This window comes from Phasianus colchicus, chromosome 15 (assembly GCF_987193195.1).
Source record: "Phasianus colchicus chromosome 15, bPhaCol1.hap1.1, whole genome shotgun sequence".
NCBI lineage: Eukaryota > Metazoa > Chordata > Aves > Galliformes > Phasianidae > Phasianus > Phasianus colchicus.
Genome location: NC_143450.1, coordinates 3,008,976 through 3,284,602, shown reverse-complemented (window position 1 = coordinate 3,284,602; position 275,627 = coordinate 3,008,976). Strand labels below are relative to the sequence as shown.

The following is a 275,627-nucleotide window of genomic DNA, read 5'->3' as shown; positions in this document are numbered from 1 at the left end:
CTGCCGGCTTCGCCTTCAGGCCGTGTTCGACTGGGCGCAGCAGTGTCCCACCAATACACTCCTGCAGCACTGGAGTTCTGTTTTTTAATTTACCAAAAATTCCCACCTCGGTTCACAGGTGGAAGCTCCCTGCCTCGGCTTGGTGCGGCTCTACAGCCCCAGATTGAGTGCCTGCCCCACGGAGCAGAGCAGGGGAGGCTGGGCAGCGTCTGTCTGCAGCCCAGGAGCACAGCAGAGATCAGGGAGCATCCCCAGGCCCTGCAGTATCAGCATCCCCAGCCAGTATAACTGCTAGCACAGCATATGCCTGGCTTAACAGCTCACTGGGTGCTCCTGCAGGGCTCGGAGGGGCTGACCTGCTGATGGAAAAGCATGGTGCTGCATGCATGGAGTCAGCCACCTCCAACCCAGCCGGGCAGAGGGAGGCATCTGCTGGGACAGGGACAGGATTCACACGTTGCCATGCCAGGCAGGGAGCAGTGCCACACACTGCTGTGTCAGACAGGGATGGGTGTCACCCACTGCCACGTCCTGCAGGGACCGGTGTCACCCACTGCCGTGCCAAACAGGGATGGGTTTCACCTGCTGCTGTGCCAGGCAGGAATGGGTGTCAGCTGCTGCTGTGCCAGGCAGGGGCAGCAGACAGCCATGGTAGTGCTGCTCTCTGCATCGTGATCCTGGGAGAATGACAGCTTAATTCACATCGCTGACAGCTCCCAAGCATTGGCAGGGCTGCAATTAAAACACAAACGCGGTTATGTGCAGCGCTCCAGGAGCTCTCTGCACAGCTGCTCCATGCTTCTCAGTCTTGCAGGGAACAAGCTTCACCCAGGGCCGGGTGGCAGGAGATCTCAAACAGCTCCCAGCAGGAAGGACAAAGAAATATATTTCGGCAGCCGCTGCAAAGGTGGCAGAAACAAAAGGAAATCCTCCTGCTCTGAAGGTCTAAACGATGCTATTCCCCTTGGATCATCCACAGTGGGACTGGGCACAAGTTGCCCACAGCACGGTGCCACAGATGTGGTGCAAAGGAGCTGCCCATGGGGACCTGACTTGTTGCCTTCCTGCCATACCCAAGGTGGTTTGAAGCACGGCCAGGGCTGGTCCCACAGCAGGGCAGCCCTGTGCAGTTGCAGACATCCTACAAGAGCAGCCATCTCTGCTCCGCCAGGATCAGCAGCCCAGCATCTGTTGGGCTCTCACAGAAGCGGAGCGGGACTGTAGTTGCTTTCCTAAAGAGCTTCAAGCCACTTTGCCACGTCTGTCAGCTCCACAGGCGTCTGTCTGAAGGATGTCACTGTAAAATGTGAAACACGGGGAGGTCGCACCCCTTCTCAAAGGGAGAAGCATGTCTGAGGCGTCTGTCAGTGCTGAGGCAGCCTGGAGCCTTCAGCACGACAAGGCCCGCAGGGACTCTGCGTTAGCATTTCCACATCCATTACTTCCCGTCAGCAGGGATTGAAGATGATTCCTGCTCCCCTGCTCCTACATGAAGTTACCCTGAATGAAGAAGGCATGACTTGAGGTGCCTTGGTACAGGGAAGCCCGGGGAGGCAGCTGTCAGAAAGCGGCACTTCTGTTGCTTTCCTGTGCCCTGACATGGAGTCTGATGGAAAGAGCAGGGATTGGGCAAGCAGAGTCCCGCCATGCTTGGTGCACAAGAGGAGAAGGTCATGCCTGAATTGGAAGTTATCTTCATGTGCCTAATGAAGGGCTGCCTACAGTGCTTAGGATGAGAAGAGGGCATAAATAAGACCTCCCAGCTGCAGGGAGGTGTTTCTCCTGGGTTTGGGTATTTAACAGTTCACGTGCACCACTGTAGTAATGAGCTACACCAGATGCTTGCTTAGCTCATCATCTTGGGAGGACTGCAGCAAGAGTGTAAGGGTTTGGGGTGGGCATTTGGCACTGAGCTGTTCAACACCACAGCATCCTTCCTGGTTTCCTCCTGTGGTGCCAGTGGGACTGGCAACAGGCAGCAGCCTGTGGAGCATCATAAAATACGCCGGGAAGTAATGCAGAAGCAACAAAACCAGCAGACAGACACAAAGGCTGCCCGTGAGCCTGCCAGCAGCTCACCAGACCTTCTCCTTGCAGTGCTTGTGGCTGAGACCTGTCACTCAACCAAGGACGCAGCGACCAGAGGGAGCAGCAAACCACATCTCACCCCTGCACGACTGCAGCTGCTGTAATAAGGATACGAGGTGCCTCCAGGAACCATAATAATGAGGGCAATTAGCATGTTACAAACGAAAACTTCCAAATGCAGTACTCTGCAGATTTTTTTTTTTTTTTTTTTTTGCCCTGATCTGAAGCAGCTGAGGTACAAAGAGCAGTTTCAGAGAGGCGAAGCAGTGCTGACAGCTGGGTGTCCTGCTGCTCTGAAGGTCACCCCAAGCCATGCCACACCAACGTGGTGGGAGGGCTGATAGGACTGCACCAGCAGAAGAAGCCCTGGGGACTTTGATAAGGCTTTGCCTCACGCTTGCCCTGGCTCAAGCCTGTCCTTTGCTGTGCAGGGATTCACCTCTCGCTCTGCCTGACTCATGGTGGGCTTTTCCCACCAGGTCCTCTACTCTGGCCCAATGTCCCACAGCAGGCTCACCATATCTCCCAAATATCCCACAGCTCCCAGCACGAGCCCAAGGGTCCATGCCCTCTCCTTTGCTGTCCCTCCTGACTTCCAAGCCTCTCCACTCCTTTTGCCCTCTGTGCTGTTTGCAGAGCCATGTTCTTAGATTTCTAACAGCTGTGGGAACACACTGTCCTCCACACTTCCTCCGGCCATCATGGGGCACCAAGGGCAGCCCTCTGCACCCTCCTGTGACCGTGCTGTTCCCTCCTGCAGCTGTTCCTCTTGCTGCCCATCACCCAGTGTCCTTGTACCACTCCAGTTTAACCTGCTCTCTGGGTTTGTATCCATCAGCCATCACTTCCCATCCCTGATGCAACCTAGAGGATGCAAAATTCCCAGCCAGCATGCGAGTCCTCAGGCAGTGTCTTTATCCTTTAACAGTGCAGTTGTTTTCTTTTTTCTTTCTTTTTTTTTTTTTTTTAAGCTGAAAGTGTTATAAATCACTCCATTAATACACGTTTACTATTTCCTTTGTCATTTCCTAAATACGCATCCTCTCCTTTGTAAGCTACCAGGCAGAAAGCTTCGTGCAGCTCTGCTTTGTGCTGGCTGGCTGCACGTGAGGTGGGGGGAGAAAGCCCTTCCCCAGCTGGCAGGGCTGTGCTGGAAACTCCTGCTGGAGCGGCCAAGGCCAGGTAGAGCCTACAATTTATTTTATGCTCACGGTTACAACAATTTCGTTTTGAAATCAGCCCCATGAGAGGCATGAAACAAATGGGTAACATTTGGAGGAGAAAAATTCCTGATTTGGGTTTAAGAGAGAATTCACTCATTCTCTGCTACCTTGGCAATAAGATAATGAGAGGGGGAAAAAAATAGAAAGCCATTCACATTCCTGACTCCCTCCTCTCCAGTAGCACCAAGACATGTTTCAAAGAGCTACAATGCAGGTTTTTACAGCATAAATAAACAGTGACTGCATCCCCCCCAAACAGCAGAACAAGGACATACCCAGGCAGCCTCCAGCCTCATTCCTTCTCCTCCTGCTGCTGTGCCAGCCTTTCTCAGCCCCTTCGTTCCCAAAGGAGGACAAGTCCCACAGCACCTCAGCTCCATCTCAAGGGGTTCCTCCAGTCTCTGCTTACCTGAGGCAGTGCTGCTTGCTCCCAGCACCACTCCACCCTGCCATCCCCATGGGGACAGCCCCACTGCAGCCCTAGAGCAGCAACACCCTTGGAGCCTTCACTGACCTGCATTTCTCAGCTTAGGTCCCTTCATTCAGATGGAGCTGGATCCAGCAAGGACAGAGGGGAGGTGCTTGTGACTGCCCCACTGTATGGCAGGGGACATGCCACAGGCACAAATCCATATGGCAGGGGACATGCCACAGGCACAAATCCAGGAGCAAAACCTCTGCCTGGCACATAGGACCACTGCCCTTGGTGTCTGCACAAGCTGGGGCAGTGAAGGGCACACGCAGACCACCATTCACTCACACTCAGATGGTAGATCTGGGCTGAACTCCTTGAATTGTGTCACTCATTTCCAGTCCACAGCTCTGCCTGTCTGTAAGTCTTCCAATGCTCTCCATGCCCCAAAGGATTGAACCCTGTCATGTGCTCAGCTCACATGTTTTCTGCTTCAGCCCTCCCCAGAGCACAGGACTTCCACCCTGAGCTACAAACACACAAACAAACGTGGCAGAGCTGCTCCCTGAAACCAGCAACCTGCATCCTGATGCGAGGAAGATCATAAAAGGACACCAGGAAGGACGGGGAGGAATACAGGCAGCAAGCTCAACGCCGAGTGCGTGCTTTCCGTGGAGGCATCTGGATGCTTCCTCTCCCTTGTGCTTTTTGGAGAGAGGGCATCGTTTAGTGCATTGATTTGCGTGACCTCCACCATTAATCTTTGCAAAGCCTTTTTTTCTTCCAAGGAAGCGGGCGATTTTAGCCACCGCATCGTTCAGCAGCTTTGAACATACCCAACTCAAAGACCCACTTATTCTGCCTATTTTTCCCTTACAAACTTCAGCAGCCAGAGCACATAAATTGTGTGTCATAGCTGCCTTTTCATCTGTCCCGGGAGTTATAGACTGCACACATAAGACAATTCATGTTCCTCTGCATAATGAGGTGAGTTTTATAAATCATAAATCTTCACTTAATATGCAGGTGGTGTTTGCTGCCAGGTTTAGGAAAACTGATGCAGTTGCCAAGTTCATGAATGTCATAAATCATTCATGCTAAGGTAGTCTGCAATTGCTCAGTCCTTAGAGACAGACCAATTTCAAGGTGGTTGTTTAACACACGAACACGATCTTCATTGATTGTTTATACAAATATATGTTTTCATTAACTTTTTCCCTCTCCATTTTTTTCTTCCTTGGGTGCCAGCCGTGACGCCCTGAGGACTCCCCAAGCCCTGGCTTCTTTCCAATTTCCAAATTCCGTCAGAAGTCCGTTACCTACTGCACATAAACCCATGGATGTGTAATGGAGAGAGCCACCTAATGCTCAAAAAACACCACCTGGGTGTCTCAATAAATCCCTGTGCACACGATTAAAATAAACCAGAGCAAGAGAGCACGCCTCAATTCTTCACGTGGTCGTTTTGAAGCTACAAGATTTTCCACCAAATTGCCGTTAATTAAAGGTGTGTTATTCCCAGCAGGGTTTTCACCTTCGCTGCTGTGTGCAGGAGGGAACGCCGCGCCGCGTGGGCTCAGCCCCGTGCCTGCCTTGCTGGGTGCTGCACAGCCCATGGGATGAGCGACATCAGTGTGAGTCCCTGCAGATGAGGCGTTCCCCTGGGAGCTGTGGTTCTCAGCAGGGCAGAAAATGAGTGTTGTGGAGTGAGTTTGGTTCAGCAAATGCGGACCAGGCAGGAGGCTGCCACCTCAACTGCAAAAATAGGACCTTGGATGAGCAAAGCCCTTCACTTTCCTCTCAATTACATCTTGCAACGATCCAAAATGTCCACAGTGCTGCTGGACAGAGCAGTAAATTAGGAAATGTTTAGGCTCAGAGTCACACAGCACTACAGAGGGGCTGATATTGGCATCCACATTAATTTTAAAGGAAAACTGCATAGGTGGAAAAAGGCAAAACATTTTGACTATCTTCCATCATCCTTCACTGGCGTAGTCAACAGTCACAAACAGCTCAGGCACTGAGGTCTCTCTTTTTTCCCTGGGATCAACCAGCAAGTACTGAAGTTTCCTAAGTTCATGTTCCAAATCACAGAATAATTATTCACTGAATAATTTCTCTTATAACTCCTGAGCTTCAGATTGCTCCTAAGCATCAGATAAACCAGCCAGAACTGGAGAACTGAGTGGACTGGTTGGATATGGTCAGACACGGAGGTCTTCTCCCTTGATTCCCACCACATCTCCCTCAGGTGGAAGCATAGGTGATGCTCCTGCACCAGAAGCAAAGTTGTGATGGGTTTGTGTTCCCAGGGCCAGCTGAGCAGGTGTTGAAAGCACTCCTCTGGGTGCTTTCCTCTTTGTGGTGCCAGCGAGCCTCTGCCAGCTCTGTGTCAGGGTGAGATTGGGAGGTGGCTGCACAGGGCCAAAAATTCCGCCTCTGCAACTAAATCCTAAAAGAGAAAATCTAATGTTGATGGCTTAGTGGGAGAACAGACTGAGACAGCCCTGGGTTTGTGAGAAGGACTGTTCTCCTAAGAGAGAATCCTGCAAAAGGGCCCTGGGTGCCAGGCAGCAAACACCGGGAGGCTCACAGGCTCGGTTTGAGCTCACCAAAATCCATCAATGGCAAAATACCAAACGTCTCAATTTATTCTGGTTTGCAAGGGAAGGAGCTCTGGGAGCTGCTTTGATAAGGACACGGCAGGGTGCTGAGTTTAAGTCCTGTGCTATGGCTGATAGGGAACTGCATTTTTGTCCTGAACGTGCTGAGTTGAAATAAATAGCCCAAACTTCTGGGGAGCTGCATGCACACAGCAGGGCACAGCAGCTCCTGCCAGACCTGGCACATGGCAGGATGTGGCCTTGATGCAGAGCCAGCAGCACGCAGCAGCCTTTCTCCCCTCCCTCTCCTTCCTTTTGTACACGTCCTACTTCTTCAAAGCTCCTGACCACCCCAGCTCTCTTTTTTTTCCCCTCCTCTTTCTCCAAAAAGTGTGACATTATCACCGTCCACAAAACTGCCAAATTCTCCTTTGTGTTTCCCTGCAGGGCTACTGTTCAATTAAAAACTTCCCTTGATGTTTTAACTTTCACCTCCCTTAATTGCAGCTCCTTTCCCAGCCTCTTTCCCCTTGTTAATATGAGATCAAGCCACTGGTTAATGGAGCTTTGCAGCGGGCAGCAAAACCCAGGACCACATTGGGAGGGTGAAGGCTGCCAAATCCAGGCTGCTCAGAGCCTGGGGGCAAGAGTCAGGGGAAATTCCAGGCTGTGTGCCACGTGTGGCACAGCCCTGCCCTGCTGCATGCTCCCCTGCTCCATCAGTCCACGTTTGGGCTGCGGGCAGCTTTGACACAGCGACAGCTCCCGTCTCTGTTCATCCCACGCAGGGTGATAGAGGCACATGGGGCTGCTCTCCCCCCTCCAAGGATCGCCACCCCCAGACATGTTAAATGCAGGAGGTAGAAGTGGTGAGAGCAGAAATACAATGGCACATCTTTAATTCGCCTTCTAATTTACGAGCAGGTGAGCCGCTCCCCTGCCAAGCTTTACTGCTCAAAGAGAAGAGGGTTAGAAACACTTCATAAAAACATTGAGCACTTCACAAATTCTGCAAGTCCTCCCTGTGCTGGGAGCGGGATAACGTTCCTGAATTACCTACCCTGAAAATGCAGTGTGCGTGCAAGCAAGGCAACCGCGTGCCTTTATTTTATACCCAACCTTGGGTATGATCAGAAGCCTTCCCTTGTACATACATTTACACAGAGAGCTGCTCATTGGTGAGAAGCCAATTTTCTTACAAAATAAAAAGCTGCAGGCTTTCCTGGGAGCAGGTTTGGGGAGGACAGCGTGTGCTGACAACCCCTGCTGACAGCCCAGCTCCACCTTGTTCAGACATCCCCAAAATGCTGCTAAGGAGGGGATAGCCCACCTCCAGCTGTCCCCACCACTGCATCCCTTCCTTCAGCCCCAGCGGCTTAGAAATGCTTAAACAATCCTTGCTCACTTGAGTTTAGACCCTAAAACACTGCTTTAGAATACTTCAGATGGAGATTTTATCTCTGGACTTGTAAGAGCTGAAAGATTTCTGATGTTTTGCGCTTTGATGTTAAAAACTGCTGGTTTGTGGTGCGCAGTCTTCTTCCAAAGTTGTGGTGGGGAGAGAGCTGGGAGGGATGGAGTGGAAGGAGACTCTGCCAGAGCCAAGCAGAGAGCCTGTGGGCTCAGCATACAGACACACACCTACGGCTCTGCCATAAATCCTGGGGAAGGCACCCGTGTATTTTCCACAGGCAATATTTTCAGTCAACAGACAGAAAGTCACTGTTACGAGGGGCTTTCAGGAGGGTGCTTTGCGGTGCTGGGCTCTGAGGACGGTTGGGTGCAGGGCAGTGCTCCAGAGGGCTGACAGAAGGATGAGTTTTAGCTTTACAGATCATTTAAATGCTCTAATGAAGTGCCTTAAGAGCACAGACGAGCCACCTGATAAAGTGGGATGAAAGCCCATCTGAGCAGCAGTAATTCTCCTGAAGATGCATTTCATCTTTGGCTGCTGGAAGCGTTGGGGTTAAAATTTATCCTGCGCCCTCCCACAACAAGAAGTGATGTTTTTACCAGAGTTTTTATCTAAATTTGTATTTAGCTCTGGATTACACCAAGAGGCAGGCATGAGCTCTGGCCTGACCTGCAACACAGGTCGTAAATTCCAGCTCTGTGCAGCTTCCAGCAGTGCAGCCTGGGGACATGGGGCTCCTGTAAGCCTCATGTGAGGGGACAGGTCTGTGCCCCCTGCTGCCAGCTGTTGGCTCAGTGCATCTTGCCTCATTGCTGACCTCAGAACCACCTGTTCAGCTGTTCTGTCTCAACAGATGGTTGCTGCCCAACCCATCCATCAACCTGGGAGGACCTTCAGGGTCAACCAGACCTACCGAACCCATCATTAAACCACATCCACATCAGTACCTCAGAGATGGGGACTCCACCCCACTCTGCAGCCCATCCCAACACCTGACTATGCTCTCTCCATGAAGATGTTCTCCCTTGTGTCCAACCTGAGCCTCTCCTGGTGTGGGCTGAGGCCTCATGTCCTACCAGTCGTTACCTAAGAGGACAACACCGCCCCATTGCATGCCTCCTCACAGGTAGCTGTGGGATATAGAGTCATTAAAGCTGGAAAAGACCACTAGCATCATTTAGTCCAACTGCCAACCCACCCCCACCATGCTCACTGACCACGTCCCTCACTGCCTCATCTCCATGGCTCTTGAACACCTCCAGGTACGGTGACACCACCACCTCCCTGGGCAGCTGTGCCAGTGCATCACCACTCCTGAGAAAAAAAATTTCCTAATCTTCAACCTGAATATCCATTGCATCTCCCTATCCAATATCCCAACATCCAGGGGCCGTAGTCTCGTAGAACGACAGAATGGTTGGGTTGAAAGAAACCTGAACGTTCATCTGGTTGGAGGAAACATTCAAGTTGATCTTATACTGTGGGCTGGTGCCCCCCCCACCAGCTCAGCCTGCCCAGGGCCCCATCCAGTCTTGGGTATCTGCTGGGATGGGGCAACCACAGCTCTGTGAGCAGCCTCACCCCTGAGTAAAGAGTATCATCTTCAAATCTAACCTACATCTTCTACTTTAAAGCCATTTCCCCTTTTTCAGACCCTGTAAGAAGCCTGTGACCCGCACCTTCTGGGTTTGCCCTGTGCTTGTTCACAGGGTCCCTGTATCCACTGAGGACATTTCAGCTTTGTTGCCACAACCGTTGGCATTTATCTTGCAAGATGTAGCACTGACCAAGGCAAACGCACCCTCGGGTCAATACAGCCTGCTATTTATATCTGCAGACCTTATTAGGAGTGCCAAATTGGGCTATAAGGCCCTGATTTACTGAAGCACTTAAGCCCGTGTCTAACTTTAAGCACACAAGCAGATCCATGGACTTCAGCGGTTTAAGGCTCGACATTTGTAAGTAACTTGCTGAACAAGGACCTACATTATTCATCTGAAAGTCCAGGTAATGCATTCTCAGGAAATAAGTGTAGCAAACGCTACAAATCCCTGCTGAAAGGGCATCCGAAACCCCTGGATGGATAGAGATTAGCTGGGATTGCTCAGTAAATAGCGTGCAGGTATATATACATATATATAAAAGCACACATATTTAACATCAGGCAGCACAGACTCAGACAAGTGGAACACCGAAATAACAGCACACACAGAGGGCTGGTCTGAGCACAGAGAGCTTCAGGGTCCCCATCCCATGTCGCAGAGCACCCCATGGGTGCAGAGCCCCAGTGCCCACGTGAGGTGAGCAGAGCTAGGCCAGGCTTGGGGGTCATATCCTCAAGATGAGCACAGCATGGAGAAAAGTCACCCTATCACTGGACTAGGAGCAGGGGGCTCAGTTTAGTGCATCTCCCAGGGAAGGGGAGGTCCCCATCAGGGCTGCTCCCAGCACCCAGCACCCAATCGGCTGCAGCTGAGCCACAGCAGGTGCTGATGCTTTGAGCCTTGCAGCTCTGTAAAACCTCAGTTCCTGCCCATAGGAGGAGGAAAACATAATGCTTGTGGGCTCTGATGTCAGCTGGGCCACTCACTGGTCACCTGTGGTTGCCATTTCTGCGTGTCACTATCAGGGTACTTGCAGGTGGCTGTAGGGCATTGCTGTGATGTGGCCACTCAGCAGCAAGTGGGAGAAAGCACACGATCATGTGAAAGAGGGGTTCAGTGCCCTGTAGAGATGCTGCTGTTGTTTATCAGAGCAGAAGGGGTTCACTGGGCACACAAAGCATGGAGCAAACGCTTGGCTCTGGGACGTGTTTGGGGCAGCTGGAGGAGAGCAGGACGTGTCCTGCTGGCAGCACTGTGCTGCTTGCAGGGTGCTGAGGCACTGGGAGGGACGTGCCATCGGTACAGCATGTGCTGTCCCTGTGTCTGCAGTCATCACTGCCAGCCATCAGCAGTTTGTGGGGAAAGCACCGCACGTGCTTTGCTCCCGGGGTCTGGAATATGTCTGGAAAAACGAGCTAAAACGCCATGATTTTGAGCCATTTCATAAAAAGTAATAGAGAATTATGTCCCTGTTGCACAATTCCCCCAGAATTGGAAAGAAGAAAAAAAAAATCTGTTGAAAGGATCTCATTCTGCATTCAGCCTTATGAGTAGCGGGAGAAATCCTCACCACGTCCAAGCCCATTTGTCAGTGCCCTGTGGGATGTTCCATTGCCCCATATGGTATTTCCATGCCTTGGATTTGGGTGGCCCCTGGCTTGTACCCACTCCCTGGTCACTTTGCCCCCTACCTGTGCTGGGGCTGCAGCTGGGGGGGATCGGAGCAGGAGAAAATGGGGAGAGCCAAACATGATGGATCAACCCCTGCTATTTGCCCCCATGTGTATTGCCAGCATTTTGTATTAAAATATATGCTGTTAAATTTATGCCTTAATATATATATGTGTGTAACATGGCTGAGTTACGGTTGCTGTGGGAACTATAACTTTCTTTCTTCCAAGAGGCTGTTATATGTCTTATTATGTTGTATCATCTGGAGGCTGGCTGCAAACAAGATTGCTGCTAATCCTTCAGCACCGGGCTGCCTGCAGCCCTCCCCTCACAGCCCCACTGGGGCACAGCCCTAAGCCCTGGCACCACAACCCATGGCCCCATCCCCACCTGTCCCAGTGCAGCTGTGGGGTGATGCTGCTTTGCACAGAGGCAGGGCAGCACCTGGAAGTGTCAGGCCCCCTTTAAGAGCAGAATTTCTCCTGTTTTTATTTGCAGGATACCTGCAATATATAAAAACTTTATAATTTCCAGCTGTTGCACTCCAGGCCCTGGAGTTCTCCCTGAATGGGTGACAGCTACCAGGATGGGGGCAGGGGTTTTTGGGGTGTCCTGACCCCATGGGCAGGGGTGGGCCTTCCCTTTGGCTTTGAACACGTTGACTCAAAGCCCAGCCAGGTGACTTCTACAGCGACCATCACACAGGGGTGTGTGTCTCTTGTCTTCATCCCACATCCCACAGTCAGACGAAGCCCTGTGCCCCCCCAGCACCCCTTTTTGTGCACAAGAGGACCCATCACCCACACAGGCAGTGGTTTGCTCCTGCATCCCTACCTGTGCCTCTCACCCTGCCCAGCCATGGAACGCGCTGATGGAAAAGTACTGCGGAGAAATGACAGAGATTTCCCTTCCACAATCCCAATATTTTAATGTTATTTATGCACCAACTGTACCAGGGTGGCTATTGTTGCTGCAGCTCCATTCATCGCAGAGAACAGTTGAACAGCACCTGCTGTCAGGGCTGCACTGCCTGCAGGAAGGGGCAGCTGGAGCCAGGTGCAGCCATAGAGGACTCACGGGGACTTGTGGGTCCCTTTCCATTACTGTTTTTATCATGGAAAATGTAGCACGTGGGGTTTGCTCTGTAAGGGTTAGGTCAGGAGGGGGATGGCAGGGGGCACAGTGCCATTGGGGCTGTAAGCTTGTTCATTTCCCCCAGCTGCAGCTCCAGCAGCCCTGTGTGCTTGCACTGTGCTGCAGCTTGCTGTCTGTGCTCCAGACAACCTCTTTCACGCCCCTACATCACTGCTTCATTTGCAGCTATGCTCAGCCCATCTCTGCTCTGGGCAGTGCTGCTCCATCCCATTTGCTGCACCACTCACCTCTGCCTATCTCCTGCACATCTTGCTGCCCTCTCCACCTATGCTATTCCTTTTCTCCATCCCCCTTTGCTTATTTTGTTTGTTACGATTTGGATGTATGACATTCTGTTGGGTTTTATTTTTTCTGGCATCAACTCTTCAGGGATTTCACGCACATCATTCCGGCCCCAATCTGCACTGACAGCACTGTGGTTGTTCCTTTCATCCCACCCCATCTCCCCTCAGCGCTGGCACTGCTGCAGTTCTCCCCAGCACTGCTCATGGATGGTGCTCTCTGACCTTCCTCTAGATATTTTTCTCCTCGTGCTGTGCGATTCTTTGCTCACTTGGCCTCGGGCAAGCACGGGCAGAGCCTGTTTTAGCATTTCTGGGCTGAGCTGAGAAAACATCTCCAAGCATAACAGGAGCAGCTGCTGCCTGCAGCATCACTCCAGGACAACATACCTTGCATTTCACAGATCCCTGCAGCCCCCAACCCAGCTCCTTCCAGTTGGGAAGCACTCAGGGTGTCACTGGTGTCCCTCCATCCCGTGGGACCCTTCCCATGGCACCCAACCAGCAGCTCGTGTGCTGTGCCCAACCAATGCCACCTGGCTGCTCAGCTCCTGCTAGGGACCGGGGGCACGAGGTAGCTGGGGTGCCATTGAGGGCTGCAGGATGTCCCTCCTGCTGGAACTGCTGCATGCCCTCAGGAAGCCCAAGGAGCACCTGGAGTCATGGTCTGTCTTTTCTCCTGTTAATACCCAGCCTTGGGAAACACCATGGGTACATGCAGAGCCAAAAGGGACTGATGCACAATGCGGGGTGCTGCAGCCACTCTACCAGGAGCGTGGCCACAGATCTCCATGCTGGGATCTGTGCATCCAGGTGTGGCTGAGCTGTGGTGCTGTGCCCAGAGCTGGAGGCTGCCAAGGACAGAATGCAGGAAAAGCAGCACCAGAGATACAGACCTGCAGGAAGATAGAGCACGGCAGGTCTAACAGAGCAGCACACTGCTGGCAGCTCCTGCACTGCTGGAGAGAGGGATTTCTAGCTGGAACGGCAAGTCCCAAATCTGCTGGCACATCACAGAGCTGCATGCAGGCTCCCTGGAAAATGCTGGCTGGAAGGAAGCTGGCACGAAGCCTCCGTTTGCAGTCACAGGGGTTTGGGGAATCAATCTCTTTAGAGTTCTCAGGAAATCTCGCTCTGATAGGTTTAAATATTTACAGTGCTCCTGCACACAGCGCACAGAACCGCAGAGCACGTTTACTGGCAGCCAGCTGATTGGGATGCTGGGAGCTCCAAAGGAGCCTGTGCAGGTACCAACAAACACATCCTTGACATTGTTGTGATTTCCAGGTGCAGAAGCACAAGATGTTTTCATGTTTGAGAAATAGATCTTGTGACTGTAGAGCATCCCTGTGCTTGGGGCTGGTAGGAGCGGTACCAGGAAAGCCGATGTCTCCACCCACCTGCTATGGTATCAGTGATGGGAACACCTGCCTGGGACATCTCCTGTGCTCTTGGATGCCTTAGCCAGGGAAACTGGGAAGCAGAGATAATGCTCGTCCTGCTGTGCAACTAATGGTATTGCCATCTTGGAGGCTCTGAAGTGGCCAGAGTGATCATTAAGGGGCTTTGGGATCCATCGCTTTTTCCCTGAGGCGTAACAGTGGGTAACATCTGTTTCTACCTTTTAAAGATGTCTCTGATGTCATCACTCGCCTGCTTCAGAGAGAGCCCTTAACCCCTGAAAATCCATTAAAAAGCAATGGAAATGAAACTTTTCTTCCTCCTGCGGCCTCTGCCCAAGTGACAGACCTGTCTGTCCTACTGGCAGGCAGGGGCTGCTCTACACTCCATATCCAAACCCATCACCACTACCAGTGATCTGCTTCACTGCATCCATGAACACCAGAGCTCCTCGTGGCCAGAGAGCTGGGCACCAGAACATCTGCCTTTGGTGGTGGAGATGCACAGAAGACATCAGGGACCCATGGTTGAATTTGTGGTGCTATTCATCCTGACCTGTGCTGCTGATGGAAAGTGGAGCTGATATCCCACTGAGTGCTTGGTGGGCTCAGTATTAGGATCATAGATGGGGCACCCACAACATGTCTTGGCTCAGAAGGTCAGGTCTTGCTTCACACGGCTCCCACCACACAGCCCAACACCTATTTGCACCCTGCATGGATGTTGTCCTCCCCAAGAGGTATGGGCGCTGCTGCTGAGCGTGGAACATTGCAAGCAATAAGAAGAGATTTCTGGTGCTTTGAGGAAGGGCTGGGAAGGATTTTGGCCTCCACAGCATCAACGACTTTTCAAAAATCTGCTTACTATCTCTATACTGAAATCTGGGTCCTACAACCCACTGAGGAAGATGAGGTTGGAGCAGCCCATGCTGGAGGCATCTCCAGGGTCACCGTCACTTCGTTACTCCAACTCCAGGGTTGATGTCTACACTGGGTGACACTCTGAGTGATGGTGGCACCACTATGGGCTGATGGTGACCCAGAGCCACCAGCAGGGTGAGCCCAGGCCACATCCCCAGCAAGGCCTGCAGTCATACCCCAAAACTTGCTGAGATGCAAAACCACAAAGCCAGGCTGTCAGTGCCACTACTGATTTAAATGGGATCCTCCAGTTTGTTTGAAAGCTTTGGGGCAAGAAGCAGCCAGCATACAGTGCTCTTGGTGCTGAATATACCTGGCTATAGACTCAGCTGTATGAGATACAGGGCAATACACGTGTCTGGCAGCTCTCCTGGTCACTGAGCTGCCCTAGGAATCCAGTTGGAAGTTTGCTGCTGTTGTTTCAAAGCTGGCTTGTTTATAAAAGGGATAAAAAGAAAGGCGCATGAAAAGCAATATTCAGACTGGCTCTCTCACTTTTACTAAAAGAGGGAGGGAAGGAAGGTGCAGTGAAAGCAAAGCTCTGCTGGAGCCCTTTCCTCCTCAATTACTGCTGTTTGCCTCCCTGCCTGGTGCCACAGGTGCTAACAGAGCAGCATTAATTAGCAAACAAACACGGGCTTTTTCAGAAACTCAATTCAGGGGCATGTTAAAACCAAGCCAGCAAAGAGGATAGAACACCAAGGGTGCTCTGAGCACCCATGTGTGGGCAGAGAAGCTCACAGGGCTGTAGCCCTCCCAACTCCAGGCAAATTAGCAACCCAGCACCACTCCTTCCTCAACTGGGATGGGCAGCCCCAGGACTCAGGCACACAAGATAGGAAGTAAAACAGGCAGAGAAAGCCCCAGATAACTCGTAGGAGTAGAGCCATGACTTCCCATGAGCACAGGCACCTCTTCTCCCCCTCGTCCTCTATGCAGCTCCCAACCCCAGCCCAACAAAAGCCCTGCAGCATTTGTCCCCTTCCTCCTCTTCCTTCCCCACCTGGTCTCCTCAAGTCACTCCTCCCATTCTCAAAATTCACTATACGGCATTTATTCATCTCTTGCAAAGAGACAGAAGTAACGAATCCAGACGTAACTTCTTGAATGGAGCAGGGCTTTTTCAGTGCTTATGTGCTGTGTGCTTTCCACTGCTTGCTTTCACAGAAGAACCTCTCCTGCTGCAGTAAGGCCAAGCCACAAGGACTTAATGCAATCCGAAGGAGCGGCAGCTCAGCTGCTCCTACGCTCGCCTGCTCCGATGAGCATCAAGTGCATGGTGACAAACACTTCAAGTGGGACAAACATCCAGCATGGCAGGGCCTGAACCTTCCCTGCCCTTGCTGCCCCTGCCAGGAAGGGCAGGAATGGGGCCAGAGTGGGGTTTTTTGTTCCGATGCTGGGGTTTTCCAAGAAGTACTCAGAAAAGAGTCTCCTAAGCTGTTCTGAGAGCTTAGAGATACTTGAAAATAGAAAATAATTGCTGGAAAGGAATCTGAAAATGATAGCTCTTTTTTCTGCCTGGTGTTACACTTCACTTCTCTGGATGGAGAGTTCAAGAGCCAGCTCTCTTTCCTCTTTTCATTAACTCCCATGACTACGTATGTTGGAGAAGAGCTTCCATTAGTCACAGCTGCTGATACTCATCCCTCACACCTCTCAGCCACGAGGCCAGGCTAACTGGAACCAGTCTGAATGACAGCTCTCGATGACAAGTATTTCCCTAAGCCCAGCTGTGATCCGAGTACCGCTATGCCAGCATAGCATCTCATCTTTCTGAGAAGTCACGATTAGAGAAAGTGCAGAACATAACGATTCGGGACAGCTACTGCATGTCACATAAGCTCTTGCTCGTACTCCGGGAAAACTCGTGTGCATGAACACTTGGAAAAGCTCCAGAGGAAGCTGGAAGCAAGGGTAAGAAAGCACCAGGAGCAGCATGCATGCCGGCTGGCCACCCAAAAGGCAGGACACCTCTCAAAGCTTGTTTTCGTACTTTCATAATGAAGTTCAACTCACACCATGGAGCTGATGTCGTGCTCATCCCTCTGCTGGGGAGGCCCTGCAGAGGTGGCAGAGCATGGGAGGACAAGGAGCTGGAGCGCTGGGCACACTCATGGTCCTTCTGAAATCATGGTGGTTCTCCAACAGCAAGAGCAAAGAACCCTCAGTAGCCCACGGGAGACAAACAGATGCAGCAGCTGCATCCAAAATACCATAACAGCAAAGCAACACAGCTCAGGGATTATCGCATCTTCTGGGAAGTCGTCAGCACTCATCCCGTTAATACAATTATGGCTGAGCGTTCTCAAAACCAGACCCGGTATTATCTTGCTCTTTAAGACAATTGCCCAAATCATCTTATTAATGACGACGTGGCCAAGAGCTGATGAGCTCACCCAGAATTTCCCTCCGGGCACTGCTCTGTACCCATCCCTGCACCATTTTGGTGTGCTTCCTCTGGCCCACAGGCACTGGATACCCCCACTCAGTATAGTTTGAACAGCTTTATACATCCTCGCAGAAAGCTTGAGAAGATGAACTGATCGTTTGTCTTGCAAGTACTTATTAAAATGTGAAATGCACAGTGATTGCTTGCCAGCCACCCAATTACCATTCCTGCCTGCAGCAGGACAGCAGAGCTGAACGAATGGGGGCACAGTCAGCACCATGCACTTGCTGGGTGCTGGTGGGGCCATGGCACATGCTGGTGTTTCCTGGATGTTTTTCCAAGGCAGTGGTGTGTGCAGGCACCACTTGCTGTAGCTGCACTGTGCCAACCCAACAAGAAGGAGACCCCCACCAAGGTGCCAATGATCCCAAGGTGGTCCCAAGAGGAAGCATTGGAGGGGACCTGATGGAAGCTGTCAGAGTCAATGCAGGGTAACTCTGCTGGAAGGGCTCTGGCCTCACACACTGCTGGGGGCAGCCAAAAGGAGCTGGAGGACCACAGGCCTGACTTCTTGGTTCAATATGGCCCATGACAGCATGTCAGCTTCCTCCAGTACCTCCTTTGCCTGGCATCAGGGTGAGCCAGAAGTTCACATCCAAGGTCCTTTCCGTGCACGATGCATTCTAGCAGTGCCATTTCCTGGTGCGTTTTCCTTATTCTGGTTTTGTCAGCAGCTGGATCCCTTCCTGGGCAACTCGTGGCCACAAGATTTCTCTCTCGTCATTTGACTTTCAGGTATTTCTCTCACATCTGCTAATGGTTCCTGGTGAAGAGCTGCCTCCCATCTTAGGTTTGCTGCAATTGTTACATCTGCAGGTCTCTGCCTTTACAGCCACACATGCATCGCCCCGTGCTACTCTTGTAGCAGTTCTGGAGGTGGTCATTAGTTGAAGTTGTGTGGGGAAGGCTGCTAGCTCAGCACTATTAGATTCGCCATGTGGTCAGTCTCATAAAATAAGCTCTAAACTCATGTAGCTTGGCTGGATCCCCCATTTATCAGATTGTTAAATCTATGCAGAGGCTGCACTCCTCTGCCGTGTAACGATGTGCTGGAAATGGATGGAATGACCCTTGCACCTCCACTGCTGGATGGGCTTCTTCAGGCGAAATCCTCAAGAGTCTCACAAACTGTATTTATTGTATATGTGGGGGAAATGCGTGCAGCTCTGTGCACTGAGAGCAGATGAGGGCTTTTGCCATTAAATATTCTAATTTCAAGCTCGTGGCTTCTCTCTGCCTTGTCTGGGGCTGAGCCATGCTTCTCCACCACACTGCTATTTACCATGTCTCTGCATGGTGATGGCAAACATCTCCCTGCACGACCCTGTCACCAAGTGCCTTCAGCATTATAGCAGTAATTAGCTGTGTCAGCTTCGGGACTTCTCAGATCTTGTCAGGCTTTGGATATATATTTTAGTTAAGATCTGATGACCCATACAGTTTGTCTAAGTTGCAGCAGCAGTCCCCTGCCCGTTGTCTATCCTGTTGCTCTGGGTTTATATTAGTTATATCATTATCAGTTTCTTTTAGCTTCCGTTTTGCTTAGTTTTGTACAATTCTGTGATTTCCCCTTCCATAAATGAAATCATATCCTACAGACAGAAGTTCCAACCAACCTGAACCATCCAGGCACAGCTAACTGCACAGAGCAGTGGGAGAGTGAGGAGTGTAACTTGTCAGAAAATATGAACAAAATATCACAAAAATAAGCCCAAATGAACCCAAAAATGAAGGTGGGAGGAACTCCTATCACCAGTGCTGTGCTCCTCCATGCAAGGACAATGGGAATCTGCATGAAGATGGGGCAGCGTTACGAAGTCAAATGAGCAAGGAAAGAAAGCTGGGGCATTCACCATCCACCTCCTGGCACGTTCCATTATCCTGACAGCTAGAAACGTCTTGATTTTACAAATGTTTAGCTTGTTTTTTGTCCCGAGGAGCATGAATCTATATGATGGTGATGACATCTGTCTCTATGAGTACTCATACAATGATGGGTCCCTCTGCCCATCCCTCCCCAAGCTAGTATTTGACAGAAGGGGAGATTGCAAACATTAATGTGCGTGGTGACAGCAGATCTGAACTGGCCAGAACTATTCCCAGAGCATCCCCAGGGCTGCCGTAGCCCAGAGACAACACACCATTTGCCACGCTGCCTCAAACTGACTGCTTGTGAAACACAACTGAGGCGCCAGCTAATGACGGTGTGATTTGCAGACTGCTGGGTCTGGCAAGGTATTAATGTGACCCTGGGGAAAGCAGGAGCTGTGCAAAGGCAGTGGGGGATGTACCACTGAGCTGCTGGGTGCTGTGCCTCAGTGGCAGGAGGAAATGGTGTGGGATGGAATGGGCTGTTGGACACAGCTTCAACTCAGTCTCTACCTTATTAATTACAGGATCAGAATGATAGAATCATACAATGATTGGAATAGAAGAGACCGTAAAAGTCATCCTGTTCCAATCCCCTGCTGTGAATTCAGGCTGCGCGGAGCCTCATGCAGCCTGGCCCTGAGCACTGCCAGGGATGGGGCACCCATATCTCTCTGGGCAGCAATGCCAGGTGCTGGTACTCACATGCTTCATGTTGGCTGTGCTGATTGTGGTGGACCAGGAGGAAGTGTTACCATGCTCTTTAAAGAAATGACATGGAAAACCCCCAGTATTTTCATGTTCTATTCCCTCTGCTTTTGTTTTCCAAGGAAATCTTAGGGTTTGGGAAACAAAGTACAAAAATAAAAATAAAAATAAAAATAAAAATAAAAATAAAAATAAAAATAAAAATAAAAATAAAAAAAAGTTGAATAATTTCCTTTGAAACAAAAGCTGGATCTCCTCCACGTTGTCTGAGACAACTTCCAAAAGTTCAGGGGAAAAAAAAAAAAAAGTGCAGTCTGAGCAGTTCTAATGAGAGCATCACAATTATCCTCAGCCCACCACGTGGGATTTCTCTTTACAGTGGCTCGGTTCATCGGGGAAATTAAGTTGTTTAAAAGTAACGGGTTTTAATAGAAACATTGTGCTGACTGCTCTCTTTGCACGTTGGCTGGGATCGGCGGCGGGCACCCCTGGGGGTTGGGACCTGGTGGGACGCGCTCCTTGCCCCATGGCCATGGAGCCCTTCAGCACCACGGCCAGCAACAAGAAGAGCTGGTTGGAAAGAGCTCCGTCAAGTCTTGAAAACTTCTGCAGTCAGCGCTTGAAATGCGAAAGGCAATGAATTAATGAGAAGCGGCGAATGAATCATTAAAATGGCATCACTGCTACGTGTTCCTGATCGCATCTCCTTTAATGTTCTCGCAGTCGGAACAATTGATTAAGAAAAACACCGCAGTACACTAAGCATTGGAAACAGTTAAGAAGAAACAGGATTAGCAAAGTCTTACAGGAAAGGTCAATTATTTCTCCCAATTTATTGCTAACCTGACATCTGTAAACAAATCACTAGAGGAACTCCCTGAAGACCACGCTTCGTCCAACAAGACATCCTAATTAATGAGGATGCGCTGCGCAAACACAAACAAGAGCAGGGAGAGATAATATCTGACCTGAACCTGAAAAAGCTCCGGTGTAAGCAGTTACCGGGAGGCTGCGGCAGATCGATGCGTAAGGAGCAGCTTCAGAATTTGCCGCTGGGTGAAGGCGAATGATCTGCACAGTTATCAGAGCTAAGGTGGTCCCAAGGATGGGTTGCTGCCTCTCCCAAGCCCCAGGAGCCATGTTCTGTGCATTTCTCCATCATGGCACCCATCCCAGACCCCCCAAAAGCAAATCTGGATCGTGGCAGCCACGATGAGAGATTCCTCTTCCTCAGCATCCCAATCATTACATATGTACAGTGGCATCTGAGACCTAATTTATTTCTTTTGTGTTGTAAATTCCTTTACTCGTTGGCTTTTTTGAGCTGCTTATAGTTAAGACCTTCAGACAGATCTCAGCATGGCTGGAAAGCAGCCACGCCATTGTTACATCCGATCTGTTCAAAGTAAACCCCCTCCCCTCTCCTAGTCAACCATGAGATTTTTCTTTATTAATTCCAGTAATGATGTGATTTCCTTCTTTGCTAATGAGCAAAGTGACACTGCATTGAGTCACTGATGCACAACTTGCTGTTTTTTCCCCTCCCTTTGGAAAGTTTTCAAAATATTTATAAACTTTCAAAGGAATGGAGAAAGAAAGAAAATGAAGTCGCATTGTGTTTATTTGGCTGCCACTCCCTCTGCTTTCTCATATGGGGGAAATGTAATCCATCCCATTGTCCAGGCTGCTGGGAATCCCCATCCCGAGAGCCCCCATAGCCATGGCACGGGCAATATTCCCCCTGCCCTCTGCTCCCATTCCATGCCACCACAACATGCTGGAGAGGAGCAGTCCCCTCCCTCCTGACAGTGGATGGATCTTCAGGTCTGATCCAACTCTGCCCGCATGACTTGAGGGACCCTGAGCATCTGGACCCTCAGCTCTTCATAACTGAATAACATTAGCCCCAAAGGCTTGCTGTTCAGTAGGGTTGAGGGGGTGCCAGCCTGGGGCAGTGTGACCCCAATGGCAAATGGAGAGCTCCAGCACACTCCTGCACTGGGGACTCCTCAGAAGGGGGTTTTCCATCTTCATTTCCATGTGAGACAACCAGATGGAAGCTGTTCCTGATCCAGAAGCAGGTCACCACCAATCTCTTCCTGGCACCCCCAGCACACTTCAGCCTCCAACATCTCCTTGCTGGGCTGTGTTCAGGCATCTTCGGGGCTCCCAGATGCCACTCTGGTCTCCAGGTACCCCTTGCTCTGCCTCCAGCCCCTTCAAAATCCTCCAAAACCCATCATTAGAAGCCCCTCTCCCTTCTCCGTCACAGTGCGAGGAGTCACTTTCCCTCCAGATGGCTCTAAAGGTTAACAAGGAATTTATTCAGAGTTACATACAAATCAGATTGTCTTTTTTTTTTCTACGAGGGAACAAAAACAACCACATAATTTCAAACCCACACAGGCAGCGCAGCCTTCCAAGGTGGCTCAGTTGCCATAGACGACCACAGGCAGCCGAGCTGTCACGCCAAGCCTGGTGCACGGTGGTGCTCGGCGTGACACGGGGGTGAGCTGTGCTTCCGTCCCCCAGCCCAGCAACGCATGGCAGGGATGAGCTGGCTGCACTGCCTGGGTGGGAGCCAGCCCTGCTGGGCCATGGCCAGTGGAGACACGTGGCCCAACTGGCTTCTGATTCATGGTATAGGATGGATTTTTCTGTGGGATGCTGATAAGGGGTGGTGGCCAACCCTAATGGGCCACGATCACTGGAGACACGTGGCCCAAGCTGCCTCTGATTCATGGTACAGGATGGATTCTTCTGTGGGACTCTGATAAATGGAGGAAGTGAGAATTTGGGGCAGAACCTCAGATCTGGCCCCAAAACCACCAGCTCCACTACCTAGCCATGATGTTTGTGCCTGAGTTCTTTGGGAACAGGTCACCAATCACCTCCAGCTGAGTCTACAAATCACCCAGCCCACCCTGGGCTCCAAGAGGGAGGGAAGGGGTAAAAGCAAAGGAGCATGGTATACGTTCAAGGCTGACACTAACAGACTGCTGCTGTGCAGTCCATTTCACATACAATTGTGGTGGGAACAGAGATGTTGGTGTTGAAAGCTGCTAGAAGAAACACCTCACAAGAGCCACAAGAACAGCTTGCACTGAAACCTTGGGCACACAGCCAACAGCAATAATATGAGTAGCCCTCAGGAGCAGTTTGCAGCAAGACCAGCCCGGAGAGGGGTGCTTCAGGGGGTCTGGAGGCACAGCCCTCAGTGGCAATGGGACCAACCAGGGCTTTCCCAGCTGTGATGCACGACCTGCCCATCAGGCAGCACATCCCAGGTACCTGGGGGCTGTATCATGAATTGTACATAGGGATGGAGCCAGCTGAGCAACGTGTGGTGAGCATTTCCAGAGCCTGGAGGCACCAGCCCTTGGGGTCATCCCTGTGCAGCAGTAGTTCAGCCCTCACCTCACAGCTTCTACCTCCAGTCTCATAACCCTCCCCCAAAACTGCAGCTAAACAAATTTACCACCAGGTTCCCAGCAATTCCTCTGGGCTTACTGTGGGGATAAAGTATCACAGAAATGAAAAGTATCATAGAATTGCTCAAGCTGGAAAAGACCCTAGAGATCATCAAGTCCAACCGCAACTGTAACCTAACCATACTACCCTAAAAAAGGTGAACAAAGAAGGCTTGATTTGGGTTTACAGAAGGAAAAACCATGCTCTCAGTTCTGCGAGGGCACCTAGTACACTTAAGAGAAGACCTTCTAGAAAGAATGAGCACTGCCACTCCTGACACACAGCCTTATTGATCAAGAGAAGCTGATGCCAAGGCTGCTTCAACAGAAGACCCTTCTCCAGCCCTCCCACACAGATGCCAGTCTGAAAGATGGATGCTCCCCAGTATCAGACCCAAGTGAACCCTCTGGTGCTCACCGGGATGTTTTAATGTTGTCTGATGGAATCTGGATCATGCTTTTGGGTATCACTGCACTGTTAAATCCTGCAGTCGAATGGGGGAGAACAGGAGGGAGAGCTGAAGCAGAAGCTATAGTTAGTTATTATCAATAATAAGAGAAAGCGACACACATGCCACATTAGGAATATGCTCATAAAATGTGTTCCTGGGCTATACATCCACAACATGTGTGGCTTCTTTTTTAGCACTGATGTGCAGCATAATCCAAAATCTGGCACAGTGGTTTTTTTTCCCCCAAGCCTGTCCTGTTACCCAAATTGCTTTGGCTTAAAACATTAGTTCCTTTGGGCGTCTGTTATTCGCAGACCTCACGATGCCAACTGAACAGCTTCCAGGAGCTCTGATGTCTCTCTTTTTATTTTATTTTATTTTTTTTTCAGTGCTGTGAATCACTTTATTCCATCCACCTTCTGGAACAATTCCCCAGGGAGCATTGATTTTGTGTAGCATCTGCTTGAGCAGGAAAACCACGGCTGCTCCTCTGGGGGACACGCTCAGCCTGATGGGCAGCATGGACCCTCCATCCCATTCCCCAGTAAACCACAGGGGCACGACGAGTTGGTCCATGGGGGCGTGCCCATCCCAGGGGTTGGATGAGGGCTGTTGGTCCTACGGGTCATGTTGTGCCCCAATCCTGTCTTACTGCTGGGCATCCTCAGCAGAGCATGCCAGCTTTGCACTGAAAGATCCTTCTCATTCCCTGTCTGCAATGTCCAAGGACACGATGATAACCCTGCCCATGACTGGGGGGTTGGAGCTCAATGATCTTTAAGATCCCTTCCAACCTAAGTGAATCTATGCTAAAACATGACCCGAGTATATCTGCCAACTTTCACAGCTCTGCTCAGCTCCAGCCCATCACAAACATCCCCTCCATTCCCACTGCTAAAAGTCCCCCATCACTGGGACTGCCCCAAGCCCATCCCTGCCCTGCCCACAGGAAGCACTGCAGAGCAGCCCCCCTTGCCCCTCTTCTATGGGTCACATACCCCACCAGCCCCATCTCCCCAAAACTTCTCCACATGCAGTCTCAGTGGAGCAGGAGAGGGAGTGAAATGACAGCTTTGTTGATGGTTCCAAATTATTTAGGATATTAAGGACAGGGGCTGACTGTGAGGGATTGCAGGAGGACCTTACGCTGAGTGAGCGGCCAAGAAAGTGACAGGAGAAATTCAGTGTGGATAAATAGTGATGCACATGGGAAAAAACATTCCGAAGTTCAGAAAGAAAATGATGGGCTCTGAGCTGACTATTAACTCTCAGGAACAAGATCTTGGGGTTATAATAGATAGTTTTTGAAAAAAAAACGTCGGCTCATTTCTCAGCAGAGATAGAAAAAAAAGAAATAATAAAACCTTTTGAATGTTAGGGATTACTCAGAGAAGAACAGAGAGCAAAACAGAAAAAAAAAAAAAAAGCATATATAAAAAAAAAATCACGATACTGCTGTACAAATCCCCCATGCACCTACACTGCACAGGGGAAAAGGATGAGCAGAGCTGGGGATGCTTCCACGGAGTGGGAGGGATGGTGGGGATGCTGGATGGGGCTCGGGCAGTGGGTGCAGGTGAGGGCAATCCGCTCCCCCCAGGGCTTCTGCCACCCCCTCCCTGTGCTGGGATGGAGCTGATGGCACCCATGGGTGGCGCGCGGCCCCGCAGCGTGGGTGCTGGCGGCGGGCGGAGCGGCTTGGCGGAGCGGTGAGGGGTGGGTGCCAAAAAACAAGAAATAAAAATAAAGGAGGAAGATCTATCTTCACCTTCTGTTCTTGTAATTCTTCTGCGCTGGCAAATGGGGTGGGAGGAGGAAAGGGAGAGAAGGCAGAGAATCCTGCCCACTGCTGATGGCTGTGCCGCTGGGAGGAAAAAATGAGTGCTCTTGGAGCCCTGCTCCTACACCTGCTGCTCCGATGGCCCACACAGTCCCTGCCCTCTGCTGTGCTCTCAGTGAACACAGATTCTCTTTGCAGAGGGAGCAACAAATGGACTTTGCACGTGGGTATGGACAAATATGTCTCTGCAGGTCCTTGCTCATCTCCTGTTGGGTTGGGCTGTTCCAATAGGAGCTGGGTGAAAGAGAGCGCCATCCCCTCGCAAGGCATCAGTGCCCAAAGTCAGCACTCTTTGCTCCCATTCTCCTTCTGCCTTTTGTTTGTTTCTCTGCTGTGATGGAGACGGGATCACGACTGAGGCGCTGTGAGCCGAGCTGAATGTGTTACTTAATGAACAGTATGAAATATTAAACTGCACCCAACGCGAAGCGTGGTGAATGCTGTACGAAATAATATATTGCACTTGGGTAGGGCCGCAGATAATCAAAAATAATGAATGAATTTAGAGTCGGGACACACAGAGCTTAGAGAAGTTAAGTTTGGTTCATCATGAACCTGAATTATATGTGACTGCTGTTCAGGGCAGGTTTTTCTACTGCATTTTCTCCTGTTGTGAATGACATTATTGTATTTTTCCATTTAACATAAATCCATTTTTCGGAAGGCTGCTCCCACCCGAATGGCATTGGCAGATCCCATTAATCACGGTGCTCTCAATCACTCAGAATTATTTAGAGTCTCTTCTGCATGTCTCTGGCTCTTTCCCCATTTCTGATTAATCTTAAACTAAACCAACTAAATAAATAAAGCTGCAAGGATCTGAAAAGCATCCTTCTGAAGATCTTATTTAAGAGGGAAACATCTTGACAGCCTGGGAACCGATCCCAAGCAAGGAAATTCCTTCTCCTGGGGATTTCAGGAGCAGGAAGGAGTTCTGGGTGCAGAGCAGGGGGCCCTGTGGCCCCGTGGACAGGAGTGCTCTGCACTTCAGCCTTTTCCTTTTGGGGACCCTTCCTCTCAGACACGGCCCATCCAGTTTGGCCCTGGACCTCTCTGGTGCCCACAGGAGCAGGGCTGCATCCCCATGGGACACGGAGGGTCCCCATTGAGGCTGCACTATGGGCCTGTGTGCCAGGGATGGATGCCAAACTGGGGTGAGCCACTGCCTGAACTGCCTGAACAGCAGTGATGGCAGAAAGATGATGGTTATAAGAGCCTGTGTTTTGGCACATCTCTGGGCACTAAGCAGACAGATGCAGAGCCAGAGTCAGCCTGATGCCTCCTGGCACAGGTCTGCCTGGAAACAGGGGTTCTGTTCCCAGCACTGTGATCGGGGACAATGCTGAAGATGAGCACAGTGTTCCCTTTGTCCCCAGTCACTAGCAGGGTTCCTGGGATGCTCAATGCAGCACACCATGGAAATGGACCTCCCGTGTTTGGGACATCAGGGCTAAAATAAAGGAACGGTGTCCAGCAGGATCCAAAGCCTGCTGCAAACACATGTGGGATGGATCCCCCCCTGCTGCATGCCTTGTCCAGTATCCCCTTCTTATTATTGTCCTGATTTTGGCTGGGACAGATGATGTTCTTCATGGTGCTGGTATGATGTAGTGTTTTGGCTTTAGGAGAAAAACGCTGTTGATAACACAGCGATGTCTGGGACGCAGGGGTGCCCCATCCACTCCAAACCATGTCTGCAACCTGGGGAAGGGGGGTGACAGCATCACGCTGAGCTCCCAGCCAAGCTGGGGAGGAAGGGAATTTTTTTGCTGGGAGAAATAAAGGCTGCTAATAAATAATAGAGGGCAGCGTTATTACTTTTTTATCTCACAAAGTCAGACCAGCTTATGAAACCGAGAGCAGAGCAGCATGCTAATAGGTGAGGCTGGGTAAGATAAAGTTCTGCCTGCTGGCGGCAGCATGGAGATGGAGGCCCAGCATGGGTGCTCTGCTCTGTGCCCTGAGATGGAGCGATGCAGCTGCAGGGAGCCCTGCTGCCCCATTCCAGGAGGGATTGCAGGCATTGGAGCACTGTCAGCCTCAGAGTGATTTCGCCTCCTTCCTTTATGAGCATTAATGCACACAGTCACTGTTTTTCCAATTATGAGATTTTACCAGAGATCAATAAGCAAGATGATTTCTCGATCCTAACACCTCCATCACTCTGCTGCACAGCCCACCTGGAGGCTCTTCTTCAACGCCCAGCGGATGGCTCCCATCTCAGCTCCGCTCAGCTGTTTGCTGGTAGGTAGGGCTGGATTGACTCCTGAGCAGGAGATGGGGATAACCATGACGTGTAGGTGGATTTTGAGGTGATTTTCTATGAAGTTCTGCAGGAGTTTGTTATGTTGGACTCCTTATGAGCTCCTCATGTCATAGAAGTGTTAAGGTTGGAGAAGACCGCTAGGATCACCAGGTCCAACCATCAGCCCATCTCCACCATGCCCCACTAAGCACATCCCTACAGACAGCAGTGCTGCAGGTGGGCTCTCTGTGAAAGCCCGGCTTCGCCCCTTGCTCAGTCAGGAGAAAACAGTGCAGTGAAATGATGAGGGCAGGGGCAAACCGTAAGCATGGCAAAGTCTACACGTAGGGCTGGCACTGCTGCCAGGTCTGGAGGTGCTGAGCTCACCCCAGCACATGGGGAATGCTATGTACATGGGCTGGGATTGTGGCTTGCGGAGAGAGAAGAGCTTGGGCTGATTGCAACCAACCCGGAGTGAATCAATGAGTGGAGGAGTGGAAACAAGGAGATGGAATTACACGGCAGTGCTGCAAAAAGGCTCTGACGTGGACTCCAGCAATTAATTCCCGGGGGGCTGAGCCTGGGCTCGGGGAGGAATGGCCACTGGGGGTGGGAGGGGGCAGCAGCAGTGGGTGGGGGTGGCATGGAGCCGTGTTTAGGGCTGGGTTATGAGAGCAGGCTCCTCGGGGTGTGGGAGAGCACATGGGAGGAACTCCCAGGCTGGAGGTCTGTTGAAGGCAAGGGAGAACTGAGTGAGGAGCTTGCACCCAGCTGACCTCCCTGCACATCTAGGTCACAATGGTCTTGGCTGGCAGGGAATCAGCAGCTCTACATCCCATAGCATGGCAGAGGGGTGGTGAGCCTGTAGGCACTCGATCCTCTGCAGCAGGCCTGTAGCAGCTGATCCCATTTGCTCCTCTTCACCTTGCTCTGTATGTCCCTTAATCTTGATCTCCAGTTCTTCAAGTGCTCTGACTCTGGGTGGCTCCTGCTCCACGTGGCACAGGAATGAATCCTGCCTGCTTCTGGGAGCTGAGATCGGAACAGCACAGATCGTGCTGATGGCCGAGACGTGCAAGCTTTGCATGGTGACAGCTGAACCTGGGGCAAACCCAGAGCTGATGAGAGCCCCATGGAACCAGGCAGCCTTTTTGCTCCAGCCTGGCTCTGAGCACAGGGGAGTGCTCCCAGGACCCAATAAGCCGAAGCAATCTTCTCCTGCAGCTTTTCTATTTGATCATCTGAGATCTGTGGGAGTCTTCACTTCATAATCCATCTATCTTGTGACCCTCTGGAAGCCTGACAACTATTTCATGCTCGGATGGCTCCTTGCTCATCTTTGGCCGTGCACGAAGAGCGTGTCCTGACTGGCACAGGAGCAGCTCGTATTTCCATCACACCGAGACAGTGATTAAGTGCCCTCGGCTGAGTGCAAGGCGACCTGGGCTGGCGTTGTTCTGCAGGCACTGGGAGAACTGGGAGCACGGCCAGGGGAGCGGAGGTGGGGATTGGAGGGGATGGCCATGCAATGACTGGGATGTGATGAGCAGGAGCATCCCCATCCCCATCCCATCTCATCCCCATCCCATCTCATCCCCATCCCATCTCATCCCCATCCCATCTCATCCTCACCCCTATCCCATCCCCATCCCACCGCTGTCTCTGTCCCATCCCCACCCGTTCCAGCACAGCACACAGAGCTGCAGCAGTGCCATGCTCCAGGGGCTCAGCTTAGCTCGGCAAGCACAGAGCGCTGGCACGCAGCATGGCCCTGCCTCCTGGCCACAAATAAAAAGCACTAATAGAAAAGTGGTACAAAGGGAGCCGGGCTCTCGGGACTGGGCTTGAAGTGAGAGCAGTAAATCGGAGGATAAAACGGCTGCGGCAGCTGCTGGCCGGCCCATATTTCACTGGTTAGAGTTGCAGTAAAGAGGAAATGTGGGTTTTTTTCACATTTCAAGCTATCATCGCTAAACCTTGCATATGTAAAGAGCAAACACCTTTTAAATCCTCATGGGCTCCTCGGGAGATTGAATGCTTTTAGTATTCTCCCCTCCTCCCAAGCACAGTGGAAATTAAGAGCAGAAATAAAACGCTCAAAAATAAACCGTATTTCAGCACTGCCACAGATTTCAAGCCAGTCTGTTGGTTGCTGGGAACAGAGTTAGAGTTTCTGAGCCCTCTCCATGCTGCCCTTGGCCAGCCTGGATAACTCTTGCAGATGAAGCCCTGCCAGAGGAAATATACCAGGGGTTGTAAGGAGGATGGATGCACAGCTGCTGCATGGGGTGCTGGGAGGGGTTAGCTGTATTGCCAGCACACACTGGTAATAGCCCCAACCTAGGCTCTCCAACCAGGGCACTGAATGCAGGTGTACCCAAAGTTGCCAGGGAGGCACCCGCTAGCCTCCAGCCCCTGGTTTCATGGCACCAGGAGAACAGCAGCATCACTCTGCCTGTTGGGTACCATTCGGAGCAATGGTTCTCATTGCATGCTATAGGGACCAGGACCCTGGTGAGCCCCCACTCCTGGGCACAGCAGCCCCAGGGACACCAAGAGTGGCTTATCCAACAGAAGGGCTCCCGTGCTGCCTGGTGCCCGTGTGCAGCTGGGAGCTCTTCCATTAGAGATGTCGTCCTGGTGCAGAGGACAGAGAGGTGACCTCGTGGCTCCTCCCAGCTCCCACCCCGACCTTGCCCTGCTCCCTCCCCATTCTGCAGCTCACCCAAGGACGCCGGTGCTGCCCCAGAGGAGCCGTTTCCCCGGGACGCCGCAGCATCACGTTGGCTTCCCACCGCCGTCTGGTAGGGCTATGAAATATGATACAAGATTTAGATTTATCAGCGCGGACAGATTGGCCTCTTTCACTGTGCCTATAAAAGCTCTGAATGATGCCATCCATCAGCGGGTGGACAGGGCCGGCTCTGACCAAGGACCGGGCAATTCTGCATCGCTGGGGCCAAGTGCCAATTCCTTAAGTAATCCCAGGTTTCATTAAGGAGGCAGCCGGGGGAGGGAGCTGCTTTGCATTTTTTTTCTTAAAGTCAGCGGCAGGACACTTACAAATGACTGTAGAATTGATGACGGGTGAGTCGTTAAAATTAATAATGGCCATAATTAGGAATATTCCAGAAGAAAACTACGGGAAAAATGGTCCATGGAAGGATATTTTCTATAGCCATATTTTAAAAATGAAGTAAAAATTTGCAGCTGCTTTATTAATTTAAATAATAAGATATGGCTTTCTCTAGCATAGCTTGAGAGGGTTTCTAATGGAGAGGGGCTGCTAGATGAGGCATCACAAGGAAATCAAACAGCCTCATAAATAAATGAGTTTTCTCTTTTCCAGGGCATAACCGAGCTCATTCTTACAGCACCCACAGAGCATCACATCACGGGGAGGGAGCTGCCGTGAGCTGCGGTGGCTGCTGCTGCATCCCGAGGACAGTGGGCACCGTGCATGCCCTGTGCCCTCCGGTTCTTCCTCCCCTCTCCCTGCTGCTCCTCCTCCTCGGTGTGCATGCGTTGGGTGATGTCTGTGTTTCTGGCAGCCAGAAGCCCTCCATGCTCGGCCCCTTGGCCCCCATGGGCTGGGCGCACGCTCATTAGCCCAGCGTTAATTTTAGGTTTGGTGGCAATTAAGAAGCATTGTGTTATCCTTCCTGTGCTAAAGCAGGCTGTCAAAATCTTTGGGTAAAACAGCAGTTAAATGAGGTGCTGACAGAGAGTTACAATAAGGAAAGACAATGGCATCATTATACTGGGATTTATCTTCCCCAGACAGGATTGTCCTCATTATTCAGGAGCGTGTACCCAAAAGCCACTAATAAGGCTCCCTCCCAGGACGGAGATAAATCCCCAACCTCTGGCAGAGCTGTGAATGTAAATGTTCTGCCTCTCTGCGAGCGCCCTTTGGTGTTCTGCACTGCCAGGTGGGCATGGCTTGGCCATGCAGGTGGTCCTGGGGACCACTACAGATGGAGAAGAAAACATGAGGGCAGAGGGGCTCTGGCACTGCAGGTGCCCAAGGCCATGGGCAGCCTGAGCTGGGGGTTCCATCCTGCCCACAGGGACAAGGGAAGAGGGGCCTGTGGGGCAGCGATGGTACAGACAGGTCCTGTCCTCAACAGAGGGCTGCGGGAAGCAGGGGGTTCAGCTCTGCTCCTTAATGCTTTGTGGTGTAATTAAATGGCATCGACTGGAGAAACGCCTTCCCATTCTTCACATAGAAAAATCCATGCTTCCAAAATAAGCAGGACACATTTTTTTCTGTTATAAAATAAGAAGGTAGTTACTACATCCAATCCATACTTGGGAGGTGCTGTATTGTTTTAACTTCTGCTTTTCCCTTCATGCTGCTCCAAAAGAAGCCAACAAATCCAGATATAAGCATTGGGATTTGACACAGATTTGCAAGGAGGAGAGAGCTGTGAGTCAGGGCTGTCCTGACATTGGGAGTCAAACACTGAGAACAGAATCATTGGGGTTGGAAACAACCTTCTGCCTACCAGGTCCATCAGCATCCGTCCTCGCATCCATTGCCTCCCACCTGGGCAGAGGGCTGACACATCCTCGTGCATGGAAAACAGCCATCTCTGTTTCCTCTGCCCAAGGATGGGGCAGTTTTTAAAAGGAGAAGATGTATTTCCTGGCACCTTTGAGATGAGTACTGTGAAGGATCCGTGGGAAGCACGAAGGGCTGCACGAAGAGATGGATTGGGGGCTGGCGTTCAGGAGATTGCTCTCATTGACTGAGCCCACATCACCCGGCGCTGATGGAGGAGCTTCCTTGGCTCTCCTGCACGGAGCCATTTTTCTGTGCTTTGCAGACACGGCGCACAGTGCATGCAGTGATGTGGTCCCCAGGCCATGTCCCCGCTGTGTCCTCCAGGCTGACTGCAGCAGGGGCTGAGCAAATCCTCGCCTCGATGGCCTACATGAGATTTCAGCTCTGAGCTTCACGTCACCCAGAACTCCGCCAGTCACACAAACCCGAGGTTAATTTATCCAAAATCAGGAGCACATAGCCTCCAGATGCCAGCGGTGCCTGGCACAGCGCACTCCTCCACACCGCTCCTATTAACCAAACCATTTCCTCTCTACTGGTTTCTGTTTCACCACTCAGCAGCAAAATACCTTTAAACGTTGTGTGATTCCTATTTAGTGCTGGGAGAGGCTGGTAGGCACTGGGAGTGATGCACCCACAGACCAAACTTGCAGCAAAATGAGGTTCCATTGTCACACATCTTACCAAGATTGACTCTGCTGTTTGGGGTTCCTGGAGGATTTATGGGGGATAAAATCCCCGGCCAGCTGAATGCCATCAGTTAACAATGAAAAACAATGCCAAGCAGATGCAGCTCTCCAGCACCAGCATTGGGGGGTCACAGCCCCTCACACCCTCTGCCAGGAGGATGCTTTGTGCTGGGGCAGCTACAAATGCACAGGACAGCCCCGCAGCAGAGAGACAAATTGCAGCTCGGTGCCAAACAGCTGCTGTGTGTGTGTTGTGCTGTGCCCTGGGCTGCTGTGCCACAGCTCCAGCTGCACCCAGCGCAGTGCTGGGCACAGATGAGCACCGCAGGGCTCAGGGATGCTGCCCCAGCTGGGACATGCCCGGAAGCCACATTCAGGGTCCCACGTTTCTCTGCACTGCTCTGAGCCATGGCAGTGTCAGGAGATGAATTACATGGAATTATAATTGCATTACCCTCGCCTGCTCTGGGCAAAATGCAAAAGGTCATCTTCCCTCCCCTTGCCGCTGATCTCCAATATGTTAGGGCACTTACAGACACTGGCGTGACATTTACAGCAGGGCCGGGCGCCATGCCGTGCAGGCACTGGCACAGCGGTGCTCCCTCCAAGGACACACAATGCTCTGCATCCCAGTTAGGGCTGGAGGGGCCCAGCTGGGAGCAGAACACGGCCCAGAGCTGCATGGGATGGTTGCTCACCCCTCCATCCCTCAGACATCCCGTGGGCTTCTCAGCTCTCCCAAGTTGAGGGCCCGCTTCTCTCTTTCGCAGCAATTCTCTCCAACAGCTCTGAGTTCGAGTAAATAAACACGGGGGGGTTCTGTGCAGAAGGGAAAGCAGAGAAACCTCCCCAGGTCCACGAGCTCTGACCATGCTCACTGAGAGGGAAGCAGGGCAGGGACAAGAGGGGCTGATGGGGATGGCGGCCTCGGGAGCCCCAGTGGTCCATGATCCCTCATTCAGAGAGGAATGTGGATGCCTGGAAGAAGGTCTCCCTGCTGAGCACTGCTATTTACTCAGAGGCTGCCCAAGGAGCCAGAAAGCAAAGCATTTGACTGCTGTGGACAAGGACAGCTGATCCCCTACCTGAAGGCTCAGAGATGTTCCCAGCTCCTGGGAGCTTGGTGTGGGCATGGGACAGCCCCCCGTGGCATGCAGTGCTTCACTGGGACATCTTGGGGGGTGTGGGACTCGGGCATCCCCAGGGCTGCCACCAGTGGGGAGCTGATAGATGGGCATCCCTGCCTGGGGTTGCAAACACGGTCTGCGGTGATCCCCCTGCACAGCTGGACTCTGGGCTGGGCCCTTACACTGGGGGGTGTCCATAATGTTCCATGCATGGCATCAGAAGAGCATCCCACCACCATACCCTGTGAGTCACTACGTAAGAGTATCCTACCACCATGATGCTCCATGTATACCTCCATAAGACCATCCTACCACCATAATGCTCAATGCACAGCTTCATGAAAGCATCCCACCGCCACGCACAGCTCCATAGGAGCAGCTTGCCAGCCTCCTCTTGCCTTTGGTGCTCATCACATCCTGGGAAACCCCATGACTCCATGGCCCTGCTGCCCTGCTGCACTCCTGAGCACCTTGGTGGCCTCATCATCCTGGGACCAAGAGGCTGCTATGCCCCCAGCACCTCCATCGAGGGCTGTGCTGATCGATTTTTATCTGTTTGTCTCCTCCGGCAGCTCACGGTTCGCTGTTGCAGCTCTCTTTAATAATCAGTAATAGGTTTTTCTCCTCTAAAAGCTCTTGGTTTGCTATCACACCAACAGTATCAGGTGTTCTCTGCTGTAGGTACACTGAGATAAAGATTTCAGGGTCCTCTGAGCCACGGTGCAGACCTTCCCACAACGGTAATGGTGATATTTCCATTCAGTAATGTATTTATATCTTCCCAGTGAGGTCAATAACAGAGTATCCCTTGAGCTGAGAAAAACGATGAGCGATGTCTGGTAATTACAGAGACCATAAGGCAACAGTGAATCTAATTTTGACATTAAAAATCACGACAAGCACCTCCATTTCCTCTTTTATTTGCCGGTTTGGGTGGCGAGGTCCATGGCAGCGCGAGGCAGGGATGTCTGCACGCAGGGCACGTTTGGGGGCTGTTGGAATCTAAAGCAATTAACCGCTTTTGCCTCTATCAGTTTCCTGGCATAGAGCCTGACCTTGAATACGATTCATCTTCCTCATTTGTGTTAGATGTTTGCAAGTCATCTTGCTCTGAGCAATGCAGGCTGCAGTGGGGATTGAAACGTCTGATATTAGCATCCTTCGCTCTTCCTTAGCTCCGAGCCAGCCGGAGCGCTTTCACAAAGCGTGGTTTACCGCCGCGCACCGCAAACAAGCGGCGGAAGATGAATGGCATCAAACAACTCTCCAATGAGGTACATTTTGCATTTCAAACACCGCCACTCCAAATGCCCAGCTGTCTTTGCCAGAGGAATGGATGGAATTTTTTTTATTTATTTATTCGCATTTCATACCAGTAACATCGCTCCGACTTCGTGTGTTTAGAAACCCGATGTTTTTCCGTGGCACTCAGGCTGCTCAAAGCCGAGCCCGCTCTGGCTGAGTTTGCAGGCTCCCCCCTTCCTGCCCCACGTTGGGAGAGCTGGGTTAATGCCTCCCAAGCATTTGAGATAAAGGCACCGGGATTTGCTTCCAAGGTTGTAAGATGCTTTTCCCTAGAAGTCAGAGCAGATGAAATGCTGCTGTTGGAACAACGCAGACTCACAGAAGTTGAGGATGGAAGAATCTGAGGGCCGGCCCTGCCTCACTAAGTGAGCTCCATCCCTCCAGAGAAATTTCTCCAAACTCTTCTTCTTCCCTTCCAATGGTCATGCACCAGCACGGGCTGCCCCGCAGTGGAGTCACCACCCCCAGCAGCATTCAAGAAGTGCATAAATATGGCACTGAGGGACATGCTTGGCAGGTGGGGATGGACTGGAGGTTGGACTCACTGGTCTTAGAGATCTTTCCAACATTTATGATTCTGTGACTCAATGGCAGAGCCCCCACGGCCCCCAGCAGAGCACCCAGCACAAGCTGTCCTTCCTGCCAGGCCACGAGAAGTCTCCTTCTCTGCAACTGCAGCACTTATTCCCATCTCAACTCTCTGCGGACGTAGCAGTGAATATTCCATCATTCAGATCGTTAGGGAAAACACTGACTCCTATTAGACCAAGGGCAGATTCCTGCAGAAAGTCGCTCAATCCATCCTTTCACTTGACAGCAAATCATTGATCCCTCCTCTGGTTTCCAGCTGTGTGCTGCCCCATCCTGCTCCTATTCAACTCCCCACAGCCTGGCTAGAGTGCCAGGATTGTATACTGCAGCTGGCAATGCTGCAAACAGCTACAGGATGATTGTCCTGACATTTTTTATGGCAAATATAGTTCCTTTTAATAGGCATTTCTTTCATAATTGCATCTCTTCCCCCACAGGATTTACTGTGAATCAGGAATCCCATGCAAACACAGAGAAGCAAACGGTGATTAATTGCACTTGGGCTGTTTAAGGTGTGATGGGGGTAAAGCAACAGCAGCTAAACATAGAAGAAAAAAAAAAAAAAAAAGGAAAGGACAACAGGCTGCTTTCCAAGGAGAAGACCATGGGAGCTGCAGCCCCCAATGTAAGGCATATTATGGATGTGGGTTCTCACACCCCCAGCTCTTAGCAGAGGGCTCAGGTTCCATGCAGCAGCTGTATGCATTGCACCGAGCTCTGACAGTGCTCTGTTGGAGCCTGGCTGGGGTGGAAGGAGCGCAGAGGACTCTGCTGGGGGGTGGTTGCAGCACAGTGGGGCTGCCTGCATCTCTTCCTTCATGTCCCCAGTGCTGCTGGGAGCAGTGGACACAGCAGGCACCATCTCACCCACACTTCCGCTTACAAATCAATAACCCATTTCTCTACTCAGCAGAGCCATTTGTCATCACCGACACGATGACAAATGCCCTGCTCCTCCAGCAGCACCGCACCAACCACCACCACCACATGGGCAGGGCCAGCTGGGACCTGGTCGGTATCAGCTCATCCTTTGGGTCAACACGGGGCTCCTCTTGGATTTTCAGCACAGCTCATACCAAAGGTGCTCTGGGTTTGGTTGGTGAGCTCTGCTTCTTTCTGTTTTCTGGCAGCTGCTTTGCCTTTCTGCCTTTACCCATTGAGATGCTCCATTCCCGCAGGACATGGGGAGATGCTGAGCAGAGGGCTGGAGCTTCAGAACTCCAAATTTCAGCCACTCAATCCAAGCAAGAGCATTATATTAGGATGGGGAATTTCTCCTTCCAATAAATAAATACATGAAGGAAAAACCGCTGCCAGTAGAACTGCTCATGATGTTATAAATGAAAATGGATTTGGGGACGATGGGTTTTCTGCACAAGACAGACTTTTAGACCATTAAGCTGGAGACATCCATTACTTCCCTTTCAGTGCACTGTGCAAAACAGGACCTGTGCATCTCAGAGCTCCAGAAGGCTGCACAGTGGTGTTTGCAAGTTATAAGGACACAGGTCTAACCCCAAAGCAGCTCTGGGGGATGCTTGGAGGCACCTGGATGGGGACGAGCCAGCACTGGGCTCAGGGCAGGGCTGAGAGATGCTGTCCACATCACATAGAGGTGTGATAGCTGCCATCATCAATAATGAGCAGTGCTGGTAATAGCAGCTGGATGCTGATTGCATTTTGTGCATGGAAAAGCAGCACTCACTGCTGCCAGCCTGGGGCCACCACCTTCAGTACCAGCTGCCAATGCCTGGGGACACACACAGTGCTGCTGAGCTGAAACACTCCATGCAGGGCTGATGATGCACTGGTATTCATAGGGGAAGAGTTGGCATTGCTGCTGACAACTGTACCTAGCAAAAAGAGAGGAATCAGTGAGAGGGAGTGAGGAGGAGAACCATCCGTCATCCAGAGCCCAGGAGGGACGTGGGGATGGAGCTCAGTGGGTGGGAGCAGGAGAGTGCTGAGCATCACCACCAGCCGCTTGTATTTCCGATGATTAATATTTCAGGAACAAGACCACATCATGTAAAAAAGCATCCAATCTTAAAATTTCTTCAGCACACATAGAGTGGTCTGAGATGCCCTCCCCTTCACCCCCCCAGGCCCTACACCAAAGGCACCTCTCCACCCCAAACCTGCTCAGAGGACCTGTGTGGATACAGGCATTTCCCCAGTCCATAATTAGGCTGAAGATGACCCAGGGGCTGGGTTTGGGCTGGATTGTATGGGGAAATTGCTATGCCATTCTCTCACAGCCTCTGCTGGTGAACACTGTGGCCCAAATTACCCCAAGTTCCTTTCCCAGCATGATCCCAGGCTAGATGTGACAAGGTGATCCCCAATCTCTACCCAGGAGCCATGCAGGGTGGGCTGTTTGTGCTCTTTCCATCCCTGCACATCCTCAGTGCATTGAGCTCAGCACAATTTTGCATCAAGCACCAGCATCACCTTGACTCATCTCCCAGCACAGCCATGGCAGGCTGCTTTTTGGGATGCTTCCTGTTGCTTATCACCAGCTCCTCGTTTCCATGACGATGGCTCAGGTAACAGATGACAGCACTAGTGCATCCCAACCCCTGGTGGTGCTGAGCATTCCCACTGCAGGGATGCTGTGGTACTGAGTATAGGAAGTCCCCCACTGCCATGGGCTCCCCCAGCTACAGCCACCCACACCTTGAGCCAGGTGTTCTCCATGGAGCAGCAATCTGGGGTTGGCACAGATGGCTCTGTCCCCAGCAGTCATCCCTACATGTGGCTGAGGTCCTGTTGCTGGGGTATGGATGGGAAGCATTGCCACATTGCCAGTACCAAGCACCCCAGCCCATAGCTGTGCTTCAGACCCACACTGAACCATGGTTGGCAGCAGACCAGGAGAGGAGACTTCAAGTAGATATCAGGGGAAATTTTTTTTTCCAATGAAAAGGTGCTAAGGTTCCAACACAGGCTGCCCAGAGAAGCTGTAGGCTTCCCATCCCTGAAAGTACTCAGGGACAGGCTGGATGGGGCCCTGGACAACCCTGAGCTGGTGCCTTATTTAATGGTTGGAACCCCTCTCCACCTCTGTGGCAAGGGGATGGAAATAGATCACCTTTGATATCCCCCCCAGCCCATGCCATTCCGTGATCCTACAGTGCCAGATCTGCAGGGCAGGGAGCTGAGAAGGAATGGACACAGCAGATCCCCCTGTGCTGACCCTGCAAGAACACACTGTGAGCATGACATCCCCACGACCAGCATGGAGACGTGGAATTGTGCTCCTTCCTACACCACCTCGGATCCAGAGGTGGCACCCAGCCTGCAGCACCCAGTAAACGTGCCCAACACCACAATCATGTACTCAGCATCCTCCAGAGTACTGCAGGATGGAACCAGATGGACCCACATACAATCCCATTGCAATGATGGGAGTGAATGCAATGGGAAAAAGCAAAGGCTATACCAGAGGATATATTTCAGCATATTGCCTGCTGCTGCACATCCCAGGAAGGTCTGTGCAAACCCTGGCATGGTATTTTCCAGGCTGTGAGCACCACCTTGTAGGATCCCTATATTTGCATCTCAACAAGGCATCTATTTCATCTCCAGCCATTGTGGATTTTCCGGCATATTTATGAGTCCTCTGTCTCATTAATCATGTGAGTATTCATAGGACTTCCCTTTCATGCTGGAATATCTGAGGGCAAAGCCTTTCTTTATATATCCTATGCCAAAGAACCCTCCTCAGGAGTCCACTGGATGAAGGGTTTTCACCTTTAAAAATTCTTAATAGAGTTTTCCCAGCAATATGTCATATTTTAGAAAAAAGTCAACTTCTCCATGGCACGCCTAAGGTTCATCTCTTTTATTACCTTGACAAGATAACATTCAGTGCCTCTCAATGCCTCCTTTCTTCCACAGCCCACGTCACACTCACGCCGCTGAGCAGCGATCTGTCATGGTAACAGCCTTATGGGAGAGCCCTTCTACAAAAAAAGAAAAAATCAGAACACGGCACAAAAGGTCGCCCTGTGGCATCCAGCAGGGGAGAGCAGAGCAGAGCAAGGAGCACAGCTTGGTGCCACCAGGGCTGTGCTGATGGGGAGGGCAGTAGGGTGCCTCGCATCGCCCCGTACTCAGGCTGAGCAAGGTTTGGGCACCTGCACGTGGTTTGCCAAGAGGTGTGGGCACAACTTCCCCTCCCCACTGCCTGATGGAGGGCAGAGCCCTGCCCACACATTAACCCATGTGCCCCTTCCCAGGGCCCACCCGTACCGACATCCACAAGGACAAGGCTGGCTCCCACGCAGCTCCTTTCCATTAAAGCACTCCTTGGTAATTGCTTTTCATTAACTTTTTTCAGGGGTCTTTTTAGCACTGTATCTAAATCAATATTGTAATTAAAACAAAAAATATTTCAGGAAAGCCGCAGAGCAGTAAAAACAGGGAAGCAATTACAGGAAACCTTCGAGCATCAGCACCGAAAAGGAAATAAAGGAATAAAAGCTTTCAAGCCCCCATCTGGACCATTTACAGAAACATCTCTGTGCAGCAAATGGCCTTTCAAAGCATTCCCCCCGGCCGGCCCGCAGCCTGTGCTCCGTGCTGTTTTGTTGTGAGCTGGGCTGAAGCGCAGTGGAATTATTCCTCCTGGGCCCCTGCCCTCGGTTTCTCTTCCAGCTGGAAGGGGTCCGGCGGCAGTGCTGTGTGCATGGATGGGCAAATAGCATCTACACCGCTCCATCACCACCCGTGTGGGGTTTGGCTGCTCCCCACTGGCCATGGGGCAGCCTCACTTCTCCTTGCCCCGTGCCCACGCGTGGGGTGAGGAACGCAGTGCAGCTCTGCCCAATTATCCGTCAGCAAAGGGAGAGCAAGCACACAGGAAACAGATGGGGCTGGTGATGGCTCGAGAAGTCAATCTGTTTGTCTACTAATTATTTAATGTACGAGACAATTTCAATACTTAACCCTCTTGATCCCAAGAGTTGCCTCCCTGCTCAGTATGGGCGGCAGGCAGCACGCTCCTCATTAGCATTTAGCACAGGAGCGCCGGATTAGCTGGCATTGAGGTTCTGAATAAAAAATGTACAGGAGTCAGACAGCTTATTCATCATCCACAAGGAAGATGTCAGGTTTGGGTATCCCGGCCATTATCATAATTGCCAGCAATATTCATCCACAAATGCACACCCAGCAGTGCTAGCCTCTGCCCTCCTGCCCTGCATCCCCGCCCCACTGCTCACCTACCGACATCCCCGTGCCACTGGCTCAGACACCATCCCACTCCACAAGGTGCGTCCAGCTCCAGCTTCACTCTGCACAAGTGCTGAGAAGTCCCAGCTCATTCTGGGACTTCTGGAACACCCAACCCCTTCAGCCCCTCCCTCCAGTAGCAAAACTCTTCTAGAAATGGAATTTCTGGGGCACAAATCCATCATTCCCTGCCTCTTCTCCAATGACTTGCGCAGGTGGAAGTGAAGCAATAGAAAGGAATTGGTGGTTCTTTTCTGTCCATGTTTCCTCTCTCCACACCTCCTGCTGTCACAGCCCTTCCCATCTGGCTGCTCAGTAGGGCTGCAGTTGGATATGGGGACAGCCAGCTCAACCAGGCCCCTTCCCCTTGCCCCCTTCCCTCTGGACCAACAAAGCGCATCACAAAGATGAGCACTGTCCTGCCAGCACCTGGCTCATGCACTCACATTGCTGCCATCCCCTGCTGCTCACACAGAGCTGAGCACAGGGCTCAGCAGGCAGTGAGCAGACACCAACACAATGCCCAGCCCCACCAAACACCTCAGTGCCACATCTCCACAACTCTTGAACACCTGCAGGGATGGTGACCCCACCACCTCCCTGAGCAGCTGTGCCACTGCATCACCACTTTCAGAGAAAGTTTCCTAATATCCAACCTGAACCTCCCTGTCACACCTTGAGGCCATCACCTCTCATTCTGTTACCTGGGAGCAGAGGCAGACCCCCCTCACCACAACCTCCTTCCAGGCAGCTGTAAGATTTCCCCTGAGCTCCTCTCCTCCAAGCTGATCAATCCCTCTTCCAGAGGAGCAAAGCACAAGAGATTGTACCATGAACACCTCCAGCACCTCCTGAGCCCACACCTCAGCTTCAAGACTTTCAGTACTTGGCCAGGGAACATTTCTCAGTGTCCCCAAGAGCCTCCCATGGTGCCAAGACACAGCAATGCCTTGGAAGGCAGAGATGGGAGCCAGCAGCTTTGGTACATCTCCCAGAGGCTGGATTTCTACATCCTTGCAGCCCATACTCCCCAGAGCACAGAGCTGCTGTGTTCCAGTGGATCTTATCTTTCTTCACTGTGAGAGTGGTGAGGTGCTGGAACAGCTGCCCACAGAGGCTGTGATGCCCCATCCCTGGAGGTGTGCAAGGCCAGGTCGAGCGGGGTCCTGGGCAGCCTGGGCTGGTATTAAATGAGGTTGGTGGCCCTGCCTGTGGCAGGGATGTTGGAGATCCACGATCCTTGAGGTCCCATCCAACCTGGGCCATTCTATGATCTTCAGATAACCAAAGTCAAATAACAAAGTGAAATCCAAAGAGTTAATGAGCCCAACGCTGCACTGCAAAAAGAAAAAAGCCGTCCCTCAACAGGCCTGTTCCAAATAATAATTCAACTTCTTTAGAAAGCAGGTCAGCAGCGCTGAGTAATAAGTTCATTATAATCTAATAAAGTTCATTAGTCCTTGAAAAGTCTAAAATGCAAAAGCAATATTACCGACAGAATCGCCCTCTGGCGGGATCATTTCTGGGTGGGAAAAAAAGGATTTGAGATAAAAGGAAATAAAAATAGGCAGCAAAAATTGGAAATAGGAGAAGGCATCACTGGGAGAACTGCAGACACCTCCAGCACACCAGGAGCTGGCAATGAAAGCACCAGGCTGCAAGTAGAGGGAAACAGCTGTTAATTGTGGGACAGCAGGGCAAGGGTGCAGAGAACAAGCCAGAATGGCTGGAGAAGGAAAACCTCTGCACAGGAGAAAATAGAATCTTTTAACATAGTGCCAGCAAGCACTGGGTTGAGACAGGGCAGGCAGCAGCGTGCTGTGCTGTGTGGGATCTGCAGGGCAGTGAGAGCACAGCAGGGCCAGCAGCTGCCCCAGAGCTGCACAGGTTCTGGTCTTCAGCCTCAGGAAACAGCATTAAGCCCCAAGAAGAACAGCAGCAGTTTCTGTAGCATATATTGGCTCATTTTTTTCCTTTCTGCCCCTCAAAAGACAGTTATTGCTGTCCTTACTGCCATCCAGACAGCAGCCAAACAAGGCTGTAAAAGCTCTTTGCCTAAGAGGAACAGGGATAAGGAGTAGTGTTAAAGTAAATACTTCACTTGAGACTTCATTCTTAAGGTCTCTAAATTGGTTTTCCTCCTTTCCCTGTACCTCCAATAAGAGGCCACATGCCACACAAGCTTCTCATCAGTGTGACTGTGGTCTCATCCCCACCTGCAGCACGGAGGATGCTCTGTGGGACAAAGCAAAGCAGCAGATAACACCCAGAGCTGTCAGTGCACTGCTCAAATATACACAGAGCCCCATCAGCCACAGTGAGAAGTGTGCTGTAATCAGAGTCTGCAGTGATCAATGCTTTGGGGGCACATTTTCGCTCTGTGCCCTGCAGAGCCAGGAGTGCTCAGCCATGGGGATGGTTCCTCACCCAAGGGTCATTTGTCTCCAGCAGCCACAGAGGGGGAAAAACATAGATCTGAAGGAAGAACACAACGATTCGGTCAAACTACAGGAGAACATATTGGGAAAAAGCTCAAGATAATGACCTTAAAGATTGATTCTTCTAACCAGCATTGTGATGGGCTGCGAATTAAAGCCAGAGGGGTGGGAGTGAGGCTGCAATTATCAGAATATTGTGAAGCTGGGAGAAAATTTGAAATATCAGAGCAACACTTAATTAGAAATTGCATTCCAGATCCTGATTCTAGTGACATTATGTGAACTCTGAATCACTCCAGTACAAAAGGTTGCATCCCCTCAGGGGGAGCCCAGTGCCCCCAAACAAAGGGCCAGGCCCAGGTGCTGTCCTCATCTCACAGCCAGGGTCCTACAGCCATGGGACACCCACGCAGCCCACAGCAAAAGAGGTTTCTCTAAGCTGGGCTCTGACTTTATAACTCCTCTCCAAACTGGAGAGCTGTGGCCAAGCCTGCCCTGGGATCACTGCTGGCCCTGTCACTGCAGCCATGGGTGCAGGAGCAGAGGTCAGTTGCCACACGCCATCACAAGAGGCATTTACCACCTGGTTCAATAATTCAGAACATAAGCAAAACTCACACCAAAATGCTCATTCTGCCTCCACGTCCTGCAGAGATGGTGCCACCCAAAGGCTCAGCACTGGGTCAGCCATGGCTGTGGGTTTGGGACACCAATCAGCAGCTCACAGAGCAGCAAGGAGTCGCTGTCTGAGCACAGACAGTGTCTGAATCATTCTCCCCAAAGTTTGTTATGAGGTCAGAATCATGCTTTGGACCTGCTTCCGCACAGTGTTTTATGTTTCGCAAGCGCTGCATAGGATTAGCTGGTTAATTAATACTTAGCATTATCCTCACAGATGGAGAGAGCTTCGAAGAACTTAAGGTAAAATATTTTAGCAATACAGATTTGTGCCAACCTAAATTTACACTCCTAAGCATAATGAGATTAGTAACAGGAAGAAAAACAAAATGGGAGTAATAAAACAGAGATGGTTTTATGCACACACCGGTAACTGCCTTTAAAGGTGCCTCTTCCACACTCACTGCTCTGAGGTTTCAGCTCAGCCTTTTGTGCTCATGGCAGCAGCTCTGCAAGGGGCAGGGACAAGGCACAGCCCATGCAGGGCATCCCCAGGTTGGACAGGTGTACCTAAAAGGGATCCAGAATAGGCCAGCAAATGTTTGATGTTGAAGTACTTATTTCCGCACCCATCTTTTCAACTGTTTGCCAGTTTTAAACTTTTAAAACTTTTTTTGATGGAAATCGGGTTTTGGGGGTTGCTTCAAGTAGAAAATAATCAGGTTTGTGCTCAAAGATGTAAAAAAAAAAAAAAAAAAAAAAAAAAAAAAAGCAGCATAAATTCAGAGGTAAATCCAGCTCAGGTTGGCTTTGCTTAGGGGTGGCATAGAGGATCTCCAGTGCTCCTTCCAGGCTGAGCCTTCCCGTGTTCCTGGTGGATTATTTTAGGACATTTTGAGGTAGTTGGTAAAAATGCCATCTCCAAATTGCCTTTTTGTCTACATTTGGATGTTCAGAGTAAGACGGCATTTCAACTGAAAAATGGCACTGAGCTGAGCTGAGATCCAACTCCACATGCTCCAGCTCAGCTGGGGCTGAGAGGGGATCCAATCAATCCTTAACAAAAGGCAGGGGTCAAGTGGTTGGCACCAGGCTCTTTTCAGTGGTACCAAGTGACAGGACAGGATTAAGGTCTGGCCAAACTCCGGGACTTCTTTCCAGGCACACATGGGCTGCTCTGGTTTCAGGGCACTTTCATCTCTCACAGCTCTATCTCCCAGCCCCAGTCTCCTACACCTGCAGAGCAGTATGGAGCTCCAGCACTGAGCCTCCCACCCACAGCAGCATTGTTCCCCAGCTGCACAAGTCATCACTGCTTCCACACTGCACCTGGCTCCCACCTTCACAACAGGATTTACCAATATCTCTTACATTGTCTTCCCCAAAGCAACACCCATTCACTGGTGGGTAAGGCAATGCCACAATGACAGCACCACAGCCCGCCTGCTGCCCTCCCACGAGGAGTTATGCTCAGGTGGGCATGGAGCTGGAGTGGCTTACAGGGTCAGCTCTGTAGTTTAGTTTGGAAGGAGGAAGGGGTGCACTTCTATTGGTTGAGACATGGCTCCAAGCACAGCCTGCAAGGATCTCACCTGGAGTTTGGGTGGCTGAGTTTGCATTACTACTGCATAATGTTATTATGGGAGGCTTTGAGCACTGGCTATCTGGCAAGAGCAAAGAGATCTCTGGGGGAGTTGGTGATAACCAGGGCAGCACAAGGCTGAAATCCTACTCTGCAGCCTGGGAAAGGAGTGACCCTGGAGCAGGCCAGCCCCTCTCTGCACAGCCTCTGGGCAGCATGCAGGTCCTGGCTTTATCCAAGACCCCAGGGGGGAGACAGCTCCATGTCAGGTGGGCATCACATTCCCAGGGGCTTCCCAGCAAACAGCTGCTCATGCTTTCATCCTGTAGGAGGGAAGATGCTGCTTTGAGTCAACACTCCCCACAGCCTCCCCAGCTGTGCAAGGCTATCATCTCCCTTACACCTTAAAATAGACCACAGAATTTGCCTCACTCACTTTGTGTGGAGAGAGCAATAATTAGAACAAAGCAGGGCCTGAACTTAGCACTGATGGGAACTTCATTGGGGGAGAGCACATTGGCAGGAAAATCAATCTGCCATGAAAAGGGAAAAGAAAATCAAGCCATAAGGCTGGAGCACCTTCGATCAGCCTACCAGCACACCTCTCCAAACGAGAGGCACCAAGCAGCTCAGACTGAGCCTCAGTCTGCTTCGGAAAATAAAATCTGCCCTAAATAAGACATTTTCAGTGGTGGCATCAGCATGGAGAACAGCTGCAGCCCGTGTGGGAGGAGCTCAGCACCATCCCCAGCCAATGGGCCCATCCTGCTCCAGGTGTCCCCATGTCCCCGCGCTCTCTCACAGCCCCAGCACAGACAGGCACATGTGGAAAGTGCCCCCAGGGTGCAGAAACAGAGCACAGCGAGCTCTATATTTAGCCTTCTGCTTATGGAAATACAGCACTTGGTTTCGTAAGGGACCACACAGGCTACTGAATGTGTTTGGGGAAGGCAGGAGCCGTCCCAGCTCTCCCAGACCTCGCTCCTTCTTCCCAGCCCTCAGCATCCTCAGGAAATTACACAGCATTATTAAACAACCTTGTCCTGACCGGCTTCTCTGCTCCAAGTCAGCAGCAGCCACGCACAGATGTCATTTTAACAAATAACCTCTGGTTCAATAGTGCCTCCATCACAGCTCGGAGACCCCCACCCCAAGTCCCAGCCCCACAGGCTGCAAACTGTGCTCCCCAGCTAAAATTCAGTTAAAGCAAGCATCCTTTTGCTGTTACCTGGACAGAAAGTATTACAATGCATTACACACCACATGCAGGCAGAGGCACAGCAATCCCCATTGAGAGGGAGGGTCTCCCTGGATATTTGCTCTAAGTGATACCAGTTTACAGGATCCTTCAAGTCAGCATTTAGCTTAAACCCAGAGCTTTACTTAAGCCATGGCTAAGCAGCACTGCTAGGTCCTGAAACCCCAAGAGGTCCCTGGGAGACAGAGCTGATGGGCACAGCATCCTCCACACTCAGCCCCAGGGGATGGGCAGCACCAGCTCCTGCCCCCAGCACACAGCCCTGCTCTGAGCTCCTGCTTCCATAAAAACAATAAGTTTAATTTGAAGGGGCATAATTCTTAATTTATGTGTTGTCATGAGCAAAGACAGCAGAAGTAGGTCATTTCATTATCTGCTGCCAGAGCGTTTCGCCAAGGAGCCAACACATAAAGCTAAACAAAATCATCACCCAAGGTTCTGGAATTGTTTGGAAAAAAAATATTACAGTTATTTTTCTCCTTGCTTGATTTGCACATCTTGGATTGCAGAGCATATTTAGCTAGGCTTTATAGCACGCATTTATTGTGACTGCCATATTCGATAATGCTGCCTATAGTCAAAGAGCAATCTTTCATAGATACAGTGTCTCAATTTATAATTCAGTATCACAGCTTTGAGAACTCACACAATAAGTCAGCCAACAACAAAAAGCCCCAAATGCCTCCATGCAAATAAAGGTGTCAGGATGAGCAAACACCTCCCCAGGACGCTGCCACCTCCCGCCTCCCTCCATGCAACTGCAGAAAGGCTCAAGGACAGAGCCCAGCGTGTAGGGGATGCACCTATTAAGATCTGGGGAGGTGCTACTGGGTAAGTTATGTTGGCACCTCCTACAATGAGCCCTCAAAGGGGTTCAGTGCAACACAAGACAACAGCACATCTCCTCGCCTCTGGGAACACCTGGCAGAACCCGGCCAGTCAAAGTCCCCACCAGCACTCAGATTTTCCTCAATGCAGGACAAGGTGGGATATGAAGCAAGAAAGCATCCCATGAGTTTTGGGGCTGACACAGCTCTGTCTGAGACACCAACAAGGACCCAAAGCCACCCATCACCTCCCAGTCTCCTACCCAAAAGCAGGAGCAGCTCTGAAATCCAACCACCCACTGCAGCTGGTGCTTACCTGCCCTCAAAGCTGCTTACTGCTCTCTTGGCTCACTGACTGCTGCCCAGGCACAACAGGAGGCATCAACTCCTGCTCTGTCTTCTGAATGCTGTCAGCAGGCCCTGATATTATCAGAGTGCTAGGGGCTGTTGCACTGTTACAGAGCTCAGCCCTATGGCTTGGTACCTAGGATGGAGACAACACTTGATGGAACCACCCTGGAGAGCAGCCCAGACCCCAGTGACCAGCCCTCAGCAATCAGCTCAGATTGAAAAGGGAGGGGGGGGGGGGGGGGAGAAGAGCTGGAGTTTATATAGAGCTGGGGTCCCAGGTGAGGCTGCTCCGGGCAATTAGAATCAACAGCACAGCCATGATAAGGCACCTGTTTTCTGGTTTAGAGCAATCTTTATGATCTGTGTGTCCTATCTCTGTGGGTGCTGCTGGGTGGGAGGGGGACTGAGGGCTTCCCTCCTTGGGGTTGGAGGAGCTTTGGGTGCAGCTATGGGTCCTGCAGTCACAGCCCAAGCTGTGTCTAAGCTCGGGCAGCTTTCTGCCAGGTCCCAAGCTGTGCTGAGCACTGCACTTTTTCTGGCAGACAGACCTGGCTATAGAAGGTAAGGCTGAACAGATTTCCTTTTGCTCGCTGACTTATGCAATGGATTTGCTCAAGAGTGAGGGAGCAAAGGTGGGGAATGTCTTTATCTGCTAATGATTCTGTGAATTATACATGCTTAGTATTCATGCATTTGAAGAAGAGGCAAACACAGCCGTTTTCTGTGGGATGACCTTTACCAGCAGCCAATACATTTACATTTAATTTAGAATTACAATTATTAGGTCAACTTGGGAGCAAGTGGAACTTACATTTATTGAGAGGAGAAGAAAAAATGGTCTTTCTGCTTTCATCCAGTTAAATGCTGCTTTTCTCTTGAAACACACTCAAGCTCAACCTCTAGCAATGTCCCACATGCGCTTTGACTGGCTGAAGCCCTGCCCAGTGGAGCTGCCAGCTCTGTACAGCATCACTAGAACCAACAGCTGGCTTTGGCACCACCAGGAGTCTATTGGAAGGCTTCCTGTGAGGGTGGCATCACCCCAGAAATGGGCAGGAGTTAGAGAATGAGGAAAGGGAAAGATTGCTTTGTGTCCCTTCTGCAAAAGTCCCTTATTTTTTTTTTTTTCCACTCTCCTCCCCCACTCCTGGCCTGCTAACATTGAGGAGCTGGGGATTTTCTAACTCTGGCCCTGGGGTGACCCCATGGGATGAGGAAGGAGCTTGGGTTGGATTGAACACCTAATCCATCCCATAATACTCAGTGAGGACCAGTAGCATCAGCCCAAGCTGGTGATGCCCATCAGGGAACACCTATCTCAGGGGAAGCCCTCATCCTTCCCATCTGTATCACTCTCAAGCAGAAAGGCACTGCTCGTCCTGAGAAGCCCCTCACTGGGAGCCTTTTGGTCCAAAGCAGCTTTTCATGGAATGATAGGATTGTTTGAGCTGGAAGGGACCTTTAAGGGTCACCCATTCCAACTCCCCTGCAATGGACAGGGACACCTACAGCTCAGTCAGGGTGCTCAGATCCCCATCCAGCCTGACTTTGAGGGTCTCCAGGTGACCCTGAACGCCTCCAGGACTCAGGTCGGTGTGGGTGAAGCCACTGGACTCTTCCCACTGCCCCAGTATTCCCAGAAGCCCTATCTGAGCACCCAGCCAGCCTCAATCCCTTTTGTAGTTGCAAGGAAGTTCACCTGGAGTTCATCAGGGCAACCTCTGTGCTGGGTTTTGGCTGTAATAATTCATGAATGTTGCTTCTTGACCGGGTTATGGCAATGGCTGCTGTGCACTGAGCGGTGCAAGTAGTGGGGCAGCACCACAGGAGGTGGCACCATTCCAGGGGAGGGGGTTCATGGCCACACGTCCCACCCGGTGGCTTCAGCTGGGGCAAGCCATCTGCCTGCAAAACATCAGGACCCTGGGGTGGGCTCATGACAAGAGCCCATCAATATTGCAGCACCCTGTGATCCCCAGCGTGCAGGTGGGAAGAATTAATTGCGTTTCAGCTGATGTTTAACGCATATAAAAGATGCAAAGCCTGCCTCTTGTATTCACTCCCAAGCTCTGCAGCGTGCCAGTGGGATCCGTTGCACTGTAGTTGGGTAATCACAAAGCAGCATGTGCGTCAACAAGCAATTTCTCATTGAAAGCACCGCGGGTGGGAGTGCAGGAGCTTTGCCTCCTGGGGTGCTGCATGGCACAGCTCAGCCCAGCACTCGGGGGCTTTCCCAAATGCTGCAGATGTTTGTGGAGTTCAACAGGCTGAAAGTGATGTCCTACCCTGGTGGGGAGAGGCAGCTGGCCCCAAAACACAGCACAGCCTTACGGGAGTGTGGTAATGTTCTGCTCCTTGTGCTGTCAGAAGTGCAGCGTGGAAATTAAGTCTGTGGTGTGACTGAAATGGTAAAGGGCTCTTCTCTTAAAAAAAATATATATATTATATATATTTATATTCCTATGGGTGGGTGCTCAGCTATCCTATTCCATCCTATGCTGTATGTGTGGATTTGGATGGATGGATGAGATTGGCACCCAGTTGTCACGCTCTGTCCTACCCTTTGTGGATGGATGGCAGTGGTACCCTGCTATTGTGTTCTGCCCTATTCTGTGTGTGGATGGCTGGATGGGATTGGTGTACCTAACTGCTCTCTGCTTGCACAGAAGCCCCCAGCCATGGGGATGTACTGAAGTATGAGCTGGGGCTGGCCAGGGATCACCCAGGGACACATCCCCCCATGGGGCCATCTCCTTTCATCCCAGCACAGTGGAAACAGCCATGGCTGTGTGAGAGGTGATCAAAGCCCCATCAGGAGAAGGGGTAGGAGGCTGCAGGCAGCACTGCTGTTTAACCAGCCTGCCTGGCAAAGATGCTCTCCTTTACTTTGGAATTTTGTCTTAAAATCCATCACCGTGCTGGGAAGGTTACTGAAGATATTTGACAATAATAAATGCATTAAAAATCCATCTTTACTCCTGAGATTGTCTCGTCAGTTCTGAGCATCCCCAGCACGATGAATGTTGCTCCACAGACCCCACGCTGCCAGCAGAAGCAGCCTATTTTCACATTTAGAGAGCAACCCAGTTCTATTAACCCTTGTGCACCATGGTGCTTGCAGTGCCCCTCCATCCTTGTGGGTGCTCGGTGCACAGTGTCAGGGTAGCCCAAGGATGTCCCCAAGGACTGCGTGCTATCCAGACCCACAGGATTCCTACATAATTGAGTGACCCTGGCTGGGATCCTCCTGTTTTTGGGAGCTCTCTGGGAGAAGTGATGTGCTCCACGTGCAGCAGAACAGGGGGCAGCAGGGGCTGTTGTACTGGGATTGGTCACAGTGTCATGCAATAACGCTGTTTTTGGGGGCCTGGAGGAGAGCAGAAGGCCATTTCCACACCTTGGGACTCATGGGGTATCACTGCCCCCAGTGTGGGTACAAGTTCATCTTCCTCTTCCAGCAGGATGCCAGAAGCTTGGGCTTTGCTTTGGTTTCAGGTCAGCCCTTCATGGCTGCTTGTCTCGCAGTGCCTCAGCTGAGTGGGGTGAAGGAACAGAGCTGCCCCAGCCCCTGGTGCTCTCAGAGGTTGGGTGCTGGCCCAGGTGGGCAGTGATGTGAATACATTTATTTTCCTGAATTCGCAGTGGAATTTTTCAGCCCTTTCCCGGAAGAGACCTCATCTCTGCTTCAAAAAGATAATTTACAGCCAAGAAACAATTCACCTCACCTTTGGGCTTGACTTTTCCCTTCTGCTCAGTCCGGCGAGCATCCTGAGTGACTTCATGGCATCTCCATGACTAATGCACTCTGAGGACACAGCACGTAGCACTGCGAGGGCAGCGGCTGCATGAGCTCTTTCCTTTTAGCCCGATGGATTTCCCCTTCCTACCTGGAGACCGTGAGCTTGTTGGCAATCCACATTAATGCTTTTGTCCTGTCTTTAGTCTGATAGCTGCACAGCAGATTAAGCAAAGCCAATCAGCTTCCAGTTACTAAGGGTAGAGGTGAGGATGTGTTCTTGCTCCTTCATTGTAAGCACAGCGCTCTCAGTAGAGGTTGAGAATCATGGAATCATCAAAGTTGGAAACAACCTTCCACGTCCCCAAGGCCAGCCACCACCTCCCTGCTGGGTCCTATCACCACTCTTCGGTGCCACGGCCCTGAAACAGCCCAGGGATGGGGTTCCTGCTCCCAGACTGCCATGTGAGGCCATTTTTTCAAAGGAATTTCCCAAAAATACCCATTGTAAGCACATGGAGGGTCTTACTGGGGCAGTGCTGGGGATCCCCACGGCTTTGGGACCCAAAGGGGCCGAGATGCAAACAGAGAGGGCAGGGGCACTGGGGCTGCCATGGTGTTTGCTTCCTATTGGGTCCCTTATTGAGTTGTCTCTTGCAATGCTTGCAGCAGCAAAATCTGCCACGGGCACGTTAAGGATTCTCCATGCAAAACTGCTAAGCTGAAGCCTCATTATTATCCTGCACAGTGATTATCTCTACTTGATGAAGTCTCGTATTTGCCCAATTTCAGATTGAAACCTTCCTCTTTTCAATTTGAGCTTAATTCATTTCTTGACTCCTGGTTACAGTGCAAGATATCACAAATGCTCCCGGCCTCTGCTGGCTCTGATTTATATCGTTAAGAATCATTTACTCGCAATTAAAACGAGCCTTCGGGGCTTTCACAAACAAGCTGGATTAGCTAACAGCAAAACATTTGCTTTTCATAAACAGTGACTGAGGGCTATGGAACGGGCTGGGAGGGGAGGGACCGGAGGGGACAATCCAGCTTTCCCCATCCCTCATATCCTGAGTGTGGGGACACACTGGGGACAGGGATGGAGCATCTCTGCTCCCTCCCCTTCCTCCTGCATAGACAGGAAGGAGCTGGGGGAATACGGGGTGCTCCCTGCATGCCCCCACCCCACTGTCCCATCTCTCAGCCCTCAGACTGCTCCAGACATACCCACAGGTGCAGCTCTGGGGATGTGGGACCCAACCACCGTGGAGATGTCACCCAGTGGCATGTTCTTAATGAAGATAATTAACAGTAGGATCGTGTAATTGGCAAAGCCTCCTGCTCTTGGCTGCTCTGCTGCAGCTGCTACTGACAAAACTCCATACCCAGAGCATCACTACAGTCATGAACATGTGAAGTTGGCCAAACGCTGAGGATTTAGGATTCAGTGCCCCAAATCCCAGCATCAATAGGCAGTAGGGCTGGCATTTCAATGAAGACAGCTGCTCCCAGAGCAGGGTCTGCAACAGGCTCCAAAAATAGGGGAGTGTAAACATACACAGAAACAATGCTGACCTGTTTGCAAAAGATTTTGTCTGTGCTGAAAACTGCAGAGAAGCTGCAATGGGATGCATTTCTGGAGGGAAATACTTCTGCTTTGGCCAAAGCCAGTGGTGCAGTGCTGCTCCCTGCACCCTCCCTGCTGCTGCTCCTATGAGTGCTTTGAGCATTTTTAGCAAAAAGTGTGGTCCTGTGCTTCCCAAAGCCTGTACAGGAGAGCTGCTCCCTTTCACAGGTGAGAGCAGTATTTCCCTGGTTCACAAACACACCAAAACTTGCAGCTGCACAAAGGGACACTACCTACAAACTGCTGAGCAAAGCTCACCTGTGCCACCAGCACAGTGCCTCCACGTCTCATTACAAAAGCAATTAAACTCATTCTCTCCCTTGGCTACTGAAGCTGGGAGACACTGTGAAGTTTTTACCTACAGTGTGCAGCTGGGAGAGCTTTGTTGTTTCTAAGTACATCGCTTCCATCATCTCTTTAAATGCAAAAACAGATTGCTGTTGGCACAGAGGTTGTGATGCTCAGCCATGAGTGCAGGTGCCCTGTGGTGAGGGCAGATCCAGCAATGCCCCATTGCCAGCACTACCCAGCAGCAGGAGCACTGGGATCAGATCAGCCCCAGGTGCTGCTCACTCATACCTGGTGGCCACCAGGTTGCAGCTCAAGCCTCTTTAGGGCTTTGGTAGCAGGACAGAAGCCTCAAAACCTGTGTCACAGGCAGTCATGTCTTCCTTAATTAAGAAGATGGAGGGTGCTGAGAAGCTGCTGGGAGCACAGCAGTGCTGCTCTCCCTCCAGACTGCAGAGCTGCAGGGAAGCACAGCAGGGAAGGACCACTGCCTGCCCTCCTGCTATAGGGATGAGCCACGTGAGCCTGCTGCTGTGGTGCCAGGGGTGCAGGGTAGGGACACAAGAGGTCCTGAGGTTCTCTTGCTTGGGGACCTGAGTGCTGTGGCTTCTTGTGCAATTGATTTGTGGCTTCTCGCAGAGCCTGGGGCTTCGCTGGTGTGGTTTAGCAGTGTTTTCCCAAGGGCTGCAGCCCAAGCAGTGAAATGCTAGATTTGCAATGATATTTTATGTTGTGAACAGTAATAAATCATAAAAGGCTTTTTTTTCCCCTGGGAAAATGTTTCAGCTGCTGGTACAGAGGGCTCCTGAGTGAATATCTGTGGCTGTGCCTCTCTCCATCTGCCAGGAGGGATGGGGGATCCTCCAGCCAGACCCTGACTGCCAGTTTGCCCCCAAAGCCAGGAGCAGGCAGCCCACACTTGCAGGTCTTATGCAAAATTTGTGTAGTTTTCTATAAATTTCGGTGCCCCATTGTGGCAGCCCATCCCTAGCTGTGCCCAGAGGTAGGAGGTGGTTCAGGGCATGATTAAGGATCATTGCCACCTGCAAGAGAGGGGCTGAAGGTTTGGGAACTGGTGCTCAGTACTGACAAAACTTTTCTTCTCCTCTGTGTGTCGAATCCTTTCTGGGAGGTTTGTGCTGGGTGAGATGGGGCTGAAGGCAGCCAACTGGGGGTACTGGGGATGTGCAGAGGTCTCCTCCTTGCCCACAGGCAACCGCAGCTAACAGCACTCAATGTCACAGGTGGCTTAAGTGATGACTTAAAAAGGTTCAAAGCATTAAAAATCCCCCAAAGGAGAATGGCTGCATGAGAAGAGGATGTAATCTCTGCTAGTAGAGCTTCTGCATTGGTTATGAGTACAGGGGACACAGGGCCCCCCCACACCTGCAGCCCGTGTGATTTCCACACCCTGGAGCCCTACAAGTGGGGTCTCCTTGACAGTGAAGGCAGTGTTTTGCCTCAGTGAGCTGCACTCAGAGATAGCTGCTGCCTCTGCAGGAGCTCTGAGCAGGACACCCATACCCTCCAGTCATCTGCTGTGTCTTCCTCCGCTGACATGCAGTATTTATTTGGTGACTGGATAATTTGAACCTATGGAGTTATTAATTATGACCTTAATCTGATCATTGCTTTGTTCCATTTTTAATTAGCTTAGTCAAACCAAAGTCATTTCGCTTGGTAATATACTTGCTTAAGTGCATGTCTGATTGCATATCCTTTTTATATCCATCTGAAGTGTGCAGGACTGGCTCGCTCCATCAGACTGCAGCCTGGGGCATGAACTCCCAGCAAACCTCAGGGAATAGAGAGGAGAGTTTTGCAGGCAGCGTGCTCTGCTTCTGAGCAGCTCACCATGCCTGGATAACAGGGGAGAAAGTGGGAATTTGGATCTCTGTGCCACCGGGAGATGGCCTCTATATTCGGCATGAACCGAGTGCAAGAAAAGCACTGCTTTATCTGAATGTGAGGTTTGGGGGAGCACAAACCCAGATGTTTCAGCAAGAGCAACGTTGCTGCTGCTGAGCACAGAGAACTCTGCTTATGCCTATTCCTGGTTCTCAGTTGGTGGAGCATTGCAAGCAGATGGAGGAATTGAAGTTATCTTCTCTCAAGGACTTTAGTGATGCTCATGGGTAGTTTTATCTCAGTATTTTGGAAGGAGAATGAAGCTGTGAGCAGAGGGCATGTGCTGGGCAGCCTTAACTGCTTCAGACCTGCCAGCATGGATGTCCCCAGCTGCACAGGACAGCTGGGTTGGAGGCTTGTGGCTTTGATGCTGACATCTGATGACTCATTTATGATCCTGGGGATGAGATTTCCTTAATCAGGGATCTTGCTGCATTCCCAGATTTCCTGGGCTACATGAGGCAAATTTGTGCCTTTGGTTCCTCTGGAAGAAGTGGATGCTGCTGCTACTTGGAAGTGCTGGTGCTGGAAGGCTGTTTTGCCCCATTTCTTCTACCCAAGTGCATCAGCAGCCCTTGCACATCCTTTTGTGACTGGCTTGGCAGCCAAGGATCGCAGCACGAGACCAGCACCTGCACAGGTTTGCTGGAATCGTGCTGTAATTGTGCCTTCTGCCTTTTTCTGACAGCAGAGGTGCTGGGATCATTAGGCACGAGAGCACTAATGAAACAGAACCAGTCCCTGCCATGTTTTCCACTTTCCCCCACTTTATTGCCTAATTCACAGCAGGGCAGTTCCACGTCCGTTCTCTTGGGATTGAATTTAAGCAGAACTGCACTTAATCACCTGTCTCATTAATCCCTAATATTCTGTGTGCAGACCTTGCTAACAGAGCTGTGCAGGAAGGCGGTGCTGAGCTGGTAAGGAATTAAACAGCTTTACCCTAATGAGAACCAAACCAGCAGTTCCCAAGCTGCCAAGGGCTGAAACCCAGGCTGTGCTGGAGAATGTGGCCCAGCATCTCCCAGTGGCCCAAGTGTCAGAAGGAAGGACCAACATGGAGCTAGAGCAAAGCAGTGCTCCCTACAGATGGAGCTGGATCACGTTCATGCCAACGCTTGCATTGGGCAGTTCTCATCCTGAACGTGGGTGTCACCACAAGGTGGTCACCACCACTTCCATACTATCTGAATTAAGTGTTTCCTTGGAGTTGCACTTCTTTCCCTGGAAAATGCAGTGGTGGGGCCAATCCCCATTCACTGCTGGGCATCTCCATCTTCCCCATGCCTGCCAGCCCCAGGATGCAGCAGGAGGGATGCGGCTGCAGAGGGAGCTGGGAGCATTGCCATGGTTACAGGCACTCTACTCCTCTTTGATATATATTTTTTTAAAACCACTGCTCAGATTGAAGCACTGCAAAGCAACTGAGTGCTGAGGTTTCAGATCCCTCCCTCCTCCCCCCAAGAAGTCCACATAGCTCAGGATGGAGACTGGTGAGAGAGGAGCTCTGGTTGGTAGTTCCTTTCTTCTGTCCTAAATCAATCAAGCAGAAGTGCACTGTTTGGCTCTAAACCATCCCTTCATGTTGTTCTCCCCATATTCCTCTGGAGGAACCTCCCACAGACTCCCTCCTAAACTCTCCAAGCCACCCCTTTGATACAATGTCTGAGGGGCTACAAAACTTCTCACCCCTCCCTGATTTACCCAATTAAACCTGCACTTAAGGAATCACCCTTCCCCCCCACTTAATGGAGGCACACCTCAGGTGGTGATGGTTGGGGTTGGACTGTGAGTGAACTGCTCTGCTTTGGATGCCCTGCACTGGCATTGCTCCTTACTCCTCACTCCCATTGAGACCCCACTGCTCTGCTCCAGCAGAGCGAATGCGGCTGGCTGGGGTTTCCCCCAGAGTTTCAGCTATAAATGGTTGAGCACTTTACAACTCCATGTTTGCCACGAGGCTCTAGAAGTGCTTTGGATGTGATGCGTGGATGTCTTTCCAAGCAGCAAGAGGTGGGTTTGTGCAGCTCCAGCTTCTCCTGCAGAGAGGAGAAATGTCCCTGAGTTTGAGGACACACGAAGTCCCAAAGCCTGGCAGTGGCACCTGGGGATTTGCTGCTCCAGATATAACGTGGCACCATTCTGACATCAGCAGAAATACGCAAACATTGCCAATGCTTTCCTGGAAAGACCCAGAAGTAAGCAATGCTGGGGGCATATGCTGTCCTCCTTTGCTTTAGTGATGTATGTTTCTAGAGAGCTAGGAATGGCTGTGCAGAGGTAAGGGGATGCCCTGCAAGACACCACTGAATCCAGCAAGATGTTTCCGAAGTCAGTGCTACTTCTTTCTCTTCTGCATTAGAGGAAAGCAGATCAGCAGATAAATGGGCTGGGTGTGATGCTCATTCTCTTTCTACAATACCCCAGGAGGTGGGAACACCACCAACATTTTCTCTGGTTAAGAAGTGTTCTGGTGATGTTTATGAAATATTTATTCCTTAGGAAACTGAGAAGACAACAGGACAACGCTGCCTCATCCTTTCTGTACCCCAGGGCACAGACAGAGAGCACGGCCAGCTGCCCATGCGGACAGGCTGAGAGATGAGAGGAGATGCGATTTTTTTCCCTGATGACTTCCCTCCCTGTGATCTTAGCCTCTATTTGTAACAGCAGCAGATCCATGTCCTCAAACAAAATCTGCTTTTCAAGTGATGATGTCCCTTTTTATAACAAATGCTGCCAGCTCCCAGAAGTGATAGCTCACCATTGGCGGGAGGACACTGGGACACTCTCCGAGATGCCGTGTCAAATAGATCTTCCACTGTACAGCAACAAATCAAATTTAGGGAGAAAGAATTTGAAAACAAATTACCAGTGAGATATTTCAAGCTGACAGCAATTTGGAGCAACTTAGGTCTGTCTGGTAAGGACTGTATTCCTTTTATTTTTCTGTCAATAGCATCTACCTTACAGGATTGTTTTCTCAATGATAATTCTCTTCTCTGAAACAGAAATGCCTCAGTACACTTAAGTTGATAACTCCCCCTTTGATCACATTTTGGTGGCAATACCTGTCACCGATGACAGCATGCCTCCCTTTGGAGGAAGTTCTGATGTGTGGCAGTGAGATTTCCAGCTCAGGGAGGAGAGAGACCTTTGGATTCCCTCCAGAGATTTTCAAGACCCATGTGGATTCTTTCCCCTGCAGCCTACAGTAGTGAACCTGCTTGGCAAGGAGCTTGCTAGGTAACCTCCAGATGTCCCTTCCAACCCCTATGGTTCTGTGATTCTGAAATTCAGACATTGGGAATGGTGGGACACAAGCTTGGGCTTTGCCCACCTCATGGTCAGCAGTTGGCACGATGATCTTCAAGGTCTTTCCCAATCTGAACAACTCTGTGATTCCTCATGTTTGAGAACGGCACTAATCTGCTCTGTTTCCCTGCAACACCACAAAGGCAACTTGTACCTATTTCTGTCTGCACCAACAACCCACTGCCACCATGTCGAGCCCCGTGCGAGCGAGCAGGGTGCTTTAATCACGGAGGGAGGCACTCAGCAGCTCCATCAGCAAGCAGAGAGGTCGGGTGGTGAGGAATGTGGCGGGGTGGAAGGGAATGCGGCAGTGCTGACATGCCCCGAGCAGCACAGACATAAAAGGAGTGCACTAGTCTGTAATTTGCCTGCAATTTCTCCTCGGGAAGCAATGAAATTTTACGACTAGCCCTGTCCATGCCCGTGTATTTCTTCCAGAAAAAGGCAGATAAAAATAGGCTGGAACTGCACTGAGGAAAAGAGAATGTTGACATCCCTTTGAAATCTCTTTGCAGCCAACAGATGCCAGCTCACTTTGGCCAAGCACTTAGCCAGGGGGTGTCGGGGGGGCTGAGCAAGGGTCGGGTCCCCCTGTGCAAGGCTGGCTCATTGGCACAGACCTCTCTGCCTGGAGAAGTGGGCCAAGAAGAGCGGTGTGTTCAGCCTTGTGTCCTGCGTGTGGGAATAAGGCGTTCATTGGGAAGGAGGGAAGCCTTGAGCCAACAGTGTTGGTTATCTTGGGGTCCTCTCACACCCTAAATTAAAATCACGCAGTACTTGTATTGCACTGCTTCCCACCAGGATAAAGAAAGCAGTTTACAATGCTTATTTATTCAAGTGGTGCCTGAGAAGCTAAAATCTTCTATTCTCCACGGATATGAAATGCTCAGTGATATAACAGAGGCTCTATTTAAAATTAAGAATTTTCTCCCCATGCCCTTGGCTGAGCTTTGCTGCCCTGCACAGTCCCACCTCTCTGGGAACCACGTTTCCGCGGTGCTGCGTGCTCTTAAGTCCTCACATCGTTTTAGGATCTTCCCAGATGGAAAGTGCTATAGAAATGTAAAACTTTATTAATTAAAGGCTGAAATAGATGCAGTGTGTGGAGGTCAGTGACTCATACAGTAGGATTCTCAGGCTTCTGCTATGCATTGCCTCGGGGCATTTTTTTGAATGTTCCCTTCTCTGGGGCTACAGCAGTTTATTACACAAAGGCTGTGTGAACGGGAGGTGAATGCAAACTGCTCGGGCTGCACTGCTGGCAAAGCAGCAGCCGCTGAGCCCAGTTCATGCTGAGCTTTTTGGGACAGCATCGTCTCTTTCTATTGTTTTCTGCCTGTTCCAGGATGCCCGTACCATAGGAGGGGGCATAGGGGCTGCTGGCCCCGTGCTGGCAGTCACATTGGCATTATGGATTTCTTTCTCTTTCCGCAGGCCCTGAGAGCACTTGGCAGTGAGGAGGAGGCAGTGCTGCCATTCAGATGCAGTCACTTCCTAAGAATGAAGCCCAGCATGTTTCTAGTAGAACTCTTCTCTCAGAGAGTGGGCAGTGATGGTGAATGAAATGGTTGTGAGCCCTGAAGCAGTGAGGGGAAAATGGGCACAGTGGCTGTAGCCCCAGCTGATGCACACTGTGCCAACCCTGGGACACAGCAGAGCCCAGCGGGGCAGCAGTCCCATTCCCAGGCAGAAAGCAGTGCCGATGGGAGCCCTGTGTGGGGGCAGATGGACTGGCAAATCCATTTTCCTCCTGACTCAGCTCTGTTTAATTGAGGCTGCTGCTTTACTATGCACTGTGTGGTGTGGCTGTTGTCCCACTGAAAGCAGCACCTCCCACCTCCCAGTGCTCCCACCCCACTAACACAGTCCTGAGGCATCCATGGCCCCAGGACATTGAGATGAGCTTCCTGGCTGTGCAGATTCCTAATTGGATCCTGTGAGCTTCCTATGCAGTTCTGTGTCAGAGCCCTGAGGAGGATCATTGATGTCTCCCAGCTGCATGGAAACACTGAGACTGATTCTGGGGTCCCTCAGGACCTGGTGCCATGACATGCCTGAGATGGCATTTGTGCCAGACCCTCACTTTGGTCTCACAGTGCTCTGTTGCTGGCTTCATTAGAGCCATCCAAGAGGATGTGCTCACCAAGGCATGAAGTCCCTGCCCTGCCCCATGCTGGCAGACCAAGGATAGGCAGACATGACAAGGCTCTGCACCACAAGGCTTCTCTATGGCTGTCCTTGTTGGGCTGTAACATCGCTCTGCACCGAGCCTATATCTCCAGCTGTGTGGACCCTGAGATTCTTCTACACTTTTATTTTCACTCTTGCCACTGACCGTTCAGCCTCCTCTGCAGCACCTTCCACTCAACGCTTCTTTGTATCTTCCCATCTTTTCTTCCTTGCTGCCTTCATCTCCTGCCTTCTCCCATTCTCTCGACTCCCCTGTTACCACCTCTGGCCCCTGCAGTCCCATTTCCACACCCTTCACTTTTGCTTCAATGCTGACTTCTCAAAAACAACAAAACCGAAACGCTCCTATCAAAACCCACAAAGATCAAACGTACACTTTGAAGCAGGCATGAACGTATGCATGGAGCAACTATTTTACTTTCAGCAATGTTGTCACAGAAACAGAAAATCCGATCCCAGCTAAAGCACGTCACTTGGCCCCCCCTGTCCGCTGTGACTAGCAGGCAGCACAGGTACACCAGGTGCCGTGTAAACAAGATCCCTGCTTAGCACACAAATCCACCCCAGGATACAGCAGGGAAAGGGCAGCTGCTGCTGTGACTACACCCACACGGGTATCCTTAGGCAGCAGTAGGCAGCGATTGCCTCGTGCACACCTCTGACTAACGCAGGTACTCTGCCAGCAGTGCGCAATCTCCAACCACGGTCTGCTGTGACGTGCTGCACCCTGAGTTTCCCTAATAGAGGCAAGATCGAAAGCGTTTGTTTTGTGCTGAGCAACCTACCAGCAATACTGCTGCTGCACCCTCTCCTCTGTGCCTGATTCTCCCCCTGGTTTACGTTTGCTTTTTAGCTGGCGAAAAGGGTCGAAAACAAAACAAAACACTACAAGAAAATGGAATTAGAAAACCATAAACACTGTTAAAAGAGAGATTCAGGGGCAAGCAGAAAACTTCTGACTCATTTCAGAAAATGGATTGGATTTCAACTGCTGGCACAGCCTGATGCTGTCTCAGTGACATGTGCTGGATGGGAAGTGCTAGCTATAGTTCCTGGGTGCCTGTCTAAACAACACCCTGCGTTTCAGCGCTGCTGACAGAGCCTGCCACCGTGTTCCGAGAGAGCTGTTAATTAAGAGGCAAAGTCCAATCTCAACCTGGCTGGCTCTATTTTTACATGATTTTGTTTTTGTTTCCTGCGTCTTTTCACTTGATTCACAAGCCATCAGAGCTGCCAGCTGATTGCTTGTGTTTTTGCTTTGCTTTTCAGCAGCGTGGCACAGAATGTGTGATTCTCCACCATGCCAGGCCTTCTACTCTTCGGTTTGTAGTTTTAAAAGAGGTTGTTTTTTTTTTTTCTTTTTTAATCTGACATTTTGTCCTGAAAGGATGTGAGACGTGCAAAACCAGTGAATGTGGAAGCCACCACAGGAGGCCAAGGCACAGTATTAAAAGGAGTAATGAAAGAAAGCAAGCTATTGAAGTGTAAACTCAATTTTACTGTGAGTACGTTGCAGATCAGAAATGAGTAGTTTGGATCCCTGTTGCAACCAACACCAAAATATTAATGGCTTGGTACAAACAGGAAACAGAGAGAGGTTAGAAATCTGTTTTCTCTGTTTTTCTAGAGGAGACAATTTGTTAAGACACCGAACATCCTGTATCATCTTAATAAACAGCATCTCTATAATAATAGATCTTGCTTTCTTTCGATTAACTTTGCTCACAAGGTTGGACTCCTGATCCCTGTTTTCTTCCGGGTTTGGAAAACAATGGCGTTGTTTTTATTTCCCTGCCTTGGATCCCTTTCTTGGGTTAAATCCGCAGGAAGGAAAAATGCAATCTGAATCGCTGCAGGACACCGCCTGCCTTCCTGCAGCAGCGGCCAGTAGGAGCATGGCGAAAATAGGAAGTGCAGCCCTGGTAATGTCTGGGCCCAGAGAAAAGTCAGAGTTGGGAGCCACGGTGTGAGCCACAGCATGCTCTGCAGTGACATGGGCTGCACCCCAATGGGTGCCAGTGGGGTTGGCACCCCAGGAATCTGCATGGGCTGAATGGCACTGCTCGGATGTAAGCTCCCTGAGGGCTGCCCGAGCTCTGTGTTTTGATTAGTATCAAAGGATGGAACAAATAGATTCAGGTATCTCAGAAATGCTGACAAATGAGTCATGAAATGTATTAAATTTATTCATTTGTTTTTACAATCCAGTACGAGCGTAAATTCTGTAGAGATATTTGAATTAAAAGTCACGTCAAAACAAACTACGAAAAATACCAGTGATTTGATGCAGGATAAACGTGGTGGCTGGCACTCTTCAAAGCCTTTGAAATACATTTCTCCTTGGAGACCTTTCTCCCCATCAACAAATCTACTTCCATTGACTAACGCTCAGCTCCTAAAAGCTCCCTAAGAGCAGGGGCTGCCACCGACCGCACCAAGCAGCAAGCATGGCTCAGGAAATCCCATCTGCAGCGTCACAGCTCACGTAGCTCCATTCCCTTCTCTGGACACTCTCCAGGGCCTCAATGTCTTTCCTGTAGCGAGGGGCCCAAAACTGAACACAGTGCTCAAGGTGCGGCCTCACCAGTGCTACGTACAGCGGGAGCGTTGAGGTACAGCATTAAGTTTCCAAATGAAAACAGCTCCCAAGAGGAACAGAGCTGTTTTCTTTGAGATCATCCACTGGTTTTGCAACAAGTTTGCTACCTCTGCACCCTGCGGGAGCCCCGGAAGGTGAAAGCTGCTTCTGACTTCTGCGGACTCTCGCAGCCAAGTGTACGATGTGTGCTGACATCAACTGCAACTCCATGGTGTCTCAGTCAGGAGCCACAGTACCAACATGGGACATCCCAGCTTTGACTTTGGGGGCCTACAAAGCTGCTCTAACAGCAGTGAGTCTTAGTGAGGAGCAGCTGAGGGCTCTGGGCTGCCCAGCCTGGAGCAGAGGAGCTCTGGGGAGGCTGTGTACACCTGCCTGCAAGGTAGTTGTAAGTGACAGGATGCAGGGAGACAGCAGATGCTGCACAAGGGGGAGTTTAATTCGGGTATCAGGAAGGATTTCTTCATAGAAAAGACAGTAAAGCCTTGCAGCAGGCTGCTGGGGATGAGGCCCCATCCAAGGCACCAGTCAGTGGTGTGTGGGGACTGCAGCAGTGCTGGCGGGGGCGGGCTGGGACGTCCTGGAGGTCTTTCCCAAGCGAAAGCACGCTGCGATCTCGCTCGGTTCGCTCAGCAACCGGGCAGTTTTTTGCTCCCGCGAGAGGCTTTGATGGAAGCGTCGCTCCCGTGCCAAGCGCGAGGCGTGAGGGGCGACGCCCGGGGGCCGCAGCACGGCCCGGCCGGCCCGCGGGGCCGAGGTGAGGCGGGCGGCGCCCCCAGGCCGGGCCGACACCTGGCCGCGGGGCGGCGCGGCGGGCGGTGCCTGGAACAGCGGCCGGGCGGGGCGGGAGCGGCGGCGGGAGGCGGCCGGAAGAGCCCATTTCCTCCGCGGGACGGGAGCGGGTGCGGCCGAGACAAAGCGGCCGGGGGTCGGAGCGGATCGTGCGGCGCGGCGGGGCTCCCTCTGCCCTCCTCCGGTAACTCGCGGCGCTCTTCTCTCGCGGCGCTCCCGCATGGAAACTTTTGGCGGCGGGGCGGGGCGGGGCGGGCACGGCGGCCGGAGCCGAGGCCGCGGGTCGGGAGCGGGGCCGCGGGGCTGCGGGCGGGGCGGGGCAGCGCGGCTTCCGGGAGCGGCGGCGGGGCCGGGGTCGGTCGGTCCGTCCGTCCGTCTGTCCGTCGCGTTTCGGTGACCCGGAGGAGGGCGGGCGGGGCTCGCGAAAGTCCGGGCAAGTTTCGGTGTCTGCGCGGAGTTCGCCGAGAGGCTTCGCCCGGCCCGGGGCGGTCTCGGAGGCTCGGGCTGCCCGCGCGGCTCCGTGCGGCCGCTCCGCTCCTGTCCCTCCGCTCCGGCCTCTCCCCGGCGCGCCGCCGTCCCGCCGCTCCGCTTCGCCCTGCCGGCCGTCGGGCGCCGCCCCACCGTGCGGCCCGCTGCGCTCCGGACGGCGGTGTGTGAGCGACCGTGTGAGCTGCCGGTCCGTGACCCCCGTGCCCTGCCGTCATCGCGCTCCTCTCTGCCGTAGGAGTGCTCTCGTGCTCGTTCCAGCACCCAGCCTGCCCGCCCGCGCCACGGCTGCGGTGGGTGCGCTGTGCTGCTCTTTCCCCTCATCCTTTCTTTCTTTCTTTTTTGTTTTTTATCCCCTTTTATTTTCTTGGGACGGGGCTGAACAACCAGAGCTGCAGTTGGAACTGCAGTTGCTTCCTGCGTGGGGAGGAGGAGGAGGTGGGGAGGGGAGGCTCTGCTGGCTGCGCCCATTCCAGTGCTCAGCGCTGGGCGAGGCTTCGCTTCACACGCTGCCCAGTCAGCCCGTGGGCTGGGCCGTTGGGAGGTCATTTTGTGTTTAAATGGTGTGAAAGCCAGCCTGCCTCGTGGAATGCGTGGTGTTTGGGTTGGGGTTGGTTTGTGTTTGGGCACTGAGAGATTTTGGTAGCACTTGTTTCTCCTTCCCGAACTGAAACTTCTTTGGAAAGGGCGTTATTTTATGTTGAGTCATTAATTGTTTTTTATTCAGAGAAACAGTTTTTAAAGGAAATGTCTTAGTCTGTTCCTCCTCTGAAAAGTCAATGATTTAGGTTTTTTTTTTTTTTTTTTTGAAGGCTTTGCCCTAACCTTTTCCATAATAAACAACACGCCTTTAGCTTTTTTCAGCCAGCTCTAATAATAGGCCTCTGCACTGGAGATTAAAAGTTTACCCAAGGTGGCGGGGGGGGGGGGGACCAGCAGGCAGAGATTAGAAATCCTGCACCCAAACCGATGACTTAAAATATTGTAGCAACTATTTATGTCGCCATAAATTTTCAAGCTTTGTGTAACATCAGCATTTCCAGTGTCTGAAGCGTGTAGTGACAAACGCTAACATACAGCTGCTTCACAGGGTGTCCGTGGGGCTGATAAAGTTAACTGAAAGATGTAATAGAAAAACAATTTGCGTGTTTTCAGCGGCATGAATATCTTCCTCCCGCAGCTGTGAGATGGAGAAACTGATCTTGCAAAAGAATCTTCATAAATATAAGTGTTTATGAGCTCGAAATAGACTTCAGTAGAAAGTCAGACCTGCGTTGAAGTTGCACCTACTGTTAGGACTTGATCTCTAAATTTCTTTTCTTATGAAGAGAGTTTGCTAGGCTCCTGGAAATACTTAATGGCACAGCCAATCGACTCATCGTGGATGGTTAGTAAGGCTGGTGTAGGATGAGAAGGTACAAGGCCATGGTCCTCTCTGAAAGGACTCAGTGTATTACATTTGGTTTGGTTTTACTGGCACTCTTGGCTTTGGACACCAGAGGAAACACGGTGAATAAGAGAGGACTGATTATTATGTTGCCAGCACAATGCTGTATTGAGACAAAGTCATCTAGCACAAAGCTGAACGCCCATTGTTGTTCTCTTCTGAAGTGCCTTAACTGGAAATCACTCAAAGTCTTGCGTTGTGGAACATTAGTGTGTATAACCTTGAGGATTTGGGTTCTTTATTACTTCTGGGAATCCACCCCAACTTAGCTGTATAGCTAATCTGGAGTAGCTCTGCTCAGTAGGTAGCTCGTGCATTGGTTAAACAGTTACAGCTTCACAGGAAGTGCAGATGTTGATGATTACTACTTTTAGCTTCATACAACTTTAATCCAGCATGTGAGGCTGGAGAGAAAAACTGCAGCAGCACCTGTGGAGGAAGCCAACTGAGAAGAGAAGCAGTGGGAGTGACCTGTGGTGCCAGAAGTCAGCAGTGGGTAGCAGAGCCCGATGCAGTGATGTTGTGCTTGGCGGAGGTGCAGGAATTGCAGGAGGAATGCAGCTGTAAGTTGGGTCCTTCTCCTGAGTAACTTGAGACTCTTCCCATTCAGGGTGAGAATGGGTGTTGACTCTGTTTTTATGTGTGTAATGGGTTACTATAGGCTCTCCTATTAGCAAATCTGATACTTGAATGTGATTCATGATTCTGCCTTGACTCGTCTATTTAAGGAGCCAGCTACCTTTTATCTGGCATGATTACATATTTTTGTTAGTCAATCCCAGCTGTACAACATAAAACATCTGCTGGTCCTTTCATGGATGTTTATAAACAGCTCTGGTAGAATCAGAGAGGAGTAACCTTTTTTTCTACACTTCATGAAGCAATAGAAATTATTCAGTGTGCCAACCTAAACTACCACAGTTTGCAAATGGAAATTCTCTGCAGTCTCTTGACATTCCCTCACTTCTGTTAGAATTCTGGTTTATAAGGCAGCTACCTGAATAATCATATTTACTCATCCACATATCTCTTGAAAGGCTTTCTTTGAATTCAGGCATTTAGGAATGGGGAAAGCAAGCTTGGGGTCAGATACAGCTAAGGGGGATAGTTTACCAAGGCAGAGAGTGCAACAGTAGCAAGAACACAAACCAGAGTGGATGCCAAACAGTTCCCTAGTACATCTGTTTCAGTATATTAAATGACAAGAAGTGTACATACATTAAGGATTTGAATTCACTCTTAGATTATAATGTTTCCAAGGGATGAGCAAACAAACTGGAGCCCAGCAGTGGTGTGCCAGGTAGAATTTCAGTGCCTACAGCGAGATACAACTCTCAATGTCTACTTCTTTCCAAACAACTTCCAGTTTTCAAAGCTATCTGTGCTGTTGCAGAACAGAGCTGTGCCTCACCATGTGTGCTTCAGACAGCTTTCTGGTCAGTGTGGGGCTGATGGCAGGGGGCGGATGGGATGTTGGTGTGAGCTGGGATAGGAGATGCTGTGAGCCCATTTGTGCACTCTGGTCTGGAGTGGCCTTGAGAATTTATTTTGGGAAAAGGAGATTGAAATTACAGGGCTTGTGGAGAGCTGATGAAGGCTCAGGAAAATAAGATTCTATTCTTTTTTTTTTTCTCCTGGATATTGTCTGAAGTAGATGAGGAGAGTTTGGGTCAGGCACTTCTGATGTGCTTATGTCCTTGCTGCTGTGCAGCACAAGATCAACAGAGCGTTTAGAGAAATATCTAACTTGCATCTTTTACATTGATAAAGAAGGCAGTAAGAAGTAATGCTGCCATGAACTTGACCTTGATGGCTCTTTTTTTAACCCCTCACCCTTCCGTGGCCTTTCACACCCACTCAGAGGTTCAGAGGGTTTTCATTTATTCACTGCTTTGTTCTGGGTCCTTCCATGGGTGATATCTCCACAGCTCTAAGGGAGGATTCTTTTAACGTTATGTTTCTAGATAATATAACCTCAGCCCAGGAGATCCACTTAAATAAAATGGTCTGCACTAAACTTTACTTAACCAAAAGGGTCAGTTTAATTTTTTATGCAAACAAGACTGAGCTGTATGCTTATAAAATAATGTTTAACCTGAGTAACACCAGGCGAGTTAGTATTCGTCTTTGCAAAGTGCTCTTGAGATAAAGCTATAGAGAGGCTTTTTATTATTATTATTGACTGGAATGATAATTATATTAAGAGACAGCTTTAAAATATCAGGGGACAGAACTGGCTGTATGCTGGCAGAGGTGCAGGATGGTGCAAGCAGGTATTTCTTCTACATAAATGTAGCTGATGGATGCATACGAACTGTCCATTCTGTACCCACTTTAAAGTGTGTCCATGTAGTGCCTGCTTATAAAACTAAGTTCCTTTGGTGTGACTTGGAGGCCTAAGGGGTATCGTGGCTCGGTGTCAAAGAGTTGCCAAAGATGTTGGATAATTCATGGAATGACACTTGGTGATGGTGGTGGAAGTGTACGTACAAGTTCTGTGCAGGCTTTGCATGCAGTTTGTCAGTGTTGGAGTTCATGTCAAGCAATGCCTGATGCCCAGGTATTGGAGTCTAAGCATATTAAAGCTTAAATTATTTTGTTTAAAGGATGAGGAGCCAAAATAATGGACTGGAAGTAGTGAGTGAGGGGTTTTCTTGGGATAGCTGGGAAGCCGTTGGTCTGCAATCCTGTCTCCAGGCCCCTTGTTGGGGGAGGGCCGGGATCCTACTGCTGCCATCAGCTTCCTGCTGATTGCCTGATCCTTGTCTCAGGTCCAACATTAAGATCCTCTTCCTTGCCTTGGCCAAGCTGTCTGGTAACATTAGGAGGAGAGAATAAGGCAGGAGCTCTAGGGCCATTCCCTCTGCTTGTCACACTGTGAGCAGTACTGTTCTGGTTCTATCAGTATTCCATCGTTTGCACCAGTTGATGCATTTATGGAGCAATAGATGCTCTTGGGTAGTGGCTGGTGTCTTCCTCTGGTTTCCTATTTATAATTTTTGACTCTGACCTCTTTCTATTGTTCCCACAATCACTTGGCTTCCTTCTGTCTTTCTCCCCCCCCCCCCCCCCCCACAAAGCTATAAAGTCATCCCCGAAGGGAAACCAACAGGCAAGCAATAAAAGAAGGAAAAAAAGAAAATGGCATTATTTTCAATAGGTTCAATTTGATGACTTGTTTTCCTTTAAATTCCCAAACCCAACTGCGAGTTCAGAAGGCTTCATACAAAGGAAGAGCATGACTTTTTTTTTTTTTTTCTGAGGGAGTAAAAAGCCACGATGTAGTTTGGGTCTATGAAAATGGCTTAATTTCTACATGAAGTTGGGCTTTTATAGTTTGTGCCACTTCCACTATTTGAGAGATGTATTTATTTACAACCAAAAGAATTTCCTAACTAGCCTGAAGTGTCCTGAAAGCAGGCATGCAAGGCTCCTAGGAAAATGGGCACAGATGTTATTTCATAGAATCACTAAGGTTGGAGAAGACCCACAGGATCATCCAGTCCAACCATTCGCCCATCACCAATGGTTCTTGCTTAACCATGTCCCTCAACACAACATCCAAACGTTTGTTGAACACCTCCAGGGTCAGTGACTCCACCACCTCTGGGCAGCCCATTCCAGCACCTGACCACCCTTTCAGAAAAGTATTTCCTAACGTCCAGCCTGAACCTTCCTTGGCGTAGCTTGAAGCCATTCCCTCTAGTCCTATCACTAGTCACACGAGAGAAGAGGCTGACTCCCAGCTCACTACAGCCTCTCTTCAGGTAGTTATAGAGAGCAATGAGGTCTCCCCTGAGCCTCCTCTTCTCCAGACTGAACAATCCCAGCTCCCTCAGCCGCTCCTCATAAGGCCTGTGCTCCACACCCCTCACCAGCTTTGTCACCCTTCTTTGAACACGCTCCAGGGCCTCAATGCCTTTCTTACAGAGAGGGACCCAAAACTGGACACAGTACTCGAGGTGCAGCCTATCCAGTGCTGAGTACAGGGGGACAATTACTTCCCTACTCCTGCTGGTCACACTATTTCTGATATAAGCCAGGATGCCATTGGCCTTCTTGGCTACCTGGGCACACTGCTGGCTCATGTTCAGTCTAGCACCAATCGACACCCCCAGGTCCACTTCCTCTACACAGTCTTCCAGCCATTCTGCCCAAGCCTGTGGTGTTGCCTGGGGTTATTGTGGCCAAAGTGCAGGATCCAGTATTTTGCCTTGTTGAACCTCATCCCATTGGCTTCAGCCCAGCTCTCCAGCCTGTCCAGATCCCTCTGTAGGTCTCACTACCCCAAGGCAGATTGACACTTCCAGCCAACTTGGTGTCATCCGCAGACTTACTGAGGGTGCACTCAGTTCCCTCATCCAGGTCATCAATAAAGATATTAAACAGGACAGGCCCCAGCACCGACCCCTGGGGAACTCCACTCGTGACCGGTCGCCAGCTGCATTTAGCTCCATTCACCACCACTCTCTGGTCGGACCTCCAGCCAGCTCCTTACCCAGCCAAGAGTGTACCTGTCCAAGCCATGGGCTGCCAGCTTCTGCAGGAGAATACTGTGGAAGACAGTGTCAAAGGCCTTGCTGAAGTCTAGGTAGACCACATCAACAGCCTTTCCCTTACCACCAGGCGGGTCACTAGATCATAGAAGGAGATCAGGTTGGTCAAGCAGGACCTGCCCTTCGTGAACCCATGCTGGCTGGGACTGATCCCCCGGTCATCCCGCACATGCCGCGTGATCTCCCTCAAGACAATCTGCTCCATAATCTTCCCCAGCACCGAGGTCAGGCTAACAGGCCTGTAGTTCCCCAGATCCTCCCTGCAGCCCTTCTTGTAGATGGGAGTCATGTTGGCAAGCCTCCAGCCTTCTGGGACCTCACCTGTCAACAAGCACTGATAGATGATGGAAAACAGCTCGGCTATCACCTCCACCAGTTCCCTCAGCACTCTCGGGTGAATCTCATCCGGCCCCATGGACTTGTGGCAGTCCAGTTGGAGTAGCAGGTCTCTGACTGTTTCCTCCTGAATTGTGGGGGGTTCAGTCTGCTCCCCAGCCAAGACTGCCAGGTCAGAGAGTGGAGAAACCTGAGGATAACTGGTCTGACTCTTAAAGACAGATGTAAAGAAGGCATTCAGAACCTCTGCCTTTTCCTTATCCTCAGTAGTCACATTCCCAGCCTCATCCTGTAAAGAATGAAGATTCTCCCTGGTCCTCCTCTTACTGTTGATATACTTGTAAAAGAGTTTCTTGTTCCCTTTTACCCTAGCGGCCAGGTTGAGTTCAAGCTGGGCTTTTGCCTTTCTGATTTTCTCCCGGCACATCTTAACAACTTCTTTGTATTCTTTCTGGGTTGCCCATCCCTTCTTCCACAGGAGGTAGATTCTCTTTTTCTCCTGGAGCCTCAAGAATAGCTCCCTATTCATCCACGCCAGTCTTCTTCCACGCCGGCCCATTGTGTGGCTCAGGGGGACAGCCCGCTCCTGTGCCTTTAAGACTTCCTTCCTGAAGGGCAGCCAGCCATCTTGTACCCCTTTATTCTCTAAGACTGAATACCAGGGGACTCCCCCTACAAGTCTCCTGAACAATTCAAAGTCTGCCCTCCGGAAGTCCAAGGTAGCAGTTTTGCTGTTCCCCCACCTGACTCCATCAAGAATCAACACCTCTGCCATGTTGTGGTCACTCTGTCCAAGACAGCCCCCAACCTCCACATCTCCCACTGGACCTTCTCTGTGAACAGCAGGTCTAACGGGGCAGCTCCTCTTGTAGGTTCTTTTGTCAGCTGCATCAAGAAGTTGTCCTCCATGCATTCCAGAAACCTCCTAGACTGCTTCTTCTGTGCTAAGTTGTATTCCCAGCATATGTCGGGACAGTTGAAGTCCCCCATGAGGACAAGGGCCGGCAATCGCGCAGCTTCTGCCAGCTGCTCATAGAACACCTCATCTGTCTCTTCATCCTGATTCGGTGGTCTATAACAGGATGTCTTGTCAGTTCTTCCCCTGACCTTAACCCATAGGGATTCAACTTTATCATCCCCAGTCATAAGTTCAGTAACCTCAAAGCACTCTAACGTAGAGAGCCACGCCACCACCCCTCCTTCCCTGTCTGTCCTTCCTGAAGAGTTTGCAGCCATCCATTGCAGCACTCCAGCCATGGGAGTGCTCCCACCACGTTTCCCTAATGACAACTAGGTCATAGTTTGCCTGCCGCACAATGGCTTCCAACTCTTCTTGTTTGTTGCCCGTGCTGTGTGCATTGGTATAGACACGTGTTAGCTGGCCCCCTTGTTGCTCCGTGGCACTTCCACTGCTGTCAGGAGTGCTCAAAGCACTCCGGTTTTGTACCGAAGCAGAGAAGAGTGTGGTGTGACTCTTTTTGCTGAGGTTAGTCTGTCTTCGATCAGATTCTGAGTTGTTTTTATTCAGTAAATCACGTCACCAATTTGTTTTGTTCCTCTCTGTGCCCTTCAGGAGAAGCCGTGCAGTTCCCACTGGTTGGTCCCTCCTGCGTGCTCTCCTCAGCTTTGTTCCCCATCGGTGTGCAGAGAAGGTGTTTGAGCATCCTCCCTTACGTATTCCTCGGGATAATTGCAGTCATTTAAAACACTTAACTCATCCAAACAACGCTTGTGTGTTACGTTCCTGCTCAGCCTTCATCCTGGGCTTTGCTTTTGTGTTGTTTTTTGATTGCTTAGCTTAGTGTGTGTTGGTGGAGCTGCAGGCTGAGTTGTGTGGAGGCGTGTGGTGATGGTGCAGCTCTTCCTCTTACCAGCGCCTGGTTTGTAGTGAAGAGATTTCTCGTGATGCACGTGGCACATCTCAGTGCTGTGCTGAGCCCTATCACCTGCGGTTTGTTATTCCTTTTCTTTTTAACTTATTGCTTTGTCATACTTCTTAGATGAGTGTTCCTGAATGAAAGTGAAAGGCTAGAAAAGGAAATCTAAATGACTTTTTCTTGAAACTTCAGAAAACATTTTCTTTCAGGGACTCATTCAGCTCTTGTTGTTCATTGCTGTAGTGGATGCTATTCTTTCAGTAACTAAAAAGCAGTGGAAAAACCCCTTTCTCACTCTTGTAATACCATGGTGAGGGTTTTTTGTTTTTTTTTTTTTGCTATTTAGTCTTCAGTTGCTTCTACATTGCTCGTGCAGTTGAGAAGGAGTATCGCGTTTAGTTTCAGTGGTCAATGCATGCTGACCATTTTGTCCATGTTTAAGCAAATTGTTGCCTACCAAACCTCTAATTAGAGAAGTCTGATTTCTCATTTTTCAGAATATGTCAGCTCAAACAGCTCCAACATTTGTGCGCTTCTCTTTTCTAACTGTTAATGGGGGGCTGGCTTTGGAGGCTGGGGTCAGCAGGAAGCACCAAGGGGAGTCACATAACAGCGTATCGCTTTGGGAACGAGATGGTGGTTTGAGTGGGGTCAGGTTCTGCTTATTTCCAACCCTGTAACTTAAACTGCTCTTTCTATTGCAGATTGAGTGTTGAAGATCAAGGAAAAAAAAAAAACAAAAAACAAAACAGGTTTTCTTTGCTTTTTATTGCCAGCAATCAGTTTTGTGTTCTCTTTTTTTTTGCAAGCTGCACAATAATTTATTTTGCAGAACTGGCAAATTTTTGTGCCAATTGATAAAGTAGGCTGATTTATTATAAGCCTTTTTTGAAAAAGACTTGTGAAAATTAATTTGTTAAAAGGTTGCCCTCCTTTTTGTTTAGATGCACTCATTGCTAACATCAGTTGGTGGTTGGATCCTGTGAGGGGTTTGCAGAGTCAGGCTCAGTAGCCACAGTCCAGTTATTGCCTCTTCATTTACTGCGTGTCCCAAGGCTCTGAAACGTGCTTTGGGGTGCTGTGAGTGGCAGGAACATCTCCTGTTTGTTCCTGATGGTTTTGGAGAAGCTTTGCAGAGACGTGAGCCTTGAGGGTGGGAAGAAGTGGTGATAACTCCCTGCTCAGGACATGCTGTCTGATTTTGAAAGTCTGCATCTAGAATGTTAAAATTATTCTTAGCAAAAGGATTTCCTGTGTAGTGAAGGAAAAGCGTATGTACGTTGTAAAGCAGCGTCTGATGCATCATCAGTTTTCTTTCTGTGTAGTTAGAATCCTGTGTGAGTTTTGGAAATGAGAAGCCATGCAGAAATAAATGGGAAGCTCGTTGGGCCATACGATGATATCCATCTGGACAGTTAAACAGGCGTAAGCACAAGTTTGGTTCTTGCATCCTTTTAGGATCTCATCCATGACTTGAAGCCTTAATGTGGCATGAATAAAGCAGTAATTGCCCATGCTTGCTGTGATCTGGCTTCCCGTACACCTCCCTTCCAGCTCCTTTGAGGCAAAATAGTCATGCCAAAATAGAACAACCAAAGTCTACTGCTGATGTAACCGAAGGCAAGAGGCTGTTGTTAGCAATGGCTTCTCCCAAATAATGGCTCCTTTAGAGCTGTTGCTGTGGTCCTATGAACACTGTGGTGAAGCTGCTTGCAGAGTGTGAGCCTTATGTCCTTCATGACAACTAGACCAAAACTTTTAAATGCAAGTAGATTGCTTCAGTCCATGGAGCAGTAGCAGTTCTGAAGCTGCTGGGAACAAGCACTCATTGCTTGGGCAAGTTTGTTGCATGTGAACCTGGTGACATATCCTGTGTGTGCTTCCCTGGGTCAGTGCGTGGCATAGGAAGGGCTCTGCAGCTTGTGGGGGGGCTTGGTGCTGGCTTGGCTAACAATAAGGAGATAGCTCTTACTTCTCTTCATTGGGGTGTTATGGAAGTTGTTACTTTGCGTAGAGATGCTGGGTTAGATTGCACTTCTTAAGGTATAAAGGTTTATTAAACAAATAGCTGAGTTAGAGAAGCATTTATCTGTCAGTGGCTGTGCAGTGCCCTCTGATTGCAGCTCCAGCTCACTCTGCATAACCTTTTCCACAGCAGCAGTAGGAATATACACAGGCAGATGGGAGCTGGGTCTGAGTGGTGCCTGTTCTGCTGGAGCTGCTGAGCGGTAGGCTTATCCTGAGCTGAATTTGTCCTCTCATTTGGCTGGTTACCATGGCCTGTGCTGAAACTTGTAGTGAAGTTGAATACACTCAAGTGATGGGAATATTTTAGGGATTAAAGAATACTGTTAGTGCAATATCTGTAGTTTGTATTTGAAATCCTACTTCTAGGACTTTCGTGGAGGTTAAAACTTCATTGCTTTTATGGTGGAGAATGAGATTTGGTAGCTGAGGAGAAGGAATTTAATGTTGAAGGCTATGTTAGATGATGTGTGTATGCTTGGCTTTCAGTGAAAACAGTTTAAATCAAAACCACTCAAATCCTCCTTGAAAAGAATCATGTATACCAAATGTCCCTGACCAGCAGCCATTCTTCCATGGAGAGAGGAGCACTGTGGTTGTGGCAGGAGGCTGTGAAGGGAAAGAGGAAAGAATGGAATCACTTTTTCTGAATACTTAAACTACATTAAGAACAGTTCATAAAAACAGTTCCTGAAACCCCTTTATGGGAACTGAGCTCAGCATGTAGCATGCCTTAACCTTCTTCATACCAAGATGTTTACAAGGTCGGCATTTACAGTGGATGTTAGGTACCAAAGTTCCACAGCTTTGTGTCTGTTGTGTTTTGTCCTCCAGTGGGGATAGGAGATCCCTGTTGATTGTCAGCTGGGTTAGGTACTCAGATACCAAAGCAAACAGCCAAAACCAGAATTTCTTTGAGGGCAGAGAAGTGTGGTTTGCTGTCTGGCTGGAAGAAGCAGTGGGATTGTTGTCACAAATCCCCTCTGTATTCCATGCTCATGCTTGGATGATGGAATAAGGGATATTCTCTTTACACTGCACAGAATTACCAAGGGCAGCCTGCAAGCACAGGAGAGGACAGGGTTATAATTCAGCATGACTGACTACATAGCAAAATATGAAAGGAAGAAATAAATTGCAAAATACTGTTCTCGTGTATTACTGTGCCTGGGCAAAGTGTGTTGCACAAAATGGGAACGAGTGGCTGGGTAGCACAGACAGCTAAAATGGAGAATGTCCTCCCAGGTATAAACCAAGGATTGTGTTTTAAATAGTCTTGTATAATGTTCTTTTGCTTTTTTGTACAGCACGGTGCACAAATCCAGCATGCAGTGGTGCTTGGCCTGGGTGTGCCCCCCGCTGTGTTCCTGGGGCCATGCTTTGAACATCGCCTTCCTTAAGAGAACAGTGAGGGTCCTTCTGGAAAGCCTTGTGTTGGGGTGATTAAAATTCAAAAATGTGGAGGAGAAAAAACCTCGCTTGGTGTAGGAAGCACGAAGGGCTGGGGCTTACGTTGTAGGAGAGGAGACCAGCGCTTAGATCTGCTGCTTCACAGCCAAAAGGTTGGCTCTGGTGCACAGCTCAGGAAGCTGAGATTGGGTACAGAGCAGGTCGGGCGTGCTCGCTTAGTGCTGTGTGGGATGGAGCCAGCATTGCCATCAGGTGTGTGTGGGAGCAGAGCCTGGGAAAACAGGACTGGGAGCACTGGGCCCTGTTTGCTGCTGTAGGGCTGCCAGAGCACAGACCTCACTGTGGGAACGCTGCTCTGTGGGCTGCAGAGCCCTGGGTGCCTCTGAGACACTGCTGCAAGGAAGCCACAGGGCTGCATTCTCTCCCTTGCCCGAGTTTAGAAGGTGTTTGCATGCCGAGATGCAAGAATTAAGCATCTGAAGTTATTCTTAAAACCTGGAATTACCAGTTTTTCAAAAACTGAAAGCCACAACTAAAGATCATACAAAAAGAGCACCGTATGCTTATTGCCTGCAGCTCGTTCATGGCCTGCCAGCTTTTTTAGTGTGAAATGCAGACACAGCCTCACAGCTTGAGCAGCAACCTTCTGCCAGGGCATCCATGCTGCTGCAGGGCACAGCTCACTCCTATCCCTGCTGCCAGAATCCTGTCCTCTGCCCAGCACTGTGGCAGCCCCTCCAGCTGGAACAGCAAGCAGGTGAGGTGACTTTGGAGATGCCAGGTTACCCTGAGACTTTGGGCTCACTGCATTAAGTGGGTGCCAGAGTTGGTGCCAGTTGGAGGCAGATTGGTGGCAGGGAAAGGAGCAGTAGTACTGCAGTAAGCTTGCTTAAAGTAGTTGGAAGTGTAATGGGAAGCTGTTCTTAAGCTTCAACTGTTGATTCATTTGAGGAAGCAGGGAGTAGGGCATCCAGGGAGGGCTCCAGCCAAGGCACTTGTTAGCTGGAAGCTAAAACTTCTGGAAGCAGCATGAAGCTTTGGAAGTGGCTTTTTTAAACTTATCATCTTCCTCTACCCATTGTGGCCTTGCACACCTGCTCAGACCCCATAAGATACATCACTCTAGGAAACGTGCAACTGAAGTGAGCACCATGCTGACCACGTAACAACCTGAAGGGCTGACATCTATCCTGCTGGGCTGTGAGTGTGGGAAACATTGTGGCTTCGTGTATCTGGAGGTGGGATCTGCTGGGAAGGCATTCCTGCTCTCTTCTTCTCTTGGAGCTCTGTTTTCAGTGTCCCCTGGCACAACTCAGCAGCATCCAACATTGCTGTGCCCGTTGTACATCTGTGCCAGGGTGCCAGCCATGTGGCCATCTCTGCGTTGCTGCTCTGCTTGCAGCAATACTTGTGGCAGCACAGTGAGCCAGATGGGCAGCACATCCCGCCCTGCAGAAATGGGTTTCTTTCCCTCCAGCTAAATCAGCTCTTCCCCATCTGGTTAATCGCTCAGCCGTGGGAAAAGCTGTGCCAGCACCAAGGGAGTGGGATGTGAAGATGGGAGTGAGCTCCTGGAGGGGTGTGGGAGGATGAATGCTGGTTCCCAAGCAGATTCCCTGCTGCTTTTGGAACCACGGGCTGGGTGAACGCAGCTTCTTGTGCGCTGGTGTCTTCCTATATATTCCAGTGCTTCAGATTCATGTTGCTTCCTCTCTTTTGCTGCATGCTGCTCTGTCCTCAAGCCCCGCAGTGTGTGCTGGTCAGGGTAAGCACATGGTGTGCCATTCCTTCCTGTAGCCCCTGGGCTGTTCAGCCCTTCAGCAGCTATGCTGGCTGTGGGGGGATCTGTCTGCATTAAATGCTACAGTTTCTGCAGTCGTCATGGGAATCATTGGGTGTGCTCACAGTGCAGTTAAGCACTCTGCTATGCTATCCTTTGTTGACAGGATATGAACATAGTTGAATCCAGTGAGGTAAAAGCTTGTGCAGTCACAGGAGGAAGCGCTGAGCATCAAATCTTTCTGCTCTTGGTTGCAGCCCTCCTTTCACCTGGTCTGGCAGTTGTACCTTTATCCCCTAAAACTACCCCATTCACATGTGCATTTGCAGGCCTTTTATTGTATTCTTCATGAGAATTAAGAATACTGTATTTACTGCAGTGTACAAATGATATCCAAGCTGTTGCTGCCAAACAATGTATTTGGTATCAAGCCATGTTTTAAAGATAAACTCCAATAAAGTTCATACTAAGTGGTTTTATGGACCATTACTTTGGGCCAATTCGTGAGCCGTCATACTAACGTATTTGCAGATGAATTGCCTTCATTACCCTACTAATACAATTAATGTATCTTCTTGCTGTTACCTCCTGTACTGCGCTTTGTTTCTGCAAGAAGCATAGCAGCATTAAATATATAGAAACAGCTTTTACCTGGAAACCTAATGGGCTTTCCAGAGACCTGGGCATGTATCTCAGGAACCATAAAGGCTTTCAGCGTATTTTTCTTGGCTAGGCAGCATTCACATTCACCTAATTGGGAGGAATAAAGCAGTGGAATTCCTTGTTCAGGGCAAGATGATGCATGGTGGGGGGCAAAGGGAGCTTCTGTGCACACTTTTACAGCACATCACCTGAGAGATGTATGTTTGTGGAGGGGAGAGTGTGTGCTCTTGCTCAGCCTGGGGAGCAGTGTGCCTATATGGCACTGGGCTCTTGGGCTCCAGCCTGGCAACTCACTGCTCACCCAGTGCCAGTATCAGCACAGCAGGGCCCTGACATGGTCTGGGACAGAGCTGGGCCAGCGGAATGGGCAGAGGCAGGCAAGGACAGGAACCTTGTGAGCTATTGCCTGCTGCTGAGCATTGGGGTGAGGAGGAGGAGGCAGCCACCCTCCTGCAGCTCGGTGTCCCCTGCTTGGAGCCCTTCATCTGCCCCTCTAAGTGCTTTGATTTAAAGCTAGCAGAAATACTATGTGTGCTCTCTGTTCCCTTTTTCTAAGCTTTCAACCTGTAAAGCTTTCTTTCCAGCAGTGTGGGCACTTGGAGCATGGGAGGGATTGGAGATATCTGTGTAGGTTAGGTGACCATTCCTGCTCTCCACCTTGCAGAGTTGTACTCCAGCACATCCTTACATGGAGGTGTTTTAGGGCAAGGATGTGTTTCAGTCATGTTTTGGGTCTTTAGTTGCTCATCCTGCTGTGGTGTAAGGCAGTGAGTGGCAGGGGAGCCAGGCCAGTGCTGGGGCTGCAGCCAGGTGCTGCTTAGCCCAACTTCCCCGCCTGCTCTCTGAGCTTCTCAAGTGCTAGAGAATGTATTTGTTAATGAGAAATAACCATTTGTGTCAGCTGTTTCTGCGTGTGTAACTGTCAGCATTGCTACGAAGCTGTTAGTTCTTGGTGTGTGTCGTAAACATCGCTGGGTACCAAAATTAGTGCTTTGCCTCCTGCTTCTTAAACATAGTAGGACATCGTGCTTGCCTGGCAGCCCAGGGACATCTGGTGCTGTCAGAGCAGTCTGTCTTCTGAGTTGCCGTGCAGACAATGTCCTGTCCAGGGTGAGATTTAAAAATACCAGCTAACAAGCGTTTAAAACAACTCCAACAGCAAGTGCTTGGGAGGAGAGGGGAGAGGAGGCTTTGTTATTTACTTATTCTTCCTGACTTTCTTAAAACAAAGTTACAAAACTGCATTAAGCCCACTTTTGTATTTTGAGGACCGAAAATATTTTAAATGAAATTCGGTGTGTGATTTTCAGGATGACTTGCAGTGCTGTATCGTGGCATTGACCCAGTGATTCGTTTGGAGCAGAGCTGTTCCAGCAACTTCACTGAACTTCTCCTGTAATCGTTTCTGCAGTTCCATTGGGATGTTGGGTTAGGAGAGTAATGGGAAGGAAAGGCTCGGTGACAGCTTTGAAGAGCTCTCTTCATGCAAATCTGTTTTTTTTTTTTCTTCTCCTATGTAAATGTGAAGGGAAAGTGCAGTAGATCTCTGAGCTGTTAAATGTGAACCAACTGAGTTCTTTGGCTCTGTAAGGCTCCTTTGCTTTTGTACTTGAGATGCTGTGTTGGATGAGCGGGTTGAGCTGGCCCAGCTCTGTGCTCACTGAGGTGCTCAGGGTGGCTGCTGGGTGACCTGGTGAGCTGGCAGCTGTTCTGCAGCTGGAATGCTTTCACCTGTTGTCCCACTGCCTGGGCTGGGTGTGCAGGGCAGCAGACATGGGGCAGAGGCTATTGGTGTGGCCTCGTGCCAGTGCTCCTCATACCTGTGAGGCTCTTTGCATTGCTGGGACCACACAGCCTTACTTGTCTTGTCATTGTTCTGTTGAAATATTGGGACTTTTGGGTGCTTTCTTGTTGTTTTCAGTTTCTTTCTAACCAAAACATAAGGGTGTAAGGTCCACATGCTTCATAATCACCCATTAAAAAAAAAAAGTTGAACGCAAACTAATATTTCCATACACACTGTAAGCTTAATTTACACAGGATTTCTGTGCTGCGCGTTTAATAGCCTCTGTTTTTATTCTGCTTATCAAATAAATTCTGATGGAATTAATGAGAACCAAGTTATTCATAGAGCACTTTTCTTCTAGAAATGACGGCTGTTACTGCAGGCAACGTGAACTTCAGATGGGACCCCAAAAGCCTGGAGATCAGAACGCTGGCGGTCGAGAGGCTGCTGGAGCCTCTTGTTACACAGGTAAAGGAGAAAAAAGGTGTGGGGAACTGCCTTCCTAGGCATGATTACCTGTTTTGATGTGCCACTTCAATCAAGCAACTCAGAGCTTCTAGAAGAACACTGCAAGCCCAGGGAAGGGGTAGAAGGCAGAAATCATTGCTTTGTTTTATTTGAGCAGTTACTGTGCTCAGCTCTGTGCTCCCTCAGTGCATGATTAGATGCAGCATTTCAGTTGGGGATGTAGAAACTGATATGCTGTTTCTCACCTCTATTTTGAGTGGTATGTTGCTAATTTGTTGTGTATTTACAAAGCTGTGTTGCTGAGGAATGACTGAAGCCCCTTGCAGTGAAGCTCTTAGTGCTTGCTAAAAGGAAGGTCTCCTACATTTTCTTTGAGATTTTGAAGAGAACCCTAAATATAGGAAGAGAGAATCAGATAAATGCTGAAATTCCTGATGGATTAGTTTATTAATTTCAAAGCAATGAGACAACACTTTCCTACCCTCTGTGAAGGGGTGCTTGCAAACTATCTGTAGCAGCCTCCTGTTGTGTATCAGTTACCAACCCCTCCTAATGGGGTCCCACTTAAGGAATGTGCTTTCATGGCATTTGTTACTGTTTCAGTGTATCAGTTACAATATATGCTTTTTTTTTAATTTCTGCCTACGCTTCACACTGGGTTTGTGAATTGATGCTAATGCATGGTGTATGTTGCTCAGTAAAATGCATGGGAAAATACAGGAAGACTACAGTGAGTCTTGTGAATGTAATCTGCATCTTCGGGGTGTTTTAGACGTTCTTAGGAAATAATCTTTCTCTTCCAGACCTAGTAGGGTACACTGGAGAGATTTAACTTACATTTCTAGTGTTATTTTCCTGAGCAGTAGAATTTTTCAAGCGGCAGTATGAATTGGACACAACTTGAACAAAGCACGAACTGAAGCAATCAGGTTACGTTTCCCATGAGTATGTCCCTTTATTTGCCATGCTGTAGTCCTTGCTTTTGAAAGAATTTGCCATTCATTCCCTCTGGGTGCATTCCATCTGGGCTGTAGGGTGTTTGCTGTATAGCTCTGAAGCTGGAGTTATTGATGGAGTCTCTCCTTATCAGAAGTAGTCCTAATTTGGAAAACTTCACTCAGCGAAGGACCTTTTTAGCCAACTTCATTGTCTGTAACTTATTTCTAAAGTGGCTCAGCAGGCAGTACTGACAATCCCAAATTTTGTGAATGATGAGACTGGCAAAACATGGAGAGGAAAGTTGAGGAAATTGCCTTGCTGCAACTAGCTTTTTATTTGTGATACATGATGAATTGAGACTATCAGATCCGAATGCTTCCCGTTAAAAAGAGCAGCAATACTCCCAGCAGATGGCTTTACCTTTCTGAATCAACGTGAACCAACCTACTGAGAAGATGGATTCAGCTCAGAGGACCTTCATGTCAGCAGTCCTTGGGCTTTCCAGAGCATTAATTTTTTTAGCATTGTAATTTAATGTCCCTTTGAAATAGCTTTATATGAATTTTGCTAGACTGTAGAAGGGGAAGAAGCGAGGGGAGGAAAAAAATGAAAAATGTGTGTAGGTTTTGTGTGGGTTTTGTGACATTTATATGTGTGGGATTGAAGGGAATAGATCTTGATCCTAAGCTAATGGAGTACCTGGTCATCTGACCAGACAGGACTCTTCATACTAAAGCCCTACTGGGAGAAACTTGAAACATTCGTTGATAACAGAAGGATTGTGAACATTTGATTTGAGTATTTTTGCTTTGCACCTAATTGTTTGGCTGTAATAGTCTCTGGTTTTGATTGAAAAGCTACTGCGTTGTTAGATTTCTGTAGATCATGGCTTCAGCCTTGTTTTGAGTCTTTTTACGTCTGGAGAGCTATCCCAGTCTATCCTCTAGTTGGTTCCTTTGTGTGTGATGCCAAATAGCTCTGGTCTGTTTTTGAGATTGCAGTTTATCAAAGATACAAATTGAAATCAATTCTTAAAATTTTCAGGTCTGCTGATGCTTCTGAAAAATCTCTGAGCAGTTTAGCTGAATTTATAAAGTTCATCTAATGAACCACAAAGCATGGTAATGTTAAAGAGCAGTGAAAAACGCTTGTTTGCAAATCTACCCTTTGGAGCTGACAGTAGAGCAAGTATTACAAATACGGTGTTTAAAAGAATTACACGTGCATGACCTTGCTGTCAGGCTGATAAACTTCTAATTTTTTTTTTCCCTTCCATTCATACCTTCAGGTTACAACATTGGTTAACACCAGTAACAAGGGCCCCTCTAATAAAAAGCGAGGGCGCTCTAAGAAGGCCCATGTTTTGGCTGCCTCAGTTGAACAAGCAACAGAGAATTTCTTGGACAAAGGAGACAAAATTGCGAAAGAGAGCCAGTTCCTCAAAGAGGAGCTGGTGGCAGCTGTGGAAGATGTTCGCAAACAAGGTAAGAGCTTCTGGAGCTAGGTATTTTCATAGCAAATAGAACTGTTTCCATTTCTCTTTGCTGTTGTTTCTAATGATTTTACTTCTCTACTTGTGAATTACTCCTCTACTTGGATTATCAACTTGTCTAGCTGACTTCCTCCAGTAAAAACATTAAGTGGGCAGATCTGGAAATCAAATGTCCCAAGCAGAGATTCAGAGGAGAGACAAAGGCTGAGGCTTTGAAGAATGTTAAAAAAAAAACAAAAAAAAACAAAAAACAAGGCAGAAAAGTGACCTTTCTCCTTGTAAACCACCACCTATAAATGATATGAAACCACATCTCAAAGAATTGTCAATAACTTCTGCAAAATTTGGATGTGTTTAAAACAGCATTGGAGGAGGAGGAACTGAATATTGACTTAGAACTGGATGTCTTGAATATGCAAAATGTAAACAGTGACAAACAGAATGCAAGGACCTTGATTAAATATTCCAGACTTCCTCCCCCACATCTAGTGTTGATTTTTATCATTTTCCTTGTTGCTTTTCTTGCAGGTCTTTTCAAAGAAAACCTATGGAGCTGCTTACTCTAAAATATGCACTAGTAAATGTTGCTGCTCATAAATCATTTATTGTTCTTTCAGTCATGAGCCTTTTCTATGCTTCAGTGAAACCCAGTCAACTGGTATTAATGGTAGTTGCTGCTTCTGTTGCAAAAAAAAAAAAACAACAAAACTCATTGGCATTAATTACTTGTTTGTAGCTGAAATTGCACAGTGATGAAATATTAGTTGAAAATGGTTTCAGTTCTGGATGAGGCTGGTTGACAGACCAAAGAAAGATTCATGTAAGAAGGCTGCAGTGTAAGGGGCTAATTGAGGTGGTTTAACTTAACAACAACAACAAACAGCAAAAGAGACCCTTTTGTCCTGAAGGCTTTTAATTTTTTGGTGCTTGCTTGATTGCTGCTCCATATTGGGAGTTAGAGTTCATCTGTGAATGTCTTCACATCACCCGTAGTGATGTTGGTGTGCGAGGGAGTTGGACTCATTCTTTGGGAATGCGAAATTGCATTATCTGAATTTGTGTTTGGATATTGCAGTGAGAAGCTGGTAGGAAAAACTGATGCAAGAGACTTCAGTGTATGAATCTTTTGCTCCTTTCTTGTTTGAGATGAGGCAAGCCTGATGCCCAAACTTCCCTGCTCTACTGCTCTTCAGCAGAGGAGGTAGAGTTCAGAGCTGAGAGATGCTGGAGAAAAAATACTTCTGCCATAATGTTGTTTTCCTTCTTCATTTCATGTTACCTGTGGCTCGCATGAAGCTCGATGCACAGGGAAAACATTTTGAGAAGCTGTGTGGATTATATGAGCATTAGACCTAAAGATGCAACTGAGTCCAACTGCTGCCCACAGCAGTTTGTGGGGATGCAGTCATCACGTGGCTGAGCTGGGGCACAATGTGGGCTGAGGCCTGTGTCCCTGTGTGGGCAGTGCCTGGGCAGCCAGAGCAGAGCAACTCGTCAGAAGGAAATAGAACCTTAGAGGTAATCAGAAGCAAATGGTGGAAAATGAGATGCGACAGACTGTGGAAGCGAGGGTTATTTTGTGGGTTGTTGTTGCCCTGCCCAGGGGTCTGTGTTGGGAGGGCTGCACTTTGGTAGTGCTAATGATAGGAGATACAAACTTGCGGAGCACAATTATATACAGTCTCTGCACTTCAGAAGAGCTTCCAGTGGTGTGGTAGGCCAGTGGAGTTCAGAGGCTGGAGAAATGAGAGTGGAACAAATAACCCATGCCTGCCAGTGCTGAAGGCACTTGGCTAATGCCTGTAGTGATAGGCTCCAGCTTGTGGTCAACCCTGAAGTGGTTGGGAAGCTGGACTTGCTGATCTTTGTAGGTGCTTTCCAATTGAGCTAATCTGTTCTAAAACATCTGCTTAGCAAACCTTTTGGGTGCTGGTGCATTTATATGCCATCTGCAGTGGGAGGCAAAAAGCAGAGAGGACAGTCTGGATGCCTGGGTCAGCAGCAGGGCGGTAGCAAAGCGGCCGTGTCTGTGGAGGCAGCAGTAGGATTATAGATGGGTAGCCCAATTTATCTTCAGCAGAAGACAGGAAAATAGAATTAATAGTCCTCTATTTAGAATAGGGAGAGGTTTAGATACCGTAATAAAAAGAGATGGATGAATCTGGACAGAGGTTATGAAGATGATTAGAACAATAGATAACTTGTCTCATCAGAGAAAATTAAAAATTTTTTTTTAGCCTAGCAAGAAGATGGAGGGGGCACATGATTTTAGTGAGCACACTTGTTCATAGAATCTATTTGTTGGGGGTAAAAACAAAGAAGTAGAAAGAGCTATTTAGAATGAAGGATAGCATGGCTACATACTAAATCAATATAAGTGGATCGCTTCAAAGTCTTCCTGATTTTAGAATGGAAGAATAAATTACAACTTGCTTAAAATATTAAACAGCTTCACAGAATATCCCAAAGTAAAGATTTCTGACCATGTAAGGCTATGGACTTCTGACTTCTTTTAAAGCAGTGAAATTTCTTAAAGGAAAAATGTTAGTGGAAACAAAACTGCAGTGTTTTTTCCTGCTGTGGCTTTAGAAAAACTGTAGCGGTGGGAAAATGTCTGATGTGAACTCTGATTGTGGTATGTGTTACTCTGATTTTTGCCATTACAACTTTGCTGGGTAACAGGAGGGGTCATAGCAGCCTTGCCTGTTCTTATTTCCCCTTCTGCAAGCTCCTGCTCTGTGCTTGTTGCTGTGATAGGGGTTTGCCCTCTTTGAAGAACCGAGGGCTGGCGCAGGTTGAAGTGGCAGCTGTTGGAGCTGTTATGAAACCAACGGGGTATTTATCCAGATGCTTGGTACTGAGGTGGGCTGTGAGCTCTGAGGTGAAGAAGGGAGCTTCTCTTGGGTTGTGCTGACCAGGCTATTCCTGTTCTCCTCCCGTGCTGGCCGTGGTTTGCTGCCTGCACGTGTCAGTGTGTTACTTACACTGCGGAGCCTTGCAGTATGTTCTTACTGTTGCATTTCTTCCAGTGGTGTTTTTACATTAAAGACCAGATATTAAAGCTTAAAATTAGAAAGCGTAAAGCTGGGTATAGGGTTTGAGGTATGAGAATGGATAACCTTTGTAATCCTGGGGGTTTTGATTGTTCCATGGTTGCACTGCAGAGCAGTGGACAAACTGTTCAGCATGGTTACTCTCAGCCCTATGCTTGAGTGAAGCTTTCTTCAACACTGAGTGGGGGGGTTGAGGAATTATGAAAGCATGAGAAAGGTGGTGTTTTTTTTAATATGTACTTCACATGAGATGCACAGCTTTAGGGTTTTAAAAGAACAGAAGGAAGCCAGCTGCACAAATAGCGTAGTTAAACACTGAATTCTTCTTGGAAAACTCAACTTTACAAGTCTGTTGTGACCAATTAGCTTAATTTCTTGAAAGATTACAGAGTTCTTGCTTGTTCTCCTGCAAGAAAAACATTTTTGGAGAGTGCCTCTTGTTGCATTGAAGTAATTCCCCAGCCTAGGACTGGAGACCCTTGAAAAGCTGTAAGCAAAGGGAGCTCCAAATACAGCTCTTGGCAGGCTGCAGATGAGTGTTATATGTGGCATATGGATTTAACTGAAGATACAATTTGAAGAATTAACAATTTTTTGTTTCCCTAAGCATCAGTTCCCCATATTCATGTGGCAAAAGGAGATCTGAAATCTGGGCTTTAATAAAGAATCAATGAGTGTCTGCTGGAGTGCATTTGGGACCGTGTCCTTCATAGCAGGAAGCCAGGGCAGCCCACTGCGCCCCTGTGGAGGACAGTGAAGGCAGCAGCAGTGGAAGGGAGGGCTCATTACACAGAGTAACGTGGCGTTCAGGCTCTGGTTTTATCTTCACCATCATTTGGCAGGGAATGGGGGGCTCTGCAGGGATGACTTGGTGTTGTGCGTAGACAGAGGTATGGCATGGGTGAGAGCAGCGGGTGGCAGAATCACAGGGTGGGGGCACCAATGGCCATCCAGGCAAAGGCACGGCCAGTCACACTGCTGTCTGCCAGGTCTGTGAAATGGCTCTGAAATGCTGGGGAAGAGGAGAGGACACGCTGATAGCATGCCTTGTATTTCTGATACTGAGAATGAAGCAGCCTGGAGACAGGCTTTAATCTGCAGGGTGCTGAAGGGCACAAGATGATGAGCATGAATTTGTAGCTTGAAGGGAAAAAAAAAAAAAAAGTCAATGCCTGTGTGTCCCCTAAATGCACAGAGGTCTCCCCTGCCTCAACCCTGCCTGCCTCCCTCTGCTCTGCTCTGCCAGCGCTCGCACAGAGCAAGCCTCTTCTGTCATGGTCATCTGCAGCATGCTGCTGGGGAGGATTAATAGTGCTGTCTGAAAGTGCTGTCAGAGCCTGTGGGCATGGTGGGAATGAGAGTAGAAAATGGGTAATTTTCTTTTGATGGACTAAAATCTTAATATTTCTGAAATGGGCTTTGTTCCATTAGATTTAATTGAATTCTTAGTATTTTATTGACAAGATCATATGTGGCTACCATTGCCTCTTCTTTTCTTGGTTCTTTTATTATCTTTCCCTTATAGTATCTAGTGAAAAATCTGAGGTGATATTGGAAAAACAGATTACTCCTATAAGAATTCACATCAGCTGTATAATCTGAGTTGCAGTCTGACACTTCAGTGGTGTATATCTTTAACTCTTAAATCCCATTTCCAAGCTTTCATTCTTACCTCTGGCTCAGGTTTGAAAATGAGAAGATGATATTGCATCAAACTTGAACTCCTGATGTACAGCACGTGCAGCAGCAGTGCAGAGGCCGGGGTTCCTTCCTGTGCTTTGGATCTGGTTACAGTAACCACACCTCCTGAGGCTCCTCTAGCAGAAGTCTGGAAGTTAGCTTTCTTTAATTTGTAGGAAAAAAAATAAATAAATAAATGCAAGGGTTTTTAAATTTAATCTTCCATTAATTTGGTGAAGCCAGTTATCTTCTGACACTCTGACAAGCTGTTTGAAACTTACTAAATCTTTAAAATCTCTCATTAAAATAAAAAGGGAGAACATTTCATTTCAGGACTGGCATGTAAGGTGATGATTTAAGCGACGGATGGAAGATTATCTTATTTTTTTAGCCTCATTTAGTGATTTCTGAGGTTTGAGCGAACTGAGTGGCCACCTCCAAGTTGTTTTGAATAGGAAATTGGTGAAAACAATGTTTTCTTTCTTTGGGGGAGCTGGTGGGGGAGGGGGGAGAAGAAAGTGAGAATTTTACATATAAATGAGGGAGGGAATATGCCAGAACCAAGCTCATGATAAATATGTCTTAAATCCTGAGGTTGTTCATACATGTATTTTTTTTTTTTTTTTACTTGTGGTAAAATGAATTTCACTATTATTTGTCTCTTCTAGGATAAATAGTCATGTCAGCTACATAATTTCATAATCTCATGGCTCGTTGTTTTCTAGCACTGGAGGAATATTGTCCTTCACCCGTGTGAAAAACTATGGCTCTTAATGCTTGTTAAAGTAATGAGTCATAGCCCTCAAAAAGTTGGGTAGGAGATAGTTGTAGATTGATGCTTATAGCTGGTCTGTACTTGCACAGCAGGTTTGTCATATGTCACAGTGCTGAAGTAGTGCATTTTTTATCTTAAAATGTTGTATGTCATTCTTGGAAGTAGTGTTTAAGATGATGGAAGGATGTAGCACAGGAGGGAGCATCTGAACAGAACGGAGTGTCTGCGTGTGGTTGCTCGGACAGGCTGGTGGCTGTGCTGGAAACTCTTCCAGGGCAAGTGTGTGATGGTTAACTTCAAGTTCTCTGCTCGTAGGTGATTTTTGAGTGGTTAAAGTGTGCCTCCCATCAGGGTGGTGCCCCTGGCTGCTTGGCTATGGGCAGGGTCATGCTGCAGCATCACCGTGGGCTTCAGGTGCAGATCTCTCCCACTGCTGCTTGGTGGTGGGGACACTGGGAAGCTCTCCCTTCTGAAACGTTATTTGAGGTTCTTTTCTCATCTGTGAGAAATGTGCTGTTTGTGTTCTGGCACTTGGCCAGACGGACATTTCTCAAACAGGTTTGGGAAGCCTCTGGCACAGCAGTCAGCCACTAAACAGTTAGTATGCTTTTCTGGTCATCTCTCATTGCCCACGAATCTTTGGCCTTGAGCACCTAGTGTTTTCTAAACTATAACCTAGCTGTTCTCCAAATGTTTCCAAAATGCAAGGAGATCGAAGAGCAATAATGTGGATTCCAAACCTAGTTGCTGTGCAGGAATTGAGCTGGTAGGAACAAAATGCTGCCCTTGAAAGTAGGGGGAAAAAAAAAAAAAAAAAAAGGCTGTTTTTATTCCTCTGAATACATGCAGAAATTACTGTTCTGGCTTCTGGATGAATTTTTCTAGCTGTTTAAAGCAGCTTTTGCTTTCATAGTTATCCTGTTGCACTGTTACTATCTGAAATCCAAATTCTCTCCTGCAGCAGATGCAGCCCCACAGGCTATGAAATGCTGGAGCTGTCAGGAAGCAGAGCCCTGCCCTGTGTGCAGACTGCGGCGCAGCCGGCCAGGTCCTGGCTCCCAGTTGTTTACGGCCCCACGAGCTGTGGCACTTCTCTCTGTGCTTACAGGGTGTTCTGCTGCCTTCTGCTTGAAAGCAGAGCTTCCACTTAACGAAGGTGCTGTCATCTGTGGAATAACCATACACTGCAGTTCTGCGTGTAACAGCAGTGCCACTTGTATTTGCCTCTCCTGAGGACTCCAGTCCACCAAAGCACCTGCATGATTTGAAAGAGGGATCAAAGTATGACTTCCAAACCCTTCCTCCCTCCTGCACCCCTCCTTCAGTTCTGTGATGACCATGCTTGGAGACGGCAGAAATGCTGGCTGTGTTTAAGCAAATGCTTTTTGTTGTCACAGCCCAGACCGTCTCTCCCAGGAACGCTTACACCCTGAAAGAAATGCTGTGACAGTAACGTGGGGCCTTCTCCTCTTGCAGGTGACCTGATGAAGAGTGCCTCGGGGGAGTTTGCTGATGACCCCTGCTCCTCGGTGAAGCGCGGCAACATGGTGCGCGCGGCGCGCGCCCTGCTCTCTGCAGTGACTCGGCTGCTCATTCTGGCGGACATGGCAGATGTCTACAAGCTGTTGGTTCAACTGAAAGTAGTAAGTGCAGGCCTGAGCTGTGCCTGACGTGCCACGCTGAGCCTGGAGCTCTCACTCGCAGTGACTTGCCTCTGGAGCACTGAGGGTTGGGAGACTTTTTCCCTTAGTGTGTAACTGATGAGTGTAAAACAACCAGCAGACGTTGTCAGTAGCTTTTGATGCTGTGTTGCACTTTGTTCTCAACTTTTAGTGTTGAGACTAATGCACCGTGGTCTGTGAGTTGCAGAAGATTTGATAATCAAATCTTTTAATCAAAATGAAATAACTTAGATTTCTCGTTGATTTCTACTCTCTTGTAGCTAGCAGATATGACTAGCTATTAGTAGGAAAAAAGTAGCTTCAGTGGATTAAGTAAAAATGAATATGATTAAATTTTTTTTTATATATTTGCAAGTAGGAGGTGGGTGGTTCATGTGGAAGTTGAGATGCAGCGAGGCTTAATATTGGCTTGACTTCATCTGGGGTTTGAGGTTCTGTCCTTGGCAGCCACAGCTCCAATGGGGCCCTGGTCTCTTCCAGTTATGCATTCTTGGCTGTCCCTGGTAGCTAATGACTATGAAAGAGCTCGAGGTATAGTTAGCCTTGACATGTCTCTCTTCTAAAAAAAACAACAACAAAACAAACAAACAAAAAAAAAACACAAAAGAAAGGAAAGGAAAATCACTTTGTCTGCTTTGAAACGTATTCTAAATAGTCTTGTAAACTGTGAACTGTATTACTTGGGAAACAATGAATATATATATTCTTTTAGGTAGAAGAAGGTATCTTGAAATTGAGGAATGCTGGCACCGAGCAGGATCTGGGTATCCAATACAAAGCCCTCAAACCAGAAGTGGACAAACTTAACATAATGGCAGCCAAAAGGCAGCAGGTATAGTGATGGCAGTTCTTATTTCTGTATTCTGTTTCTTATTCTTTTTCAAAATAAGAAAATGAGGCAGCCTTGCTGCTCTGAGAGACTATCTATTGCTTCTACTAATTTTTTTTACTTTTTGTTTGTTTTGGAATACTTTGTTTTGCACTCGGTGACGTTTAGGAAACCGAATGGCACTTGCCTGGTAAGCAGAAAATCTGCTCAGCTGTAAAGCACCGCTTCTGACTGAAGTGTCCATGCTAGCATTTGTTTATGTGAATGCTTTAGCACCTTTGTGAAATGCTGCTTCTATAGAATTGCACTGGTGCATGTCAGGACATCCCATTTTGAAGCAGTGCAGGTATAGGTAAGGAAGGAGGACTGGGACACGACTTAGTGCTTGGTGCTCTCACCACGAGACCACGCTGTCTTTGTGGCTCACACCAATGTACTGTCGTGGCTAGGGGTAGAATTACAACTCTTTTCAAGGCAGTGATGCACCACACCAAGGCTGGTCTTGAAGTGCCCATTTGAGAAAGGTTTTAAGGTCCTGTGCTTTGTGTGCGTTCTGTATTTGTATAGCTAGCGCTGAGCCTCAATTGCATGTAGAATTTGTTTTTGTACAACATGACTGTTGTGACTCATTCCTTTGTAAGGTAAGTCTTAAAAGAAAGGTGTAGGCAGTCTGATTTATCTGAAATAGCGTAGTTTTTGTAGACTGTATTTTTTTGTTCTGCTGATCTATACAAACCCAAACTGTTTATGCACCTCTAACGCTACTTGTTTTCTTGCATGGATTTATCTTTGAAAATAAACTGGGAACAGTTTTAAATGGATTGCTGGTTGGTTATGTATCTGGAATCTGATTGCAGTAGATGGGGATGGGGTTGTGATGGCAATACAATAAATGTCCTTAAACTGCTTTGTGATGGATTGTTTTACACTATGGGAAGTGGTTGTGTTAAATCTGTAAATCTGAAAGCCTGCTTAGAGTGCCCTCGCTGCTTAGTGTGCGTCTTACAGAGGTCGTGTATTACTCATTCATTTTTAAGAGTCTGTCAGATTATTTATTTTTTTCTGCTGGTAAAGCAGCCCACTTCTTCATTTTCATCACCTCTCTGTAAGACTTAAGAGGTAACTTTAAAGTGTTTGTGCTGCTAATAATTGCGTTACTTCTTCCTTTTTATAAACTCTGCTGCTTGTGCAGGACTCAGAAGCTCTCTCCATTCATAGTACTTAGATTCCAAAGCAGAGATGATGACGCTTTAAAGAATTGCAGCATTGAGTATTTGTGAAAGGACCTATGGGCTTACTCAATCTTCAGTCTTAAATTAGTAATAATTATAGTCATTGGATTAATTTTCTCCTTTTGGAGATGAACAAGAAGTTGAGTGATATTCTTGTTCTTCTGAAATGAAGTGTGTGAGTCTCTTGAGGGAAGTGAACTCCATCCTCTAGGTGTGATTAAAGAAAACATACAGGTTCTGAGTATTGGAGTTAAATTTAAGATCTGACTTCTTAGATGCAAAATTCATGACATGGTTCCTGTGGTTGAACAGCTCCATGCAGAACAACCATATGAATTTCTCACAGAATCTCTCTGTGCTAGTTGCACACATTCATTGGATTAATTACTTCTGAAAGAGAGCCAGAAGACTAATGTCAGTGATTGTCAGAGATTACCTCTCTTTTTTCTTCCTCTAGTTAAATGATGCTTGTCACTTATCTCTTGGCATCTTAAAGCACATATGGAAAAGTGAGGTCACAGCTTCTGAGTTCTCCTGATGTAGCGGTACTGTCTGCGTTCAGAGTGCTGGTCCTTTACTGTGGCAAGGAGCAAACATGTCTTGGATTTTGAAATGGGAACTGTGAATTGCCTTATAATACTACTTTTATTTGAGTTTTTATGGAGCTGTTGTGTTCTAAGATTAGTTGAGCTATTAATAATAGGGATATGGCGAGAGATCAAGGTTGAATTAGACTTGAACGTGCTAAGCAAAGAATCTGCCTGCCTCTTGAAGTTGTGGGAAGGCAGTGTATGGATTATGTGTGGGGACTGTTTTCAATTGCTTCTTTCTTCAATTTCCCTAATAGGAATTGAAAGATGTGGGTCACCGTGATCAGATGGCGGCAGCCAGAGGAATCCTGCAGAAGAATGTTCCTATTCTCTATACTGCATCTCAGGCCTGTCTGCAGCACCCTGATGTGGCTGCGTACAAAGCTAACCGGGACTTGATCTACAAACAGCTTCAGCAAGCAGTCACAGGCATCTCAAACGCAGCTCAAGCAACTGCATCAGATGATGCTGCCCAGCAGCAGGGTGGAGGTGGAGAGCTGGCTTATGCTCTGAACAATTTTGATGTAAGTTCTGAACCTGTACATAAAAAGTGGCAACTCCAAGTATTGCTTGCTTACGTGATTTACAAGCAACATCTTTTGTTTGTTACCTGAAAAAATAGTTTTCTGCTGAAATACTGAAAGTCCCAGGTGAAGCAGGCTTTTATTTTTTTCAAAATTGGCTCTTTCAAAACTAGGACTGATAAAATACAGAAAGGAGAAATGCAGCTCTCGATGATTGAAGGCTGTCAAGTTAAACTAGCTCAAAAATAGCTGTTAGCCTACTGCTATGTTAGATGTAAGCCCTTGGTTTGTTTGAAATTGATTATTTCATTATATATTTATGTAATTTATTCTTGTGGGTGACAGAAATGACTTATTAAAAGTGAATAATGTATTTGGAATTGCCCAAAACTACCTATTGAGAAGAACATAGAGTGGGAAGTTTAATATGATATCTAGTTGGGAACGAAGTCGCTTTAAACCAGTGTGTTGTACTGATCTGTCATTTTCTTTATCTTGTGTTCTATAAGTTACCAAGGATAGCCACACACTTTTACCTTCCTTCTGAAGCCAGTATTTTGTGTCTACTGCTGATCCAGTCTGAGAATTGTAAACACTCTGGAACTAGCTTTCCTCTAAAACTTTTTTTAATATCACAAGACTGTCAGTCACAAAATTCTTAGTACTTTTTTTTGCCAAATATTGTTCACCTTTTCCTCTTTTGCTCTTGCCACCCCTGCTTCTCTATGTTACTTTCTTCCATATTTCTTAACTTCTTTTAACATCTCCCTAAAGGATGGAATACTATTTGAGGTTTTCCCTGTACTGAATATGAAGCCTTTCTCTGTCATCTCTTGGGTTACAAGAGGACATCGTGGTTATCTTGATCTTTGTGACAGATTTCAGTTTTAAATCTATCTCAGATTCTGTCAGTTGTACATTCAGTTACATATGTTTGAAGAACGTGCATTGGTTAACACCCAAAGGATCACAGGTTTGATCAGATCTGTAGGATGGAAAGGCAGGTCTAGTACCAGCACACAATGCTGAGGACTGGCTCTGGTATGTAAAATTGAAAAACATGTCAGTTCCAATTTGTATATTGGCTAATCTTGCTCCAGCCATTTAATATGATTTGTGCTGTGTGCTCATATTTTACTATGAGCTCTCTAATATATGGTCAGAGACTTACTGAGTGCTTCAGCTTGCATTGAGCTTCTGAACTTCAGTTTCACATACTGCGGCTCACTAACAGCAGCAGGGCTTGCTCAGCAGGCCAGCCTGAATAGGCATTGTGTGCAATGGCTTTGTCTGCTCGGCCTCGCCAAAAGAGACAGACAAAACAAATGTGCCCAGGTTCTCTGCAGATGTTATCCCTGCCCTTCATTTCCTGTTAACATGTGAGTGTTATTGTGCTTTTGTTAGAGAGGTTTTGCGCGTCCCTCCCAAATGCTTCAGAGTTTCTGCTGTGATGGTAAAATATTAAATGATTACCAGAAGATAACAAGATAGTGATTATCTCTCGTTTATGCGGTGTAATTTTGGGGTTGTAGCATACCACCACTGCATGACCTGAATAGGTAGAATTTTCAGGAAAAGTGGGAATATTAGAAGAACGTGTGCTGTGTCTAAACCTACCGTGAATTCTGTGGTTGCTCAGCTGGGAGACTAATTGTGCTGACATTAATGTTGAAATTAGCTGGCATACAAACTGACTGTAGAAAACTCCTATTGCAAAAAGCTTTAGGGCTTCTTTCGTGATGAGTTAGCAACATCTTTCCATCCTGCCCCTTAATTGGGAGAAAACCTATGCAAACCCTAAACAAATCAGTAAACCTTGAAATGGTCATATTGTTGTCCTTAAACTGCAGAACCTGTTTAAATAAGCCACCTGGAAGTAATCACAAGGTGTTGTGTGCTACACTACTTCTTCCTGGTGAGCACTGGATGATGATGTTGGCTCCTTGAAGAGCAGATAAGTCAGTATTGCTTATTTAGCCTCAGGTTTCTCAATATGAGCTGAATCGTCCTTCAAAATGAAACTGTGATAGATTTCTGCCGTGAAGAAATCAACGTATATGCTATTCTAGTCATGTGTGTTGTTTTACATGAATTTGAAAATACTGTTGTTTACCTGTATAGTTGCATACTAGTCAAGGAAGGAGGACTTGATAAACCAGGACAGTGGAGTATATAGGGCTAATTTTGGACATTTGTTTTCCTTGGGGATTTTTTTGTTCATGATGAGGTAATTATATCTGACAAGTTTAAATAGTGAAGGCATGTCCGGATTGACATGTAGTTAAGAAGAGTTCTGTGCTTTGAACTTTATTAGTGCTGGCACACTTGATTTTTGCCATTCATATAATGAGACTTCTTGTGGCTGAGTTGGGTTTAGCTGTCAAAGCAGCACAAGAAATGACTAGCAATCTAATGTGCTGGGGAACCTGCTAGTAATTTTACTAAACTACTCAAGAAAATCACTCTCAGTGCCAAAATTTTGTTTGCTTTTTATGCCTGATCAGGGAGTTGCTGTAAACGTTCGTCTTTTTGATGACCTAACAGTAACTTACTGCTCAGCCTGACTGCTAACTTCTGAAACCTTTATTTTACCAGAAACAAATTATTGTGGATCCATCGACCTTCAGTGAGGAACGTTTTAGGCCTTCCCTGGAAGAGCGCCTGGAGAGCATCATTAGTGGAGCAGCCCTGATGGCTGATTCATCCTGCACACGTGATGACCGACGGGAACGTATAGTTGCAGAGTGTAATGCGGTGCGACAGGCCTTGCAGGATCTACTTTCAGAATACATGGGGAATGTGAGTATCTTCTGTTCTGTTTGCTTATTTAGTTTCTGTGTTTTTTTAACTCCATGTGATTATTCAAAGGGGGGGATGAAAGCTGCAGGTCTGAAAGCTGGTCTACTCTGTCCTCAAATAGGACGGGAACATTAACCAGCCCTGAAAGTCCTGAAAGGTTTGTCAGGAGGCCAGCCTGGAGGCTGAATCAAGTGCATTTTAATCATCTGTGATACTTACCTTAAGACTGATCTCTGCTCTTCAGAAATGGTTATCATAGCATTAACCCTTCAGTACTGTTCTTGGTATAACTCTTACATATTGGTTTGTATAGAAATCCTGTGGAATTAGCCTGTCTTCGCCACCATATCAGTTTGCATAAGGTAACTTAGCTTATGGAAAACAGGCTAAGTTTGATGCTTCAAAATTCTAAATGTGTGAACTTCTTAGCTGAAGTAATAGATTTTTCAGAATCAAGTTAATTTGCTGTTGCTACTCCATTTAATCAGAAAGGATGTACAAAGATAAAACTGAATACCGAGTGAAATTCTGGGTACAGTTTAGCATAAATGTTGGAGTGAGCATCTAGCATTTGTACATTACACTGCATGTAAGCACACAGTATTTGAAGCTTGAGTGTGTTTCTGCAGTTGGAAAAAGTGTTATGTCATGAAGAGGAGCTGCTGAGTTTGAAGGCGTCATGATATAATATCAGATGCTGCCTCTTTCTTGGCTCGAGGGATTTTAATCTGAGTAGCTTTGGCAGTGTTGAGGGGTGAGCTTGAGATATAAGATTTAAACAATGTCAAGTCTCTAAACTTACATACTCTTAAAAGAGAATTGGTTTCAGGTGAAAAGTTGTGGAAATGACAGCAATGAAATGGCTTGTAGTGTCATGGCAAGTAAAATTGGCTGAAGTAGTCATAATGGGCTGAGGTGAAGCCTGATTTACACTTGAGGTAAAACAGCTCAAAGGTATTTTCTTTTGATAGAATTCATTCAGCAGTGCTGCAGAGTTGCCTTTGAATCTGCTGTTTCTTGGTGGAAGATAAGTCAGCATGAGGTAGTGGTGCTCTGAAGGCCTGCATGTACAAGTTGAGGGTGCTTAGAGAGCAGAGGCATGCAGTGGTAGAGGGGAAAGGAAAATGAGTTTCTGTTTGCCAGTGGAGAACAAGGGCAAAGTAATTGAACAAAACTAAAAGACAAGTCCTGTATAGCTGGCAGGCTGAGCTAGGTACTTCATGTAAGCCTGTCTTAATTGTTTGTGAAAGTAACTTGTGCTCAACATTGACACTGTATGGAGCTTGAGACTGCAGCAGGGAAGCCTACCGCCGTGTTGTGCCATTTAAAACTCCTTTTGGAGCAGGTTGTTTTATTAGTACACGATGCATCTGAAACAATCCCTCGAACAAATGTGCTGCTGGATTGGATGCAGGCCTATCAGCACAACAGAATGAAGCATCCACCAAATGCAAATGAAGAATATGGAGGAGGTAATGCTCAGTCTTGTGCACAGAAGATTCGGTGCATCTCTCTCACTGATAGTTGGTCAATACCTGTGTCAGATTCTAGAGCTTTGACTTCCTTGGGCCCGAAAGCCTATCTTGCTCCTCTGGCTGTATACTGCTGTCTCTGATATGCAAGTTAAAGTAATCATGCCGAGTCTGAAAGAATGTATTCCCTATGTTATCTCTTTTAACACATTGTGAAATTAGTGGAGCATACTGAATTTTTTCAAAGTCACTGCTATGTTATGATTGTAGACAGTGTAGTTGGGAAAATGAGATTAGAAGTTCAGTGAAATGGAGTGGAAAAAGCAATAGATAAATTATGGTGAAAATGTGGGATGATGTGTAAAAATCCATACTGAGGGCAGGAAAAAAATCAGAATGATGAAGCTGAAGAATGAATAGTAGCTGGGGAGCTAAACAGTGAAAAAGCCATGGCTCATCTACAGGAAGAGTAGGGATGTGCTACTTACAGTCATGGCAGAGGAAATGTCATAGCATGTATGTTGGAGGTACCCACAGCACAATACCCAGCCATCCCCTGTTGTGCTTTTCTCCATTCTCCCTTTGAAGATGGGGATGAATCAGGAATTAAATCTGTTAATTGCACTATGCTTGCAGTGCATCGTAAATCTTGTTTGAGTGGTAGGATAAGAACTATTTATTGGCCAAGTGTAAAAATTCAAAGACAAGATTGAATGAGGAATATGCTGAAAAGGTTGAAGCACAAGAATGTCTTCAGGCAGATTCCCTTTTAGTTTTAATGCCTTCTGTTTTAGTGGCTTCTTCTAGCTTCTGGGTTTTCTTTCAGATCTTTGGTAATAAAAAGGCTTTTTCCATAGGTAGTTTATAACTCCGGGTTTAGTGGTTTTGGACCCTTGGTTTAACTGTCTCCTTGGGCCTGTCCCCAAGGGTTCTGTAAGTCTGCAAGCATTGCTGGCTGCGTTACGATGTGCGGCAGAAGCTTCTGTTCAAATACAATTTTCAGTAATGAAGAATCTGAATCATAGAAGCCCTTGACCCCTGCATTTGCTGACATGGTGATGAAACCTGTGATTACATCATTAAAAGAAGGGCAAGAGTTGCTTGTTCAGTAGTTCATTATAAAAGTTATATCTTCTTTACTTGGATGGGTGTGCATTTTGTTCCCTTTTCCATCTGACTGTTCTCAAAACAGAAGAATAGCCCAAACTGGTCCAACTGAATTTACATCAAGGCCGGTCTCCTATCTTGACAGCAGTCAATAGCAGATGCCTACAAGAAAGATGACAGTAACAAGGGAGGTATGTAGTTTTCCTTGCCCAAAATAGCTCCCAGATAGTAGCGGGCCGTAGCTCAGATAATTCCAGAGCTAGCATTGCTTGCTGTGTTTAATAGCTCTTGATGGACTGTCCTCCAATGGATGTGCCTTGTTTTTCTGAACCATTATAAACTTTCAGCATCCATAAGCTGGAGAACTCCTCGATAAAGAAAATGATTTTGCATTAAGAAACATCTTTTTGTTTGAAGCAGAGAAATTGCTTCATTTCAGAGAAGGCCATGAGCAGCTATTCCCCCCTCACCCTTCTCTGTGCTGCGTGGTTCAGAGCTGTGCCGTCTCCTGGTGGCCAGAATGAAGTGTCCTACTTTCATTAGTTGCTTCCCAGGACAAAGACTTTTGACACCACCTCTCAGCTTGGGCTGTCCTCATTACTAACCAGCGTGGTGCAGGAGAATGGGATTTGAAGAGGGAATGAGGACTTGATGCCCTTCCTTATCCATTTTGCAGAACTCCCATCAGCTGGCTGTAGCCGAGTCCTAGGGGCGAGGTGCTGCTCTGCAGTTGGGTCTCCTTGCTGAATCATTCAGATGTTCTGAGAGAAGAACTACAGCGTGGCAATGATGAAGAGATGTTTCAAGAGCATACTTTTGAGTGAAAATGCTAGTGTAGGTGCATATCTGACTGAGTCTGGTCTGGTTCTTCAGTTCTCTTTAAGATTTGGTGACCAGAACTGCATTTGGTCCACTTGGTCCGTTGGAGATTCGGATGTGCTGCTGATTTGTAGAGTCATAAACGCTCTAGTACAGTGTTGTAGTGTTTTTGTTTTTTTCTGTTTTAGTCCTGTCCTAATAATGTCTAATATTTGATCTGCTTTTGATAGCTGCTGAACACTGAGTTAATATCATGATGAAACTGCTACATGAAAATCTAGCTTCTGAGTCATAGGGACTGTCTGTTTTTGTGAATGTAAAGTCAGATGGTCTTGTGCATCACTTAATACCTCTTGTCTCTTGAACTTCATCTGCAGTTTTATTAGCTGATTTCTTGATTTATATCCTAAAAATGCCAACTGTTCATCCCTTAATTGTAGCATTCAATTTTTCAGTGATTTTTTTTCTACTTCATCTTCCATTTTCCCCCAAGGAGATCTGACTTCCATTATGGCTTTTGCTTATTTCAGCCTCATGACTCGTAATAGGAAATATTTTCCCTTTTTAAACTAGCACTGCAGATCCCTCCTGGATTCAAATAGCAAACATGAATATCTGAGTGTGATTTCTCTTTTTCTTTTTTTTTTTTAACTTTGAGTATGCTTTATTCTTATTGCTAGTGCTGAGTGGCACAGCAAAAGTGAGAAGGCTTAACAAAATTCGTTATTGATTCAGACTGGTGCTGTAAAAGCAGGGTAGTCCAAGGTCTTGGATGGGGGTTCAACTGCCTAGAATGCAATAAATTACCCACCTTAGTCATAGCTGAACTTGTAATATAAATAATCGATGGCAGGAGTCAGATCTGTGTGTGATGTTGCATTTAGGCATTCATGGTATGTATTTTATTAATTAAATGGGAAAAAAGTTCAAAGCATATGTGATTTAGGTGGATGATGATACCAGTCTTTGAGAGAGGAGGACAGAATAAAGCACCTACCTGAATGTTGTTGGTGTAACATCAGTGTTACACCGATGAAGAAGATAATAAGAAAGCTAGGATTTAGGGTTCAGGAGTGAGCACAAAAGGGCTTTTTAAAAATTGTATCTTGTTATAACTTCATAATTTTATGTGGGTAGATGTTGACTGACTCTGGTTTACTCCCCGAAGAAAATACATGAAGCTGAATATTTCTGGGCAGTACCAGCAATTTATCCTTTGCACTAGCAGATGGTATGGTGCCTTCCCTAATGCAGAGAGCAGGTACAGTGCTTGTTTCTGCTTTGCTGTACAGGTTCCTCTCCCTTATATTTATATGCTTGGCTTTCATTGCGAGTTATATTATCTAGAGTAGTTGAAGTGAATTCATTAGAAAAGAACAGGGAGCTAATTAGAGCTGAAATATTTCTGCATCTTGAAGAAGCAGGTACATAGAATGGAGAAGCAGCAATATCCAGAAACATCCACAGACTCAAAGTTGTGACGCTATCCTCTGTGCTGGAACTCTCCTTGGGCATTATTAGTGTAGAGCACGGACAGCTTGACTTCATCTTAGTGACTGTGTTAAATAGGAGAGATGTAGGAGGTCATGGCTTTTGAGGTTGGGGTTTCACAGGTTAGAACAGAGTGCAGGATGTCAGCTGGAAGCTGAAACAGAAGCTTTCAGTCTGAGCTGTTTGACTACTATGCTGAACTTGCAAAAGATACCAATCTGCTGTACTTGGCTGGTTGACATGGAAGACTGAAAATAAGGACTTCCTTCAGCTTTAGATGGTCCATTTTTCTTGTTTGGCATTATGGAATGTGGGCAGTTGGGTTTCTTTCCATTAACACTGCTTTTGAGCCGTTAGACAGTAGTGATTGGAGGTGTCCAGGAATGTCTCATTTTTGAAGCATATTCTGTACCCCACTAATTTCTCATGCTTCTAACTACCCTTTCAGATGCACACAAGTAACAGACTTGTACTTGCATAAACTTTGTCAGAAGCTCTAGTTTGGCTAGCGTGGAATGTGAACCCAGAGCCCCATTGTGTACAACATGCTCTTGTACAATAAAATCCCTTGTTACTACATTTGGAAACGATAAATCGTGTTACATAAAGTAGCTTGACAGGTCCTATTTCAATGGGAATTTTAATGCTTTCATATTATCATTCTGACTGTGTCCTTGGCTGTCTGGATTGCATTAGAGGTGCTTGGCAGCAAATGGAGAAAAACCATTGGGGCCAGCTTCAGAGCAGGCATTCCAGGCACAGATTATTTCAGCTGATTTTTCCAGTTTCCGTGCTCTGCTTGGCCTCAAGACCCATAGCAGGGTGTGATGGAGGGAAGAGTGGGAGGGTGTTGTATTTCTTTAATAATAAAAATAAGATTTCTAACAGTTGCAAAGCACATCTTGAAGGTAAATGAAGCAGCTGATCTGCAGACTGCGTGCTGCCTACAGTGCCTTGGCTCTCAGGATGTCTGACACAGATATCACCACTTCTGGTTTTAGACTTGGTGGTCTCATGTCTTGCTGGATGCTTGTTTTGGACTTGGTGTTCAGTGTGCTTAGGGAAATGTGCTACTCCAAACAAGTGCCTCCTGTTCTCCTGATTGTCACTCTGCTGGTTTGCTTTTCTTTCCTAAAGAAAGAAAAAAAAAGGAACATCTCTGGTACTTGAAAGTGAATGGGCAAGAGATACCTAGCTCATATCTTCAATGTGCTTGGGGAGAACTACCTATGAAAGGTATTTCTACCCCCAACACATGAGACTTTTAGAACGGAGATGCTTTTATTATGAATTTGCCCATTAACAATATTGACAGTTTGTATTTCCCATTCGGAAAGGAATGCATGTGTATTTGCATGTGACTGTTAAACTTAGGTTCAGTTTACTCATGTATTTGGAAGGGCTCTTGCACAGCCCTCTTAATGAAAGCAGCTGTATCTGTGGAAATGTGTATGTGAATGAAAATGGCAGACTGATCCATATTCATGATAGATGCTGATAAAAAAAAAAAATTCTGCCTTGAGATAATCTACCCTTTCTTTTTAATATTGTTTCTGTCAGTTTAAGATGGTTGAATGCTGAAGTGATGGACACGGCTTGAAAGCCTCTGGATTTTCCCTTCATGGACTTTGCTGTTCAGCAGAGATGTGTGCTATTCTCTGGGCACTAATTTTCATAGATGTTATCAGGTTGACAACAACGCTGCTTTAAGAAAATAATAAATTTCTGAAGTGATACTGGTTTTTAAGTTGGCAGTGCTTACGGGGTGATATCAAGTAAATCAGTGACACGATGGGTCTGGTGAGAATTTCAGGTGGTGTTCATTAGCTCGTTGTTTCTGAGCCCCAAAAAGGAGCTTCCAGGTTGCTTCCTCTTTGTGCTGGTCTGGGACTTGGCACAGACTGTGCTTTCAGAGGATGTTCTGGGAGCTCTTCTGAGGTGGCAATATCAGGCCGATTGAAAGAAAAGGAAGAATTTACGAGTTCTGTATGCTTTTTTAGGCCCAAGGCAGCCTTTGCACTGAGCAGTGAAAATGTGTTTCTTAAAGAAGAGCATGGTTGTCATAATTACCTTCAGGGAAATACACCCTTAGGGAAGCTCAGCAATGCTCAAGTGGTACCTGAAGCCTTGTTCCAGAACGGGCTCAGCAGCCTGTTGGTATCATTGCCCTCCTCCATGTACTGCGTGCAGCCTCTGCTGTGAGACATCTGGTGCCAAACAAACAGCAGAACCTTTTGAAATGGAATGTTTTGACAGCATTTGGGATTTGGTTGAAATTGCGTTACGTAGCTGCATCCACTTGCAGTCCTCATGCACTTTTCAGTGTTTTTATTGTAGATCCTTAAAAGAAGGCTGCTGCCCTTCAAGGGCAGCAAAATTCTGAAGCAGAACTGAAGAAGGCAAGTGCTATCTGTAGTTGGGAGAGCAGAGTCATGCAGGTACCTTTGTGGCTGTGATGGCTCTGTCTTACCTGCTCCCTGCTGTCCTGCCCCAGCCTTCACCTTTCCAGCCAGGCATGCTTTCTCCGGTGTTAACAAGTCTAATATTTTCTAATACTGTACAGTACAGTTCCTTCTTAATTTAATTATTCTGATAGCCTTGAGGATGGGTGGAAAGAAGACTTGAAATAAGGGGTGCCTGCGTGTTTGTGATGTGGCACTCAGCAGCGTTTTGCTTCTATTGCACTGTAAGCCATTCTACATAAATGTGCATGAATTCTACTTCAAAGTTTTGCTTTTAGTCTGCTTCAGAATTCTGCTGTTTAGTATAAAAATATTTGAACTTTATCTATGTCAGACAATATATTTAGTCAGTTTGTTCAGTACTACTTGAGTACTCTCTCAAAATCGGAGAGAACAGATAGAGCAGAGCATGTAAGATTGTGCAGTGACTGCTGATCTGTGGATAAACAGCCTCCTAGCCTCCAGCAGGATCATGCTCTCAGTGTGCAGAAGTATTACACACACAACTGGGCTTTTTAATTTCCCTCTTGCTGGATGAAAAGGGGGATGGAATTATTGCAGAGCTGGAATACTGTCTTTTGTGCATTGGAACAAAATACTTGTGTGTCAATTCCTTGATTTCCCTTGATCTGAATAAAACTCTGCATTAAGTTCTGTCTTTCTACGTGATGAGAAGAGGACAGTCACTGTGTGTCTGATATGAATAATGAGTTAAGCTCTTTCCTTTTTTTTTCTCCTATCTCCTTATTTTCTTACAGCTATGTCAGCAGAATAGGTCTTCCCTGGAGTTGCTGTTCTAGGTGTGGGGTTTAACACCTAGACCACGCTCTTTGCTTAGCGTGTTTTATCCTGTTCAAACAAGCTGATGTTCTGTAATGCTCATAATGTCTCCCGGAGCTTTACAGCTACTTTGTCCCGGAAAGTCAACTGAATCAATACAGAATAATTAGCATTTGTGGCTTATCCAAGTAGTGGCAGCCCTCTTGAATGTAAATAGAGGCAGAAGAGTGACTTAATCCTCCTCTAGTGTGAGGAAAGGATGAGGGTTAAGCTGTATCTTGAAATAGAGGAGAAAAACTCATCTTGCCTTTGTTTTGCCCAGGGACGTGTTCCTTCAGCAGGAGAAACAGAGTTGGGGGCAGATGGGAAGAGGAGCAGCAGAGGAGGGACAGGTTGTATATGCCAAGGGTTCAAACCTTTCTGCTCAGCTCTGGTGGTTATTCACTCAGAAAGCCAGGCAGTCAGGGTTATCATTGCTGACTTGCTAGTCTGAAAGTGTAGTCTGAAAGGGATGTTTCTTCAGCATGGCAGTAGCAAAGCCATGGGCTTTCAGGCCAAGAATTTTCTTGCAGAGGTGTGCTAAAAGCTGCATTTTTCTCATTGCCAATTAGAAAATAAAACCAACCAACCTTTCCCTAGGGATCAAGCCATAAGGGGCAAAAACAGGACATCTGCAAAATTCGCATTGGTCGGTGAAAAGGCAGGGTGCCATCCAGTGCAGCTCGTTTTCACAGGTAGCTGTGCCTTTAATGGACTGAGTGTGTTCTTCTTTATCCTCTGTGTTTCGGGCTGAGCTTAAATGTTGCGTGATGTGCAGCCATTTGTGGATTATTGACTCATCCTGCATATATGTTAACCTTTGACTGTCAAGAAAAATGCTTTTGCCATTCATAGGGTGCACTGCTGCTTCCATATGTGGCCAGAAAAAATAAAATAGCTTCTCAGCTCCGACTCTTTTCTGTATGCCTGAGGTGCTGTCATCTGTGTTTTACTGAATATGCTAACTTGAATTGACATTATCAGTTACTTTATAAAACCTGTGGAAAGAGCTTGAAAAATGAAACCTGATAGTACTTAGACAAATAAAAAGGTTTCTGAAAGCAGAAGGTTCTCTTCTGTGTCTTAACTCAGTACGTGTGATGTCTCAAGAGCTCAGCATCTCTGGAGCAAAGGAAGCTCAGGAGACGTGGGGGTGTGCAGTGCAGTAATTTGGAGAGCTGGGCTGCGGTTCCTGTGGATGCAGACAAGTTTGTCTTTGCTGTTTGCAGACTGGCTTATTAGTTCGGGCAGGAAAGGTGTTCTGGCAACAGGCAGGTGTCCCTGGAGGGACTTTCTTTGTCCTTTCTGCTTGCTCCAGATTTTCATTCCTGCTTACCTTTCATCTGCCAGGCTTCCATGGAATGCATTTTGGTCTCCTGTTTAAAAGATGGGCTCCTTGAAAAATAAAATAGATGTGCTTTTTATTGTCTTTGTGCTAAACTGATTGAGTTTTGGGCTACAATTTCCACCTAGAAGTGGGCAGGCACTTCTTTCAATGCCATATGTAAGATCTTACTATGTAGAGAAGCTGTACATAGAGGAAGCTTAGGGGAGACAAGGCATTTAATATCTTAATGCGCAAAACTTGGAATAATTCTGGTTAATACATGTTAAATACATCGGTGTTATCTTGGTGCATGAATGTTGTGTCATATTTGCATTTCTTCGAGAGGAATATGAAAGAGTGCTGGTGATCCTAAAGCGTTTTTGTGTGACTTCCTGGAGACATCCTCATTTATGTGCCTGAGCTTTATCTATATTTCAAAGCTGATTTTCATACCATTTCTGTTGATGGGTTTCAGGTTTGCTCCAGAGGATGTTCATTAGCAACACTGGTTTACGATGCTTTAAAAATCTGTATATATCTTTAGAAAACCCAGGGCTTGTTCGTAGCACGTTCACAGTCCTCTATCTAATGGTTGGAGGTCATGACACGTGGTTTCTCTTCTCAGAGCTTCCCAGCAGTGAGTGTCAGTGATGGCCCAAGCCTTAATATCTCCATTTACTTGGTAGTTTTCGACTTTATACCATGCATTGCTTCCAAGGTTATGTTAATTTTATTCAAAACATCTTCAGTGAGAGTCACCACGTGCACCCCAGCCAGTGCCTCTGCTGCTGTGGAGGCTGAGCAGCTGATTGTGTTAAATTGCCCAGATGGCTTCTGTGTCTGGTTTGAATTCCTTCATTTCTGTTTTTAAAGGATTTGCCTGTTGACCTTCTCCACTGTATTAAAACGTGGGGAGAAAGTTCCTGAGCCCTTGGCCAGACCTGGAGTGCTTCTGTTCCTCTGATAACCTTAAGGCTTGTTTGCTCATCCCCACAGCAACTTTGAACCTTTACTCTGAGGACAACTTTAGAAGAATTGTCATTATTGAGTCATTTCAGGGGAAGAAGGTGACAGGAGAGCTCTGATGTCAAGTAAAAAATAAGGCTGCAGCTCTATCATTTGATACTGTTCCCCTTAAATGCCAAATTGTGAATTTCCTTAGAGGCAGAATGAGTTTTTGGGCACTTCTCCAGGAGTCAAGGAATCCCAATTCTAGAGGTCAGTGGACTGCAGAAAGCAAGAAAATGAGAAGTTAATGCGGAAATAAGTGGAATGAGGTTTAGGTTGGGAAGAGGAAAGTTGAAAGCCTTTCTGTCTTGCACCTGGGCAGTTGACCCTTTTGGAGCTAATGGCTTGCGAGTGGGTCGCATTTCTTCTTGTGGGATGATGTTTTAAATCAGGTCTGTAATTAAGGTTTGTGAAGATCCTGCCTTCCTCAAAGTGGGTGTTCCTGTGCTGAGTTGTAGGAGCCAGTCCAAGGCAATGGTAGTAATGAAGCAATCTTCATGTCCTGGTACTCCTGCATGCTGAAGTCTCCTCTAAACTTTTATCTCCAGCCCATTCTGTGGAGCTGTGAGAACATCTACTGTTATTAGGGAACATATTCACTTTCCTGCTCCCCAAAACTAAGAGTATTCTGAGCTGGGATTTAGGAAGCCTTTTTGAGAGGACAAGGCAGGCAGCTTGTATTGCTTCAGAGCATTCCTGGTGTCATTTCTAGTAGATGGATTAATTTTTTAATGCACTTTATAGCCTTCCTCTATGGCTTTTGGTCATATGCACTGCTTCAGAAGTGGGTAATACCTAAAGGAAAGCAGCTGTTTCAGTGCCAGGCTGCAGTGAACTGTATATTCAGCTAAAGCTTTTTTCTCAGTGTAAAAGGGGATTTTACCAACTGTTTTTTCAGATCATTATCTACTTAAGCACATTCAGTTTCCCTGTTTCTCTGCACCAGATTGTACACTTGTATACATGAATTCTGTTTGTTTTGAATAGTTGCTTCTTTATCATCTATCTCACGCTAATTCAAATCATCTGTCTAGTGGTTTCTTTGCAAGTAGTAGTTGGCAAAATAAACATGCAAGGTACCTCCTCATCCCATGTTTCTCTGCCTTGCTTCCTGCCCTTTTCCTGAGCTCCTCCTTAGATGATGCCACAGTACCGCCTCGGCTTGCTGCCTTTCCTGACTGGTTTATTTCCTCTGACATCCGCTTTCTTTTGAAGAAGGGCAGCTACTTTGTATGTGTCAGCCTAGTGCTGGAATTTTAAATACTTTAATGCATTCTCATTATCTGCAAGGGTGGCTGTCTAATTAGTTAGCTTAGTAAATAATGGCTTGATAGTGTCTCTGGAAAGTTATGCATGCCACAGTTCTAATGCCTTTCTAATCCTGGCCAGTTCCTTGGTGAGTCACTTGCATTGGGTCGTGAGAGGAGATAGAAAGAAGGGTGCTGGCTTTCTTGAACTCAAACCAGTATTGTCAGCCCGTGGTCAGTAAGGTTGTTCTCGCTTCCAGCAATTTTGTCTTCTGTGGAGGGAAGTGAAGCTATCAAGACCTGTGTGGGAGGGAGAGGAGATGCTAAGCTCCGGCGTGGTGGTGCTGGGAAGGCTGGAGGTGCTTGTTAGCTCGTCCCTCCACAGTTAGTCAGCTTTTGATGCTATTTCCAGTGATTTTAATGCCTTTTGCTTCCTGTCGAAGGCAACTTCAGATTTAGTATTTCACTGCTATATTGCAGGGTAGATCTGCTGAATCCTTTTCTACAGGAAATACTTAAAAATCTGTCACAAACTAAAGCTATTTATATTTCTAATAATGAATAAAGGTTACATTAATTCTAGCTTTGAATGTCTTATGACTTTATGGGCAGGATTGTTTCATTATCTATTTCTCTGAGCTGTCTTGCCAGGAGTTAGGTGGCTTTATTCCCAGATTTATAATGCATTCTCTTCCTCTTGGAAAGGGCATATGCTGTCTTGGCTCACTCTTTTTAATTTGAGTCTTGCAGGGGTCTGTGTTGTTCCAATTTTAGTTGTTCTATTTCTAAAGCCTTTCACATGCATGTAAAATATGATAAAAACTAAAATATTTCAAGGCTTTTACAATGACTTTGGGTGTAAGCTTCAGACTGCTTTTCATCTTTCTGGATATATCTATTAGTTCATTTAATTTACAAAGGAAAAACTTGAGATATTCTTTAGATTAGGTTAGTAATTAACATAAAAATGAAAGGCTTAGCCTGTAAGAAGAGACTGGTAGCATCTTACTTGCCAGCCCCAGCAGCTGTCTCGTGGCTCCCACAGAAGCATCATCCATCAGATTTGGTACTCAAGGCGTTCTCCCATCCATCCCTCCACGCTGGTCTAACCAGCAAAGTGATGAGTGAGATGAATTGACCTACGTCCAAGCTGAACTAGTTGTCATTCAACAAAACAGCATTAGAGGAAACAGCTCTAAGTACTGCCAGAATCCCACGCTGCCCTCCTGGAGCTGGGCTGCTGTCGTTGGGGAGCGACTTAGGCTCAGCCAGATGGGGAGATGTGTGGAGCCGTGCCAGTCTGCAAACACTGGAGGTCAGGCAGGATGCTGGGCCTGCTGTAAAATCACCTCCATGCATCTGGAGTCATGAAGAGTAGAGCTTAGGCACTTCTGCCTCCTGCCTGCGGGCTGTGTGAGCCAATGGGGTGTGCAGGGAGAGCGGTGGGGAGAAGTTCCCTGCATGAAGGCTGGGGAGGAACCTGCCAGATTGCACCAGTTTCAAGTGAGATCCTCTTAGCATGGCTGTCAGAGCTCAGCCAGGTTGTGTGTTGGATGTTATGCGTCCAAACCTCTCAATGTCATGAAACATTTCAGGTGTGTTTGCCTTGTTAGTGCTGGGTCTCTTGCTTTTGAGGTTTTCCAAACTCTGCCCCTGTCCCAGTTCTGCTTCTGAATCACAACTTCATGTAAACTAGGAGAACTCGGTTTTAGAGTGTGGCACGTCGCCAAGTTTGATTTTCCTTTTGAGCTTTTATGGAAGTGAAGTTCTGTGCTGTAGCAGGTTGATTTTCTTGGTAGCCTGTGTGACTAAATATTTTTGTCTTGTTGCTGGAAATGTGTTGCAGAGATACAGAGCCTGTGTGTACCTGACTATGAAACCCAGGCTGCTAACTTCTTTAGTTGTAAGAATAAGTCTCAAGAGAAGGCTGGTATCTCCATTACCTGGTAGAGCTCTTTCACAAACGTTTCATACCAGTTTAATTTCTCCTCTTTCCCAGACATCTCTCTTCCATCCCTCTCCTCTCCAAGATCACTGGTGAAAATAATGGTAAAATAAGTTACTTTGAGCTGCCTCAATATCATTTATTCCCTCGAGAAATAAATGCATCAGTAGCACTGCACAGTAATTTTAAAGCTTTGATTTCACCTTTGCTTTTAAGAGCGCTTCCTCTCGTTACACTCCTGTGAAGGTATTTGAATGAAGCTGGTAGTTACCCATGCAGCTGGAGGACAGGCAGGTTTGTAGGTGTGTATGGATACAGGTTAGTTACTTACTAACTGGATTCCTGCATGAGCTGGCAATGAAACTGCCCACTCCATGTGAAGTGATGGACTGCTGACAGTGTCCAGTGTTCCCAGCATTGCCCTCGAGTGGCAGCTCTGCACTGAGGTGAGGCTTATGGCATTACAAATGGATTTTCCTTTTCCTCTTAGGGAACAGACTATGTAAGAGTAAAATCACAAATTACAGCTCTCAGATGAGGAAGTAAAATTTTTTCAGAGTATTTTGTATTAATGAAAAGCCTACAAATATGTTACTAATTTGAATTATGTTTCAAAGTCAAGAGGAATGCTTTTGATAAAAGATAATGAATGGTAAAATAGGCCTTTCCCAAAGTATTTCATTAATTTCTTTTAACTTGTCAAAGCAGAAATCAATCTGTGTAATGTCCTTACTAGAAGCTGTTTCAGTAATCACAAAAGTCCTATTTTCTGCTCAGAATGCTTTTTTGAGTCAGATCACAGAAACCTATTGTTGTTCTTTATCACATTGTGCCTTGTCTGTGAGCAACCTTTGTCAAGTATGTGGTCTTGTTACCAAGTCCTAATTCTTTCAGTAGTTTAAAATACGTCTTGCATAAGCAAGTGTAGGAAACTCTATATAAAAATAACTCAAAAAAAAAACAAAAAAGCATAGTTAGTTTATCCACTGAAAGCAGCGTACAGCAACTCAGCCACACTTAGCCTGCAGCTGGTAGTGGGTAGAAGGCTTAGAGAAATGTGGTTGTGAAGTAGGCACACAATTTTACAGCCACTGGTCAGGTAACGTGGTATGGCTGAATCTGAGAGAGAATTTTAAATGTTTGTTTAACACAATAGAGGAGACTGGTAGCATAGTGTCTGTGCTTTGTGCAGATTCCCATCTGTGGAGGCCCTTCTTGAAAGTGAACCGCTGTTTCTGCCCTGTTAGTGACATTAGAGATTTAAATTTTGATATTTAAACATGATTTCCAGTGAGTACCCTAAGGGCACTGCTCCTATGTACTTGTATCACGTGGGCCTACTTTGTCATATCTCCATCACACTTTGTGTATGTGTACGTAATGTTAGAGACATGAGTGGTTGGGTTGTTTTGTTACATACATAAACTCATCTGTTGTGCGTGGCTTCCTCGTGTTTCACTGATGCCTGGTGGTCAGGAACCACGGACCACGTTGCAGTGCAGGCTGCACTCAGTGGCATTACAGTGAGCAGAAGAAATGTGCCATAGTGTAGTTCAGTTTGCATAAACAACTGAAACTGTGCTTTGCTGATGATCACTTACTAATTTTCTTGATGAAGACTGCAGTTTTTGAATGAATGAACATGAATATTAGGTGTTTGAAAGTTCCTCTTTTGATGATGCAGCTTTACTTGGGCTTATTCAAATGATGGAGTGCCCACTGAGAAGAGGAAAGCAGTCAGCAATCTAATAGCACTGGTTCATCTGAATGTGGTATAAAACTTCTTCATGTGTCTCTGGACACTCTCATTGGCATGCTTTGTCAAATTAATTGTTGGCCATGGACAGTTGTAGATATGAAGGGGTAATATCCCTGAAATTTATCTGCGTGGAGCACTGGAGTAGTGCTGTGCTTTGTCAGCGCTTTCATTTGTCTTCATAGTTTTACGGCGTGCTGTCAGACAGCTGTTCGTCATGGAGGATCCCAGCATCCTGGTGCTGTGTCACAGTGAGGCACTGAGCAGCTCCAGCAGTGTGGGAACCCCTCTGATCTGCAGCTGGCTGTTGGTCAGGTGCAGGAGCCGAGCTGTGAATTCAGTCCTTAAGTGCTTCTCCCATTTGGAGCTTGAAGAAAAGCTCCAAATCCTCCAAGTTCCAGATTTGTCAACAAATACCTAAATTGCCAACGGATCTGAAACTTGGAGTAGCTGAGGCATTGCAGCTTGTTTGGCAGTGTTTGAAGGTATGTCAGTTGCATGGTCTGTGCATATCTGGAATGCCTTACTCCTGCTTTTGCTGCTGTGGACTTGTGTGGGTGCTGAGTTATTTTAGCTATCAGCAGCAGGTGTCCCTCAGCTGAAGGAATGATGAATTTTAGCTGGTCTAAAGTGGTGAGCTGCTCTCTGCTTACAGTCTGATAGCAACACCTGGCAGAAGTTCAGAGCATGCAGAACACTGAGCATGCTGCTTCGTGGTGCTGGTGAAGGAGGGCAGACATCGCAACCATGGAAAGTTAGCTGTCACTGCTGACTGGTGACTTGTTGAAGCCACGTTATTTCTGTTTTGCTCAGGACTGTGATGTTGTGTTAGCAAGCTTTGGCAGGTACTATATCTGTGTATTTTTGTCCTGTAGTGCAACCTAATCAAATGCCTAACCTCTGAGTTTTTGGTTTCTTAGCATTGGGTGCTAACTGCAGGAAAAAAGCATTTATCATGGAGTCAGCGCTCCCTTATTTCCTGGTTTCACAGGTGCCATGGTGCTGATAGATGTCCCGGAGCTGAACTGATTGGCTGTGGAGAAGAATATCAGCTAGAATTGGTTTTCTCTCCCTGCATACCCTGTGTCTGTTGAGTTCCTGAGGGTCTGAACCCCACAGATGTGCCATTGATCCCCATACAGCTCCCAGTTATTGTTAAGAGCTGCCAAACTGGTGACCTGTGCTCTCTCTTCCCAGCTGTGTCCCACTTGGTTCTATCTTCAGGATTACCTGAGGAGATTGAGAAGGAATTCCATGTCTTTGCTGAAGCATCTTTTTCTATCCAGTACAGGTGGAGCTCTCTCTGCCCTGTGCATGAGCATCACGGTTAGGCACCAGGCCTTTGCCCACATCCCCAGCTGGGCACGTGCTGGGCTGCCTGCTTGCTGAATGACCCTCTGTGGTTGGTGGGCTCAGCCCCACGTGCACAGAGCTGGGACTGCCAGCAGTGCTGTGGGAATGTGCTCACCGGTGAGGAATGCACAGGTGTTTTCCTGTTGCACACCATTGTGTGGTGTCTTTGGTGGTGGAGGCTTATTTATAGTCTGTGTCCTTATCCCTTTCCCCATATAGTTGCTGTTAACAGATTGTATCATTATCAGCTGTGGTATGAGCTCTATTAGTATTAGAGTTTTTCTTCTCTGAAAGATTAAAAACTTCAGATGGTATCAGGGTTGAAGCAGTTTGTTTGAGGGCAGGAAATGATAGTCCTGGTTAACTGGCACGTGGCTTCAGAGGCAGAGAGTCTGGGCGTGTGATGGATTATTTAGGAGCTGAAGAAAAGAGAGCCAATACCTCATAATAAACGTACTTACCGTAGGGCTGAGCTGGATTCCACAGCCATGCTCTTCTCCATATTTTTAGCTCTTTGCACTCGTGTAAGTAACATTGCTTTTGCAGCAAGCTTTCCTGCAGTGTTTTGTACACTTGGTAAAGGATATTTCAGGATTTCTGTAGCTGTACGGTTGGGAAGCATCTTGGAAGGACCTTTCTACTTGAAATGCATTTCCTGTATCTAGTGCTGTTCTTTAATCTCATGCGGTCTCGCAGAACCCGTTCTACCTATTAAATATGCAGTAAAGCTGTTCTGTTTGGTACAAGACTGTATGTTTAAACAGCAGAAGTCCTCGTTGCTCTTGTATTTTAGAATTAAGAATTCAGCTGCAACACTACCTTCAGATTTGGAGCCATTAGAATGGATTTTTCAGATTTATTCTCCTGATTATAGTACAGAAAATTAATTGCTTTTGACGGTAAAGAATTATGACCCATTCATTATTTAAGAACCTTCTTGATGGATGAACCATTTCTACTTCCAGACTTTTTGTGAAGTGAGGCTGCATTTTAAACTGGTATAAGCGTAATATACCCGTATCAAACGATGGATGCACTGCATCCTTTCTAGGGGGTTAATAATTGGGAGAAAAGAATGAAAGCACTTAGTGCCTCACTTGTCTGAGTTTTAGCATACAAGTCGTAGAGCCTGCTGGGAGAAAACAGGAGTAACTTGCTTGAACTGCATTTAAAATAACAATATTTTTAAAAGGAGGATTTGTTGTTTCTTAAAGTGTCCTGGCTGTGCAGGTACCACCCTGGTTTGTTCGTGTGCGTTCCATACTGGAGAAAAGACCTTGCAGGTACTGCAGGCGGATGCCTGCCCTCCCATCCACACACCACGCAGCTCCTCACTGTTGGCACTGCTGCTTCAGAAGTTCTCAAATGATTTCTGTGTGTGTTTAAGCCTGTGGTCTCATCCTTTTAGCAAATGAAGGAACGAGAAGAAACAGGTTTTTTTTAAACCTTGTCAATTAAAAACAATAGATCTGTAATGATGGTTTGGTTCCCTTTGAGCCTGGAAACGTTTGCTGAATGCCCTCAGCAGCCAAACCTTTTCAGTCATTCATCGTAGAAGTAAATATGGAACTTTCTGAATGAAGCACGTCCAGTCATTTTTCTCTGTTTTACCAGATAACTCCCAGAGCACGTGGTTCTGATGTCAAAGACGGCAGGTAAAGTTTTAATACATTGTAAAGCAAATGTTTTCCTGGTATCTAACAGTAATCAAACTGGTGATAGGCCGTGAAAAGTTGCTTTAATGAAGTATCTTTCTTTACAAACGTGTAACTATAAAGATGAATTTCAGGGTTCCAGGGGTGTGTGACCTATTGCAGGGAGTTCTATCCCTTAAACAGCATAAAAGCACAGACCTGGAGGGAGGAAAGGGGGGAAGCAGTGTCCGAGCTTCCCTGATGTGCTTCAGTTCTCCTCTCGGGCTGTGTTCTTCAGTCTTCATTTTTTTCACAGTTGCTTTAACACAGCCTACATTTAAAAGCTAGCTGCTAGTGATGCTGACAGTTTCTTATTGCTGATTGATTTCAGAGGTTTTGCATAGAATTTTCAGAGTACCGTTTTTCTTCTCCTCTGTGTCTTACCTTTCCTTGTGAAAACAACAGCTTTTGCATTTTTAGAGAGATGCTTTTTATCTTAAAATCAATCTCTTTGAAAGTTTAAGAAAATACATTGATCCTGTGCTGCTTTGAAGTATGGGAAGGACTGAGGAGCCAGTGGCTTCTAAAAGCCATGAGAACTTGAGTTAGCCAAACTTACTGCACAAAAGCAGAAAGCAGCTCAGGCTCAGATACTGGAGTGACTTTAGCTGGCAGTTCCAGTGCATGTGATCATCTTGGAACATTCTGAAACGTGTTCTTTTTCTCAGCTGTTGTATTGAGTCTTTTTGGGTTGTGCCCGTGAACTTGTTTAAATGAGACTGTTCTGGTGTTGTTGAAGCACCATGACTTAGAACACAGTGTAACAGTGGCCTGTGTAAAGGATGCTTGTAGGGGTCTGTATCTCTCTGTCACTTCCTAGGCTGTAATAATTCAAAGCCAGGGAGATGTGCTGTGGTTTGACACTTCTGCGTGGTGTGGTTCCTGGGAGGGCGGTGCTGCTGTTGGGGACAGGCTCCTGCTGGCACTGCCACAGCTCTGCCAGGTGGCCCAGGGCTGTGCCCATGGGTCCTGCTGGCTGCCGTGGCTACAGCACGGGGACTGGCCCAAAGCTGGCTTGGGATGCTGTTGGTGTGCTCTTAGACCCCAATGGATGTACACAGTTGGACACCTCTGCTTGAAAAAGGAGGAAAAAAAAAAAAAAGAAAAAGAGGCAAATCCAGTTTTACAGTATACACAATTTTAATAACAAAAATTTTCTGTACACTGCACTTCTTTTTATTCCATTACTTACACCCCCCCTCCCATCAGGAACTGGCTCTTTAACTATAATTTCAATACAGTGCATTGAGGGCTCTCCATCTCGTTGCTGAGCTGGTAGAATAGTTCACTCGCTTATGTTTCATGAGGGTGAGAAGCAAAACAGGGTGCTGTTTTTGTTTTGACTTTAGGGTTTGTTTTAACAAATGAGTGGCTGAAGGGCTGGCAGGTGGAGGTTTGTGTGTACATCACAGGTGCATGAGCCGTGTGGTGTTTTGTCCTTAAAAAAACATGAGTTTTGCCCTGTCTGAGGTTGGCTATATCCATCAAAGCTGCTGACACCTCTCCCTGAATACCTCTCAGAAAAGATTTTTGTTCAAGGTGTGAAATGCTACATTTCCAGGTGACTAAAATGATCTCCAAGCATCCCACTAGCACCATGGCTTAAAAAGGAAAATCTGTCCTCACTTCCAGGGCTTGGGACTCTGTGCAGTGCAGAAGGGCATGGGAGGAAGGATCTGCTTCTGTGCAGCTGCCTTCAGGTTCTGCTGCTGTTTCTGTGCTTTCTTTTTTTTTTGTTCTTTTTACTAGGGGAGAAGTTCTGTGTTCCTTTCTGAACTCCCTAATTTTTATGTAAAGCTTAAGATGAAATTCAGCTTTCTCAGTAGACATCATAGGTCTGAACAGATGGATTTTAATAGCTGTGCAGCTCACAAAATTAAATCAACTTTATTTTCATTAAAGTAGTACAGAAATTAACTTAGGCACATTAAAAACCAAGAATGTAGTGCAGACTTCTGATTAAAGCCACTGGATGTTTCTGGTTTACATGTCAGCAATAGACTGCAGCCTTTGAAGGGGCATACAGGCTCAGATGCTGGGCTTTGCGTGCAGGCTGGGCTTATCTCTGAAAAATCACATAACTTCTGCAGCAAAACAAAACCCAACATTGATTCAGCAGCATTAATTATGTTTCCTTCTGATGGAAGTGGGAGCTGTGCTGGCAGAGGAGCGCTCCCATCGGAGGCTCAGCGCTAACCCGTTTTACTCTCGATCAAGTAATTCTTGGTTGTATGCATTTAAACGATGATCTAATGCAGAGCGACTAACAAGAGGGGAGCTGAAAGCATTAATTCAGACCTGTTCCAACACGATGACTCAAATGGAACTTGTACTGCCTGGTTTGCATTTCGCTGGCACGAGGGTGGGGAATGGAAGCAGAGGCAATCAGGGAGGCTGGGGGATGTCTTCAGGTGGCACAGGGATCCTAGAGCAGTGGAACAAATTTCCATTTCTAAACGGCCCTGAAGGTTTGTGTGATGCTGTACCTAGAGGTGGTAAGGCACCTCTGTCATTTATCTTAGAATCACAGAATGGTTGGAAGCAACCTTGCAGCCTCCTCAATCCTTGCTGTGCCCCCCACCAGCTCGGGCTACCCAGGGCTGCATCCATGGCCTTGGGCACCTCCAGGGATGGGCAACCACATGTCTGGGCAGCAGTGCCAGGGCCTCACTGCCCTCTGGGTAAAGAATTTCCCCCTAATTGAGTATCTGCAGAAACCAAGGCTGTGCAGTAGAGGTGATAGTCTCAGAGAAGAATTTAACAACCTCTTCATCAGTCAGTGCTCATCCTGAAAAACACTTAACTTAAGCCAAATCATCCTGCTTCGTCTTCCATAAACAAAATAAATCAGACTGCTGACTAAGGCAATTATTATAATCCTCTCTTTGTTTGGAAGAGTCACAAGCCATTGAGAATGGAAGACAGTAACTTTAAAACAACCAAAAAGGATTAACAACCTCTCATGGTGCCCTTGTGTAGGGCGATGGCTGTGCCTGCAGTTTGCTGTCCCTCCCAAGGGAATTCAAGTTGACTTTGCTGCTCGCGTTTGACATTGTGCGGGTTTTATTGTACCTGTTACCCTAAATGTGATGTTTCTGGAACTGCTTTGCTCACGCCTGGAACCTGGCAACAAATGGTTTAGGAAATGGCAGGTATAAACCACAGCATTTGGGAGAGCAGCTGCATGTTGGAGTGTAAACGTGAGTGGGGCTGAGCGAAGCAGCATGGGTGGGCTCCTTGCCCCCCAGCCAGCAGAGCCTGCGGAACCAGCAAAACTGGGACGATGGATGGATGGGAGAAGTGGAGCACCCAGCTGGAACATCAGTCTGTACTCTGCTGGGGCAGAATTACAAGCTGTTAGAGACAGAGGGGGCTTCTGGGGCACTGGAAAGACACTGCCATGGGAGGGACCTGATGCTGCAGTCAGGAAATCTTAGAAAGATTTGAGTTGGAAGGGACCTTAAAGATCGTTGTGCTCCAATCTCCCTGCCATGGGCAGGGTAGCCAGCCACTAGATTAGGCTGCCCAGGGTCCCATCCAACCTGGCTCCGTGCCTTATGAGCTCCCAGCTCTGGGCTGGCTGCACGTGGGACAGGAAGGTGGGATGCTGTCCTGCACACAGCTTGGACATTGGTGTTCAGTGCTGCCATCTGATGGGTGGTGGTGATGCACTAAGATTAATGTTATGGGCACTGAAAGTTGAGTCATGAGTTAAGTCAGAACTTTGTCTCTGCTGGTGCCTCCATGGAAACCACTGCTGCTCCCTGGTACCCTTGGTGCAGGCATGGGGTCAGCCAACACAGTAAGGGTGGCACAGCAGGACAGGCTGCTGCATGTGCTCTGCCAAGCCCAGCTGGAGCCTGGGGCTGAGGGAAGAGCCCTGGGCACTGACTGCTGGGAAGGAAGCAAGTCTTCCTACAGTCAGCCATACACTAAGGTTTTGTATTGGCTTAGGGCTGAATCACAAGGGTTGTATTCGTATGGAATCTCAGAACCATGAATCGTGGAACAGCTTGGGTTGGAAGGGACCTCAGAGATCGCCTAGTTCAGGGTTGCTGACCACTGAATCTGATACCACACCAGTCTGCCCTGAGCACCTCCAGGAATGGGGCATCCACAGCTCCTCTGGGCAGCCTGTGCCTGGGCCTTGCCACCACTCATATTCTCTCCCTGTCCACCTGCCTCACAGGATTTATTATATTCAGTTAAAAGCAGTAAAAGCAGAAAAAGCAACAGTTGATTTCCTAGAATGGATGCAAATTGGGTTGTCGTATTATAAACAGTTAAGGGGGTTCAAAGAGAACTTTATGGAAAATCATAGTCTTCTCTGAACCTCTTCTATTAAAGTACAAAGTCGTAGGAAGTACACAAAATATTTGTTTTATAATAAGGGCACCGTAAAAGTAAAATGATGCAAATTAATATCTTCAAAACCAGTAATTGAAAAAATCTTTATGTAAAATCTGAACAGAAGTCACACTTATCTTGCTATAGTTGCCTCGGACGAATTCATTTCACAATAAAACATCAAACTTGTATAATTGCACCCTAAATACCTCACTAAGTGGTAATACAGATATATAAAAGCGGAGTGAAATAGCGAACAGATTTTTATGCAGTGATTTTTCTGTTCAGAAAGTTTGCGGAATAGTTTAGTACAACACAATTAGCATACTGTAATTACTGATTCGTTCAAGGTATGTTGACACTGTGAGGAATTTCTCTTCATCCGTGTTTGCTGGTAATTGTTTAACACTGCAGCATTGGACACAACACATTTTTTAGTTATACATACATGTATATATATATTAAAAAAATTCCATCCCTCTGGTCCTTTTAACTTTGGTTAGAACGTTTACAACATTTGAGCAGTTGACTTAAAAATAACGTAATCCTTTGCAGACCCCCCCGCCCTCCCCCATGGCATCTCAGTACCACTGTCGCTGCATAGATCTGCAAATATTTACATATCATTTCATAATATAGTATAAATAGCAATATGATACCTCTGGTTAAAGAAATCAAATTACTCCTGAAGAATGAGGTGCGTGTGTATATATATTTATATAAGAATTTTGTAATGGCATACTAGTTTAGATTCTGTCCCACATTGAATGAGAAACAAAACATTTTTTTGTGAACTGTTCTACAAACTAATCATTATCCTAACGTATCGGAAGGTACCAGCTTTGAGCTGGTAATTACCTTGAATTTTGGAAGAGGAGGACAAGTGAGAGCTTATATTACAGGGGCTAATTCTGTCTCCAGAGAAACCGTGGAGTTAGTGCATGAAAATAGCTCCCAGCAAGAGGAAGCCTGAGGGGGGAGAGGGGGGGACGACAAAGAGAGGTTTCTTCCTTCTCTCTTTCTTAACCTCCGGTTGATATTTACTTTTAATTAAGAAAAACTTGTGTTAAGGGTATTTACACATGAAAAGGTGTGGAAGTGCTGTTTGTTCGTAGGCGTAAGTCATTAGCCCGAATGCATGAAAAGCATTATCAAGGCAAAGCAGAGAGCTGGTCGGATTTGAACGCCTGTAACATTTAGATCATCGTACCAACCTTCCTAATTAAGCACCGCCAGGTACTCTGCAAGTGCCTGGAGAGCCATCCTGGTTAATTGGTGGCCGTGTGAGCTGCTCCTGCCTGCGTTTGCTGCGAGCTCCAGCAAGGTATGTGTAAGCAAGCCAAACTGTGAGCATGGAGGTAGGAAAACTGTCTTAAAAATTAATTTGCCAGTCCCCAGTGCATCTAAATCCCCACCTGAACCTTGGTCACTTCTTTTTTTTTTTTCCCCTCTCCCCTTTTTACTCGAGTGGAAATGATCAGAGGAGGAAAGCCTTCCTCCAGTGTGCCTCTGAATTGAGCAGAGCCAGCTGGGATGTTTGGCATCGCACAGCTGCAGGGGAACAAATGCAGTGTATGTTCCTCTGCAGGTCTCTGTGCAGACATCCTCCCTCCTTCCACCCGGGCTGATTTTACTGGGGAAAGTGGAGTGTGGAGACTTGGGTATAAATGGTACACACAGTTACATAACATGGAACATTTTACATAGTTTGAGGTGAGCATCTTTTTAGACTTTTAAACACTAGGAGTGCAAGTTTAATGTGATCATTGCTTCTTTAACACTGAAAATATTATGGATTTATTAAAAAAAAAAAAAAAAAAAAATTAAAAATACTGCACCACTCCATAAACAATGCTTCCATTGAGTAGCTTGGAAAATTAGGCTTTACGTCAACATTTGTAAAAATTAGAATCTGCTGTAGGTCCCCTACAATTTTAAAATAGGTTACTTATCTGGTTTAATTTTAGGTATTATACTTCACATTCTTTATATGGCAGCTGCTGACACTTGCATTGTCCGTAGCCGTTAATGATGATGAAGGGTCCTTCGTGGGTGGGTTCGTACTCATTGTACGGTCCTTGGTCTGACATATTTGCCATATGTAGCCGCGTTTGGGATCGGAGCTGCCTGTGGTTTTGAATCATTGAGCACTGCCTAATTCTTCTTAATGTGGGAGGGCAGCATTTCCTGGAGATGAACACTATAAAAATGATAAAAAAGAAAGAAAACAATAAAGCCATTGTCCCTGTAATTACCCTTTGAGTAAAGATGGCATTGTTTGGCTCGGGGAAGGGTTCCTCGGTGGTGACGACCATGCCTGCCGTGGTGGGGATTTCTTTGTCTCCCATATGGAAATGAGAGGAGCTGATTCCTTTCGTGGACTCGGTGGTGGGAGCGTCCGTCGGTGCCGCGGACGGGGCGGCGGTCGATGCGTTCCAGCAGAGCTGGAAGCCGTGCACGGCGTCCAGGATGTCCTCTCCCTGGGCGTGGTCGGGGCCGTGGCAGAGGATGGGATGCTCCCAGCGGCCCCGGAAGGCTCCCAGCCAGGCGGCCAGCGCGCAGATCCGGGCGCTGCATTCCCACAGATTGCCCGAGAGCCCCACGGTGCTGAGCGACGGCAGCGAGCGCAGGATCTTGGAGTCCAGCGTGCTGAGCTTGTTGTTATCCAGGAGGAGGGTTTTAAGGTTAGGCATAGTTTCAAAAACTGTTAGGTCGATGGCTTTGATCTCGTTTCCAGTCAAATCGAGCTTTTCTAAGGTGCCCCAGGTCCACTCCATCCCACACGTCAAGTTGCTAATTTTGTTCCACTGCAAGAAGAGAGTGTGCAGGCTGCTCAGCCGGAGGAAATGAGCAAAATTAATCTTTGTCAGCTGGTTGTGCTCTAGGTGCAGCTCCCTCAGCTTGATTAATCCCGCAAAGCCATTGCGAGCCAAACTTCGCAAGCGGTTTGTGCTCAGATCCAGGAACTCCAGGCTACGGCAGTCCCAGAACAGGCGGACGGGGATCGTCCGCAGGGAGTTGGAGCGCAGATGCAAGGTCTGCAGCTTGCGGAGGCCGTAGAGCAGCTCAGGGTGCAGAGAGGACAACTGATTAAAAGAGAGGTCCAAATTCTGCAGGTTAAGCAGCTGGCTAAAAGTGGTGTTTGGCAAATGAAAGATTTTGTTGGAACTTAAGACTAATTCCTTAAGTTTATACAGTCCTTGAAAAGAATCTTCTCTGACTGTTGCAATTTGATTATGATCTAAGTGAAGCCAAGTAAGTTGACTGAAGCTCGCAAATTGATCCCTTTCAAGTTCAGTAATAAAATTGTGCCTCAGTGACAAACCTAGAGAGCCCTTTTCAGTGGTGTTTGGCACTGAGTGAAACCCCTGAGAGTCACAGTAAAAGAGCAGCTTCTCACAGCGACATTTTGGTGGACAAGCCATGCCCAAGGCAGGCAGCATTTTTAAAACCATGCTCATTGCATATAGTGCTGCCAGCATACGAGCCCCTAATGGCCACTTGAAATGTAAGCCTGCAGAATATAATTTAGGAAAACAACAAGATAGGATATCCTTATCAGTATACTTTGAACATCACGGTGGAAGATTTCACTGCAGATAACATTTCCATGCATTTCCGAAAAGCTTATTCTAAATGCAAGAAACAACTTAGTACTACACACAGAATACCAGCTATTACACTTAGGATGAGTCTTTATCGGCATTACGGAGGGTTACAGCGTCACAATCAGAACACATTTCTCTCACAAGGTTCACCCCAGCAAAGCGTGCTGTAGCACCTCGCCGCTGCCTTAACACACAGCCATCATTCATTAGACAAGGGAGAGAGAAAGGCACACACTTACCCATTCTTTTGAGTACATTGGAGGTTGCATTCAGTCGTAGTTTGAGACTCAACACGGTGAGTCTGTGAAAGGCTCTAACGCGAGATAGCCTGTGAATAATTTACTGGTTTAGGGTCCTTTGAAATTAGTGCAAAATTGAATCCACCGTGCTCTCTTAGAATATTCCTTTTGAAAGCGCCGGCGTGATCTCCTCTGACAGGTCTGCAGTTTTCAAGTCGATGCTTAATAGAAGTTTTCTTCCTCGGCGGCTGCTCGGCTGTTTAATCGAAGCTCACGTTTTCTTTTTCCGCAGCTGTGGGTTCCTTTAGTCCTAACTTGTTGATGGCAGATGGGTGGCTTATTGCTGAGAGAAGCTCCTGGAGTAGCATGAGTGCATTTACTGAAAAGCTTTTCAGGGAAGCGGCACAAGAATGGGTTTGCTTATGCGCCGCGACCACGCAGGGCTGTATATAGGCTGACGTCACCTGCTGACGTTCCTTTTGTTTGGGTTTTCCAGAAGCTTTGCTGTTTTAAAGCATTGTGCTGCATACCGCGATCGTGTTTGAGACCACTGATCGAGGAGGGGGGAAAAAAAAAAAATCAACTGTTAGAGCCCTTCGTCCCGGCGATGCGAGGAGCCGGAGAGCCTTGCACCGCCCCGCTCCCCCCCTGCATTCCTGCTGGCTGCGCTCACTGTGGGCAGCGCAGAGCTGCAGCTGGAGCCTCACTGCTGCCGGCTGCCTGCCCAACCCGGCTGCGCTGGGATGCTCGGGGATGTGAAGTGTGCCCGACTTGGACTGAGGGCGCTGATTAGCAGTGCTTTGCAGGGAGGTGGGGCAGCTCCAGGTCCCTGCAGGAGCACGGGCAGGAGGAGAGTGCTTTTTGGGACAGGAGCGCTGTCGGGGCGCGCGGTGGAGTCCCTGCGGTGAGAAATGTGTTTGGAGCGCTGGGAAAATTCTGGAAAAAAGCAAAGCTTACCTTAGAGCACAGGAAAAGAAAAATATTAATTGGAATCTAGCTTGACAGCTTGCAGTTATGAAATGAGGAAATCCATCTTTTTTTTTTTTTTTCCTTGCAAACCCTGGCTTTTGTGTCGCTTATTGCTGCGTACCAAAGTGTGGGAGAGCAAGTTGCATTTACAGCTGGGGTTCCCTGCAGCTCACAGCCCTTGAACAGGGGCCGGGACCCACGGTGTCGGCAGGACCTGCAGCCAGCATGCAGAGTCCTGAGCTGGGCCGTGGTGCCAGCAGCCCTGCAGGGCCACAGCCTGGTCCAGGGCTGCGTGGTGGGACATCACAGCTTCTGCTGCCCAAAGCAGACTGTCCTATGGGACCTGGTTGTCACCGTGAGACATGTGGCAGCAGCACAGCACGAGGTGCTCGGCGATGCTTGCCCTGTGCCAGTGAGGTGTCAGTGATGGCCTCGGGACAGGGCTGAGCTGAGAATAGCAAATTCCCCATGCTAGCAGGGAGGGAGATTAATTGTGTCAGAGGAGGTCTGAGAAGACAACGGTCATTTAGCTTCATTATTAAACTTTAGTTCCTTATTTAACCTCGGCCTTGCTGGTTCCTGCCTGTTTTTCTCTTTGTCATACAGTGCAGCTGTGCCCCTGGCTGCAGTGCTGGACCTGTGGCTGTCCCCACAGGGGAGGTGTTAAATGAAACGGAGGGATGGAGAACACAAAGGCACAAAGAAAAGCAAAAGCCTACAAAACACAAAAATAAATAACGCAGCTATTTTTAATGTTAAACCGGGCAGTGCTAGGTGAATGTGTTAAATTGTTCTGCCGCTGTAAATATTCCAGCATTTGCTCTAGACTGAAAGGAACACGTGTAAAGAAATGACACGGACCTATTCCAAGAGTTTTTCCATAGTTAATATTCACTGCGCAAGAAGTACGCAGCCGAAATCCAGCCTGAGCTGCCCGTTGCCTTGGGGGAGTACGGCAGCAACGTGCCTGTAGCTGTGCTTCTCAGCACTCATCTGGTGCTCTGTCCTGACCCCAGCGCTGATCTGAATGTTAATAGCACATCAATATGATAACACAATCTTTTAAGGAATGTTCCTAAGGTGTCATTTAAGAAAATTGAAAAAGCTCCCAGATGAAAAATTACTATCCTGCTGTGCCACTCTTTCCATTATTACCGAGTGGCCAAATTTGGGTACCTTTTGGAAGGGTTCTGCTTTTTTGCATCCATGCCTGTTGGTAGGTTCCTCCCACGCGAAGGTTGTGTAATCTGGCACGGCGTTGGGAGTTGCTGCTCACACACGGTAAGCTGCTGCCTTCCTGAAGCTCTTGGTTCTCTGGCCTGTAACCAAACAAGGGCTATTTAGCACCTTGCCGGTGAGTTTCCTCTTTGGGAAACAGTGAATGCGAGCTTTATGGGCGCTTTTCTCAGCATAAACCTGTTTTTGTGCGTGCTTGTCGTGAGCCAACAGCTATTACTGAAGGCATGCCTCCGATTCCTTTTAAACCTGAAACTGTGCTGATATTCGCCTTGTGCTCTGGGGACTGTCTGGGGTGCCGAGGTGCAGTAGGCTGAGAATAGGCTCCAGCTGCCTGCTTAATTCTCACCATTGCATTTCTTCTGAGACTGCAAACTTGCTTGCATGCCAAGGGAAGCCACGGACGAGTGCCATCTGGAGCCTCCCGCCAGAACAGGCGCTTTGAGGTGGCATCTGCACCTCTAAAACTTGGAGGAAAAGAGGAAATATGGCTTTCTTCAGAATAAGTGCTTTAGGACCAAAGAGCCCTCTCCCTTACCTGGCTTGTTGTGCAGCAGCAGAGCTGGTCCTTGCTAAACACATGCACTCGAAGCAGAGCTGCACCCCGAGGCCAGCATTGTCATTTAGTTAGGCTGACATCTGGTGGAAGCCTTCCTGGTGCATTAAGTCCCACAAACAGGCTAATAGCACTTGATGCTGGCATGGGCTGGGCAACCTCTTCGTGCTTCTGGTGCAGAGGGTGGAAGCGTGGGCGCTGCAGGCACTTGGGATTTGCACCTGTGCACACAGCTCCTGTATGTGTGGAGATGGCATGGTGGTTGTTCCTGAACTTCAGCATGCTGGGAGTCATGGAGAATCAGCTGCTGCTTTTTTGCCTTCTTGCTGTGCAGATAAGGCGGAGGAGGCTAGCACAGGTGTGGCTGGGTGTCACATGGGTTAGGTTGCTGCTGTACCAACAGATATGCTGTGCAACCCCTATATTTCAGTGCTTAGCTGTGGCTATTGGAGACTCCTTAACACTCATGTCTGATACAAGCCCGGATGCTACTGTCTCCTCAAACATCAGGTATCAGATAGGTAAACTCTGCTGAAATTTGTGCATCATGCTCCATCACCTGCCCTTCATGGTTACAGTGTTATAGGCTGGATGACTGTGAAGAGGAAAGGGACCTGGGGGTGTTGGTTGATGCTTGGCTGAACACGAGCCAACAATGTGCCCAGGTGGCCATGAGGGCCAGCGCCATCCTGGCCTGCACTAGAAATAGTGTGGCCAGCAGGAGCAGGGAGTGATCGTCCCCTGTACTCAGCACTGGTGAGGCCGCACCTCGAGTGCTGTGTTCAGTTTTGGGCCCTCACTGCAAGAAAGACATTGAGGCCCTGGAGTGTGTCCAGAGAAAGGCAGCGAAACTGGTGAGGGGTCTGGAGCACAGATCTTACAAGGAGCGGCTGAGGGAGCTGGGATTGTTTAGTTTGGAGAGGAGGAGGCTCAGAGGAGACCTCACTGCACTCTACAACTGCCTGAAGAGCGGCTGTGGTAAAGAGGGGTTTGGCCTCTTCTCCCAGGCAACAAACAGGACCCAGGAAAATGGCTGCAAGTTGTACCAGAGGAGCTTTAGGTTGGACTTAAGGAAGAACTTTTTCTCAGTGGCCAGGCACTGCAATGGCTGCACAGGGAGGTGGTGGAGTCGCCGTCCTGCAGTGTTCAGGAGGCGCCTGGATGAGGAGCTGTGAGATGTGGTTTAGTTTGTGTAGCAGTGGTGATGGGAGGACGGTTGGGCTGGATGATCTTGCAGGTCCAACCTTTTGATTCTATGATTCTGTGGTCCAGAATCAGCACTGTTATACCTGGAATTTGTTTGCAGCTCTGCTCTCTTGGTAATACAGCAGTATGGGCGGCCGTCCTTTGTAGACACACAATTAGGCGAGGTGTCAAGGTGAGAATTAAGCATGTGACAGACTCGAATCTGAGCACTACATCTTTATGCCTCGCCATGAAGCACCGCTCAGCAGCCCTGCACTGATGTATGGCTTCCCCCCATCCACCCCAAGGACGGAATGCCAAGCACCCATTTGTCACTTACTCAATCACCAGCATTAAGCACAGCACTGCTCCTTCCTTTGGTTAGAAGACAATTCAAAGATTACCCGAAGCAGAAATCCCTCTGCAAATGACTTTTTTTTTTTTTTTGTAGAGGGACTGCTGCGGGGTGGAGAATGCTATTCCTCAATAGCTCTCTGATCTTAGGTGAAACACTGAGATTAATAAGGGAAGTTTTTGTTGTGTAGCTGTAAAAGCATGGCTGCATAACTACACTGTAATATGTGCTCTGCTGATTCTGGTTGCTTCCAGATAGCATTTGTCTACTGCCAGCACCGTGCTGTACATTCTCACATTTATGAGTTAGTTGCGGTTGGATTTTAACATCGGTAGCTGCAGGAAGAGCTTGGTTTGGTTTTGTTTCTGAGTCAGATGGCAGGCCTACAAAGGGAATGCTTTGTGGACCGAGACAGTGATTCCACTTTGCCTCTCTGTATACAAATCCTCTTTCTCTGCTTTAAGCTATTGGAAAAAAATAGTGAGGTTGGCTGTGAGATCTGGAAGAGCAAGGATGTGACAGTGACTGCTTGTGCTGCCTTCCAAGCAAAGCAGCGCCGATGGTGGAAGAACAAAAATTCCAAGGGTTGGGGGAGATGTGTAGTTCTAGCCCTTTGTAATGAAGATCTTAAATATGTTTGCTCTGTGGCTGAATGTATTATCCGTTGGGCAGAGCAGTAGTATCATAATGCAAAATGACTGATGCAGTCAATATGATCCTGTTAAATCCAATGAATCTATCAGCTGCTTCCTCTGCCACTGGCTGCAGAGCCTGTGATTCCCTTGGACGTAGCTGCTTTCCATGCTGAATACCTAAAAATCCCACTAGTAGACTGAATATTCAGGTTTCACTATTGTCAGTCCTAATCCCATGTGCAGAAGCTGATCACTGGGATGCATTCTTCTGCTGCTTCATTAGTTGGCTTTTCCATGGACGTCTGGAGTAGAAACAAGGGCTGTTTTTTTAATAGGAAGAGTAATTGGTTACTGGAGCAAATTATCCAGAGGTGGTGAGTCTTTAAAATGTGATTTATTACTTTAGAGACTAGCTCGAATGGGAGTTGTTAAGCTGTAGGGTAGAACCAGTGGGTAAAATTCATGGGACTTGGGCAAGGGGATTGATGTCGTCCTTGATGGTGTTTAACACTGGGAAGTAATGTCGAGATTGGAGCAGCCTGCATCCCATAAGCTGGCTGTGCTTGGACTTTGCAGGGTGTAATTGGCCCCACAGTTGTGCATTATGGTAAGTTTTATGCAAAAAAAAGTCAACTGACTTCAGAGTGGCAAAACTTGACATCCTCATCTTTGGTCCAGGACCTGGCTTACAATTGGCTGTGGGAACTGTAGGTGGGAATGGCAAGAGGTTCCCTTTCTGCAGCTGCAAAAGTGCAGGTGTGCATCCTCACATTGCCCTGCAGCAGCCCCAGCCCTAGTGAAGGTGCTGGGTTAGCAGCTGAGACACGAAGGTGGTAAACTGCTGCAACTCAGTTAGTGGGGTGTTTGTGTTGCAACTTTCCAAGGGAAATGCTCTTAATACTTTCTGACAAGCTTTTGTACTGAAATTTCAGAACGCCAACAAGATGGAAATAAACGGGAGCTGCTTTGCTCATATCTAATGGGTTTAGATTATACAGCTATTTCTGTGTTAGTACATAGTGTGACTTAGTAGGAACAGATCAGCAGTATGAAATCGGAGTTGCTTAGCCTCTAATGTACACATTGAATGCTTTTCAGAGCATTTTACGTAGGGCTGCCTGTGGTCAGATCTCATGAACTGAACAGCCATTGGTGGAAACCATTCCTGGGTTCCTTTGCATCCAGAAGGGACCTGAGCCACACACACCAGGGCTGCTCTGTGCTGTGAAGCCGAGCATGGCAAAGTGCAAGTGATTGGTGGATTCACATCAGTGTTGTGCTCCCGGGAGGTGGATAACGTAGGGGTGCCTGGGGAGCAGGAAAAGGGCACTTCTTGGAACAGCAGAATGTTTGGCTTCCTGTGTATTAGATGTGCGTGTAGCTTGTCTCCAGAGATACTGGAAAAATGCCGAGGTGGATGGGGAGTGCTCTGGGCTCATTGAAGCAGTCCCACTGCAGGAGGTACAGTGGTATGGTAACGTGAGCAATTGCAGGTTTATGTCTCAGCAGGCACAGGGGGCTGCCAGGAGCCCACTGCCTGCATTGGCCCTGTGTGCTGGAGGGGCTGCAGAATGGCTTCCAGCCCAGCTGCCTGCCAGCGTTGTGCCTGACCAGCTGGGGAGCAGCTCAATAAAGGCAGCGCTCGTTTTCACCTTATTTAGAGGTTTTTGGTTTCATTTTAAAGTGTGAAGACCAGCCCAGCATCAAGTCTGCTGGAGCTGTCGTGTGGTGGAACAAACTTCTGGGCTCATTTCAGTGGTTTCGGTTACCATTTGTGATGAGAGCCAGGGACTGGATTAGGGGAGTGACAAATCTTCAAAAATTCAATGAATTATAATTACTTGACAGCATCCGAATCTTCCCCCCGGTTTTATTCAGTTTTTATTCCTGCTGTAGAGTGGACTTTGTGATTTCAATTCAAGGCTGCCTATGTGAGTGTTTCAAACCAGCCTGGCATCTGCAGAACGATAATTGGCATAGCCTCGCTGTAGTGCTGTAAAATGGGTTTTGCTGGTTTTTGTTGTGTGTGTTTTTTTTTTTCTTTTTTCTCCACTGGATAATTATATTGATCGTGGCTTAGAAGTTCAGAAATTAGTTTGTGGTTGCATAAAGCTTACAGCACATAACTCTCAGAGAAGCTGTATTGTACAGAAAAACCCTCCCTGTGAGACTGTAAGACCACCGCTGCCTTATCTGGCACTCCCGATTTGATACAAATTCAGATATTTTCAGCACACTGTCTGCTTAGGAAGAAGGAAGCTGCCACTGCATCTTGGCCCCTTTCCCTCTTTTTAACAATGGTGCTAATGTGAAACTTGCTGGATCGAACTCGGCGAAATCCAGGTCCCAGCAGGCAAGCCTGGATGCTTATTTGATGTTGGGATTTCATCCCTGACAAATGTTTTATAAGGATTTTACCTTTAATATAATTGATTTTTGGCTTACGATTGACTGCTGAAGAACAACCTTCTGTGCTGGCGAGGCGGGGAGCAGCACAGGGAGCACTGCTGTACTGCACCACCTGGTGCCTCCGTCTGCCAGGGGAGATGTTGGGGTGCCGTCCATCTCCCTTGGTCCTAAAAGGTCGAGCATTGAGGCAGGAAGAGCTGCTGGGGACTGGAGATACACAGCAAGCTGTGTGGTTGTCGACAGAGCTGTCAGAGAAGAGAAATCTAAACTTAGCTGTTTAAATACAGTTTCTGGCTGATGAGGAGCAGAAAGCAGCCTAGATGTAGGAAAGCATCTATTCCTCCAGAAAGGAAGCTGAAGAGTGTTAAAGGATGCAGCCTTATGTTGTCAGATGCTCCTGAACTGCTCGAGCCTGCCAGGAAGAATAATGCTTGGGCAAGGAGGTGGAAACTCTGCTTCTAACTTGAATAATCACTTAAAAGTAATAATAATGCAGCTGACAGTCTTCTCAAAATAAATCGTACTGTTTTTTACGTGGAGACCCTGAATGCCTGTTTACCTCTTTGTCTCTTGTTTTTCAGGCTGGACGCAAGGAAAGAAGTGATGCACTGAATTCTGCCATTGATAAAATGACCAAAAAGACCAGAGATCTGCGCAGACAGGTAATTGCTACGTGAGGTTAATACCTGGGGAGACAAATGAATGCACCTTTGCACGTGTTCTCTCTTGGAAGTGTTTCATCTGTTGATTTGGCTCCAATTGATGAAGAGCTTTCCTGCTTGTAATGTAGAGTGAATGAAAGCAGTGCCCTGTTAATAAACGTAAGGTGGAAATGCAACCCCATTAACTATGTGATAAAGGTGCTGGATTCTGGCAACAGGGATTATAAAAACCCTAACATTTTATGAGATTTAAACATAATCAGTTGTGTTTTAAAATTCTGTTGGTTTTCATCTCAGAATATATTTTCTATGAGAACTGTAAGGTAACGCCAATCTTTTATCTGTTTCTTTTTTTATTTTTATGGCAGTATATTCCCTTTTTCAAGTAAATGTGAATGAGGATGAAGTTTATTTTAAAGTGTTTTCATTCTAGTAGAAAAATTAAAAACTTAAATCAGCATGTTATTTTATCAGCTGTGGGAAAGTGGCAAATTTACTCAGACAAAACCAATATGAGTTGCTGAATCAATATTTGTGGCCAAACTGGTGACTTGCACTTACATAACTAATCCAGTTTTTAAGGAGATTTAATTTAAATTGAAGCAAAAAGTGTATAGACAAGACTTAGTGCAGAGAAAGCCTTGGTCGCACAAAGGAAAAAGGATAAACGACAGAAGTACTTAAGCTTTACATATTAATATGGTGAGAGGAAAATAGCAGAAGAATGCTAGTGAAAAATAACTCTTTTATTCTTTTATTTTTATTTTAGCTCCGCAAAGCTGTGATGGACCATGTATCAGACTCTTTTCTGGAAACAAATGTTCCACTTTTAGTATTGATCGAAGCTGCCAAGAATGGGAACGAGAAGGAAGTTAAGGAATATGCCCAGGTTTTCCGTGAGCATGCCAATAAATTGATTGAGGTAAGATGGTGCAAATTAAAATGAAATTAGTGCTTCTTAAATTAAGTCAAGACTAGGCAAAACACACTTTTCAATTCCGTTGAAACAAATAGCAATTTTTAAAAATAAATTTGCTTTTTAATGTTCTTTTAATGAATTTAAATGCAAGGTAATATTTAAATAATTCAAAATGTAAGCTTGTCAAAAAGCAGCTGCTGTTACATCGCCCATGTAATTCTGTAATACTGTTACCTTCATTTGCTTTGTTAACTGGGGATGGTCAAAGATACGGTGTAAGGAAGACAGTGGCATGACTTTCTTTCTGTCATCCTTGTCCTGCCACTTGAATCCTAGTGATTTTTTTATTTTCTGGCCAATACTGGTGCCTGTGAACAGGCCTTTTAAGTAGAGACGTATAGAATGAGGACCTGCTTGCACGTGTGTGAAGAGCAAGCAGTGGACATATACAGCATTTCAGCCATGACAAATTTAATCCCCTCCACCTTTTCCTAATAAAAATCCCAATGGCTGTTGAACACGCATAACTGCAAGCATTAGAACTAATCTGTGGGAACATTAACTTGCATGAGACTGACCTGCCTTAACTAAAATGCATTGAAGTTCATTAGTCTACCATAATTGATAGTAGTAAATGCAGCAGGTACGTGCATTTACAGTAAGAAAAGTGAGTTCATGCCTTGTATTTGTAAGTACATTTTGGAAACCTTGTGCTTTTTGCCATTATTTTCACAATAGTTTTATGCGTGTTCATGTGAAATGCCAAGGATCAAACATACATCTGTAGTTTTTGTTGAAGAAATATGCCTTTGGGAATACACTTCAAAAACTCTTCCTGTGCATTGCAGTGCACTTGGATGCATCAGCTTATTCGTGATGCTTCACCCCAGCAGACATCCAGAAACCATCAGAAACTGCTCAGCTTATTTCTGCTCAGTGTCTGCTATTGACCTGTGCCCACACCTCTTAGGATCATAAGGAATAGTTTCACACAACTTGACATATCTAAATTACTCAAGAACTTACGCTTACTGATAACAGACAAATCTTTTTTTCTGACTCTGGATGACTGGTTTGGTTTTTTTTTGCCTCTTTTTGAAGCGTTATGGGCTCTGAGCAGAGTACGTGGGGGCTGTCCCATGGTGCATCAAGCTGGTCTGTTCTTTGGAGTTCCTTGAGGTTATCAGTTCTTCACTCTTGGTCCGCCATGCCTCTGTGTAAATGCCATCCTCATGTAACTTCAAAGTTGTTTTATTCTAAATAGCAGGTAACTAGTGCTGGTTAGTGATTTGACGAAGCAGCAGATGGAGGAAAACGCAGTGCTGAGGCAGCAGGATTTGGCCATCCTGTGTCAAGTGGTGGCAGTGCTTTTAAGTGAGCTTTAAAGCCTCCCTTCTTACACTGAAAACCTAATTTGCAGTGTAAGAAATTATTTTAAGGGCTTGTTTGCAGGAGCAGGTGGCAGACATAGCAGTAGAAGCATCTCTGTCCTAGATGCACCTCTCCAAGGGACACACAGGCTCCACACGAGGAGATTATTGGCACCGTTAGTGAAGATGCCCTGCTACATCTGTCCCTTGCTAGGTGAGCCCTCACCCCCTATTCCCTCACACTGCTTGTGGCTTCTGAAAAGCAGTGGGAGCTGTAGGCACTGGCATGCAAGAATGGCTTTTACTGACCTGACCTTGTGTGCAAAATGCCAGGCTGCAAATGAATTTTACAGAGCCTCTGTTGAACCACCCAGTCTGCCTTTCAAGAAGGGCTATTCCCATGGCAGTATGCATTAAATAATATTTCTGGCTGGCATCAAAAGGTTCTGCTAAAATTATATGCCGCTGAAACAACTTTTTGAAAGCTTGTTTATTGCTTTTGCTGTCTAAAATGCAGCTGTAGCTATAGGAGTAGCATGATCTAGATGACTTACAAGCCTCTTCCATGAATGTGGATAGATTACTACATATGCCTAGCTTAGAAGGGGTAGAGCACTCCTGGAGAGCGCCTGTCTCCAGGGGACACAGAGCTGCTGCAGAGTCATCTGTGATGTCAGATTCACTGTAAAGGAAGGCAAGCCAGGGAGGGCTGTGCTTACCGTGCCTCTGCTGGAACAGAGAGGGATGTTTGCAAGCTCCCACGTGATTCTGCTGGTGGGCAGAAAAACTCCACTGCAGATATCCAGAGAAACAATAAAGACTGTGTAAGAACAGAAGAGATGATGTTCCACTTGGTGAGATTAGAAGTGATTGCTTCCACCTGCTTTCAGTGGGAGATAAGTGTGCTGGGGAGTTTATCATAACTACCCTCAGAAATGCTGCTGAACGCCTCGAGACATCAAATGTGACAAAACAGCTGCAGTGCAGAGCAGTGGTGTTGTGTGCTGCGCCGTGACTGACAGGCTCCTGTGCCTTACATGTAGAACAGAACATGCCCTTCCCTTTAATACTGAGCTGAGAGGAGAAATGCACATCAGAGACCTGTCCTGCAGGACAGAACTTGGAGGATTCCTATCTGAACTAAGAAGTTTTGCAGCTTGGGTGTAGTGCTCAGTGCAGATCTCTGCTCTGTGACCTGGAGGAGCTGATGCTGCCTTCCTGTGAGCTCTAACCACAGGAGAGGACTGTGATTTTGTGTTCATGGGCCCTCCATGTAGCTGCAAAGCTATCCAAGCACGTGAGTTGCATATTTCTATTTTAACAGTGTTCCCTTCTTGGCAGTGGACCACTGCCTAGCTTGCCGTTCTGAAGTCCAGGCAGCCAAATTCAACCAAAGTACCTGTGACCACAGAGATCTGATCTGCCTGCTGGGCCTCTATTGTCTAGATAAACCAAACCAGAAAGTTGCCCCAGAGGGCTTCCATTTGATTTGTGCTTTCATAGTAAAATACTAGCTCTTTGTCCTGCTTGTCGAAAAGCAAGAAAGGGTAAAATGGTAAGACTAGATTTGTTTCAATTTAGTAATGTATTTGAAAGGTAGCTTTCAGAATCCCTGCACTGACAGCCCATTAACTAACCAGTACTCATCACGAGTTTAACTCAGGGCTGGAGAAGCCAATGTAAGCACGGCAGAGAAGAAAAGCAGAAGGGACAGCACTTCAGGAAGCGATACAAGAGAGAGTTAAATGTACTCATGGACTGTGAAAGTCTTCCTCACATACTGATTGTAAAGCATGTGCTTGTGTTCTGGTGGGTTTTATGTTGATGGATAAAGAAACCTTGGCTCTCAAACCTGTAACTCTGCTCTTGAGGAAAGATGTGGCATCCTTAGAATTAATGTTTCTTCTTAGAGACAAGGCTGTCCTGAAACTCGAGGCTTGTTTTTCAGTGTTGTCACTTAGCACCATGCTGCCTTCGCTCACCTGGGCTTTGAAGTATGCTTATGTGCAAGCTGCCTGCGTGCTGCTCGCTGCAGTCACTGTAATGGCACTTGGGCTATTCTCTGAAAAATGAGAGAGCCATAAATGTCAGAGAAGAAACGTTCTGCTACACTATTGAATGCTCTAGAAAAATAAAAAATTAGGCTGTTGATTTGTCACCGTGCTGTGTAATTTCAATTTAGAAGTTTTCTGAACCCTTAAGAAATTAGGTATTGAAAAGACAGATGAGGACGGAGCGCAGGTAAAAGCTTGCAATGGCTGTTTGCTTGCTAAAGGACATTTCTGAAAAGGAGTTTGTAGTTACTTAAAAATAGCAAATAACCTTGTGCAGGAGCGGGTCTGGTACCCCTGTGTCAGATGTTTCTCCTGACTCAAATTTTATTTTCAAATCTTCCTCTGAGCAACTTTGATAAGAGCAGGGAGGTGAAAGCTCTCAATGATATTTCATAAGCATCAATTTTTTCCCAATTACTTCAATTTATCTGAAAAGACGACGCTGTGCCTTTTTTAATGCGTTGGGTTTTATCTTGCATACAGAGATGACTTCCGCATCTTCAGTGAAAACCCATGAACAGATGCAGACTGCAAATTTATTTGCTTGGAAAGAATCACATTTGGGCACTTAACTCCGTAAGCTATCCGTAGCCTCTCACACTGACATCTTCCCCTTCTGTCGCCCTCACTGTCTCTCCTTGTGTTCTGAAATAATTCTTCAGACCTCAGTCTAAAAATACCACTGTCCAGAAGCACGCTTGTAACATTTTTATTACAGTTTGCCCTGATTTGCTCATACTTACAGCCCATGTATTCTTAAGGGAGCCTGACAGCTGCAAGGTTTGTTTTTTTGTTGGTTTTTTTTTTTTCCTTCATGTGAAATGGGTAACACGTAGCTTGGGCTAAAATAGCGAGCATTTGGGCACCTCAAGGGTACTTGGCATAGCAAAGGTAAACTTATGAAGCTGGAAGCTTTGGGGATGGGAGTGGGCTGGATTTGCTCATTCTTCAAATGTTCTTTCATCACGTTTGCCCTCAGAGGTGCGTAGCAGTACTGCAGGACAGATGGATGTTGGGTGCGCAGCGCACCGACAACCCAGCCCTTGGCACCCAGATCAGATGCTGACTTGAAATGCTCTTCTGAATCTTTGGGTATATTAATCTCTCAAAACTTGGCATTTGCAAGGCTGGAGTCGTTATCAGTCATTACCATGGTATCTGAGCACCTATTTTTCCTGTTCAGTGAGCTAACTTACAGGGAGGAAGAAAATCTGCAAACTGAAGTTTGTCATCTTCCTGCTTTTATTTTGAAGATAAGTGTGTGTTACAAGGGAAATGTCCTTGTGCTATGGTCTGGAGAGAAGAGGCAGACTTAGTCCAACTCAAGAGTAATTTCCCTTTTTAAGATGCATAGCAAAATATCTCTTCCAAAGAACAAGCACGTTCTCTGTAATTTGTCTGTGGATAACCTTGGCAGCAATTTAAAAGAAATGTCTTCAGCAAAAGACCAGTGTAAGTCTAGTATGCCCTCTAAAATCTGACACTGTTCAAGAACCGATGAACTTTCCTTGCAAGTTCATTTGATTAGTCAACTAATTCATAAATAAATTAAGTTCTACTCATAAAACATGCTTTCCTTGTATGCATTCCTAATCAGTAATGTAGGAAAGCCTCAGCAAAAAAAAAAGTTCTTTCATTTTCCAGCAAAACTGCATGCACAAATTTAATCCAGCATAGATAAATAAAATCAAGTGACCTTTTAATAGGGTGACTTCTGTTCTTGTAAGGTTTCTCTGAGGCCAGTGTTCAATGCTACACCACGTTATGTATGGCAGGGTGTGAAGAATGGTGGCAGAGATCACAAAGCTGGCAGAAACTAAAAATCTGGTAGGATGAAGAATAAGACTTGAGCATAATCTATCTAGGTTTGACTCCAGATGCACACAGAGCGAGGTAACTGAACAGTAAAAATAGTGGAGGGATGAAGTGGTTGAAGATGAGTTTGAATGGTCACGTACTGCGATGGGCATTGGAGTTTTTGGACATTCTCCTATTGAAAAGCACCCAGGCTGGCTGTTGCTCCCTGCTGAGGAGGCATTTCTGCTGTGCCTTTCCCACAGGGACTGCCATTATTACTATTTGTGGGATTGTTGAGAGCGTGGGGCTTCAGCTTCAAACACTTGTGCCAGTGGAGGTGCCAAGGGTGTAGAAGTTAGAGGTGAGTGAGGTTAGGGTTTGGAAAACTGTGTTTAATTCTGTCATCCAAGAAACAATCCCATATTTTTTTTGTTCCTTCCTCTGTTGGAAACAGCAGGGGAAATCTGTGAAATGTCAGGAAATGTAAGTGCTGTTGGGTGGACGTGTTGTTGATACAGTGTGGTGAAGAGCTCCGGAGTCTTGGGCTGCTTTCTCTTCCAGATACTTCAGCCTTGAGTTTTTTTACAGCATCTTTACATAGCTCTTTTGGGTACAGCATTTAGAGATGTGACATAAATGTTTTAATTCCTAATATATTAACAGCCTTGATGCAACACTGGATTTTCATCATCTCACTCATTAGCACCATTGGACCATTATTCACGTAGAGCCATTGAGGATTGCCTGAAGTCTGTGTAGAGCTCATTGCTCTTACTGTTTTGTTACCTTCTTCAGGAGCATAATGTACTTACAATTCTCATTAAACTTGACGTGAACAGTTGGCTGAATCACCACAAACTGGTTTAAACAGCTAGTGGTAGGTATGAGGTCAGAAACCTTTGGTCATAACGCAACATGCTGAGCAATAAGGAAATGTTATAGCAAAGAACTCTTAAGCTCCAGTTCAGTAGAGACTTTTTTGGATGTTCAGACACTGAATAGTACTATTAGAAACACTTTTATTTTGAAGAAAAACATTTATGTTGCTAAGAGACTTCTAAGATGAGGATTTGCTTTGGAAGTTATTACTTAAGATCAGCTCTACGCTACATACCAGTGGTGATATTTCAGTCATGGTAGCTCTGACTGGCTTGTGTAACTAATGTGTTCTGTGCCTGTAACAACATTTTATCACTTTAGCTTGTTTGTCTGAGGAGGGGATGGTTGCTGTGCCAATACTTGCATCTGCTGCTCCAGCTGCATCTCCGAGGGGCACGGTGCCCATGTCAGACACTGCTGCTCCTTCAGCAGCTCTGCTCTCTAGGTCAGGTCAGTAGAAAGGATAATCTACCAAGCTGGGAATAAAGGTACACTGTGCTGTTAGCAAATTCCTCCTGGGTGTCTTATGCTACACACCCCTTTCCCTTCTTTGTTTGCAAAGCCTTCCCGTTGGTGAGAGCAGCGCTCTCCCTTCTGCACTTGCTGCTCAGCAAACAGAGCCTGTTCAGTTTGTCATGATGCAAATCCCACAGTGTGAAAAGTTGTCTTTCTCTCTGCAACTTTGACAACACGAAGTGGGCTGTTGGACAAAGATGGGGTATGGAAAGAGCTTGCCAGTGTTGAACAGAGCTGTTGTGGGGTAGCAGCAGAAAGCTGGAAGAGGCAGTGGTGGACAACTCGTATGGGTTGAGAGCCAGATGTGATGCTCTGTTCCTTAACTAGATCTGTGTGTGCTCAGACACAGCTTACAGGGTGCTAGCTTTGAGGTTTCATCCCAAAAGAAAGGTTGCCCTTGAAAATCAGAAGCTGCTGCTTCACAGATGTGTAGAGCAGAAAGTTCACCACATGCACTCTGTGGTCCCCTTCCTCTTCCTGCTGCTTGCCAGCCTACTGAAATTAAAAAATAACAAATTAAAAGAGAAACAACAATAAAAACAAATCTCCATTTCTCATCATCTAAAAACTTTTAAGGAAAAAAATGAAAACATTTTGCTTCACAGTTTTTTCCCATGTAGGTTAAATTTCCCGCGGTGTGTTTAGCACAGGACTTGAAGTTGCTCTTGTCTTCTGCTGGAAGGTAACTGTGAGCTTATAGGAGCACTAGAAATAGCAGTTACACCATTTCAGTCCATCATTCCTCACCGTGCGGGAGTTTTTCTATGTATACTGTTTGTTTTATTTAAAGACTTTCACTATTTTAAGTTAACACACTGGGACTGTGTTGCCCAAGGAGCCCTTGCAGGTTCCTGCTGCAGACCTGCAGGCACTTGGCCACTACTTAAGTCACATACAATCCCCGAGCAGCTGACAGCATGGCTCCTGGTGACCTGCTGCACCGTCCCTGTGGGCCTGCACCGACGTCCTCCTCCATCCCTCCCCACTCTGACTTGGTTTCACCACTCTGCACAGTTCCTAACCGCCTCTGCAAAACTGGGGCGCTGACAGCATGATAGAGAGAAGGCAGAATCTCTGCCTGATAGGACTGGACCTTGCAATGCTTGTGTTCAACCTGAGTGGTGGGGTACGTGGGTGAATTAATGCATGTAGGGACTTTCTGAATGATAAAACCCTTTTTTTTTTCTTTTTTCCCCCAAAGAGAAGTGTGGACTCTCATTGACACCTGTCTTCTGAAAGTCCTCAGTCACCGCTTCCTTTTGGCAGTTGTTTCTGCAGATGAATGGATTCCTTGGGCTTTGGCCATTGCCAAGTGAATCAGAACAGTTTTCTTAATATGGGTGAGGAGGAAATTGCATCTGTTGTAGTTGAATTTTGTGAGAATCTGTCCTCAAGAGGGAAATATTCAGTGGCTGCTGCTTGTCCTTTTTTTTTTCCTATTCATTTTAAGTGGGCAATTTTGGCTGCTAAAGGCAGGAGTTTGCGTTCCCAGAGAAACTGTAATATAAAAACAAACAACAAAAAAAAGGGAACAAAAAGCTGAAATTTTGGAGTTTAATCAGAAATGAAAATACTAAGAACACTTCTGAGGAGCGTTGTTTGCATGTTACTGAAACTCCTGAATTACCTGTGTACAAGTATGGGTTCTGTCTTATTTTTGCACAGGGGTTTGTGAGCATCAGCTGAGAGGATGCTGGTTATTGTCCAACTGCAGCGTTGAGTTTTTCAATAGGAACACTAAAACTCTTACCTCTGGAATGCTGTTTTTGCACCCACGGTTTCAAAGCAAGAGTAGTCAGGCTCTTAAACTCCATTAGTGCTTGTTTGTTCCGTGCATGGAGAGACAGTCCTGATCTGTAACGATGCCATGTGGCAGAGGCGGGCTCTGACAGTTTCAAATAAATTATGTAACAATAAACTCATTACTGAGCCTTCTTTGGATCGCACCGTCGCTGCGTGGTTGCATCCAGCACCCACTTAAGTGTGCTTTGTGTGTTTGGCTTTCTGGAGAAGCTGTCCTGAAAACAGGGCCTGTAGGTAAGGAGCAAGAAGCGTGGTGGTGATGCTTTGAAGGCAGCCCAGGTGCACAGAACAGAAACGTTCACGTACACTTTCAGCATCAGCCTTCAAAATCCTTGAAAAAAGGAAGACTGGATGTGTTAGGGATTATAGCTCCATTTTTTCTCTCCTGCGTTTTTTGTCTTTTATTGAAAAAGCAATTTGTTAAGGCTTTACTAAACAGTCCTGTGTAAAGTAACCCCGCTCCTTAAGCTAGGATGTCCAGTGCAGAAGGCACTTTAACAGCTGCAAAGCCGTGGCAGTATTTCTCGATGGCTTGCAGCAGTGCAGTATAAGAAGTTCATGCTGACCCCACGCTGGTGTAGCTGAGGCTGCTGGAGGCTCAGCTCCTGAGTTGTCATAGGAACAAATTTTAAGCGAAATGAATAAATAATGAATTTCAGGTGAAAAAGGTGAGCGCTGCTAATGTCAGAGAAAGCAATTGTCTGGAACATCCGACAACACAAACGTGGGCTGGCAAATTGTTGCTAATGGGGGAAAAAATTACTACAAAAATATCGAGACTCTTCTTGATTAAAAATAGTAAATTCTGAAGAAAAATAGCGAGAACTGTGACAGATGGTATCATTTTCCCCTGTTCTTTTAATTTGGAAACGCACCTTGGTGCTGATAGCTTGCTTCCAGTTGACCCTTTGCATGGGGTTGGTTAACTGGCTCCTCCTCAAGAGGTGTCACTCCATCTCAGTGCCATCACTGAAAACAGCTGATCTGAGTTCCAGGAACAGGTCGGTTGCTGCAGCTCGGGGTTCTGCATGGCAGAGGTTTGTCAGCTCGGCCTGCAGGAGCAGTGGCAGCTGGCTGTGCCCTGCACTGCTGCCTCGCATGCTTGTTGCTGATGTGGGTTGAAGCTCATCCCTCCTGCCTTGCAGGATCCACAAAGCAGGGGCTGGGAGGGGGCTGCGCACTCTGAAAACGACCGGAACCTTGAAGTTGCATCAAAAAGATGCTTTTAATTTGATCTAGTTGTGCTGCAAGCACTATCCAAGCACCTTGTCTTGCTTTCCAGCCTGCCTTGGCCTCCCTATGTATTTTTTAAATTCTTTCAAGAAATTGGCCATTATGACTGATTACATTATTTGCAATTTTTTGTCTCCTTTGATGCCTGTGCCAGCAGTGCTTATGTAAAGGGGCTTGATGATATTGAATGGTAAGAATGAACAAATGCAGCGGGAATTCAATTGCTATTTTGCTCTCAAGCACAAGTGTTCTTTCTAAATCAAATCTGACCACTTACTATGTCAGTCAGCTATGTTGTTGGCGAGACGGGAAAACTATTTCATTTCCATTTGATTTGAAGGGAGCTTCTGTTTGCTTGAGGTGCTCTGTTTTATTTGAAAGGTTTAGAAATGTATATGATCTCCAAATGCTCTGCATGCTTTAGAACAAATTTAGTCACTTTTGATCTTCATCTTGGCTACAGAGCCCTGTGCATTATGTGCTCGTGTGGCCAGGAGCTCCTTCTCCTCCCCCCGTCAGGGAGCTTGACGTTCTTTGCCAGGGACCAGGCAGGAGTTAGCAATGAACTGTGCTTTCAGACACTTCACAGTTCAGTTTCCTACTCGTCCAGGAGCCCAGTGCTGCCGCTGTGTGCTGTTCCACAGTTTGTGCCATGGAGCACTGGCTAGTTAATGACGATTTGAAATACGTAACTGTAATGTCTTTTACAGCTTGATTAATAAGTTGACGTAGCACTTGTAAATGTGGTATTTTAGGAGGTTTGTGAGTTGTTGCAACAGACTGAGAGCGTCTGTGCAGTAAGCATTGCGTTGCTGTGGGCTTGGGGTTTGACCCACTGCACTCTAAACTCATCGTGACATTCTTGCTGTAGATTTGATGTTCAGCACAGTTTGCTGGGAAGTTTGTGTGCTAATCTGGCAGAGAAGCTAATCTGCCAAAGCAAATAGCTTGCTCTTGGACTAACGCGCTGAAATGAAGTGTTCAGATTTGGAGGCACAGAAGTAGGATGGAATGTGGCAGCCAGCAACTGGATTGTCTTAAACTGCCAAGGAAGCTCAGTCACGGAAGCACACACACTTCTTTCATAAAGGTTGGCAGTCCCAGTCGGGCCGTTTCTAAAGAAGAATTGCCATCAGTGAGGTATTCAGAAGAAAAATGACTGTACAAAAATGACTGTGCAAAAAAGCAAAATTGCATAGCACCATGGTGGGGACACTCAATTACCAACTTCTTTGCCTCTCTGTATTCAGACAGAGCGAGGATTCTCTGTACTTGATTCATCACACTTGGCTTGAGAGAGAGCACAACATCTCCAGATAGCGGAGAGGCTGATTCTGCAGTGCCTCAATGTAGCTTTTATCCAGCCCCATCTCAATAGGGCTTTGTGTTCTTCTCACTTCTAGAAGCCATAACTGCTGCTGGGGAGGCAGAAATGACGTCGAAATACGGACTGTGAGAAGTATTGGCAAACTGGTATTTCTCAAAAATATGACCCGTGCTTAAAACAACAGCAAAACCTTTATTTGACTTTTAAATCATGACATCTTACTGTCCTTTTATTTTTGAGCCTCTAAACAAAAGCGTAATATACTACAGCTCACTGCAAGCTGGGGATTTAAGATGCAGCAGATGTAAAAAAAAAAAACAAAAACAACCAACCAACCCTCTGTCCAAAGGAAAGCACCTTCCTGGCAAGGTGTCACTGAGGGTGCCCTGCTGGTGGCTGTGCCACGCGGGGTGACAGAACCCCTGCTGAGCTGGGAGCACACAGCACAGCCCTGCAGGGAGCTGAGGCGTGCAGCAGCCTCACCTATTGGTGTGGGGCCTTTTCTCCACGGACCGTGGCGGAAAAGAAAGCGGAGAAGTTCAGCAGTGGTGTTGCAGAAAGCTGGCACAGTTCTGTGCGGCGTGTGTTGATGCCGCGTGGTCTTCCTTTCAACTTGGGTTTGTTTTTGTCCAAATATATGCTGCAGCATCTGGTTACTCAGTCGTGCAGTGCTGGAAGCATACCTCTCCTCCTGACAGCTGACGGCTTTCCATCCTTTGTAACTCGATTTGGATCTGGGGAAGGAAGATGCGCGCTTTGCGATGGGAACTTTGCTGCGGTCCCAAAATTAATAATGGAATTGATGAAACACTCCACTCAAGTCTGTTGGCATGTGGTTGATGGTTTGTGGGACAGTAATGTATTCTGTGTGGGAACATCTGCTGTAAAGGGAACGGCTTGGGGAGGGGGAAGGCATATGATACAGCTGCCAGTACTACTTCAGAGTGACTTGTGTACGAATGCACGGGGTGGTTGAACTAAAGGGAGGATGGAGTTTCCCCATTTTTTAGAGGAAAGTCAGTGTAGAAACCTGGTTTGTGGTGCTGCTGCGTATCTGCTGGTTTACGGTGGTGCTTTACAACACTTAACTGGGGTTCTGCAGGTTGCTCTGCCTCTGGAATGACAGTACTCAGTGTTCGTCTCAGTTCACTCCGTACTATTTTTACAGCTCTGTGTTCAAATGGCTCAGAATAACATGCTTGTCACTCACCTGTCAGCTGCAAAATGTAACTTACTTCAGACTTCCTTCCCCTGAGAGTAGCTCCGATACGAGGAATATCTTCAATTACCAAAAAAGTCTGTGCTGTCCCCGTCCTGCGTGCTCCTAAAAGGCAGTTGGTAACAGAAGGTCCTCTGGTTCAGAGTGGCCTACTTAAGAGTGCTGCTGTGCAGCAGGTCAAGGTTTGGGAGTAAAGTTTTAGCATCACGAGATGCTGTTCCAGTTTTGGGGAAGCGGGGATGGGTCTTCAGTGTCATCTGTACCAGCACGTGGCTTTGTTTGGTGAATTCCAGCTCAGACAAGGGCTGCGTTCTGCCCGTTGGGTCCTGCAGCCCTTCCCTCAGTGGGGAGTGCATCAGGATCCAGTGTGCCATCACTGAGCTCTGCTTTGTACAGCATCAGCAGAACAGAGGGAGCTGTGCAGCACCTCTGCACTTCTTGCAGATGTGAATTACACGATAAGCCTGTCTCCAGGTGTTTCTGGGTTCACATTAAGCTGGATGTACAGATCTTTCAAGAGAGTGTCCATGCAAGCATCAGAACATTTAATCCTCACGTGTGTTGAAGCTGAATTGTTGTTTTTCAAATTGTTTGATTGCTGCTGTCTCACTCACTGAGTTGGAATGGGCCTCTCAGCTTTGGCTTCACGTGCTGCCAGTGATGCTCTCATCTGATTTACTGTCAAGAACTTAACCAGGTGGGTGGAGACACAGAGCTGTCTGTCCTCTGAGTAGTCATTCAATTTTATCATCCAATATTTTGCGACTGGAGACAGAACAAATGTCATTAGTGATTTCAGAATTCATTAGAACTGAATCATTGTGAACACTTTGCATTTTGTGATATGTCACTGGTCACAAAGCTCCTTGTAGAAGAAAATAAAAATCACTTGCTAACAGTTGTTTCTTTTTTCCCCCTTCTGACACAGGTTGCCAACTTGGCCTGCTCCATCTCCAACAACGAGGAAGGTGTGAAATTGGTTCGCATGTCAGCCAGCCAGCTTGAAGCCCTGTGTCCCCAGGTAATGAAGCACATAAGGACCTGCACCTTGCCTGGATAACTTGGCGAGTGGTTCTGATGCCTGCTTATAGACTTGTCTGCAGGTCTTGACATTTTCCTTTGTGCACGTAGAGAATTAAATGCATCATGACTTACATACTTGAAACTACACAATAGAAAGTAATTAGATGAGTGATAAAGATAAATCTTGAGGTTCTTCTTTACATAGTAGCTGTAAGTTCCTCTTGCTGGGAATTCTTGTAACCTGTGACACAGGTTTACTGGTTACTGTGGACGTTCGTGTTGCAGAAGATGTGTTGTAAAGACACTGCCACTGCTCTTGTGTGTGCTGTGATTGTTATTTTTACACATAAGTAGAATATAAATACATCAATAAATCTTCCTGATGGGCCACAATCAGTAAAAACTGGCTATGCAAGAGGAGTTTCAACCTGTCTGAAACTGTCCTTTAATTAATAACTTCTTAACGACAGCAAGGAAATTAGGTTTATATGAGAGCCAGGCTGTGCTTTTTCATTTTGATACTCCAGTTGTTGGCATTTAAAATATCAAGAAACTGGAATGAACTTTGAGGGCTGCATTGTGCTGTCAGTTCTTGTGGTTACGTCTTGTAAAGCATCAGGAAGTTCAGGTTTAAAACATACAAATATGCTGCTGTTGGTAACTAGATACTAATGGAAAATACGTCCTCAAAAATGGTCGTATGGCACTGTGTGAAAACAAGGTATGTTGTCATCTCAGGGGTACTTGGAATTTGTTCCCATTTTTCCATACGTGTATAAACAGAAGGGACCTGTGCAGATCTGTAAGTTCTTTCAATCTCTTCTTTCTTTGCCTGTCCAACAGCTTCCTATTTAAAAAAGTCTGCACCCATATAAGATGAGCATCACGGCAGCCAAGTCAGCGTGAAATAAGAAACTACAGCCAGTAGTCACAAAACTGTGGTCGCAAATACCAAGGTGCAGCTGTTAAGCTTTGTTTTCAGGGATTGTGGATGATGCATCTGGTGTGGCTGGGAGCTGTGGTGATATGGACAGGGAGGGCTGGAACTGATGAATTTTGGCTTTATGTAAGTTCCACATCTGAGCTTCCAAGCCTGCAGTTCTGATGCTCCGCTCTGCGATCCGCCCGAGTTTTAGGGCAGTCAGGGGATTAGCAAATAACGCCAGAGATGTTCATAGGGCTTGTGAGAGTGCTTTTATGTTGCACTGTGTTCTCTGGCTGATACTTTAATGCTCTGAGAGTATTTGAACATGTGAATCCTGAGAGATATTTAGGGACATTTATTTAAACTGTTCTACAAATGGCATCTGCTTTCTCCTAACACTTCAGGAGTTTGTCTCGTGGCAGTCTGTGCAGTGCAGCACGCTGCTGTCCTCGTCGGCTGCCACTGAACACCCCAGATAAACCCCAGATGCTTTCAGATGCACGGAGCAGCACAGTGAGGTGCTGCTTTTTAGAGGCAATTACAGGCTTATTTTGCAGTTTATTTCTGACGAGATGCACAGTTTATTCTTGGATATTGTTAGGTGACAAACATGCAAATTAGGCATAAAATACAAATTTACTCCAATATTATCTGCCTTTTTTTTTTTTTTTTTTTTTTTTTTGCTTAGATGGTATTTTTCCAGAAAGATGCTGGATTCAGAGTGAGTCAAGTCAATCAGTAATTATAATACGCTCTGAAACTCAAGTGAATATATCAATATCACAAGGAAATATAATGTATGAAATTTAATTCAAGGCATTGCCGTGGTGGAAAGGATGAAACTGAAATTTAATGCACTTGATTAAGTCCCCAGGTAACTTCTTAAATAGCTTAGCAGTGCAGAGGCCATTCTGGGAGTAGGGAACTCCTGGTTAAAGAACGATTTCTGCGGAAATCAATCTGTAGAGTTAATTATAAAAGCAGTATCTCAGGTAGAGCGGTTAGTCGGTCCCTTGCGATAACTTGCCTTCTTCAGCTGAAGCCAGGATGGTGCAGCTCTGCAGACAAACAAGGCTTGGAAGCTTTGTTGGTGTCGACAAGAATCCATTCACTGCCCGCATCACCAGAGGGCTCAGGCATCGCAGGTTTGAAATTTAATTATTACAGCAAAGAGAAGGCGTGGAAAATTGTTCATCGGAGAAGTCACTACAACAGCATGCCGCTGTACAGCAGCACTGGGGCTGTGTGGTTGGGTTGCTTTTCCTCCAGAGAAGTCATTTGAGTCACATCAGCCTTGCTGTTTGCTGAGTGATCAGCCAGTTAATGCAGAAGGCAAAGCTGGAGACTAAATCTAGCATTTAAACTCTGCTTTGTGGCCCAGGAAGAACCGCTGGGAAGAGCTGTGTGCTCTGTAGCAGCCAGCTGGGTCAGTGCTGCTGGGCTGGGCTCCCAGAGCTGAAATCACACCACATTAGGGGTCGCTGTGCTTTCCTGTGAAGCCAGGCAGGACTTGGAAGCCTGCCTGCATTCTTTTGGTTGAGGGCATGTGTTGCTGGAATTCTGCTTGTTGAAGCACAAGGATTTCTTCCAGCTTTGCGCAGGGCTTACCTGTGTTCCTGCATCTTTGTGCCTCCCCTGGTGGGAAGGGAAAGGGGCAAGTCTGCGTGTGTCGGCATGAAGGAACAAAAGTCCTTGGTCGTTACAGCTAAATGTTTAGAAAATAAAATGCTGAACGTCTCTTTCTGAATGGAAGAGGAAAAGTACTGCTGTGAAATACTTGAAATAGTTGCTTGTGCTCCCGTTTGCCTAGCAAAGCGCTGGGGAAGTTTTCTTTGCCTTCTTGCTAAGCACAGATCTTGCCAATTGTAAATTAGTGAAAGATTTTGTTTATCGCAGCTCAAAAACCTGGATCCTTGCTTGTAACTTTGGCTTTGAGTTCTGTTTCCAAGAAGCACTTACTTCGAGAGCCTGCGAAAGCTGTTTTGTAACAGCATTTTGAATTTAAGATGTCTAAGAAGAGAGCTTAGCCATAGCAAGCTTTCTGATCATACAAGCTGTAGGTGTTGAGGAAGCAACAGTGAAAATGCCCCAGCATGGCTCATGAAAGGAAAGAGCATCGCTGCAGCCTTTTGATGTGACAGTCTGCTGCCACTTGCAGCTGCATTTACCAGCGATTTGTTGACTTTCTCATTCTTTAAAGCCTTTAAAGTTATCTGTAGATCTATAGCGAAATTGTAGTCAGAATTTCAGGAACTAATTACAGAATAGAACTTCCACAGATCGGGTGCTCACTTCCAACAGTACGTGCTGGAGCCTGTCGCCCCATAGGTGCATGATGGACCTGCAGGAGCTGCTGTCCCATCCGTAAGTGGCAGGGTTTGCTCTGAGCACCACTCATTGCCTTACGAGGGCACCAGGCAGTGTCTGCACCACCCTTTCCCTGCTCGCTCCGTGCTGCTGTAGCACAGCCAGCATTTAGCAGAGCTCACCCACCCTGCGCAGTCAATGAGTGTCACTGATTAAACAGGCTTCAGAGGAGTCTTGGATTAGATTACATCTTTTATAAAAATAAATTGGCTCTTCTTGTATTAACGTCTTCTTTTAATGACTGCTGTTCCACATCCATACATTCCAATTTTGAAATGCTTGAAAAGCAATTTGCTGCTTATAGATTTCTGATGAGGCAGGTGGTTACGTATGCTGGTCACACCTACTGCCACACCAACAAAATGCAGAGTGCAGGGAGTCCCACGCAGGGGTTGCAGGTTGCATGAAGGCTGCTGCGTAAAAGTTAACATTGAAGTTGCAGTTCTGTGTCATGAAGGCTTACTGTGAAGAACCAGCACAGGACAGGAGTGGCCAGCAGAGAAACAATGTCAGAAACCTGAGCAGCTACTGATTCACTGGATTTACATAGAAAGAATCAGCGATAGGATAAAGATTCAGTTCTGGGCTGAGAGGTGGGCAAGGACCGTGTGTTTTCTTCACAGGCACAGTATGGGCTGTGGAATGCAGTAGGAGAACAGCTTCCAGAAATGCCACTGTTCCCTGAAACCCCCAAACTTTCACTGCCTCAAGTCAGGGAAATGCTGTACAGAGCCACACAAACGGGCACCAGAACAAATGGCTCAAAATTCCTGCACCTTCTGCATGGGTTGCTGTTACCATGTGAGCCCTTGGCTACAGAAGTGCTTCTGTTATGTGAGGAAGCTGATAGGATAATTATCCATATACAGCATATATATAGAAAATCACTTGGTTGGCAGCATTCCCTTCTGGGAAGGGTTGTGTTGCTCCAGAAAAGTCTGTGTCAGCACTGATGGCATTGTAGCAACAGGAGGAAGCATCCTCTGCAGAGACTCCTGAAGCAAATCCCAAAAAGGCAAGGAGAGTGATCTAAGTACCTTTTATATACTGGAACAAAGAAGTGGAAGTCGTAAGTCAACTTCTCTGATTCTGTCTATGATTCTGTGATTCTCCTCTGGTGCATCAGCCTCTGTCCACTGCCTGGTCACTGCCATTACAGCTGGAGATCGTGCAAAGCAATCTCTGCGTGTTTTGCTTCCAGGCATTTCAACTCATCAGTCTGCAGAGTGCTTTTTGCTGTGTTGAAGTACGTGGAGGGCTGGCACACAGGCATGTGAATGCAAACCTGGGGCTGGATGTAAGTGGAAGTGACTTAAATGTCCTGCTTACGAACTGTGCTCCTGCTTGTAGCAAAATGGAGCTGGGAGCAGAGGAGGAGGCATGAAGATAGAGATAATTTTGGGATCTAGGATATGGAAAATGAAGCTAGGAGCAGGTCCTTATAAGCTGCTAGTAAGCAGGCTGTGTTTTCTTTAATGCAGAAAAACACAGGTGTGAAAATCCACCTAAGCCCGGGGCATCCTGCTGGGCTCAGCTTGGGGCAGCTTGGGAGGCACAGGGCAGGAATCTTTATGGTGATCATTTGGGAGCTGTGAGCTGAGAACTGTGCTCCCTGTGCTCTTATGGTGCCTCCCAGCCAGCCCTGGGGGTCAGAGCAGCATGGCAGCACTGCATGGCCTCTGCCTGTGGGGTGACAGCAAGAAAACAGAGCAAGTGAGGGGTGATGTGTGGTGCAGTCCTGGCGTGGGCAGCTTCAGCAAGAGTTAACTCCAGATCTTTGGGCTGTAAGGAACAGGTGTTTAGTGAGGAGCGGGGAGGTGTGTGGGTGCTCCTTGGTGAGGCACAGCAGCATCCTAAAGCCAGTGCCACAGGAAACAGGGCAAAATGCAACCAGCTGCAGGAGGAGCAGCGTCCTGCAAAGAGCAAAAGGTCCTTATGAAAAACATTGAGGCGAAAATGACACAAAATTAATGCTTACAGCCACTGACTCAACTTGCTATGTAGCTTATGGGTGTTCTGTGCATTGAGATAATCTTAAGGTACAATAGGTAAGAATTGCAAAGCAAATCAAGTAAGTAATTTTCTTCTCCCGTGTGAACTTTCTTCCTTCGGCCGTGCCAGCCAAGTGTTCAGAATGGCTCTTTGTAGGAAAAACAAATGTGTAGGAGCTTTCTCCTAGCTTCTGTGTCAGTCTTCCAGATGCGGGGCCAAAAAGTTTTTCAGTCTTTAATCTCTATTTTCAATAGGGAAAGAAGAGAAACAAGCAAACAAACAGGGCAAAAAGCAGATTGTTCCCACGAGGCTGTGAGATGCAGATTGAGACATCAGTTGCAAGGCTTTGGATCCCCAGCCTCCCCTGTGTCAGGGCAGGGCTGCCAAGGCCTGGCTGCAGCTGCAGGCACAGGAGAGCTGCTCCAGGAGCTGCTGGAAGCACGGCGCTGGGCTGACTGGAGCATTGCAATTGCTGTGTGAAACAAAGCATCGATAAAAATAGTGTGTTTTCTTACCATGCTTCATTTCCTTCTGGATAGTCTCAAATGTCCCTGTTTGATTCTTTTCTTTGTACAACTTCAGTGAGTCATTGTGATCACAGAGCTCTGGCAGAATTTTGAGAAGCTCTGAAATACAGAATATTTCCCTGCGTTGCCAAGTGTTTCACATGGAAGCAGCTACATTTCAGGTAGTCTTGCCATATTCTGCCTATTTTTGACTATATGTGTCCTTCCTACAAGTTATTCGTATTGTAGATGATTTCATACAGTTAAATGCCCAGTGTTTCGTGCTTTTATGCAGGAATAATTGTGTACTTCAATCAGTCCCTTCACCCTGACTCCAAAATGTTTGGTTTAGATAATGAAGAATTGCAGTGCCCACCGCCCTCAACGTACACAGACACAGAAGGTCCCGTATTTCTGTCCTTCTGCCAAATCTGTCCAAGCATCTGTTAGAAAATAAATCAGTTGCTCTGTAGTGGGTACCAGACATCATGTAAGAGTGTATTTACCTGGAAAGTTAGGGTTTTTTTGTAGGATTTGATCACTAATCCCTGGGATATTACTCCAGCCAGATGATGGCCGGAATAATTTGTCGATGTAAATCTTAAGCTTCGCATGTTTGATAGAGTGAAGGTCTGATTCCCCTAGCTGAAACTGGATGTTGTGACCACTGTGCAGATGGAGATCCAGATGCTAAATGTGTACAAGTGGATTTATGACTGAGATGGAGCGTGTTCTGTGAAACAGGACTCTGGGGCTGCATCAGCTCTCTTGAATTTCCTCCTGAGCACACGTGCAGGCGTGCACACCTTTATGAGGTTGTCTGTGCTGAGCTGTAGTTCTGGCTTTAGGTCTGCAGAGCTTCTCAACAGCCTTTGATTTCCCCGCCTCTACATCATCCACATGCTGGCTGCTTTCTAAACGCAAGGCAGGTCTGTTTGTAAGAGAGATCTCACCTGCTGGTTTTGGTAGATTTGTTAAGATGCCTTTGAGGTGACTGATCCTTTCTGCTGGTGTAACTACAAAACAAGGATCCTATTCCAGATGGGTGAGTGGCCTGCCTGAAGGATAATGGTGCAGCTTGTGCCTCCCGCATTTGAATCTGGTGGCAGTGCCTTGTTTGAGCTCTTTGAGTACTTGCTGAGTCCTCTGTCTATGACAGCTCTTCCATTAGATATGAAGAGCTGCTTAATGTGGGCATCTGGGGTTAGGCATGTGCTGCTGACAAAGATTAATGGTTCAACCAGCTGCTCTGTCCAGACATACATCACACAGGCACGCAGGCCATATGCTCCATCAGCAATAGGGCTGACCTGTCTGAGTGCTTAAGGTATGTTTTCATACCTGGTGTTAGCCAGGGTGGCTGGGAGAGGGGAGGAGAAGGCATCCTGAGCCCTGGCATTGCTGTCTTGTGTCTGTGTAGTAGTGGTTGCTAGCAGGATTAAAATGCAGAGCAGATTTGTGGAGCATTGTCTGTTTTTCCCATTTTGTGTATTGCTCATCATTTTGCATTCATCTTCATAAGACTTTGGATATCTAGATTGTCACTGCTAGGTGGATAATGGGTTACGTAAATGAGGCCGAGGCAAGAAATGGCAATGGCCAGACTTAAGAGCCAGGCTCCGTGACCAGAAAATGGGCTTCCCTTTCTAAAACCTCTATTTCTGATTGATTTGAAGTTTTGAACTTAATTTCCATGCATGTCACAAGGCTTTTTACAGAGCTCCCAGGCTGGAGAGCCACAGTCCCACGGACAGATTGAAGCACTCGGCGCAGCCTGCACCCCACGGCTCCCCAAAGGGACTCCTGTTCCTGCAGCTGCTCGCACAGGCAGCACAAATTCCAGGTTTTATTTTGAGGCAGGGGGAACAGCAGAGGACTGACACGTTGCTCAGGAAGGACAGGGGCAGTGCTGTCATTGCCAGGTGTGTTTCAGCACAGCAGCTCTCCTGACCTGATTGTGGTTTGTGCCAGGTTGTTTGTTTTTCGTGTTTGCACACTTGTTACATCAAGCTCACTTATAGATGTGACCAAAATTCCCAGCCTCCATCTGCAGCTGCAGTGTGGCAGCCTGCAGAGCAGGACAGCTTGGCTCAGGCACTGTTCGTTCCTGGCATCCCTTGGGTGAATCAGCCTCCTCCTCCTGATTCATTCAACGCCATCATGGTATCTTCAACATCATCATTTCCACGTTTAGTGAGTTACATCTTCTTTTAAATGCTTTGTGACACTTTCAAATGAAGCAGGTAGGAAACGTCGATTTTGGAAAAGCAGGAACATCTGGCGCTTACATGTTTTGTTCAACAACTTTGTGAAATTAATGCAGTCCTAAAGTAGAGAAGAAAAATTACACGTTGAACTTACGAGTTAATTAGCTCTAACACTCCAGCTTGAAAACAAGATTAGGATTGTCATGTTGGTCTGACTGGAGGTTTTCCCGTGCCTGGCATGTCTCCAGGTCATTTTGCTAACACACAGAGGAGCCAGAGTGGATGCTGGAAGAGGAGCAGGCTTTGTGGCTGCTTCCTTCCCACACCTGGAGAGGCTTTTCTTGACATTTAACTGACCAAGGAGTTGGCACAGCATAGGTTTGTTACCCAGCAGTGTGTGTAACACTTCTGCTTAGCAAAACAGTAGGATTAGAAGGAATTACAGTCTAACAAAGAGCTTGAAGAAAACGTGCAGGGGTGTTTGGGAGGAGCAGCAGGGGAGCACCAAATACCCTCTCCTCCTGTTTCCTGCCTAATCCAGCTCTTCCAGAGCCTAACAGAAGACTTAAGCCATTGTAACAATTACTGGTGAGGTACAGACTAAAATTTGAAGGAAAAGAAGATAAATACAAAATATATATTGAATTCTGTATTTGTGTATTGTTCCTGCTTCAAACTGTCAACTTAATCCGTTTGGACCTTTTTTCTCAGGTTCTGGTGAGTAGCTTAGGAAATGCAGCCTCCAGTGAACCAACAGCATTGTGTCTGAATATTTACCAACATAACCTGTGCTCAGAAAGGTGCTGTGCCTTTTTAGCATGAGCTGTTAGAGAAAGGTGCAGCTGGCTGCTGTGAATGCCTGCCAGGTGTCCTTGAGTGTAATAGCTGACCATAATAAATGTGGGAGCACATATGAGTTGGGTGTGAAAGCATCAGAATAAACACTTTCATGTTTAAACATCGAGTTCCCGAAAACTTACTAAACTTGCTCTGTTTGCTGGTGAGTTCATTGGATAAACATACAGAACCTACTTGTTTAGTTAGGAGAACGCTCTAAAAATCCAGAGGTGTTTTGCAGGTCATCAACGCTGCCCTGGCCCTGGCTGCAAAACCACAAAGCAAGCTGGCCCAGGAGAACATGGAGCTCTTCAAAGAGCAGTGGGAGAAGCAAGTCCGCGTGCTGACCGACGCCGTCGATGACATCACCTCCATCGATGACTTCCTGGCTGTGTCAGGTAATGGGGGGCTGGGAAACAGACTCCTCACTGAGCTTATTTCTGGAAACCAGTGGTATCCACACATTCTGGAGTCTGTAGTTTTTGGAAGGAGTGGTGTTGGTACACTTCACCTGGCAAGCACTTTCTTCAGCTGAGTGTGATGTAAAAATAGAGCAGGAGATCTTGGCACAAGGAGAAAAGGTATTTTTCCAAGTGTGAAAGCAGTGATAGTTTAGTTAGCAGGTACTCTAGAAACTTGTCATTGCTCTTACAGAGTGAGCATGCATAAATGTATATATTTACATGTCAGCAGGCAGACCGGCTTAAATATAGCGAGAGACGCTTTGAATCTCTGGATCTAGAATTGCTAGTGAGCTTCCCATGGATTGCCATGTAGCTCTGGGAGGGAGACCTCACTGCTAACAGCAGTGAAACAGAAGATGTGAGTGTTCAGGCTACGAACTGGCAGAAAGCAGAGTCCCTCCTTTCACCTCGGACTCTTCTTACCTCATTAAAAATTAATACCCAGCTATAATCGTACAAGTTAATTAAAACTGTTCATATAGAAAACGTTCTGTGAATATTTTTAATCACATCAGTTTTACTAATGTTTTTAAGGAAGATCAGATACTTATCACAATACATTAATAATTCCATTTGTCACAGTGCTTGCCAAGATAACCTGTTTTATCAGCATCAGATGATAAAGACCCGCTAGTAGCTGCTGTGACCTAGAAATAATAGGGGCATTTTTATTTTCACGTCCTCTAATTCCACTTGAGTCAGAGGACACAGAGCTATAACACATGAATTGTGGCTGCACTAGCTTTCACAAATTGCCACTACAAACCCGGGGCCTAATTTTCCTGGTGCAAACAGACTGGAGCATCTCCAGTGACCTAGAAAGCCAAGTCGTAAAGCGATATTTCATGGGAGGATGTGTGGGATCGGAAGCTCCGAGTGCACGTATCTAGAAAGTGCAGGTGAAAATACAGATAACAAAGAGTTATCAGTATTATCGTGTGTGTTTTATGCCCTGGGTTCTGAATAAAAGCTTTCTGTGCAGTGAGTTAGCAGAAGCTTACTCGGCAATTGAACGTCCTCGTTCTCGTTATCTTTCTGCGTGTTCTTCGTTGCAGCAGCAGCTGAAATTGCACAGCTGTGAGGAGCCTATTTCTGGGGAAATATATTTAGAGAGAATTGTGTGCTGAAGTTCATGGCTCCATTTGGAGTTTGTCCACGAGCGTACAAAACATTTTAAAGAGAAAAAGCTGTTATTCTGTGGAACTGCAGCCTGCATAAAGCCGCCTGGCTGTGTTTTGCCTGCTGGTGGGGCTCAGAATGGGTCAGAGCAGCAGGACCGAGTGGTGTCCTTCCTTGTGCAGCCCCCTCGCTGAGATGGGTACTTGGAGGGGGCAAGTCGTGGTGCTGGCCTGCTGCTGAATGGCTCTGGAGGGTTGCAAGGCCTTCAATAGGCAGGGGGCATTTCTGTCCTGGGGTCAGCGCCTGGCTGACTCAGGAGGCTGCTTCCCTGCCCTGTGTGCCATGCCGTGGAAATGCCACACGTAGTGACTACTTCAGATGCTCGAGTGCCTTCAGCAGTTGTTTGTATTTGCTGCGTTATCAGAGAGGTGTTTGAAAAATATTAAAGCAATAAATATTGCTGCGAGTATTATTTGTTTGAACTTTGATAAATGCTTTCCATATAAATGCCACTGCTGCAGTTCTCTGCTAAAAGTCGAAACGTGTCTTTGGATAAAATGGTGATGGCTGTGATTTATGCCAGGTTCCTTTGGGGTTATTGGGATCTTTGAGCACAGTGGGGTTTATATAGATTGCTAACTGGGATGTAAGCAAAATAAAAAAGTGGTCTTGCAGCCTGTGTGTTTGTGTACAGCATCACATTCCTGCAATGCTCAGCATAAAACTCATGCTTTGTTGATCAATTTATGCTAGAATTGTTATAATGAAGAAAAGGTTTGATGAGAGAGACATTCATTCTGGATGATAGCGGATGGTGGGGCAGGAATGAGGACACCTAACTGTGCAGAGTTGAGGTTGGCTTTACGAAGAGCACAGCATGAGAAAGGCTCTGTTAGGATGGACAATGGTCTGGCAGTGGCTAATTGTTAGGGCCTAGGAAATTAGTGACAGGAGACTCCTAAAGACTAAGGATCCTCCCTGCACGCTCCCAGCCATGAGTGGTTTGCAGTCCAGGGCGCTCCAGCAGCAGAGGTGATACCTTCTGAACAGTTCTTGACAGGTTTTTCTCTTTAAGCTCGTGTTAGTTGCTTTCAGCCATTGTCACCCCTTGACATCTCCAGCATCTTGTGCAGAATTCACAGCCTTAGCTGTGCTCCGTGTGAAGAGCCTCCTTATTTTTGACACGTCACCTATTTGCTCCAGTCGATGCCCCCAGTTGTAGAAGGTGGGAAGAGTTTTTTCACTTCATGCTGTGTAAATGTACAGACCTTCGTCCCGCGCCTCCTCCGTCATCTTGACTGCAGTGCCTGTTCATTATTCCTCCCTTCAGAGCTCTTCAGTACCTCCTGTGATTCCTGTCCCATCCCCTAGCGCTCTGCCTGTTCTGAAGTCACCTGGTTCTCTTTCTGAACCCTCTTAAAAACCATTCCATCTGCTGCCTCCCGTTCTGGTGCTGATGGAGGTGTGAGCTGGCGATTGCCCACCGTGATGGAGCTGTTTCTTAAGAGCCTCTAGATGAAGACTTGTGGTCACACTGATTGTCCTTATTACAAAATGAATGCTGTGTTTTTAAGCGTATGAACACGCAAGTGTTTGCTCTGTAACCACATCTGCTGGCACCACTGCTGGTTTCTCCAGTGTCCCTTGTCAAGAAAAGGTCCACCATGGAGATGGTTCTGAGACCATCCATGGGGACATGGTAGAAAAGCAGAATTACATCTATGACTTAAACTTTGGGAACTTGCTTTTACATTTTGGTCCTCCTTTGACCCCAGCACCCCCATAACAGCCTTGTTAAGGTATTTAGAAAAGGCATTCCTGACCCCTTTGATGGGGAGCTGCAAGGTGCATTGTGGCAGTGGAATGAGGACTGACAGTCACAGGGGTTTGAATTCTCTTAGCTTTTCACAGTTCTTTGAATGTCCTTGTTTGCTCTAAAAATATTTTCTACTAGAAAAACACGGCCTGTCCTGTTACCTTCTCTTACCTTGTTACCAAACCACACCATTTTTCCCTGTCCTTACTTCAGTAGTCTGTGATCCCTTTGCTGCTGCCGGTGTTCTGTTCCGTGTTACCTTCTGTTGCTGTGAGATTTTTCTCCTGCTCAGCAGCACCAAGGCTGATGTAGGACAGCTCTGTAACATCCCTGAAGGTGGTGATGCTGAACCCATGTGTCAGCATTTCCCTGCCCTGCACCTTGGCCTCAGCAGATGGCATTCAGCACCAGACACCCGTGGTCTGTGTGCCTGTAGGACAGGTGGAAGTGTGTGCCTGTACCAGCACAGAGCAGTGTCACATCTCATCTCTTGTCATCCAGCTGCAGAGCAGGAGCAGAGTGGATGCCTCTGACAGTCCTGCGCTTAAATACAGCCCTTGCAGGCTTCCCCTCACATCCTTCTGGCCACTTTGCATCTGCAGAAGGCATTAAGTGGTCGGCAGCATTTAAACATCCGTCCTCGTTTCGCCCATGCCCTTTATTAAAGCCCATATCATCTGAAGAGGCTTTTAAATGATCTGTGGCTTACTTTATTCTTTTAGGAACTCGAGCAATAAACATTATGTTATTTGGCCTGACACTGATGCTTTTCCCTTTGCCTTTGTAACTTGCTGTCTGTCTCTTGCTTTAATTCAGAGGCTGTGCGTGCTCCTTGCCGGGGCTGTTGCAGCATGGCTGCCTGCTCAATGAATTGTCAAATCACTAACAAACCTGCACTTTCCTCTTGTAGGGCCACATCCTGCCCTCAGCTGAACTTCCTTTTGGGCTGAGTTCCTTTGGAGGTATTTCACAAGTGCATTATTTGTCCAGGTTGCTTACACAGGTCTCGCAATATTGCATCTGGCTCTGCCAATTTTATGTAAATTGGGCAGAGCTCTTCCAGCATCAGTCCTCCCAGCCAGTTCATACGAATCCTCTCTCAGCTCCATGTGCTGCCCATCTCTCCCAGCTCATGCAAAACAGCTCTCTTACTACCTGGGCAGGGAATAGAAGCTCCTTTGGTAGCAGTGTCGTGTGATTAAGGCAGCAGAAGGTAATGCTGGAAATGATTTAAAGGACAAAGCAGGGATGTTTCCAAAGGAGGCATCTTACCAAGCAGCACAAATGTTGGATTGCAGTGTCAAATCATTGCCCCCGATGTATTAAAGAAGTGTCTGACAGAGTTTGTAAGAGCAGAGTTTGTAAGTTCTGGGTAGGTGTTGCTGATGAGCACCCAAACCTCTCCAGGCATTTTCAGAAATCTCTTCAGGGTTTTTACTCATTTGGAACCTCTTGAGCTTGATGAGTGAAGGAAAACATGTCTGTTAGAATGTATTTTCTTAAAGCAAATTACAAAAGGAGGTTTTATGGCTTTATTTTCTGTTTTCTTATGAGGCAGTGAGTACTCACTGCTGGAACACTTGGCATAAATCACAGCCTGTGCTACCTGTCTTAATGCGTGCAGAGGACTGACAGTGTGATACCCTCCCATGGTACGTGTGTGGTTGTAGGAGAGCTCTGTGTAGGAAGCCAGAAATGTGCACCCAGTGCCCCTGTCTGTCAGGGCATTCATGGGTGAGGTGTGGCCTGGGCCACGTACATGTAAGGACAGCGGGAGTGGCTTGCAGGTATTTGGAACAAGGGCTCTGGCAGCCCAGGGCTGGGGTATGGGAAGAAACGAGTTTAGGGAAGCTCCAGTTGAAGCCAGCTTTTGTGTTGGCAAAATTGAGTACAGAAAGGGGACAAGAGGTTTGGATGCCTCCAGATGAGCGGACCGATGGTTCTTGTGACAACTGCTTTGGACAGACAGCTGTTTGCTGGTTGTAGCGAGCTTAAAAATTAATGCTTTACAGCATCGAGCTGCAGGTTTTTTAGAGCAGGTCACACGCTGAGAAATTGTAATGCTGATGTGCACGACAGAAAAGAAGATATTACCGTCTAAATCCTCCTTCTTCTACCACCAGAGAACCATATTTTAGAAGATGTAAACAAATGTGTCATTGCTCTCCAAGAAAAAGATGTTGATGGTTTAGACCGCACAGCTGGTGCAATTCGAGGACGTGCTGCTCGAGTCATTCATGTTGTCACCTCTGAAATGGATAACTACGAACCTGGAGTCTACACTGAGAAGGTGCTGGAAGCCACCAAGCTGCTGTCCAACACAGGTAAGGCAGCTCTTCCAGGACCCCAGGTTCATGTTGCTCCAAGTGGTGGGCAGACGGGTAGCGGCGTGCCCGTGAAATCTATTGAACGCTGCATTTACATACTGTAATGAAAATTAGTGGGAGTTATTTGCAGAGCTGTTGCAAAATGAGAAAAGTAATTTTGCTTTGTTGACTGGCTTAAAACTCAGCAGCACAAAAGGTCTCCCTGGCTGTGCTGGCTGTCGGCCTGAGCTGAGCCAAGTGGAAGTGCCAGGGAATGAGTCCCAGACAGCAGTCAGGGCTTGTAGGCACGCCGGGCATCCTGCAGTGTTGTACCACGATCTGGAAGGGTTTGTGCTGCATTGCCCCAGCAGAATGAGGGTGCATTTTTGTATAGCTTGTAAAAGAAGCACTGTAGGTCCCAGTCCCCCATCCCATAGAGTGAATGTGGGTGTTGCTGTGAACTGGCTGCTAACATCCATCTAGGGTAAGAAATGGTTCTGGGCGCTTCAATGAGTGCTATGCCAAGGATCAGTTGCTGTTTTTATTTTAATTACAACTTTGATGAAGAATCACGGGTGGCACTGAGGAGCCAAACAGACTGCAGATGGCTCTGTGATGTTCTTCCTGCGGCGGCGCTGAATCACTGAGGCACAGAGGTGCACACTGCCCTGCTCAGTGCCTCGTTCAGCCCCAGCCTCGTGATGGTAACGTGCCCCACAGTGATGTGTCCCTGTCTAGAGGGACTGTTAAACAGGTGCTTCACGTTGTATCCCACAGACTGTAACTGCTTCCCCAGGACTTTTCTCTTTGTGCGCTACGAGGGTGGGATAAACTTTTCACTGTGTGTGGGGGAAGAAAACAAGTAGCAGCAGAATAAACACAACGTGCAGCGGAGATGGGACTGAAGCAACGGTACTGGTGTTCATCTGTAACAGATGTTTTGATTTTAAAGGGAACTATTGCACACTTTCCAGCAACGGTTAATAAAACGATGCTCACACACGCTCACCTGTGAGGGTATCTGTGTTACTGGGTTGGAAATGACGGCTCTTCTGTGCTCTTAATACAGTTATGCCACGGTTTACTGAGCAAGTAGAAGCTGCCGTGGAAGCACTGAGTTCAGACCCTGCTCAGCCAATGGATGAAAATGAATTTATTGATGCTTCGCGACTGGTGTACGATGGAATCAGAGATATCCGGAAAGCTGTATTGATGATCAGAGTGAGTGTCACTTACCTAAGCTGCTTTCAGTCTCTGCTCACTTTCCCCCAGTTACTGAGCTAACATGCATCAGTTTTATTCAGAGCAGACAGCGTAAGATTTTCATTTAGCTCATGTTAACATTCTCAGTCTTAAAAAGTGCTAATCACTCTGTGGAGTGCTTCAGAAGTGCGTGTTGACTCAGATTCATTAAACAGATCTGAGCATCAATGATAGCCTTGAGTGGTGATGCTAAATACCCTTCACGCATCTTTTATAAAATCATGTTAATGCCTCGTTTATTAATGTGCTAAATCAGTGACCTTTGATTTAACAATTGCGACTGAATTCCTACTGTAGATGCTTTTTCATGGTTTAAGAGCCTCAAAGTAAAGCTTAATGTTTCTTTCTTAAGTAAATTTTGAGAATTAATGCTAGTTAGCTGAAAATGGGTTTAGAAGAGCTCAGTCTGTAGTTCTCTCCAGGTTTCTACAGCTTGTATTCATTAATTGGCTAACCTCGTTAAAAAGAGAGCGGTTCACAGACCTGGGGGCAGCAGTGAAGGGGCAGAGGAGCTGCTGCAGTTGTTTGGAGGGACGCAGAGCACAGCTCTGGCTGAGGCTGGCCTATGGGCAGATCTCTAGAGCAGCAGCGTGGTGAAGAGAGGCAGGAGCCAGACACAGCACACAGAAGTATGGAGGTTTTATTCCTCATTTGCTTTTTCCCCTGTACCCCCCAACTCCAAACTAAATGCCTTGCAGATGAACTCTCCTTGTCTTTCACAGTGATAACCAGTGCAGATGCATCTCCGTGAACTGACAACGCACAGCCCCACAACATATGTGATTACTGTAACCATTGCAATACTGTCTTCCACGTTTGCTGCTTAAAGCAAAGAATCAGATAGGAAATCAGAAGAAAAGCTGACAGCCACATATGTGCTCTCCATATAATTCTCTTGTATTTACGCTCAGGATTTATAGAGAGCCAACGTTATATGAAGATATCAGTGCTTTCCTGCTCTGCAGACGAGCTAATTGGATTCACCCCCTGCTAGAGTCCTTGTTATTCAGGACATGGGAGCAGGGCTGCCAATTGCACGTCGGCAGTAATTAGCAGAGCTGGCAGTGCCAGGACTGCTGACATTTCCCCCTGTCGCTGATGTCAGGGTGCCAGTCGCTGGCGGCAGCACACTGCTGACACATTGACGACCTATAAAAAAAGTCAAGGTGCTGTTATTTGTTGTCCAGGGGGCTGTAAGGTGTAGAATGCAGTTAGATAAAAGAGAAGGTGCCAGAACCCCACTTCTGCAGGCCGTGGCTCTGGCTGAGCGCAGGCACAGCTTCCCGGCAGCAGGATGCTGCACAGCATGGCTGGGGCAGCACGCTGGCTGACCCTGAGCTCTGGGGCTTGCTGCTTGGAAACCAGAAGGAAAAGTCATTTCATTACCTGACTTCTGTGCTTTTGCAGCCTGTTTTCCAAAGGAAAATCTCACTCTCTCTGTAATAATTGAAACAGAGCTCTTTGCTCCCTGGTCCCGAGGCAACCTCCTGTCAGCCCCAGAAGAGTCTTTGTCCCCAGGCTGTGGGATGGACAGGAAGAGAAGGGGCTCTGGCATTGTCAGCATCTTCCTAAAGATGTGGCAGAATGGGTTTGGGGGGATTTTTACCCTTTTCTTAAAATACTGATACACCGATGTACTCAGCAGTGTATGTCCCTGCTTGGTTCTTACAGGCATGGGCAGGAGCTGGGGCCAAAATACATCTTAGTTGTCAGCACACTCAGCCACCTCTGCTTTTTTGCAACTCTTTTGCATAATTATATTTTAAGCGTATTACGAGATGTCTGCATCATATCAGGAAACAAGTTTGTGAAACTGAGCATGGGAAAGAAACCTGAAGAGCAAGGATTTTGTTTGCATTTTGTCTATTAATCACAATTCGTGGCATTGATCAGTGAAGTTCTTTGTTGATCCAGCTCTGCAGAATTGCCATCAAGTTCCACGCTCAGCAGAGATGCATGCAGTATTTTAACAAACATGCTGTTTGAACTGATAAGCTTTATAAAAATGTTGCCAGCCATAGACTGGCAGTAGCAAAAATAAATTCTAGGCAAGCGGGAAGTAGGTCAGCTGGGTTTAGCCTACAGCATAAAAGCTGGCCCTTACTAGCTAAAAATTTTAAGTTTCTCCTGGGGGATAAGAATAAATTTCGATACATTTTGTCTGCTGTTAATTCAGTCGATGCTTTGATTCATAATTGTGCTAAAGACGTCCGTGGTTGTGAACCAGGGCTGAAAGTTGTATGTAATTTTAGCTTCAGAATGTCAAGCGAAGCTTTTACATTTATCAAAGTTGCAAAAGGTGATGTTCATTTTGGAAAGACTTTTTCTGTATTTCAGCTCCTCTGTGCATTTGTGTCCTCTGACAAATCTCAGATGTTCAGTGACTGCTCAGTAATTTGGGGGATTTCTACCGTGTTTAACGTGAGCACTCAGCTGTGTGTTCCACACGTGTTCGTCAGCCGGGCGCCGGCCTGGTGCACCTTCCTGCTCAGAACATCCAATAATCCTTACCTTTGTTTATTTCCATGCTCACAGACACAGCGTTCTCTGTGATTTTAGAGCCATTCAGACTGCTATCTGACTTGGTGCACTTCTCTCCCCTCAGACCCCCGAGGAGTTGGATGATTCCGACTTCGAGACGGAGGATTTCGATGTCCGAAGCAGAACAAGCATTCAGACAGAAGATGACCAACTCATTGCTGGACAGAGTGCAAGGGTAAGGAAGAAATCTGTGTGTTAGCAGAGCGTGTCCAGCTTTCAAGAAGCAGTTCAGCTCGTATTGAAGCTCCAGGTTAAGTTTTGGTGAAAACGTTAGATCAGAAAGCAGCCATTCTCTGTTCCCAGTTTCCTTTGGAAAAGGAGTTGAAGTGAGATGCAGCAGTGTTGGTGTGATGGATGTCACAAACACTTGTGCTTTGTTGTAAAAGTTCTGAAAAATCAGAATGCTTTTCATACTGATGAGCTGCTGCAGAGAATCGCACAGAACCACAGAATAGCCCAGGTTGGAAGGGACCTCCAGGATCATGAAGCTCCAACCCCCTGCCACAGGCAGGGCACCAGCCTCCCCATTTAATGCCAGCCCAGGCTGCCCAGGGCCCCATCCAACCTGGCCTTGAACACCTCCAGGGACAGGGCATCCACAGCCTCTCTGGGCAGCTGTTCCAGCACCTCAGCACTCTCCTAGTCAAGAACTTTCCCCTGACATCCAACCCAAACCCGATGTTGTAGGCACCGCCCTTTAGTTAGGCAAGCAGTGTCTGCAGGAAGATACAGGACAGGTACTTCCATTGTGTGGCTGTTAGTTACAGACAAATACTAACTGTGTGGGCATGAAACTTTGCAGCTCAGGCATTTTTTACGAAGGGTCTTCTTATGCATGTGTTTGGCCACTGGGCTTTAATCAAAACGATGTTGAAAGCAGCTGGAAAATGAAGTAATTTAAACTAAGTGAATTTCCTATGACTGTTAAAAATGAAAGCACTGATACGTAATACATAATCATTAACAGGTGATAACTTAAAATTGGTACACGGAAGGAAAAGTAGGCCTTACCTGTGTTTTTGCTTGACATGTTCCCTTCTGGATCAATAACAATTTATCCTCTTGGGAAAGTGCCACGAAAGATTTTTCTGAAGGCTCTTTTTGTCCACAGCCAGACAGGAGTGGTGAGGCCTTATTTATCAAACTGCCACATTGGCTTTGGAGCCGTGCAAACTCCGAGTGCTTTTGTGCTCTCCCTCCTCTGGCAGCAGCCTCCATTCCCTACCCCTCCCCTCCTTCTATTTACATGCAGACATTCCTCATTCACCTTTCAGCACGGTGCTGCCAGATGCGTTTCACCCTAAGGCTCCTTTTCACCTGCTGCTGGAGGCACCAATGCTCCCAGTATTTATGAAGGCAAAGGCACTGAGGCTCATACAGGCTGTAAACCTATGCTAGTAGATTTTATGCAGGAGTAAGCACATATTCTTTATTTCCACTTGCACTTTTCTCAGCATTCATGTTTCAAAGTAGCATTTTTTGCCAGATCCATAATATTTCCTTTGTGCATTACAACACTGAAGGATACCCAAGTGGATCCTCCTTCCAAAACCCTTACATTTAGAGAAGAGGCAAGTCCCTCCTCGCCGTGCTGCTGCTCTTTGATGGATGGTAACGTGTGGCAAACAGGTTGGAGTTCACACAGTTTTGCCATGCAGATGCCTGTGCTTTGGATGGCAGCTTGTCTGTCCGGGCATTTTTTCTTCTTTAGTGCTGGTAGTAATTCATACAGCATAAACTTAGTGTTCAAAATGGAAGGAAATCATTTTGGAAACCCTCTAGGTAGAGGATTGCTATTAAAGTTTTATCCCCCATCTCCATAACTTAAATTGGTTATCAGTGAAATGTTCCACAAAGCCTTCTGCACTGTGGCTGGAGGAGGCTCTGTGAGAAAGCTCTCTCTTTCAGGCTATCATGGCACAGCTCCCTCAAGAGCAAAAGGCCAAGATTGCTGAGCAGGTAGCGAGCTTCCAGGAAGAAAAGAGCAAATTGGATGCTGAAGTATCAAAATGGGATGACAGCGGTAATGATATAATTGTTCTGGCAAAACAAATGTGTATGATTATGATGGAAATGACAGACTTCACCAGGTGAGTCTTTTTAATTTGTGCACACAACACCTTCTCTCAGAACTGCCTGAGATGGGGGTCCTTTTTAGCAGTCTTAGTTCCTGTGGTTTCCTTTAAATGTTAACCTGTTAAAGCCTGGGTATTAACCTGGGAAAGGCATAACTGTGCACTGACTGGGGTGGTAACAATTGTTTAAACTGATCTATAGATACATGCAGTTATTGCTTGACATTCTTTCTTTCTAAGGGTGATTTGGTCCCAAAGAGTATGTGTGTTATATATATATATATATGTGCAACTATACATACATATAGTTGTTCAGTTCTTTACAACATTAAGTTCTATGGGCTTCTTGATATTGCTGTGCTGCAGAAATAGTTCCTCACACAGTTATTTGCAAAAGAAAGAGTGTTTTTTTGATGGCTTTTGAAATCCATTTACTAGACTTCATACAACACTATTTTTTAAACTTGATGTTGCGTTCCATGCAAATTACAAATCTGTCTTCTAAAATGTTATCTCTCATCATAATTAGTTTGCTTGAAACAGTAAAGTTTTAAGATGTTTTTATTCCTGCATTTAATCTGAACGTGGGGAGAGGCTGCGGGGGGGATCTGCCTGGGAGGTGCATGAAGAGGCAGTAATGGCTGCACCTGTGACCTGCCTGCTTGTGCAGCCTCGTTTGTGCTCTCGGGTGTTCTTCCACTGTAATAAGCAATAGAAAGTGCAGTATCTTGTTCAGTCTTCTGTTCTTCTGATGCTAGGATGTGTGATCTGTTCTGTTTTACAGAGGTAAAGGTCCACTGAAAAATACATCAGATGTGATTAGTGCAGCCAAGAAGATTGCAGAGGCTGGGTCAAGGATGGACAAGCTGGGACGCACTATTGCTGACCACGTAAGTCACAGTTCACTTTCATAACCCTCCAGCACAAATGAGCAACAGGAGATCTTTTGGACTGCAGACATGATGAATACTACAACGTGTGGTTCCTTGTGAGGTCTGGGGTGTTTTTCTGAACTGAATTTCCAGAGTTGTGTGGTAGTCTTGTCCTGCTCGCTGCTCTCCTGCCACCCTCAGCAATATGAAACCTGCAGCTCCCTGGCTTCAGCCAAGCACCTACAATGTGACAGCCCTGCTCTGTGCCACTGCCAGGCCAGTGCCTCTAACTGAGCAGGGCTGGAACAGTTCCTGTTGTTTTCATCATGCTCGGGCTGCCCAACACTTTCCAAAGCTGTTTAGGCAACGCTGTTATTACTGCACGTGGCCTATTTGCACAACCTGTAATATTATTTCTGAAGCAGCTTTTTAATACTGAACGATTTTCAAATGCCCCATAGATGAATGCTGCCTCACCATTCATGTCAGAGCTGCCAGCATTATTCCTTCTGTCCAGCCAGAGCTGATGGAGATGTGGAGCCAGGAATGCTGGGTGCTCTGCATCATCCCAGGCTGTGGTGCAGGTGCTGTGCTCTGTGTGCTACAGTATTTGGCAAGAATTCTGTAGGACTGAGCGTGGCCAGCTCAGCGTTTATGCAATGCATCCTGTGCCACTGCACAAGCTGGGTTGGGCCAAGCAGAAACACCTTTGGTCTCAGTCCACACCCAAATTGCAGACATAATAATGCTCTGCCTTTAGAAGGTGCCCTGAAAGGCAAGTAGGTTAGGTCTGAGATCATGGCTGCTATGAACTGTGTTTTGTGCAGCTGCTGCTTGCTTTTCAGTCTTGCTCTGAACATAATTGATAATTCCAGGCTTCTAATGAAGCCTTCTTACTCTGGAATTAAATCTTTGTAATGCAGATCTCTATTAAGTGTTGCATCGAGAGGACTTTGTGCTCACCTCAGTGTATTAATGGTGCAGTGAAAAACGTTTGATGAGGAGCAGAAGTGGGAAAGTGTTGTTTAAAATGGGCTCCTTGCTGTAGCATTCTGCGAGCTGTATTTCTGGGGATCAGGTGCCACTGCTGCCCTAGGGAAATGAGGCAAGGAGCAGTTTGTGTTGGAGACCTCGGGGGATCTTAGGCTGGAAGCTCACAATGCTGCTTTTTCTAATTCATGTGTTTTACACAAACCTGGTGTGTGGGTTTCTGCACCGAGCAGTGCTGAAAGAGAGGAGGAAGGCTAAATGGCCGCTTTTAGTAGGCATCAAGTCGGTAAAGATGTAAAAGATGAAGCACAGGTCAGGAGATGAATACGAGCAGGAAAGCACAGTTAGTCACTTTGACAGGAATACGGCTTTCCTGTGACTCCACACCCTGCTAATACTTCCACCTTACATATTTCATTAGATGTGCTTACATGCTCTGCAGAAGCTCGCAGTAATGTAGCCGTACCCGACAGAGGACTGCGTGCAGCTGCTCTGCTGAGCATGAATGCCTTCCTGTGTCACACGTAGCTGTGAACAAGCAGAGCTGTCCTCGTGTCCTGCAGGCCACGTGGCAGTGGTGAATCACGGCCCTGGTGTGAGTGTGCTGGGGCTCCCAGCTCCTCTGCCAGCCAGCTTTACAACACAGTGCCTTCGAAACCATAAAAGCTATTATCCCAGCTATTTCATGTCTGCTGAGAAACGTCTAGCCATCAGCCCGCAGATTTCCCCAGAGGTATTCCATCCTTCACTCAGAGTAGCAGCCTGCTTGTTTTGAATGGGAGAATGTAAAGGAGTTATGAGTACAACACAAACGAAAATGATTTGCAGCAAGACAGCGATTCTCTGCTTTTTGTTTTTTCTAATGTTGAAATACTTAGAAAAGGAAAACCCATCCCTTGTGGTGCTGTGTGTAGTGATGGGAGGCTGCCCAGAGCCACATCCAGCCTGGCCTTGTATGGTTTTATCTTGGGTAATATCTCTTTGCAGACATCATTGGTTTTTGGACTGAATTCTCCACTCTGCTCATAGAATTAGTGCACACAGTGTAGGCTGTGGGTTTCCCAGTCATGTCATATTGATGTCTACTATTGAATAATATCTCCTGTCCCATTTTTTTTTTACCTCCCCACTGCCGTTTGGTTGCCTCCTGCCACCACAGGTAAGCGTGCAGCAGGCTCTTTATAATTCCCACCCATACAGCACCCCGAGCTGTGCACAGCCCCCTGCCACAGCACAGTGTGCATGTGTCAGCACTCAGCCTTAGCGGAGCTGCTCAGGAGATGGAGAGCATCTCTCAAATGCTAATGGCAGGGTTTCATTAGCTCTTTGGCCCACAGTGTTTGTGGGCTTTCTCTAAAACATCTTGCACTGCTGGCTGGTATTGATTCACTTAAGAAAATAACCAGCAGACCTCACCTCTTTGTTATTCAGTTTTCACTTCGCTGATGGAAACCAGGAGAGAGCTGCAGGTGCCTCACTGTGTCCTTAGCTTGGCTGGGGGGCACGAAGGCGACTACTGCCACCCAGACCACAGAACCACAGGGCATCACAGGGGTGTCACAGCTCCATGCTGAGCTGCCCCAGGGCTCTTCCCTCACAAAAAAGATGCTCCAGGCCCTGATACTCTTTGCAACCTTCTGCTGGGTTCTCTCCAGAAGATGCGTGCAACTGGAGGTCCCTGGTGGCAGGCAGGCTCAGAGAGCTGGGCTCTTCCCTTCTCTGGCAGGTGAGGATAGGCTGTGAGGCAGTAGGCAGTAAGCCTGACTGCCAGCAAGGCTTTAAGCAGCGAATCACCACCACATGTAAAGTTATTTTTCCAAGCCTACCATCTCTGTGGTGAATCTTCATTTGAGGGTGCCTTGTAGCACATCGGTGTTGGGGTGCAGTGTGTGGGGTGGGCAGTGCTGTTCTGACTTCTGGTGATGCTGTGTCCCCATCATGGCTGGGATGGCACTGCAGCTGCTTGTTGTGCAGAGGTGGTGCTGGGAAGTGCTGTGGGGCACTGGAGGGCGTTCGGGTTCCCTGTATGAACGTGTGGGGTGCTGGAAAATACAAAACAAGTTACTTCCATGGCTGAGTGCTTCAGCAAGCACTTGAGAAATTGTATTTTGTGCCGGGTGAGGGATCTCACTTCCACACTGCTGCAATGTGGGAACAGCTGTCAGGAAAATACCTGTTTTGTGGGATATCATCAAGTGACTGTTGGGTTTATTGTCTGCTAGCTTATGGCACTTAAGGCTAGGAATTGGGGCTGGGTTTGTAGCAGCTACCTGGAATCTGCAGTCCTTGCTGCTGCTTCTGTCCAGCACAGAGGGAAGGCTGTGGGAGCCAGCTCAGCAGCCTGCAGGAGCCAGGTGCCTTCCTTATCTTCCTGGGCAGCTCAGGTTCCCACTGCCCTGTTTACTGCTTGTGGGGCTTGTGTGTATTTAGCCACGTATTGAACAGTTGACTTAAGAAAGCCAAAGCTCAGAACTACAGCAGTATGCAGCAGTCAGAGTGGCTGAGCTGCAGCTCTCCCATCCCCACGCCAACCCTTGCTGTGTCTCTCCCTGCAGTGCCCAGACTCGGCTTGCAAGCAGGACCTGCTGGCCTACCTGCAGCGCATCGCCCTGTACTGCCACCAGCTCAACATCTGCAGCAAAGTGAAGGCTGAAGTGCAGAACCTCGGAGGGGAACTCGTCGTGTCTGGGGTACGTAGGGGTGTGGCTGTGCATGGTTCTTTCCCCAAGGGTAACAACTGCTCATTAATGTTTGAAGGGAGAAAGAACACAGAAAGAGAGAGGATTGCTTCTCTTTTCCACACTCAGCAGTGTTTGAGGACAGGTTTGCTTTACCTCTGTGCAATCTGCCGTTGTTCCAGATGGTATTTCACTATCAAGAAGGTTAAATCACTTCAATCAGCACAGCTGAACCCATCCATGTGTCTGCAGAGTCCTGGAGCACATGGGGTCCTGTAATGCTCCCGGAGCTGCTAACATTTCTGAGCAGCCGTGCCCTGAGCAGTGCAGGGATTTCAGCAGCTCTGCACGCTGCCCTGGGCTGCCCTGCTGCCCTGCAGCCATTGCGTAGCACGCAGTTGTTTCACTGCCCTTCCTGAAAATCTTCCTCCTAAGAGGGAGCTGAGGGCTCTCTGCGAGGGGGAGAGCAGAATGCAATGTGTCCTGGTGTACTCTTTGCCCTGGTTGGTTATATGTAACCTGCAGTGCTTTTGCCCATCTACCTCCTGGGATGGGTATGGAGATGAGGATGGGATAAAGATGAGGATGGGATGGGATGGGATGGGATGGGGATGGGGATGGGGATGGGGATGGGGATGGGGATGGGATGGGATGGGATGGGATGGGATGGGATGGGATGGGATGGGATGGGATGGGATGGGATGGATGTTTGGTGCCATGCAGCTCTGCTGCATGATGCGCTGCTCTCTGGGAGGCTGAAGGCACTGTGCTGTCAGAGGAGTGGATGTGTCATTACACAGTAATGTGGACTCCAGGGTTTTACTGCCATTATTCAGCTTCCTCAGAATTTACATACCCTCCTGCCATAAATCAGTTATGTGAGCAGGCATCTGCCGTCTAATCTGCCGCTTTATCTGCTCCCCTGCAATCTGCCCATGGGGCTGAGTGATGCTGGGGCTGTTTTCAGCTCTGTCAGGTTACAGGGGAAGGCCTTGAGTCTGCAAGGGAATTCCATCATTGCCAGCATCCTTCCCATCCCGAGGCAGCAAACATTTTGTGAAGGCAGAGCTGCAGCCCAGGCAGCTGGCACTGCACCCTGAGCAATCTGAGAACTCCTTTAGAACAGCACCTCCTTGCTTTCAGTGCAATGGGATGGGATTCCTCCCGCTGTGAAGAGCCATGGAAGCAGTGGCAGGCAGTGCAGCGTTGGCAGTGCGATGGCTGGGGCAGGGGAGGGCAATGCTTTGCTGTGTGGCACAGCTCAGATTGCCACCACGGTATGCAGCGTGTAGTCCTCCAAGTCCTGCTCTGTTTGCTGTTGGGCATTTTTTGCTTAGATTTTCCCCCAGATCTTCCCTAGATGTATACATGCTGCAATTTAAATGTGGAGAGGCAGCTGAGCTCTCATCCTGCTGAATGTTGGCATTTGTGAGCAGCAGATCCTGGTCTTGTGTGTGTGGATGGGATGAAGCAGCCATGCACAGAGCCCACAGTGCAGTCAGCCCCGCTTTGCCCACACACACCTCAGCCCTCACCTCCTGCAGTGTGGCTCTTCATCAGCCACACACTACAGCTTCCAAAACCACGTCTTCCTGTTCTCATTTTTAAGCTCCTGTCAGTATGAACCACCTTGCAAAGGGCTCCAGGCCTGGCTGAAGATAACACTGCGTTCCTCCCTTTGTAACATAACTTCATATTCTCGGGTGATTTAAATGTTTATTATCAGTAATACAGATATTACCGCAATCTTATTAATTTCATTAGAGAATTAAGCTGCTTTTAAAGCTTAGTCACAAAAGCAAACAGCGGAACACGAATCCCTTTGGTTGCCATTAGCATGGAGCAGTTGCAGGCACGGTGCTCTTTGGTCTGCGCTGTCAGCAGGGGAGCATCGCCGTGAGGTTGGGGTGCAGATTTTGAGGAAAACCATACAGAGCAGTTGTTGTGTGGTTACAGCACAGAGCCCCAGAGCACTGCTGTGCAGCTGCTCGGGCGCTTTCACCTCGAATAACTGCGCCGTTCCTCCCGGCAGGTGGACAGTGCCATGTCCCTCATCCAGGCGGCCAAGAACCTGATGAACGCCGTGGTGCAGACGGTAAAGGCGTCCTACGTGGCGTCCACCAAGTACCAGAAGTCGCAGGGCATGGCCTCGCTCAACCTCCCCGCCGTGTCCTGGAAGATGAAGGCTCCGGAGAAGAAGCCCCTGGTCAAGAGGGAGAAGCAGGACGAGACCCAGACCAAAATCAAGCGGGCGTCCCAGAAGAAGCACGTCAGCCCAGTGCAGGCGCTCAGCGAGTTCAAGGCGATGGAGAGCATTTAGAGGTCTCTGTGTCGGTTGGTTTTTCCTTTAGGCCACTACTGCAACTTCCAGAACTCTACTTCTAATATTCTAAGGATTCTCAGAAGTTTACTACTCCTCAAAATGTATTTACTTAATATAATTTTGATAACTTTGTTTAGATCATGTGGGGAAATACTCAAATTACAAATCCTATCAGTATAGCTCCAGCCTGCGAGAGTGTGTTAATTTAGATTGCTTTTAGATTCCAGGGGTGTATTTCTAGCTGGAAATTATTTTGTATAATCTCGCTTTAAATGAAATATTCTATAACCAAAGAGGTTTTACAATAACACTAACAGTTAATGCTGATAGCTGAATCGTTCTGCTTGGAAACTGCTGTTTTGCCTTGTGATCAGGAGGGAAAAATTAGGTCTTTTCTCCCAAAAAAAAAATTTTAAAAAACGGATTATTGTATGTATGTGTGTTCCTGCTGGGAGTGGAGAGCCAGTGAGCTCCGTGTGCTGAAAGGAGCGTGAGAACACAGCGAGCACCTCCTGCATGGCACACGGCTGGGCAGCCGGGAGGGGCAGCAGTGCTCCCTGTGCTGTGCTTCCCATCCCTGTGCCCCCATAGCTGCTGGGGCATGGCTGCTGGCTTCTATGTGACATGAGAGTGGTGATACAGACCACTGATGTTGTTGCTGCAGGACACAATAAAGTCGCTTTTCCCATCCGTGCGTTGTGCTGTGCGTGGTGTTGGTAGTGCTTCCTCCCCACATCCACACAGTCAGCACTGTGCCCATTTCCCAGCACAGCTGCGTGCACCCAGCAGCTCTCGTTGGCTGTGCAGCGAGCAGGCACAGTGTGCTGATGTACCTACAGGCATCGTTTCACTCTTATTTACATGCTACGACTGTCAGTGTGTTTTACTCCTACCAACGAGGTCCTGCGTTCCCCAGAAGGCTGTGAGTGCTTCGGGGGCCAGGATTTGGTGCACTGCGTGTGCAGTGTTGTGACTGTAACTGAATTTGAGAGCCACTCATTGGCAGCTGTTATGTTCTAATTCCATTTACCTCGAGCACAATTTACTCTATGAAGCTTATTGCTGTTGGGTTACCCAACGGCTGATCAGGATTAGGAGTTACTGCAGTAACGTTGCCCATTTTGCTCCCAGGTGCTGCAGCCTCCAAGGACAGGTGACAGTGCACTGCTGTGTCACTGCTGTCTGCAGCTCTGCTGCCCCACAAACACCCGAGGGTCAACACTGTGTGTCTGTCCCATGCCTGCTTACTGTCTGCTTTCACACAACGTGACTTCTCTTTTTCCTGGTATTAACGTAATTGCCTGAAAGGTTCCATTCCCCGCACTGTTCAGTGGCTGTCATCAAACACATCACTCCTCCAGAACCCCATGTATTGGCATTATCAAAATAAACTGCAACAAACAGACATTTAGTTTCATCCAGGTTTTGTGTAAATGCAAACTCATGTCGTGCTGTGACTTTTGGGAGGCACCGGGGTCCAGGCAGGCTGCATTCGGCACAGGAGCGGCACCGTAACTATATTAGAGCCAATTGAAAAGAATTACAGTAATTACTGCTTGATGTAATTAAGCTCTGGGGAAGGACTTGTGCAGTTTGTCTCATCTGCAGTGCTGGAGGGAAGGCTCTTCTTCTGGCAGCAGCATGTGAGCACAGCCCACAGCAGTGCTAAGAAGTGCACATGGGATGTTCTGCCAGCGCTGCCCTGCTCAGAGACACCACACAGCTGTTTGTTCCCTCTGTGGATGGAGGAGTGCAGCAGGAGCTCCCATGCACCCAAAGGAGCAGCTCTTCCCTCACAGGGCCCCCAGTGCTCAGCATACGCAGCTGCGATGCAGCACTATGCTGCCTGCAGCTCCCATTTGTTGGTGCTCACAGATACTGATGGGATAAGTGGCTGCCCAGTCATGGGGTAGTGGGAAAAGCTGTGAGCCTGGGCTGGGGCTCAGTCTCCAGCCTGAGCCTGCAGGCAGAGCCCTTGGGTCTGGGGCTGGGTTCTGGCTGCTGGGTGCAGGGCTGTCAGCACTATCTCTGCAGCATCTTCCCTGACCGAGTGCTTTTTGGTAAGTAACTCCAGGAACATTTTCCTCTTTTTTTTTTTTTTTGGACATTCTTCCCCCCCTGCACTCCTCTGGCAGTTGGATGGAAATGCTGTTGGCTGTACTTCTCCATGAGCCGCTCACCCCGTGGCTCTGGGAGGTGCACATCTGTGCAGCCATGCATCTGGGCCCTGTGTGAGCACTGTGGGACGGAAGCAGAAAAGGCAAAACCCAGCAGAACTGCATTTCCTGCAGTGAGTCCCCACTGAGGGCAGGAATACCACTGGTGACTGCTGTGGGGTTCCATGGGCACAGCTGTCCTCACTGCCGCCCTGAGATGGCCCCGATATGGCAGTGGGAGGGCACTGCACACAGAGCCACACATTCCTGCATATTCCCCTGTAGTCTGAGGACCATGAGGGCTACAGAGCCAGGATGCTTCAGTCCAATTTAGCACTGCGTGGTGCCCAGCACTGCCCCAGTACTGAGATCTGTCCCCCCCAGCAGTGACTGCCATCAGATGGTATTTACTTTTAACCCTACAGCAACCCCAGCCCTAAGCAGGCAGCTGGGAACAACACTGCTTTTGTTTGAACAAAGATAATTTTTAATCCCAGGAAGGCAGCCCAAATCGAAACCCAAAGAGAGAATGGAAAAAAAAAAAACCAACAAAAAAAACCACCAAATCAATACTTGCAATTAGTGCTGCTCTGCAGTGATGACAGCCGACCGACCGCAGCCACAGCCAGAAATACCTCAGCTCCAGTGGGTGAGGGCTGGCACAGCCTGGCTGCAGGCAGCTCTGCAGTGAGCTCACGGGCAATGCCACAGGGCTGCATACGAAACTAGCAGCCTTCCTTTACTGGTTTTAATTTTTTTTCTGCAATGGTGTTGGTAACATCAGCACCTCCAGCCCTAGGTCACACTGCTGCCCTGCAGCAGGAGCGGCACTGACTGGAATACCTGCAGCTGCCAGAGAGCAATCCAGGAATGGAGCACAGAAACCAGGAGTGGTCACAGCCTGCACTAGGAAGTGGCTCCACACTGCAACGTGCCTGTAGCAGGACAGCACACGAGCAGGATTTGGGAGTTTGCATCTTCCTCATCCAAGGCCTACATGCCACTCTCTACAGCCCACCTCCCAGGGCAAGAGGAACGCGGGCAGGCAGCAAATGGTTCTGCACAGGGTAAGGCACACTTCACCACCCCACTCTCTCCTGTGATGGAAGGAGTGGACCCAGGGCCGCAGAGGGCATCTGCATCAGGTCCTTGTCTGGAGGACAGCAGCAGTGTGAGCTGGAATTGCCCCATCCCTCCAGGGCACAAACCTCTATTTTCCAGAGATGCTCAATGCTAAGGATGCGTACGCCCAGCGCTTCCATCCAATAACAAACTGTTGGCACATTCCCACTGGGAGGACTCCCTTAGCTCAGACATTTATTCAAAGTGCACTTACACAGCACAGGTGTCCACCACATACCACACCATTATCCTGACCCATCTGAGCTCCAGCCTCAGTCCAGCTCCTGCAGGATGCTGTTCACAGAGCCCAGCAGCTCCTGGAAGTACCCATCGCCATCGCCGTCCAAGCGCTCGGCAGCTGCCAGCTCCTCATACTCACTGCGCAGCAGCCCCAGCGTGGCACTGAGGGCCGTGTCCCCGCGGAAGCGCTCCCTGCAGAACTCCATCAGCACAGCCACTGCCTTCAGTACCTTCTCACGTGCGTCGTGCTCTGGCAAAGCCAGCAGCTCTGGCACTGCCACACACCAGTCTTGTTCCAGCACTGCCGGCACCAGCTGCACCCGCCGGTACTGCTGCACCTTCTCCTCTGCCTGGTCGCTGTGCTGAGAGTCCTCCAGCAGCATCTGTGGGAGGCAGGGGGCAGGTGATGACCCATAGCGGGGAGCTGCTGCCTGCAGGTGACACATTGCATGGTGCACACTGCAGCTCCTGCCATGCAAGGAGACGTGCGATGCATGCTGCTGTACATGCAGTTCAGTGCCAGGGATCTCAGCACCCCATGGCACAGGGAGGTGAAGAAGGACTCAGGCTCCTGTGGGGCCAAGGAGCAGAAACCCAGAGCCAGAGGAGCAGAGGGAGAGCCATGAGAGGCATGGGACAGTCCTGACCACAGGGCCAGTTGGGTCCCCAAGGATGTCTGTGGTGCCTCTCCAAACCTTCCTTCTGCTACCCCCAAGGCAGCTGCTCCATCACAGCACTCTGTGCCACCGAACTGCTGGGCATAGAGACAACAAGGAATGATACCACCACAACCCTAGTTCCCAGGAGTGCTACTGCTGAATGCCCATTTGTATTTTGGCATTCAGGATTCAGGGTGGAAAAAAGATGACAAACGTCATTCAGATGAGTGCAGAGCTGGCACTCACAGGGACTGGTGTTACTGTATGATTTTAGAAGCACATTTCCACCCAGGCAACCCCAAACCTGCTGGCCACATCTGGCCCAATCCTGCTCCCCACCAGCATGCTGCTGCTTCCCCTGCAGGCTCTGGAAGAGGCCGTGCCTGGAGGGCTGTGAGAAGGAACAGCCACGTGTGGGCACAAACCCGAGGCTCTACAGAGCCCACGGACCTCCTCCAGCCAGAGCAAAGCTGGGGCTGGTGGGGCTGCATGAGGTGCACACAAGTAGGCAGGAGGAGCCAGGCCCATGAACCCTTCTACTGTGTGCAAAGAGACAGGGCAGCACAGTGTTACAGTCAGAAAGGCCAAAGCAGTGGAAGGGCAATACAGGAGTGCAGTAGCAAAGGGACTGGTGTGAATGGAATAGTGTTATAAAGGAAAGGTACTCGCCCGTTTCTGAACATCCACAAGAAAAACTCCACAAAGGAGGGATCTCCAACCAGTGATCCTTCCCCAGTGGCAATCAGCCCTTAAATAAGGTCTAAGAGAGTTGCAGCCAAGCTCCACCCCTTCCAGTCACACAGCTGAATTGCCTTCACCTGTGTTCCCAGGCCTCACCAGGTTCTTTCCCCAGGGTGGTCAATCAGTGGTTCAGGCTGGGACTCAGCAATTCCCATACAGGGTGTCAGAGCCCACACCTGATGGGATCTCAGACCCATTAAAATAATGTGCACCTTCACAAAATCCCGTGGAAAACAACTGTTTTAGAGCACAGCCGTTCCTCTGCGGTGCCTGGAATCTGAGCATTAAAGCAGTGATAATCTGCAGGGCAAATTGGCTATAAACACAGTGAAAGTGGATTTAATTCCCATTCTCTGGAGTAAGAGAGACACACAAACTAAATAACAAATGGTGGCAAGGAAAGGCAACATTTAAACTGACAGCAGTAATCCATGGTATGTGAAAATAAAGCCGCAGGAGCTGCAGCTCCAGCACAGGAGCTGGGAGGGACCCTTCCCCTAGAGAAGATCCCCCGTCCCACTGCCCCACACCCCTCACCTTCTCCACGAAGAGGTCATAGAGCAATGTCACAGCACGGACACACAGGGCTGAGGTCCCTGGCTGTCTGAAGAGCCCACGCAGCACCTGGAGGCCACCCAGCTTGAGGAACTGCTGCTGGGCATAGGGGAAGTGCCTCAGCAGTGAGGAGAGAGCGAAGAGTGCCTGCAGGAGAGCAGTGCGTCAGTTGGGGAGCAGGGCTGTAAATGCTGCAGCACAGAGGGGTGTGGGCAGCCCCCTGCAACTCCCATGCATCCCATTGGGTTGACCAGCCATGCAGAGCATCCCAAACCTCTCAACCCCAGCCACCCCAACCCTCAGGTGATGCCCACCTTAACTCCCTCCCCAGCCATCACTGCAGGAGTTGGTGACCCACAGAGACCCACAGCCAGCACCTGCACTGTCCCAGAGCATCAATCCATGTAGCTCCCTCCCTCTGCCTTCAGCACAGAGCCTGGCCACAGGCTGAGATGCCCAAAGAGGACAAAGCAGGGCTGAAGGTGATCTGGACACCAGGGAACATCATCTCTCTTGCCTCATGAAGGCAGAGGACCAGTCCAGGAGCACTATCACACACTGTGAGTGTGGCAGCAGCACACGTATGCTCACTTCTAACTGACGTCCCTAACAGACAGGTTGGCACGGCAGGGGGCAAGCAGGGGTCAACAGACCCATTCAGATGACTGCTCCCAGGCACAGTGCTGGGCTGACACCACCCTCAGGCAGAACTGTGGGGCTGTGGGGGCCTCACACGGATCCAGCAGCACCAGCGCCCCGCACCACAATGAGCCTCATGCCCTGCTCTGCGGACAGATCCGAGCTGACAGCCATTGCTTCCCCAACCCCATTTGTTACTATTTTACATCCCTGGAGTTGCCTCCGGTAAATCAGTGATGTTTCTGTCTCCTTTTTTCCATAGGCCAAAGGACCAAGGAATGAAGAAATGCACTTCTGGCCTCGCTGCCGCACAGTGCTGTGAGCATTGGTGCGGAAACCTACAGTCTGGGCACAACCCATCATGGGCACCTGGCCTGGGGAGCTGGGGGCAGTGTGGGCACATGAACTGGCTGCAGAAATTTAGAGTTTTGTCCTCCTGGAAAAGGGCCTCAGCTCTGCCCTTGGAAGCTCCACAATGCCACCCAGAAACACAGATGGCACTGAGCTCATCCCTCTCCTCCATTCTTCTCCAGCTGCTGCCAGCAGGACGCGTTTGTGTTTGCTGGAAGGAATGGGTCCATACCCACCAAGGGTTCAGGAGGTGCTGGTGAGGGTCTCTGCATCCCAGCCATGCTTCCCATCCCACTGCAGTCCCTGAGCACTCTGAGGAGTTTCAGTGCAGCAGCTCCCTGTGGGCACTGCTTCAACCCAGCAGAGAGGGTGCAGCCAAACAGATGGGGACTGCCCAGCCCCCCCCAGGGTTTTGCCATAGACCAGAGAGGAACGTTTGTGGAAGCTCCTTGTTAAAACTCACACAGCACTTCACTGTTTGCCCAATGGCAGGTACATTAAAGACGAACAAAAGAGCTGTGAGTTGCTTCGCCCCATCAAATTCCATCTTGCAGAAGGTCACCATGTTAAGCAGTGGGGCTGGATGTTCACGAGACGACAGAAAATGTTGTGGCCAACAGTGGTGGCATCAGATGCCAAAGCGAGGGTAATTAGATCTCACACTCCAGGGAGCACGGCGGGGAGGCAGCGAGGGATCCCCCAGCCCAACGGACAGCACTGCACATTTGGCTGGGGGCTCTCTGAGCTGCTCACCATGCTGCGAAGCCTCCGCTGCTGGCCACTGCCGGAGGCAGGGCGCAGGGCGGGCTCTGGCAATTAGCTCCTTCCAAATGTCAGCTCCCGTGCTTGCTGCCCTCTGAGCTTGTTGCAGGCTGTGGGCATCCCCGCCTCTCCCCCCAGCAGAGCTGCAGCATCCAGCCTGTCCCCCAAGGCGGGGATGTGCATCCCTGTGTGCAATGAGGGTGAGACCACAGTGCTGGCACCAAGCGATCAGGGCTACTGAGCTGTGGCCTGACCATCAGCACCATGCTGGAGGGCACGGGGTCATCAGATGCCCCCAGAATGGATGCAGCACTGCTCTCATGCTTGCATGAGCAACTATAAGGTGTGACACCCTGTAGAGAGCTGCATCCCAAATGGCTTTACCCAGAGGTGATCCCTGCCTGCTCACCTTCTTCTTGACAGCCTGTGGTTGTTCCGTAGCCACAATGACCAGCAGCTTCTGCAGCGCTCCTCCTTCAATCGCTTCTATCTGGACTTTGGGGTTGCTGCAGAAAAAACACACAAAGGGGTGTCACACACAAGGGAATGGCAGTGCAGATGGGGACAGGCCTGCTGGGCCACTCGTGCTGCTCTGCTGTGTGGCCACATCCTGCCCATCTGCCCCCAGCAAGGAGTCCTCCCTCACCCCTGCCTTGCAGCTACTGCTCCATTAATCCTCCAGCTCTGCACTGCCTCTGCTCCTTAATGGCCTCTGTCCTGGCACTCGCCTCCCCCTTGCTCACTGTTGCCCTGCTGATTTATGCCACACTCCCCTGCTGCTGTGTGCCCACGCTGCGGCACCAGCCCTGCCCCAGCTTCACCTGGAGGAAGGATCCGCTGTCCCTGGGGCCTCTGAACCAGACTGTGCCTGTCTGGCCACCCACACATCTCTCATCGAGTGCTTCTCAAGGACTGGAGGAGGCTGAGTGCATCCCTCTGGCTGGAAGAATGGGGCTGAAGCAGCAGGACTGGGTGTGAACAGCTGCCCCAGCACAGACCCCACTTGCAGAACACCCTGGGGCTGCAGCTGGGTGCAGCTGGCTCTCTCTTTGGCAGTGCTCAGTTAGAACATGGCACCCTGGAAGTCCCACACTGATCCCAGGTCTCATCAGCTCTGAGGGAAAGCTCCAGCACTTCAGCCTCTGCTTGGCTTTGAAGCAGCAATTGCACCACATTACACAGAGGTCAGCATCCCTGCTACTGCAAACACCCACAGCTCTCACTGCTGCAGAAAGCTGCGGAACAGCCAGCACTGAGAATCATACAAGAAATGAGACAGAGGCAGACAGGGTCATAAAAAAACAAAAACAGAGGATAAATGGACTTGGGTAGGAAGTAGCCTCGAATTTATCTGAGGCTTGCTATTAGCTCACAAAACCAGAGCAAAAACCTCAGCTCTGTGTGTTGCCCCCGGGCACATGCAGCCCCAGCCCAGGGCAGCTCCACCACCACTGCTCCCAGCTCCAGCTGTACCCACAGTGAGCACACGCACAGGGGCTGCCCACAGCATCCCAGCACCACTCCAGCCTCAGCCACTTCTCCCACTTCCCCAGGGCAAAGATGGGAGAGCACGAATGCAGGACAGGTGAACATCAGCTCTCGGAGCAGTCAGAGTTGTGCTGCAGACATGTCCAACACAGCCAGCACACAGAGGTGCTGAGTAGGACATGAATCCCCAGGCAGCAGGAGGGAAGGGAGAACTCTCCCAGAGAGGTGGATAAATCCTACATCGCCCTTCTGCCCAGGTGAATTTAAGGCAGACATATTCAGGACTTGTGACTGGGCTCCTGTGGGAGTCCAGAGACACAGAACCCAGACAGGCTGTGCAAACCAGGCAGCAGGAGAAAGGTTTTTTCCAGCTCTGTTTCCAGCAGTGACAGCTTTGGTCTCTACCTCTGTGTGTGTACAGCTGGGCCGTGTTTGTTTCTGTTCTGAGCTCTCCTGGTGAAACAGAGATGCAGGGGTTCAGGTTCTGCCTGGCATCTCATCCACAGCACTGTCAGGCACTGCAGCTGCACTAGTGGTGAGGATGAGAACAAGAATGCTGCACTTCCAGACTCCAAGGTGGAGCTGGCAATGCTGACACTCAGAAATACAGTTTCTGATCCTAAAACTCCCTCCAACCTCACATTAATGTTACTCCAAGCAAGGGGGGCTGGGTGGGTGTGGTGCAAGCTTGCAGGCAGGCACACTCTGGAGCACAGTGCACAGAAAAGAGCTCTCAGACTGCAGAGCTCTTTGTGCCATTCAAAGAAAACTGGGATCTTAAAGTTCTTTGTCACATCTATCTAAAATAAATAATAAAAAACTCCACAGCAAGGGATATAACGGAAAAACTGCTATGCCTTTTAATGCTTGGCTGGTCACCCGGAGTATTAGATCTAATTAAAATCTCTGAACCATGGAGTTTTTGCCAAGGAGTACCTCTGGAGGTTAGGAAGCCTTCCTGGATGCTAGGTGTGCTGCTCACTTCTCAGTGTTTCTGTTGTTTAATGTCTCCACCATCAATTGTCCACTAACAAAAAGCTCATTTGAGGGTTTTGAAAATTCAGCACAGATCTGTACAAATTACACTGTCAAGCCCAGGGAAAAGCAGCCTGAACAAAATAAATACAATGAGACAGACTGTGGACTGCTATCATAGAAAATTCAACTTGTGCTAATCTGTCACTAGATAAGGGGATGCTGGCATCAGCAGCAGAAAGGGCTGAAATGAAGCTGGGAGAGTGGGGGAGAGCCTGCACACACCCTGCAATGAGCAGCCCTGGTTGCATGAGGAAGGCAGAGGTGTGGGTGCAGGTGAGATGACGCAGCCTCAGGGGTGGGTGAGTGTCAGCCCCATACAAGTGCTGCACTCGGGCTCCAGCAGCTTCCCATCAGAAGTGATGGACACGGGCACCAGACCTTCTTGGTGAAGATCCCACCTACCAGATCCTCTTCCCCAGGGCCTCTGGTCTGCTTCTCTTCTCTGCACCTTAAAATCCCAACCCAGGCCAACTCTCCATGCTCCAAGCTCGTGCAGTGAGCTCTGCAGACAGGCAGTGACTGGGGCCACCTGCACTGCCCCGCACACTGCTGCAGCGAGGACGCATGGTTTTAGCCACAAGACAAACAATATTTATGCCTCCCACTGCTGCCTCCTCCCCAGGCTCCTGGAGCTGTACCTTTGCATAGCATCAACTTAATGCGCCATTTTATCAGTCCAGCACATTTTTGCTCTTTTGGAGGAGGGTGACTGTGCCCTTTGGCTGAGAAGAGAAAAACAAAAGCAGGGAGAAAAAGCGATAAGAAAACCTCTGAGCCTGCCTGCTGCAGAAGGAAACACTCCATTTTCTGCCGGTTTATATTTCACTATGCCAGAGTTATAACTTCCCACGAGGGGCCAGAAATTATTACAGCTGAGGCCTGTTTGCCAAAACACCACGAGACTCAGGGAGGGGAGAAAAATTAATACAAGCGAGTGCAGGCGTGCTGTGATCAGCGGTGCTGCAGCTTGGAACGGGCAGGGAAGCTAAAACAAACCTGGCACAGAGCTGGGACTGAGCAGTCCTGCCCTGGGCAGGCACTGAAGGCCTCCCAAGCACCTTCCTACAGCCATCAGGTCGGGCTGTTTGTTCCAAGCAGTCTTTTTCCTCCCAATAAAGCATCCTGCGGCAGCAGCAAGGCTGCAGGACAGGGATGGCCAGCCAGAGGGCCCACCAGTGAGCAGCACAGACGTGCTCCAGTGCAGCTGTCTGCAGGCTGGGGGATTGCAAGTCCTGCACATTCATGTGGAACCAGCTCCCATTTTGTAAAGAACAGACATGGAGAGTGTTCCCTGTTGAGGATTACCCTTACACTGTCACCTTGCAGAGCCCCGATCCTCGGACGACCCAAGGCACACATGCCCAAATTTGAAAGAGTCTTTTAAAAGATTTTCCAGACTGCACATTGGAAGGGCACGGGAAGACTAAAAAGCAGCAGCACAGCCCTGAGGCAACAGCGGCTCTCCAGTTAGACAGGAGCTTGCAATACAGCAGCAAAATTAGATTTAAATTTAAAAAAAAAAAAACAGAAAAGTCAAGTGGTGTGGAGGGGCTTGGGGACTTGGAAGCACAGAGCAGGGCAGGCAGGCAAACGCCCTCATCTCTACTGCTTGGCAAGGACACACACAGAATATTTATTTCTTGACCTGCTTATTGCCAAAGCAATGTACGAACCACACAAAGCATACACGAGACTCTAGTAGGAAGGACTGTCTCCTTGCCCTGAGCGTCTGCTGGAGCCAGGCACGGCGAGGTGCTGATGGGGGTGGGCAGCAGAGCAGGGGCTGTGCACATCCCCAAGCACAGGCCTGGATGGGAACGTGGTGTAATGCTGGAGAGGGACGATCATCGCCAGGCTGGGCAGCACTTAATGGGCCTCTTGTTTCTTCAGAACCAGCGGACTGTGATACCGTGTGGGAAATCAAAGCCAAGGATCAAAGCCTGTGAAGCAGCCTAAAAAATTTAGTACAGTCTATTTAGCTTGTGCTGGAAGCCAAGGATCAGAAGCAGGCAGGGAAGTAGTGCGGCTTTGCTCTGATAGCAAAGAGCACAACAGCACCCAACGCTCTGCTCACAGGACATTGGGGCTGCCCTATACACAGCCCTGGGCTGTGAGCCATGCCTTCAGAGCTCTGCACCAGGCTGGGAATTTGCAGGGTGATGGAAAAAGTAATCTCTGAGAGCACTGGAAACACAACACAAGCAGAGTCACAGCAATAAGGCCAACAACCTGTCCCTAAGAGGCCACTGGGTTTGGAGCCCCTGTAGGAATCAAAATGTTACAATTACTGACCAATAGCAGATACCGAAACAAAACTGTCCATTGCCAAGTCAGTGCTAAAAAGGTTTGACTAGGATTCAGTACTCGGAGCCTCACCCACAGCTGTAAATCTGTGGCTCTGAATAAGAACAGAAAGGAGATGCTGGGTGATCAAGTGCTTGCTAGTACTTGTGCAGCTGAATTTCAAATTACAGCTTTAAGGAAAGAAAGCTTTAAAACGCTCCAAGTGAGAAGCACTGTATGCAAAAGAGCAAGGTTCCCCACTGCATTCAAAGCACTGGCTGCAGCATGAAATATTCCCATGGGAAATGCCTGTGTCACAGCTGCAATGGGCTCTGCCACCAAAATGATGCCCCACGCTCACGAGTGCACACTAGAAGTGGGAATGGCCTGCTTGTGCATCCCTGAAGCTCTTCCAAACACGTAGCACAGCTCTGCTCCTTGCCTACTGCACGTGGCAACCTGCCACTGCTCCACGCCGCATGCGGGCGGCTCCGACCCCGCAGCTTCCCAGGTGTGCACAAGCTGGCTGCATCTCCTTCTGAATTTTCTATCTGAGGAGATCTGAGACACCTCAATGCAAATAATGGTGCAGCCCCCCCACCCTGCAGACCAGCCACCCGGCCCCGCTGCGGGATGCCAGCCCAGCAGGCTGCCTCTGCTGCAGCACAAAGCAAATGATGCTGACGCGCAGAGGGGAGCGAATCTCTCACAAAAATACATATTTAGCACAGAGGCTTTGCTTTCCATTGCTGCAGAGTCTCACACTATGGAAAAAGAGATGGGACATTTGAAGGCACAGTGTGAGATGTGCTGGGCAGTAAGATAGGCCCGAGCCCAGCGAGGCCACCTGCTCAGAGCTGGAGGGGGTAGGAACACACGGCCCAGAGCCCACCCCAGGTCTACACACAGCACACCTGCCCCAGAAAGCCTGCTCTCTGTGCATCAGCCCCAAACCGGGCCCATCAGAAAGGCCTTCAGTGCTACGACCCAAGGAGACTCAAAAGCACCCAGCCAAATGGAGCCTTAAGAAGTTGTGCTGATCAAAATACAGCGGAGAAGAGAAGTGGGGTGAGGGGGGAAAACTTGACAAAAGGAAAACTAGGTTTCAGTCGGCAACACAATACAACAATTTCGTATGAAAGATGTGAAGCATAAAAGAGATGTTAGATGTTCAAAAGCACGGAATATAGGAGAGACATAAAAAAAAAAACCCTGAGAAGATGAAAATCTCCACTTCAATGCAATGCTGCCTTCTCACTTTCTACCAAGCCAGGCGCTCATCGCGGTAGCGGGGGAGCAGCAGCATCCCTGCGAGAGCAACGTGTCTCAACGTGACATAATAGATTACATAGATGCAAGCGTGGTTTTTAATGAGCAATTAGGTTATTGAGTATTTGTTGCTAAGAGGAGAAAAGAACTGCAGAGAATAAGTTGGAGCTGAGAGCGTGATTGTGGGGTTTTGATGGGCTAATGTGATACTTAAACCAAGGGAGCGTGATTCATGCCACAAAGGCAGAAATAGCACAGAAGTGCCTGGCAAAAGCTAGGGGACCTTGGCTTGCTCTCTGTGTCCCAGATATCAGCCAGAGGTGCCTGGGCTCATTAGGAGCCCTGCAGTGTCCCTGCTCAAGGCAGGATGGCCATCAAGTCCCATTTTCAGAAAAGGCCACCGTGCCCAGAGCTGCCTGGGGACAGCGATGTTGGGTTGAACTGGGGAGGGCTCTGCTCTCAGATACGCTCTGGAAATGCAACCACCCAACATGGGCCCTTTCAGTGAGCTGAGAAGCCAGAGCTAAAGACCTCAAGCTCGAGGCACAGCTGCTTCACGTGGTGCTCCCAGGATGGAGAGCCCCGTGTGCCCAAGTGCTGGCCTCACAGAGGAGCCCAAAGCAGATAGAGCCAGGCAAGGGTGATGTTTTGGAACAGGAAACAATTAGGCAAGCTGCAGTGCCATTATGTAGCATAACAGATGGATAATTAGATTTATACAAAGAGCTGTAAAACCAAGTCATTAAATAAAAAGATGGCACAGTGAATCGGAAAGCCTCCAGGACGCAGCAGGCCAGGTACAGGGAGCGGGCAGCAGAGCCAGAGCCCAGCACTTGTTGGGGTCACCACGAAGTGAGGAATGGCCCAGGGCAACTGTTCCATAGAGGAGCAATGAGAACAGAGGAACCACGCTGGCAGCAAGGCAGAGCTGCAGCAAAGCAGTAAAACCCCTCTTGCTCCTCACCTCACCGTGCAGCAGAGTAGAAAAGTGAATACCAGGTCTGGACAATAAAATCTTAGGTGCTGTAATAAAATCAGCCGCGGCAGGTTGTTCTGCTAAATGCTCACAAACAGCGAGATGACGGGCTGTATTTATATCTGCGGGTATAAAAAGAGCAGCTGGAGATGTCACGCAGCAGCAGAGCACACCGGGCAGGGCAGTCACCCTTCGGCCCTGGGAGCGCCCCAGGACAGCCCTGAGCTGCTCTGCTCTGCGGGATGCTGCTCACACAAGGTCCCACTGATACCAGTGCACACGGAGCCTCAGGTGCAAGCTCAGCTTCCAGGAGTTTAATCACAACCCCACAAACGATTTATGATGAAAAGCTTTCAGGTTCTCGGGGGCTATCAACTTCACGCTGTCAGCACAGAGCTGGAGGTGAAGCTGCACCGCAGACATTTGCCCAGCTTGCCTGTCCTCCTGATGGTGAGGGATGGGCTGGGCTGCCTGCTGCAGAGTGCTCTGTGATTTAGGGGCAGCCTGGGGGACTCACGCCCCATCCGCAGCCATCAGGGACGGCATCTGCTCCCTCGCAGAGCCGTGCTGGATTGCTGATCCCTGGCGAGTTACTGATGCCCCAGGTAGGGACGAGCAGGTGCTTTGCGGTGCGTGGAGAAGGACAGCACAGGAACTCCCTCAGTACTCAATCACCCACTCTGCTTTGAGGCGTAAATCAACCTTAGGGCTGTATATGCCATCGTATGAAACAATATGCAATTCTGAAAGGCTGTTATTGCACCATAGGTCAAATCTATCTCGTTGCCTAAGGATGGGTTTTGTTTCATCAGAGGCTGCACTAATAAAGAGCGAGTGTTTTTCTATGAGGGCAAAACTCATTTATTTCTATGTAATTTTAGCCATAGCCAACAAGAATTGTGTTGATTTCTTTTCAAAATCACAACACAGCAAGGAACAAGAACAATATTGCAAGATTAATGCTGCGTCCTTGAGTTCCTCCAGTGCTTTTCATCAGAGCCACTTCAAAGCCCTCCCTGATTTACGGACAGGGAAACCCGAGCACAACTGCAAGTGGTGGCAGCAGCTCCTGCCTATGGGATGGGTAGCGCCTCCGGGCACCTCCAAACCTCTGCTGCCCTACAGTGTGGCAAAAACAGGAGCACCTAGAAGCTCCTACGTGGCTCTCTGCTGCTGCTGAAGGCCCCTGGAGCAAACCCTTCTGCAGCAGCACCCCGAAAGAGCTGCAGCATCGCACTGCATGCCTTGAATTATGCTGTAAGTTCCTCCAACAGTCAAACAAAACCCATTTGCACACCTGAGGTAAAACAAAACTCTGCAAAACACCAACAGAGCACCACAAGGACAAAGCCTCGGTGTTGGCTGCCAGATCCCAGCACTCCGTTTGTGTTCTTGAGAGGCAGCGAGCGCCCGGAGAACGCATCACACCAATAATCCTGGGAGACGTTAGGAGGCGGCTTGAGGCTAAGGTCTCTGATTGTTATTCTATTTATCTGTTTGCTTCCTCGTTTGAGCTGGTTTTTCTTTAAGACAAGTGCTAATAATAAAAAAAGCATTTGTTCCCGCTGGGACGGCCGGAGGAGCGCGCGGGCACTGAGCAGCTCTTCCACGAGACACAAAGCGAAGTGTGAGAACAGCACTTGGCTCTTCCCTTCCAGCAGTACCTCCGAGCAGCACTGTCCTATTTTAACCCTGCCATCTGCTTCTCCACTCCCTGCATTCCTCTGGTAACCGCAGAACACAGAGTATTACATCAAGTAGATCCTTCCATCCTCCCCAGCCCATTTTGCCCCCGAGCGTCCCCACGTGTCAGAAGGGGCTGCTCCCAAACCAAAGGCCCATCACTTCCAAGCCTTCCTGCAACCTCTCCCACTCAATCCAAGTGCAGGAGGAAGTGCTGGATGGCAAGGAGAATGGCACCCGGTGCAGTTGTCATGTTTCCAACTTTGGCTGTTCCCAGTCCCATGGGGTTTAACAGAGTGCTATTAGAATAATTTTAAAGTGGAAAACGAGATTTGTTTCACTGAGTCATAATTCAAAGCTGAGACTCTGCTCCATTTACAAAAGCAAATCACCAGCTCGCAAATGCCAAGCACAGAGAATTTCAGCTCCAAAAGAGAAGCCTGGGGAACACTTCCAGCGGGGAAAGCGGAGATAGAACTAAAAGCCGCATTTGCAAATCTCTATTTTTTATTTTTTATAAACACAAAGTACGACCTGAGGAATACCAGGATTCCTGGATAAATCTCCTGGGCTAACGCTCAGTCAGTTGACTTCCATGCATTAACAGAGGGCAGAGTTAGGGTTAGGCAAGGTCCTTCCATGCTGGGAGGGAGCGGGCTCTGCGATGCTGCAGGGCCCTTGGGCTCCTGAAGCCAGTTCCTGGGTGGGAAGCCCTCGAGGAAAAGCTGGGAGTCACAGAAAGCACCAGTAATGCTTTCTGCCTTCTGATTCATCCCTCCTCCAACACCCACACGCTACGGCAGAGGAGGCTGGAACTGCTACATTTAGGATGACATTTAAAATCAAGGTTGTGCTGCTGATGGTCATTAAAAATCCAGCAGCATTTTTCAGAAACAAGTGGGTACTCACATTGGCATCCCTGCCAAATATCAGCACAGCAGTGATTTTTCTAGTAGCTTCAGTTCAAAGATAAAGGAAAATTGCACTAACATATAATTACTGTTATTATTGCTGTTGTTGTTTTTTAAACAGTCACTATGCACCTTTATATTTTCCAAATGTAAAATGAAACAGAAACATTTCCCCCAACCTTTCTAAGTGTTGGATTCATTTCACCTAACATTAGACACCTAAAATTAAGATACCTAGTTTCAGTGTGCTGCCTGGGCTCCCTTGGTGGCATGTTCCAATCTGTGTCTGTACATCCCCGGAGAAGCAAACTGTATTTCCAAAGAGCCTGCCCAGGCTAATTCAGAAAGGTGAGTCTGTAGTCAAAAGCTTTACATTTGCTGTAATGAGATCTATGTCTATTTGTTTTTAAGTTACTGAGGAGTTCAGTCACTGGAAGTGAGCAGAAATGGTGACTGGCCCCATAGCAGATGGTCTCAGGCCCATCTTACGGGGAATGATCCATCTCTGGGAGCTGTCTTTCTGCTGGCTGGAGATGCAGCCTGCTGTTAGCTCAGGATACTCACATAGGAAGGTTGAAGCAAAGCACCGTGGATAACATTGTCTGAGAAAGGCCATGAGAAATAGCTAGGAACCAAGCTTCCAAGGACTTTAAATGACCAACCTAGCTAAAAGAATACGTTAATAAAGCAATGAATATGCATACATAAGAAACAAAGCCACAGCAGGTACCACTGCTGAACTGAATGCTCAGAAAGGGCTGGAGCAGGAGGCAAAGCACTTTCAGAAGGGAACACTCTGCATAAAAGATGCAGTGGAATAAGACACTTATGCAAGAAGAGGGCAATTTCAACAGTGTGTCCTACATCAGTGGGATGGAGAGAAGGGACACCTCAACACAGAAAGCCAACATACCAATTAAGTTTTCATGACCTTAAAGGCAAAGACTAAAAGCCCTCCTCTGCTCCAATGGAGGAGGGAGCCAACAGGCAGACTTAGCATGGAAAAGCCTGGAAGATCTTGAGATGAATACTGTAACAGAGAGCAGTTACAGGGGTGCCAGAGGTGTGTTCTCCAGGACAGGAGGTAAGGGCTGAATCCCTGGGACAGAAAAAGCTCTCAGATCTGATGAGATGCCTGGATTCAGAAACAGTTTAAATAAGAGGAGGGAAAGAGGAAGGGGGGGGTTCCAGTTATTCAGCACTCTGGAACTATGGAAAGACATATGTTGTGATGGTTACTTACCACCACCCGATGTCACTAGGAGGGGATGGAAAGGTGACACAGGAGTTCACACACGTGCTGCACGTTAGGAGAGTATATTTGTCAGCAATTGCTGGGGCATAAAGCCCCAGCTGATCAAAGCCTAGTAAACAAATCTGGGTTTGCATTTCCATCTGTCCTCTGTAGGTCACAGGAAGAGAGAGGAGAGAAGCTGCCCCGCAGTGCACTCACAGCCACAGTGCATGCCCAGCTCTGCCTGCCTGTAGGGCTGGGGGAGGCAGCACTGACCTGCAGGAGTTGCACATACTTGAGGGAAACCACTTTGGGAACTGACAATCCTTCCCCAGTGCCTCCTGCACAGACAGATCTCCTTGGGGCAGTGTCAGAGGCTGCTACACAGGGACTGGGAAGGATGTCCCATACCAGCATCATCAGTTCAGCATGACACAGTCCCGTCAACGTCAGCCTGGTTACACAGGGGAGGCTGTCCCGGCCTCAAGCTGTGCACACAAACCCAGCGAGGTAAGGAGCCGCCTGCACTGCACTAATGACTAACAACATGAGTGCATCACCCTCCCTGGCCATCTCCTGAACTATGAAGTCTGGCCTCTTTCCCAAGCAGAGCTGCTGCTGCTTTCTCCAGCCAACATCTGTTACGGCTGCTGCTGAAGCCATCAGCAGCCACACACCTCCCGCAGCTCCTGCCCTCATTCAGCTCCCCCAGCACCAAGGGCAGCATCTCTCCATCAGCCCCGGGAGAACCCGCACAGCTCCACACCCTCCTGTGCCACACTGGCTGCCACACCGGCTGGGTGACCCAGAGCTGCTGGTACCCAGTGGTACTGGCACAGCAGGATGGGTTGTCCCACCCAGCCATGGAGGCGAGCCAACACACTGACCCTGCTGCTCCCCACTCCCATCCACTGTGCAAAAGCAAGGAAAAAAATCTCAACTTGATCTCAATTGATCGATGTGATATTCAGCAGTGGGTCTCAGCTGTCCTTCGCCCCCAGGAGGGATCCCTGGGACAGCCAGAGACAAGCCAATTACCACACTGGGAAACAGCACTTTGCTTTTAAGTCCATCTTGCAGAACCACTGTTTAACTCAAATTCCTACTTTTTGTGTGCTTTCTCCCCAATTTCCCCAATTCCAGCACAAATCTTCCAGCATGTTTGCCACGGGATAAATCTAGGCAAGCTCCAACTCCCCAAACATGGCTGTGTCCACGTCCTACATGCTGTGCAGGGACATTACGTGTCATGTAATGCCTGTGACAATCTGGGACCTTTATTTGTGCCAAAGGATCTCCACGTTCCATGGCACAAATCTGAGGACGTACAACTAACTGGGGACACATTTCTTGTTCTTCAAAGTAGGCCACAAAGCCACTTTAGTTCTGCTTTTGCTTGTAAATCAGAGGCTTACATATGTAATTGGCCTAAACCATAAGAGCAAACAACAGCAGTGGTAACACAGTGCCAGCAATTATTCATGCCTATAATAAATGCCTGTAAAATTCAAAGCCAGCTTTTAAAAACCTGGCTCCTAAATGCACGTACAAAAGAGACAAAAACCTCATCTGTGGGGCACGGCCAGTGGAGATTTTCATCTCTGGGGAAAGGCTGAGGGGGTAAGGATTTTTTTTCCTTTAAAATTAGAATCCTTTAGAAATATTGCTCATATCTACGCTTAGGTCACGGGTTACTTTGGCTCAATTTCAGAGTTTGGAGTGAACCCAGCAATGTGCACAGAGGACGTGTCTGCCCTCCGTATTAACACAGATCAGTGGGAAGGAGCACAGCTGATCCCATCCCTCAGCACGCAGGGAGTCTGCCATTGTATGCCCACCACTGTGCTGAGCCAGCTGCTGGCCCACAGATGAGATGCCATTGGCTGCAGATGACATACAACCCCAGCCCAGCACTGCTGGTCAACAACCACACCATGCCGTGCTGCGAGAGCAGGCATGCTGACCTGGTGTCACAGGCAGGTCCGCGAGTTAACGATGGCATTCCTGCTGATAAATCACCCATTCGTGCTGAGCCAACAGCACCCGCCTCACTCTGTGCTCCTCCACCAGCAGCAGGGCATGCACTGAGGGAGTGAAAGTTGGAAGCTGTTAACAGATCGCTCCTTTTCACCCACGTATTTCTCACTCACAAGATGAGAGCAAGCCCTATAAAATACTCTGCTGGAAAGCAGTATTGTTCCCTGCTGGCAAAGACCCACTGGCAACAGGAATCTGCCCGCTGGGTGGTCCTCGTGAGCCCAGGACAACAGGCTGCTGAGATCCTACCAACCCTAGTATAGAATCATAGAACATCCCGAGCTGGAAGGGACCCATAAGGACCATCACATCCAACTCCTGAATCACTTCAGCAATTAGCAAGGCTGAGAGGTGTTAAGGAGCAAGCTGGGTGAGCATGATGTGTGAGTGCCGGAGCAGACATGCAGCAATGTCTCAGGTGTCCTCCTGGATCACTGCTTGGTGGCACACATCACCTGTCACGCAGTCCTACAGACGTCCTTCCACGCACATCCCACTGGCCAAGGGCTGGTGGATCCAGCAGCTCTGCTGGCCTCAGGCTCCTCCAGCCCCGTGCTAACACCTTGCCCCTAGAACCAGCAGACCGCTCCCCTCCAGCACCAACCTGCAGCCCAACAGCTCAGGGGCAGGGGCCTTCACCTTGCTTTGGGCTTCTGGGGACAGAAGGGCCGAGCTCCTGATGGGCTTCCTTAAACACGAATCCTGTTTCATATCTTCCTTTAGCAGCTCAATTTTTTTCCCTGCTTTAAGAGGTATCTGAGCATGAATGGGAAGAGCCCTGTAAGGACTGCTGTCCCCCTCTCTACTGTGTAAAGCTTCCCCCTTCAGAAATTTTCTGTAACTACCGACTTTTAGTACCTTCTGAAGGCAACCACATTCATCATAGCTCAGAAGGGACCTTTTGGCCTAATCCTCACTAGAAAAACTGCCAAAATGATCCTCCCATCACACAATTAACAGTGACAGAGACTTTGCGATACTGGTCTATGCGGTGCTGCTATGACAACAGGAACGGGAGCCTTGTTAAGGGTCTCATCTAGAGGGATAACGAGCAATCAGGGCTCACAGAGAAGACAGAAATCAATGAGAGCTGTTGGTATTGCAATATTTCCCAGCTCAGGCTGGGTATTTGGTGAGCCTGAAAGGTTGACTCGCATTGTTACGGCGTAGCCACCAAGTACAACTTCTGAGGACAGGCAGATTCCTGGGGAGTACGGATGAATATTCATGAAGGAATTCAGTTTGGGAGAGGAAATGAATCAAGTGTGACAAATGCTGCCTATTAGGAAAAGAGGGTGGTGTCTATTTTTAGTGGAGTTAAGCAAACATTAAAGCTCACTCTCTAAGAACTCCAAATAATACCACTTGCTGGCTCTGCCTCCCCATCGCCAGGGAAGAATTTAGCAGCACAGCCAAAACCTGCTCGCCTGAACAGAAGTTTTCTGATTTAGCCCCCGTATGTGTTTTATAAAAATACAAGTTTTAATCTTCGATCTGCATAGGAAGACGTGACAGCTTCCACCAGGGTTTTTTTCCCCCTCTCCAGCATCAGAAGGCTCGAAGGAACCTTTTTAAGACGGAAGAAAACGCTGCATTCAAATCTCCGAAAAGAGCACTCACGCGGAGCTGTAATCACTTCAGATGCACAGAATTATCAGGAGGAGAAAATTCATCTCACTTAGAATCAAGACCCAATTTGAGGCAGAAAGGAAGAGGCTTGGTTTGCCACCGTGCCAAGCACTCAGACTTTTCACTGAAGTCAAAGAAGCTCCAGCTGCTCGGAGCCATTGAAAATCATGCCCAGAATCTCTAGTGAAACTTATTTGCAGAGATGACAGCAGGCTGATAAGGATGTTGACTATTCCAAATAGGCACACATTATTTTATATTTTTAGAGATACTTAGCCCAGCTATTATTATTATTAAGCAGAGGTGGAGTATTTACTGCCTCCTTCTCTGAAATCTGTGAAAATGCTGTCTTTCAGCAGGCTCTTCTTTTCTTCCCTTTATTATTAGAGTTTCCTCTTACTTTTCAGACTTAGAGAATGTTCAATTAGATAAGACAACAGAAAGAGAATATTGCCTGATAAAAATAACACATTTCTCACAATGAAATTTGAAAGGCTTTGATCTCATAACCTAAGCTGCTCCCAACCTGAGCTTAAGACCAGAACATCTGGAGGGGTCTTTTCAGCGCTGTCCTAAGAGCCAGCGCTCAGAAGATGCCCTGGGCAAGAGGACAGCACAAAGCAGAGGTAAGGGCCCAGGCTCAGGTCCAAAGCTGTTAGCTCAGCTGGCTCCCACACCATGCACCAAGCAGGCAAGGACCAACTCTCCCAAGTCAAAACACCTCATTTTCTACCGACTCCTCCAGCTCCAACACCACATGGCATTTGTCACATCACTTCATTCACGGTCTTAAAGATGGCTCACAAAGAAGCAGCTCTGAAAGTTGATTTGTTGTGTACTTGTACCTGATATGGAATCACAGAATCACAGAATCACCAAGGTTGGAAAAGACCTACAAGATCATCCTGTCCAACCATACCTGCCTGCAGCACTTGCTGCCACCACACACGAAGAGCAGGACCCACCAGTCACCTTCCACAGCCTGCTGCCTTCTCACCCCTTCCTTGCCTGGGAAGGACAAGAGAACTTTTCCAAAAGAAATGCAGCACCTCATGCAATTGAGTCCTCTTGAAACTCAAAGAAGTGACTCAGTTGATCAAGGTACTTTCCTTACCTTAATTTTGCTGCCTAGCAACGAGGGGAGGATCTACAGAAAGGTGGTTAATGCTGAATCTATCCAGAATGAAAGCAGTCTGTGGAGTTCGAGTGAAAGCTCGGAGATTTGGACAAGCTTTTGAGAGAAGGGTCATTTGCATCCCAGGGAACCAGAAACAAGCAGAAAGATGCAGTCTTACCCTGGGCAGCCAGGCACTGGGACCTCTGTTCACTATGCACACAAATGGTGTGAAGCACATCTGTGACTTTGGGACAGGAGGTTGTGCCTCCTCCTGAGGTTCTCTTCCTGGCCTCTCCTCATTGACCATCCTGTGTTTCCTCTGGCTTTCAGGTAATGAGTTCCCCCTTCATTTGGAAGGGAATGCACCATCACTGATAAAGCACAGCTTGTGCCCAGATGCACTGAGGCAAACCACATCCCCGGGACAGAGCACACAGATGGGTCCCCATCAGACCAGTGGCCGGCACACAGAGCTCACCATACATTGTCCCCCTTGAGCATTACAGTCACTTACTGGTAAAGTTGGGTCAGCTGTCCTTTAGAAAACCCAGCTCTGTCCCTTGCTATGGCTGGCCCTCAGCAACTGTTGCCATGGTTATTACATTTGAGTGCTTTTTATCAAGAAGATGCTGCAACCACTGAATTGTCTCTAGCAAGAGTTATTTAGGAATAACTAGTTAGTGAGTAGGAATAATGGGTTTAAACTGCCCACAGAAGCCAGCGATCCCAATTATTTTTGCTTTGATCTTGCCTTCTTTCTGGTCTCTGCCAGGTTCAAGTTTAAAGAGTGGGTTAGAGAAAGCAGCAAAGACTGAGTGCTTCCTGAAGGGAAACACACTCATCTCTGCCAGGAGATTAAAGGTCTCTCTTTATAGAAAGCCTCTGCTTTTCAATCAATCAGAAATAGGCTATAATAAGGCACAGCAATAAACCAAGAAATATATATCCTCATCTGTCAGGTTGGGTGGAGAAATGAGATGCACTTCCCAGTTCCATCACGTTAATTGTTAATCAAGATATGGTGGGCAAAGCCCCAGGGCCCTCCACCAGTAGCGGGGAGCGGTGATGCCCCAGCTCTGTGCCCAGCCATGAGCTCCCACTGCAAACCTCCAGGCACAGAGCTGGGGGTGGGCACGAGCCCACAGCACTGTTGGGTGCTGGCACCTGGTGCTGAGCTGTGCTTCAGACCCACTTTCAAGATCACAAAGTGAACGAACAAAGCCTGCTCCAGAAAGCCAAGGCCTTTTTGTTTAGCTTGATCTAAAAGCTCTGAAATATGTCTGGGTAATAATGGAGTTGGTTCCCCCCTGCAGACCAGGTCCCACAGCACAGCCCATCAGGCATTTAATGACACAAATGCCTTTTACTGCTCTGTGTTACCCTGGCACAAAATTGTGCAGGGAGGTGCATCCTATAGGGCCTGCAGAACAACACAGCTGCACACTGGGACCCTCCACAGCAATCCAACCCCAGCTTCATTCACACGCATGGGCGTAAGCACAAGGCAAACGCAGAGATGTGAGCCCAGCACATCTCACCTGGGGCCAACGACCCATGCTGTGCCATGCAGACTCTCAGCAGAGCAGAAGCACCACGTGTCAGAAAGATGTGCATGCAGGAGCAACCAGAGGGCTGCCTGAGTTGGCTGGAGCACTGAAGTCAGAGCCACCAGGCTCTGCCACGCTGCTCCTGCGGGCTCAGGTCACCTGGCTGTGCTGACAGGTTGTTGGAGGAGAGCTGCAGCCCACCATGGAGCTCTGCCTACAGCCCCGTGCAGCAACACCCACGGGAGATGATCTCTTCTCCTGCAAACAGGCTCCACTTTCATAACAGCAACAGGCTGAAGATAAATAACTGCTTTTCTGTGACGTGACGCCCAAGGAGATCTTGATTCAGCCTTTTCTGAGGTACCAGAAGAGACAGAAAAAGACTTCACTTATTTGAGCTAAAGCAGCTGGATTTAAAGAAATTAAATTTATCGGTTCATTAGTGTGTAACATAAAAATGAAAAATGCATTTCTAATTCCTGATCCACTAATCCACAATCCACTGATCTGCAATCCCCAAAGTCCCCAAGGAAAAAAAAAAAGGGAAAATCCACAGCAGTCTCCTACTATTTCCCTGAGACTTCCTGGCCACGACCTGCAGAGAAAGCTCACATCATGCACCATTCCTCCCTTTACAAAATACACTGTGACATGTTTCCTGCTGTGCTTAGAGGGTGTCATGAATAACAAAACCTCAATTGCACTTGTCAGAATAAATGAACTATGGATGTTTTGTGAGGTGCCAGGCTAGATGCTCCACCTGTTTGCTCAACTTCTTATTGATTGGCAATTTCAGCTCATTTGCAGCAGCCCTCCCACTCATTAGGACAATTAGTGAGGTCCTATTTGCATTCTTAACCTAGAAGCACTGCAGGAGAGCATGCTAGGAGCTGGGGAAATCTGCCCTGGTTGGCCAGAAGAGATGTTATGTCCCTCTGCTCCCTTCTTCTCAGCTGATGCACATCCATCTCTTTGCCCACAGCACACACACTAAACTACAATTGTGGGCAACATCAACTTTCTACATTAAATCCTTCATTAAATTACCGTAAAACTCTCTGCCTCACTTAACTGGTCAGGGTGGAGGCATCCAAAATCCTCTTTGTTGAGCACACCCTGTGCCAGCACAACCCACAGTCATGTGCAAAGGGACAGCTGCAAGCCATGGGGTGGGAAATGAGGCTGTGCTCTGGGGTGCCAGCACTGTGCTCAGCTGTCCCCTCAATACCCTCTCTAGACAGGCACAACTCTGTGTGCTGCCCTGTTCTGGCCTTTGCAAAACAACTCTGCCTTCACTCGCTGCTTTCCCCCATTGCTGAGGCTGCTGAGAGCTCACTGCCCATGCTTGCTGGTCTGAGCTGTACAGCTGATTTGCATGGGGAGGCCTCGATCCCATTAGATGAGGCAGAGATGTCCTTTCTGCAACACTTTTTCTTTCTCCTTTCCAGCAGCTAGGTGAGAAAAGCTCTAAAAGTGTGTGAATCCGGAAACATCTGCTAACGCCAACACCAGCCCAGACAACACCACCCTATATTTCTCTATTGCTTCCTTTCAGGGGTAGATGAACCCTCCACATCTCAAAAGCAAAGATGCCCTCAGCACACATGAGCCACACTCTGCCTCTGCACCTCCACATTCCCAAGTTTGTTGGAACACCTCCAAAGCCTTCCCCCCTTCTGCTCTCCATCACCACAGCCACACAAGAGCCATCAATGAAAGCACAGCTGTGGGAAGCTCAGGACCAGAAATAGCAGCTTGTTACTAACGCACGTCATCAATGCACCAGGGACCCCCGTTACACCCTTTGGTTCTTCCACCCAGCACAGCTCTACCAGCTCTCAGGCCTTTTTCCAGGAACAGCATGCAGCAGCAGCCATGTCAGATCACTTAGAGGGGACAACATGGGATGGAGCCCACTGAGAGACATCAGTGGTGGTTGTCACACGGGGATCCTCACCCACTGACCTGGTCTCAGGACACTGACTGGGCAGGACCAAGCTCTGGTTCCCTGCAACTCTTGAAGGATTCACTTAATCACAATGCCAAGCCCATTTTGGGCTCCATCTGTCTTTATTCCTTCAGGGACTGATAATGCTGCACTGTGTGTTTTCACACACTAGCTGAACTGAAATTAAGACAGATTTCAATATGAAGTGCCTGAGAAGAAAAAGCATCTTTCAGAAAGAAAATTTCAGGGTAGTTACCATTCTCAGCTTGGAAAATGATCTTGTTAAATAAGAAGAGCGGTAAGGTATTAATTCGGAAAACATCACAGGTGAATTCCTGCTTAGTGAGAAACATGCAAACACACCAATAGCCTGTTTACGGGCTCTCATGACAAGAAGAGGGATGGGAAGGCAAGGCAACCTGCTTCCAACAGGAGGCAAGGAGCTTGCAGAGGGAGATCAGAGGGCTCACGTGTGCAGCAGCCGACCGGCGGATTGCAGTCGGCCCCCTGCTGCATCAGGCATGCACCAGAATCCAGAAACCCTTTTAAATTCTGTCACATTGACAAAAATAGATAAAAAAACAAGAACCCTTGCATCTCATCACATATGGCAGTTTTTAGCTGCTTAAGGCAGGGGAACCTCATCTGCATTTCACTGTACTGTCACCACCTTGAGCTTTTTGTTCCTACCTCCACTGAATCCAGCCACAGGTGTGTTCTGTCCAGACAGACTGCACATCCACATTAATAAGGCAATTCCTATGTTGATCTAGTGGTTTATACAAAGCAGCAGCCCTCATTACTGATCTCAGCAGATGGAGTCAAGGATGAATGGCCTCCCAACAGCCACGGCGGTGCCCACCAGCACCACATTTACTCATTTCTCTCCAAGGAAAGAGGTGATCCAGAGCCTGTGACAGGCAAGACATATGCATGGATGCTCAATGCACAGGGCAATAAACAGAATCAAACACCTGGGCAGGAATAACTGAGTTGTGAACATGGGGAGAAGTGGTGTGATGGATGGGACCTCCACCATCCCATCATGACCCATGGGCTCCTGCTGACACCATCCAAACGCTGGAAGAGTGAGATAATCACAGAATCACAGAATGGCCTGGGTTGGAAGGGACCTCAAGGATCACGAATCTCCAACCCCCTGTCACATTCAGGGCCACCAACCTTCTCATTTAATGCTAGACCAGGCTGCCCAGGGCCCCATCCAACCTGGCCTTAAACACCTCCAGGGACGGGGCATCCACAACCTCTCTGGGCAGCTGTTCCAGCACCTCACCACTCTCTCTGTAAAGAATTTCCCCCTGACGTCCAACCTAAATCTCCCCACCCTCAACTTAAAACCACTTCCCCTCGTCCTGCGGTTACCTACCCTTTCAAAAAGTTGATTCCCCTCCTGTTTGCAGGCTCCCTTTAGGTATTGAAATGCTGCAATGAGGACAGGGCATTCTGAATATTTTCAGGGCATTCTGAAAATTCAAGAAGGAGAGACAGTCTGGAAAGGATGGTTGCAAGACATTATGTGATGCATTCCATGAGAGATTCAAGAAACAACGCTAGTTAGAAGTGCGAGGAGTGCAGTGTGCTGCAGGGACAGCCAGGCACTTGTGATGGAAGCAGGGACACGGTCCTATGATGGCTGCCTTCTGGAAGTGGCTGCACTACCTGAGAAACTCATTACATGCAGCAGAAAGGACAAGTGACATACAGAGAAGCAAATTAGTTTTCAAATCTATTCAGATCTCACACAGGGGTGTCAAGGGGCTAGGACTCAGTGGGCAGTGGCAGTGATAATGTCTCTCAAATGTTGGTGATGGCTTCAAGCTGTCCCCCATGAGACCGAGAGGCTGCGAGCTCTGCCCAGCTTCCCAGACAACCCGGCCAGTCAGCCCCTCCAAACCACACAAGGCAGCTCCAGGGCCTCCGATGGACGTTTTCTTTTAAGCAGAAATAGGATCATCTAAAATACAGATCAAAACCCAGCTCACGAGAAGATGCAGAACGTCAGCACCTGAGGGAAGAAGCAAGCAGTCAACAGTGATGATGAGTTTCTTCAGAAAAAAGATAATTTCCAGTAAGCTGTTGTTTTTTCTCTTGGCAGAACACTACCCTATGCAAACACATGGAGAGCCTTGAAGGGGCTGAGGTTGGAAGCAATCTGGTGGAAGACCCGAGGAACTGTCTTCGTGGATGAATAACCAACTGTTTCAATGAATCGGAAGGCACATGAGCAGACAGAAGAAGAAAACTTTATCAAAACACAGTAACTGGAAAACAGGCAGGCTGGAAGATGCCAGCCTAGGAACACACTGAGCCTTGGTGGCTTCTCAGCCAGCACAGGCCAGGGCCAGACCTAATGCTGTGAAAGCCTGCAGCTGCTGGCTGGATCCCCACAAGAACTACAAGCAGGTCCCCAGGTCCCCTATGAAAGCCTGATTCTGCCTTCATCACTCACACTGCAAACCAAACCTGGACAGATCTGCCTTTGCATGCTGGTGGTGTAGAGCCTCCTGCCAGCAATTAAATCCAACAAAAGCAGCAATCAGGAAAAGGGTAGGAGGGTGCACTTAGCAGGACCTGCAAGGAAGGGGATGGGATCCAGATCTTCCTATACATGCTCAAACAATTGACGCAATCGTTGGGTCAGTTCTGTCCACCCCAAACCCTACTCAGTGCAGGTACATAATTGAGGCTCGATCCTGCATTCCCTGCTCTCATTGTTCGTCTTCCTTCCATTTTTTTGTTTCTTTGTTCTATTCAAAGCACTTTCTCAACCTCTCTTCTAAAAACACATTAACGAGGGGCTGCTACAGCCTCTTGCACAATGTGATTAAAGAGTAGACACACATGCCTCTTCTTTGTGGAGCTTTTTGCACCTATTACTTGGATGGAATGCAGGGAACATGCAATGTGGAAAAGTCAGTGCAGGTCAGGAAAATAATGTAATAATGTAGGTGTTATGTAGGAAAATCTTTGAAGCTTGTGAAGCCATTAACTGAGCGCGGAGGCTGTAGTAGAAAGGATAAACAGAGAGCATGGATGATGAATAAATAGTGGCTGCAGTGACAAAGGAATACATGTTGTGTCCAGTGATGAAACACTGGCTTGTGCAGAAAGTGGTTAGGTAACCAGTCTGAATGCATATTTTAAATGTAAACCACAATAACCCAACTACTTTAGCAGAGAGCACGCCTCACACATTTCCTAAATGAGAGAAGACAGAAGCAGCATGTTTTACGTAAGGCAGGACCTGGCTGTGACGAGTTCTTTCCGCAGGTTGTGTCACTGCCTCCCTGCTGAGGACTGCCCAACACTGAGCCCTGTGAGCTGTGCCTTCAGGGCAGGCCTTCCCCAGGCTATGCATGGCTCTGGAGCCTCACCTCCTGGCAAGGGCTGTGGGGATGGGATCACCAGGTGCAGTGAGCAAAAGCACCTTGGACCGAGGAAACTCCAGTCCTGCCCAAGTCTAGAAAGGGCAAAGCTGAGTGATGTGGGAGGTAAGCTGCAGGTTTTCTCACTGTTGGAGCATGAGCTAAGGCTAATCACTTTGATTTCAGCCATCAGCAACTGAACTTACACTTCTGAGCCTCCTTCCTTCTCTCTCCTTCCATTACTGCAACTCAACCCAAACCCTTAGGTGTGGTAAATACCTGAAAACTTCCAACATATAACAAAAGTGAAAACGTCCTCAGCCTTGAAAACAATCCCTCTGGGGTAGCCTGAGATGTCCTAGACGTCCAGCTGAGCCTCTGCTGCTGCACCCAGCCAGCTTCCAGAGATCAGCATTTAGGCAGCATTTAACCAGCATTTAACCTATCAAAGCATTCAGGAAAATGAAAACAGAAGCAAACCTTTGATTCTAGATTTTTCTCCTGGGGTCTGCTCTCCCTGTCTTCCTGAGAGGACAAGGATGGCAGTTTACTATTTAATTGTTAATTACACTTTCTTGTTACATTTTAGACACTGAAAAATGTTTAGGGATTGATTCTTCCACATAATTAACCATAATGATGAAACACAGTTTTGTACCACACTGCAGTTTTTGTTAAGGTTATTTATAATGGGGAAAGGCTAAATAGGTTGAGTTCATTATCGCTGCTGAAAAAATTGATGTGACCCAATCAAATTAATTTGAAATTAAGTGCAGTGAGGCTGCTAACTTTACACGAGTCAGGAGTTCAAATAAAAATAGAAGAGAATCTACAAAGCAAGAAATTACCATTGGGCAGGGAGTCGAGCGAGAATTACTGCATCTGAGAGGTGGCAAGCACACAAAGTTGTCAAACAAGGCCACTGAAGCAAACAGTGAAAATGAATAAAGAGATGGGAAAAGATTGTAGGGTGTAAAAAGAGAAGCCGGAGGAGGAAGAGACAAACATGAAGATGGATTTGAAATAAATGGGTAGGGACAGTGCTTGTTAAGCTAACTACATGTATTTTGCTGCCTGGAGATTCTTATGTCCTGATGAGACAGAACTGAAGCAAGGTCGTTAATTTCACTTTTCCTGAGTTTTATTGCTTAACACTGGACCTAAATATCAAACAGCAGTGAGCATCAACCAGTTCTGTGGCGAGGTCAAACTGAACTTAAAACCATTAAATCTGGTGGGAACATTTTCCTCTGACAAAAACACCCTGGAAGGAGCCAGCACTCCTCTGACACAACACAGCAGCCATACACTGCAGAACAGGCACCTCCAAATACACACACAGCAGGGATGGGAGGCAGCATTCCCCCAGCCCTGCCCACAAAGAAGAAGATGAAGAAAAAGCAGAAACCAAACTGAAAACAGCTGCACATCGTGATGCTGAGCAATACACGTGCACCTGAGCAAGCTCCAAACACACCCTGGGGCTGGAAGGGGGAATAGTGGCTGCTGGGATATTTGTGATGCACACAGTTGTAGTTTGAGGCATTAATAATCTCAAACTATATGGGTAAGAGAAGCAGTGGGCTGACATGAGGCATCCCTAGGAACCTTAAGGGCTGTTACAAGACAATGCTCAGTCTACCAGCTGTGATTAGTTTGCTCCCAAAGATTTCACAAAGCCGAAGCGGGGAACAGCAAGATCCTGGCAGCTCTGGGCTTACTGAAAGGTCTCCCAGCCTAAGAAGCTGAGATGGGACTGCCCAGCATCCCGCCAGGACGCACAGCAACACAGGCTCAGAGAACTGCTTCGACACCCTGTCTGTGGCTGTGCAGCTTTAGCAGAACTGCAGTCCTGGCTCCCCATGTGGCTCATTCTTCACTTTTTGCCCTCTCTGCCTCTCCCCACGAAATACCAACTGCTTCTCTTTGCCTCACAGGTTGCATGGCTTAGCTTCTCTCCGTCCTCACCTCTAATTCACCCCTAAGCATATGGGGAGCATTTGGGATAAAGCTTCAAGAATGCATTTGACATAAATTATTGTTCCCCTTTTAAACGGATTACAAAAATCCTTTTATTACAAAATATTAAAATGCTCAAATTATTGGTGTGGAAAAATGTTTCCTGGTGGTAAAGTTTTTAAAAATTGAGGTTTTAATCACAAACATAATCCTTCCTGGCTAACATTTCCAGCCTTGTGAAACATCTAGATACAAATTGCAGAGGCCTGGCTGTGCTGCGAACAAAGGAAGATGCTGCCTGTAAATAGCTTAGAGGACATCAGAAGACACTTCTCTCATCAGCAATCTTTTAAGCTTAATATAGCTCCTCTTTGCATAAAACATTGACATTTTTGCAATGTTTGGACCCAGTGGTGCAAATGCTGATTGTCACCCGAAGATGCTGGAGCGTACCTTCAGAAATATGCAAGAACGTTTTACAGACAGTAGTTTCACTTGCCTCCAAAATGCCGTATCTTAATATTTCATACTTTATATATATTTAAATGTTAGTACCACTGGATAAACGCTAACATGCTTTTATGCTAATGCAATCACTGAAAATCCAGATAATGTTGTGTATTGGCATATTCTGTTAGTGAATTATGGATACCTAAATGTACAATCCCACATGCCTAGCAATTATTTTTGTTAGCGCATTTAACTTTTATTTGCAATCAGAGCACTTGAGGATTGTTCAAATGAAGTTTACTTTTGTGAACTGCTGAATGGAAAACATTTTGTTAAAGGCTTAAGAACAGTGAGACTGTGATGAGGTTGCAGAGTTGCAATAAGGGCAGCGCTCAGAGAGCTCTGCCAGATGGAACGATGTTTGATTTGGTCACAAACGCGGCGATTAAACCCCAAATGTCAAAAATGAAGGACATAAGAGAAACAAGAGATGAAATTTTGATTTCTTTCATATCAGATCACCCTCTTCCAAGAGGGAGGCTCACAAACACAGGCAGATGGATACCTGGAAGATGGCATCCGTCCCAGCAACACCCAGGCAAGCAGACTCTGTGAGTCCTTGCTCTGGGAGCCAGACTCCTCTGCGCTAAGGTTGCTTTTCAAGCAAGGAGCAGAAATCTTGAATCGCCCCTGCTGTGCCCTCTGCCTCCTCCTTCCTGTGCTGACTCAGTATCTTACACGGGTACACGGCCTGAGGGCTCCAGTTGCTGATACCTGAAAACCATTTTCTTCCAACTGGGTTTTCAGCTCTGAGCCAGAACTCAGCTGGACTGCAGGCAGGCAGCTCCAGTGACAGCCTGAGGCAGCACTGCCACCCATCCTACAGCAGCAATCCACAGTGAAACCATGACCAAAGCAAGGGGAGAAATCTCCGACTCCTGCTCACCCTGCAGCAGGTCACTCAGCAGTTCCAAGTCCGGGGACAGAAGTTGGGGTTTTGGTTTTAGACTGTGAACTTAGGAAATCAGAGGACTCTATATGAGAGCATAGCTGCTTTCTGTGCAGCAGAGCAAGATCAGTGTGATGCACCTGGCTGCTCCATCCCTCACCAGCTTCACACCCATACCTACCTGAACAGTCGGAGACAAAGAATGCCTGAAGAAAACCTGAATATTGGTTTGGTTTTTTTTTTGTTTGTTTGTTTGTTTTTACAACTTCTGGCTCTGACTCAGACAGGTCTGAGACTGCTCAGAGCCCTGTGGTTTTTTTGGGCATAAAAACAACTTTGCCTATTCACAATCGCACAGGTAAAGCTCCCACCTCCAGGTTCAGCTACAGAAGGAGCTCCAGCTATCCCAGGCTGGCTGAGGAGCTGCTACAATCACAATCTGATTTTTGGGGGGAAGGTTTGCTTAGCTTGAAACCCCTGCCCTGAGCCAAGCTAGTTGCTGTGGAAGGTGGCCAAGCAGCTGCTAGGTGGTTGTGAGCAGGAGACTGCTGCCTCTTCAGTGCCCAGACATCCAGCACAGGACCTGGTACCAGCACGTGAGCACAGCTCACAGCCCCACAGCCCAGCATGCTGCACCTCCAGGCACTTCAAGAAAATTCCTACAGCCTGACTGAGGCCATAAGGAACAACTCTGAGGGAAAGAAATAAATAACAACCCCTTCGAAGAACAAAACACAACCAAAAATGCTTGGCATTAAGTGCTTGAAATGCCCCTGGCAGCTAAAACAGAGCACAGAGTAACCTGAGAAAATGTATGAACAAACAAATTAAGCAGCTAGCACAAAGCAGATGAGTTGGCATGTAGGTGTCTACTGAGAAAGCTTAAGCACAGCACAGTAAGGAGAAAAAAGCAAACTCAAAACCGAGGCATAATATTTCCTCACATTTTGGAACTGAGCTCTCAGACAATGCTTCATCTGAACCACTAAAAATTACCATCTGTCAGAATATCCTTTAAAGAAAAAAGGCTTAAAAGTTTCCAAAGTTATATTTTCACACTGTCACATTAGAAAAGTACAGTTTCTGTCCAAAGAAAGGCATTTTCAACTGAGGAACACTAAGCAAAGCATTAGTTTCATCAGCCACTGCTACATGCTCATGTAGTCAGACAATTAATTTCTCGAGTCCTGATAATGTCACATTAGCTAAGTCAGGGAAGACAGGATTCAGTAGTCCCTTTTTATTTTGTAGGTTTTCTTTAAATGTTTCCAGAGCCCCTGCATGACTTTCTCTTCACGAAACATAATTAAACATCCACGTGCCATTAAAGATCCTAAGGAAAAGATTATAACGTTGTTTCAAATATTAATGCATGCTGGCATAGGAAGAGCAGGTCTGCATTTCTGAAGTGAAGGACTGAATCTTACTGTGATCAGTGAGTCAAAGCTCTGCTTCGAACCACGAGCTGGATCATTTCCTGGTGTAAATCAGGGCACCTGCTGCTGTCACTGAAGCCACATTACTTTACATATGCTGTAGACCAATTGCATTGTATATAAGATTGCAAAAGAAATGTAGATCTGCAGACTATATATTAGACTAAGCGATAAATAATTTATAATGGTGGAGAAAGTGATCGTATTTTCAGGCATAAAAATAGGCAGATACAATAGCCCTGACTTTCAATCTTCAGTCTGAGCTTCTGAACTTGAAGTTTGGGTCCATCCAATGCATTTGTGAAGTCTCAGATGAATGCACAACACATATGTGCTCAGGACAAAGCCCAGAGAGCCATCAAACAAAACGAGTGCCAACACAGCCCCTTCTGCCCATGTGGCATGCCTGAGTGACACAGATTCCCAGCTGGCACCAGGCAGCCTGGGCAGCTCCTTTGGGCAATAGCTATCCTGTAGTGAATCACAAGCATCCTCCAGATCAATCTGTAACCCTGTGCCTAATTGAAACCCTTTAGGTTATGCCTGTAGGTCAGAGGCATGTGTCCCCAGGGCTAAAAACAAAACTTTCAGAGATCATGAGAGTTGCTATGTTTCTGAAATCAGCGTCTCGCTGTCCTAAAGCAGCCTAGGAGCAAGGAATAGGAGGGAGAAAGGAGTTCTCTGGGCAATCATAACTGCATCATCCTTGAAATCTTCCCTCTCAAAAGGCTGCTAAGGGGAAAGGAGGCGAGGCAGTACTATTCCCCTTGGATTGTGCAAAAATGAGGAGCTCAGTGAAAAAAGCAATCAGTTTCCATGCTGAATTACTTCTGGCTAAGTTTAATGAGCAGGGTGAGGATGCACTGAAGAGAAGCCTGGGGGAAGCGAAGGGCTGCAAGGAAAGGGCTGGGCGGGGGAAGAGGAAAGTTGGGTGTTGCAGGAGGAGAAAAGTTGCCAGCTCTGGCTATCGAAAATAAACCAGAAGGCCGAGGACAAGCGCCTGGCACACCTGGTGTGAGGGGCAGAGCTCACCTGGAGAGTGCAGCTCCCAGCACAAAGGCAGCGTGCTCCTTCAGGACAGCCTCTGTGCTGTTCAGGCCCTCGATCACCAGCCGCAGTCCGCCCATGGACAGGAAATCCTTCGCGTTGTCCACCTGGGAGAGAGCAGATCCCTGTCAGCATGGAATGGCCACAGGCCTCGAGACCCGATTCAGCAGTTCTTCAGGAGCGCCTTGCTTCAGAAAGCGCATCATCTCCCCGTCCCTCCCCATCTCATCAGCTCTGAGCTTTAAAAGCAATTCTAAATTAACAGAGCAACCGTGGCGGATGTTTCATACAATGCTGCCGGTGAGCAATGGACGTCATGTGTCTGCTGACAGGTGGCTATTATCCAATGCAGAAGGCATTGCTGCCACTTGGATTAGCTATCAAAACTTCCCTCAGCACGTGCTTTGGGAGTGCAGGAAACCTGGCCGTGTCAGAAGAAAAAATTCTCTGCTCGCTCCCCTGAGCGGCCATTACTGGAACCCAGGGAATCATCTGTTTTGCAAACGCAATTAATTAATTAATGCTCTAATTGTAGCACCAGGAGTTACAAATGTCTAAGAGCCTATCAGCAGCTGCATGGCTGTTCCAGGCGTTTTTCATGACCACGATCAAAACTTCCATGCAGATGTGAACAGCACGCAGGTAGTCCCTGTTCGGAGCGCCAGCAAGGAGCTTTTCCCTGGGGCAGCACATACAATGATTTTTCTAAATCCGACAATATTGGACTAAGTGCCACTAGGGAAAAGTTTAAACGTTAGTGGGAATTCCTCCAGGAAATTCATCAGTCTCTGACTTGAAGGAGACGTGGGGCAAACCAGACAAAAATCACAGCGGACATCTGTTCTTAGGGAGAAAATTAAAAAAGGGCTCTGGGTGGTTTGCAAATAAAAGTCAGAGAAACAGAGCCAAGTGCTTCCAGTACAAAATTCAGCCCAAAGTCAAATCGATGCGTTTTGGTTTTAAAGGCTTTTTTTTGCAGCTTAAAAGGAAATGTCTGACAAATTTGCCGAATTGCTTGTGCAAAAAATTTCTTTTGTGAAAGACACAAAGACAACAGCGTCATGTTGGTGGATGCAAACAGAACATAAAAATTAGAATAACTGCACCAAATGACCTCCTCATTTCAGTGAGAGTGCTGAGCTGACGGAGTAGGACAGAATAAACACTGCACACCGCTTCCATGTTCCCTCTTAGCTGACAGTTCCTTCGTGCTTAGCTTTATTTTTATCTTGACCGTGTACCTTCACCAAAATTGGCCATACGTCAGACACTTCAGGTACCCAAGAGAATGAATAAACTATTTAGCTTTACGTCCTACAAGCCTTTACAAGCACGAACTGGGGAGCTATAGCTCGTCCGTTCTCCCCACTCAGACAATAGCTGCCAATTGCTGTCCAGCTGCAAAGCTGCCAACAGAAAGCCCATCTCTGTGGGTTTGCTGCAGCTCATTCAGGACTTGCAGCAGCTGTTTGATCCTTTCAGATCCTACTTTTAACTGGCCCTACAGGCTGGATCTGCCAGACCTCTTACTTTTCTGAGGACCATCTTTGTCTACAAAGAAACCTATACAGCAACCTAAATTCACCCACTGCCAGGGGCGTTGATGGTTCCAACTGTAAGAACTCGGAGGCTGTTTTAAGGCCAGAATTGGACATTTCCTTCTGCTCAGGAGGGAACAGACTCACTAGACAACAACAGGTCAGAAAGTTTGCATCCAGCAGCAGCTGGGATAAGTCCAACCGTTGTGGTATCCTCACTGAGAGCAGAGTCCTGTGGGGCAGCTGTCCTGCCAGCCAGAGAGCTCTGCCACAGCATACAAAATAAGCTTTGCAGCACAATTAGAAGATTCATTCCTTTTTCAGCAGCATCCTTTTCTTCTCCGGAGTATCTCGTGCAAGCTCCTTTCCTCACCACTGAGAATAGGAACACCAAAAACCACAACAGAAATCCCAAACCCCACAACTCGGAGGCGCTGACCTCTCTGGGGAGCAGAGGCTGCTGAGAGGCACTTTGCCTGCGCCTCACTTCAGTCCACTGAAAACAGCACGAAGAAAGGCAAAGATCAAAAGAGCTCTTCACTAAAGTACACAGGCAAGGATGGAGAGGAGAGGGATGGGAGAAAAACAAATATGACAGCAGTTACTCAGGGAGCGCCTTCAAATTGGAAGAGAAAGAAACTGGGGAGGGGAGATGAGAGAGAAAATGTTGGAGAACAAGAGCGAGGAAAAGCTGTATGTCAACCATCTGCAATGGAGAGGAAATTAGCAACAAGAAATGGTGTAGCATGTCAGAGGAGGAAAAGGAGAAAGATAAGGAGAGTAAATAATTGAGAGAAAGAGCCTGCAAAGCATGGAGCCGGGCTTGGCTCCACACACTGCTGTGCAAGCACCGTGAACTCTGTTTATAAATGAGTTATGCTCTGGCCTCTTCACATTTGCATTTGGTTTTTATGCATCACAGATAACCTAGCAAGCCAATCCTTCCTCCAAGATGGGCTCCCAAACATGCCAACTTGAATCCTGACTGATGAGAAGCAAAGCACAGCTGGCAACCCAAACCTCAGCAAGTACAGAGCCCTCAGGCCAGCACTCGGGACAAGGAACTCAGCCCCTGCCTGCAGTTCTCATGGTGAGTCAGGTCCAGGATGCCCAGGACCACGCCGTGGAGCAGGACATGATCCTTAGCTTGCAGGGCACAATGCGTGCCGCCCAACAGGCGCTCTGGGAGATGAGCAGTCAGCATAGCAGCAGCAGGTTGCCCTGGTCTCTGCGTAGTGCTCCAGGCTGGCTGCCCCAGGCCTCCAGCAGCACAGCTCTGCAGAGGGCTCCCAGCCGTGGGTCAGCCCGCTAGAATGCGGCGCAGGCAGATCTGGCTGCTGTTCAGTAATTACATTAAGGCAGTGCTGCTCAAGTCAGTACCAAGCGGAGATAATGTTCTGGACGCATTCAAGTCACTGGAAGAAGAAAGGGAAGGAAAAGCCATGCTGGCTTACGGACAAGTCATATTTCTTATCAGCTTCCTGCCTGATGAGAAGGTGCTGCCCAGCCATCTGCCCCAACAGCACAGGCACAGAGCGGCGTTGTGATCGATGCACAAAGGAGCCCTCTGTGCTCTGTGCCAGCTTCCCTGCCATTTCCCCTGTCTGACCCATTTGATGCTGGATGCGGTTCCCTTTGATGCTCTGGTCAGCCCCTGGCCAGGCAGCAGAGATCATTTCCCTGCTGCTCTTGGTCTGAAATCATTCACCCCAAGCAGGCAGGATTTTCTGCTGGAATAATCCAGAACACAATGCTGGAAAGCAAAGCATCCCAGTGTGTTTGGGGGCTGCTTCTTAGCATGCTGGCCTGATGCTCTGGCACCCTTAACCACAAGAATTAGCCCGAGTATAAATAAATACAAAGCTCTGAGGGCGCCCATTGTTCACACTTTTTCTCTGAGTCAGACAGATGCCGTCAGTGAAACAAAGGCACTGAGAACAAACAGCAAGGAAGCCTCTGCGTGTGCATGACAGAGATTTAATGTAGAAATACAAGACAAAGAGTCCTGGAAATAACACTTCTATTAGATGGAACGTGGGACTCCATCCTCAGCAGCTCATTCCTTCAGCTAACTTAAAAAAAAGTGTTTATTTTTTAAATAAATGCCATTGCAGTTAAAGGTGTTGCACTGCTACCTCTCAGGAGTTCATATTCACCCTCAGAAATGATGAAGTCACTGAGAGCAACTGCTCTCCCAGTCTGCTCCAGTTCTCCCAGTTGCTAGGCAGGGAAAACCCCATCCTCCCCCAAGGCTGTGCACAGCCTCAATGCTTGGACACGCAGCGGCCGACCACAAAGGAGGAGTGTGATATGCCCACAGCCTGCAGCAAACCAAAGCTGAAAACGTGTGAGCGTAAAGCACACAAAGAGAGATCTGAGGGGGAAAAAGAAAATGTGAGCGCAAATTGAAGAAGACAGATTTCAGGAGATATTCAGCCTCACGCACAGTTAATTAGCACGGCTCCGCTGATGCTCAGCAACTGGCCGACTGCCTGAGCCTTCAGTCATTTTTGCCACCAGCCCAGCTCTGAGAGAGGCTCTGCAGGCCATTCCTTACTCATGTCAAGACAAAACACAGGCTTTGGGTGTCTCTCATCATCCCTGGTACGAAGACATTCTCTGTCAGCTGGTGTAAGGGCACCTACCTGCAGCCACAGACACTTCCCATGGAAGGAGCGAGAAAACACTCTTTCTTTCTTCTAGCAGCCACAACTATACTCACCCACAAAATTGCAGATAAACCCATTTTCACAATATTAACACATATACAGAAAGAAAAAGAGGACAGGAAAAAAAGCCTGAGAACAGACAACAAATCAAGCAACACTAACCCCTAGGAAACTGCTTGCTACTGTTATGAGTGCTGATTTATTCAAACTCGGATAAAAAATAAGCCTGCAGTAGCCCTCCACTATCTGTTATTGTCCCAGGATTATGCTAATTAAGGAATTTATATTACCTGATACTGATAAGAAAAATAAAACCGCATTTATGAAACCTTAGTCCCTGGATTTTACATGGTAGATACAAATGCGTTTTTGTTACCTGGTGAACATAATATTCAAGATCATAAAGCGCTGCTACTTTTTCATCCAGCGTGGAAGCAGAGCTGTTAAATTTGCTGATCAGTTTATCCATGATTTCATAATCCGTCTCCATCTTCACGTTCAGCTTTTCAAACTCTTCCTTCAGTTGCTCTATGGGACGGAACTTCTTCCTTACTTCTTCCTCCTGGGCCTTGAAAGCAGGAAATAAATAAAATAAGAAGGCAGATGATAAAGTTTAGCAAGCAAACCCAACCCAGATGTCCAAGGGGAACCCAGCTGACTTGGATTATCACAGTGTGGTAGGGGAGGGTACCCTGGGAGAGAGAATGCTTGCACAGCAGCAGATCTGGGCAGCTGGTTCTGCAGCCTGATGTGCTGCCCTGCCTCACTGCAGGTCCCACCACACAGGGTCTCTGTCTGTGGGCTGCACAGGGCAGTCTGGACACCCGGAGGCTCACACAGCAACACTGCACCATGCACCACTTATCCAACTGAGTGCAGTCCAAGCAGAGCAGCCTGTTATCTGTAAAATGCCAGCACACATTCCCCAAGCAGCTTAGCCTGCACCTGTACACCTTTTAACACCTTGTGAACCTTTCAAAACAACACTGAACAAAGAGGCAACAAGCACTGCTGGTCTTCATTTGCCTGTATGGGGATGTTCTCAATACCTGACTGCCCACAGACCTGGGCAGACTCCCCTGATGTCGCAGCTGACCATGCTGAGCAGTATGTTGCACAAAGGGGAGGCAGCTGAAGCACTGTGCCATGGGGCTCGTTCTAAGACAGTGGCCATTTTGCAGAGTTGCTTGTACAAACAGCACCCAGAGGGCTTTGAGGAACCAAGAGCAAAGGAAGGGTGTGTGGTAGGGAAGGAGAAGGCTCTGCCAGAGCTCTGAGCCCAGAGAGCTGCAGCACTGGTGACAGAGATGGAGGTAAAAGCAATCTAATGATGTACAATCCGCACTAATGATTGCCAGCCTAATCACTATAGGAACTGCACAGACACAGAGAATGCTATCCCAACTCCAACCACACAAAAGAAATTGCTTTTGCAATAGCATATACAGGAGCATGCTCGGTGTAACTCAATTTACTTTGACACAGTTACTTCAAGGATGAATTTGCTCCCTGCAGGAGAGATTTTAAATGGAGTACTTTAGGTCCATTAGATATAGCTGGTTTTAGCCCAGTTGCTGGGACAATAGCTATTCTAACAGGTTTTTCTAAAATATGGCTAATTTTCATATAATAGAGTGTCACTAATTTTTGCATTTAAATGACACTCATTTCAAGAAGTCCTGCTATCAGTAATGTTGGCTGCTGCATAAATAATCTTACAGTAAACAAAACACTGCCCTGATGCCAGATAGAGGAGAAAAGATTTCCTGGACTCAAAAGACTATTGCCTTGATTCCCACCTCCATTTTCCTTCAACTTCAAGGCAGCAGGAGGAGCTAGGGCTTAAGGAAATACTTGTAAGCAGAAAAGGAGAAAAAAGGCTTTGATTAATGTGATGGATCATATATAATTCACCCATGTCATGCCAGTGGCTGCTCCCATCTTGGGGACCAGCTCTAAGCAGCACGCATATTCAGTTCAACTTCAGACTGTCTCCCCTCTGTAACCAAACAGGAAGTTTACAGCTTCTGTAAGCAAATTTCAGCCTATGTTTCAGCACAGCCATCTGGTTTCTGCCACGCTGGCACGAGATTGAAAACTTAAGCCATAAGATCCCTTCTAGATCCAAGTGTTCGGAGGATGCTACATCCAGTGGTTGGTCACCATCACTGAATTCAAAACAGAAGGGACTGAGCTGTACTTTCTGTACTTCCTCACTCTAATGAGGATAACGAACAGCATGTAACTTCCTTTACAAACATCACCACACTGAAATTCATTCCACTTTGGGGGTTTGCAGACATCTTTGTGAACTGAGTGGCTGTTGAACAAATAAATCAAAACAATAGATAAAAATACAGTGCAAACAATGGAAAGAAAATGAGTACGTGGGTTCACATAAGTGTTTGCAAGTAATGTTTCTGTATTATTAATTCAAGTCTAATCACAGTAGTACCCAAACAGAAAACTCTCAGGGGTCAGTCGTCTTACTGACTGCATCTGCTCTGGGTTCCCAACAAAGATCTCACAGTTTCACATCAGCAGTGGCACACCAAGAGTGACAGCAAGAAACGTGGTGGCTTGATTTAACCATCATATTTCCAAGAAATGCTGTATAGGGCATTTGCATCAGCATACTGTGCTTTGCTTTAGAAACAAAGAACTGTCCTTACCATTCTTTCTGCCTTCTCACTTTCCTTCATTTTAGCCAATGCCTTTTTGAGCTCCTGGGATGTGAATGAATTTGTGTCAATATCCATCTTGTTCAGTCTTGCAGAGGAAACAAACAAACAAAAAAAAGCGTTATACGAGTGAACAATTTTATCTATAGTATTTTCACCGTAATATATCAACAAAGGATAATACCAGGGGAAAAAGAGCTAAGAGCACTAGATTACATGTATCTCACTTAAAACTGGAAAAACGCCACACTTGACAAAAGATTAGTCCCAGTGCTGTGTTCTGTGTGTGGTTTGCTGACACCTCACCCTGACAATCACAAAAGGCTTTAGAATCTGCATGCTGACCTAAAATCTCAAGTCCTATCAACAGTAAATACTGCTAATTAATATATGCTTCTGCTTTCATGTAGGAATACAGAAAAACAGAAAATGTTTCAGAATTACAAAAAAAGATGAAAAGGGACCACTGTGTCGCTAGAAGATTACTAAGAACTTGCAAGCTTTAACATGGAGATCTACAGCTGAAGTTATGTTCTGCATCACACACAACGTTTCATGAAGGGTAAGTCCAATCAGAAGTTCCTCAGAAACGTTAAAAAACAAAGAAACAAAAATGACACTGCATTACTTTTACATGGACCTCATTGGTTCAGGGAACTTATCTGAGCCATAAACACATGCACAGGAAAAAAGTAAAGTCAGTCGTCGAGGCATCAGGAAGCTTATGAGCTTCTTTGTACTCTAAACTAGACAAGTGCCATTTGCAATGGCAAATGCAATGGCAAACCCCTGTGCTTCAGGAAAGAAAGTTCCCCACAGCAACTGAACCTGACTTTGTTAAAGGAAAAGGAAAAAGCCAGCATGAGAGAAACTTTGGAAAGCTGTGTGATCTAAGGAGCCCATCAGCAATAACTCATGTAAACAAACCATACTGGGCTCAGGTCAACACAAATGAAGCCCCTACAGCTGCTCTGATGCTTTAAGATTTGAAAGGACTAAATACAATCCAGAGATGCCATGCTGCAAATGTAGCTTTGGCATAGTAGAATCACCAAGGTTGAAAAAGATCTCCGTGATCATTCAGTCCAACCGCTCACCTATCACCAATAGTTCCCACTGAACCACTGTTCCTCAGAACAACACTGAAATGTTTCTTGAACACCTCCAGGGACAGAGACCCCACCACCTCCCCGGGCAGCCTGTGCCAGTGCATGACCACTCTTTAGAAGAAATATTTCCTACCATCCAACCTGAACCTCCACTGGTGCAACATGAGGCCACTCCCTCTAGTCCTATGCTGTTACAGGGGAGAAGAGGCTCACCACAGCTTACCACAACCTCCTTTCAGGAAGCTGTAGAGAGCAGTAACTCCTCCCCTGAGCCTCCTCTTCTCCAGACTAACAACCCCAGCTCCCTCAGCCACTCCTCATCGTGGCACAGGAAGACACAAAGACGTGTCTGTATATCCATACGCAGCACTTCTACCCGTCTTCCAAAGGAAACACAAAGGATGGGGGCCAGTTTTCAGCACTGCTGAACCCTTAAACCAGCAATTACTTTTCCAGCAGAGACAGCAATTGAGTGCACCAGGGATGCTGGCTGCTAATAAAAGACATGAAACCACAGTTTGTCCAGATCTGTGCAGCAAGACAGGAGCTTTGTGTCACTGTACCTTTTTCTTCTTCTCTCTTCTCTTGTGTCACTTTTCCCACTTTCACTGTCTGGAAGCCGGGCTTCTCTCTCTCCTGTCTGCAGATTTAACCGAACGTGTGACCCTGCAGGAACAGCTTGACCTATAAACAAAAGTGAGGTTACTTTAGGCCACGTGCACTATTGCAGGTTTGTATACAAAGGGCTGAAGTCAAATGCTCCTGCTCCAAAGAGCCACACAGAAACCCCCATCCTGCACTGCAGAGACAGCAAGTTGCTCACTGCTGAGCACTCACCCCTCCTGCAGCAGCCTTGTGACACAGGTGCTGCTTCAACCCTGCAGAAATGCCACACTGACCTTACATGCCAGTTCCTAAGCAAGCATTAAAAAACCTACATCAGGAGTGAATTCTGAGACTGTTTGGAGAAAGGGGAATAGACTGCTGAATAAAACGCAGCTGCCAAAATGAAATCAAAGCACACATCTGAGTACAGCCTGGTGCGCTGAATATCAAGTGTACCGATATGAGGTTGTGTTGGTTTGGAAATATTGTATTAAAAGGAATAACTGATCACTGCTACCTGCCAACAAAAATACACGGAATACATTAAGCTTTGCTTTTAAATGCACAAAAGATGGGAAATTCAGAGTATTTTTCTTGGTCACAATTCAGCACAAACACATCATGATAGCCAACTGTTGCACAGGGGTGGAGAGAGAGCAATGTTTGGTTGCTTCCTCTTCATTTTGTTTCCTCTTCAATTAATGGAAGAAGTTTGCCTACTTAAGAAAACAGGATCACAGCTGAAGGAACATGGAGATCTCAGCTGCACATACCCAGAAGCACACAGACAGACATACAGCTGCTCACTGGCTTCTCTACATGGATTTCCTCCTTGTCTTTCCTTTGTTTCCTAAGATGATGTCTAGAATAAAACAACTCAGCATGTAGGAGACAGGTAGTGTCTCCTATCAAAGGGAAGTGAAGACAAGGATAATTATTTTGTACAATAAATGCATGTTCTCATACATAAAATCCTCTAATCTAGGGAATCAACAGATTGATCCCGCCTATTGAAGACCAAAGAGACATTTCACTGATCAAAGGATGCAGTGCTTCCTACTTAAGACTGTAACGTTTGTCACAATTCAGACAAAAACATTTCAAAGCCTAAAGCCATGCAGCAGGTACAAACACACTCACAAAACCCAGGGAAATCCAGTTTGGAGGATTTCTGAGTGCATTTCTCTCTACCACATCCTTTTGACGTTGCCTTGGTTTGATACACAAAGGGACTGATGTGATTATCTGCGTTAACTATGTGAGCCCAGGCCACTTGGCCTCCCCTGCACACAGGTGCAGATGGCACACAGCCCACAGGAGAGCCTTGTAGCCCAACCACTCCACTGCTCCTTGACTTGTTATACATGGGAGCCTCTGCCAAGAGAGGAGCACTTGTCCCCTTCCCAGAGGTCAGCTGTGCAGAAATGTGCTGTGATAGCTGAGTGTTCCCCATGCAGCCGGGCTGCGATGGCTGACAAGGAGCTTGTAAGGGCTGCTCCTCCTCTGCGTTTCAAGAGGCATCGAGGCAAGGGACTGCTGGCAAGAGAAAGATGTATTAAATGGCATTACGTGTTGAATATGCAGGATGCCTTCCTCCTCCAAGGACACGACCACCACTTAGCCAGGGAGACAGCGAGGGAAAAGCCGGGTCCTTCCCAGCAGCAGGTGAGCAGCTCTCCTCGCCGGGTCAAAAAGCACTCAGGCAGCCCAGGCTGCAACTGCAGCACCTGCTCAAGCAGTCCCTGATTTGTCAAACGCAGCCAGAAATAAACGTCCCTCTTACAACAGTACAGTGTATTCTGGCTTTCATGTTGCTGGTGCATCTGGCCACATTAGTTCACGCTGTTGCCAGGGGAGAGGAACAAGGCTGACAGGCTTTACTTAAAAGAAACATAAAAAGGCAAAGCAATGGAGCAGCCTCCAGGAGGGCTGCCTGACTCCCATGTGACCAGTCCTCCCAGTTTCTATTTTGAGCGAGCAGTAAATAAAAGAGAATCTGAACCCCAACGTGCACGAGCTCACAAACCCAGCACGACTGAATTAAGGACGTTGCCATCAGAGAAGACACAAACCTTTCTACTTCTGCTTCTTTCCACTGTCCTAAACGAGATTTGACTAAGACTGTCCAAAGCCCAGAGCAGAAATCTCAGCTCTGATGTATTTAAACGGCATTTATTGCTGCAGGAGTTTCTTCTTGCCACTGTGCACAGCAGCACGGGTTCATGCAACAGCAGGACAAACATATTGCCTTATTAAATAAACCAAGAAAGACAACTCTGCTTTCAGTAAAAAGATCTGTGCAGTCACTTAATATATTCCAGATGTTTGAGGCAGGGTGAGGGCTGCAGCCTTGTTTAGTTTGGGACATTTCTGAGGATTATTCACAAAGCGTGTTTCAGGGTGGGCTGACTTCAACAATGTGATTAAAACTGCTGATTTAAATGAGCAAGCTGGAAACCCTGCACGTTAATCTCATTTCAGCGTGTAGCTCCTAGATGTTTCCCTCAAAAATAGTTGATTGTCTTTGATTCCTATAATTTGATACTATTCAACGACTAGCAGCACGCACCAGAGCTATACATATGTAAGCAATTACACAGCTTAACGTTCTGTTGATACAGAATCATACTCTTAATAGCTTTCTTTTTCCTAGAGGAATTCATTTTTACTTATTGTTTGTATTAAGTTGCATTTGGGAACCAAAGCTCAATTAAAAATAGTAACAACAATTTTATATATAAGTGATTTTCTGCCCTTTTTTTCTCCTTGATGGCTCTGAAAAAGAAAAGCTTACCCAAACAGGTGTGTGTCACACACTCACACACAGAACCACGCTGTTCCTCACCTTCCAGCAACCTCAAATTCCTCCAGTTCTACCCCTCGTCCCATCCCATGCCTGCTTCCCCATGCAGGGAAGGAAGGCTTTCCACGTAATCAACACCTCCGCTCGGATTCACCCAACCAGTGAGTGGCTGCAGTTGCTCACACTGCAAACACCCCTCTTTGGACATGCAGAAAAGACCAGACCCGCCAAGGGAGGAACCCAGCCAACTCTCCCCCCACATCACACCAGCGTCCTGCACACAAAGCCCAGCTGCATGGCTTGGGTCTGCTCCTCTTGTCCAGAGATCACCAATGCAGAGAAGCCCCTGCGGCCCCGTATCAATGAGTGCCAGGCAGGAGCTGGGTGCCAACATGCTGGGTATGTGCTGGGTCCCCGAGCTCTCAGTGACGCATTAGCATTCGTCATACACGGATGTGTCCTGTCTGTCTTGGAAGTGGCTTAAAGTGACACCGAGGAAGGATTTAATTTATAGCCCTACTCTTTTAATCTTGGTCAGCCAGATTTTTTCAGACATCCGTTTATTTCTCCTTATAATATATTAGATGGAGCAACCACACCAGAATCAGCTTCAAGACAGCAACTCACTCTCGGGGTTCTGCTGACATTTATAAACTGATCTTATTTCTCTTGTGTGTTTTATGTTATCAGCTAAACCTGTCGGCTTAAATTATTGCCTTGTAACCAAATCACAGTTATCTATTATTCTGTTATGTGTACGTTTCTGGAGCTCTGTACCTATATCAAGTTCTGCAGGGGCTGAAAACAAGACTATAAGCAAATAAACAAATGGAAAACATAACACACTTCTATCGCATACACTGCTAGGGGAAGAATCAGGCACAGTATATATGAAAGCAGAGGAGATCTGTCACATAAGACGACACAGGTAAGCTCACTCTGTTCCCAGACAAGGACGAAATGCCAGCTGCACGTCCTCACTGAGCAAGAAAGGTGCATTCCTGCCCAGCACCTTTCCAGTGCACTGCTCCGTATGGGGCTGGCCATGGCTGGTCTCTGGTTTTGCACCTCTGCACAGGGATAAGGACAGCCAGACTCAAACAACAATAAGCAGGCATGACAAATAACAGGGGAAGTTCTGCAGCACATGTATACAAATAAACATCACAGAGCAATCTGTAACCTGTCCCTGAGCTTCCCCACCTCCACCAGAGCAGTGTTCCATGGACCTGCCCAGCAGCAGCAGCAGCTCCATTCCATTCCTGCAGCAGGCAGCTGCTCTGGGATGGTTTCTGCAGGCAGGAGCAGGGCGCTCAGCATCCCAAGCAGCCCTGGCCCCACTCCTCCCTTCTGCCTGCTCTCTTCCCAAGTAAGTATCCTCATTTACCACTGGGAAAAAAAAAAAAGAGAGAGACTATGTGTGTATGAAAACAAACCACCAAGTCAGTGACTGGCTCCGCAGTTCTTAGAAATCACCCTGGTGTCTCAGAGACTGCCACACAGCATCTACCTTTCTTTGCTCTTTGTTTCTTTCAGTGCAGAGGAGTGAGGGGATGGGACTTTCTGATATAGGCAACAAAAGAATCCACAAATCGATGCCTGAACGTTCCCAGCAAAGCAAACCGGCACTGCTGCAATTTTGAAAATAATAAGGCTGCACAAGGCTGGCAGAGCATCCCTGAGAAGTTATCTGATAATCCTACACCCCCTCCTTTAAAAATAATGATTAAAAAGCACAAGGAGACAAATCCTCAGAAGCAGAACAGCTTTGCTCCACTGCGGTCCAGGAGCCACCAGCACCATGGCAGGCATGGAGGAGATGCTGGAGAATTCTGGCGGCCTCTGAAGCTCTGAAGTGCTGTAAGCAGCAAGCAGTACCAGGATCAGCCCATGGGACTGACCAGCCCCACTACAGCTTGGGTCAGAAACAATCACAGCCTCCCTGGTGCAGAGGAAAGGGGACAGAGCCCAGGCAGCAGCTGGAGACAGCTCTGCCCAGGCAATGCAATGACAATGTCCGGCACATCCCAGCTGCGTGTCCCGCTGCACGCCCTGCCTGCTGAGCAGGTGGGGTTTCACACGAGCAGCCCTGTGAGCATGGTGCTGTCAGCCTGCTTCCCAGCCTGAGTGCTATGCTCAAAGAAAAGCAGAGGAAGCCTTACTCTAGAGTGGTTTGGAGCACGCTTCAGCTCCAGACTCACTGGTTAGCAGTGGAGAGCACGGAGGCAGCCTGGGCTTTCTTAAGACTGAGTCATAAGCACTCCTTGGGCTGCTTGTTATTTCAAAACAGAACATTTTTACATACAAAAGGAAAAGAAGATGTGTAGCAGGCACAGGTCAAGAAGAGATGGATTACTGATGGGAAGAGAAAGCACAGAGCCTGAATCTCATTTTGCTATTTTCTGCCCTTCACTTTTTCTGCTTGCGGCCTTTTACATTAGTTTGCTGCCCAGCACTCACAGGTCCTCCCAGTTCAGTGCCACCTGAAAAGGAACTTAATACAATACAGGTCACTTCCTGGGAGGAAAGTTCAGCAGCATCAGCCCCCAGCCCCCCAAAGCTCTCCACAGAAGCCATCCCAGGCATCTTCCACTGCCCCTTATTTACAGCACAGGCAGTGAGGAAGCTCCTGCACCAGCTCTCATGCTCACCTTTAAGCATGAGCTTCTGTGATGTTGGACCAAACGCTCCATGCAGGTACCACAGCCACTGTGCATTTCTCATTTCCAGTAATTCTGCTCTTCTGGGAAGTGGCAGCCTGTTGAAGCCTTTGTGAAGCCCTGTCCTACTCACTGCCCATCCTTCCACAACTCTCAGCTCCATGCAGTCAGTGACAGCAGGGGCTCTAGTACCTGCTGTAATTAAATAGAGAGAAAACTCCTTTTATAATTACTGCACGCCTACAATGCTCACAACCTATTTCTTTAACAAGTGCTTGTGGCATCTGCAGGAGTCGCATCCCTTCCAGGGCTGCCTGGATGGCTGATGGGCTGCTTCTGTCTGCAAACGTCAAGTCCTCACAGTGTCAAGCTGCTCTTATCACCATTATTTTGTATTATTATTGCACCTGGGAGACCTCAGTATGAACGAAGAACCCGCTGTGCAAAGTACCTACAAGGACATAGAGACATCACTTGCTGGGATTACAGAGGAAACCACGACAGAAGAGCTTTGTCCTTATGGCATGTGCAAGCAGCAAATACAAACCGTTTCTCACAACCATTGCTATGAGCTCACATTACTGCAGAATAAGGCTACAAAACTCACAAGTCTCAGATATTCAGCCTCTTACTGAAGATGAATAAAACTAAATTGCTAAATTCTTCTAAACTGGGCAAAAGTAGGATTCATATAGTGTCCTGGGCATCAAGACTGTTGGAAGTGGGGCACTGCATCCCTTCATGCTTACCAGCCCTCAGCACCAACTCGTACTGCATCTTCCAGGAATGGCTGAAACTGTTGAATTATCAAGAGGCTGAAGAAACAGTTAAAAAAAATTAAAAAAAAAAAAACACCAAACCACCACCACCAACAACAAAAAAAAACGAGAATGTTTCACAGAAAAGACTTAGTTGGTCCATTTATCTGACAAATCCTTTCTATAATACTCCAAGCTACACTAATAAACACCCTGCTATTCAGCCTGTCAAAATGGTGATGTCTAAATACAAAATCTTCTCCAGCACTGATTTTGCTCCGCTCCAAGCAGGGACAGAGCCATCTGAATCTGTTCCCAGATCAATTCCCAGTGCTGTTGCTGGCAGCAAAGCCACCCCCAGGAAACCCCCAGAACACCACTGACAGCCCAAAGCTCCACCATCCTGCTCTTTCCCAGGCATCCTTTTGTGTCCCAAAGGAAAAACCTTGCTTTCTGCTGAACCTGAGTCACATTCCTCAGGGCAAAGAAAAAAAAGCCTTTTTCTATTGCAGTTTCTCATTTAGCGAGTCAGAATTCACTTACTGGTGCTTACTGGGATACTGCCTTCCCATGGCTGATGCCACGGAGTCCACTGCACGGATTTGGAGTGCTCAAGGCTCCATAAAGCCAAGGTTATGGGGGGATGAGTGCCCATAGCAAACCCTGGGAGAACTTAAATCTGTCTTGCATCATATGATTTTAATGTCAACAGCTTGCTTGCTGCAGTAATGATGATGTTTTTAAACACCATCCGTCAGACCTACCGCTCAAACGCATGTTTATTTGGAAAAGGTTGCAAAGCTCCTCGTTTGTTTCAGTGCAGAGAGGTCTTCTCTGTGATTTCTTTCCCTCACCATATATAATGAAAATGTTTTTAACATTTCTTCAGAATCCAATCCCTCCCTCTGTGAATCAATCTGCAGCTAAAGGAGAACAAAGGCTCGCAAGGAAGGTGCTTTCCAACAGGTAATACTTGGTCAGACATGTGAAAGCATCAGTTACATTTGGACACTCGGCTGGACCGCTGCTTATGACTGCCAATTTAAGCTGAGCCAGCGCTCTCCCACTGCACCAGTATTTGTGCTCTCTGAATTGTAAGCACGCGCCGAGAGTTGGGTTATTCAGGCCCGCTGTGCCCCACAAGCACTGGGCTGCGGCTCCTGCCAAACCCACCTGCTGCCTTGGCCAGGAGAGCAAAATGAGCCAGCTGCCAGCCCAAAAACCCATCAAAACTCAAACACCTTGCAGCAGGAGTTACTGCAGAGGACAAGAGCTGGCAGGCAGGCGTGGGGCAGGGAACGGCGCGTCTGCCACTTCATGGGATGCTCAGATAGAGAGCGATGGCAGCGAGGGCGGATACTAGCGAGGAAGGCTCTCGGGTAAGGAGTGCTGGGAGAGCTCAGGGAGGACATATGGTGCCTCTCTGATGGGAGGCACTGCTGTAGCATCTGTTGATGTATCTGCCGCTGCCAACATAGAAAAGCTTCGAATGGCAAAGAGCTCCTTGCAACAAGTGCTTCTGCCCTTCCACCTCCCTTTCTGCAAAGGATTCTCTCGTTTGCACTACGACAGCAGATAATACACCAGGAAAAAAAAAGTAATAGCATGAAGGAAGCATGCTGGCAAAAACATATGGTCTCACTTTATAAGCAAAACCTCATCCCCAGCTTTGAGCCAGCCATTTCTTACACACTACCCCACACCCCTGGTTACAGCATGATGCATGTGCCTTAGCAATTCAATACAGAGCACTTAATTTATTTTCTGTACTCATATCAGGCTCGATTCTGTGAACTGCAGCAGTATGGAGAGCAATTTACTCCAGAGCTCTGGGCAGCAAGAAGAAAGCAAGGATCAGAGGTCCCAGCCACACTGTGTTCATTTTGGCTCTCCAGCTCCATGGGCACTGTGCTGACCTGTGCCTCACTGCGCCACCAAGTCAACATCAAGCAGACCTGTTATTTTAAAAAGCCAGTCATAAACCCTTGCCAGCTCACTATGTTATTTCTTCCTAAACTACTTCATAATGTCACTGCAACCTGTTAAATAACTGTCATCCCACAGGTGTATTTGTTATACTTGGAAACCCATCTGGGATACTGCACACTTATCTACATTCAGAGAAGAACGCAGAAGGTAGGCAGAGAAGGACAATGGGGATGACCAGGAGAACTGAGAATATATAGAAGAAAGTAAGAAAGATATTTATCCTGCCTAATTTAGGAATCTGGTAGATATTTTTTTCTGAGTCAGGCACCATCAGCTTCTTTACTGTGAAAGACGTTAGCACCTCCAAAACATCATCAACCATGGTTGTCTTCATTATCTGTCCTAAAGAGGGAAAAGTCACTCTCAAAGAGCTTCTCCTTCTCTCTCCAGAGAGCACCGAGGTGACCATGCACAGAAAACTGCTCTGAAACAATCTGGCAATGCATGGTAAGGAGCAGTTGAGTTGGAAGGGACCTTTAAAGGTCATCTAGTCCAACTCCCCTGCAATGAAACAGAGACATCTCCAACTAATCAGGCTGCTCAGAGCCTCGTCCAGCCTGACTTTGAGTGTATCCAGGGACAGAGCATCCACCCCATCTCTCAGCAGATGACGCTGTGCACCTCAGACAAGGTGTGAGTCATGGTATACTGACAGCACCTCATGGGCCTCTCACATGAACTCCACAGCTTGATGCAGCACAGCCAACACACACTGCAGGACAACCAGGGCTGTGGCCTAGCAGACCACTGGCACCCAGTGTTGGGAGGAATAATCCAGGGGGACCAGCACTGGTGTGAGAAGCAGGGGCCTGAGGTAGGCCATGCTGAATCTGTGATATGAAACGAGAAGCTGAAGTCTAAGATTCAGGGAGAGGAGCAGAGGCAAAGACAAACCAATAAAAGAAACCCACCATGTTTTCCAAGGGAAGGCTGGGAAGTTGGAGCAGGGGTCTTCACGACCAGCTTTAAGTGGTGTCTGCTCCTGTGCTCACCTTCTGTGTAAACAAAGCACTCAAAGCTGAAACTGAAAAGACAGACACAAACCACAGAGGAAAAATCCTTCCTCTGCATGGTTCCAGTTATGCTTGGGAGCATTTCAGGACGTGCTGTACTGCTGGCAGAGCGCGCTGCTTAATGCCTGGGATTGCATCTCCACGAGATGTGTGTCAGCTGGCCCACCTCACGCTGCACGGCACGGTCACAGTACAGCACAGCACCACTTCCACCAGGCCTACAGCATCCACCAGAGCCAAGAGAGTGCAGGTCTGCAGACAGTTGGACAACATTTCCCCTGTTAAGTGCTGGAAGGTGCCTGATCCGAAGTGCCTGCCTGTGATGAGCAGAACATATCGAGTGCAACGTCTGCCAGCTCTGCTGCCAAGCCGTAGTGAGAATGAATTTGAATAATAAAAGCTGGAATAAGAAGATGCCTTGGAGAGCCTGTTGGTATAGTGCTTTCCTAAGCTTCAATTTAAAGCCTCATTTCTACAGCTAATGCAGTCGTAAGGGACATTAGCCTAATTTTTGTCAAGAGAACTTGTCAACACTGCAGTATTTAAGACAGGCACTAAGGACTTGTTTTATCTCACAGATAGATCACTGAGAAAGAAAGTAGCTGTGCCATGCTTGGTTCACAGGAAAATAAATAGACATTCTTCCTGGGCCTCACTGGGAGATGCTGGGTTTTGTAGGGGGGTTTAAACAACATGCACATCAGTAGCCTCACAGTTTGGCCAGTGTGCAGTGCACTCCTGCAGCAGAAATCAGGTCCAAACCCACAAGAGGATTAGATATGGGAACCCACAGGAACATACTTCAGACATCCAAAGACAGAAAAGTGTTGTCCTTTCACTTCTATATACATTATGTAAAACACTTCCTGAAGGGTCTACTGATGGTGCTCACTGCTGTAATCACAGATAGCTAGCAGACTGCAACTTCAGGGCTAGCAGTAGAGAATTGGCTTTGTCTCCTCAGCTGCTCAAGGAGGAAGTTAAAATGGAAATTGCCTGGCCTGATTTTGGGAGATGCTCCGTGAGTCAGCAGAAAGAGAAGAAGAGGGGCCGTAACCTGTATCTTCAGAGGAAAAAAAACATTTGCACGATCCTGCTCCCATCATACCCCTGCTGATATCTTTGGCGTCTGTCACAATGCAGCCGCTCAGTGATAAAAACTGCAAGAGCCTTAATATATTCTAGTAAGCCAGCCCTGGAACACGCTCCCTTTGTCTGAGCAAGGCTGCTCCCACTCCAACAGACACTGTCCCTGCAAGCTGCCCTTGACATCCCGGCCTGCGCCTTTCCCCTTCAGCACCAAGGAGCTTTCTGAAATAGTTAACATGCTCACACAAGCTCACAGTTTCATGCTTTCCATCCACCAGCCTCTGAGCAGCATTTGCAACAAGTCCAAGATAATAACGTTGGGGACAAGGCAAAAAAGCTCATGTGAGACCTGCAGCTTCCTCAGTGCAAAGACAAAATACCCTTTCATTTGCAGGAGTGTGATCTGGGGCTGCAGGCTGACAGGCAGGAGGACAGCTCTGCTACAGATTCTGTGCTCGCAGAAGAGCTAAATCATTACGATGGCCAGAAACATCCCCTGGGAAGGAAATCCTCTCAAAGATAAATCAATAACTCAGTGTAATTTTAGCATGCAGCCAAGAGAATTTACATTGCCAGGAAGGCTGAGAGCTCTGTCACGGAGACGGAGCTGCAGCAGTGCTGAGTGTCCTGCAGCGCTTCCCCAGGTGAGAACCCAGGCTCTGGGTCCTGGGCACAGCACAGGAGCTCTGCAAGCAGCCTGGACTCCGGTGTGCTGGCACTGCTGTGGTCCCAGAAGGACACAGCAGCAGGCAACGATGTGGCACAGCTTAAGTTCCCTGTAAGGAACCTACCTGCATCCCGGCTGCCCTCCTCCATAGCCATGGCACAGCTGGCAGATGCTCTTGGGTCTCAGGGATAAAAGCACACAAACATAAAGCAGGATGTAAAAACACAGAGCACAGGGGAAGCATCACAGCCACTGCCTTTATCCCCTGGCTGGGGGTTACAGGGGCTCCTACCAGCAAGAGCATCTGCAAAATAAGGCGAGACAGTGATGCGCTGCAGAACATGCTGTGATTAATGAGACTGCAATTTACGTAATTATATTAATGCAAAGTACGCTTGGACCAATAAGTTCAAGGAAACTAATGACACTTTACAGTGTGGTTCAACACCAAGCAGTAACTTCAGTGAAAAGAGGAGGGGAAAAAAAAAAAAAAAGGACCCTAATTATTCAGTAGTTTTTTTCCTCACAGATTCTCAGGGTCAGCTTGGAGGAGAAGGTGGCCTGAATTATATTTTCGTTTCCAGAACATCAACAGAATCGTTAAGTAAGTTCCAGCGGCAAGGTCGAAGCCTGCCCATAGTTATGCATGCTGGCCCCTCCTGCCTGCCAGCTCCAGCACACGGTCATCACCAGGAAGGTGTCAGGCTGATGGTGTCCTCTGTGAGCATCTCTGAAACACACGCACCCTGTGATGCTCCTCTAGAGATGTGGCCGCTGTACCACTGCCATCTTTTTCCTCTGGCTCCCAGCAGAGAGGGATAAATTACAACTAATTCCTTAGGAGCTAAAACTGGTCTCTGTGAAGTGCAGAACTTGAACCTTATTGAAGATAAACTTGATGAGCAAACACTCCAGTCTATTCAGTAGCAATTTACTACAAACCTGTGCCACCTACACACTGCACATCTCTGTAGACAAACCACCAGGCAGACATGCAGCCTGTGCTGCTGAAGCACTGAGGTCCTGGGACATCCACAAGTGCCTGGGGAGCTCTGGAGCAGGACTGCTCAGCATGCTGCTTCATTTGAGGTTGCATGAACATGCACCATTCCAGCCACTCTCCTTCAGTCCCATCAGGCTCTCCCACACCCCCTAAGTGCTGACACATTCCAGGTGCCTCTATCTGCAAATCTGGTTCTACAGGAGCTCCAGATGTGCCCATGTTTCCATGCTATTTCAGCAAGCCCTGGACTCTGCACCTCTAAAACACCAAGGGCTGTCAGCAAAGCTGATCCAAAGGATTCACACCAGCATCGATCCAAAGAGCTGGAGTTGCAAGTCTTATCATCCCAAAGTGTTACATTCTTTAAGCTCCCACAATGCACAACATTACGCTGCCAAGGAGCAACAGCAGAACAATTTTGTAATGGCAACACAAGACCACACAAACACACCTCCATGCTCAGCACAAAACCAAACCCAATGGCAAAACCTGAGGCAGACAGTCACATTCAGAGGTTCAGTGCTCCAAGGCTGCACTCACATGCTACCAGCAGATAAAGCTCTCCAGCCAGCTACCAAGCTTAGCAACATCATGATGCCTGCAAAAAGCCAACTCAGAGATGACTGGGAAGACATGTATAAAGTAATCTGTCACACAGCAATTTGTGTGCACCCAAATGTCCTGTAACAAAATTAGAAATCAATAGCAAGAAGCAGGAACCCTCAACCACACAGTAAAATATAAAGAACACTTGTAACATTGATTTTTTTTTAAAGTGTCTAAGAGAAGACAGTTGCAAAAGAGTCTGAGAAAGCAAAGCAAAATGCCTGAGTTGAAGCCCTTTTTCTTAAAAAGACATTAATAATGGATTTTCAATGCAAGAAGAAAAACTGAAACCCACACCAAATTCTCCTGGTAATAACAGCTTTCTGCAAAGCCCAGCTATTAACGTAACAGGGACGTCCATCAATCAAGCACACAGAAAGTACTTCGAGAGCTAAAAAAGGAGCAAGCAAACATCTGCTTTTGGCAACTTAAATTTTGTCCTTAAATGCAAGGAACATAATAAATTATCACAAAGTTGGAATTGAACTCATTTTTTTCCACCCTGGACAGCTAAGTGCTGAGCACAGGGGTAAAGGTACATAAACACAGCACTGCTGTGATTTGTGCCTGACAGAAAACTGGAGAAACAGGCATGATTTCATCTGTAGACTGAGCAACACTTGAAAAACACCTGTGCTGTTCTCAACACCAACACAATGAGCTCCCAACAACAAACGAGTGGCAATACCCACAGTGAGGTGACAGCGAGCAACTCTGAGCCAGCAGCTTCAGCTACTGCCTTTTTGTACTTCAGGAAGTTCCTAGGAACTCTTCTCCACTTACAGACATCCTAAACCTGTCCAAGACTCTGTTTACGTGCTGAAGCAATGTCAAGGTGGGATGAAAAGGCACCCAGGCTCACTCCAAGCTGACAGTCACATCCCTCCTCATTTCAGCTCTTTTCCAGTTCCTGCAGGAAGCTGCAGGGATTAAGACAGAAATGCTGGCACCAAAGGCCTCTGTGCTCACATCTCACAACCCTCCATGCTTCAGGCCCATCCTCCCAGACAAGCACTGCCTGACTGGGGCGTCAGCAGCAAACCTAATAGCTGCTGGATTGACACCAAAAAAATACAGTTGGTAAAAAAAGTAATTGAGGTGCTCCTGTGCCTCTGATACTTTCTTTCTTTAAACACCACTAGGTCAAAACAAGCAGTGGAGCTAATGAGCTGAATTTACTGATTCAACTAGAAGGAGCTGCAGGAATCACTGCAACTAAGTCTTAATGTATTCTGAAGAGTGACACTATAAAGTGACGTTATAGAAATCTGTATTTACCATCTCCCCATGCTTTCTGTATCCAAGGTGCTGTGTTACACTTAATAACAGTATTTCTCCCCAGCTGCCAGTGTTGCAAATCCTGCCTGACACCTGACAAGCTAATGGTTGGGGTTAACTTGTCCCCCCAGTAGTGCGTCTCCACTCAGTATAAAGAGTTGGTAGGGTGCAGAGGGATAAACTATAAAAACAGCAGAGCCCACATGACACAGGTGAGTACAGACCACTTTCTCATGTGCTGGCTCCACTGTGCTAACCACAATGCAGCAGAAGTGTCCTTTTCTCCCTCCTTCACAGGCAGGACCAATGCAGAGAACAGCAGATGTCACAGGGAGATGGCTACAGCTTTGTGTGATGGTCCTCAGCTCCAGTACCTCTGAGATGTGCCTCTCAGTGACTTCACATCCAGCTTTTAGATCTTGAACACAATGTCCTCAATGTGGTCTTCACGGAGTCTTGTTTTATCTGTTTGTGTAGCGTTTTTCAGTCTGAAAGAAAAATCACCTCTGCACTCAGGCTGTGCGTGGCAGTGCCTTGGGTTGTAAATGGATGCTTGAGAAAAAAGGATGCTATCATCCAGCTGCTGTCTGCATCACCTGTACTGCAGAGCAGCCAAAAGAAATCAGGTAAACCATCTCTAGTCCAACTCAAGTTAAAAAGAAAACAAACACCCACAAAACCACACCATAAATCAGTCTATCAAGTATAGAAGAGATTGAACAGAGGAAACAGTGTTTGACCTAACCTGAGGGCTTGTGTTGTAGCAAACAAAGGGGAGTGTACACACTGGCTCCCTGCAGAGCAGCTGTATTAACACCTTTCACAGACACAGCTGGACTTGGAAGAGCCTCGGCTTTTCCTCCTCCCCTCCTGCCAGCAAACACAGGCTTTCCACAGGCAGGGTGAGGTAAGAGCTGTCCTTTGGCTGCAGCCTCACTCTGCTCACGTTGCAGGACAGGCTCATTTCACTCAATGCAAGCCAAAGTTTTGGAAAAGAGTAGTTGAGGAGAACAAAATAAGAAGGAAGATGATAAAACAGGACTTAGGATGAGAACAGTGAGTAAGTCTCTTACCTCAACTTTCAGCCTAGACTCTGGTCCCATAGGGCAACTTCATTCTATGATTCAGGCAGCTGGCTCCAGCCCTGCTCAGATCCACATCTCACAGGTATTGTCTCAGCCATCACTTTATGCTGCCCCACCTCACAGGGGTCTCACCAACTCTTCCCATGTTTCTTTCATGCAGGTTTCAGCCCACGTTTCAAGAAGGAACAACCAGCATCACCACCAGGATTTGCAGCTCTCTGTGAAGCCCACCATGAGATCTTCTGTGATAAGAAGGGTACTGTCCTACAGAGTCACATGCTGGTGGAGGCTGAAAGATTGCCCAGCCCTAGCCCCGTTCAAGCAGGAACACATCAACTAGGCTGCTCAGAACTGCATCCAGTTGAGTTTTGAGCATCCCCAAGGATGGAGAATACATGACCTCTGCAGACAACCTGCTCCAGCATTCAATCACCCCACAGTAAATCAATTTTTCCCATATTTTAACATATCTTCTATTTCCTTCCACTTCTTCTCCTGTCCCAGGCACTGCTGGCAGGATGACAAGGCTCACCTCGATCCTCTAGCAGTTCCTCACATAGCCCAGGAGCCTGTTGGCTACCTATGCCTCAAGGACACTTTGCTGGTTCATGTTCAACCCTGTGCCCACCAGGACTCCAGGTCTCTTACTGTCAAGCTGCCTGCCAGCTGCTTGGCCACAGCCCGCACTGGAGCAGGGGGTTACTCTCCTCAGGGCAGAGATTCCTTACAGCCCACTTCTCCATCCTCAAAAGGGCAGCCCCTCACCAGCCGCCCCTCCTACCTTCATATTGCAGTCTGTAAGCATCAGCCTTTCAGAACTTGCCACCTTATTACAGCTCTCATTACTGAAGATAGCAAACTTCTGCATGTTAGCATCTGCAGAACAGTGAGGCAATCGTAATTAGCAGGCACCCGGTTAGCACATTAAGTGATCATACAATAGATGAAGAACAGGTGGGCTTTGTTTCAAATAAGCAAAGTAGATTATATCAAAAGGTAAATGTATCTTAAAATATGGTCTTGAAGATATTTTAAGAGGTGCTTTTGGAAATACCACCAGACAGAAATAGAAAGGCTTCACGTGGGCTGCGTGACAAATTCTAAAAATAAAACCTGGTCTGGGGTTAGAATGTAAATTGTTGGTTAGATCTATTTATTCACACCCTGCAGTGATGGCACAGACACACAGCCTAATGTTTTTTTCTTTTACTTTGCAGGATCATAGGCACATTCCTGTTATTGCCACTGCTGCTTCCACGGTCTTTACAACCCTGGGAGATCTCCAGCAGAAGAACAGAAGAAATACCAAGTGACAGACTGCATACATTAATTCAGTATTCAGATAACATCCTGTTGCAAGTGAATGACCCGAGCAAAACTTCCTGCAGTCTGAAGGAGTAGGCAGAAAATCAGGACAGAGAAAAAAGCATCTCTGAATTGGAGGATGGTATTTTGAATCAGAGATGCTATCTCTAATTAGAATTTCCAACACCACCACACTTACTCCTTCCAAAATGTAAATACATAATAAAAAATTAAACTTGAATTCAGTTTTATGAGAGTTCTTGCAATAAATGGGAATTAGTTCTACAAAATGTCAAAACAGACCCAAGGAGATTACATTTCTCTCCTGAGCTTGTGCTGATAGAGCAGAGCTGGAAAACACAGATATATATACATTTTCAACTCCGAATCTTCCTTGAGATGCTAAAGGAAGCTGTTTCAGTAAAGCAGACATTGGTTTCAGCATGCATTCAAAGAACAACAAATGCAAAGCAAGCTTCCAGACCACAAGAAACATCAAATACCCTTTTTAATTTATACCCCAGACAAATTCATTGCAGATTCTGAAATGAAGAGAGGGCAGAGAGCAAAGAAAACACATTGCCAAGTGTGTTGGCAATGACAGCATGATGGATATTTAGCCTTTCCCTCGGAAGAGGAAGGTGCTTTCAAGTAACAATGGAGGAGGCAGAGCACCTGGCTCAGGGAAGGGTTTGTGGAAAAAGAGAATCTGCTGCTACTGTGACCCTACATAAATGTATGGAAATGTTAAAAAGAATGGCTGCAGCCACATCTGGGTAAGAGCACTGACTGGAGCCAGGGACTGTGAAGGAGAGGGTGACTGTGCTCTGCAGGAACCACTTCCCTGTGTGCTGCACACCCAGCAGACATCTTTGTGCTCACTACTTAAAATCAGCTTTGTATAAATATCAGTGAGGTCTTTGTGCTCATATAGGAAGGACCCGAGCAGGATCATAGAAAAAATATTTTCTTCCTAATTATGAAAAAGATAATGTGAACTTGTCAAACACAGCTGAGACGCAAACCACATCTGTGCCTTCGGAAAGGGGTACAGCAATGATCATTCTGGTCACAGAAGAGGGAAGATCTCAGATGGGAAATAAAGGATTACCAAGGCTGGATACATTCTCAACATGCTCTTCAGAAGGGAAAACACTTTTCTTCCAAAGCACTGCTACAAGCTTGAAATAAATAGGCAGGCTGTTAGATAAAGACAGTGATAAAAATAGGTCTGTTATTAAATACCTCTTCTTTAATGAGGTTCATCCTTCTAAACAGCCACAGGAAGGTTATTACCATTATTACAGAAAATACAGCATGCTTGCACATTAAAACTAGACTAAGACATTTCTCATCCCTCAGCTACACATCTCTGTAGCTCACAAGTTCACAGCATCCCTAGCTTGGATGGAAAAAGATGAGAGGAATGAGAGATCTGCCTGGGAGGAGATCCCCACCAAACAGTGCAAATGTAACCATGTGAACGATTCCTACTGCCTGCATCCACCACCACACAGCTGATATTCTTACTCCTTTAACTAATGCTACATTGACAACGCCAGCCAGAGTATCATCAAAGCTTACTCTGAAAATATTTTGAAAAAAATGCAGCCTAGCTTCCTATCGTTGCACAAGAAAAGCCACTTGACTCCAACACCTCCATCACTCACAGTGCGACTGCTCCAAACTAACCACTGACACACTGTGGGGGGAATGGGCTCACACAAGCAGCCAGCAAGACTCTCCAGCTTGTCTCATGTGAAAACACATCAGTACGTACTTTTTTCAACTATTGGCTGTGCTAGAGAAACTGTAAAACTTTTATCTGCACTTGGGGGAAAAAAAAATGGGCTCCCAATTTATTTCTCTGAACCTGACATCATCACAGACATGCTGCTGAGAACAATGGCTGCAGAACTTCTCAGGTCACAGAGACACAGATGAGAAACACGGGGAAAATCCTCCGAACCAGGTCAGTGCCTAGGGGAAAATACAGGCCCACAGATCCATGGATACACCTGTCAAACAGGAAAAGCAGAACATTTACTTAAATGAGTCTTTTTTTTTTTTGAATGTGCATGTTCAGTTACTGGTCTATAAAGTTCTGTCATTTGCTATGATTTCCCACTTCAGAGTGTGAAAGAAAACAGCTCTGCACCTCAGCTGTCTCTAGGAGAAAGTCATCTTAATGCCCCAGCACGCAGTAACGTGGCTGTTCTGAGGGTGTTTCAGTTACATGGGACAAAGGTGACCACACTCCCAGCAATGACTTTTTATGCAAGGAGACAGTGATAGGACAAGGGGGAGCAGCTAGAAGAGGAGAGATTTCTGTTAGATGTTAGGGGGAAGTTCTTTTACTCAGAGGGTACTGAAGCCCTGGCACTGCTGCCCAGAGAGCTGTGGTGCTCCATCCCTGGAGGTGCCCAAGGCCATGGATGCAACCCTGGATAGCCTGATCTGGTGGTGGGCACCCAGCCCATGGCAGAGGATGAGGGGGCTGGAAGAGCCCTCCCACCATTCTGTGATCACCATATCGGCAGCCACAACAGCACCTTAACAGCATGCTGAAAAATGCTTTTAGAGACAGTATCTCCAAGTTCAAAGAGCTAGCATCCTTCAAACACTACCTACTTGAACACAGGTTTCACAGACTTCCCATCAACACACTCTGTGAGCATTTGCAGCACTAAGAACTCACTTGGTTTTACATCTCAGCACTCCACTGCACCCCACCAGAGCCAGAAATGGTGCATGGAGTTTCAGTCCCAGCATCTTTGCCAGAAATGACTTCCAGCACAAGGAAGACTTATGCAGGAACTCCTAAGGAAGGCAGTGTTAAGGAGATCATCCATCCTGCAAAGTGAGGGTGAGAAGTCACAGAAACCACATGAGGATGGAGAATCCAAGAGAAGAGAGCACGGAGGTATTCAGAAAGAAACAGGACAACAGGCGTGAGATACTTCTAAGATGTCAAGAGCAAGAGGTAAGACGGATAAAAAGGCAGAGGGAGCTGCTAGTGGTCATAACTCTAACTCCAGGCTCCGAATATTTGCATTTGCTCTCAGGACTGCCTGATTTTTCCTATTGGCTGTAACAGCCTGCAGCAATGCCTGCTGCTGGCCAGAGCAGATGATAACGACTCTACAGTTGAAATTTTTTCCCTTCTCCACATCAGTTATAAATGTTGATTTTTGTTTATTTTAAAGAACTGGGAAAGAAGCACTTCATCCAGTAAAAAGGTTTCTGCATGACAAGCTTTGCTAAAACAAGCATACCCCTGCAGCTTACTGACTTTTTCCCAGCCCTTTCTCGCCAGGGCTGACACAGACATTTCAGAGACCTGCCCACAACTGCTTGAGACAGGTCTGGGTCACCCCAAAGCCAAAGATTTGGACAGATTCATTAATTCAGCAAAGCAATTAGCAGGACTCAGGCAGCCTGGTGAGCAGTACAAGCAAGATATCCAGCCAGACACCGCCTCCTGACACCCAGCCAGGCTGTGGGGAGGTCTGGCATAGGACTCCTGAGCCAGAGGGGTCCCTTTGGACGGGGAGGAGAGTGACAGAGACTGGCAGGACACTTGGCAGCTCTGCGTGCATAAACCTGCTCCTGTCATCACCTTCTCCTCCCAGCTTTAATAAGCTCTGCCCAGCTTCCAGTAGCGCTGGTTCGTTTGGATGCTGAGTTCTCTTGAAAGAAAGACTAGCAACAAAGCTGAACTGAGTTATTCCCCATCCTGAGTCTTCCTTTTTCTAACAGCATCTCAGCAAGTCTTTCAAAGCAACTTCTGAACTTACCTCCCCAGTGTGAATGTTTTCTTTGAGAACCATGTTTCCGTATGCATAAAACTTTGTTTGTGCAGCAAATGACACACAGGAAGACCTGGGACAAATATGAGCAGCAAAGATAGCTACTGACAGAGAAAGCAGCCCGAGGACCTTTGGAAGCTGCAGCCGTGGATATTTAAATGCTAAGTGATGTATCATCAGCTCCCTGCTGAACTTAAGATGGTTTCATCTTCACAGAAGCAGCAACAACAGCATGCTCACATCAACTTCTCTCTTGCAGTTTGATCAACAGCAGCAGTCATGGCTCCTTATTTTTTAACTGCAATATAATTAGGCACTTAGGAAAATGCCTCTGCACAGTACAGATGCTACAGAGTAATGGCAGGTAGCAGCATGGAGCTCTGCGAGTCAGAAGTTTAGCAACAGCTGAAGGTCCAAGGCCAGCCCAGCTCCTGCAGCATATGCTCCATCAGTGTAGATACAAACACCTGTCTTCCAAACCTGACAGAGATCCAGTGCTGCTGCACGTCAGCCACTAGCATGAGATTTTGCTCTGTTACTCTACACCAAAGGAAGGCTCCCCAAGTCCCATTGCTGGCTGCTCTCAAATGGAAAGCATGCAAGGCAGACTGTACATATTTTCATTTTTGGGGCAGACAAGACTCCCATTTGATCCATCTGGATTTGGAGACTGGACACATAATTCACAACTTTAAACTGACAAGCCAGAAAGCTGCCAGCTAGCCCCTGCCATGGTGAGGGATGCAGAAGTGCTGCTGTCACTGAGCTGGACAGAGCCCATCTGCAGCTGCACTATGGAACCAAGGCTCCCCACCTCACTGGTCACTGCTATGGCAAAGGCAGTTAATCCTTTTTCCTTCCTATAAAATAGCTGCCTTTTCTGCTTCTTCAAAGAATTACACAGCTGTCTAGAATCTCAGCAGAGAGAAACAGACAAAGAAAAAGGTTGGCTAAGAACAAAAACCTGCATGGTAGTGAATGCAAGAAGGAAACAGAAAAGCAGCAAACCACTGAAACCAGCCCAGAAAGACCTCAGCTCTGCTCCACACAGTCCTGGAGCCAGGGCAGCTTCTGGAAGTCCAGGGCACAGCATTACACACATCCACTGCCCTTGCTCTGCCCCAGGCACTTCCACTTGCCATGGCCAAGATGAGATGCTGGACTGGACAAGCCTTTGGTATAAATCATCATGGCCACTCACAGTTGCACATTAGGTTTCCTGGCACTTAGGGAATCTAATAAAGTGATTCTTTACAGAGTTTGCCATTACATTTTTTTTTGCAGCAATGCCTTCCCTGAGGAGCAACTTCTGATGCTAATGTCAAGTGGAAAAACTGCTGGTTGGTGATGTGATTAAATAATCAGAGCAACCCAATTTTCAACCATCAGAAGGAATAGCTCTTTAACAAAGAAGAAGGAAACAAGGTGCCCAAATGACAAAAACAGGTAATGCTTTGTAAATGAAGTATTAATGTGCTTTAGAATGTTGCGCGGAGGCCACATGGAAACATGGTATACAAATGCATTTACACACAAGAGCCCAAAAAAACGATTAGATACAGAAGAGCAGAATGGCCATGACTGTAATAATCTCAAGGGCAGACTCGTCATCATGGCCACCCACACAAACACAAGAAATGGTCCCCGCTTCTTTAACAAGAACCCCATCCAAATGCTTCCAGTTGTCTCTGACATCCCAAAGACTAAGGATCAGGTTTTGGTTACACCAATCAGCAAAGAACGCCTTGAGAAGCAATAGGGTGCTCCTGCATGCTGACAGACTCACCTCCACGCACTTGGAAGAGCTCAATGTAAGAAACAAAAGCAGGTCACTTCTGCTAGGTTGTCCATAGAGCTTTGAATTCATAAAGGTACTATTATCTGGTAAAAGTGCAGTTAGAACAGAAAAGAAAAATTAGAAGAAGCATTTCAAAAATAAAATTCTGCTCTGTGATGGAACTTGAGATGGGAAATGATGCAATCACCAGTGTGAGCATTCATTCCAAGAACACTGCAATGCCACTCATTAAAACCCAAGCAGCCTGCAAGTTCTGACAGATGCAAACCACAAACAGAGAGAAAAGCCCTGCAGACATCTTCATCATTTCCTTAGGTGATACCAAAAAAACACATGGAGGAGCCGGGAGACTTCTGAAGGTGCACGTATCCTTTGTGTCTAGCCCAGCAGTGCCTGGTGTGTTATTTAGTACCATGTGCAAAAGAAGCAATGCCTAACAAATGCGTTAAAGGACTTGGTGAAGTTTCACCAACCTTCTGCAGCTCGTCAGCTGCCCGGCCTGCTGGCAGAGGAGACAGCTGATCTCCCTGCTTCCCGATTGCAGGAGGCAGAGCTCTTCGGGTAACTGTCTCTCTGTGTTTGCATCCAGCTACCTCCAGCAGCTTGAAGCGTGCACAAAGCACAAGGTAGAACTTGATCAAAACCCAGCTCACATTTTAGGCAGCAAGGGAACAACTGTACAAAGCAGCATTACATATACAATAACAATTGAATTTCGTGGAGAGATTTGACAGGTTACAGGTTGATGACACTGCTGCAGTCTCGGTGGAAATATGGTTTGACGCAATTAGCAACCAGGAACAAGAAAAGCAGCAGAATAAAACCGGCAATACACGTATAAAATTTGAGCAACCGTGGGACCGGACACGAGCATAAAAACCCTGGACTGAGCTCAGAACAGGAACAAGATGAAAAAGGAATGTGACAGGGGCAACGGGACCCTGATCTCCCTTCTACTATTTAAAATTGAAGATCCAGAGTGTGAGTGACATCTGCTCCCTCTGGAAAAGAAGGACACAGTTCGCTACACGGATACCAATGGAAGACAGCAGGAAGTCATCCCAGCGCCAGGCAGAGGATAGCAGACTTGGAGTGTTTGGCTGCAGCCTTCCCTGGGCAGTGCCGAGCACATAGCAGTTGGAGTAGCCAGTAGAGCAGCAGCTACAGACACAGAAATCACATCAGGAAACAAGAGAATGTGCAGAGCTGCTGGACTGGTCACACTGCCAACCTGCATCCCTCTGTGGAATGAGCGGAACACATGTACTAACAACACAAGCCACACAGCCACCACAAGATTTCACTTCAGCCAAACCTGCAGCAGGCAAAAAACAGGCTGGCAGGAGGCTGGCAGAGGAGACTTTTATCCTGTTGTTTCTGACCAAAGCCTGCACACATACCTGTAATGAGGATCTGTCACGAGCAGGCCACCATTTAAGCCTTTTTACAGCAGTAATTGAAATTCTTTCCCTACAGCTGACAAGTGCTTTGCTTCCATAAGTCCTTTACTGCACATACCTAATGTGGAATTTCTACAAAAATAAAATGGAACAAAACACCCAAGCAATGGAGAAGGTACTTCTGAACAAAAACGGCAATGACATTTATAATAACTGCAAGTATATCCATATTCTGCTTCAGCAAGGGTGGTAGGGATCTGCCAGTCTGCATACTGAGCAGGGACACCACATGCCTTCCATACAAAATGGTACAGAAACGATATCTAAGTGTACAGTGCAGCTTTGAGAAATTTAGGGGTTTTTGCTAGACATTTCTGCTATAGAAAGACTTGCATTTAAAGGTAACCTTGCTCTAACTGGCAGAAATTTCTAGATAAATGGATCCTATATTTATTCTTTCAATAATAATACTGAACACTGAATAGAGTTCTTAGACATTCAGAGCACTTCATAAAAATTAATTACTACTTAGGCCATCCTTCTGAGGTGTGATGGCTTCACACTTGTGCACACACGAGGACACCAGTGCACAAATGGATAAAACACCTTGGCCAAAACCACAGAGTTTACTTACTGATGATCCTAATTACCAAAGTGTGTGCACTCATGCATTTCCACGTATTTAAATGGACTTATCCTGCAGAGCCTTGCCCACAGCACAGGTTTTTGCAGTGAAGCAGCCTGCTCGGTTGGTGCCTTCTCATATGCGTTGTCCCATAAATGTCTTATAAAAGATACCAACTCAAAATAACTGAAGAGATTTTTTTTTTGTGAGATGCATGGGTTAAGATTTGAGGAATAAAAGCTGTGGTTCATTCAGCTAAGGAACAGAAATCCCATTGTTAAGAAGCTGTGTAGTGTTACAGTGACAATTCTTAATCAGACCGCCACTGAGCAGCGTTTCATCAGCCCACACTGGAGCACAGCAGACCTGAGGTACTGCGTGCCAACAAATGCTATAAAATCTGAGTCTTGACAAGCACACAAAGAGAGAAATGGCTTTGGAGCTAGTGACCGAGACACGCCACCGCCTACAACGTGACTGGCAGCCCGCTCGACCTGCTCTGCTGAACTGAAAGCACTTTAGCAGCCACTCTTGTTACCAGCCGTTTTGGTGATGGTGGCTTTTCTCTGTATTGGGTCACTGGGTCTGTTCCTCTTCATCTGAACAGTAGCAAAAGAATACATTGTCACGGGAACAAATAGGTATTTTTAGTTTTTCTGCAAGGCTGCTGTCGGTGGTGTCAGATGAGGTTTCAGAGGGACACTACAATTAGTCATCAGCACGTTACCTGGACGGACAGCTTGCCACTGACGTGTCGGGTAAAACACTTCCAGGTCCTCGGGATCAGCGTCATCATCTGTTATTGGCTCTTTCCCACTGTCATCTTTTATGTCGCTCTCTTCTATTTTTGTAAGGGCAAATTCCTTTTGGACAGAAGAGATTCAGCTCATTAGCAATCGCATCTGGGTAATTTAGTGCCGGCTGAGAATACCAAATTTTTCCCTCGCCAGCAGATTTTTTTTTTGACATCCGAGATTCTTTCCACATGGTTAAATTTAGATTTAAAGTATATTAAAGGTTAAACATGCATAACTAGCATGACATTTGTGCTGAACAAAGCAACGCAGCTTATTTCCTATTCCAGTGCAGGCTGCAGGCTTAAAACAAGCTTCTGCAGAGCCTCACCTATCTTATGGCTGGAGCCACGAGCCCTGACTATTATTAGGCTTGTGTAACATTGTAGGACCCTGCTTTTCCTTGCCTAAAAATATGTCAAACTTCAAACTTTTTCAGCTGAAATTTTCCACACTACTGGAACGCCTCAAGCATTTTTTTTTTCCTTAAATGCACTTATTTCAGGCTTGGAGAAAATTTCAACCAAAATAGTTCAGCTATTTCCAAAATAGGACACATGAAAACACACCGACCGGCCCGCACGATGAAGACACAAGCATCCTTCTCTTTGCACACACCAGTGCCCTACAAGCCCTTTCAAACAACGAGGCAGTGATTACACACCACTCACCTTGCAACTGCTGCACGTGGACACAGAGGTGTGGTAGAAGAGTTAGAAGGAGGGGCATGGCATTGTATAAAGGGAAAAACAGGGATGAAAAGCAGGAAAAAAAATCCTTGCCCCCTAGGGAAAGCTCAGTATTCACTGCAAGGTCTCCCTAGGGAGCTGGTGGGAGTCACCACAAACCTCAAAGGACAAAATTATTCAGAGTGCACAGCAAGTAACAGCCTTGTACTATCTCACAGCAGACTATTAAATGCTTGGGAAGCTGGGTTTTGCTATTCTGGTTTTCACAGGAACAGATAACCCAGTCCAGGCTAATCATCCAGATAGCTCTGTTTCCATTGCAGGGAGCATTATCTGCTTCTGATATTGCCAAGAATGACACCACAGAATAATTTCAAATAACCAGTCCATAGGGAAAGACGATTCCTAATTGTTGGCAATTAGAATAAGAGTTACAGCCAGCTCACTTCATGAAGTGTTGTGATATTAAATCGTACAATATTTTCACAGAGGGGAAAGAAAAAACACAAGACAATTAAGAGGTTAACTGGAAGTTTCAAGCCACGTTCTGCCTTCATTCCTTTCACTCCTTGGAAAAAAGTGTGTATGTTTAGTGGCAGAATCTGGATGCTTTGCATATAAATATCTATTATCTGGTCAAGGAGAGTGTTTCTGAGCAAGAGAAACAGCAGCCTGAGCAAAACGCATCCAATTAGCCATGATAGTGGTAACACATCAGAATGGTTGGCAAATCTATAGAATGTTTCTATTTTGCCTGTCAGAAAGGGATAGAAACTTCAGAAATCCACTGGAAAAACAGAGCTTAACTCCTGCTTTCGCTCAGTGCATTAAAGGCTTGAAACTGTTAAGATTATGACAAATGGTTAAAGCTCAGTAACAATCATAAACATAAAAAGCCAGATTCTACTGATGAAAATCAATGTTAACATTTTCTGAGCCCAGACTCAACAGGACTGAAATAAATGAGTGAGCGCAGTTATTACTTAGCTTATTTGCACTGCTATATTATTATCCAAGAGGGACTTACCCTTCCAGTCCATTGTAAATTTACTGACAGGCCTCTGACTGTTGTATCTGTTGAAACACTTAATGGAGATGGCTGATGTTTATGGCCTCTGCTCAAGAGAAGAGCCGTGGTCTAAATGTTCTATATGGGTAAAAGGATGCGTCTTGGCCTGTTTAAATGTAACTGTCATAGTTTGGCCCCACACTGCTTTGCAATACCCTGTATGTCATTAACATTTCCAGAGTGGCGAAAAAAGGCAACGCCACACAAGCCTTCATTTATGCAGTGACAAACTGCATCATTATGCAGAATCCTTTTTGGTTTGTTTTCACAATTAAAACAGTAAGATGTTTTCTAAAGACCAATGGAAATTTCCTTAAAGGTAAAAATCCTCCTTCCTTTGATCAGTCTGAATCCACTACAATAAGCTGAGGACCCTCGGCAGGGACAGCTGAGACAACCTGCAGCTTGTTCTCAGGGATGCAGCCACCACAGAGCCAATGCAAAGGGAGCACAGGAAAAGGGGATCTGAGAGGTAACTACCTACTGAGCTGATGGGATACGTGATCTTCCATGTCAGGCTGCCTGCCAGGTCAGGCAGGTGGCACTGGGTGGCTGTCCCAACACTTATTCCCCAGCTTTTTCCTACAGCTGAGCTGACTACACTACGCTCCAGCCTCCTCCCTGCCCTCTTTGCAACGAAGACAAATTATCACATTGGTACCTGACTCCACACGGATCCTAGGCCTGCAGAGCATATACTTTAATCTGCCCCTCACATATGCTCCAGTTAATAGCACAGCCCACACAGCCAACAGACCAGCAAGCTGCGACACATTAGGCAGGAGCGAGCATCCAGGGACACGGGAGGCCAGTAATCCCCTATGTGGGTGTTGCTGCAGAAATCAATTTTAAGCCACAGCATAAATTAAGCTAAATAAAAACCCACACACAAAACCAAACATCCAAACAAACAAAACTCCACTCTGCACTGCTACAGAGTGTCCTTCATGCAAGCACCTCGAGGAAACTTTCCAGATTTGATCTGGCTGGGCAGCTGGGCTCAGAAGCAGAATGGGGGTAATTCTGCATACCTGGACAAGTGCAAAGGGCAGACAGCTTCCACCCACCGCAGCCACAGCTTCAAAACACCACAAGTAGCAAAATGCAGGCAAGTGAGACATGTGGACCCAAGAGGGTGCTCTTCTAAACCTGACTCACTTGCAGTGACTCAACAGAGGCACAGCTAGCAGTATAACTGAGGCCATCTCCTCTTGCCACTAGACCACATCATTAGCTCTGGTTCTTGGCATGTGACAGCCCCAAACAGAAAAAGTGACACAGCAAATAAGAGCTGCCCAAGAGCACAGCTCCCTTTGCAAACCCTTTTAACTGAGCATTACAGTGGAATTCCTGAGGCCAAGGCAAAGTCTTAAGAAAGAAGCCCTTCTGAAATTTTGTTATTGATCAGCTATTGAGGAGGGAAGCAGTGACTGACTGACTGCTGTCAGACTCCGTGTGACATTACAGAATGACCAAGGGAGGTGTGACCCCACCAGAGAGGCTGAACAACTCTCTGCAAACCTGGCATCCACACACTTACGGGAACTCTCTCGCTTAGGCTTGACCGGAAAAACACAGCAGAAAGCAGTAGGAGCAGCAGGCTGACTTTGGCAACAGTGCAGGGGAGACCGGCCCAGAGCGACATTGCCACTCACCTGCAAAGCAAAGGAAAACAAAACCAAGAATACTTAAGAAGAAATTTTCACAGGTTTCAGCATTCTTTACACAATATTTTTCATCACAGCACAGGTTCAGGAGTGAGAGGTGGCAGGACACACCAGATCTAGGTGTTAGTTCACAGATATCTCATCCGGGGGAATACAAAAGCACAGGGTGCCGGTTTTGCTGCTAATGGAGTTTATGGCAGGTAATGACAAAGTACTCTGTACTGACTCTGCAGGAGCTCATGTCTCCTGGAAAATATGAAGAGACTACCAGGAAAAACAGAATTTGGTTGTGGTCCTGCTGCAGTTTGTTTACAACATTTTGCAGAGATGAAAAAGATTTACTCAGCAGTTCCTGCAGCACGAGGCTTCCCCTGCCTGTCCTGGCCTTCCCGCTCCACCACTCCACTCCACCACGAGCAGAGGGACATGGCACCCACACAGCCAGCACATGGGCTCTGGGCAGAAGCAGGCCAGCAGCCATCCTAGTCCAGAGCTGCAGGTTTATTTATCCATTAAAGGGACAGCCACGCTCGCAGCGTGCAGCTCAGCCCGCCTGTCCTCACGCTGGGTGGGGAGGGGAGCAGGCTGCCAGCATGCAGGCTGGAGAAGTATTTCCTTTGATTGGCTCTAAATTTACACGCTGCTAAATTAAACTAAATGAGGTCTTTTGAAAGAAGATGGGACTGATTAGTTCCGTTCAAACACTCCTTCATTACTCATCCCTCCATCAAGCCTGCTCCTACTCCTATCCAGGTTTTAAAGAATTTCCTCCCATACACGCAGTCCTAAATATCTTTCTCCCTCTGCTGTCCATCAGGATGCCTAATAGCATCACAGCTTTTCTCCTTCGTGCAACCACCTTCTACTTCCACAAAATCAAAAATAAGCTTTAAATAGAGCTGTCAGGAGCAAATCCATCAGCTCTTTCCTCAGCCAAATTCCCTGATGCCAGCAAGGCTTACACCTGAATTGGCACCTGCACGAGCCTGGGCCCATGAAAGCTCCTAGTGCACTCCACCTGCTGCATGCAGGAAGCCAGGATGCTGGGGAACCACAGGTGCACCTGACACCAGCTCCTGCCAAAGGAGAAGGACAAGGAACAGCAGCTTCTATCTTGGAAGCTCACCAGCCCTCAGTGGAATTATTCTTTTAGTGTTCTTCCCCACCCATGAACTTCTGTAATTGCTTTTTGAGTAGAGGTAGCCCAGTATCTCTTTGATAGTCTCCTCATCTCTAACAGGGCAAAGAATCACACCAAGGAAGGTGGCAAAGTCAACCTGTGGCCAAAATCCACACTTCTCACCCAGGATGCCACCAAATGCAACACGGCTACAACCAACACCCACAGATGTACTTGTGGGCTCAAAATCCATCAGCTCTCAACAAGCCAATGCCACACTCAGGACCTCAGAATGACCAAGACAAAAAGTTCCCACCCTACTCACACCAGAAGAAACTGCTGATTTTTACATAGGAAATACATTGTTCTCCTAATATTAGTGGCAAAAAGAAAAAAAAGAAAAAAAAATGGCGAAGCTGGGATAATGAAAAATTGATGTATCCTGAACATTTCACCTGCAAGTCTGGAAACAAAAAGAGAAAAGAAGAGAAAGAAATTCAACAAAGCAGTGGTTGAAAGAAAACGCGCACTCCCATATAAATAGAGCTCACGTGTACCGAGGAGGCTGGTAGCAAGTGACAGCACAGCCTCTTTAAAGCCTACAACCTCATGCTTGCCTGGAACACGACATCTGCACAACAATTAGCAGTCTGCCTCGGTCCCAGGTAGGCAGGAGGAGCCAACATGTGAAACCTGGGGGTTTGAAGCTCCTGGAGAGAAGCCCATGCAAGCTCACACCTCATTATAAGGCAGACGTAAGCAGACGGTGTGAGAGAACTTCCAAATGGAGTATTACATACATACAAAACATTTTTGGACACAGCCCTGCAGCTGGCAAAGCAGAAGGAATGGTAACTGTGACCCCACCTGCACAGAGAGTGCTGGCCCTGATTAGAGATGAGGAGACAGATGCCATTTGGGGATGCAGCAGCACCCACATACAGCTGTGGTCAATCAGTACTATCACAGCTCTAGGATGCCCACCTCTGCCAATTCCCCTGGCAAGGAGCAGGGTGTTATTTTCAATCCTCCTCTTCTTGTGGTTGAAAATCATGTAACTGTGGAAGGGCAAAGGGTCACCCTCAAAGAGGTGCCAGCTCCTGGCAGCATCCCCTTGTAACAGCAGGCAGTGCGCCTGTCCCACAGCTCGCCACCAGCTTTGCAGCACAGAACAGTTGTGCCCCATGGCTCCAGAAAAGCTCCCTGCACCAGTGGCTGCAGAAACTCTAACATCCCCACTGCCTTCTCTGCTAGGAGATATTTTACTCATTTCACTCACTAGCTGCACATCAGTAAGTGCTGCACAGCCCCGCAAATGCAGTTGCTGTAGTCATAGGTGACAGTTCAAAGGAAGTCAGTAACAGGAACATATTTCATTAATGCCTTCTGCTGCTGGGAATGCACCACTCTTTCATGTCCTAACTCAAAGCGTGTACCGCGCACACTGTGTCACTTCAATAAATCTATCCAAAGCCTCATCTGAATTCTGATCAGCTGCTTCATAAGAGCACACAAACATCTCAGAGAGCTCCCCAGCCCATGCTCTGTTTTATGGCCAGGAGGAAGCAATAACAATAAGCTAATCCTTGTTCTCATCTAGGGATCAAGGGTGCAGCATGGGAATTGTAAGCCTCACAAAATAGTGTGAAAATTTACTAGTTTCAGGCTTGGTACCTGTGCAGCCAGCCTTCATTGAGACTGCCAGTGATAAGGAAATGGACCCATAGCACTTCGTGTCTATAAGCAGAAATCTATATAAAGTTCCTCTTGCTGAGCAGAGGCAGTAGGGAGAGTGATCAAACAATGAAAGGCACCAAGGAATACATCCCAGAAACCCTTCAGCTGAACTGGTGACACACGCTAAGCACCCAGCTCTTAGGTTCGAGCCAAAGTTTGACTGCCAGTAACAAACAGTTCAGAAAATTGTTTTAAAGACAGCGGTGTAAATTGGGATGCTGGACTGAGGAGATGCACTCAGGACAGCAGATGCTGCAGTGCCACGTTACAAGATCCTTGTTCAAACACAGTATCGTCTCAATGATACTGCATCCGTGGCCACGGCCAGCGTGACATGTGAGGTGATGTGGCAACGCAACAGAGAAAGAAAAGGAAATTCAGCTGATCCAACCTAAAATTTTCTTTCTTTGAACAGTAGGGTTCCCAGATCCACACTGAGCACCCATTTCTGTTGATGTGCTGAAGAGTGGAGGAGCAGAGAGAGGTCTCAGAAGCAGCCCAGGGTTAGCAGTCCCACCTCTTCTGACAAGCTGTGCAAGGAGGAATAGAAAGGTTTTATCTGAAATCCAGCCTTAGTGAATGAGAGGAGACATCCGTGGACAACCAAAGTGACCACAACACATGTTTTGCCAGTGCTGCATATGTGGCAGGATGCTCCTTTCCTCAGTTCTGCCTTGGAGCAAAGGGATGCTCCTGTAAGGTGCACACAAAGCCAATCAACAATTTACACTAAGAAACCTGTGATTTATCACAGACTGCTCCATAAAGGTATCAACAGGCTGCTCACAGGTGACACAGTTGTGCTAAGCAACTCAGTTGCTCAGAAATGGTCTGGGTAAGGTCCTCCCCAGTGGCACAGGTAAGCTATTCACCAGTAAACAGCCTGCTACTCATGGACCAAGCCTTCAGCCTTCACACTGCTGCTCTCACATCAGCCAGGAAGAGCAGCTCCCAGCTTGGAGTAACTCCTGCCGGCTGGTCCAGGGGCGCTGCCTGGCAGAGAAGTCTGATGTCATCAGACAGAATATGAGAGGTCGACAGCATCCTCGACTGTGGCTCATCAGTGGGTGAGATTAATCATAAAAGTACTATCCCTTGTCAGTTTGACAAGTGTACTTATCCTCTGCTTCAGTATGTTCATGTTTAAACTGTTTGTGTTTCATTTAGTATGCTCATGTTTGAATTGTTCACATTTTGCTTATTATGCTCACATTTAAATCATTCGTACTTTGCTTAGAAATAGATGCTTCTGTAGTTAAGTTCCACTGCTCCAATAAAATCACTGAGACCTGGCACTTGGTTTGCTGTCACTTTGTTGTCAGGTATCCAGAGAATGCTGTTGTCCTCTCACAGTGCACTTCCCCCTTTGCTTCAATCCAATGGGCACAGCCCTCATCTCCAACAGACACATGGAGTCGTTCTGTAAATATGGCCATTCTCTTGTGATCAGGATAAGACAGGGCAGCCTACAAACACCTGTCCCTTGGGGGACACAGGCCCAAGTGACCATCTATCTGCTTAACAGATCACAGTTCTGAAGCTCTACCTCAGCTCTCCGCCCTCTGACACTGCATGGATACTGCATTGTGGCCTCTGGCATCAAGCACAGGATTTCTTGGGTATCACCTAGAGGTGGGAGCCACGAAGAAACAATCTGCCTGTATTAAAAACCCAGAGGTTCTTATAAGAGAGAAAAGGCGCTGTGCTTCCAAACGTGCCTACTTGCCAGTGGCAACCTGCAGTGTGTTTCAGTGTGAAGGACTCAGGAGGAAGATGCCAGCCAAAGAGCAAGAAGCTGCAAGAACCTCAAGGAGCAACTAAACCTCATTCCCTGTCTTTGCAAGACAGCTGCTGGAATTTGCACAAAATTTCCCTTGCTGCAACTTGCCCAAAGCTTCTTTGTCAGACAGGTCCTGAGCAGCAGCACTTCCAACAGGAAGCAGGAGTAAAGCTTCCTTCTACATAAAGCCAATGTTATAATGTCAAGAATCTCATCCCAGTGAGACATTGTGATGTCCCCAGCTCCATGTGGAGCCCCATCACTCTGACAGCCACCAGCCCCTGCCAGAGGGACAACCTCAGCACAGTGCCTCACACACAGCTAACAGGACAGCACGCACAGCCTGTCTGCAAACACCTCACCCCACGCCAGATTTCAGGATGGAATGAAGCTGCGCAGATAGTCCTATTGATATCACTTAATAAACCACTTCTAAAACATTTATTCTTCTTGCTTGCTCCTCATCACTTACTCCTACCAGGAGTGCTGTGGTGTGTTGAAAGCACTCCTACGCAAGGAAGAGGTAGTGGGAACACCTTGCCATATCTGCAGCCTACAGAGAGCCCACACAGCAAGGAGGCTGTGCTTCGAAGTTTACACAAATAAGTAACAAGAGGGACTCTCCTGCTCGGGCACAGATTGCCCTGGGACAGCTAGTCCTGCTCTTCAGTAGGTCTGAATTTGGATGACTGCATGGAGAGAAACGTTGAGTCCAAAAGGCTAAAAAACAGCCATGAGATCACTTGGGTGACTTCTCTCTGGATGGACCTCACAGGGAAACTCAAATACCAGATGTTTGCCTGAAACCTCCCTTCTCCATGGAACCTGGCAAAGACAGAACCAACCCAGGACACAGGAGATCTCTGGGCATAGGTCTGCTGAATGCAGGACTTGGACAGATGATGGCAGGGCAGCCAAGAGGATCAGAGAGCTCCATCAAGCTCTGTCCCACACTGTGCCCCAGAAGGGCTGGCTGCCAGGCTGCTGTAGACACCCCACAGAAGCTCTCCATTTCATCCTGCACTGTCCCACAAGCAAAGTTGTACAGGGAAGACAAGGGCAACCATAGCAGAAACGTGTGCTTACACAGCCTGGCACCTACTGTTGCATCATGCAATCTTTACAGCTGCTATTAATAATTTACAACAATAAATATGAATAGCCCCTGCAGGCCTAGCCTTCAGCTAACATTAGCCGTCAACCCCTCTAACAGCTACAATACCACCTAACACTGCTCTGCCCTACACCAACGTAACTGGGAGCAGAGAGGGAATCTCTCCAGCACTGCAGGCACCCAGGCTCAGAGCAGAGAGGTCTGTAAGGCATCAATCCTCCTGACCCAGCACTGCCTAGGACAGCCAAGGAGGCGAAAGAAATCCCCAGTTTACCTTCTGTAAGAACTGCTCCTCCAAGGCTGCATTCTGGGGAATGAGCATCCCCCCCAGCCAAAGCTTCCTCACCACACATAAAACCTCCTCACTATCTTATTTTTCATCCAAAACGTCACCTTAATTCCTGCTGCTATATTTACTCCTATCATACCATATCCACAGATAAAGCCTGCACTGCTCTGTCAGCAACCACAGCACCAGTGTGACACGCTCACCACCACATGTATTACTGGTGCCCAGCACATGGTAATACTGAGGATGGCAGAGAGGAGCACTGAAGCAAGTGATGGAAGCTGCTGCTCAGCTCCATCACCCTGATCATCCCAGCAGACACATCTGCAACACTGACAGCCCTAACCAGGCCTAACCAGGAGCATTCTTTCAAACCTAATTAGTTACTTAAATAGCACTATTTATATAAATGGCATACAGCTTAACACCAAACATCATTTAGTCTATTTATTAAATTTACTTCATAAATTCATTCAGAAACTTCAGCATTCACAGAAAATGCAGCTCTCCAGAGGGCAAAGGCATAGTTTCTCTCCCTGGATGCCTGAAGCCCGAGCAGGGCTGTGGTATGCCCTGTGCCAGCCCACAGCTCATTAACAGCAACTACAGAAGGTCTGGCCTGCTGCACAGCACTGGGTGGAGCGTGCAGAACCAGAACGCACCTCAGAGATCAGAGAACTGAATTTATCATTTATTATTGATAAATAACAAATGTATTCAACATTACGACAGCTCTGTGCCTGCCTGCCTGCACACACGCCTGACATTCTCGCTCAGCACCGTCAGGGCTAAAGCTTGAATCAGAGCACAGGAGCAAACATTTCTACCAGCTTAGGACTTGTCCAAAGAGTGGAGAAGCACAGAAATTCTTTGGGACATATTCCAGAAGATGAATGCAGGAGGACCTGCACCTCACACTGCACAGCCTGTGCTCCAGCTGCTGCACTGCTGACCGCTGCCTATGCCAAAACCCTCTGCCAAACCTGTCACAACAAACAGCATCCCTCCGCCTCGCCTTTCCCCATCCTCTCAAACATCAGCCAAAAATGCCCCTCCTCCTGCCTGCGCCTGTTCCCTTCTCCTGTTCCTTGCTGCAGTTCCCCACGTGCTGCTCAAGATCAAGTGGTTTTTCCATCCTAGTTGTACCTATCATTTCCATCAGCTCCTACGTGTCTCAGCTCAGACTAACCACCCAAAAGACGTCATGTTGGAGAACTGGGGCTCTTTCCAACATGAAGAAAACCACACCAGGCAGCTCTCAGGGCCTGGGCAATCCCAGCCTGTCTAGGAACAGCCTTTTGTGCTTTCCACGTTCACTCTCATGGCTCTCACATTGAGTAATAATCCCCTTTCTCTCTTCAGATATTGGCTTCTCAATAAAGAGACCCAGTTAAAAGATAAAAAATAAGAAATGAGCAATGCTAATATCATACGAGCATGTGCCAGCCTGCACACTGATGCACCACAGCTGCTACCCCTGCACTGCCAGCCCTGGTGCAGTAAGTACAGAAGCCACCCGCATGATGGTTCCCACTCTCCTACTGAAGAATTTCCCACCTAGATTAAATAACAAGCCTTGATCCCCAAACACAAGAGCTCTCACACTCTGAAGCAAAAGCAGGAGAATGGCCAGTCAGCAGCAGGCAGCACTTGTTAAGCAATTTTTTTTTTTTTTTTGAAGGAAAAAAATTAGAATTGCAAAGAGCTGCAAAGACTGCAAATGTAGAACTAAAGGCATAGACAGGGGAAGCTAAAAGAGAAGGTAATTCCTCCCCGTTCCGGTACTCCATCACCTGCCACCTCTACTTTGGGGATGTTCTTTGCCTTCCTTCCTGTGAGGTGCCTACAGACAGACAAGTGCTGACACCACCATGAGGATCAGGATGCTTCGCTCACTGCTGGTTCCTGGGCACTGTTTGAAGCATAACAATAAAATCAGGAAAGAAGGAAGGAAACTGCCTGCACACAATGCACCGTCAACTGCAAAAAGTCCACAACTTAAAAATACTTTTCTTCTCTCATCTCTTGTCAGATGGAGCTATTTTAGGTGTTTCTTACAGCGATGCATGGAAAAAACAGATCAAAATACGACAGTGCAGCATCCTTTTAATTATAGCTATCACTGCCTCACAGCTGTCACAGCCCCTCAAGCTCTTCTTCCAGAAAACACTTGGAGCAATCGCTCGGGTGCCGCAGAATCGCCCCGACCCAGCACACCCACAGCACCCCATGAGGCAAATGCAGACTGAGCGGTCAGTGATCAGCAGTTTTACAGATCCCCCTGGGGGACCCACTGCGTTACTAGACAGCCCTCACCATCCACACAGCTCTGACCTTCCCATGCAGTCTTGCGTTTCGCCTTATCAGCCTCCTCTATGCAGAGCTTTGATCCACCGAGTGACTCCAGGCTCAGAGACCTTCTTTCCTTTTGCTGCCCAGACATGAAGGACGCTGAGTTCGGGTTCCTGAGCACCTGTGCTTCAGACAGGCAGGCTTTGATGCTGTACCAAGAGCTGGTCTCTGCAATTCCTCTGGTCTATTCAAACACCAGCAGAGCCGTGGCTTGTGATCAGTGCGAAAGAGTGTTTTCCCTGAGGAAGGGGAAGGAAAGCCACGAAGTGCTCGTCTCCATCTTGTCATTGCAGAACACACCCTACTGATGCTTCAAAGAGCTCCTCAATCTTAAATCCTTATGACACAGTGACAGATCAGAGAATCTGCCTCTGTATGGCTCACAAATCCCAGCAGGTGTTGTAAGACAGCACTGCAGCAAACACCTTGGTCATGAGCTCAGCGTGCCGTGTGGACTGCCAGGTCCATGTGGATGCTCTCCATAGGAAGGTTCCAGCATACACTGCAATGGCCACAAGAGCTGCGAGTCCAGGATGCAGCTGTGCAGAACACAGGCACAGAAAGATGCTCAGCAAGGAGCACATCTCCAGATCCCTGCACACATCTGGGGGAAAGGAAGGAGAGGGACAGCAGCCTGTGCCTAAAGCACCCTGTGACAATCGAGGAAGGGCACCGGGCCCAAACTTCGAGTTCTCCAAACCCTTAATTATTATTTTTCTTTTATTTGCTAAACAAAAGGTTGGAGGACCTCTAAGAAGTACTAAACCTTCCATGCAGCAGGACTGCTCCAATCCCACAGACCCCTCAGCAGCTCTGCAGCTGTGCTCACCATCACAGGGCTGTTATGAGCAGCCTCTCAGCTCCACCCTTGTGGCCCTCAGCCCTGCTGTACAGTTCCTTAGGAGGCCATGAGGACTCCTGACATCTCCCTGCTTGCAGTAAAAATTAACAGCAGACTTTCAGCCACCAATATTCTAAGTTCTGAGGAAAGCAGTGCGTGCAGCAACTTCCTCCTCTGACAGGGAACATTCTGAGTAGCTTCCTTTCCATCCTGGTAGTGCCACACACTCATCTTGCTCTACCACTCAGGGAAACAGGCAATCCATTACAGGACATGTTTGTACAGACGGGGCTTCTCCCACTAAGACTACAGATTGCTGGCAACACTTATCATGTGATGGACAAAACACTCTGCACAGCTTTTACATTAGCTGAAATTCTAAACGAAGCTGCCATGTGAACCAAGGCTGCTTCAGTGCTGGCCTCTGTAGTGACTCCCAGTGACCACAGATGGCACACGCCAAGACAAGCTTTGGCAGACTGATCCAGAGTGTGAGAAATCTCAGTACAACCAGAATCTGGCAGGGATGGCTATTCACAAGGATACAGGTTTGCAGCATCAGGGTCAGACAGCTCCATTTGTGCATTAAGCAGTTCCAACATTTATTCTACTTCACAGGAAGAAATAATTACAGTGGCCTCTAGTCTCCAACTCTTTGAGTCTGTACTTAAAGAGCAAAAAACAACCAAAGCAAACAGCATCTGTACAAAAATCTCCGAATTGGCTTTTAGTGCCCAGACAAAAGAGGGTCATCTGAGGAACCGCTTCCCTCATTGTCCTTTCTAATTTCTATTTCATAACAAGAGCCGGGCACTGCGGGAAAAGCGCTGCAGGAGGCAAAACACTGCTTGGGTGGCTGAGCAGTCTGACCTCCGGCCTCAACCCAGCACTGCAGGTGTGTCACGACTGCCCAGAGACCCACCTGCTCTGCTGCTTCTTTCATCGCAGAGCTGAAAGCACTGAGCCAGACCTGATTGGGCTCCATTGGACATGGAGGTGCTGGAGGAACTCTCCCTCTCCCTCTCCCTCTCTCTCACACACACACGTGCACACACCTATGGGATGCTCTCTCACAGGCATTTCTAGCAAGGATAACTCTCCTGGTAATCAAACAGACAGTCTTGTCTCGGTGGAGATTTACAGAGGGTTTTTTTTCTCTTGAAAGCAATAATAGATGGACAACAAGAAAGAGACAAAATTAATGCACAGAGTAATTATGCCCCAGGTTGCAAATAAGAGCGATTCCTCACCCTGAGACAAGTCTGGAAAACAAGATTAAAATGCTTAGGGGACATATTCTTGAAACAGCAGGTAATAGAAGAGATAAAATGTATTTACAGTGTCTCACAGGGGACGTGTACTTTTTAGGTAACATTACTAGATAGTAATTCTGCTGAGGAGAGTAATATTCCACTCCTCATTACAGAGTTAAAAGGGTGCCCAAAAGAAAAGCAACTTAACAAAGCATCCTTAATGGCAACTGGGTCCAGTTCCAGAAAGGCAGGCTTTGCCCGAAGTGCAACCAGAAACACAAAGAGCATCTGCAGGAACACTCAACCCATAAGCAACATTAATAATCTATGCAAACAGCACAATTTAACAACAAGCAAAAAGAAGGCTGGGATGGGAAGCAGACTACAAGAGCACTCCTGCGACGATGCTGGCTAGGAGGAGGGCAGACGTGCCTTGTCCCACTTCCCCAGTGCCCACAAAGCCAAGGCTGCCAGCTAACAAACTGTGCCTCAAGTACCCACCAGCAGAAACAATTTGTCATGTGTCACATCAAATCAACTCTTATGAGACCACTGTACTCCCTGAAGCAGACGGCTGCCAAACTCCAAAAAAAAAAATCCAAAAGAAAAACCCAAGCACTTGGGTCTAGTGCTGGCCAGCTCTAGACCCAAGTGTTCACAAAGATCAGAACACTTTCTGTTTTTAAAACACATCAGCACAAGGCAGTCTGCTCCTGCACAGCACCTCCTCTGTGAGGCAGACACCGGTACCATCCATTACTAAAAAGAACTCGGATTTTAAATTATCACTCTGGGCTGAAGCTCTTTATAACACAGAGACTTCATGTTCCTCATCCAGCAGCACAGCATTTCACTCATCCCAGGGAACCATTATGAAGGCTAATGTTGGTAGACAAGCCTCAGTAACGTGAAGTGCTGCCAGCCTGCAGTGGGTTATCATCCATCTGAGCAAGCGCTGCTCCTTCCCAGCCAGCCTCACACTCTCTCCCTCCTTCACTTCAGCTTCTTTCCTCCATCCCTCGCTCCTCCTCAGCTCCTTCCTATCCAGGGCACGTTTTCCTCTCTCCTACCCTTCTCCTGCTCACCCTGCAACCACAACACAGGTCCCCAGCGAGCTACACCAATGCTTTTAGAGAGGGTGATACTGCAATGACAAAGCCAAAACACGCTTGGAAACCTTCTAAGCATGAGTAGGGATTTCAGTTCCTCTTCCCTGGCCAAACCTTAATGTGAGAAGCACTACCCTGCCCACCTGGCTGCTCACCAAGGGTCAGCATCACTGTCCCTGTTCTAGAACCCTTTTTGGGCGAATTCCCAAACACTACCTATACTCTGGCTTCAACCCAGGCCTCACAGCATGGCCCCCTGCAGGTCCCATTCTGCTGCGCAGCCCTGCACGCTCTACTGAAGCCAAGGCCTTGGCTCCCCATGTTGCCTCAGTCACAGGGATCAGTCCCACAGGCTTGCCCTTTGGTTCTGCCTGCAGTATTTTTGCCACCCCATTTGCCACATTCAACTAGCAGGTGTCAAAATTGGCACAAGAGGTCCCACTCCAATCCCAGCTCAGCAGCTCCATCCCTGAGCTCTCCGAGGGCACACTGGTGAGCTCCCACTTCAGCCACTAAAGGCTGTTCAGGTCCCATGGCCAGCCAGCACAGCCTCAGCATGGCTACAGCAGACCACAGAAATCCTAATCACCCATCTGCCCCTGCAAACACCAGCCCTGAGAGCTGTAAGAGGGCAAATTCCCCAGCCCAGGACTCATCTGGCAGCTCCAGAAGTTCCATGCCACCGGGCTTCAAGTGGTGTTACCCATCTGAAACCAACCACAACCAGAAAAATCTCTCCTGCTGCACAGAACACTGGCCCCAGAAAAGTCTGTCTGAAGGAGGAGGCCTGAGGTGGACAGAAAGCTTTATAACCCACAAAGGAGGCTGGTTTATTTCAAAGTGAGAGCGAATGGGAGAAAGGTAAGAGATCTAAAGGAAAGATGAGAGAAGTAGGAGACACTGCCTCCAGTCACCAGAAAGCAATGTCTGTCCCAAAATCTTACAATAGAGCCTTGACTGACACTACACATAAACAAAAAAAACAAAAAAAAAAAAATCAGAAAAGAACAAACTGGCAAGCCTAGAGCAAAGAACATGGGAAATACAAGGCAGGCAGGCATGGGGCACTTCCCTCAGTATTGGGAGCACCAGCACAAACCTCAGCAGCTATTTTTTTCCAGCATTTATTTAAAGAGCACCTGATGTTTCATGACAAGTCACATCTAGATGCTGTTTGATGCATATTGGGATTTCTCTCCAGCCACAGGGACTGGCATCAAGTGCAGGACAAGTCCGTGTCTTGCCAGCTTTGCTGCTTCCTGCGAGCACCTCGCCCAGCACAAGCACAGTCAGCTGGCACGTGCAGAGAAGAACTGTGAAGTGCTCACGGTGCTCACTTCCAGCAAGCAGCAGAACACGCAGACTACTGCCATAACACTGCAAGTGTTACACCAAAATATGCTGGAGGAGGTGGTTAGCAGACGCAAGGCTGTCATTCCCAGTGATGCTTTGCAGGCAGCTACAGCTGCAGAGATGCAAAGCCAGGCTCCTGCCATCTCCCTCAGACTTCACACTCCGCTTTCCAACAAGCACAGGACGGGCACAGACCTCCCTCAGTGTGCACCTACCCACCTCAGAGGAGATGCTCGAGCAGCAGGCAAAGCTTCAGGTGGAAATCCATAGCACAACTCCAACTCCCAGCTCTGAACAGAGGGCAGGAGGTCCTCCTCTGAGAAGTTTACTTATTTTCAGCATTCTGACTTGAGCGGATTTCAGTGAGAAATCAAATGGACACAGTGCTGAGGAGCTCCAGGGCACCCGCACTGATTTTCTCAGCAAGTTCTGATTATGTTTTTAAACAATGGAAAATTTTCTGAACAATAAAGAGAACAAAAACCAGGCAAGCCACCAGAAAACCAGCGAGGACTCAAAGCTGCTTCAGACAGCAATCTCACTCTCTCCCAAAGCGATGCTCTGCAAAAACCCAAACAAAGGAACTCATTTACAACATCACCAGTGAATTGCTTTACCCCTACAGAACTTGTAAAAGTGCCACACTTGTGAGTGCCATTACGATTTCCAGCAGACTCCTGCTGACTTTCAACAGACTTTGCAAGCTTCTCTGCACACATTTTGCACTTGATTACTCCGTGCTCATCGGAAGAAAAGGAAAGCAGTGCACTAAAGCAAAGCCACTTGCTTATTCCTGATGTGGATGCAACAACGCAGACCCAACAACCCCACTGCCACCGCAGACAAGCACTTCCACTGAGGGACCACAAGCCTTGCACCTCACTCTTCAGCTCTTAACCCTGACAAGGACACATCGCTACAAGCCATCACGCATTAAAGGAACAGCAGCATATTCAAAACTTTCTATGCTCAGAGCTTCCAGAAGAATCTAACTCACGCAAGGCTGCCACTGGAAATTGCAAACAGTGTAACAGGGTTGATATGGTGGGCAGGAAGAGATCAAGAAACATAAGACAAACTACTCGGAAAAAAGTCCTCCAAAAGTAACCACTCTACAGTAGAAATGGTGAGCTGGCCAAGTGCATTTTTAGGGCTGTGCATTTCCACTGCCATGGTCTCGGGAATGAAAACGGAGTGAATTCATTTTGTATGTGTACTGTCCACTATTTGTTATTGTCTAGCTATTGATGCTTACTTGAAAAATAAAATTTAATTAAACCCCACAGTACAGCTTAGCCTGCCTTTGAAATATGCCTGCATTAGTGGATCATTACACTAAATGAAATACAGCTTCATATCATATCTTTCAAGTAGCGTCCTAAAACATTTACAAATTAAATAATACTCTTGCAGAGAGAAATTGAGACACAATGTTTAGCAAGGGCAAAGAGATGTTTACAGATGAAAACTGAGATGAGATGTGGAGGCAATGAGGCAGAGAGGTGCCAGAGGGCTCCTCCAGACCTTGCTGAGAAGGTTCTCCACGTACCAGAAGCCAAGCAAAGCAAGCATATGCCAGCGCCAGGCGAGCAGAAAGGGCAGCATCCCCAAGCCCCCAGGAAGTCAGCAAAAGCTCATCCAGCACTTGGCGTGTGCTGGCACAGTTGGACAAGCCCGGAGGTGCCTGTGCTCTTTTGCATTCAGGAGAGACCCAGCACCAGTACTGCAAGGAGCAGGGAAGCCGGGGAGGGGGAGGGCAACGGCAACAGCAGTGGAAAGTGAAGAGTGTTCTCCCACAAGCTCTTGTCACACAGGTTGATAAGCATGAAGCCAGAGTGCCAAATATGCATGAAAATAGTGGTAAAGCAATAGAAGTTCAACTTGAGAATGTTTAACTCAGCTGCGAAGATCAAACCGTGCACATAGGCTTAATAAAGGGTCACTTACATCTCTGCCACAAGCAGCCAGCTGCTGTTTCCTAGCAGTGCAGTGAGGTCTCTGCTGGTGCTTTCCCATCTCTGGAGAACACGTGGGGCCTGCTCACTCTCCCTCCCAGGCTTCTGGTGCCCATAGGAGGCGAATCCACACAACCCCTGTACTGAGAAGGATGTCCATTTTCATCAAATATGGGCGAACTCTGCACCTCTGACAGCTCCTTGGTGGCCTGAAACTGGCCAGTGCTGAAAAACACACCAGGAGGGAGTGGGAGGAATGGCCGAGAGGAGGTCAGTGCCCCCATGTGTCCTTCAGAAACCAGGCCAGAGGACTCAGACCAATGAAGTTACAAACTCTCAACAAACTGAGAAAAGGGATGTAGAAAAGCACTCTTGTGGCAGACAGCACAAGATATACTGTGCTAACATTTACATGGAAAAAAAAAAAAAGGGAGCTTTGGTTTCTTAGGGTGAAAGCACAGACAGGTTAATGAGTCAGCGTCAGTCAGAGGAGCAATGTCTGATGTTGAGAGAAGCAAAGCAGCAAGTGAATATTGCATGAGCTTTACAGCTCAGGCTTGAGGAGATCCGAGATTTGTCTTTTCCTTAATAGCATCTGGGGCAATGCCAACTGTTCTTAGACAAACTATTTACTCTGAGAAATAATTTTCTTTAAACAAGGGTAGCCCAAGACTGCATCCTCTTTCACACAAGTCTGGGAAAGGCTGCACCCTGCAGCTCCCATCTCCATGGCAATACACCAGCTCACACACAGAAGGAGCCGATAGCAGTACAAATCTCAGCACAAAGGCAAACCTTCCCCAAGAAAAGACTGGGGGTGGCAGAGCCTTCTCCAGTACCAGCCCATGAGAAAGGTGGGCTGAAGGAGCCAAGTGTGTGAGATGCTCACTTTTTTGAGAAGCAGAGCATGCCAGCCTATAAGAAAGAGAAAAGAAAACCCTGTGAGGGCACATCTGGATCTGTCCTTTTACAGGAAGATGACGGAAGATTCACAGCTGCTGCTCTTGCTGGGGATCAGCAACCAACAGTTGAATTCCCAGTAGTCCTGCTGACTTATCAGCATGCTGAATGTCATATTTAGAGGCAAAAAGTTCAGCTTGCCATATAACCATGAAAGCTGTCAACTTTCCAGCCTATCCTGGGCTTCCTCTGTGGGATCCTTCCCCACGAATCATGGACTCCTCTCCAACATCACTCTGCAGAATTAAAACAAGCAGCTGTGGCAAGAAGCAATTCATTATGCATTGAGCCCCTAAGACACACAGCACAAAGCAACGATGGGCAAAAAACACCTAAGTGTATGAAGAAGCAGTCCAGGATCCTTCCTAAAGGAAACATACAGCAGGGGAGGTGAATCAGGAGTTGCACAGAAGAACTGGTGCACAAAGCACCCCTCCTGTACGGAGGACAGAGTCTCTGCTATGGCCCACACAGGCCCAAGCTGCCAGAGGCAAAGCAGCACCAAACCTGCCAACAACATGGCTGTCCCCTACCTGCTGTTGTGCCCCTTCCCTTCCCTCATCAGCAGTGAGTGAGCACTCATGCCCAATCACCTGCACTCCTCCCAGCCCCCCTTTCCTAACAGCAGCCAGCACAAAAGCTGCATGGCAGCACCAAGGCAAGCAGGGTCTGGCTTTGTGCTTCTCAGACTGAGTCAAAGCCTCCCTGACACTTAAAAGCAGCACAACCAGCTTGCATAAAAGATGAAGACTGCTGAGCCTCCCCCAACCTTCCCAAGGCGAGATCAATCTGTGTGCACTGCAATCATCAGGCAGCAGGAAAGCAAGGCTAGACTGCAGCACAAGGTTAAAAATGACCGGGCTTCCCATCCACAAGCTATTTCAAGAAACCTGCTCATCTACTGCTCACCAACCCTGTTCTCCATCTCTGACTGTAATGAGAACGAAGTTTTAACACTTAAAGCAGACCATATTGCTATTCTTATTTGTGTGAGGAAAGGAAAGGAATGGGGTGTCTGATAGGGAGGAGGGGGTGCAGCCCAAACATCTGCAGAAGTGCCCATTTTCTCCTTAAACATTTCATTTGCACTAATTTCCACGTCTGCCTCTCTCAAAAGCTATGCCAGGTAATTAGAATCATTATAACTATTATTAGACCATAATATTATTATAGCATTTTTGCTACTCTTGACATCTGTTGGCTGATAGATTTAACTGGTACATAAGAAATAATTGCACTAGATTTCTTGCAAATGAGCACCAACACAGAAGACATAAACATGTTCTATGTTGAAAAAGTTAATTTCGTGAAAGCATGCTTGAAATAAAAAATTCTAAAATTAACAGTTAAACCCTTAAAAACTCTCATTAAAGCAACTGTTTCGGTTTTAAATAGGCAGCTGCTTAAAAAAAAAAAAAAGGCTTTTCCTTAGGGACATAAAGATATACACCTGGCTTAGCATGTCTTTCAGATCAACATAAGTATGTACCTTCTTCCCACTTATTCCAGTGACCCACAGGTTTTTATAATGCCCGTCCATCTTCCTCTTCCCCCTCTGCAGCAGGCCTTTGAATTATTTGGCAGAGATTCTGACTGTGCAGAGAACCAGCATAAGCAGGTCTCTTATCCACTGAAAATCCTACAGAATTATCAGCAAACCCACATTCAGGACAAAACATAGCTTCTTGCATCACAGGAAGCCCAGAGGGCTTTAAAACCTGGACTCAGGTTACCATTTACCAACCACTGAAATTTAGCTGTACCCAGTGTGGAACACAACCTTTTCACAGCTGCAGCACAGCCACCCTGAGAGAAGTGAGGGAAACTACAGCAGAAATTGCAGGAATGCTGTAGGGAAGCTGAATTTTCCTCCCTGGGACTATAATTAGGTCAGAGCACTGATATCAGTTGTGGAGCAATAAAGGAGAACAGGATACAGCTCCTCTGCTATGCTGATGACGGCCTCGAGGCACTGAGGGAGGTAACAACAATGGCCTAGTACCTCCAGCTACAAGCCTTGAGAGGCAGAATAGGTAGAACACACAGGAACTGGCCCTGAATTTGCTGGGGCCAAGTTTCACCTACAGCTACACAGATGTGCACAGAAAGACTATAAATGGATGGAAGTGCACTTCTGAAGAGGATCAGCCTCTTAATCTTCAAAAAGCTGAAGACCGCAGCTCAGTACTGACCAAATTCAGGCAGCTGGAGCCAGCCCTGTTTGGACAGTGACGTTCTCCCTAGTTAAATGGATTTCATTGGTCAAAGCAACACCTCTTCCTTAAGCATAGTTCATACTGAGAAGATGACAAGCAGAGCTCTGCTGGAATGAGGTATTCTGCAACTGCTCCCACAGGAAAACACCATTCAGGAATAAAAAAATTATTATAATTAATTAACCCACAGCAAGCCAGTTTTATTCCAGGGTCGAGTAACCATACGAGGAACTTTCTTAGAACTGCATGAGAAGAAAAATGTATTTTACATACAGACAAGGCTAACTTTCACTATGGACAGATTTACAAAGAAAATACAGCAATGCACTTCAGACACAAATTCCCCAGTGTGCATCCCTCTGCAACCAAAGCAGAGAGGTTTCTATGCTTTGTGTGCTGCTTCTCCAAGGAAGTTCATCTCAGCAGCTGGCCATTTCTTCCCATCCCCACCCTCTGAGCAACTCATGGTAAGACCCGCCATGCAGGAGGTGCCCACTGGGCATACATACTGCACCTGGCCCCAGGAAGGAACACTTGCTCCTTGGTAGCTGTCAGCAGAGGAGCTGGGCTGGGGAACTGAGGATTGCTCAGGGACAGGCTAAGTTAGTCCTATTGAGAAGTTCAACTTGCAAAACACAGCACCTTCAGAAACAAGGCACAATTACCACTCTAGAGAACGGCCCATCACATCCCCAGCCAGCACACAGCAGTTAAAGCAGTCTTTTCTCAGATCCATCACTCTAAAGGAACTCAGGAGAATTCAGACTAGGTGAGCCCACCTCCATGAGGCAGAGCACTGGATAGAGAAGGACAACAAAGTGACTCACCCACGCATGCACCCCAGGGGTAGCTATCAATGATTCCTTGTTGCAAGGGGAGAAAATGTCACGGAGTGGCCCTCAGACTTTTGTCCAGGTTTGATTCTATTCATCCTTTTCATTCATGGCCTGCACAATGAAAGAGAAAGTACTTTTATAAAAGCTGAAAGGGTTCCCAGCAGTTAAGAGCTTGAAGCACTCTAGAGGTCATGATCAGAATTGATAAACTTGGAGGAAAGTTCCAAAAATACCTACAGATCAATAAAAAGAAAAGCAGTAAAAACAAAGCAAAGAACTACCCTTGAAAACAGCAAAAACAGAGATCAGATACACAAATACAGCATGAGGGAAAACTCCAGACAGAAGTAATGCTAAAGAAAATCAGGGACTAGACTGAAAATGCAATGTGTCAATGTTGTGGCACCACAGCTCCAAGTGCAAAGAGCTAGAAATCAGTCTAAGATTTAATTGCATAACATTCATAATTCCCTAGGACCAGAAAGAGAATTACTAAGCAGGGGGGAGTAGAGCAGGAAGACCACACTGGATGTTGGTATCACTCTTAGGAAGTCACAAACTACCAGGGCTGAGCCACAACAGGAGCAGTCACTGGTACAACACATGCAGCCTGAAGGAAGTGTTGAAGGGTTTTCCCCATTCCTGCTGCCCTCCAGACTTGTTATCAGCTCTCAGCACCAACAGCTGCTTAAAAGGACAACAATCAGTTTGGTCTCCCTGTTTGCTAAAGGCAAGACAGAGCAAGCTGGCAAGGAGAGCTGGGCAGCAGCAGATCACAGCTCACCCTGACTGTGAGGGCACAAGACCCACAGCTGGGGACATGGAAGCCCCTAGGGCACCGAGCAGTGCCCTGTGAGACCTGGTCTGGGCATCACTCTGAGCATCTCTTGCTGGCCTCAAGACAGGGGTATAGACAAGGCGGCTTTTCCAGCCCAATATTTTATTTTAGCATCCTCCATCTGGCCACTCCTACACCACTACAGCAGTGACATTTAAGAGCTAAATTAACAGCCTTCTCTTCCCAAAAATACAATAGAGCTGCTCACACTGCTGAAAGGGCACCCACACAGCAACAAGCACAGCCGTACCCATTCCAATTCATACCTTTGTTACCCTTCATAAATGGAGCTCTCCAGCTCAACCTCCAGCTCAACTTGCCACCAAGCCAACCTGTGCCACAGGCTGCGGCTTGTCAGGGTCCTCAACTAGCTCAGCTCCCTATCACTCCAAAGGAATCAGCAGCAATCACTACCAAAAGCATTGCAAGGATCTAAGGGCTCACTGTGTCAAGGTACTTCACAGAGCAGCTGTGCCCCTGCAGCTGACAGTACACACACAGCTGCATCAAACTCAGCACAGCCCTGACCCAGGGCTCTATCAGCAATCCAGCAAGTGGCGGAAGATCTACAAGTCCTTCGCAGAACTAGAACGTCACTTCAAGGAACATTTAAGATTCCACAGTAACTCAAAGAGGACTTTTTTTTCTCGGATCAGAGCTTTGGGAGCACGCTGCCTCACGAACCGCAGCCAGAAGATTTGACAAAGCCTTTAACCCACGCTGTCTCTTTCCACATGGCTGTTTCCCAGAGGATCCCGTGTTGTGGCATTACACATCTCAGGCGCCAAGAATATCTGTGTGTTAATAATAAATAATAACCAGCTTTATAGGGAGCTTATCAACAAAGTGCTCGACAAATCTTAATTAAAGCTGATTCATCTACTCTAGGAGCGAAAGTTAAATATTATTTCTCAGAGGGGAAACCTGAGCGGTAACAGAGCTGAGGTGGGTTATGAAAGCCACAGTCAGTAGCGGAGAGGATCAGCACACAGAACAGCTGACTGCTATCTTTAAATTTAATGCAATAACCCACTGCCTTGTATACTCTCAAGGTAGAGTTGATACGTTTCAGTCACATCTGCAGAGCTTGACCACGTCAGTATTTTATCAGTCCTCCACGTCCTTGCAAGGTAAGAACAGAGAGAGGAAGGGCTCAGGGGCCACGGAAAGGTTGTGAAGCGTTTTGTTGCTCACGCTAAAGAAATTCTCAACAGTGAGAAAGGAGATGGCAGTGGCAGAACCAAACCAGCTTCCTTTGAGGCATGGGGACCCACTCTGCAGGCCAAGGGCAGTGCTGAAGACAGCAGGAATCGCCTGTTTCCAGCTGATTTGTGTAACAGGAAAATATCTGTGTCCCTTCAAGTCTGCAAAAACGCAGCCGTGCTGAAGGAACCTGCAGACTACCTCCTCCAGCTGCACTTGGTGCTTGGCAGAGGTCTCTGGGACAATATTTGGGGCGCTTCCACCACAGCATCGCCCTGCAGGTGGCTCAGAATGCAAGCCAGCCTGGCCATTGTAAAGGCTGAGGAAAGAGAAAGCACGAAGCCCAGCCCTTGCCAGCACTACCCCTAGAGCAGAGATGGACCCACAGCGAGCAGGAGGGCTGCAGCAGTGTTGGGGCAGATGACAGAGCACCGCCCGCTCCTCGCCTCAGCTTCACCACAGCGGAGTGATTAAACCGATCAACTGTCTGCTCCCGGGCCGGCTGTAAGGCAGGCCCAGCCACGACCGCTCGTCACACACAGCCGAAGCTGCACGGCAGCGCCCCAAGCAGTGCGCGCAGAGCCCCGCGCGGGCCGACAGCCCCGTGTAAGTTCCACACAAGTGCAGAGCCGCAGCCCAGCCCCGCAGCTCGCTGCGCTCGGAACGAAACCTCCCGAGCGGAGCCCGCGTGCGCGGACGGCCGAACTCCGCCGCCATGAGGGCACGAGGGCTGCGGCCACAACCCAGCTCTCCCACAGCGCTCTGCGTGGCCTTTTTTCGGCTGCTTCTACAAAACAAGAGGCCGCCTTCGTCCGACAGGCTCCTTTATAGAACCGCAGAGCCGGCCCTCACTGCCTCGGAGCGGAACGAATCCACTCCCGGGACAACCGAGCCCCGCGGGACGGCCCGCACAGACCCCGCACCCCCCCACTCACCGCTCCGCACTGCGCACGCGCCGCCAGGCCGAGGGCGGGAACACGGCTGAAAGGCGGGAACATGGCTGAGGGGCGGGAACACGGCTGAGGGGCGGCTGCACTGTAGAGACTCCGCCTTCCGCCCTCCGTTTGTGGCTGTGTGCGAGCGTAGTGCTTCTAGAGGCGGTCGTCAGCCCAGTTAAAGTCACATAAGCAGTAGAAGTCAGGGAGAGAGGCAGATTTGCTCCTTGATCGTCGCTTCCCTGCGGCATGGCTAGGGGACGCGTCACTGCCCGAGGGCCCGCGCGTCCACTGCTGACAGGAGAGTGAAAAGGGCCAAAAGAGTGCTGCAAGAGTTCCCCTGGGCTGCTGGTTTCATGACCTGCCGTGGGTCTGCCCTTTGCCGTGGTTCTGCCTCCTGCACTCCTCAGCCACGTTGAGGTAGACGCCAAGGGAGAATGAAGGGTGTTAATCTCAGGCTTGGCACCTGGCATCTCCCCAAAGGAAGGCAGGAGGTCACTGACTGCACAGTGTAATGGAGGACAGAGCAGCAAGCTGTGGCCATCAGCAAACAGCTTCACCCACGGGTGGTGTTACCCCTCAGCCATCAGCAGTGATGAGAGCTCTGGCAGGCACAGCACCAAGTGCTGCCATAGGTGAGAATTCAGTCCTCCTCTCTCACACCTCGTGTGTTCTGTGTGCCTCCAGGAGCAAGTGATTGATTGTAGGAAAGTCTCGGCGTTAGTTCAAAGTAAATGAAATGTTTTCAATCTCTCCAGGTCGGATATAAACACCTCAGATTCAGAATCGAAGGCCACTAAGCCTATCCGAAGTGCCTCACAGATTTACTGGGTTTCAGTGCCATGATTTTTCAGGTACGTGATGGGTTTTTTTTGCCAGATTTTTGGCAAGGCGCAGCTTCTGGTGTCTGAATGCGCAGAGCTGAAGCACCAGGTGCTGCAGCCCTTTTCTCCCATCTCCTGTTCCACCAAGCAGTGCTCCCACCAGCTCTGGGCAGGACCTGACCCCTCTGGGCTGAAGTCCTCCCGCAGACACTGGCTGGGAGTTCCAGAACCAGGGATAAGCCAGAGTGAGAGCAGCATCCAGTGGGATGGTGGGTTGCAAACTGCTATGGCTGCTGACCCTTTTTCTGGTGACTGCTAAGAACACCCTGCCCTGATATGGAGGTGTGACACGGGGTTCATCCGTCTGTCCAGCACAGCCCAAGGGAATTCTGTGCTCCATCCTCGGGCAGCAAAGAACCTTGGCTGCAGGTTGTAATTGCTCTGTTGCAGATAGTAAATTAAAAATAAGATTCAGGCAGCGGGTGTTGAAGGAACACCAGCAGGAGGCAAAGAGCTTCTTTGCGTAAGCTCCGCCTCAGGTCTCCTGTTTATTGGGGTTTTATTGGAAATCTTTTGTAGCATTGAGAATGAAATCCTCCTTCTCCCTGAAAGATGGATCTGGCATAAAATATGAATCCCAACATCCTCCAGCTTTCAGGGAAGGGAGAGCTGCAGTGACTGCTGCCTTGGGGGCGGCTGAGCTGAGCTGGGCTGTGGGCCTAGCCCCTATGGGAGGAGCTGAGCCATGATGGTGGAGCAGAATTGAACCCTCTGGGGCATGCCCATGGCTGCTGTAGACCCACAGCCTCTTCTGGGTGCTTGGGAGCTGCAGTGAAAGGTGGGAGCCTGTGCCACTGATCTCAGTGGGACGGCATCGGATGCCAGCCCCAGGCAGCCTGTGAAGTCTCACTCAGATGCTTGGTCCAGAGAGAAGTGTGCTGCATCCGCGGGCAATACCAGCCTAATCCCCTCCTCTGAAATCACTCACACATCAAAGAGATTTAAGAAACACGCTCTGCATGCATTATCTTTTGCATTTCAAGACTGAGTTCTTCAACAATGCCTGTTTGATCTGATGGGATAGAGGGTTCTTCCAGAAGATGGGTGTGAGAGAATAATTTGGGGCTGGGAATAATTTTTTATCAATGTACTTAAAGGCAATCACAGCGCTAGGAGGGAGGCCTAATTGTGGAATTGTGTAATTAGTTTTTATGTCACTGCAATTATTCTGTTGGCTACATATAAAGAACATGGCAAAATGCGACACTTAATTTTAAATCGGGACTTGATTCTCTTTTAGTAGGTAATTGATGTTGATCACATCACTTAGCAGTGACTATAAAATGCACTATTTAGATTGTAAAAGGATGGAGAAAAGGACTAAGCAGATAGGTAATTGATGGATCACGGGCTGCACTGGTGGGAGGCAGCATTAATCCATCAGTCTTCAGCCGTATCTGGACACCGTTACTGGCCTAGAGCACTAACAAACACAGAGCCACTGCTCCCTGCAGCCCGAAGCATCACACACTGCAGTGAGCAGCCACTCTGCCCCCAGATGCTGGTGTCAGCCGATGAATTTGCACTTAATGCAATTGATTCCTTGTGTTTAAACACCTTCTGCTAAAGGCAGGCTTTGTTTTCTGCTGCTTGGCTTCAAGCGCATGCTCAGGATTTTGCTCCAGGGAGTCGAATAAAAGAGAAGCTGAATCGGTAAAAGTTTTCCTTGCCTTTGTTGCTGACCATAATGTCTTGATTTCTGCAAGTTTCACTGATGGGGTGGGGATGGGCACGATGCTCTCACACTGTGCTGGAGCAGAGCCAGCGGGCACAGCTTTGGGGCTGTCCCACAACTGGGGCTGGAGGTGAGGATAGTGCTGAGGGACAAAGGGTAACTAGGATCACCTGGTCACAGATTCCTTCAGAGAAACACATGTGGGTTTTTTACTCAGGACTGCTGTGTGCTCTGCTGGAGCCACTCTCCTATTGACTCCTATTGTATTTCCAAAAAGCAATCCAGGGGGGTTTTGTATTACTTTTTTTTTTTTTTTCTGAAACAAAGCCAAGGTCATAAACTGCACCATGCGCTCACCAGAAGCCCAGTGAGCAATGAGCACGCAGAACATATAAGGAGGGATAATGGCTGTGGAATAATGGCTTGGTGTTTGGGCAAGATTTCACACTCAGCCTGTGTGGAGCTCAGCACTCACAGCTGTTTCCCAAACTGGCACATGGATAGTGGTGTTGGGGTGTCCTGGCACTGCAGACAAGCAGTTCCCAGGGCTGAGGCTGGAGAGGAGAACCATGAAGCATGAAATGATGAAATGTGTTGTCCTCCTGGACAATGAGCAAACTCAGCAGGATGAAGACAACTTCTGTTGAGTTTCCAGATGTCAGGTCTGGGCTTTGCATTCTACACTTGCACCAAAATAGGTGGATTTGTTGTCCCAAACACTGTTCCTCTCTAACCTTTCCTCCCTTCCTTTCCTTTATCCTCTTGTTTCTTGCCATGGCTCCAAAATAAATAAATTAATTAAAATTAAATTCAGGTTCCACTGGTGTAATTGTGTAAAGAACTGCAGCTCTGGCACAGTGCTCCTTTGCCTCCCATAGCTCTGATAATAGCCATGGCCAGGTAGTTTCCACACTGAGATGATGAAATGCATGTTTACAACGCAAGAAGTGAGTTGTGACCCAGCCTGAGTGCAGTGCAGGCTATTTCTTTAGTGCAGATGTATCTGGAAAGGACAGACTTGAGTGGATGGCATCACAGCTGCAGGGCTGTCCTGCATTCTTTTGAAATGCTCTTTCTCACCCACATTGCATGTTTTATTCCTCTTTTTCCCCTCCCCTGGGCACAATATTCCCACATGCCTGAGTCTTCTTCTTCCTCCTGTCTTGTACTGGAGCTGAGGCCAGTGTTGCCTCCCAGAGCTGCCAATTAGAGATTTTGGAGGCTGCATCTCTGCTCTCACTGCTGGGACCCAGCAGCTTCTACAGGACCAGTTCTGCCTTATCAGCATCACCCTCTCCAAATCACTGTGAGAATCAGCCAAGCCCTGCCTGCAGTCTCCAATCCCCACCAGCCCAAGTGCTATTCTGCTTGCCATCAAAAAAAATTCATCTTGCCTGCAGGTGGTGGGTGAATGGCTTTGCTGTCAATCGCTTGGAGGCTCTGGAGTGGTAAATGGGACATGATGAGCTGAGAGACCATCCCTGCTCTTGGGGAAGCTGTGCCAGCAGGGCCAGTGCTGGAGATGAAGCATGAAGGTTTGCGGGCAAGCTGATGCAGAGCCCGGGGCTGCGATCCCAGCAAGTGTCAGCCTGTGACACTGCTTCTCCCACTCGGGTGCATCTGTGGGACGGCTCAGCCCTGCGGCTGCAGCAGGGCCCGGGTTATTCCCAGAGCACCACAGCTCTAGACGACCCCAGCATTTCATCACAAGTTGTGGCAATGTCATTAATCGCAACAGGGAGGTTTGTTGCACACAGGCTTTCCACTGGACTTTTGAGATTCCCTCACTTTCTTCCATTTTATATTGGGTTTTGATTAAATTAGATAAAGCTGCAAAGCTGATCAATTCACAGCCCATTTCCTATGAAGTCACACATGATTTATAAGTGGAAAGGAGAATAAAGCATGGAACAAGAGCAAAGGGACCTGGGTGGTGCATAACAGGTGCAAAGGAATCATAAAGTTTTTATGGCTGCCAGTTCTACTGCAACAGGTCTGGGGCTGCAGGTTGCAGTTTGGCTGCATCAGTGTCCCTAGGGCCATACCAGTGCTGCTACCTCCTCATCCCCACAGATGGACGTCTCTGGGACACAGCACATACTGGTTTGAGAGTTAACACTAGAACAATTAATAAAACACTTCCCATTAGGTGGAAACAAGGAGACTTTAAACTTTGACAGTGCTGCATGCTTAAAGGAGAGAAAACTGTAATGAGAAGTTATCCCCTGCTAAAATGGACTTAAAATTATTACTTCTCACCAACACGTAGTGCTGGATGCTCTGAAGTGATCCAGCACAGCATTTGCAACTCCTTTCCATCATACTGCATGCAAGGGACTTCACTGCTTGTCACCTGGGGATATTTACTTTGTGTCAGTACCTGCACTTTGCTGCTGCTCAATGGACAGTTTTTCACCCTGTCAAATTTTAGTTAGAAAAGTTTAGTTCAATAGCACTGTCTAACAAAAGAGCACGGGGAAGCCCATCACTTGTGCCAGGCAGTTCCTGGGAGCCCATATGGTGCCATGTAAAAGCAAATCAGTGCAGCCCCTCAGGCAGCTTACAAGGGCTGAGTTAAGGTACTTAAGCTGCTTAATATCTCTGTTTAGGATTTCAGAAGTTTGGCTCCCTCCGGGCTAAGTGACATGGGGGAGACCCCACCATCAGGATGTCCTTTGCTTGTGTCTGAGCTTCAAGGGAGTATCTACTGGCACCTGGGAAGCAAACAGCCCCATAAATCAGCAGCAAGACCAACAGTGGATTTTTAGGGCCCCAGCTCCATATCCCCGTACCAACAAGGCTTTGGGAAAAGCTGGGCATGAACACAGTGGAGAGAAGGCGACAATGAAGCAAGGACCTGTTTTCCCAATTCGTCCTGGCTGCAGCCTGCCAGCAGCGTGGCAGGGGAAATGAAGATGTTATCGAGCAGCAGCACGCAGCAGTAATTGAAAGCCTTTTTGCTACTGGAAACCCTCAAGGCTGCCAGTCTCTCATCTGAGCTGCCATTTGCAGATACTTTTTCATTTCCTCTCTCTTTTGCCTCAACTTTCCATCGAGTGTGCCGATTCCTCATCATGCATCCTGAATCACAATGTTAAATATGTAAATACAGAGGTATTTACACCCCCTCTCCTGGGATGTTTTGTATATAAATTTGCCCTGCTCACAGCCTTCTTGTCTCCACAAATGCTGTGAGCAGTGAGCTCTGCCTGGGGCTTGACACAGTGAAGCTTTGAGGAAACTGGTGCAAAAGAACATCCAGCATCACTCTGACTCTGCTGGAGGATGCTGACAGCCAAATCTCTGGGTCTTCATAGAGAAAAATATCAGCAAGAGGGATGGAGCAAGCCAGGCTTCTCCCCCGCATCCCCCCAGTGCCTTCCTGCTCGCCCCCCACAAGGATTTCAGTGCTGGTGTAGATGGGTAAAAGCAACAGCTGAAGAGCTAAAAATGTGAAGTATGAAGAAAGGCTTTAATTTTCACAAAATCTCTTAATCCATTAATCACAGCGAGACTTCTGTATGGAAACCTCCCTCTCGTTTAATACCGCCTAAAGATCATCAAGATAGTAATGACTGTTTTGCGGGGGAGGAGGAGGAGTGAGGTGGGACAGGCTGAAGGCGTGGGCCTGTCTCCAAGGAGAGGAGATCAGCCCTTACCAGCATTGAGCCAAGCACATGGAGCTGCTGCAGAAGCTGGGCAAATCCACTTGGGCATCTGAAACAACTTATGAGAGTTTTAGGAGCAGTCTCGAATGTCCCCTCTCCCATTCCACCGTTATGCCTTTCCTCCTTCACATTCATGCTGTTTCTTCCCTTGCACTCAGAAAGTTCCAGGATGCAAAAACTATCCTAGACACAGAGAGAAGCATCACCAGCTGATGCCCCAGCCCTGCACCGAGGGGAAATGGCCCTGGACACCTTTAGGATGCCTTTGCTGCTGACTAGATCTGGAGTCTTCCTTCATTCTTTCATCCTTTCATTTCACACAGCACCAGTGGGAATCAAAAGCAGCACAACAGCAGAGTGGGGATGAACACAGCTGTGAACTCCCAAACAGGCTCAATGTTCAGACTCTGCTCCCTTTGAGAGGGCTTTTGCGGGGGCTCCAACTGTAAGAAGCTTCAGTAAGCCCCCAGAAGCCACTGAAAGTCTCTGCGGTGCCTTTCTGTTGGGCACTGGGGCCCTCGTCAGTAACTGAAGGGACTTTTTATTCTTCTGCCGCCTACCACTGAATTTCAGCACTAACATAACAGCAAGGGTTGAGAGACCCCAGTAAATCCTCAGGACAGTAGGATTAACACAGTGGAAATGTTGGTTTTTTGCTTTCTGTTCTTCAAATAAGGAGAGGAGAAAGGGGAGAGGAATGGGAGAGCCAAACCCTGCAGAACGTGGAGGAGGAGAGCCAGTGAAATAAAGGCAATGCTGTAATCCCCACTCCAGGGCTGCCCTTTGCATTTGGGTTTTAACAAAGCACTGCTCATGTTAACAGTAACACACCTTCCCCTTGCAAAGAAACATTTGCAGCTGACAGCTGTTGGCCACTGTCTTCTCTGCAATGTCACCGGTTCTAACCTCTGTTGGAGGTATCCCAACTGCAGAGGGAATGGTCTTGCAGGATTCATTTGTGTTACAAGTTTAATAATGTCTCCATCCAACAAAACCACCCTCCAGCCCAGGTCCCCTTGTCCAGAAACAACCAAGGTATATTTCCATGAGAAAGGATGACAGATGAAACAGATTTGCTTTCATGAGTTGTGTGGCATGTTGTAGGGGTTGCAGAGCACCTTGGACCCAATGGTTCTCCCTCTGGGACTCCAGCTCACCAGGTGGGAAGCTCGTAAGCATCAGTAGTCACCAGTTCCCAGTGCAGCAAAACATGCAGTGCTGGTCCATTGGCTTGTGTCCCATGATGGAGACTGATTTTCTAAAATGTGGAAACCCTTTTATGTGTTATGAATGTAAATTGCAGTAAATATATATATCAAAAAAGAGGATAGAGCAGGGAAATGAAGTCCCTCGGAGCAGTTATACCACTTTCACCTCTTCATGACTTCTCCCTGCTTCTTCAAGTGTATTCACACAACACAAACCCTACCCTGCACCCTGATCCAACCAGAGGGGCACCACCGCTGGGGGCAGTTTGCAGAGTGACCCATTCTTTGTCTTAGATGCCACCAAGCTGCTCTTGCAAGGACACAGCCTTCATTTCATCCTAGGTTCAGCTTTCCTCAGGCTTAGCACATTCTGCATTAGCTCCATGTGCTTCACTTTACCAGCAGTGCCAGCTTCAGACCCAGGAGCCAGTCAGACCAGTCAAGGTTCCCCTCCTTCCCATGATGGTTGCACAGACCTCAGACTGTCCTGACTGTGATGGGGAACACAACACCTACAAATCAGAGTGTCAGAGTGCTTTCCTGAAGCTGTTAGCCTGCTTTCCTCACGGGAAGA

The 275,627-nt window shown here is 47.6% G+C and overlaps 3 protein-coding genes and 1 long non-coding RNA gene across 6 annotated transcripts; 1 reads left to right on the top strand and 3 right to left on the bottom strand.

The window, feature by feature from the left end:
- Positions 1-36,233: 36,233 nt before the first annotated feature.
- On the bottom strand, positions 36,234-48,601 carry LOC116231964 (uncharacterized). The gene is made up of 3 exons (XR_004167570.2): positions 48,365-48,601; positions 39,942-40,055; positions 36,234-37,943 (listed from the first exon to the last, which is right to left on the bottom strand). It is a non-coding gene; the product is annotated as an uncharacterized LOC116231964 (long non-coding RNA).
- A 16,306-nt stretch (positions 48,602-64,907) lies between these two features.
- On the top strand, positions 64,908-174,095 carry CTNNA1 (catenin alpha 1). 2 transcript variants are annotated; one of them, XM_031597992.2, is made up of 18 exons: positions 64,908-65,038; positions 81,582-81,688; positions 83,916-84,111; positions 91,104-91,270; positions 92,022-92,141; positions 94,218-94,484; positions 97,080-97,283; positions 131,904-131,984; positions 132,754-132,906; positions 146,030-146,122; positions 155,200-155,356; positions 160,481-160,681; positions 161,733-161,884; positions 164,532-164,642; positions 166,376-166,557; positions 167,327-167,432; positions 170,960-171,094; positions 173,115-174,095. In XM_031597992.2, the coding sequence occupies exons 2-18, from the start codon at positions 81,584-81,586 to the stop codon at positions 173,400-173,402; spliced, it is 2,718 nt and encodes a 905-aa protein (XP_031453852.1). In that variant the 5' UTR covers positions 64,908-65,038; positions 81,582-81,583; the 3' UTR covers positions 173,403-174,095. The 2 variants fall into 2 exon arrangements, with proteins under 2 accessions (XP_031453852.1, XP_031453853.1); XM_031597993.2 differs by lacking the exon at positions 64,908-65,038 and adding an exon at positions 65,489-65,633.
- On the bottom strand, positions 121,561-126,668 carry LRRTM2 (leucine rich repeat transmembrane neuronal 2). Its single transcript, XM_090150760.1, has 2 exons — positions 123,978-126,668; positions 121,561-123,216 (listed from the first exon to the last, which is right to left on the bottom strand). The coding sequence occupies exons 1-2, from the start codon at positions 124,005-124,007 to the stop codon at positions 122,101-122,103; spliced, it is 1,146 nt and encodes a 381-aa protein (XP_090006886.1). The 5' UTR covers positions 124,008-126,668; the 3' UTR covers positions 121,561-122,100.
- Positions 174,096-176,295: 2,200 nt separating the features above from the next.
- Positions 176,296-267,746, bottom strand: SIL1 (SIL1 nucleotide exchange factor). Of its 2 annotated transcripts, XM_031597995.2 has the most exons (11): positions 267,619-267,746; positions 264,634-264,753; positions 245,601-245,715; positions 242,236-242,371; positions 217,578-217,698; positions 215,897-215,993; positions 213,601-213,792; positions 209,003-209,124; positions 181,040-181,136; positions 178,861-179,025; positions 176,296-177,306 (listed from the first exon to the last, which is right to left on the bottom strand). In XM_031597995.2, the coding sequence occupies exons 3-11, from the start codon at positions 245,703-245,705 to the stop codon at positions 176,956-176,958; spliced, it is 1,386 nt and encodes a 461-aa protein (XP_031453855.2). In that variant the 5' UTR covers positions 245,706-245,715; positions 264,634-264,753; positions 267,619-267,746; the 3' UTR covers positions 176,296-176,955. The 2 variants fall into 2 exon arrangements, with proteins under 2 accessions (XP_031453855.2, XP_031453856.2); XM_031597996.2 differs by lacking the exon at positions 264,634-264,753 and having other exon boundaries at positions 267,619-267,702.
- Between the last annotated feature and the right edge of the window lie 7,881 nt (positions 267,747-275,627).

Bases quoted from the DNA above. Each gene is read 5' to 3' on its own strand.
- CTNNA1 (XM_031597992.2), top strand. From the start codon at position 81,584: ATGACGGCTGTTACTGCAGGCAACGTGAACTTCAGATGGGACCCCAAA. The intron at 97,284-131,903 runs GTGAGTATCTTC...CTTGTTTTTCAG, and splicing joins TTTCAGAATACATGGGGAAT to GCTGGACGCAAGGAAAGAAG. The intron at 171,095-173,114 runs GTACGTAGGGGT...TCCTCCCGGCAG, and splicing joins GGGAACTCGTCGTGTCTGGG to GTGGACAGTGCCATGTCCCT.
- LRRTM2 (XM_090150760.1), bottom strand. From the start codon at position 124,007: ATGCAACCTCCAATGTACTCAAAAGAATGG. The intron at 123,217-123,977 runs GTAAGTGTGTGC...TCTTTTAATCAG, and splicing joins CAATGTACTCAAAAGAATGG to TTGTCCTCTCTGCACCCTGA.
- SIL1 (XM_031597995.2), bottom strand. From the start codon at position 245,705: ATGTCGCTCTGGGCCGGTCTCCCCTGCACTGTTGCCAAAGTCAGCCTG. The intron at 215,994-217,577 runs GTACAGTGACAC...TTCCTCTGCAAG, and splicing joins GAAGAGAGAAGAAGAAAAAG to ACTGAACAAGATGGATATTG. The intron at 179,026-181,039 runs GTGAGCAGGCAG...GCTCTCCTGCAG, and splicing joins CACAGGCTGTCAAGAAGAAG to GCACTCTTCGCTCTCTCCTC.